Raw genomic sequence first — 288358 nt, 5'->3', positions numbered from 1 at the left:
TTTTAGAATGAGAGAAAGAGCTCGTGTGAGCAGGGGGAAGGGCAGAAGAAAGAGGGAGAGAAGGAATCTCAAGCAAATTCCTCACTGAGCGCAGAACCTGACGTGGGGCTCAATCTCACAACCCTGAGATCATGACCTGAGCTGAAACCAAAAGTGAGACACTTAACCAACTGAGCCACCCAGGTGCCCCATTAATATGTGTTCTTTTAAAGTTTTAAATGCATATAGTATTGCATTGCCCTCTGATCTTTTCTTTAAAGCTTCTCTAAAATATGTCTATGATGTTTTCCTGGGAACAGTGATTCTCAGCTCCAGCTACATGTTAAAATCTTTTTTTTTTTTTTAAGATTTTCTTTATTTATTTGACAGAGAGAGACACAGTGAGAGAGGGAACACAAGCAGGGGGAGTAGGAGAGGGAGAATCAGGCTTCCCTTGGAGCAGGGAACCCGATCAGGGGCTCGATCCCAGGACCCTGGGATTATGACCTGAGCCTAAGGCAGACACTTAATGACTGAGCCACCCAGGCGCCCTACACGTTAAAATCTTTTGAAGGCTGCTGACGTTAAAATCTTTTGAAGACTGTTGATGACCCTACTGGCCTGGATACAGGAGCCCTGGTAGGAGTTGTTTTCCATTGGACTTTGGACTGTGACCCAAGAGACCCTAGATCTCGATGGGTGAGGCCTCCCTGCCCAGCCCGCCTGGCCTCGGGAGCCATGGCTGTAGAAGCTCTCTCTCTGGACTCTGGCTGTGGACTTCTCCGGCCTGTGGGCGCTCCTCAGCGAGGCCTCAGATGAAAAAAAATTGTTGCTTGGGCCCAATTCAATTAGAATCTCTGGGGTGACCCCACATGTGAGTTGATTTTTTGAACGTCAGGATTGAGAATTGCTACTTTAGATCTCACATTGCTTCAAAAATGTCCCTTCTCTTTTCCCTAAAAAACAAAAACAGAAACAAAAATAGTTGCAGGGCATAGGTTTAGCTAAAGGGAGCCCTGGAAGGGCTTGGCGGCCTAGATGCTGGGGGATCCCAAGAGAAAAATGTGAAAGTCACAGAAGTGGAGGACATAATTCAACCAAGGTTATTCACTCAGCTAATAGATACCATATTTATATTCCTCATTTCAGCTAAATCTCATGAGACTGTAGAAAGTACCTTTTGCTCAAAATCAATCTTTTAGTGGATTGACGATCAGTGAGTTGTGTTCCTCTGGTCTGCAAGAAGGCGGTGGGGAGAAGAGCAGAGTCAAGCATGCCTCAATTGTAGCTTCTTCTCATCCTGTCATTCCCATGGCCCCTGAACTTTCTGGGTAAAGATGTTCTTTTCAGATTGATTAATGAAGGGCCCAGAATTTCTAGCTAAACCCCTGCCACAGGGGTCCCTAGCACAGGAGCATCATGGAGTAGCCTGTGGTTCAGAATTTGAGACAAGGCACCATAAAAACTACTCATCATGACATTGCTCTCCATTTTGAGCTTGTCACTAACCAATATGTGCCTCGGTTTCCTCACAGGTCAAAAGGATGTGGGATTGGGCACCTGGGTGGCTCAGTTGGTTAAGGGACTGCCTTCGGCTCAGATCATGATCCTGGAGTCCTGGGATCGAGTCCCACTTTGGGCTTCCTGCTCAGCGGGGAGTCTGCTTCTCCCTCTGACCCTCTTCTCTCTCATGCTGTCTATCTCTCATTCTCTCTCTCTCAAATAAATACATAAAATCTTTAATAAAAAAAAAAGGATGTGGGATCCAGTGCCATACACACCTCAAAGGATTCTGTGAAATGAGACAATCATACAGCTGAGTGTTGGAAAAACTCCCAAGTACAATTCAAATAAAAAATGACTTTTATCACTGTGATTATTTGGGAATGATAAATTTGGCCCACTTTCTTCTATTTATTGCCAACTTTTGAGACAGAATGGAATTTGGAAAGTAAAAATAAGGGGAAAAAAGTCACATTGCAGTATATTTAATGATATGAAGCCAGTGAAAACAATAAAAATAAATTATTTTATAGGAAAGACATCCCGGGTATTTGTGATGACAATGAAAATTTGGGGGGAGGAAAAATAGTTGTTTTTTTTTTTTTTTTGCCTTATTTACAAATGTCTTCTTCCTGCTGAAATGTACTTATATTCCCCTTAGCAACCTAAGCATTGGTTAGGGCAGAAGTGGTTTGACTTTTAATGTAAGTTGAATTCTTAAAACTCCAGAAGGAACTTTTGTCACCTCTTAAGCCAAAATAAAAATTCAGTTTTTTATCCTTATGTTCTCCAGGGAAATTTCAGCTCCTCAGTATAGCCCCTGGGATATGCTGCTGAAAAGCTGTTTGGCTGCTCTGGAGTAAAAGATCTCAAACTTCCCCTGAGATGCCGTTATAACTGCTCATTTCAGATATTTATACACAGAATGACTTTATTCTCAAAATAATTTTTCAGAAATGTGTTTTCCAAGTGATCAACAGTATTAAAATTCCTATCAGAAATTACTTACTGGTAAAGAAGTTAACCTCATAAGACCAGGAAAAATTGTAAAATGTTCTATAAATGTCCAAGGCTTTCATCATTGTTTGTGAAAACAGTACACGAGGGAAAACATGTTCCAAAGCCGTCAGGAAAAATTGTGTTCCATTTAGTTCCTACCATGGTTACTCCTCTATTCTGTTTGCCCTCAGCATTTGTGAAATTAGTCAATGTTATATTACTTTACTTTTATGATCAACTTTGGGTGAGTGTTTATAAAGATCAATGGAAACTTTCCTCCTTAAAGGCAAAATTGCATATTATTCTATATGCACTCAGTAAATACTTATAAATCACCTGCTAATTTGAATCAAATGAAATTGATTTTCATGAGTCAAATGTGATTCAATACCAGCAAATTTATATGCCTAATCTCCTACAGACTAACTCTTGTCAATCACTTTTTCAAATATCAGGTTGTTCGTATTTAATTTTTAAATATCTAAAAAATGTTTTCTCATATATGTCAAAAGTTTAGCTAAGTGTTTTTTCTCTCTGCTTAGGGTAGACATTTGTACTTTATGGCAAATAAGTAATATTTCTTCGTGACTATTTCGATGACTATTTCAAGTATTTTTAAAAAACTTTTCTTTTATAAGTCTTAACATTTTTCTCTATAATTCATGGATTTTAGTTACATTCCTTTGATGTTAAAGAAAAATATCTTTTTTAAAAAAAAGATTTTATTTACTTATTTATTTATTTGACAGAGAGAGACACAGTGAGAGTGGGAACACAAGCAGGGCGAGTGGGAGAGGGGGAAGCAGGCTCTCCGCCAAGCAGGGAGCCCGATGTGGGGCTCGATCCCAGGACCCTGGGATCATGACCGGAGCCGAAGGCGGACGCTTAATGACTGAGCCAGTTTCAGGCGCCCCTAAAGACAAATATCTTGAAGATAGGTAAATTGAACTAGAATGTTTCAGCTTTACTTTCTTCTTGGATTCCATATATTATCTATACACACATAAGTCACAAATTAGCTAACAACATTCTTATTTCTTTAACATCATTTTCCAACTCTACTCATGCAAACTTGAAAAAGCAAATTCTCTAAATTCGTGGTGCAACAGGTGCTGAGGCAAGTATTTTTACCATTCAGTTAGTCTTAGTTTTTTCTTTCCCCTTCCCCTGACAGAAAAAAATGTTGAAAAATGTTTATTTTGCAATACGAAGTATGGATTTCCCTTTCAGTTACGACCAGAAATCACAAATATTTATAATGTCTAACAAAGACTTGCTCACATCTTTCATCACTGATTTAATTCAACTTTCATTTTTCTCCTCACCATCAAACCAACAGAAACTCCACAAAGACTAAAAAACAAAACATTACGAGGACTATACACTCAGATTCTCATTGTTTTCCCTCCCCTGCCTCTTGCATTCTGTTTTCTGTTGTGTAGATCACATTCTAAGATCATTTGTTTATCGAGCTACGCTTTCAAAATGCTGATCTCCCAGAGAACCTGTATTTCCTAGAGGGTAATTCTAGTTCTTTCCCTTTTCGTTTACTAAGATTCTTTATCAATAGAATGAGTGCACTCTTCCCCATCCCAATTTTCTACCCCTTATTTTCAGTTTAAGCATATTTAGAGATTGTTTCACTCATTCTCCATACTCTTCTCCTGGGCAAATGCCTTTCCCTCCCTAGGAGTTTTTTTGTTTTTTTTTTTAATGTTATGTTAATCACCATACATGACATCATTAGTTTTTTATGTAGTGTTCCATGATTCATTGTTTGCGCATAACACCCAGTGCTCCATTCAGTACGTGCCCTCCTTAATACCCACCACCGGGCTAACACATGCCCCCGCCCCCCTCCCCTCTAGAACCCTCAGTCTGTTTCTCAGAGTCCATAGTCTCTCATGGTTCATCTCCCCCTCCGATTTCCCCCCCTTCATTCTTCCCTTCCTATCTTCTTCTTCTTCTTCTTCTTCTTCTTCTTCTTCTTCTTCTTCTTCTTTTTAACATAGAATGTATTATTTGTTTCAGAGGTACAGGTCTGTGATTCAACAGTCTTACACAATTCACAGCACTCACCATAGCACACCTCCCTAGGAGTTTTATGTGAACTTTATCTAACCTCTATGCCCACACTTGAAGCATGCAGTTCTCCATTCGCCGAGTTCTCATTTCAGCAGCTGCCATCAGATGCTTGTCCACTGACTTAAAATCACCCTTGATATTTCTTTGCATGTATTTATTTTCCACTCTTTCCCGTGGGAAGGGGGACAGGGGAGAGTAAGTAGGAAGGCAGCCTGGAGCCGGGAAGAGGGAGGGGTGGAGGGCTGGGAGGGGTAGGCCAGAGTGGAATTGCAGGTTGGGAGAGAGGAAGGCAGGACAAAAATGGAGAATGACTTGCTTCCTCTGGGCCTGTTACTTACTAGGAGTGCCCCGTTTGCAGAGGTCCTTAAGGCTAAGGGAAGGAAAACCAGTAAGAAACATTGTGACAGTGCTGATAGAAAAATCAGTGTTACTCCAACAACAAGCTGTGTGAACGAGATAGTGCAAGAAGGACATGATATTAAGTGCTCAGTTCTTCACCTTTTTGGGGGTTCCTCCCCTCCCAGTCCTACCCATGGCCCAGCTCCCACTCCTGCAAACACTGGCTGTATATTGGATCAACTGTTAGAATTTGCCTCCAATGTTTCATGTTCTCTTTATATTGAAACTCATCTCCTTTATATTGAAAAATCAAATCCAAATCTAAAACATTCTTACACTGAATTTTCTTGTCATTAATCCATGTCTTCATAGCATAATTTTGAATAACAACTGCATAAATTCACACTAGCTTTCTGTTGGATTGTCTAACCGAAGTTGGTTATCAACAGATATAGCTACTTTTAGGAGCTATATAACAAACAGGAGAATTAAATTAGATTGGGTCTGTAGATGTGAAAGAGTAAAATCTGTCTGGAACTGAAAGACTAAAAATCAGCTTGGATTGAAAAATAAAAAAGCACCCTTGCTGTGAATCAGGCTGGGAGGACAGACACAGGTAAAGCCAACAGCAAAGAACAGCAAATGTTTTTCCCAAGGTCATGCAGCCCCTATAAACTGCTATCATGACCTCCTCTTTGCACAACCACTGCTTTGTTACCAATGAGGCCCTCAGCCCTGCTTTGCTGTCCCCACCCATCTATTACTGAGGATACCTCGTTGCTATACCACACTCACCTCATGACAGTACCCAGTCCCTAGTAATCCCTGCTTCTCCTAATCCTGCTTCAGAAACAGCATCCAACCCAGAACTGGTTTCCTTTCCTTTAGAGCTTCCTCAGAATCCTTCAGCAGGAAACCAAGCCTTTCAAAGGACAGTGCCATGCCCATCACCCAACCACCTCGCTCTGAAGACTGCCATCCACAGTTCTTCTGGAAAGTGCTTTCTTGCTTGCAAGTCAATAAACATGATTTTGTGAAAGTACAGGTTTGAGGTTGGTAGACTTCGGCTGGTTGAGCTTTAACAGAAATCAAGTAGAAGTTGAAAAGTTTTAATGATTTTTCTTGGAGACTTGACTTACAGTTTGGAAATAAGATTTCCCAAAAGCTAGGATTTTTTTTTTTTTGGTGGAATGTAATTTGTAAGAAAAAATGTCTTTTAAAAAGATCAAAATCCTTTGAGACATAATTAAATAAATATCTGAGGCTTCATGACTTCATCCCAAACCGACAACTTTCAATAATAAATAATAAAAATTTTCATTAATGGAGACATAACTCAGTCTTGATAGTTTGCCTAAGAAGGAATAAATTTCCATCTAGTGTTTGATTTAATTTTTTAACAAGTTGAATTAACTCTGGGGTTTCTCTTCTCTACAAAGCCTTGGATCTCCTCGGCAAACACCCAATATGAACATTTATTTGCCTTCACTCTTCAAACAGGTCCCATGCTGTATATATTTGATTTAGATGCGTGTTCCAGGTATGGCTTATTTCTGAAATATCTATATTATTCCATAATTTGTTTGTATACACTTATATTTCAGTTTTATGCACTACAAATTCAAAATACATTTTACATCCGGTGGGAAAATCTGTCCCCATGTTCTATTGCTTTTTCAAAACAGTCTAAATTATTCTACCAAGTACATTTTGTTAAAACTTGGTTCAATTCCAAAAGAGAATTGTTAGAAACGTTCCCCATTTTAACTATCAAAAAATGACATTAAACTTCTAAATTAATTCTGAGATCTTTGAATTTGCTTTCTCAAGACTTAGTATGCATCTTCTCTTTTCCAAATATTATGTTGTTTCTCAGCAAAGTTCTTTTTTAAAGATATGTATATAATATTTTTACTATTTTAAATGCAAAATGTATTATTTCTCTTTAATGAAGAAAATACACATGATAGAAAAGTTAGAAAGTACAAAAAATATATTATCATAGTCTTCATGCTCCTATTAGGCCATAATATCAACAATGTTCAGTGTTTTACAATCATATAGTTTTTTGTTTTTTTTTAATTTTATTTATTTATTTGAGATCGAGAGAGAGAGAGAGTAAGAAAGAGTAGGCATGAACAATGGGAGGGGTAGGGGGAGAGGGAAAAGCAAACTGCCTGCTGAGCAGAGAGCCCTACTCAGTGCTGGATCCCAGAGACCCCAGGATCATGACTAGACCCTAGATGAAGGCAGATGCTTAACTGACTGAGCCACCCAGGTGCCCCAAATTCATATATATTTTCACATTTGTATTAAGTTAGTGTTTGAACACATTATTCAACTATTAATTTCATTAGTATTTACAAATGTCCTTAGATTTTCTAGATGATCATATTATTATCTAAAAAGATAATAATTCTATCCCAGTTTCTTAAGAAGTTCTACTTTCTATTCCTATTTCATGTGTGGTGGGCAGAATAATGGCCTCTCAAAGATGTCTATGTCCTAATCACTGGAACCGGGGAATATATTAAGTACATGGCAAAAGGAAATTAAGGTTGCAGATGGAACCAAGGTGCTAATCAGCTGACCTTAAAAGAAGGAAAATATCCTGATGGCCCTGATCTAATCACATGAGTCAGTCCTTAAGGCAAAAAATCTTTCTCAGCTTCAGTCTGAGAAGGAAGTGGTGACAAAAGGTCAGAGAAATGAGCCATTGGAAGGATTCCACCAGCCATCGCGGGCTGTGGAGACTGAGGAAGGGAGCTGTGAGCCCAAGAGCGGGGATGGCCTCTAAAAGCTGGAAACACTTCCTCCCCTGGAGCCTCCAGAAGAGAATGCAGCCTTGACTACACCTTGATCTCACCCAGAGAGATTCCTGTCAGACTTCTGATTTACAGAACTGTAGGATAATGCATCTATGTTTTATGCAACTAAGTTTGTGACACTCTACTGCTGAAGCAATAGATAGCTAATGCATATGTCTTCTAACACTGATCTGAACAATATTAAATAATAATGTCAGATTTGGTGTAGAGAAAGAAATATTAAAGTTGAAAAAAACAAATGAGGCTGTCCTCTCTCAGCAACAAACGATGTAGGAATTCTCTTCTACTTCATTAAATTTAATTAAATTTCTAACCTAGTTTTATTGATCTGGTTTCTAATGATACATTTTAATGCTTCATATTTCATCTCTCTGGTTTACTTCATTTATTTTTATGTGTTAATTTCTTGAAGTACTGTTTTCAAAGGATTATACAAGATTTTTCTTCATTCATTTTTAAAGAAACTTTTTGTCAGCATCTTTTCTAAGTGAGTTCTTATTTGAAATATGTGATCCCTTAAATTATTGGCCCCTTCTGGTACTTCTGCTATCATGTCTCTCTGTATTTACTATGACAAGAGTCAGGTCTTATGTACATATTCTTATTTTCATCTCTTAACTTTTGTTACCCTTAAGTTGTATTTCTAAAGTTAGAATTTAGTCATGGGTAGAGTGAGTAGGCCACTGTCTACTTAGTAGCCCTTCCTCATCCTTTTTGGAATAGCACACTGACCCAAGACTGTAAATCACCATGGCCCACCCCTTCCAAACTAACAGAGAGTAAATACACCCAAGATTCTCTTTCTCCTTGGAATGTGATTCTTGAACAGAATGGCATGGTGTTCTTGAAGTTGAGTTATTGGCACTCAAAAGTCACTGAATTTCTGGCTGAGATGCCAAAAGCTGTTGTAGTTCTATTATTTTCTGAGGCTTGGCTATCCTGTTTTTCCTTCTGTTCTGTGAGCTAAGCAATATCCTTTTAAATACTTTTATTTACTTTTACCAGAGGCATTTTCTAATTTTTTCAACCAAAGGCCTCCAACTGATAACACAGGCGACTTTGGGCAAGATGATATATAACCTTGACACCTATTTCTGGATGTAATGGATTAGTGCAAAAATGTTTCTTTGAATGATATCTTAGTTAAGAATCTTTTGGTTCTAGTGTAAGACTGGAAGCAACAAGAAGAAGGAAAATATGCCAAATTAGTATTAAAAGGTATTAGAGTAAGAACAAATTCTAGTGGGATCTCCCCAGTGATTCTAGTGTTGTCAAATGTGCCTTCCAATTAACTCCTGTATTCTCGCAGAGTAAGACTGCTCAATGGAGGTTGTTTGGAGTGAGATTAATGGAATGGTCTACCTTTTGTTTCCTATTTTACGGTAAGGACGTCAGCAAACCCTTCCCAAGTCAGTCCTATGCGACTCTCAAATTAAATAAGAGGCTCTAGCATCCATGTCTGTGTCAACTCACTCCAGAACCTCGATTGCTGAATGGTGACATATGATTGAGGTTGACTTCCACATAATGTAGTTTAATCGTCCACATGGCAAATAAAGGCAAGACATCCAATGGCAAGGAAATGAGTGACAATGATGGCAGCCCTAGGGGGAAAAGCCAGAATGGCATATTGGCATCAGACATGCTAAGTAATAGACATTAGGAAATAAATGAGATTTATAGTGGGTTTGTTACGTTGAGTCCTTTTAGACAAAAGAACCTCTCTCTCAACCATTAGAACGCCCGCAATCTTGCCCCCTGCCTTGAACACTTATAAACCTGAGTTGTAAATCCCTTTTACTGAGATTAATCTATGGGAGAAAAGTTTCAGAGACAAGAAACCAATGGATATACAACTTCATTTATCATGAAGGGGGAATAAAAGAAATTACTCAGGTATCTCCGCAAATCTAAGGAAAGATCGGAATACCTAGTTGTAAGATTAACATAACATAATAAAATTAAATTAAAAAAAAAAGAACACCTGAAACCAGGATAGCTTAGAGAAAGTGAGCAACAGGAGTTCATGTACCTCTCTTCTGTAGTTCTACCACAAATTCAATTTAATTCACAAAGTCAGAGAGTTAAATATGCGAGAAATGAATGTGAAAGGGCTTTGGAACAACAATCCTACCACAGGACTCTTATGGCTGTAACACTTTCTAGTTTCAATGTTTCCTCTTTCCTTCCTTGTATTTCCTTTTTTCCCATGTAAACTCCATTACTCATTGATTTTCATTCTGTCTTTTGTTTTTCTCTAAGACTTAGGTCATTTAATTGTATTCTTTAATTTTGAAAATTAAATCTTTCACTTAATTTTTTCTCTTAGAATTTTTATATTTTAAATTATTTTATTATTCTCCAAAATTTTTAAAGTTAATAAGTATAGTTTCCTCTCTGGTGTTATCTTTCCTTTCTATACATGATAGATGAAGTATAAAAGTAAGTTACAAAAACTAGGGCAAGGATCTCTTATTTTTATAAAAATAATGTGTATATATAATAAAATTATACACCAAGGTCTACATCTAAGTACCACTTTGCAGAAAATGTAAATGTAAGAGGAACTGAGTAAGTAAAGTGATCCTACAAGGAAGCAGTCAACCAAATTCAGAATGTGGGAAATTGTTCAGAAGAATGGGCTTAATTTCTTCAATAATAAATGCCATAAAACTTGGTGGAGGGAGAGGCAATTGATTATAAAATTAAAAATTTGGTTTGTCACAAAATCCTCATAGGTATCCCCATTTGGAAAAAAACAACTATTAAAACACATTTTCGAGAGAATCAGGGAAATTATATTAAGAAATAAGTATTAACTTTGCTATGTGTGATAACGGCATTGTGGTTGTATTTTTTTATTTTTTGTTTATTTTATTAATTTTTTATTTTAATTCCAGTATAGTTAACATATAGTGTTATATTAGTTTCAGGTGTACAATATAGTGATTCAACACTTCCATACATCACCCGGTGCTCATCACAGCAAGTGCCCTCCTTCATCCCCACCCCTATTTTACCCATCCCCCCACCCACCTCCCCTCTGGTAACCATCAGTTTGTTCTCTTCAATTCGAGTCTGTTTCTTGGTTTGTCTCTCTCTCTCTCTCTCTTTTTTCCCTCAGCTTGTTTGTTTCGTTTCTTAAATTCCACATGAGTGAAATCATGTAGTATTTGTTTTTCTCTGACTTATTTCACTTAGCATTATACTCTCTAGCTCCATCCATGTCATGGCAAATGGCAAGATTTCATTCTTTTATATGGCTGAATAATATTCCATCATATATATATATATATATATATATATATATATATATCACATTTTTTTATCCACTCATCAATCAATGGACACTTGGGCTGCTTCCATAATTTGGCTGTTGTAAATAATGCTGCAATAAACATAAGGGGTGTGTGTATCCCTTTGAAATCATTTTTTTTTATTCCCTGGGTAAATACCCTGTAGTGTGATTGCTGCATCATAGGGTACTTCTTGTTTTAACTTTTTGGGGAACCTCCATACTGTTTTCCAGGGTGGATACACCAGTTTGCATTCCCACCAACAGTGCACGAATGTTCCTTTTCTCTACATCCTTGCCAACACCCGGCATTTCTTGCATTTTGGATTTTAGCCATTCTGACAGGTGTGAGGTGGTATCTTATTGTATTTTTTTAAAGCCTATTTTTAGGGCTGCACACTGAAGTATTTTCTGGTAAAATGTTATGATGGGTTGAATTTGATTTAAAATATTCCAGTACCACTTGTCAAAACTGTGTATTGGGATGGGGAGGGGCCCTAGAAGTCAAGACTGAGAGAATGTTGATGATTGTTGCACATGGATGATGGGGACAAGGAGATACATTAATACTCTCTCTGTACTTTTATAAATGTTGAAAATTTCCATAGTAAGGGTGGTGAGGTTATAGGTAATTTATCTTTCCTTTTCAGTATTTTCTAGGTTTTTTTACTGTAATTTTAAGCGTTAGTTGCACAAGAAAATTTTATATTTTAAAATATGTCATATTTTATATGTATTCCTATTTCTAATGCAATTCGTTCATCCTTTATGTGCTGCTGCCAATTTTTCGAGTTTTGAGAAATGAATTTTTGACATTTTTAGGAAAAGTGTCACCTTCCACTGCAAAGGCAGTTTTGAAGTTCAATTGAGATCACATTTCTGAAAATACAGTATAGCCATCACAGTATTATCCAAATGTACTTTAAGTTGTTATCGACTTGCTTCTTGCTTTCCTTTTTTGTTATTATAATCCAGACCGTTAGCACACATATACAAGCACATGGACTTTCATCTTATATTCCAGCAGATTGTTTACTATTATTTGGCTTCAGTAGTTGCTTTACTTACTTCTGGTTCTATTCTCTTTTCCCAAGATGCAAATTAAATCTTTTTTTTTTTTTTTAGTTTCAAAGGTAAAGTTTAGTGATTCATCAGTTGCATATAACACCCAGTGCTCATTCCATCACGTGCCCTCCTTAATGTCCATCACCCAGTTACCCCATCCCCCCACCCACCTCCCCTCCAGCAACCCTCAGTTTGTTTCCTAAGATTAAGAGTCTCTTATGGTTTGTCTCCCTCTCTGATTTCATCTTATTTTATTTTTTCCTCTTTTCCCCCATGATTCACTGTTTTGTTTCTTAAATTCCACATATGAGTGAAATCATAGGATAATTGTCCTTCTCTGATTGACTTATTTTGCTTAGCATAGTACCCTGTAGTTAAATCTCCTTTGAATAACTGCTATGTGCAGGTAATTATCCTCAGGTAACTTTTCATATTCCTCTTATGAGTATGCCCATTAAAGGGGCGCCTGGGTGGCTCAGTCCGTTGGGCTTCTGACTCTTGGTTTCAGCTCGGGTTGTGATCTCAGGGTGGAGGGAATCGCAAGCCCCGCGTCAGGCTCAACACTCGGTGTGGAGTCTGCTTGGGATTCTCTCTCTCTCTCTCCCTCTGCCCGCCCCCCCACTTCGCTCACCCACAGGTTCTTCTATCTCTAAAGTAAAAAAATGAAATCTTTAAATTAAAAAAAAAGGAGTATGCCCATTAGAAATTCTCATGTTCTCCTCTCAAAATAAACTACCACATTCTCAGGAGGTAAATGTAGAATATCTTGGAGCATGGAAATCCTGAGGTAATGCTAATAATAAAAGCCAGAGTAGTAATTCCCTTTCCCCTCCGCTCTGTTCAATTTCTCTCCTGCTTCTTCCACTTGGGTGGGGCCCTATTGTTATTGCCCTGCTCCCATGCTCCTGGTTCTTCTCAGCCTCATGGTCCATTTCATTGGGGCTGTTCATCTTACTTCTTTGATTCTTTCCTCTATTGATTTATCCCTACACTCTTTTCCTCTCTCTGTCTTTCTATTATTGGTATTAGACAAAACTTCTTTTCTAAAAAAGGACTGTCATTTAGCTGCTCTTTGCTTTACGCACACCCTTTCATAGCAGTCGTGCTATTTTCCTTCAAGCCAGCTCTATCCCCAGAAATCCATTGTCTTTGTTTCCTGGCTCGTTTCTGAGCCTTGGCTCACTCTGCTACACACTCTCCTGTGGCCGTCTTTTTTTTTTTTTTTTTAAACAGTCATTGGAGCAGAAGTAGTCAATTTATTTCTTTAGATTCCCATTTTATTTATCATCTTGAGACTGGCCTGATTGTGTCCCTCTCAATTTTGTTAGGACCAGTTACTTAGAACCCATAGAGCCCACAAGGGGACTCTTCGGGATTGTGAAACCAACTCCTTCATTGTAATGATGAGAAACCAAAAGCCCATGCTTCCTGATTTCTAGTCCAGGACTGGAGCTCTTTTCCTGACACCTCAATTCATTATTCACTTTAATAGTCATATTTTATATTTGCATAATACTATTGTCCTCACAATGGGCTGTCCCATCTATCTTTTCATTGGCTTACAGTTTAAAAGCCATTCTTGACCACTAACTCCTCACTCATCACAGTAGCCACAACCTTGGGGTATTCCTGCCCTGTGTCTCTACTTTCCTGTTCTGGGCTCTTGGATAATCTCACAGAATCCTGCACTGTGAGTTCTCTAATGCTTTCTCACTCTCTGGAGAACAAACTTTGTTAAAAGCTCCATTATCGTGGTAATAATTGCCTTCAGTCCTATCTGAAACCATTAAAAATGTGCATAATATATATCCTTGTAAATATTATCTTAATAAACATCACTTGTGGTGGAGGGGAAGTAAATGAATAAAAGAAGGGTGTACTTCTTCCCAAACAAACTCTCCAAGAACCTCTTGGAAAGAATAAAATGAAGGAGGTTCACTTCAACACCTAAAGCAAAACAGTCAAGGTACTCCTAGTTAGAACCTTTCTGCAGCACTAGCGTTTTCTAAACCTTTTGACAAGTTTTTCTCTTTTGTTTCTTTGTTATCTCTTTTTTCCTTCTCTGGGATGCCCCATTCTAGCCTACACATAATTCTCTTTTTTATTGTTCTGTTAATCACCATACATTACATCATTAGTTTTGGATGTATGTTCCATGATTCATTGTTTGTGCATAACACCCAGTGCTCCATGCAGAATGTGCCCTCTTTAATACCCATCACCAGGCTAACCCATCCCCCCACGCCCCCCTCTAGAACCCTCAGTTTGTTTTTCAGAGTCCATTGTCTCTCATGGTTCATTTCCCCCTACGATTCCCACCCCCTTCATTCTTCCCCTCCTGCTATCTTCTTTTTTTTTTTTTAACATATATTGTATTATTTGTTTCAGAGGTACAGATCTGTGATTCAACAGTCTTGCACAATTCACAGAGCTCACCATAGCACATACCCTCCCCAATGTCTATCACCCAGCCACCCCATCCCTCCCACCCCCCACCACTCCAGTAACACTCAGTTTGTTTCCTGAGATTAAGAATTCCTCATATCAGTGAGGACATATGATACATGTCTTTCTCTGATTGACTTATTTCGCTCAGCATAACACTCTCCAGTTGTATACACGTTGTTGCAAATGGCAAGATCTCATTCCTTTTGATGGCTGCATAATATTCAGTGTGTGTGTGTGTGTGTGTGTGTGTGTGTGTGTGTGTACACCACATCTTCTTTATCCGTTCATCTGTCGATGGACATCTTGACTCTTTCCACAGTTTGGCTATTATGGGCATTGCTGCTATAAACATCGGGGTGCACGTACCCCTTTGGATCCCTACGTTTGTATCTTTGGGATAAATACCCAGTAGTGCAATTTCTGGGTCCTATGGTAGCTCTAGTTTCCACTTTTTTTTTAAGCATATTCTTTTTTTAAAAAAAGATTTTATTTATTTGAGAGAGAGAGAATGAGAGATAGCACAAGACGGAAGAGGGTCAGAGGGAGAAGCAGACTCCCTGCTGAGCAGGGAGCCTGATGTGGGACTTGATCCCTAGACTCGATCCCGGGACTCCAGGATCATGACCTGAGCCAAAGGCAGTCACTTAACCAACTGAGCCACCCAGGCGCCCTATTTTCAACTTTTTGAGGAACCTCCATACTGTTTCCCAGAGTGGCTGCACCAGCTTGCATTCCCACCAACAGTGTAGGAGGGTTCCCCTTTCTCCACATTCCTGCCAACATCTGTCATTTCCTGACTTGTTAATTTTAGCCATTCTGACGGGTGTGAGGTGGTATCTCATTGAGGTTTTGATTTGGATTTCCCTGATGTTGAGGGATGTTGAGCACTTTTTCATGTGTCTGCTGGCCATTTGGATGTCTTCTTTGGAAAAATGTCTGTTCATGTCTTCTGCCCCTTTCTTGATTGGATCATTTGTTCTTTGGGTGTTGAGTTTAAGAAGTTCTTTATAGATTTTGGATACTAGCCCTTTATCTGATATACACATAATTCTTTTTTTTTCCTAGAAACTAGTCATGTCCATTTCTTCCAAACATGCAAGCCTTTTTGTTTTTGTTCTTTGCCTGACAGCCTGTGTCAAAAGGGATGAGAGGAAAATAAACCTCTTCCGTTCTGCTCCCCAGCCTGCAAAGTCAACCCAGGCAGTGTTTTTCACCCAGGCATCCTGAGCACCTCGCACAGGCCCTGCCATGCGTGGGCGCTTAGCGTGTGCAGATCAATGAAGAGATGCAAGATCTTGATGGGATTTCCGTGGCAAACCCACTTCGCACAATTTCTCACGCAGCCCAGCTATCTTGAGAATTTTTTCTACCTGTTTAAGAAATTTACTAGTTGCTGTTAAACACGTTTACCATTTAGATCACAATGCCTTTATCTCGCAGTGCATTGATCCTCAACACAGCCCCTTCAAGAAAGCGGGGAACTTTAACAAAGAGAGTGGTTAAGAAAGAGAGAAATCAAGCCACTTGTTCAAAATCAGCTAGCAAGCTGGTGACAAACCCCGAATGAGCTCGGACTCAAGTTTCTGGCTGAGAGTTCGGTGATCTATCCATTGAAACCGCACGGCTTCTTACAAGTCAATCAACTGGAATAATAAAAATTTGCATAGTGCAGTGTGACCGACCAGAGAGTATGGAGAGGGATATGGGGCATGGGGCGCATGTGGCCGTGGGTCCTCCTGGTTCCCCTCCTCCCTTCTGTTTGCGAACCGACTTGACTTGGCAGCCGGCAGCTGTCAGGATGAATTGAGGCCACCGTTTTATGTTGCTGAATGTGTTGGGTCATTTCCCTTAGTTCACACTTCTGCCTCACTCTGTCTTCTAAGTCATTATCACGACTTTAATCTCTCCTTTATTTTGACAGTTGGGATTCTTTTTGAGACATTATCCAAATGAAATATTGATTCTCACTTATGAGCCCTTAAGCTTCCCCAGTGGAAGTGGCTATTTCTTTGATACAATAGTTAAAGCAGTAGGATTAAAAATGTTTTCAGGAAGACATTAAAAAGTTGTTTACAAAAAGGAGGGTTAATTTAAAGAAAATAGAAATTGGAAACTAGAAATGACTGCCATCAGCTTTCTCTAATCTTTCCCCCTGCAATGTAAATTGAAAACCTTTTTTTAAGAAACCGTTTCATTCAGGTGAGAAAAAACAAACAAACAAACAAACAGCCAAAACACTGAATTAGTTGGTAGACTTACGATTCCTAGTCACTATTTTTATATTCTTTTGTTATATAGTTGGTATTTCTTCAGCCCTCTCTAATACTGTATTTAACTCATCTCCAGGTAGGGAACCTCTCATTTCTCTATCATTTATCATTCCCTGATTTTAATCTTTTATTCAATAAAAACTCAGCTTCTTTCTATATATAAATATTATTAGTAATCTAAAAATGCCATTTCTCAATGAATGGGATGAATCAATGTGGGAAAGAGAGAATTAGCTGGAGGGAAGTCTGCCAGGGCTGTGGCCTGAAAATATTGGAGAGGCTTGTTGGAAGGGCAAGACCTAGAAATACTGGTGAAGCTTGTTGGAAGGGCAAGACCTAAAAATATTGGAGAAGTTTGTTGGAAGGGCAAGACCTAATATAGTTTATCTTTACACTTTTAAAAGATTTTGCTTCTTGCCTCTACTTGAATGCCCTATGTCAGGCAGAATGTGCCCTCTTTAATATATTAATATATAATATATTATATATACAATATATTATATATCATATAATTAATATATATGATTATAATATAATATATTATAACTGGATTTATTGTTTCAATAGTGTTGTACCTAGAGTCTTGACCACAGTCAAAACAAACAAATCGCTGGATCTAGCTGAAGCTACAGATGAATGACATGGTAGGGATTCATGCGCAGATTTGCTCTACTGCCTTCTCACATTCTCTTACCATTAATCCATCTAGCTCGTGCTCTCTGAAAGTCATCAAAGGTCAATATAATTTCAATAAGGGTTTTTTTTTTATATCAATAAGGTTTTAACTGAAGGATGGCCCTAACGTTGAGTGAACATCATGCGTGTTTATCACCAAAACGCCACTCCCCCTGTTGAATGATCATCTTCTCTCCCCCAGCCTGTGTCGCCTTTCCCAACAGTGTTCGTGCTCTGATACATTGGCCGTGGATTCCCCTAAGCTCAGCTGCCCCCAACATTGATGATCCAAATTATCTCAGTTATTTGCTGGGCCTTGTCAAAGCCATCTCATTTGCTGTCTTTATGATTTTGCTCACACTGTTTGCACCTACTTCATTTTCTACTTCATCATTCCATCATCCATATGCTCTAGAGACTATCCATCATCAGAACTGCTCTTAGTTGACTCTTCATCAAAAAGCTTCCCCTGAACGCATCCTGAGATAACATTTTTCTCTGCTAAATTACCATTTGTCATATATTAGTGCATGGCTTTTCTAACTATCATGAAATGAAATAGATAAGAGAAGATGGAACTTGAAAGGAAATCTGCTCTTTGAAGGTAAGCCCTGGGGAAATAAGGCCTGGCTGGAGGTGATGTACAGTCTAACGGACGTTTTCAGGATCTGAAGATGGTAACAAGCCAAAACCAGTGCAAGCCCAGACAAGCTTTCAGTGCTCATCCTAAAACTAGGTATTTGAATGAATGGATGACTCAAGTTGGGGAATTGTGTCAGTAAATGGAGGAAGGACAGGAAAGGGTGCAGTGCAAAACCATTAAGGAAAAATGGCTAAGAGATAGCAAGACTAATACATGGCCTAAATTGTTAAGAACATAAGGCTATTACTAAGTCACTGAATCATTTATAGGGGCATAAGACAACACAAGATCATAGGTTAAATCAAGATTAGCAGTAAGGTGAAATAACATTGAGTTCTGTAACCCCGAGCTAGAAATATTTAAATCCTTCTTGCCAAAGGTAAATATAAAGGACATTTATTGGCTCAAGGTGAATTTCAGGTTTTTTGTAAAGAAGGCTAGAACAAAAATATTCTTCCACTGAAAGGGAACAGTGAAGCATAAAACCCCAAATTTAGCTGCAGGTTCCATCACCTGCTGATTTGTGTGTATGGAGCATGAAAGGAAGCCTCAGAAACAAAAGCATATAGAAAAAAATAGAAGGCAGCATCTACTTGCAAAGAAATGTGAGGAAGTCAGACTTCAGAAGAATGGGCCCAACAAATTAAAAAATAGGACAAATATTTTTAAACAAACAAAAAATATTATGAAGCCTCAAGCTCACACCAGTCCATTCATGGTGGAAAGCAGCAGTTCTATTGTGGTTACCATATTCACAAAGTTCACAACTACTTTCAGACAACAGCATTGCAAAAGTCAAGGATAAAGTCATTTCCATTTAGGAGTTAGCAACTTGCAGGGAATACTCCAGGTTTTTTTTTTTGGAGGACAAAACTAGACAGAGAGATCTTTTTTTTTTTTTTAATTTATATAACGGTGGAATGTGAGGGTTTGTTTCTTTTTTCCCTGGTGAGGTATGATGCACACACTTAAGACAGTGGTGGTGGCAGGTGTCACTTTCTGTTTTTACAGTCCTTGTGGTCATGATTCCCTGCCCTCCATAGGACACATTTGTCCACCTCCATTTGCTTAACAATTTTTTCAGTCAATATTATTGATTTTATATTTTACTTTGACTCATTTTCTAGATCATCTGTATAAGAAATTGCAGCCAAAGACAGAAAAACCCTTTTATCCATAAACTCATTAATATTGAGGCAACTTAGTAGGAAAATTGTAAATATTTGATTGCTCATTTAAACTCATTTTTTGCAATTATTATAAACTACAGTGAATAAAGTTTATTTCCCTCAGATATTCTATGATTATTATACTCCCTCAACTTTGTATTCTAAAGTCTAATTGCATATTCTGGCACAACCATAGCAATTTTGGTTTTAGAAAAAATTACTCCCATTTTGCCCTGATAAACAAAAACACATTAATATCTTGCATGCATTTTTCCCACCATTCACACTGACTTAAATTCTTAAAGAAGTAAAAATGAACATGTGCACTAACCGGTGCTAAACGTGTTTGTACAGATTGTTCATTCTCATATCTGACAGTCATTCTGTAATGTGTAGAAATAAGGGAAATGGTTTTTCTTGAGTAGGCAGAGATTATTTACTAATTATCTCAGTATAATATTAGTCCAAGTTCTCAAAGTCGACTAGTATATTAAAATTCCATTTAAGCTGATACATGACATAGAAACAAAAATTTATATTCAAGTTTTGTCACATATGAAATTTGAAAAGTTCTTCCCAAACAAAGTAAATGTGATTTTACCTAGGCAGTATAATGATTTGTAGTCCTATCTGAAGTTACAGGAACAAAACCTCTCAAAAGACAGTAGTTATTATAATTCAATTTAATTGAACCATAAAGCCTGCATGGGACATTTTGAGCGTTCTGATTAATTAGGGTATTTTATAAATTAGAAAAAAAATATGCTTACATTAATTCCAACATTGTAATGAAGTGAGGAAGAAAACTTATAATTCATTTAAACCAAAATTATCAAACTATATGCATTTATACAAGGATTTCCCATTATTAGAAACATTACTGAACTTTATTTTAATGAAATAGAAAAACCTTTCAACTTTTGTTGTAAAGTAACAAAGTCCTTAGTACTTTTTTTAAAGGTTTTATTTATTTATTTGTGAGAGAGAGAGAGCATAAGCAGGGGGGAGTGGCAGGCAGAGGGAGAAGCAGGCTTCCTGCTGAGCAAGGAGCCCCATGCAGGACTCGATCCCAGGACTCCGGGATCATGACCTGAGCCAAAGACAGATGGTTAACTGATTGAGCCACCCAGGTGCCCCAAAGTCCTTAGTATTTTGTGGCTCTTCTTATGCACCTGCCTTCCTTTGCTTCTTATCCTTTCACAAAGAACCAAGTTCATTACTTCAACTCAGAACTAAACCTTAAAAATTTTTGTTCCTCCCAACTACAGTTCAGCAAATCATGTGTGTTTATGTAAGTAAGCAAATGAAAACAACTCCATTACATTTAAGACTTGTTTAACCTAATTCATTCATTTTCTCCAGGGATAGCAAAATATATAAGAATTTGTTCAGGGCGCCTGAGTGGCTCAGTTGGTTAAGTGACTGCCTTCGGCTCAGGTCATGATCCTGGAGTCCCGGGATCGAGTCCCGCATCGGGCTCCCTGCTCAACGGGGAGTCTCCTTCTCCCTCTGACCCTCCCCCCTCTCATGTGCTCTCTCTCTCTCATTCTCGCTCTCTCAAATAAATAAATAAAATCTTTAAAAGAAAAAGGAATTTGTTCAAAAGATACATACATCATACAACAAGAGGTCATTATTAAATTCTGGGCCAGGCATGATTTCCCCCTATTTTATTATATGCTTATATGTGCTGTTTATTTATAGTCCTCATCCAGCTGGATTGTGGGCCAAGTTAGGGGCATAATTGTTGAGGTTAAGTAATACCTTATAGTGGGTGTACAGAACCTAACATTTCTTGCATCTTCTTGTGACTCATTTTTTATATATCTATGAGATTTTCCTGGTTTTGTTTTTTTGGGGGGGGTTGTTTGTTTTTTGAGAGAAAGGAGAGGGGATTTTATACATCTGAAACTCTTTAGAGTTTCCAGAAGGGCATGCAACCCCAGACAAGTCAAAAGCAACAATTTCCACTACACAACGTATTCAAGCTCACTAATGTTTGGTTTAGGCAAAGCAAGCAAAACCCTCTTAAAAGTTACTCTCACAAGCCGTGTGAAATTGCCTTCCTTAGTTATTGCTACAGCAGTGACTCAACTTGCATGAGCATTAGAATTACCTAGCTTATTAAAATAGACATTCTTGGCCTTCACTGGGCAGTACGTGCTTCAGTGGGTAAGGTCCAAGAATTTGCATTTCTCACGAGTTCCCAAGTAATGCTGGTAACACTGGACTGGGGACCATTTTGAGAACTAGTGTCCTAGAATGTTCTCTAACTGACCAATTTCTGTGTCCGATTAATCTGCCAAAATTTCCTGAGAGACAGAGAAAAAAAAAAAAAAGAAAGAAACAGTAGTAACACTTAACAACAGACCGCTATAAAGGCTAATTAACCTTCTTCATAAGAATGGGGGGGGACTTATTTCATTTCATACCCACAGAAAGCTTTAAAATCTAATTCATATGTCAGAAGGAAGCATAGAATACAAAAATTTACTGACTCAGATCTCAAAGGGAGAGCAGAGTCTCAGGGGCTCTCCATTCCAATGAGCACAAAATTTTTGAGCTCCTATTATTGTTGAAAAATTAAAAACAGAGGGTGTTAGAAGGTATCAAGTTCTTCAGTACAAACAGACCAAAAAAAGGAAAAAAAGGGTATAAAAAATGTAGATTCCCTAGCACTTTTACCAAAGAGAGAATGGCTCTCCAATATTACCCAACAAAATCAAAGAATACATTTATACAGTAAAATTTGTTATTCCTGCTTCCTTGAAATTTTATTAAGAATTCCAGAGTAGAACAAACAGAGGGTTACTGGAGGGGAGGTGGCCGGGGGTGAGGGCGTAGGGAGGGGGGACAAGACCGGTGAAATGGGTGATGGGCATTGAGGGCACTTGTGATGAGCACTGGGTGTTGTATGGAAGTGATGAATCACTAGATTCTACACCTGAAACTAATATTACACTGTATGTTAACTAACTGGTATTTATATAAAAACTTAAAGAAAAAAGAAAAAGAATTCCAGAGTAAAAGAATCCATCACTTTCCAACCTTTTTTTCCTAGTGGTGCAAAAATAAGGATGAATGGTCATGAGTTCTTCAATTGCCTCAACATAGGCTGACCCTTTTAGTGATATAATGGAGGATAAATTGGAACCAATGTCCCCAGGGTGACAAAAATAGGCTGTGCAAAGTGGTTCACCAGGCTTTCTTAACAATTTTCAAGGAATTTATATTTAAATGTTTGCCCTTCATAAAAACTATAATAAATTTTATAAATGTAATTTGACTCTGCCATTTCAACTCATATAAACAAATTGCTTTACTTGCTTATTATACTATGAGAAAGTTCCCCTGGGTCAATAAACAAAAATTAAAATTGTTGCATAACTGTATAATTTTTGCATATAGAAATAAATAATATATATGTGGGTATATGTGTATATATGTATATGTGTGACTGCATATATGTGCATATAACTAAATTTTACAAGTCATTTCATCATTCTCCTACTGATGGAGATTTACCAGGGTCCCATATCTTCTGCTACTATAAACAAAGCAGCAATAAACATTCTTACTTTCTGGAATATGTATTCTTTCACTCTGGTGCTTTAATTTCCATAGGATCAAGTCCCAAAAATGGAACTGTGAAGTCAAAAGGTTTTTTGTCTTTAAAAATAATAACAATAATTACTGCCAGATTACTTTACAAAAAAGTTCCAATTTACATTTCCACCAACAATGTATAATGTCAGTATCCCTGAATCCTCACCAGCACTGATTTTTTAAAATATAATCTAATAGGATAAAAAATATCAGTTTCCTTTTCAACTTAAAATTCCCTGAGACTACTAAAATTAAGTATCAACATTATTCCTTTAAGACACAGATGCTGAAAATATGTCTAACTATAATAAGTGTCAAGAGTCTAATAGCCAAGAGTCCTGGTAAATTAAATATCGGAATTCCCAAGCAAACATAACACTAGCTGTGGAGCTGGAAAATTCCTATGTAAATCCTGGCTCTTCCACCTACTAGTTTGTAAATGTGGGCCAATTGCTTAAATTTTCTAAGTTTTAGTTTCTGGAGTATCTAAATTGGACAAAATCATCATCCCTATTTCTTGAGGCGTTCTGATCATGTTAAGGAATAACACCTGTTAAAGGGCTTAGCACAGTTCCTGGCACACAGGAAGTGACAAGAAACATTGGCTAGGATTACAAGGATGCTTACCATCTTCTGATATGCTTTCACTTCTTTTCTCTGTAGGATCTTGAGTGAAACCTGGTTACAGAACAAAGCAGTTTGATGTCAACTTGATGACCTCAATGTATTCACATTTGAAATATCTTAAAATATTTTGCTGGTGAAACAAAAGTCACCTTCTATATTCAGTAGGCACTGACCCTTTCTTTAAACTCTCTAGGCAAACAATATTATAAAATGAGATCAGCAGCACCAAAAAAAAAAAAAAAACAAAATGAAGCCAAACGCAAGAAAACACATACACATAAACCTTAATAGTGAGTTCATGAAAATCTTAATGGTGAGATGGTAATGTTTCGAGGATTACAATTTCTTCAGAAATGACTAGGTAGCCCCTGTGAAACCACATTATCAGTTCACCCACTCACCTCACTCACTGTTCCTCTTTCCAGTATTTTTATATCTTTGTTCTTTGTAAATTCACTAATTCCTTCCAACATTATATTCTTACACTTTGAGCCATATTTTTCAAATTTTTTTAAGATTTATTAATTTGGGGGGGGCAGAGGGAGGGAGAAACTTAAACAGACTCTGCACTGAGTGTGGACCCAACACGGGGCTCCATCTCACCACCCTGAGATCAGAACCTGAGCTGAAACCGAGAGTCAGAGGCTTAACCCACTGCACCACCCAGGCACCCCTATATTTATCAGTTAACAATAAACTTTATCAAATGGTAGTTTGTATTTGTTTATCCTTGGCTGATTCAAAGCACTTGGTATAATTTCCTTTAAATCGTCTCCTCCCATTTCACAACACTACATTATTTTCAATTAATTCCCAATAAACTCTTAATTGTCCATGCTCTGTTAGAGCTAACAGTTAATCCCTGTTTAAGCTAATGGGTTCAACTTCTTCAACAAACGAATCACTGTTATTTTTATTATAAAAGTACATGTACTTATCATTTTTAAAAAGTACAAAAATGTCTAAAAGGAAAAGGGAAAAAATTACCAGGGGTCCAAATCCCAGAGACAATCACTGTTAACACTTAGACGTAAAATATCCAAACATTTGTATAAAATGGATAAAATTATTTCCCCCCAAAATACTAGACATTTTATTTTGAATAATCTGTGTTTTTCTAATCATATGTAACATGAAATAAATGTCATCTCTTGATAATATAACCAATCCATTCTTTTAAACAGCAAGGTAAATTTCATTGTATAATATATACCATATACCATGAAGTATTTACTGAGGCCTCTGGATGGGAATTTAAGTTGCTCATAATTTTCCTATTATAATTATAAACATTATAAAGTAATCTTTTGCAAAAATATTTTTTCTGCATTATTTGTGTAGGAAAATTACTAGAAAGAGAATTGCTAGATCAAAGATGTATAACAATTTAAATTTCAAGATATTGGGACTAATTGTCCTTCAAAATACTGTGTGAATTGTATTTGAGTCTCTTTTTCTCTATTTTCAATACAGCCAATCATTTTATTTTTTTATTTTTATTTTTTTAGAGACCAAGTTTCATAAGATTTTTACTTGGAAAAAAAAATGTTTTACAAAATACCGTTCTTCTAATCAAAGAAACTTTCCCAGGGGGTACATGTAGCTTTCTGCCTTAGAGATGATAGAATGACCGTCAAAGGGGAGAGTTTTTTTAAATAGCAACCTAGCTGCAAAACCTACAAGAAGTAGATTTTTTTTAAAGTGCCTTTAAAATGTTAAAGCAAGTAATATTGTTGAATCTATTTGAAAAATTTTAAGTTTCCTTAAAATGGTCCATATGGTATGCACAACTTCACAGCTGATACAAAACTGCCTGTATTTAGTTCAAAACACAAAAACAATGCATATGAACAGTATTCTTTGAAAAATAATTCTAAATACTGCCAGTGCATCATAAGAAAACTTAGACAACCGTATTGACAGTATTCAGAGATTTAACAAGCTGAATATTAAAGTATTCAAACATTTACTTTGATTTTTAATACCACTGATAATAGTAAAAGCTCTTGCTGCCAAATGAATTCTGGATGCCTTGTTTCAAACTACACGTAACATATTTTGCGAGATAGATTCTAAAGAAATGCAAAACTAGGTTCCAGGATGTAAACTCCCATTGCCTAGGCAGGCCCTAGTTTTTCTGTGGCAATCTGGCAGCTTTGAAATTTGAAATCCTCTTTGTAGTTTCTTCTGATACTTCTGATAGAACTTCTTTTCGTTCTGGAATGGTGGGTAGCACAGGATGAACCAGGGTTGGGTGTGGTGTTAAGGGGGGCGATAGAAATTCTTTTTCTATTACAGTTCCAGAAAAAGCCTCAGGCGTTCCTGATAAGGACAAAAGTTTCTTGTGATGGTTTCCTTCTTGTTCCTCTTTCAAAATACTCTCATAGTGTCACTGCAAGTGGCCTCTTTGTAGCTGACACTGCTCAGGACTCCCTGTCCATCATCACTGGTATCACTGCAAACACTGTTCTCTCTGCTGCCAGACTTCAGGATTGACTTACGACGGACATACTCTCCGTTCACAACATCAACAAAGAGTCTATAAATGTCAGCAGGAGTTCTGATAGTAGGCAGCTCTTGGGCAGAATGACCACCACCAGAGCTGTTCTTTGGTTTACGTTTGGCTTCTTCTTTCTTTTCACTGAATTTTAAAGTGGTATTTTTTCCAGTATTTATTCGGACCCTCTTAGGTTCGACAGTATGAGAAAAATATATTGTTGGTATAGAATGATCTCCAACCGCTAAAGCATCATGGTCATTTTCATTTTCATTATCACCACCACCACCATCATCATCATCATCTTCTTCATTACTGTGGTAAGAATTTGAACCGTTCATTGAATGACTGCCATTCATTTGACCACCGAACAGTTGTAAATGTGTAACATTCTTGTAACAGCTGCTGGAAGTAACAGAGTCTGTTACTTGATGAAGCACATGCACATTTATATTCTGATCTTCCGTTTCTTCTTCAGAAGCCGTTGTATCCGGGCGCCTGGGTGGCTCAGTTGGTTTGGCAACTGCCTTCGGCTCAGGTCATGATCCTGGAGTCCTGGGATCGAGTCCTGCTCAGCAGGGAGTCTGCTTCTCCCTCTGACCATCCCCCCTCTCATGTGCTCTCTCTCTCTCATTCTCGCTTTCTCAAATAAATAAATAAATAAAATCTTAAAAAAAAAAGAAGCCGTCGTATCCTCTCCATTTGCAATCATAGTATCAGGCTTCCTATCAAGTTCACCCAGCAATTCTTCTTGTTTCTCTAGTTCTTCAAGTCGAGCCCACAGTTCCTTATCAGCAAGCAAATCCTTGGATTTTACATCATTTGCAAAATCTGCTTCAAAAATATCTGAAGTTTTTGGTTTGGAGTGAGGTTTATGAGCAATTAGGTGTTTTGCTTTAAATTCAAAATTTTAATTTCTTCTCATGTCAAGAATATCGCCTGCAGCATCGCTCATTTTCTGCAAATCTTCTGTGAATTCAACTCTGGATTCAAAAATTTTCATCACTTTTTTAAAAATCAACTATTGTTTTTCTTACATGTTCTTTCTGATGCTCAACTAAGCCCACAGCCTGCTTTGCTGAGCACTTTGCAAACCAACTGTCCCCGAGTAAAACAGTGACTTCATTAGTATGGGCAAGCTTTCCTGGCATGAAGGCAAAGAGGCCAAATGGTAGCATGATATTATAAGACAACTTATCGGCAAGGTACTGAGTCTTTCTTGCAGGGCATTATAGTCAATATCTACCTTATTCCAAAGCTGGATTTTCTCTTGGCAGTTAGTGACCACCTTTTCCTGCTCCTCGCGGAGCCGCGCCACCTCCGCGCCGCGGCCGAGGTTGAGGCGGAGGCCGAGGCATGGGGCGCGTGGTCGAGCGGGGCCTCCATGGCGGGGGCGCCGGGACCTCAGCGGGGTGAACGAGTCCTAAACAAATGTTTATGGAGGTGGCAGCCAATCATTTTAATTTTTGCCAATCTCTGAGACAAAAAAGGAAAAAAAATCCAATACAATAATATACAGGGAGATGAATAGGTAGAAAAAGAAACACACAAATGGCCAAGAGAAATAAGATGGTCAGTGTCCGTCCAATCAGATTAGTGAAATTTTTAAAAATGCAATAATATTCAGTGTTAGTAAGTGTGTATTAGACATTTTCACATGATGTTGGTAGGAATATAAACTAGGGCCTTGTTTTGGAAGCTTATTTGGTCACAGCAACAAAAACTGTTATATTCCACAGCAGTTTCACTGAGAAATTTATCACAGAGATAATCTTGAAAAAATATATAAACCAAGATATATTATTAACGTTATCTGTAGCAGATCATTTAAACAAAGTATGACATATCCATACAATGCAGTTGTTAAAGATAGTAATATCTTGGAGATCAATTATTTAAAGCTTTCATGATATGTACACCTGCCAAATTATTATGTATGTAATATTATGTAATGTTATTTGTCAATTATATCTCAATAAAGCTGGGGAAAAATATAAAGCCTAGGTTCTGAACATCCTTTAGTATAATTCTAAAAGATAAAGCCATATTTTCTACAAACTTGTTTAAGATATAGATTCTATATTAGGGATATTTCTTAAAGTCGTTTTTAGAAAGACATTCAAGAAGCCACAACTGTCAATGAGTGAGCCAATGATGTGGTTTCACAGGGGATACCTATTCACCTAGAACCTTCAGGGGATGTTCTGATGGTACAAGACTATAGGAGGAGAATTTTAATTTTATTTTTACCTTCATTTAATTCTTGGATTTTCTTACCAGGTGCATGAATTCTATTTTTATGTCAGCATGAGCTATTAGCTAAATAAAATTATGACCATTTCTGTTATCTCTCATTTATTTCTGTGTCTAAATGAAGAAAACTGAGGCTTGTCTTTTTTAAATTTGATAATTCTAAGGCCATGACTTTTGAGAAGTCCCCTGCTATCTTCATACCTCTTTCCACAAAGACTGTTTATGTCGTACAATAACTCTTTTCTCAAGACAAACCTTATAAGGGAGATACAAAAAGTGGCTTGTATCTTCTGGGTCAAACTACTTTCATGTAACAAACAAAACTGTGTAATACCATTTTTTAAGACCTTTTTGTGATCTATCAATCCACTGAGTAAAATAGCTGAAATCACTCCCAGAACAAATCCTTTTGCAGTCAGCAAAATGAAGCAATTACATGAATAAGTTTTTCCACTTGGCCTATTTTTCTGCCCATGGTTATTAATCAGTCTCACTGACTACATTTTCCATTTTCCATCCACTTTGAGGCACTACTCCAGGTGGCCAAACATTTCACATTACGTAAATAAAATAAAACAAAACCTTTGTCCATTGAGCAAATGGATGTATTTCATATCTACCTCTTTGAGCCTCTCTCAAATCATTCAGAAAACACAATGTGTTTTCTATAAAAGGATACTCAATTATTTTCATTTTATTTGGCTAGCTGGAATTTATTTAAGTGAAATTTTACTTCAGCCAATCTTCCCCAGATAGATGAATTAATTTGAGTTGATGCCCTGTGTTATCTAATGGCTCTGAGAACTTTGGGTTGAGTGTTTGTTGCTTTGCCTTGTCTCTTCCAAATTCAAAGTCTGGAGAACGCCCCTTCTGAAACTGCTGTTTTGCATAATGTGACTTTCAGATGCTACACATCATAACCACTATTTCTTTATACTAATACTCTAGACACAATTGCATAGAGATTCAAATTTAACTGGGACAAAGTGGGGCCAGGGTCATTTTTTTAAAGCTCCAAATGTGATTCTGTTGGGCCCATACATCCTGGCCCTCAAGCAGGGCCAAATATTACCCAATGTTAATGATATTTCTCTTAAATTTAATCCAGGTCCTTACAGCTGATAGATTTCTGTAAGCTGATCTGCTCTGAGTGATGACATGGCTAAAACAAATCTACTCACAACATTTATGTTCTTCATAGGAATTCCAGGAATTATAAAGATTAATGGTTCTTGGGCCTGAGAGCTTTAAATAATAGTAATGCTTATGCCACTCCCAACATCTGACATGTGAACTGGGCATTGAAATACTTTAAATTTTTCCCAAGTGATACTAAAGTGCAGCCAAGGTTGAGAACCACCATATAGGGCCAAAATGCTTAAGAAAATCCAGTTCCTGCCTTGTTAAATGCAGTATCCTCTTTCCCAAAGAGACCCCCAAGGGACACTCAACGAAGGGATAATGACCACAGGAAATAATCCATGACTACTATATGTACACATACTCTTCTATTTGTTGAACTTTGTCTTGAAAATATCTGTTAGAGTTCATTTCTAGAACCCTATGTAGGGGCAGTCCTAGGAAAAATAATGAGGCTACAAAATATTTTCCATGGCCTTCTCTCAGCTTCTTTTATCAATTTTCCTCATTTCTCTACCTGGGAACCTCTCTTATGTCACAATCTCTGAGGGTTTTGCTCTCAGCTAATTAGCTAAGACATTAGCTTTCAAAAGCATGAGATGTTTTCTCACAAAGATGTAGAGTATCTATATTTAATAGGACAAGCTATGGAAAGATTTTAATTCTTTCTAGGAAAACTACATCTTCTCGCCCAATTCATCAGAATAATCGGGTTTCTAGAACAAGACTGAAATTCACAGTTAAAAAGTGAATTCCTGTATGACTTTTCTACAATCCTAGCATGCCCAGGATTGTCTTGATTTTAGCAACAAAAATTCCTGAGTAAATGGGAATATTGATCACCTTTCCTCCTGTGTGTCTCTCCTTTTCATGACTGGCTCATAATCATGGCTGCTATGGTCTGAATGTTTGTATGGCCCCAAATTTATATGTTGAAATACTAACCCCCAGGGTGATGGTATAAGGAGGCGGGGCACTGGGAGGGGATTAGGTCATAAGGACCAAGCCCTGAGGAATGGAATCAATGGCCTAATGAAAGAGACGCCAGAGATTCCTCACCTTTTCCGCCATGTAAGGACACAGGAAAAAGACACAGTCTGTGAACCAGGAAGTAGGCTCTCTCCAGAAACTGCATCTACCAGCACCTTGATCTTGGACTTCCTAGCCTCCAGAACTGTGAGAGATAAATTTCTGTTGTTGATAAACCACACAGTCTGTAGTGATTTGTTATAACAGCCTGAGCAGCCTAAGACAATGGTGAAGGTCACGGTGTTGTTGTTTTTAATATTATTTTAGTGCATTACTCATTGCTGTTTCTGCATTTTAAAAATAATATGCACTTATTAAGAAACACTGGAAGTAGAAAATAGTAAAGAATAAAACAAAAATCCTTGATAGAAATAGTAACTATTAAATTCTTAACACATTCCCTTTCAATTTTTTTCTCTGATGGATATTGGTACCTATTAATGTCAAAAACAAAAATCAGAGATTCACTCCTGTGAACTGGCTGTCACTTGCCTATGGACAGTGTCAGACAAACATGAAGCTCAATTCTAGCCAGACTTCATGCAGATTAACCATCTTCCATTAAGACATCATTTCGTGAGATAGAATAAATATAGTTACTAATATACAAGCTTTCTCAGTTAAACTATAATTCAGTTATGCTTCCCTAACTTCGTAGCAGTTGGATTTCAAATGATCACAGAACATTTCTTGAATAATTTCTAAAGATGGCTGATTATTTCTTTTGCAATTTGCTTCTTTTTTAAATTCAATTCTTGGAACATAACTATAATTTGGGGGTACTTTTTTGCTTCAGATTCATATTTTCTCTCTCCCAAAGTTCATGTGTATTTCCATATTTATGTATTTGAATATTGTATGTAAAAATGTATAGAGCAATAATGAGATAATACAATATATGCAAATTTGTATACTGCTGTTTTGAAAAGCAAATACTGGATATATATATAATATTTATAAACTATGTATACAATATGCACGTTGGTAATAAAACAATAATATATCCACCTTTACATTAAAACTAAGATATTGAAATAACTTTGACATCTGATTTGACTAGCCCCTCTGTTCCTTGCTCTTCTCAGTCATTTATTAGGTCCCAAACTAGTTTGTTCTCAGACTACTTCCAATCTATCTCCTTGTCTATTCTGCATTTCAGGAAAATACATTTGCAGGTATGTTTAACCTCCAATTTTTCTTTAGGTTAGCTGGTGGGAGGCACTGGGGAAAGACAAGTTACCAACTCCCTGTTTCCTAAGGTATCTTCAGCAAAACTTGTCCTTTTTCTGAGGGTCTAATTCCAACAGGGAACCCCTCCTTCCATGAAGCCTGCTCTCCCAGACAATGATGATCTTAGCTCCAGCAGTTGCCGAAGAATCCAGTCTCTTGACTCTGATAACACTTCCTCCCACTATCCTTCTACCCGCTCGGGGCATGACTGGCTTCCTGCTCTCAAGTAGCTGACTCAAAATGCTTGCTTTGGCTTTCATAATCTGAGTAATCAATTACCTGTATTAAATTACCTCTGCTTGAAAGACCAAGAAGTTTCTGATTTATAGGTGGACGGTAAAAGCTCTTCTATTTCTAGTTTGTTAGAAAAAAAATTTATTAAGCTTAATTATTTAATTTTATTGAATTCACTTTCTGCATCTCCTGACATGATAATTTGCTTTTCCTCCTTTAACTTGTTAATATGACAAATTACATTTATAGATTTTTTTCTATTATTAAAAATCCTGCCTAAACCCAGTTTTCATACTTTATTATCTTTTTTATAGATCACTATATAAAAGATAATTTGCTAATTTCTAATTTAGAATTTTTGCCATTAGGTTCATGAAGGAGATTGGTTATAATTTTTCTTTATTGTACATTTCTTATACAATGTTGGTATCAAGATTGTAGTAACCTCATAAAATGAACTAAAAAGTGTTCCTTCTTTTCCTGTTCAAGAATAGTTTTTGTATGACAAAAATAAAACATTCCTTGAAAACATTTGTAGAACTCATTCGTAAAATTGTCTGGGTCTGATGGTTCTTTTTTTGTGAGGAGAATTTTTAACTTCTAATTAAGCATCTTTACTGGTAAGAAAAATTTGCAAGTGCTTTATTTCATCTTGAACATTAATAAATTTGAACTATGAAGAGTCCTCAGATATTATTTCCATGACTACAACCTTTCTTAATTATTTTTTTCTTTTGTGTGTCTTATCAGATAGTGCCTCTATTTCTCAATCCGACTTTATGTATCCACCTTCCTGTCCTCCCTGTGCTGTAGTCAGAATAATTTCTTCATAAAAAAAAAAGAATAATTTCTTCATATCTAACTTCCAATTCCTTATTTTATCTTTGGCTCTATCTAATCTAGTACTTAACTTGTCTATTGAGTTTTTTAGTGTTCATTATATTTTTTATTTCTAAAAGTTCTCTAAAATTCAGTCCCGAATCTGCTGAATACATTATATATAGACTGTTGCTAACTTATGTTATTGGCAGTTTCCTGATTTCTTTAAGCATATTAAACATAGTTTTTATGGTTACATAGTTATTCTAATATCTGAAATCTTCATGAGTAGAGTTCTATTTTTTTAAGATTTTATTTATTTATTTGACAGAAAGGGAGAGAGCACAAGCAGAGGGAGAGGGAGAGACAGACTCCCTGGTGAGCAGGGACCACCCCCCCCAATGCGGGACTCGAACACAGGACCCTGAGATCATGACCTGAGCTGAAGGCAGATGCTTAACCGACTGAACCACCCAGGCGCCCCAGTAGAGTTATATTTTTATGTTTCTACTCATGATGCCTGTCTCCTCATGAGTTTTGTGATAGTTTATGTTTAATTCCACATTTAAAGGAATTTTGTCTGTGGTAATTCTCTGAGACCTGGAATACATAGATGTCTCCAAAGATGCTTTGCTTTTCTTTTGGCCAGGTTCTTAGAGAGAGCACCAAACTGGGACAACTATAAAATAAATTTCAGTTGAGTTTTTTTTTTTTTTTTTTTAGTTATAGAGACCATGAGAAGTTAAACTACAAATTCATGTGAAGATGCACTTATGTTTTTTTTTCCTCCTCAACCTAGTACCAGGTTTGGGGCAGAAAAATTTCCTAATTGCTCCTCTGAGGGGATGTCATTTTTCCTATTTTATCCTTTCACTGAAATTGTAGTCCCTTAGAATCCTGGCTTTAAATGGGTTTCTCTATAAGACTGCTATGCTGAGCAGGCTCTAGGATGTCTCCCACTGTCCCATATCTTGGATAGTCATAAAAATTGCAAGTCAGGGTTTCAGGGACAGCCCTGTGTTATGGAAATCTCTGGTTATAGTGCTTTCATACCACTCCGGATTCATGTATTCTCTTCATGGTCTTCCTATGGGTATGCTTTAATTTCTTTGTGAGTCAGCAATACACTTTAAAAAATGACATGTATATTTTATCTAGGTATTTGTAGATGTTATATAGCATGATGGTGGTCCAGCAAATTAGTCTGCCATATTGCTGGTAGGAAAAGAATCCCCAGCTTTTGGAAAACATTATACCAGATCATTTTTATTGCCATTAATATTTTTTTAGAACTGTGCTTTTAAATATCTGCACTGCATTTTGTTACATCTTTTTGGTATCATATATTTAACTAATCTGCTCCCCTTCCCTTCGTTTTTTGGAAGTGAAGATTGTACTCAACTCTTCATTTTAAGTAACATTGCAATAAATATCACTCTATATATATGCATTTGTGATTATTTCCTAGGGAGTAATTAGTAAATCATGGTACACAAACAGTCTTGATGCTTGAAATACATATTTTCAAATTGCATCCCAGAACTAATGGTACCAGTTTATACTCTGATCAAGCTTCATATGAAAGTGTCCATTTCACTGCACTCCTACCAAGAAAAACTATCACTGTTTTTATACATATAAATCTGACAGACTTCAGAAGGCATCTTATTATTTCAATTTGTATTTATTTGATTATTAAATTACTCAACACTTTATCGTCTATTTTCAGAACAACATAAACATTTTTTCTTCTTGTTTTTTTATTAATGCAAACCCTAAATCACTGTTTTCTTAGTCCAAAATTGTTTCCTAAGCAAAATTATGTATGCCTTATTCGTATGTTTTATACTAGATTATCTTCTTATATTTATATCCTGCAAAATCTGTTAAAATATATATTAACTATGAATGATCGTACATAATCTTTTTTAAGAAATTTTCTCTGTAAATCTAAATTTCATAAATCTTCCTTTAAATAGCTCTATAGAATTTCCCCTAGTTTTAATAATTGCAGATAAACCTTTCTCCCATTTCCTATTGCTTATGGTCTATTGCTCTCTCCTTTTTCTTCTGTAAGATACCAGATTCTATGATTTATTATTTCTTAGTCACAACCTCCCACAACATTTTAAGGATTCAAATTTTCTCCCATTCTTCTTATTTAGAGTTACCAGTATGTCAATACCTTTGAAATCTCATCAAGGGTTTAACAGCCCATACCCTACTGACTCATTCTTTATTTCAGTTTGATCTTTCTTATTCTCATTCAACTCTATTTTTTTCAGTAATATAACTTCTTCAAGCATTTTACCCTCTAATGCATTTCTCCAAATAGCAGCTACAACCCTTACTTGCCCTCATTCAGCAAAAAAATAAATTGCACTAATCATCTTGGAAAAAAATGATTATATCAATTTGAGAACACCAAAATTGATGTCCTATGAGGACCTTACAGTCATGTTCCTTACCAGTGGAGCAAAGTTGGGAATCCCTGGGACTCTCCTGGGCTTTATCCTGAACAAGTTAAACATATTCTTTTTTCTAATATTAAGGAATCCCCCCCTCCACAGTTCTCTACTTTTGGCTTAGATTTGTCTATGTTTATACTTTTCCAATTTTTAGGTCTCTAGACTTTGCTGCTCAAAAAGGGGTGACATCAGCTTCACTTGGAGGCTTGTGGCGAAGGCAGGATTATAGGCTCCCTCCCAGAGTCATTAAATCAGAATCCACCATTTGTCAGGATCCTGGGGGTTTGAGTTTGTGCAATCCAAGCGCTACTCTGAAAAAGAGAAGACTCTTCTATCTCCCTCGTATAAGTTGTATGTGACAAAATTAGTTAATCGGGCAAAAAGATCACATTTCTTAATGAGAAGTAGACACTGGCTATTATTGTCAGTGGCAAAACGGGTTATTCAGTCCCAATTAAATATAGAGATGGCAGAGCCTGAGACCAAGATTTTTAATTTAAGATGTGCCAGTGATGCAATTACATTTGCTGAATGACACTGCTTGAACAATCAGATGTAGGTTTCTTCTTTCTTCTCTTTGAAGAGAAGGGAGGAAACAGTAGGCTTAACAGAACTCAAAAAGGTGCTATCTAACTTCCTTCACCCCACCGTGTTGCTTTCTTGTAAACATTGTACAGAGCCTGGTAGCATTCAAAAGCTCAGGTCTCCCAGTTCTAAACAAATGTAAATGACCCACTGTGATTTTATTCCAGAAGTTTTTATCGAATACTATTTACAAGTCTTTTCTTTTTGTTTCATTAAAATCTGATTAGAAATATGTAAAAACTCCCACGTTATTACCACTTGGTAGACTCTTTTCTTCTGATCAGCATTATTATTACTATTTTTTTCTATTAACTTTAGAACCTGAGATTCTGGAAAGTCTACTTAAACTCTGTGATCCTGAGATCTTATATTTTCAAAGTCAAGTGACTCTCCTCTTGCACCATAAAAAGTGCTTAAGATGGCTTAGATTACATTTAAATGTTCCTGGATGAAATGTGCTTAGTGCCTGAAGCCAATTGTTATACAAACCATGTGTTTTTCCAGACCAAATTAAATGAAATAAAAGAAGATGACAGTTCTAACTAGTATTCCTGCTTCAATATTGCACAAATTAGGAACATCCGTATTCTATTATATTTACAAGTTCCCGGGCTTCTCTTTAATTAGAAATAAAATAATTGATAAGTAAATAAATGGTGTGTGGGTGTATGATAATGAAAGAATGGATAGATCTGGAAACCCAAATTGCGTGATAGCTAACTAAGGACTTTAAGCAATGCACATTTTTATTTTGACAACTTTGTATTCAACTTCAGTGATAAATAAGTAGAGTAAATGGAACATAATGCATACTTGCTGAGTTAGGGTTATCATTACATAATAACAGTATGATAGAGAATTTATAGTTAAAAAGTGACTGCTCCTAAGGCCTATGAGGTAATTGGAGGATGTAAATAACATATAAAGAGAACATACCAGTAGAATTTATTCTGCTACCTACAGGAACAGTATCTGAATTGTTAGGATTCCCTTAGCATTGAACAACTTCGACTTGTGTTTGGATATACCCTATAATCCTGGGGCTCTCCAGGCTCTACCTTTCTGGTTCACATTGCTGAATGAACACCTATACTTGGGTCTGGTTTTTCCTAATCCGACCCATTTTGATTTCTTTAGCCCTGAAGCTTATTTTTATTTTACGATAAACGTACATTAACACATAGGCCAACAAGCAGAGTGGAGAATGCCAAAGAACTGTGTTTCTTTGTTCTTTTCACAAACCAGACACCACAACACAGAAAACAAATTTAAGAATGTGTGTATGTTCAGTGCAATTACACTGATTATTCCAAAGTTTGTAGGAATCAATATTTTTTGAAGATTTACCAGGACTGTGATAGTTAATTTTATGTGTCAACTTGATGGGACTACAGGGTGCCAAATTTGGTTGGACATTGCTCTGGGTGTTTCTATAGGGTGTTTTTAGATGAGATTAAGTTTATTTATTTATTTTATTATTTTTTTTTTAGGTTGAACTGCTAAGTTTGTTTTTATTATGTTATGTTAATCACCATACATCACATCATTAGTTTTTGATGTAGTGTTCCATGATTCATTGTTTGTTTAAATCAGTAGACCAAGTAAAGCAAACTTTTTCCCTAATGTGAGTAAGCCTCATCTAATCAGTTAAAGGCCTGTATGGAACAAAAAAACTGACCCTTCTCCAAGTAAGAGAGGATTAGTTATTTTCTGCCTTCAAACTTGAACTGAAACATCAACTCTTTGTTCTCGAGCCTGCCGGCCTTCTAACTGAAACTACACCATTGAGTCTCCTGGGCTCTGGTTAATGGACTCACCCTGTAGATTTTGGGACTTGCCAGCCTTCACAATCTTGTGAGCCAAGATATATGTGTATCTTTCTTTTTTTAAGATTTTATTTATTTATTTGTCAGAGACAGAGAGAGCACAAGCACGGGGAGCGGCAGGCAGAGGGAGAAGCAGGCTTCCTGCTGAGCAGGGAGCCTGACGCAGGACTAGATCCCGGGACCCTAGGATCATGACCTGAGCCGAAGGCAGATGCTTAACCGACTGAGCCACCCAGGAGTCCTGATATATGTGTATCTTATATATCTGATTGGTTTTATTTCTCTAGAGAACCTTGGCTAATACAAGGTCACTCACATAATTTTAGAATTTTGACTCGGAAATAACAATGAAAATGTATTTCTCACAGTGTTCTATAATCTCCTACTATTTCCTCTTCATGTGGTGTTCTGGTTTGTGTGTGTGGTTATTGTTATAAGATCAGAAGTGAGTAGAGGTATTTGTCATGATCTTTCAGCTTTTTCTTGTGTACTCAATTTCCTGACTGGTTCGTGCTTTCTTCTTGCCCCCATCTCTGCAAGATTTGTGGGCAAGTAATAGACTAGCTCATGGTACTTATATTAAAGATGAATTTATCTTCAATCAGTCCAGTTTTTTAAAAAGACACTAGTGAAATTATTTCATATTGTAACATCAAAATCGTTAAACAGTTTACAGAGCTAGAAGACAGAGTTGACCTTCTCCATTCTCAAATGGTTATAAAGAAAGCTGTATCCACAAAAAAGGGAATTAAGTCAAAATCTCTTGCTGCATATCCAACAGCCATTTCTCTTTTGTCCTTGATAACAGATCCTGGTCTCAAATGATAAATCATGAAGGATTTTGAGTCAGTATGTAATATTTTTTTTCTTTACTTGTGATTGTTTTAGAGGTGGGTCTGTGATCTATTTCTGATCTCTGGTATTTGAGAGGAAATATTTTGAGGATTCTTGGACAGATTTGACCCCTAATGAAAAAAAAAAGAAGGTTTTTTTTTTTTTCCCCTTTCTCTATTTTCCTACTTTGGAAACTTTCAAATAAATATGGGCTATCTCGAGCTGTAGCCACTATTTACAACTATGAGGTAACAAACCTGATGATGAAATTCAATACTCTGAAGAAGGCAGAGTTAAAGGATGGAAAGAAACTAGTTTGTTAAGATCCTATTGAGCCACAAAACCAACCCTGGGGAGCGCTACCTTAAGACTTCTTGTTAAGTCAAAATCAAATGTTGCTATGTTATTAATGTTTTCTACTGGTTTCAACCAGGCACAACCTAACTGGCACAATCTAACAGGTAAGTTATGTGTGATAATGTATGGATTTGTCATTATTTTTCAACAGTTCTTTCTTTTTATGTTAGCTTCATACTGAGTAGCCTATCTTTTTTGCATTATGATTGCATTATGTTAATTTCTATTATGATATTTTTATTGACAATCCCATTGACTTAATATCCCATGGTTGCCTTTGCTTGCATAGTCTAATCTTCTAACATACTTTTTTTAAAGATTTTATTTATTTAAGTTCACAAGAGTTTATAGCAAAATGTTTCTTTTTTTGGCAAAATAACATTTTGTTTTTTTTTTTAAGAGACAGCTCTTGATTTGATCCTGGGCCACTGCAGAGACTGAAGTCCTATCAGTGGAACAAAACATGACAAGATGAACTGTTAATCATGAAATTAGTACTACCCAACTAACTAGTATACCCCATCAGCAGGCGGGAGTAATGTACATGGACTTGAGCCAAAGCGGATCATGAAGGCACAGAAAGCAGCGTGAGGTTCCTCTCTGCGCTGCGGCCCCTCCTTGAGCCTCGTCTGTGTCTTCATGGGAAATTCCCTATGGCCAGCTGATTAATGAGGGAAAAACTGAGCCTGTTTTATAGAAGTCACTGCACAATATATCAGTGCCAGCCAAAAGTAGATTGCTTAGGCATCATAGCCCACTTGAGCATAATCTTAAGAGATACTTCAAGCTATGTATTTGGTTGTCCACTATTCCAGCAAGATGAGGCATTATTGAGTTATGCGTGGTAGCTAATAATTTAGTTAAATGATTAGGGACTTGGAAGGAACAAGAATTGGAGGATTGGTGGGACACCTGGGTGGCTCTGTTGGTTAAGTGTGTGCCTTCGGCGCAGGTCATGATCCCAGAGTCCTGGGTTTGAGTCCTGCATTGGGCTCTTTGCTCAGTGCAGAGCCTGCTTCTCCCTCTGTCTGCCACTCCTTCTCCTTGTGCACACACGCTCTCTGTCTCTGACAAATAAATAAATAAAATCTCAAAAAAAAGATTGGAGGAATGGTAATAATGAGTTTTGGGGAAGAAATATGTGGGTGAACCACTGAGAATGAGCTGGAGTATGAAAAGATTTATGCTTAATATGAATGCTTACCAAACTACTGTCAAGAAGATTATCAATCAGATATGTAGGTATGCAACAACCTCTTTCACCAAGCACTACATTGCTCGTTCAGAAGGCTAATAAACAAAACAACCTTAGTGGTGGCAGGAGAGAACACGCATAGGCTCAACTACATACCTTGTTCCTCACCAAAGCCAATTTATCTGCCAAGACTATTAGCTGTCCAACATGCAAGCAACAGTGACCAAGGCTAAGCACTCAATAATATATTTCAGGTGAACAAACTGCTTACCTTTTGGCAGGCTCGTTGATAATATTTTAATTCCTCTGTCACCAGGGCAACAGGGAGTTTCATAACTGGAATAGATACCTATTCTGAGATTACATTGTCTTTATCTGCACACCATGCTTCTCTGATAACCACTCTCCATGGACATATAGAATGCCTTATATGGTGCCATAGTATCCGATTCTACACTGCTTGTATGCAAGGAGCTCTCTTTATAACAAAATAATATATATGCATTGACCTTGCCTGTCTTACCATCTGCCCTATAACCCAAAAATAACTCTTATCACTGAATGGTGAGAAATAATGGCTTGGGAGGGTGAGCTGATGTTAGAGGATGTGGTGTGTATTCTGAACTAGTAATTGAGTAGGAGCTTGTGTGGGTCTCCCATAGAGCAAATACAAGAATCTTTGATCTGTGTTATAGACGTCAGAGTCACACCTTTCCCCGTTACAATTACTGATCCTCTTCAAATTTTTGTCTCTTATTCCTAAGATTCTAGGCTTTACTGAATTAGTACCCGAGAGAAGATATTCCCACAACAATATTCCTTTGAATTTGAGGATGAAAGACTGCTATGTGGCCTTTTAGGGCTCTTCATGCTTCTGGACAAACAATCGAAAAATTTAAGAGATGGTTACATTGTTGGCTGGGGAATAAAATTTGGCTCTGGAGGGGAATTAAAATTACAGTTTCTCAGAAAAATAAAAAAGAGCCCAGGGGATTCCCTTGGATGGCTCCTAATTCTGCCAAGTCCTGTGGTAAAAATTAATGAAGACTAATGGCCAAAACTTGGAAGCAACCAAGATATCCTTTAACAAGTGACTGGATAAATAAACAGTGGTACATCCACACAGTGGAATATTATTCAGTGATTTTTATAAAAAGATATCAAGCCACAAAAATGTCATGGAGGAAACAAATGCATTTTGCTAAGTGAAAGAAGCCAGGCTGAAAAGCCTATGTACTGTAATATTCCAACTATATGACATTCTGGAGACTATAGAGACGTTAAAAGTATTAGTGGTTGCCAGGAATTGAGGGAAGGGGGATAAGTAAGTGGAATAGAGTAGATTTTAGGGCACTAAAACTATTCTTGAATGATGCTGTAATGGTAGATATGTGACATTATACATTTGGCAAAACTCACAGATCTATACAACACAAAGAGTGAAACTTAATGTAAAGGAGGAACTTTAGCTAATAATAATGTATCAATATTAGTTCACCAATTTTCACAAATGTACCATACCAGGACAAGATACTAAAAATAACAGAAAGTGGGGCTGGGAGGGAGATGAATAGGAACAGCATACATAGAAAATCTATACTTTCTTCTCAACTTTTCTGTAAACCTAAAACTGCTCTAAAGAATAAACGCTATTAATTTTGTTAAAATAAAATAAATGACCACAGTAAGCTCATATAAGTTGATTATGAAGGACATTTCTGTCAAGAATGAAGATTCGGTCACTCTACAATGGAAAGCTCTGACTAGCAGAGATGTTCCAGAAGGTACCAGAGCTGGCAATAATGACCGACTGATCGTTCACAGAAATAAAGTCCTTAACCTCCACCCACATTTTTTTTCTTGCATTGTCTGGTATATTTATACTTTATGTGTATTTTTTGGTATTTTTATATTTTTGTATTATATAGTATTTTTGTATTATATATTTTGTATTTTATATTTTTATGTGTATTATTTTGTATTTTTATATGTCTTAACAAATTTTCCTTCTTCTTTCCTCTGTTTCTCCCTATTTTTTGTATAGGATATATTGGGCGTAGTTAGCTTAATTTTAAAACCATACATGACAAATTATCAAGATAGTACAGTGATGAGCTTAGAAGAGGAATGGACAACACCCAGAATTTTTAGACTTGGCGTAGTTGCTGTGACTGATGAGATTTTGGTTTGTTCCCTTGTGGAAGAGAGTGTAGGTAAGTGTTCAGCCATTGGAAAAATAGCTCCATCTCTTACAGGGAGCATGAGTCTTGTGTTTAAGAAAGAGAGAAGTTTATGCTGATAATGAGCAAATCAAACATGGATTTTATTATTATTATCATTACTGAAGTATAACTGACATACAATGTTATATTAGTTTTAGGTGTAGGACATTTTAATTCAACAATTCTACACATTACTCCATGTTCACCATGTTAGGTATGGTCACCATCTGTCACCATACAATGTTATTAACATATTATTGACTATATTCCCTGTGCTGTACTTCTCATCTCTGTGACTTATTTATTTTATGACAGGAATTTTGTACCTCTTAATCCCCTTCATCTATTTCATCCATCCCCCGACACCCACTTCTCTGGCAACCACCAGTTTGTTCTTTGTATTTAAGAGTCTGGTTTTTTTTTGTTGTTTTTTAGAATCCACATTTTATTGTTGCATTTTTGAATCCACATATAAGTGAAATTATATAGTATTTGTCTTTGTCTCACTTCACTTAGCATAATACCCCATAGGCCCATCAATATTGTCTGTCACAAAGGACAAGATCTCATTTTTTAATGGCTGAGTAATATTCCATTGACTGTACCACATCTTCTTTATCCATTCATCTAGCAATGGACGCTTGGGTTGAAAGCATTGATTATTGGGTTGAAAGATATTGATTATTATTTGAAGTCTGTTGCTGTTGGAGAAACTCCTTAGCCTATCAGCCTTGATGGGAGCAAGAGACCACCTCTTGCCTGAGAAGCTAAAATGCCAAATGCTTGCTTTCTCAGCCTCCTTTGCAGTTAGGGTCCCAGCATATGATTTAAGTTCTGCCAATCTGTTTGCCTGTGCTGAATTTTGACTCAGGAATTCATAAAAAAGAACCAGCTTTTGTTAAGCGCTCTCTGTTTCTAGTGGAGGCCATGCAGCAGCTGCTACAGATCTGTTATATGGCACACAGTGGGAACAGGAAGGGGGGATTAAACAGGTGGCCTGGGATTGAGCAACAGGTACAATTGTGCCATCTGCAAACGGCAACATTAGTTCTTAAAGGCGGTGCCAAAAGAACTGAGAACAAGTTCTATAGAATAGCTTGGGGCATGTTTCGTGGCTGTTTAACTTTAAGTCTGGTTGTCCAGTCTTTCCATTGTACCACAAACTCCCCGATATTTCTGATAAACGTAATTACTGTTGAAGTCAGAAATGTTAGCCTACTGTGGTTTATGTTTTTAAAAGTCCAAGTTATACAAATGTAACAGATGCTCTGCAAACACTTGTCTTTTTAAGTTAAAATACAATCTATGTCACAGAAGGTAAAATGAGCAAAAGTCAACAGGTTGAACTGAGAAAAGACCAAAGCTATCGTAAGCCTGGTTGGTCATAAAAATGTAACTGGGTCGATCTTAAGCTTTTAAGTAAGTAGAAAATACTTTAGGTAAAATACAAATGATGCATTAACATTCTAATCATGGATTTTTATTTTAGAATCTTATTCTAGAATTTTGAGTCTAGACTTTTTTTGCTTGTTAAAATGTTTACTACGTTGCAATCTTTAAAAGTGTGAAATATAATTCTCAGTATTTTCCAAATGTATTTGAACATGGACTATTTTATTTCCTAAGTTAGCAAGCAAGTTCTCTGCTAAATGCTTGCAAAAACTAGCATAGATCGATTATGATCTAACATTTTAGTGCTAATGTATTCTGATAATTTTGGTCGCAAGTAACAAAAGCATAATTCAAACTGGCTCATATAATAAAGAGAATTTGGATAATAAGAAAGACTCAGGGATAGTTTAATGCAGAGTTTTAGTGATGACACAAAATAAATGCTTCCTGTCCTCTCTGTATCTCCACTCTACCTTATTAGGTCTCTGTTTTGTTTTATCGATTGAAATTCCATGTCATCACCAGACAACTACCTCACACTTCATCTGCTATGTTTGAAGAGAAGCTTATTTCCCCCTCAACCACTGAATGAAAAAAACTGTGCTCCTTTCTGATTTGATTAGCTAAAGACACAGGCCCCTTCCTGCCCCAATAGTCATGACCAAGAATTCAACGTGGGTGTCATCCCACTCAAACATTGCCGTGGCTGAGCAATTAATTTTTTGGCAAGGAGTGTGTGTGTCGGGGGGGTTTGGGGGGGATGTTGAATGCACAGGAGGCCACTGCATATATTCCCAACAATGTCCACCACACGTATTTCCATTTCAGTAAACTTTGCCATTAAGACACTGCTTTAACAGAAACCAGAGAAACGGAGCCGAGAGTAGCCCAATTTTTGTTGATCTGACAAAATGAGGTTGCTTCCAACTGGATCATTTTGAATCTCACATGTGCCTTTATGTCTCAGTCCAAATTTACATTAAATAATTTTCAGACCCCTATCTTTAGCATATTCCATTTGTCTATACATGTGTATATTGTATATTATATATAAGATATATATATTTAACATATGCACCCAATGCACACACATACACACACATATACTTTCCTACATATAGTTTAGAGGGCTTCACATTAAACTGTTTTCCCTAAAGAGTGAAGAGAAACAATGGGTACAGGAGTTGAAAAGAAACACTTTTGGGCGCCTGGGTGGCTCAGTTGGTTAAGCGACTGCCTTCAGCTCAGGTCATGATCCTGGAGTCCCGGGATCGAGTCCCGCGTCGGGCTCCCTGCTCAGCAGGGAGTCTGCTTCTCTCTCTGACCCTCCCCCCTCTCATGTGCTCTCTCTCTCTCTCTCTCTCTCATTCTCGCTCTCTCAAATAAATAAATAAAATCTTTAAAAAAAAAGAAAAGAAACACTTTTACTTTATTTACACTTGTAGTATATAGATCTAAATATTTTACATTATGGATGTATTAATATTTTCATAAGTTTATTCATTTTTTCATAATTTTATGTATTTATTTATGTATGGCTTAAAGCAATAGAAATTTATTTTCTCATAGTTCTGGAGGATAGGAGTCTGAAATCAAGGTGTTGGCAGGGCCATGCTCCCTCTGATGCCTGTGGGGAGAATCCTCCTTTCTTCTAGCTTCTGGTGTTTGCTGGCAATTCTTTAAGTTCCTTAACTTAAGGATACACTCGTCTCATCTCTGTTCCCGCATCACATGGCCTCCTTCTCCCTTTGTGCATCTGTGTCTTCACATGGTCATCTTCCATAATTCTAAACACTACTTTAAGACAAGCAGATGATTTCCCTTAAATTTGGTCAACTACAAGATATCAGAGTATATTCTAGATGTAATTTGTTTCTTAGGATCCTGTATAGAAATTTGAAAGACGTGTATATTTCAGAAGGTACCTAACATGGGTAATTCCACACATGCACAATGGTCTCCAATTGTTGACCAAATACTGATAGAAAGAGCAACAAGATGCTTCCGAGAGATGGTAGCACCTATGTTTGCATTCACTTCTACTCCTTTCTTCTGTATCTGACATGTCTCATGTCACTGTTATTTAACCACTGAGCTAATGTGCTTATATCTATAAGGGGTCTCATGTGAACCTGTAAATAATTAAAGACACATTAGCTCCCTGGAGGGCCAACATGACTCCCTGAAGAAGCCAAGATACCTAGGGACCTAATCATGCAATTTTCCTAAACCACCTAGCTTTGAGGAAGAAATCACATCACTCAGCAATGAGTATTATAATTATTCACAGCAGTTTGCTTGGTGCAATATAACATTCAATTTACAGAATTAAAGGTAATGTAATTCAAAAGAAAAAGAGCTGGTTTTAAGAAATGAATGGTCATATTAACTACTAGAAGTGTCTTTGGGTTAGAGCCTCTATATTAAGGTTTCAGGAGGCTTATATTTTTAACTAACATCCTATTCAGCTTGGTAAAACTTCCATTGAGCTTCCCTAAGACAAAACAAATCAGAAATTGATCTTTGATTATGAGCCAAAAAACAAAGAGCCAAAGAATTGAGACAAATTTTGGGTGCCTGGGTGGCTCAGTTGGTTAAGCGACTGCCTTCAGCTCAGGTCATGATCCTGAAGTCCTGGGATCGAGTCCGGCATCGGGCTCCCTGCTCAGCGGGGAGTCTGCTTCTCCTTCTGACCCTCCCCCCTCTCATGTTCTATTTCATTCTCTTTCTCAAATAAACAAATAAAATCTTTAAAAAGAAAAAGACTATCATTTAAAAAAAAAAGAATTGAGACAAATTTTGAAGGAAGAATTCTATCGGGACTAATCATCTCAAAACGATAAAGACTACTCAGACAAAAAAGAACCAAATATAGTACAAAAATCCTATGAAACACACTGAGAAAAAATAATTTAACTTTTTTAAGAAAGAAGGTTTAACCTTCCAGAAAAGAGTTAGTAGTTTTGGCAGTAAAAGAACCAAATAAAATACCAAAGAATTACTGAGGTGAAGCTCTAAATGTTCTCAGAAAGAATTGGGATGCTAACAGATATGGTTTAGTTAATAAGAACAGGCAATAGAGGAATAATATCTTCCAAGTTGTGAGGGAAAATAACTATTAACCTAGAGTTTTACAGCCAAGTAAATCTCGTTGGATGGACGGAGATTAGAGATATTACCAGATGTATATGGAGAGATGTAACTCACAGATTGTTGAGTTTTTGATTGTTGAGATGTGCTAAATGGACACCTGATAAGCTTATTGGGAATTAGTTAAAAGCTCTTCAAAGCTTAGGTCATGTGTCCTCATTGAACACATGGAGCTTTGCATTTGATGTATGAAGAGATTCTGCTTACTCTCCAAGGAAATTTCTGCAACTTCACTCCCCCCAAGAGGAAAAGGAAGAAGTGAAAGGTTCTATTCTTGGTCTCTATTCCCTGCTTATGTCTATGCATGTTTTATTTACTTAATTGCAGAGACCATCTCTTTCAAAAATCATTGTATTCTCACCACCCATGTAGAGTTGTGGTAAGTTAACCTGGTTTAGCTGTATTGACTGTGTGGCAGTTATCTGGTTGGTACATTTCTTTATAAAATATTTTATTCTCAGGTGGAGAGCACTAGATATATTCAAACTAAGAGAATATTTTCTTTGGCAGTTTCTGGACACTTAGACACAATGACCATTAACCCCTCCTTCAGCAAACAAACAAGCCAAAAGAAAAGTATTCATAAATATAACTATTTTGATCATGCTTTCAGGTGGCATATGAGGGAGCCCGTAAAAGACAAATAATATTCAGGGGAAAAAACAATTATTTTTTTAAATATTAGTGCTGAGATAGAGAAGTGTGTCATGTGAGGAACATGAGAAAAGCTTGAGTGCAGATAAATCTTACATTTTTGTTGAAATCTGTCTGCTAAGAATTCCTCATTGTGTAATGAGTAGGACATTATAAGATGCTCTTTTTCCTCGGTGTTTGGCACACTGCAATACCTTCTTACAAAAAGGAAAAGTTACATTATATGAAAAGAGAGAATGAGTCAAAAAAAACTGGATTTTCTAGATAAACGTGGAACATTGTGGATCTGAAAGGGGCAGGGAAGGGAAAAGGATTTGGGCCCGGAATGTGGGGAAATTTGAGGTGCTACACAAGCCTCGTGGTACCTTTCCAGGAAAGCTGGATTTGAGTGAAGACAAGGAAGAAGAAGGGATTTTGAGTGGGCAAACAAAACAGAGCAGGATTTCTTCATCATAGACCGGGAGTAGAGGGTCCGGTGAGAAAACACATCAGAGAAAGGAGAGCTGCTGTGGGAGGAAGGATGTGGGAAGAAAACTGGTGAGTCAGGAAGAAAGAATCGTACACAGGAGGGTGGAGGCTTTGATCCCTAAGGCTGCAGTGAAAGGCAAGGGTGTGAAGCTTGATGGAATTTGTTGGCTACATGTTTTCCAAAATAGTTAATTTGGCAGTTCCTTGGAAAAAAGTGTTTTCCTGGCTTTGGTTTCTAAAGTTAGAAGCTCTTTGTAATAGAGCTTGAAGTCCAGAATTGTGATGCTGCCAGCTTTGCTTTTCTTTTTCAACATTCCTCTGGCTATTTGGGGTCTTTTCTGGTTCCATACAAATTTTAGGATTATTTGTTCCATTTCTTTGAAAAAACTTGATGGTATTTTGATAGGGATTGCATTGAATGTGAAGATTGCTCTAGGTAGCATTGACATCTTCACAATATTTGTTCTTCCAATCCATGAGCATGGAATGTTTTTCCATTTCTTTGTGTCTTCCTCAATTTCTTCATCAAGACAGTATGGTACTGGCAAAAAACAGACACAAAGATCAATGGAACAGAATAGAGAGTCCAGAAATGGACTCTCAAATCTATGGTCAACTAATCGTCAACAAAGCAGGAAAGAATGTCCAATGGAAAAAAGTCTCTTCAACAAATGGTGTTGGGAAAATTGGACAGCCACGTGCAAAAGAATGAAACTGGACCATTTCCTTACACCACACACAAAAATAGACTCAAAATGGTTGAAAGACCTAAATGTGAGACAGGAGTCCATCAAAATCCTTGAAAAGAACACAGGCAGCAACCTCTTTGACCTCAGCCGCAGTAACTTTTTCCTGGAAACATCGCCAAAGGCAAGGGAAGCAAGGGCAAAAATGAACTATTGGGACCTCATCAAGATAAAAAGCTTTTGCACAGCAAAAGAAACAGTCAACAAAATCAAAAGACAACCAACAGAATGGGAGAAGATATTTGCAAATGACATATCAGATAAAGGGCTAGTATCCAAAATCTATAAAGAACTTCTTAAACTCAACACCCAAAGAACAAATGATCCAATCAAGAAATGGGCAGAAGACATGAACAGACATTTTTCCAAAGAAGACATCCAAATGGCCAACAGACACATGAAAAAGTGCTCAACGTCGCTCGGCATCAGGGAAATCCAAATCAAAACCTCAATGAGATATCACCTCACGCCAGTCAGACTGGCTAAAATTAACAAGTCGGGAAATGACAGATGCTGGCGGGGATGCGGAGAAAGGGGAACCCTCCTACACTGTTGGTGGGAATGCAAGCTGGTGCAGCCACTCTGGAAGACAATATGGAGGTTCTTCAAAAAGTTGAAAATAGAGCTACCATACGACCCAGCAATTGCACTACTGGGTATTTACCCCAGAGATACAAATGTAGGGATCTGAAGGGGTACGTGCACCCTGATGTTTATAGCAACAATGTCCACAATAGCCAAACTGTGGAAAGAGCCAAGATGTCCATCGACAGATGAATGGATAAAGAAGAAGTGGCATATATATAAATGGAATATTATGCAGCCATCAAAAGGAATGAGATCTTGCCATTTGCAACGACGTGGATAGAACTGGAAAGTGTTATGCTGAACGAAATAAGTCAATCAGAGAAAGACATGTATCATATGACCTCACTGATATGAGGAATTCTTAATCTCAGGAAACAAACTGAGGGTTGCTGGAGTGGTGGGGGGGTGGGAGGGATGGGGTGGCTGGGTGATAGACATTGGGGAGGGTATGTGCCACGGTGAGCACTGTGAATTGTGCAAGACTATTGAATCACAGATCTGTACCTCTGAAACAAATGATACAATATATGTTAAAAAAAAAAAAAGAAGAAGATAGCAGGAGGGGAAGAAGGAAGGGGGGGAATCAGAGCGAGAGATGAACCATGAGAGATGATGGACTCTGAAAAACAAACTGAGGCTTCTAGAGGGGAGGGGGGTGGGGGGATGGGTTAGCCTGGTGATGGGTATTAAAGAGGGCACGTTCTGCATGGAGCACTGGGTGTTATACGCAAACAATGAATCATGGAACACTACATCAAAAACTAATGATGTAATGTATGGTGATTAACATAACATAACATAACATAATAAATAAATAAATAAAAAGAAGCTCTTGGGATAGCTTCCTAATAGAGCAGGATTCTGGATAGAGAGGATTCTAGACTTAACGAGGTAATTAGAGACAGAGCAGAATTTCCCCCAACTTCTCATTAAAACAAAAACAAAATCCAAAATACTTTGGGTTCATATTGGAAGAAAGAGAAAGGAAGATAATGAAAGTGGGAAGAAGTGTTATGACCTAAAAAGAGGGAGCCACTCCTAAGAAGTCACCTTGATAGGAAAGAGGAATGTTGCAGCAAAGCCCTGCAGCTGGGTGTGGGTGGGGCGGATGGGGGAGAGGGGAAGGAGTGTTGTTGGGGGCCCAGGAAGCTGATGCCCAGTGAGCAGGCTCAGTCTTCACTTGCATAAGCAGACTAGTTGCCTAACCACAGGGGTGATGCTCACTGAACTTACACTTCTGTGACCTGTGGTGCAGATTCCGGCTCCATAGTATTATGCTTGAGATCACAGGTGATCCCTATCAGTACCCATAGGGTGGATACCCTACAATGCCATTGGTTGGAAGGGTGTGGAAAGTTTATGTGGAAAAGAAAGTCCCGTTCCTAAACCCTGATAAGATACACATTTATTACAGAGCCTTCTACTGAAATCAGATAAACAATATCTAAATGCATCCCTAGAAATTGGGTTTTACTGAAGAAGTTTATTTTAAGAAGAAATATTTTCTTTTAGGGGCTTCTGGCTGGCTTAGTCAGTGGAGTATGTGACTTTTGATCTCAGGGTTGTGGGCTCAAGGCCCACATTGGGTGTAGAGGTGGCTTAAAAATAAAATCTTATAAATTTTTTTTTCTTTTATAGTTGAGAAAAGTAGAGTAAAAGTAAAATAAATACCTCACTTAATTGAAGTATAGCAATGATAGCTTTCCATCTTTTTTGTTGTCAGTTCTGAAATTCCCACTGAGAAACAAGTGATTATTTCAAAATCTGTAATTTGAAAACCAGGCTAAATTTGTTCCTTTAAAAATAAAACAAAATGTTTTGAAATTATCCCAATAACCTATGTTATTAAAAATATTTAAATAAGGAAAAAATATTCATAATACCACCATTCAGAAATAATCACTCTTAATATTTTGCTATGATTTCTAGGTACACCACGAAACATAACCACTCAGATTTAAAGAATTTGACTTCTCAAAAGTTTGATTTCAAGCTGTCCCCTCAGCTTATAAAGCATGACCTGAGCATGACAGTATGGGAGCCACCAGGAAGACATCTTTGTAGGTTTAAAATTGGTGATTGTTGTACTAGGTTTTCTTTTCAAGAAACCTGCAATTGTCTAGGTTATCTTAGCAATGGTCTATTAGACTGCTTACCTCATTTTAATTGATTTATTTTGCCTTTACTGTTTGTGTCAGTCAATTATTAACACAATAATGCTGAGGAACAAATGCACTCCAAACTCCGTGGTTTAAAGCAATAATCATTTGTTCTCATTCATGTGTCTGTGCCTGATCTAGGCTGGGGTAGAGTGGGCTTGGCTCCAAATTGTGAGATGAATCCAGGTCTACCCTACATGTCTCTCATCCTTCTGGGAACCAGCAGATCACCTAGGTTTTTATCTTCTCGTGGTGATGGCAGAAATGCAAGAAAGCAAGTCCAAACACACTAGCACATTTCTAGTTTCTGCTGATTTCATACCTGTGAACAACCTATTGACCAAAACATGTCAATGGACAAGCCCAAAGGCAAGGGCAGCCATGTAGACTTTACTTGGCAGGAGGCCAAAGAGAGTCACACAACCAACAGCAAAAAGGAGACTTCTCCCATGTAAGTTGGAGGGGAGGAGGATTTTCGAGTAAGAACGGAATCTAGTCCATTAAACTTCAATACAAACATTGGAAATCATAAGTTTGCTTTGTTAATTCTTGAGGTCATTATATACTGTTAACATGAATGACAAATTTTGGTTTACAAAAATTTGCCCTATGACAACTTTTTCATGGATGATTCACTTTCATAAGATGGGAGAAGAAAAATACATTCTTAGAAATCATCCTCACTAGGTTCTTCTGTAACCACTTTTCCATGACAGTAACTAGTGATAGAGATATTAATTCTAACTCCTAGTTCTATTATAAATTTTCTGTGTAAACTATAAGAAGTTTAAATAGGTAGAACCATAGTTTTCAACACACACCATTTCCTACACAGGGCAGTAGAAAGGCCAAAGCCCTCAAGGGAAGAGAGGATCAGATTCAGGGAGCAAAGACTCTAGGGAGTGATTTCAGGGATCAGAAGCTAGGGGAAAAAGAAGAAGGCATTTTGCTGTGATGTCAGGAAAGAAGTTTATAAGAGTCTGTCCAGTGAGAATGCTTCATGCTTTCATGAAAGCAAATTTTTAAATGGAAAGCTACAAAGTGACTTTGGAAAGAGTGCTCCAATGTTGTTGCTCATTTCATCCCGCTTGGACGCTGTTGCTTTTTTATAAGTGTCCATCTCAGCCACCCCAAAAGAACACTTTTTCCTTCCAATCTCTGTATGTGTGTCTTTCTTAAATAAACTTGTCTCTCTATATATATTCCTAGATTTCAAAGAGCTGTGAAAACCCACTTAGATCATGTCTCTACCATTAGACAGGCCCACACCTAAAATAGCCTAGACAAAAAAGAAATATATGGCTAGAGTTGGCAACATTTTTTGTTGGAAGCTTGCTAATGTCAGCATTTTAGGAGGCTGGTGTACCAGGTGGCTGGAGGAAACAGACTTGTATTCTATGGGACATACCAATAACTGGGATAGATTTGAAGTGGTGCAGCTCCGGGGGGCCACACCTGGTCTGGATGGACTCAAGCTTAGGTTGGGCCTTGCATAGTTCTAGGCTAAGCAGTTGGCTAAGACTGATTTGATAGGACAGTCAGTAACTTCCCTAGAACTGCAGGCATTTAATAAAGGGTGGCTATTTATGTCACCCTCTGCCAAGTTTGCCATGCAAAACCACTGTTGAAGAACTCTAGCCAGCAGATATTGAGCAAGTCATGTCAGGTGCTTTCTCTTTCAAAATCTTTCACTGGGGCACCTGGGTGGCTCAGTTGGTTGGGCGACTGCCTTCAGCTCAGGTCATGATCCCAGAGTCCTGGGATCAAGTCCCGCATCGGGCTCTCTGCTCGGCGGGGAGTCTGCTTCTTCCTCTGACCCTACCCCCTCTTGGGCTCTCTCTCTCACTCTCTCTCAAATAAATAAATAAAATCTTAAACAAAAAATCTTTCACTGTCTGAGATTGTTGATTTCTGTGGTAAATATGCCCACTATAGCTTGTTTCAAGCTACCAATATAAAATCACTGCCTATGGAGTGAGGAAAAGATGTGTACAATTGAGCTTCCAAGCTTATGTGAACCAGCTCAACACATCACAGATTCCAGGGGGGCTTCCCGCTGCCTAGAATGTCCTTTTTCACTTTCTTTACTCCTATTTTTTTCAATATTCAGCATCTACCTACAAACCTTTTCCCCCAGTTCAGTCTGAGTTTTGTGCCCTCTCTTTGTGTTTCCATTTTGCACAATGGAAGGATACTGTTCAGCTTCCTTTTAATGAGTATTTATTGAATATTTTCTGTGTTTCACACATTAGCTTAAATATAAGAGAAGTACTATTGAACAGAGCAAATGACCGAGGTTCTGTGCACATTTGCTTAGCCTCTTAAAAAAGGAAGACAGATAGTAAGTGTGCTAAGTACTATTACTGGGATAAGCACCGAGGAGGGGCACTGATAGCGAGTGTAGCCCCTGACTCCAATGATTGCACTGTGAGAATAAAATGAGAAGAAATCCAAACTGTGAGGAATAAAATAATCCATTTCTTGATATAATTCACCCCAAAAAGATGAATGAACACCACAGATCCAGTCCAGAGAAATGCAGTGAACTGAGGCAGGAAATGATTTTTTTTATGAGACTAGCAAGAGACCTGTAAGAGACACCGCCTTCATTCATCCCTAAGTACTGCCCCTGAACATGGAGTTGGTACTTGACCTGGCCTAACACATCATAGTAGTTCATCCACTTGGCAACATGGTTGTACAAAAGATAGACCCTTGATCCAAGCTGGGAAGATGATTATATTATTTTTACTATGGGGTTGATATACAGGTCCTGGAGGAAGAAGTTATCCTTCTCCCACTGGGTTTACTAAGCTGGCATGTTATAGATTTGGGAATACCACAGGACCATTTTCCTTGTTATTTCAAAGTAAGAAAATACCAAGCAGAAATGAGAATGGAAAGAGAGAGAATTCAGGTTGAGTTGAGTCACCAGTTTGACTCCCTAAGTCCCTAGTTCTTCTAGTTCTTGCTTCGGTTTGGTAAGCCAACCAAGTACCTTTTCCAGTTATTTGAGACAACAAACCAAATCTTGCCTTTGCTAGTGTGAGTTAGAGTTCTGTTTTACCACCAACGATGCCTGACAAATATAGTGACCTTGGATGTGACCTCAAAGAGGCAAGACTGCATTATAGTAATGGAAGTACTGGAAATGTACTTCCACAAAAGTTCAAGCATTTAAAGAGAACTTAAAAGATTGGAGCATAAATACAATGTTTGAGCGGTGCCTGGGTGGCTCAGTCGGTTAAGCGTCTGCCTTCAGCTCAGGTCAGGATCTCAGGGTCCTGGAATCGAGCCCCACATCGGGCTCCCTGCTCAGTGGGGAGTCTGCTTCTCCCTCTGCCTCTGCCCACCCCCCAACTCGTGCTCTCTCTCCCTTGCTCTCTCTCTCAAATAAATAAATAAAATCTTAAAAATAAAAATAAAAAATAAAATGTTTGAGAATAACAAGAAGAGAACGGGGCTTCCCCTATACTGTCCCACCCAATATTAGCGGCATGTTCTTTTCAGTAGAGAGAAGGGCAAAAGAAATGGAGGAAGTCTGCTTGGGACTTAGCTCCAAAGTGGGGCTCAGAAGCAAGAGAGAGCCATGTGGTTCCTAACACAGCAATTAAGCAGTGTTCTCTCGGTTGGGAGAGCCTCAGTGGACGGAGACAAGGGCTTCCAGCAATGACTTGGGTGGTCCCCTGACCAAGGAGCAGATTGGCCTCCCATGAATACCTTCATGCACTATAAGCTCTCTGAAATTTCAGTACAACGCAGGAGAATTGGAGTAGAATTCACAAAAACTGAAGATAAATTTTCTGTCTGCTAGACATGATAGGATTAGAAATAGAAATCTATTCAAGCAATCAGAAGTAAAATATAGGCCCAGGTACCTCCTCCTCCTCCACTTCTTCCTCCCTCTCCTTTCCTCTTTCACTAGAATCTCTGTCTCCGTGGTCACATTGCTTTCTCCTCTTGTGTCTGCGCTTCTCTCTTCTCTCTCCTCTCTCATCTCCTCGGCTTCTTGCTTATAAGGACATTTCTGAAGGCATTTGGAGCCAAATCATCTAGGATAATCTCTTCATCTCAAAATCCTTCCCTTAATCACATATATAAAGAGCCTTTTTCCTTAGAAGCTATTATTTACAGGTTCCAGAGATTGGGACCTGATACCTTGAAGGCCATTTGTTTTTTTTTTTTTTTTTAGTTGAATCATTTCAGTTTATTTCACTAAGTACTTTGTAATTGTTAAAAACTCTGTCTTGTTCTAAGTGGCTTACAAAAATGCATATAATGAAATAAAATTAAAAATGTATCTGTGGAGACAACAAAAGAGAGTATGTTAAAATGTAACTAAAAGTAAATACTGAAAACACATACATCTACGGTGGCTTAAGGACAGAGGCAGACTTAGCGCTTAGGCTCAGCTCTCTTTCCTTAGCACTGCCTTCTAATCCAGAAAGCTCTAATGCTGCTTTTTGTGTGGCAAAGATTAGAGGTCACTAATGTTGTTTTACTTGTAATACAAACTGTAACATCACAAATATGTCATGGCTGCAGTTTTCAAGTACCAAATAATTCAACCTATAGTAGCATTCATGAGTCAGAAACCATCCCAAAAATCATATGGTAGGTAAGAAGTTGATCCACACCTTGACCCTGAGAAAAACTGGGTAAGTCCTCAACTTTCTGTGCACAGAGACATCATACCAAATGATTAACAATTCTGAGTGTTCTTACGGCAGAGTGGCATGAGTTGAAGCAATGTTCTGAGAATGACTCCTTCTGGAAGAATATGCAAAGGGCAAAACTATTACTTCTTCTTCTTGTTTTGGTATTTAATTCTTTCATAGCGGGTCCTTATTTTACCCAGTGGAAGGCAAAACTTAATATTCTTGGAATATAAGTTTTTCTGAAAAAGAGAACAGATAAGATACTTGCCTAACTCCACCTATGAATGTCATTGTCAGTTCTATTACTAGGTTGGTTATGATCCCAAGCAATATATACAAAATACGAAATTTTATATTTATTGAAATCCCAAGCAGTTTGCTGGGAAAAGAGAGGTTCCATAAATAATGATATTAAAGGAAGAATCCACAAAGAATCATTACGAGAAATGGCCAACACTCCTTAGGTACCACAAATACATCAGTCAGGATGTATACTGCTAATGGAGATGAAATAAACTGAACCAATTTAAAATTATTTCTGACCAGGTTAAAATTATACTGATTTAATAAGACTAATTCACCTGGAACACAACATTGACTCTGGATAAAATTAATCTTTTCTCCCGTTTCATTTCCTAAAGAAAGAAAACAGTTCTCTTGCTTCATCCACCTTTAACCCAAACTTTCTAGGAAGTCTTCATTACCTTTTTAAGTCCTTTTTATATAGCTGCATTTAGTTCTTCTGTCACATACTAACATACCTTTGCTCCAAGAATACTCTGGTTTCAACTGTGACTTTTAATGCTAACAAGCAGATTTCTGTATCCCAGTTGAAGGCCATTTGTTGAATTGCCTATCACACTCACTAAAGTATTTGGGGCTAATGGAGCATCAGGTTGGCAAATTTCTCTTAAATATTTCTGATGAAAAAAAGTTATTTGTTCTATACTTCCAACTTTGTTTTATAACTTTGTTTCTTTTTTTAAAAGATTTTATTTATTTATTTGAGAGAGAGAGAATGAGAGATAGAGAGCACGAGAGGGAAGAGGGTCAGAAGGAGAAGCAGACTCCCTGCTGAGCAGGGAGCCCGATGTGAGACTCAATCCCGATGCGGGACTCGATTCCAGGACTCCAGGATCATGACCTGAGCCGAAGGCAGTCGCTTAACCAACTGAGCCACCCAGGCGCCCACTTTGTTTCAAAACAAATAAATGCAGGTATCTTGAACAGCTGGAAAAGAAAGAAAAGAAATGTACCTCCAGGGAAGCACTTGTTCTAGAATTCCATCAGCTCCTTCCACCTCGAATCTGTGTAGGTTGGCACCAAGTGCACAGGACTTACAAATATGAGTAAGAGAAAGGCCCTGCACAGGGACTTATAACTTACTTGTAACAAATGCATCTCAACAATACAATAGAAAATTACCAGATAAATTGGGGAAACAGAGGAGGAATCGGTCAATTATATATAGAAGTGAGGGAGAAAGTTTTTTAAAAAGTGGCTCCTTAAAAATAATGAATTCTTACTAAGCAAATTCTTCATTTTTTTCCTGTGCTTATCTCATTTAATCCTTTTCTTCAACCATTAAGGGACAGGAGCCATTGTTCTCCCCATTTTTCAGATGAGAAAACAGATTTTAGGTAATAACAAATTGTGATTGTGTACCTTGCTCAAATTTACATCGCTGGTAAGTTGTAGTCAGAATCTGATTCTGTTTCACTTCAAAACTCAATCATCACAAGCCTTTCCTGGGATGAGTGTTAAAAATGCGTTAAAAATGCTTCACAACTGATATCACAAAGAAGAAAATGAATATATATTGGAAATGTTTTACCTGAATTAAAACATACATGTTATTAAAATTACATGGAACATAATTCACTGCCAAAAAAACCAACCAACCAACAAAAACCCCACTTGTTTAGTCACCTAAAACTTTTTGGAAATTCCTCATATCCCTCTTAGTTAAGCACATTACAGCCTCAAATTAATTAGAGAGAAACCTATTAAACTTTATTTAATCCACTTTCCTCAAATTTACTTGAATCTGGAACAATTTTGGAGGGAAATATTATATAACATGAAATTAATATCCAATGGAACACTCTTAGGGAAATGCTTCTCTTTTGTGATGACAGCATGAAATGTTGAAGATCATAACAAAATGAAATCAATTAATCAATGTGTATGTACTGAGTCCCACCTGTATACTCAGCACTGTGCCAAAGGATATTTAGGAGCAGTGGAAACAAAGAACAACAGGGGCACTCAAAATTTCAAGGAATTTAAAACAATAGCAATAAAAGAGAGTAATTAAGATTTCTTGTCAAGCCAACAATTATTCACTAAACTACTTACTGGTATCATATTTAAATAGTTTCTATTGTGTTTACTAAGATGAGTAAAACCAGCTCCTGCCCACAAGGAACTTACAGTCTAGGAATGGAGACGTCAGTGAAGAAATATTAGTGAATTGGACAAATCAGAGAAGATTTTTTTGAGGAAGGTAGTATTAGATCTGAAGGAGTTAATTTTAAATTGTTTATTTTTATTTTATTTAATAAATGAAAATTTAAAACTTTTGTCTGACTAAAGAGTATCTATAGCAGAAAAGGCATTCTATCTAGGATATATAAAGGTCTCCTATGAAGCAATAATAAAAAGCCATAAAACCCAATAAGAGCATAGAGAAAGGATAGAACAGGCAATCGTGCTCAATTATACTTGTATACTCAATTGCCAATAAACACTTGAAAAAATGCCCACTTTCACTAATAATCAGGGAAATACAAATAAAAGCAAGATGAATATTTTTCATCCAGACAATTGAAGAAGATTTAAAGATTTATGGTACATATTATTGGGAATGATGCAGAGAATTAGATACTCTCAAAAACAGTTGGTGGAGTATAAGGTAATTTTGAGAGCAATTTGCTTGTTCCTATCAAATTTTTAAATTGTCAGTTCCCTGTGATCCAGTCAGTCCACTTTTACCGATCTATCCAAAGAAACGGCTGAAATTGTGCATAAAGATATGCATGTATTGCAAATTGTTTTAATCACAAAACATTTGGAAAAACCTATCATGACTGCAGAGGCATGGTTAAAATGTATTATGGCATGTCCATTCAATAAAATTCTCTGCAGTAGCTAAAAGGAATGCAGTAGATCTCTTTGTATTGACATAGAAAGTTCTCCAAGACAGTGGCGAAATCGAGTTGCAAAACAACATATATTACGTGGTTCCTTTTAAATTAAGATGTATACGTATAAATCTATGAACATACATATGTGGATATATAAATGCCAGAATGGAAGGATTCTCTTATAACTAACTATTAAGACTAATTATCTTTGGGGTCAGAAGTGGATTTAGGGGTTAAGATGGGTGGGAATTTTCAGATTTTACTCTGTATTAATATACGCTTTAAATAGTTTGCATTGGGAATATATTCGTGCAGTATTTATGCATTTTTATTTTTTTAAATTTTTTTTTAAGATTTTATTTATTTATTTGAGAGAGAGAGAATGAGAGATAGAGAGCATGAGAGGGAAGAGGGTCAGAGGGAGAAGCAGACTCCCCGCTGAGCAGGGAGCCCGATGTGGGACTCGATCCTGGGACTCCAGGATCATGACCTGAGCCGAAGGCAGTCACTTAACCAACTGAGCCACCCAGGCGCCCTGCATTTTTAAAAATAAACAAAAGGAGAGGTATTCCAGACGAAGTAGAATTAATAAGTGAGTACAAGCTGAGGAGTATGAGTTTGTTTGCATGGGATGGTGAGGCATCTAACAAGGGCTCAAGGATGCTTTTTCTTTTTCTTTCTTTCTTTCTTTCTTTCTTTCTTTCTTTCTTTCTTTCTTTCTTTCTTTCTTTTTCTTTTTCTTTCTTTCTTTCTTTCTTCTTTCTTTCTTTCTTTCTTTCTTTCTTTCTTTCTTTCTTTCTTTCTTCTTTCTCTTTTCTTTCTTCTTTCTTTCTTTCTTTCTTTCTTTCTTTCTTTCTTTCTTTCTTTCTTCCTTCCTTCCTTCCTTCCTTCTTCCTTCCTTCCTTCCTTCCTTCCTTCCTTTCTTTCTTTCTCTTTCTTTCTTTCCTCTTTTCTTCCTTTCTTCTTTTTTTTTTTTTAAAGATTTTATTTATTTATTTGACAGAGAGAGACACAGCAAGAGAGGGAACACAAGCAGGGGGAGTGGGAGAGGGAGAAGCAGGCTTCCCGGTGGGCAGGGAGCCCGATGTGGGGCTCGATGCTGGTCTTGATCCCAGGACCCTGGGATCATGACCCAAGGTGAAGGCAGGTGCTTAACGACTGAGCCACTCAGGTGCCTCTTTCTTTCTTTCTTTTTTTCTCTTTCTTTCTTTCTTTCTCTTTCTTTCTTTCTTTCTTTTCTTTCTTTCTTTCTTTCTTTCTTTCTTTCTTTCTTTCTTTCTTTCTTTCTCTTTCTTTCTTTCTTTCTTTCTTTCTTTCTTTCTTTCTTTCTTTCTTTCTCTCTCTCTCTCTCTCTCTCTCTCTCTTTCTTTCTTTCTCTCTTTCTTTCTTTCTTGCGAGAGATTGAGAGAATGAGTGGGAGGAGGGGCAGAGGGAGAAACAGACTCCCCGCTGAGCAGGGAGCCCCATGTGGGGCTGGATCCCAGGACCCTGAGATCATGACCTGAGCCAACAGCAGACGCTTAACCAGCTGAGCCACCCAGGTGCCCCCAAGGATGCTTTTTGGTAGAAATGGGAATTAAAGCTTATTGAGAGACAAATGCAACTAAGTTAAAGAGAAGTTTGGAACTAGAAAGCAGTTCAGGTTTCATGTTATAGCTTTGGTATTTTAAGTGTCTTAAGGTTGCTAGAAAGGGCGTAAAACCTCAGTATGACCGATGTGCTGCTCAATTTGACTTTAGTTAGGGGATATGCTAAGGACAAAATTGGGACGAATTTCACACCAAACCACCTGAAATTGTCTTCCATTTTGTCAAGTTTATTCAAGGGTGACTTTGCTTTGCTCATACTTTGATGGCTAGACCTACCGAATGAAGTCAGGATAACAGGATTAGTTTCTCCCAAAACAATACTACCAGCAGAAAGAATTGTCCAAATCCCACTTTTTTTTAGGAGGGGCCGGTTGGGCCTAGGAAGCATTTTTGAACTTTTTGGATTTCTTTCCATTACAGAGCCACTGCAAGAAGTTCTTATAAATCTAATTGTTGAAAAGAGTTTTGAGATCACCTTCCTTTGAGGGGCTTCCCATTTCTCCCAGATAAAATCCCACATCCTCACCCCAGCTGAAAGTCTTTTGGTGATCTCTTCCCATAGTAATCCCTCAGGCTCACCCTCTCCCTCTTGCACTCTGATTCTACCTCAAGAGCAAATTGTCACAGTGCTGTTTCCACAGCTGACCGAGGCTGCTGGGCATTCCCACGGGGATTTGCTACTGAGGACAGCATCATGCATTTGGGAGAGGGGGGTGTTTTCTTTGCAAATCCTGCCTCCTGTCCTTTTAATTCCTAAGAAATAAGAGAGGTCAGGCTTTTCCCTTTCTTAAGACTTTACCGAGGACTGAGATTGATTCATTTGGGAAAGGAAGTTCAATGCAAGAAAGGGAAAGATCGCTGCCACCAGGAGAGGCTATTTTGAGAGCCCATAGGCTCCAGGCCTGCTTCAGAATCTATTATAGGGCTTCTTGTTGGCTTAACTCCTGGCCTGCTGCCATTGGTGAGGCAGTTTGCTCTGAAGTGAGACTTTTGAACATCTATTTTCCACAAAGTTCAGTTCAACTGCTGAAAATTTTGGAGCCAGGAAAAAGTTCATTGCAGTCTATGTCCCACCTTAGGTAAGTTAATTATTCCCTTTGTGCCTCAGTTTCCTCTTTTATAAAATGTGAAGAATTATAGTAACAGCTACCATAGAGGATTATTATGAATATGAAATGAGTTAATATATGTAAAGCATTTAGAGCAATACCAGGCTGCTCTAATAAGCTCTGGACACGTGTGAGTTATTAATAACTACAGCATACCCATTGAACTTATTGCCACATTTCCATTGCCTTATACTTCTGCAGCTGGGGCTTTCAGCAGGGGTGAAGAATTTACATTTTTCCCCTAATAAATTTTCTTTGTTGGCTCGGGATCATTTTTTCTAAACTGGTGGGACTTTTTTTGACTAGACCCAATCATCCAATGTATCGATTACTTACTATCTTAAATTTCCTATAGCATACTGCCAGAGTTGCACCTCATCGTGAGTGATTTTTGTTTCTTTAACAAACTGATTAGAGGCCTACTATGTGCTGTGGTCCTAAATGCATTTGAGTGTGTGTGCGCACAGGAGTGGTTAAGGCATGGATAAGACTTCTTCATTTTAAACGTGCATATAGTTTTTAACCACCGCAAAATAATCTAAATGTTTAAATAAGAGGTAAGGTAAATGGGATACTGGCTGTGGGCTAAATTTGAAAGCATCATGCCATAAGGATCTAGCATGGAACACTGATGCCTTGGTATAGTTTCTATTAGAGAAACTTATCTTGCAAAAATGCATACTAGAGAGAAAGGTTTTTTTTTTTTTAAATCTTATCCCTTAACATTTAAAAATATTTAAATATATCACACCTTAAGGGCATGAACGGAGTGAGGTCAGTTTTGTTTAACAAAAACAGGGCAGCCTGTGAAGCTTGAAAGAAAAAAATCAAATATAGGACAAATCACAAGAAGGCCTATTTTATGAAGAGAGTAGTAAACCAAGAGGTGTTCCAGACGAAAAACATCAGGTAGGTTTAAAACTATTTGAAATTTATTTGTAGTACGGGTTCTACTTTGAGAATGTGAAGTTCCTGGACAGAGAGACAACCATCAAATAAGTTTGGGGGAGTTGTTAGATTTTAAGCATTTTAGAGAAGTTGGAGCACAGAAGGATGGAGGGAAATACACATGATACTCTGTGCTGCTCTGTGGAACAGAAGTAAGTGCTTTTGGTTGCCAAGGGGGCTGCACACCTTGGCCCTACCCCTAAAAGATGTTTCAGAAGAGGTCTGAGCAGAAAATGTACTGTATTGTAACTTTAACATCAGAGATGGCAGTGGTCTTCTTAAGGCGGAGTGTTTCCTCTTATAATTCACAATGAATGCCCTGTGTTCAAGGCTGTAGGGCAAATCATTTCATGTTTTCTTTCCTGCAAGATAAAGGGGTTGGAACATATGATTTCTCATTGCATTTATCTCTATGGAATCTTACGACTCTGTCAGGGATGACAGTCATTTCTAATTCTCCTACACATCATGTTGCCCATATCAGAATCCAGACTGGACCGATTCAGGGTCTGAGCCAGTTTGACAACTCTTGGGTACTTCTGCTGATAAGGAAGTTGAGACTGTGGTAGGCATACAGAAATTAAGCTGCAAGGCACCACCATTCGTGCATTCAGCCAACATTCAGGCCTGCCTCCTATTTTTCAGGCACTGCACCAGGCACTGGGAATGCAGAACCAGATGAGACATGGTCTGCTCAGGGAAGCCTCCTCAGTGGAGGAAAAAACAACAAGAGAAGTGCCATTGGAGGCCTGTCCTAGGGCATATGGCAATATAGAGGCAGGACGGCTACCTCAGCCCTGAGGTGTCCTTAGGCAGAACAGGAAGTGAGGATCAGAACACTATCTCACTTCTAAACAAGACAGCAGGATCGTCGGAGCTTCCCCTTGACTGACTGGCAAAGGAGCGGCTTTTTAAAACAAGCCAAACAGATATCCATCTTCTAGGGAGACCCTGGCACGTGCTCCTTGATTCTGCCAATTTTTTATGGACGGAAATACCTAGGAGGGAAGAACTGGTGAGTCTTTGTAAGTAAGAGGAAGTCCCTGGAAAGGGGCTACATTTTCCTACCAGGTGTCCCGAAGGGACTGAACTACTTCCACCTGGGAGAAAAAGACTTTGGCAGTTCAGGGCACGGGAGGGTGTCTGTCTGGAGTCATTTCAAGGCTTTTTCCATCTTGCCTGATGTGGCAACAAGGAAAGATTTGTTCGTTTTATTTATTTTCAATTTTTAAAGATTTTTCTTTTCCCTTCCCCCCTCCCAGCCGCTCTGGTTTGGGTTTTCCATATGACTCATAATCCCTTCCGAAAGTGGAGTCGAATTCATAAAAGTGGTGGAAGGGGGGGTGGCAGGCTGGGAGCCCCGGGTAGTCTTCACTACCTACATTCCCACTCAGCCCCCCGCGCGAGCGGCGGACGGGGGCGGGGACACCCAGCTTGCGCCCAGGATGGCGGATACTATTCACACCCCGGCGGCCGGGACCCGGTGACTGGGCGCGGGAGGGTCTGCAGCGGGCGGCGCTGCAGCAGCCTCTGCACGGCCGCCGCCGCCCGCGGGCGCGAGTGTGCGCGGGTGTGGAAGGCCGGCGTGCGGGCCGCGAGGGGTGTGCGCGCGTGAGGCGGAGCGGGGCTCGCCCCTCGCCGGCGCCCGCCGCCCCGCCGGTGATCGCTCTCCGGCAGTCTCCAGCACCCTTGGCCCCCCACGGCCGTTGGTCCGGGCGGGGGAGGGAGAAAGTGAGACTCGGTGTCATCACCATCCATTGTCAGGAGGGGAGGAAACTGGAATCCAGCAGTGGCGAGCAGCAGCTGGGCGGTCACATCTGGGAATGCAAAGCCGACCTCCCCCCGCTCCTCCTCCACCACCTCCTCCTCTTTCACCCAGGATCACTTCCGAAACCACTTCGTCTTCAGCCCCCGCCTCGGCCAGAGGTTTCATTTTTAACTGAATATTTACGAAAGCTGGAAGCGTGCGAGGGGGGTGGGGTGGGGTGGAAATAGCGGCTGCTTCTTTTCCAGGGATTTATTTAATGGGGATGTGTTCAAGGCAAGAGCGAATTCAGAAGGATATCGACGTCGTGATCCAGAAGTCCAGAGCCGAGAAGGACTGCCTGTTTGCAGGTGAGTTCTCGCCTTTCCGGAGCCTCGCACCCAGCGCCAGCTTCCCCTGACCGCCCGCCGCCCCCTTCCCAGGTCTCTGACCGCGACTTGTGTGGCTCGGGCTGGGGGTGGGTTGCACGTCCCCATTCCGGGGTTCATTTGGCAACAGCTGCTGCAGCGGGAGCGGGAGCCAAAAGGGGGAGGGGGCGCCAGCCTCTCCCCTGTTCCCCTCCCCCCACCAGTTTGGGGGGGCCACCAGCTCTGGGGGCTGAACCATGGTGGCCCGAGCAGGGGTCTAGGCGGAGGTGCCGTGCGTGGTCTTTTTAGTCCCCTGTGGATGCCCCGAGCGTCCCTGCCCGCCTCCGGGCTTTCAGCAGCGGCGGCCGAGCCGGGCGGGGAGGACCCGCGGGTTTGCGCAATGGGCTGAGCGGCAGCGGCCGGCAATGGAGCCCGCTGCGCTGCGCTACGCTGCGCCGGCCGGCTGCGCCCGGCGCCGAGGCCCCTGGGGGGCAGCGCTGGCCGGATCTCCGCGTCTTCAGCTCACGTTAGTCCCCTCCGACTGGCAGTACGTTGCCCCGGAAAGACAAGGGATTCCCGGGGTTCCCGAGGCGCCCTGCTCCCCTGCCTGGGGGTCGCCTTTCGTCCATTTTGCTCCCCTGGGAGAAGGATCGGATTTTGCTTTCTCAGCCACTAGCTCGGCTGGGGCCGCTTCCGGCCGCCCCGACCGGGAAATTCCCGCCGTTGCCATGGAACCCGGCACTTGTTGCGGGGGGCGGCCTCCCGCGGCACCCCACCCGGGGTGCGCAGCATCCTCTCCTGCGTGGCGCGGAGAGGGGACCTCGCGGTTCTCCAGCCCGCCAGGCCTTCCCTTGGTTCCACTAAATAGGGGGCCCAAGTCATGACCAAGGTGAAAAACCCACTCGAGGGGTAGCTTTTAACACGACTTTTCCGTTTCAGATTTCAGATACTCAGACTCCACCTTTACTTTCACCTACGTTGGCGGCCCCAAAAGGTATTTGTGTGTATAGAGTTGCTTCATTTCCTGTTCACAGGCTTGTGTTTCCTTTGTTCTTAGCATGTTCCGTGTTTGGGTATTTTTTTTTTTCTCTTGTTGCTGTCCTTTCGCCACATCCCAGGCTCGAGGTCCCCCCGTTTTAAATAAGAGGGGACATAAATATGTTTGCTTCAAGTGTTTCTAAGATCACGCCACGGCAATGAGCAGAACTCTTGCACTGCTCATGTTAAAGCTGTTATACTGTAGTAGCTTGCTCTTGAGACCTTTGGGGATTGATAGATTCAAGCGGGTGCAGAACCGGAATACTGGGTATGAAGTGAAATGCATAAAAGATAGATCTCACAAACTAGTTTGAACACAAGTAATAATTTTCCTGGTGAGTTGGGGCTGCGTGTTTCCATGTTTTCTGAAGGTTGACGTAAATATGCAGTCTGCCAATTCTCCATACTTTTTTTTTTTTAAGGAGCGGTATTTTGGTTTTCGCATTTAGTTTTGGAAAGGATTTGGAAGTTATATGTAGCTGGAGTGTATAACTTCTCTTCTTGAGGGGGAGGTATGACAGATGCATATATTAATACCAAATTGTTAACAGTGTGAAAGAAGTTCAAATCCAATTTTGTATTTAGGAAGTAGAGTGAAAATGAAAGGTAGCTTTTAAAATATGCCTTGCTGTCTTCACTTGTTAAGTTAGGATTTTCTCCCTTTTAGCCCTTTGGGGACACTGGTTTAAAAGAGCAGTGGCCACATACGAGAACTGTCAGATTTATCCTTGCTATTAGGACTTGACATTTAATATCATTTGACCACATTCCAAAATATTGCTTAGCTTAATGGAAACATTTATGAACATATAAATTGCAAAAGAAGCTTTCCTCTGTAAATACATTTTTTTAAGAGATTGGAATTAATGTGAATCTTTAAAATGCTTGGGATCTGTGCTGCAGTCTATATCAAAAAAGCTTTAATTAAAACAGTTATCACATTTCCCATATGTACAGCCTAAGCCACCTCAGGTTTGGTATATTGATTTGATTTACTGGTTGAGAACAGCACATATAACATGTACTTATTGGGAAAGAATAAAATTATAGTACTTTGTAATTTACTGTGGTACTATCATCCTTGTAGTTATGAATAAAAAGAATAACTTAGAGGAGATTCAGCTAAATTAATGCTGCTCCTACACTTACTATCCAAAGGAGGTTGGTGTATGACTAATATCCTTTTGGATTATTTTAACAGTTAAAATATGCCATGCGGCCCATTGAAAACATTCTCCATGCAATCAGGTAGATAGCTGCTTGAGTAGTCGGCTTAACAGTTACTGTGATTCACCCACTGAGAGGTGTGGCCTGGAGAATGCTCTGGGTAGCTTTTTCAACTAACTAGCTTATTTTCAATAAGATACTTGAATTCTTTTGGGCTCAGTTTACTTATCTGTACGATGAAGGAGTGAGCCACACACTTAATCTCTAAGATCTGTTAGATGTGGCAGTAAGATTCTTTATCAGCAAATTATTGAACTGGTGTTAACACAGCAAGAGGTGGAGAAGGTATGAATGCCTCAGGAGCAAGGCCAGGGGGGTTGGGATGAATAATTAACTGATTAAGATAACATCAGTTTTCACTGTAGGAACAAGCACCATGGTTGCTCTTATTAAAGTAAGAGATGTTTCGTTTTCTATGTAATCCTATTAAGGGATAGTATTTTCTTTTGTCTCTGGTTTAAATACCTGGGGCTTGTATATCTACTAAAGAAGACTTTAACTGGACTGTTCTATGATTGCTTTGTCTCCCTAAAAGCTTGTTCTACAAAATGATATATAGGTTGTTTTAGTATAATAATGATAATAATCCCTTTATGCATTTATAGCTGATGGCAGAGAAGACTTTTTTTTTCCCCTGAAGATAAAAATGCATTGTTTTCATTAACTACATTAGAATCAGATATTTATTATGCATTTCTCATTGTGGCATTTAAAACTGAGCATTTAAAATTTTTAAAAATCCTGCTGTTTTGATTGAAAGTGCTTATTAACTTATAATAGTGTATTAATAGTGTCATTTCCGGTAGACTTACTTCACCATTAAAGGAGGTGGGAATCTTAAGGAGAGATAGTACGGGATTATCTTGAATTATATTTAACTATCATTTCATCTAAGCCACTGAGAACATATTTAAGGATAATTTTCAATTCAGGTTGTAGATAAAACTTAATAAACCATTTACTCTTTCTCACACTTTCTAAGAACGAGTTACACTTTGTTCTAAAGGCAAAGGTTGACCTTACGTGTTACTATTCAAAAAAAGAAATAATATGGTGAATTTTTTTTACACTTTTTTTTATGTTTCTGTGCATAAGAGGAAGTGCCACTAGAGGCGACTGTGTCAGGGCTGGCCAGTGCCTGGTAAATTGACCTTTCATTTGGAGGTTGAAGGGCTTGTTAACATTTGCTGTTCTGCTGTCTTGGTGGACCTTAGGTGAGGAATAAGGGGGGAGTGGCTGGTCAGCTGGGAGACTGAGTTCAGTTCGTTTTCCCTAAAGAGAAGGTTCATGTAATCATTATATCCTCACTTTTGGACATACAGACTGAGCTCAGAGAGCTTAAGAAAGATGCTGAAATTTACTCAGTTCATTGAAGAAGCTACCATGTACACCCTGTCCTGTCACCCTCTCGAGACCTGTGCTCATTCCTCTACAGTAGTGTTCTCAGCTTCTTTGAACATGGAGCCATTTGGACATTAAAGGATCATGCAGATACTGATAGGAGAGTGATAGTTCTAGTGTCTTTTGATTGAGAAATAATGAGAAAGAGGTGTTAAATGTTATGAATCTGATTATTTATCCATCTGCAATGCTTAAAAATTTATGGTATATATACAGCTAGATTAATTTATTCTAGCAGTGGTCTTTGTAACACACCTCTGATTCCTGCACTTCTTGGAATAACTTCACAACCATCAGTGGTTCAGGGCCTGCCACGGGCACCTACCCAGTGCTGTTTCCAATTTCAGGGGTGTGCTGATGTCTGGCCCCGAATGTAGACAATTTGGAAGTTTATGCAAAAGTAATTCCTTCCCTGTACTTGTAATGCTTGTGATCTTCTGCCTCCTTTCTCCCTTATTGATTGATAGTAAAATCCCTAAGACCACAAAGGTTTGGGATTCTGGTTCTTCATCTCATTTGCAGTCAGTCTTGCAGTTAGTGGTGGAAGAAACAAGGGAGGAAGTGAGTAGTGACAGTGACTAGGGCTGGGAGAGCAGGCTGAGTCTCTGGTATCAGTGGTCCGCAAAGAAAGGACTGAGCAGGGTGAGCCCATTGGGCCTGGCCATAGACCCCTGTGGGACTCTCTGATTGTGAGCTTCCAGCAAGGAAAGTGTATCGTGAGGATATAATGGAGGTTTTAAAAATACACAAATAAAAAGTGTTTATTGTAAAAAAAACTTTTTTGTTAAAGAGAGAAGCCAAGAAAATAAGAACACATGATTTTTTCATTTCTATTAATGTGTTAGAATTTATTCTTTCAGAATTTTTATGTGTCTATATGCATATAAAATATATGCATCCAGGGATTTTATTATACTCTTTTGAGACCTCAGTGTTTTTTCACCCAAGAATATAACAATGTCTTCCCTTTAGAAAAGATATGAGACTAAAGAAATGTTTATTATTGAGAGTTTTCCAATCAAGGAGTGTGACTGCATGATAAGAACTCTAACTTTTATATTAGAAATTATTAATACATTAGAAACTTAATATCTGGCAGAATGTTCAGAATTGCCTATAGGTGTACACCTTTTATTGTAGGAATAGACACTTTTTCACATGCTCATGGGTAGAGTGACATCTTTTGAAGTATGTGCCCCCCCCCCCCCAAGGATATTCTGTTCACATAACTGTTTTGGAGCATCACATGTAACACTAACAATAGCGTCCACAGTCCCTCAAATCACATGCTACCTCTTTTTCCTGGGCCTTCGCACATGCTGCAGAACACCCATCTACACCCTGTCCTCCCCACCCTGCCCTGTTTCAACCTTGGGAGGCCTTCATTGTTGGATCTTTGCTAAGGCAAATTCCCCTCTGAGGAGCCTTTCTTGGCATCCTCTTCCCTGTATTATCCTTCTAGGTATTTCTAAAACCATGTTGTCACATTGTGTTGTTAGCACCTGTTTACTTGATCATCTGTCTGACCTTGAGCTGCTTGGAGGCAGGGTCTGTACTATTCATTGCAGTTTCCCTAGCCCCTAGCTCCCTGCCTAGTACAACGTGTTTTTTGGATAAGTAGATGTTGATTCAATTATTAAACGAATGCTAAAAGGTCTTCTGGCAGGTGAGAAGCAATTTCCTAACTAAATGGCCAGGTATAGAGATAGTCAAATATTTCAAAAAGCCCCAAATCTGGTAATGTCACTTGCAGTAGAATTTCTTCAGAATCCAGAAGTTGCCCAGCCAAGTGATAAGCCCTGTGGCATGCTCAAATGCTTTTAGAAGACAGAAAGATAATGCAGTTGCTTAACATGATGAGGGAGTTAATGGAGACTGTGACACACTAGAGAGTTTGGACTCTAAAAGTATTTAATTCAGTTTAAAAAATCAGTAGCGCTCTGGTGAACAAATTTTCTGGGGGCCCTAATCCACCTGGGCTCCCAATATTTCATTCCTTGCTCATGGGATGCCATGGAGAAAGGCAATCTACTTGATTACTAAAGTGCATTTGTTTTGACTTTCTTCGAAAAAAGTATATGTGGGTGCAGGAATGGGGGCATTGAGAGAGTGGTGAAGTAGAAAGAGCATCTCAAAAAGATTAGTCAGTTTTCATTGTGAAAGAATTACATACGCATTCGAGAAATCTTGAAATAATGCAATTATTTTGAAACCATCAAGTGCTTCTTAAGATGTCATAATGAAAAGAATGATCATTTTTTAAAACCAGAAATTAGCATGTTCCTCTTGGCCATGGGGACTTGCTTCTCAATTTTATACTGTATCAATTATTATCCAAAAATAATGATTTTTTTTTTAAAAAAGTCTTTTCCTTGGAGCCCTGGAAACCTACGTTGGAAGCTGGGGTGCCTGGTGGAAGGGAGTTTGAAGGAAGCCAAATGAGTGAGTGAGATCTGAGCTTTCATATCCCTTTGTAAATTACAGCTGCTCTGGCTCTTTTCTGTACAGAATTTTTTTGAAGAAGATTTCATTGTTAAATGAATTTAAAAACCACTGACCTAAAACAACCACCAATTTAACATAACTATAACTCTGTTGAAACATATAGTAAAATATTTAAAGCCCACTTATTTCATGGATTAAGATAATACTATTACTTGTATTTATTGGGCATAGTCTCTGCTATGCCTTTTGCCTGCCTTACATCCTATATTTGCAACAAAGACAAGTAGGTATTTTGTTAGCTATTTTACATTTTATAGCTGAAGACACTGAGGCTTGGGTGATTTAAATAGCTTACAGTTACTAAGAAGCAGAGTAGGGGTACGCTGCAGTGTGATCGATGTTTATGTAAGGTTTAAGGGGCTGAACTGGCATGACTAGGATGGCTGGGGAGGGATTGCTTAGTGGGATGCCCTCCAGGGGCTGTCCTGAAAATTCTGCTGGCTGGCAAGGGAAATGCCTGAGCCCAGGGCTGAGCGTTAGTAGCGAGAAAATTATGTACATTGGCTGTGGAATCCTTACACAAATATTGGGCCGACCCATTTAAATTCCCCATCATCTCTTTCAGCAGCAGTTTGAAAAATACATGCAAGAGAGCATTTATCAGTCCTAAAAATATTTTGTAATTCTCTGCACAGATTTGCTTTTGGGTAGATTGTGCTATATAGTAGATAAATCTTGCTTTAAGACAGATGCCCCTGACTCAGTATGGAATGGTTAAGTTACTGGCATGTCATCTTTCTCCTTTTCACTCGCTACATTTTTGAAATTCCATTTTCCAGGTACCCCCAGGGAAGACTAATAAGAAATATGCTTTTATTAATAAGGCTTGTCAGTCCTGTTTCATTGGGACATAATTTAGGTTTTCTGTCCAGTTGCCTAACTTAAATGCTGGACACTTCAACCCATCATATCAGAATAACCCATCACTTCCCCGTTAAACGAGACTTCTCTTCCCAGCCTTTTCCTCGTGTCACATCAGCTGAGCCACTCAGGAGGAATCTGTCTCAGGTTTCGTGTATCCCTCCTTCTTCATTTCTTTTGAGGCTTCAGTGGCTCTTTCTTTGAAATCATTGTGGGCATCTTCATCCCTCACAGTGTCAATATCTGGCCCGGGCCCTGATCACCTTGACTTAGGTCAGTCACTTTAACCCAGTGTTTTAAAATTCTTGCCTAACAGCTCCTCACCCGTCCAGTTCATTGATACCTGAACTCTTTTTTTTTTTTTTTTTTGAAGATTTTATTTATTTGACAGAGAGAGGTACAGCGAGAGAGGGAACACAAGCAGGGGGAGTGGGAGAGGGAGATGAGCAGGGAGCCTGACGCAGGGCTCGATCCCAGGAACTGGAATCACGACCTGAGCTGAACTAAGGCAGATGCTTAACGACTGAGCCACCCAGGCGCCCTGATACCTGAACTCTTTTAATTATGAATTTCACCATAGCATTTTCCTGCTCAGAAGCGTTCAGATGCGACCACGGTTTCCGCCATATCAAATTGAAACCCCCATCCTTGGCTTTCTAGAGCCACCTTGCCCATCCAGTCGTATGTACTTCTCAGGCTTCCACTGTCCGCTTATTGACTCGGGTCTCTCCATTCAACGGCAGTTTGTATTTAGTGCATTAAGCATCCACAGTTGTTCAAGGTTTATTGACTGGTAGTTTCTGTGTCACATAATGACACAGGTTTGGATATTGAGATCATGATTTTTATTATCACACGTGCCAGTTCATTTAATCTTTTTTTTAACCACTAGTGGCATTTCTGTGAACATTTATGACGTATTTATGCTCAAGAAGAGGATAGAGTAAGATCATGAGTAGAACAGACTGAGAATGAGAAGACAGTGAAATCTGAGGAGGATGGGATGAGAATATAAATAGATTGTTCCCAATCCATTACAGAATAATGGCAAGTTTTGGGTGTGGTTAATTTGCATATCAGTGACATCCCAGTTTATGGCTGATACCTTGTTGGTATTAGTGGAGGATGCCAAAGCACAACATTAAATTTAAAAGGGAATACCTTTGTGCAGTCAGATCAATTTTCCCTGTACAGAAATGAGCAGAAAGCTAGCTGCTGACTTTTTCCAAGATGGTTTCTTTTTGAACATTCTGAAATATAGATTGAAAAGATCATACTGACGGCCTGAAAGTGTTCTTAGGATTTCTCAACCAACTCAGAAGTGTTATAGTTATTTGGATTTTTATCATTGTTTTGTCTAAAAAACATGCATAGGTTGTTATCTAAGAATCACTTATAGAATATTTACTCTATGGAATGGAACCAGAGACTAATATAACTATATTTGTTAGGCTTTCACACCTATGAAGAATGAAGTTCAGGCAAAATTGGAAAACAAGCAAAAATGCTATTAAGGACAGATCTGTGTAAAAGAGAAAATGTAAGTCAAATAAAAAGTCACAAAAAATCAGTACTCTGAAGACTAGAATATAGTAAGAATTTCCTACTATTTTTTTTCCTACTATTTCTAAAAAGAGTAATATTTTTCTTACATTGTGGGATACCATTTCCCAAACTGTTTAATTAGGTGTTAGGTATGTGGCCAAATATGTCTGGGAAATGCTTAGTTAAACAATATTAAACATTTCTAATGGTTGGCTTTTTGGAGCTTTTTATGTATTAGTATACATTATGCATATCCAAGAGGTGAATGAAGTATTCAGGGCTTCTCAGACTTACTTGCTTACAGATCTGGAACATCTTGAGAAAGTTGTTTTGTAGAAAATACTTTGGCAAACTCAGTTTTACTCATTAAAAATAGTTTTTGAGTAAACAGCAGTATAGTAGAAATAGAAATTGCCAATTCACAATTGAGCCCTGAAGAATTTACTTTCAGTAATTTTTGTAGAACTTGCTTTATCACCAGGAAAGCTTTGGTTAAAGGCATTTGACATTTCATGCCACTGACTTTTCTACGTGAGGATTTATTTCTCTGGGTCTCTCACTGTCATCAGTTGTGTTGAATCCATTTATGATAAGAGCTTTCAACTATTCTTCATCAAAGCCTTGAAGTTAGCAGGGCCCACTTTGGTACAGGATTAGAAGTCAGCCTCATAAGGAAGTGTTAGAGATAATGATTTTGTGTAGCAGAAGTACTCATTATGTCCTCTTAAATTCTGTCACTTTGGCTGCAGTAGGGCTTCTTAGTGAGCAATCTGGTGTATATACTTTTGGAGAAATTTGTGGTGAGGGAAATATGGAATTTATCTACATGTTTCTTTTTTTTTGATAAATTACATCTAGAAATCAATGAGGGCATTTATTTTATGTATTTTCCTGCTAGTCACCAAATGAGAAATTTACTGAAGGAGTTTTAAAATATTTCTCAGAATTTTTTAAACATGAGTCAGGAAGCAAACTTTTTTTTTTTTTTGGGCAGTTGTCAGTCATTACACTTTAGGAAGCCACATGCTACTTTTGGTAACACATGAATGGAGAATGAAACTGGTGCTTCCAAGCACAGTCCTGTGGACACAGTGTCATGTATATATTGAAAATGATTCACGTTAACAGCAGACCTGTTCCTACCTATGTGAACACTCCGTAGCTTTTGTGATTTAGGGAAACCACTGGAACCCCACACATACTGAAAATCTAGTAAATTCTAGGTTTTTCATTTTGAAATCAGTGTGCAAAATCTTAAGTGAGTGAATTCATGATTGTGAGGATACGTTTGTCAGTCTGTCTGTATCTGTGTCAGTGATCTTAAGAACAAAGTCTTAGATACTGGAATGTGGAAGACCTGAGCAGAATGTAAAGATCTGCTTCATGGGTAAAAGCTGATGCAGTCATCATTTCTTATTAAAATGCACCACAGCTCGATATGCAAAAAAAAAAAAGGCCCTCTAGCTGCAAAGTAGTCATTACTTTATTATCACCACAGAATTTGATATGATTTCTCTAGTGAATGGCCAAATTCATTTTTAGTTAACTAAGAAAAAGTTTGAATAATTCACTGTGAGCCAAATTCTCTCCTGTTTCTTTTTGGAGCAGTCCATCCTTATGGGAAAACCAGCTTAGAATGGTGATTTAAGTGAGTTTCAATTAATATGAGAATTGCATATTCTTGGCTGAATTTGACGCCCAAATGATAAAATTTGGAGCAAGAAAGATTTTAAACTTAGTTTTTTAAAAATCATACTAGTTTAGGGGTTAGTTGGTTAACAGTCTAACTCTTGGTTTTGGCTCAGGTCATGATCTCATGGGTCGATTGATCGAGCCCTGCGTGGGGCTCCGTGCTCAGCAGGGTGTCTGCTTGAAGATTCTCTCCCTCTGGCCCTCCCCACACTTGTACGCGTGCATGCATGTGCTCTCTCTAGCTCTCAAATAAATAAACAAATCTTTAAAAAAATGAAATCATACTAGTTTGATTTTCTTTTTTAAATGAGGTGTAATTGACATATAACATCATATTTGTTTCAGATGTACAATATAATGATTTGATATTTGTATATATCATGAAATGATCAGCACATAAGTCTAATTAAGATCTGTCACCACACATAGTCACAAACATTTTTTTTCTTGTGATGAGGACTTTGAAGATCCACTCTCTTCGCAACTTTCAAATACGCAGTATGGTATTATTAACTATAATCACCATGTTGTACATTATATCCCCATGACTTAATTGTAACTGGAAGTTTGTACCTTTTAATCCCCTTCACTCATTTCTCTTACCCCCACCCTCAGTTTGATTTAATGTGAGCTTTCTGTGTTGACTTCCTATGTCATTAATGTAAAATTTCCAGTGTCCTCAATTCTCGATGTCCAACATACACAAAATCCTTGCCAGCTGTAGGTAATTGGCAGGGAAAAATCCACTTAGGGCAGTAGTTTCACAAAAGGTTTTTTAAAACAGAAATGTGACGTTTCCAGTCTTTGGGGGTACATTCTGTAAAGTGTTACGTTTCAGATGCACTTTTAAATGAAAATACAGGTGCTTACCACTACGTACCTATTAGAGTGGCCAAAATCCAGAACATTGAGGACACCAGATATTGGCGAGGATGTGGAGCAACAGGAGCTCTGGTTCATTGCAGGTGGGAGTGCAAACTGGTACAGCCACTCAGAAGACAAAAGTTTGGCAGTTTCTTACAAAAACTAAACATACTCTTGCCATACTATACAGTAGTCACACTCCTCTGTGTCCATCCAAAGGAGTTGAAAACTTAGGTTTACGCAAGACCTGCACATGGATGTTTATAGCAGCTTTATTCAAAGCTGCCAAAACCTGGAAGCAACGGAAGCAACCAAGATGTCTTTCAGTTGGTGAATGGATAAATCACCTGTGATACATACAGACAGTGGAATATTATTCAAGCACTAAAAGGGAATGAGCTATCAGGCCTTTAAAAGACATGGGGGAAAGAATTCCTATGACTAAGTGAACGAGTCCAGTCTCAAAGGCTACAGACTGAATGATTCCAACTATATGACACTCTGGAAAAGGCACACAAGTATGGAGATAGTGACAAGATCGGTTGTTGCCAGGGGTGACAGGAGAGGAAGGAAAAAAGAGGTGGAACAGGATTTTTAGGGCAGTGAAGCTATTCTGTATTCTATACTATTCTATTCTACATGCTCTATAGTCTGGTACTATAATGTGCATAAGTGTCATACATTTTTACAAATTCATAGAATGTACAACAGCAAGAGTGAACCCTAGGGTAAACTATGGACTCTTGGTGATAATGATGTGTCTCTGTGGGTTCATCATCAGTAACAAAGTACCACTCTGATGGGGGATGTTGATCACGGGGCAGGCTCTGCACATGTGGAATAGAGGGTAGATGGGAAGTCTCTGTATATTCTGCTTGATTTTGCTGTGATCTCCAAACTACTCTAAAAATTAAAGTCTATTAAAAAAATAGACAAGAAAGGCAGGTGCTTGCCAAGACTTTTTCAACTTCTAAATAAGGACTCTGATTAGAAGTTTAAGAATTTCTTTTTTACTTAACACAGGCATATAAATTTGAATTAGGAAAATATAAAACTAGCTATTTATTTTTATTAAATTGCCTTGGCACAAAACTAAAATGAATAGCCTGTATTACAGATTTAGTATGTAGCTAATTCCATAGAGAAAAAAAAATCACCATTTTAAATTAGATTTTCTATCAGTGTTTTTCAAATATAGATTATAAAACTATACTAAACAAGAATATTTCAAGAAATACTAATAATTATTACAGAAATTCCATGCCTGCTAATTTTTTAGTCCCCAAAGAAATACATAATGCCAGTGCACTTCTCAAATAAAATCAAGTAGGAGTTGGTGTTCTAAGATACTTCTGTGGCTGAATGCTGAGCATAAACACAAAACATATTTGAAATGTGTATGCTGTTGTGTGTCTTTCACACATGATACATGCCTGCATACACAGGCATTGATATGCACATACCTGCAAACATTGAAATTGCAATGCATTTTAAGTTTTCCTCCTAAACATGCAAAGATAACCTTCCAAACTACATTTGCAGACATGAAGAAAATAATATACCTATTTCTTTCTCCCTAACCACGCCCCGCCGCCACCAACTCCCAGCATGCACAGACCACGCACAGACACGCAGTGCTCAAAGACAGAAAGTATTGAGAATTGAATTACACTGGAAAATTTTTGTGGGCTGGAGGAATAAGCAGACGAGGGACACCTTATAGGTGAAAAGACATCTGACTATGGCTTTTAGAACCACCCCAGACATCCATAATTCTTATACATAAAATTCTTATGAGTCCAACTTTAAGTTGGATTGTGTTTACTTATTAATTGTAGTCTAAGTATTTTTCAGGGCTTATGAAATTGCATTTTATATTTTCCAAGGGAAGTTTGTCCATTGTTAGTTGAGTGATAAGATTATTTTAAAAATTCTTTGTGACCCATAACGTTACAGTGCGGTATAACAGAATGGACAGATTGATTTGGTTTCTTTTTAAACAACCAAATGGCTTAACCTCTTTGAAAAATCTTGACTTTATCATCTCTGAAATGGTAGTAATTTTGCAAGGTTTTTAGGATTGAACTTGATAATGCGCTTGGAAGGGGGTCCTGAAGACTACTCTCAGGCTCAGTGGTTTGCTAGAAGGAATCACGGGATTTGATTCAGGATTCAGAAAGCTGTTACACTCTGAAGTCCTGTGATAGTTTATAGTTATAGTTTATTATAGCAAAAGGGTGCCGAATAAAATCAGCAGAGGGCACAGGCTCATTGGGCAAAGTCCAGGAGAAACCAGGCACAAGTTTGCAAGTGTCTTATCAGTAGAGTCATGTGGACACACTTAATTTTCCCAGCAACGATGTGTGACAACACAGGGAAAGTGTTGCCAACAAGGGAAGCCCACCTGAGCCTTGGTGTCCTGGGTTTTTATTAGGGACCAATCACAAAGGCATGCTACACTTTTACAGCTGACCTCGGCTGTTCAGACCCCAGCTTCCCAGAGCAAAAACATGTGTTCACCATACATCACACTTGTTAGTATAAACTGTCTGAGCACCACTGGTATTGCATGACCTAAGGCTTAGGGCATACAAAACACTTTTATCAGGCAGAATATTCCAAGGGCTCAGAGCTCATTTCCCTGGAACTGGCCCAGGGCCAGTCTTGAGGACAGGCCTTTCTTGGGAATGTGCAGGGTTTGAGCAACCAAGGCCTGCATTAACCCTTCCCTGCACATATGGTGTCCAGCTCAGGCCTGACAGAGAAGGCAGCATCTGATGTCATTATTTATAGCACTAGCCCAATTCCAATTACTGCAGTCGGGACCTCATAAGCAGGCAGAAAAAGGAAAACAAAAGAATTGTTCCCCCTTTTTTGGTAGGACAACTGCTCTGTCTGGTTTGGAAATAATAAAATTTCCTCCATTTCTCCACTATCATTGAATAATAATTTCTAATAAAAACTACATTAAAAGTACATGAAAGTTAAAAAAAAAATGGCAATAGCATGTGTTTATTCAAGTAATTGCATGCTGTTTTTTTCCCCCCAAAATAGCATAGTGTGTGTTCATTCATGTAACTGCCTGTGGGTTTTTTTTTTTTCCCAGTGTCACAAAGTCCAAGTCTAAACTTTTATCAGTTTTAGAATCTAAAGATTCTCCAGACTCACTTTTGTCTGTCATCAGGTCAGCACAGCATTCAGTAATAATGCTTTTCCTCTCCACAGGTCTGAGTTCCTGATCTTCACCTATAATTTTAGAATAATTAGGATTTTTTATTTAATTTGAAATAGTTTAGGTTTTTGTTTAGATTCCTTATTTGCTTGCCCTTGTATTTTTTCCCCCTTTCTTTAACTGGGTTGTGTAATATTAAATTAAGTGGTTTCTTTGGAAAGGCAGTGTAAGTGTGTTGTGGGGCCCCCACAAGAGCCCTTCTCTTGCAGCTCCTGCCCCTGGCCCCAGTCTCCCTGATCCCAGGGAAGTCCAGCTGGGTATATTCTGACACACGTGGAAGTACCTGCTAACTTTTCTTGCGTGGTCCGACGTGTCAAAACCTACTCTGTAGGGAGAAAACTTTTTCTGTTGTTGTTGTTGCTGTTGTTGTTTTTATAGGGGGAAAAATTTTAACTTCAGGGTTGCATCATAGCTTTACCGGAGAGGTAAATGGTGGCGCCAGGGCAGGTGGCCCAGGGTGACCATGAAATGAAGTGAACTCGTCTTTTGAGGGCCGAGCTCGCACTTTCAAAACTTTCGCTGACACTGGCCAATAAATGTCACAACTTCCTCCTGTCCATCAGTTAGGTAACAAGTTTCTTTTGATATGTCTATATTTGTGTACATAAGGAAAAAAACATGAGGTTTCTAATCATGAAATAAAGGAACAAAGGCTCACTGGATAACTAATATGAGATGGGTAAATCCCAGTTCTTGCTTCTAAATTACCCTCACATTTTTGTCCCAAGCAAATTTCTCATTTACTCCGTGGAAAGGATAGAGGAGAAGCTATTGGAAGGAAAAGGTGGCTGGAACAACTTTATAGACACTGATAGCCTGGATTGCCTCAACATCTCCATTTCTAATTAAAGTATCTGGTTGATAATTTAAATTAATTTTAAGCAGTGTTGTAAAGGGAAAACTCTCCAGATTCTGTGGGAGAAGGTATTTTGGGACTGGGTATTTACATAGGCTTGCCACTTCTGCCTCCTTCCTTGCCCTGGATCCCTGCCCTTTACTCTTACTTTCGAGAGCTGCCTACCCTCCACTTCTCACACCCTACCTGGTCTCTGTAAGCTTCTGGTGTTTTATCCTGTTTCCCAGCAACTCTCAGGGCTTTTGGAGTTGCTACAACAAGCAAGGTGGAAAACAAGGGTGGATGAGCGTAGAGATTTGTAAGCCACCTGTGTTCATATTGTTCCTCCATTCACTCTATATCTGCCTGTCTGTGTGAAAGTCTGTTAATGATTTTTGTGGAGCAACGATTATTACAATTAAAATCTGGGGGAAACATATTATTTTTAAGGAAATACTACCTGGCAGATAAATGAATTGATTTCTCCCATGTCCCACCACCCCCCCCAACCAAATTTGCTTAAGTGCATTGATTCCATACACTCAGTAAAGAAAAACATCACTGTCTCATAAAGTATGCTTCACTTGGGGGCACCTGGGTGGTGCAGTCGGTTAAGCGTCTGACTCTTGGTTTCTGCTCAGGTCGTGATCTCCTGCACAGGCTCATGTGAGTGCACACCCTCTCTCTTAAATAAATAAATCTTGAAAGAAAAAAAAGTATGCTTCACTTTCCTGTGCCTTCCCTATGCCAGAAACTCAGGCTGCCCTGCTTTAAGGGTTAGCCTCTCAGTAATGTTGGAAGCCATGAGGTAAGCCATGAGGACAGAATTATAAAATCAGATTTAAATAAAAAACTAAAACCTTGATATATTGGCACAGGCCCATTGGCTCTGGGCCTGTTGTTACAGCCTAAGGGCAGGCCTGGGTTTTCATAAAAACAGTCTATTGCCATTCAAACAAATAAGCAGAAATTATTTTTTACCCTACTTGAAAATGTCTTTGAATACCTTAAGTGTATTAAAAATCTTGCAGGTGGTTGAAATTTTATAAAATGCTGAATTTTATCTTTTTTCATGAATTCAAAAGATAGACCGTGTTTTCTTAATAATTAATTTTTGTAGATAATTTCCCTAATAATAGGACATAAGTGAGGTTTAGTTCCAACTAAAAAGAGTATGTTACCATAGGTATAATAGAAGAATCATAAATATTTCTGATCCCTTTAGAAAATATTACTTTTTCTTAAGATCTTAGAAGACAAGAATGTCTCTTAACTGTTTCGGTAAAATACAATTGAGCAATTGAAATTTATTTCCCCAGTATCTACAGGCTTTTTTTTTTTTTGGTTTAAAATTAAGTGTGTTTGGCTCTGAATCCAGTTCTTCCATTCTTGAAGGTCTGTTGGGTTACTGATCTATGAGGCAAAAGACATTTAATCATCCTGGATGTGGATAGTGATTCTTAAGCATCTTTTATTTCTTGTCTACTTAAAATGAGAGGGATTAGCTTCAAGAAGCTGGAAAAAAGTGATAGTGAACATTCCTCTTTGATAATCTACAGTAGAAAGTTTACAGATGCATCATTCTTAACAGCTTTACATTGTTGAAGAACTTTGTATAAAATTTAATTCCAGTGTCAAATAGTTGGGAAGCATTTAACCCAAAATAAAAGTCTTGGATTTTAAGTTGTACAGGAGACTCAAGAATGAGAACAACAGTTTCTTTCAACCTGAAGTTCTTTGGCGTCTGTGAGGAGGAGGCCTGAGTGGACAAGCAAACTATTTAGTTTGGTCATTAAAGGGGAACTAATTAACTGATTCAGTGGTTGCTATGAAGGAGCTGGTTAAGGAACCTTCCAATTTTGAATCCCTCATTCTCTGTCCTGTCTCTCCACACCCTGTTCTTCTTTCCACTTTGCTTGTAGTATGATGTGATTGGAAACCAAATAATCAGGTTTGTTAGAATCATGTCTAAAATGGGACAGACTTTGTCCAGGGACTCCAGAGGGAATGTAAGCACATGGCCTTGTGACATATTTTGGTGGTTTAAATTCCTTTTGTATGTTTTGTTTTCTTCTCTGCTTAATTTTATGGTTATTTTTATTTCTCATCCTCTGATTTAGTGCTTTGGCTTACAAAGCAGTATAAATGTTGCTCATAGTACCACTTGTCATAGTGGCAAATGGCAACATATTGACGGTGGGATACTGCTGTATGGTCAAGGCTATGCCATTAGAAAATTGTTTTCCCAAATATCCACTTTGGCTGAGTGGAGAAACCTAGATCTGAGGTGAGCCTAATTGAATACACACTGGGGTGGGGCTCACATTTGATGTCACTTCCTTTGCTTATAAATTGCTCCTTGCTTTTGAATACGAATAAAAAGGGTTACCACCAAGAATATGAAAGTAATATTTGCTAAGCTAAATTTTAATGAAATCATTTTGTCTTATTTATAGTCACTTAACATTTTCAGTTCAGGTGTTAATATTAATTCTACTTACTGGAGAGAGAAAGTACAGAAAATGTTACTCAATGTGATAACCACCTTGTTACTGCAGAAATGTAGAAGTTTGACATTTTAAATATCACGTTTTAAGTTAGAAAAACTTGCCAGTGTCCCATAGCACAGAGAGATAAATCTGTGCTTGCTTGTGTCCCTTTAATCTTCCCCTTATAAAATTAAGCCTAGAGGCCTTATAGTATTTTAAATTTTCAAAATTAGGTCATGTAAATGTTGTGTCAGACTTCCAATTCATGAATAGTATCCTCATGAATAGGAAGATAGGATATATTTATATCCTAATTGCTTAACTGTGGACCAGAGGTGAACATAGAATAATAATGGTGTTTTCAAATGTTAGTAAATGGTTTTTCTGTGATCTCATATACAAGTGTGATGGCTTCCCCACCCCCCCCCCCGCCAGCTCATATTAGAACATATGGTCTGATAAGTGTGAGTACATTTGGGGAGGGCAGAAGAGAAATCAGGATTGACCTGGAAAAGACTTGGTCCCAGTATTTGTGGATTAGGAGGGGGAGGGACTGAAGAGGAACTGGAAAAGCAGTGACCAGTAGGGAGAACGGGTAAGCAGCAGAACTCGGGGGAGGAGGGGGGGTTCCAGGAATTTTTCCTGAAGAGGTTGAGGAGAGTTCTTGTGGTCGCTACAGTGGGGGCTCAGATTGAAAGCCATCCATGTAGGAAATGATTTAAATACCCTGTTCCTAGCTGGAGGGTGAATGCTTTATTTACTTTGAAGAAAGATTTTTGACCCCTCTGTAGATTCCATCAATTTCAGATGTAATGTAAATACATTTTCCCTTTGGCTATTACAAGGACATTAAGGATTAATTGTATTTAAAAGAAAGTAGCTCTTGAACGCTGTATTGAACTCCCAGGAGAGGAGGAGCTGTTTATCATTTTCTCATCATTCATTCTTTTTTAATTCATTTACCAAATATTTGCTGAATACCAATTATACTGAAGGCACTATACCAGGTGCTCTAAATGGGAGCACAAAGATGAATGATTAGGGGTGACTTCTGCCCTCCTTATATTGTGTGTCCATATTTTATTTAAAAAAATTCCCATTATAATATGAGTAACTGTGTAGGGATATAATATTGCCAATCTCAGCATTAGCTGATCTTTGACTAACATCCCTGACACATATTTTTACTTTGTAAATTCATTTTTCCTCTCTAATTTTAGAACTACTCTTAACTTCTACTGTAAAAGATGCACAGCATAACTTCATGTTTTTTCCTAAACTATAATCAATGTTATATGAACTACTTTTTCTTATTAAAAAAATAAACACAATAATAGCAAACCAAAATAAACTCCCTACACATTCCTTCTTCCATTTAAGACACAATGGTCTTATTTTAGATGGCACATCGAGAGTCATTTTAACCCTGTATTATTACTTGTGAAAATATTACTCAGTAGAAGTTTTAAAAAAAGAGAGCTTCTAATATTTATATTCTTTAACTAGCATTAAAGAAGCATATATTAATCCACAGTTTGAATTAAAATATTTTAATTATCAGGGACATGAACTTAAGACCTTTCCAATGACCATTGGTAGGATGTTCTAGTATAAGAATGCATGCTGTTTTCCAAAGGGGCTGGTGAACGTTTCCTAGCTTAGGTGACTTTTTAGCTGGTTGGTTCTTGAAGTTCACTGAATAATGAGTGAACAGTTTTGACTACCAGCCTGAAATGTTCATCTTTAATTTTAATCAGAGCAGGTGAAAGTAGATGAATTAATAATGTGTGCCTGATTCTCTCCTTTGGATTTGAAAAGAAATAAAGACTTTACCTCCTAAATTAGGCTAGAAAGGAGGAATATTTCTCTCTGTGATTATTTCTCAATCTGGGTTTGTGTTTTTGGAAAAGGAAAATAAAAGTGCTGGTATTAGTAGCCTTTGCAACTGCCAAATAACGTAGATATTTTGATGTTTTGGACTGGTTCTATAAAACGATGGCTAGGCACATAGTTTCAGATGACAATCTGTAAAGATGTAAGAATGCTGAGCATGAAAATTATGCATTAAAAATGCTGGATTGAAAATAACAAGTGATAACTAAAGTTATATATAGATTCGTTTATTCAATTTCTCTTCAATTTAGATAATGTCATAAAAATGATAAAGTGCTTAAGTGTAGTCTTGACAGAGAACCAGCATCCAACTTCCACTTAAATCACATGAGCCTGTCAGAAACCTTATGACAATATTTAAAGATGACCTAATGTTATTTGTGAATCGGTGTCAGGAGTGACTTCTAGGAGTCATTTTACTTCATCTTTATAGCATGGACTTTTAAAAATGATAGTATCAGTATGGCTACTTTGAAAGCCAGGAGTTTAGTAAATGTCACAAATGGCAGATAATTCTCTTCCTGCCTCCTGTTCCTTCCTCAGAAGCAGGGTGTGGGATGAGATCTCCCTGTAGGTGGTGTGCTTGCTGGTCAGTCAGGGTACTAGTGGTTCTGTTGTACTTGCATCCAGTGAAGATCAAATCTTAGCATTTCTGTTGCTTCAGCTGTTCCATTTATGGCAGTTGCTCTAGACTAGTCATCTATGTGCTCCTTTTTCAGAAATGCAGATTTTATGATATTCTTAATCATTCTCTTTGCATTTAGTTTAAACATGTTTTTAGTTGATTAGAGAATGGGGATAAGCACGCCAGGGTTTCTGGAATGCACAGCACTCTTTCAGAGCGTGGAGAACTGCAGGAGAGCTCTGTGTCTCGAAATCTGTGTACCTCAGGCTGCCTTTATTTGCTGGTGACAGAATACTCACATTGGCTTAAATAAAAAAAGGATTTTCTTGTTTATCGAGCCCTAGATGGGTTGGTAAATTGGGTTTCTGGATTGATTGGTTTAGGGCTTAACAACGTCTTCAACAGCTTGGTTTCTTTCCAAAGGTCAACTCTTGCCTTCCATGTCGGCAAGTATCCCTTTCTCATGGGATTGCAAGGCAGCTGCAGACAACTCTGGTGCTTTTTCCTCTTCCATATCCAGAGAGGGGAAATGCTTTCAAAAGCTGATTATTTTAGGCCTAAATTCCATTCCCATTGCTAGAGTTAGGGGTAAAATTAGCTGTCCCCAAATTAGCTACCCTGAGGAAGATATGATATAGTGATGAATAATAGGAACATTTCTAAGAAAAGGGAATAGATGTTGATGTGACAAACCCAAAGTCTATGAGAGAGAGAGAGAGAGAGAGAGCGCTTTTCCACTTTCATTTCACAGCTTATTATTCTGTTTGGCCTTGGAAAATCTAGGGAACAGTTGGACTTACCTTAAGCAAGTAAGTGTACTGTGCTATGTGAGAATAGGTTAGTCTGACACACCCAGCATCTGCAACACAGAATACACTCCTGGATTTGACTTCAGTAACCAATATCAGTATTTTTGCCATCAGCTTCAAAAATCTGTGGCGAGCATGCATTATATAAGAAGAGGTTTCACAGGAGATAGAGATTTCCTGGGAAATAGACCAGAATATGTCATAATGAACCACCACATTTCCGTGCAGATGGTAGAGATGATACGTAAATATTTTATTCTTTTGGATAATGTTCTGCAATTCATTTAAACTTACTGATGTGATTTCAAACACACACATGACATAAAGTATGTTTTAATACTTTCAACCAATAATGATAGGAATAAAAATCAGATAATTCTCGCCTCTATATAAAATGTAATTATGAGAGTTCTCACTTATTATTTATATAAAGCCTAGAAGTTATTTCTAGCTTTACTCTTCAAGTTCTTATCAAGTAGCATTTAAAATCTTTACTGAAAGAAAACCACTTATATGATGAGTGACTAAATATGTTTTCTTTCTTTTTTTTTTTTAAAAGATCTTATTTATTTGACAGAGAGAGACACAGTGAGAGAGGGAACACAAGCAGGGGGAGTGGGAGAGGGAGAAGCAGGCTCCCCGCTGAGCAGCGAGCCCGATGTGGGGCTCGATCCCAGGACCCTGGGATCATGACCTGAGCCGAAGGCAGATGCTTAACGCCCCTGTTTTATTCCTTTTTTTTATTTTTATTTTTTTTTAAAGATTTTATTTATTTATTTGAGAGAGAGAGAATGAGAGAGAGAGAGTACGAGAGAGAAGAGGGTCAGAGGGGGAGAAGCAGACTCCCTGCTGAGCAGGGAGCCCGATGTGGGACTCCATGCCGGGACTCCAGGATCATGACCTGAGCCGAAGGCAGTCGCTTAACCAACTGAGCCACCCAGGCACCCATGTTTTATTCCTTTTATTATAGTCTTGTCAGTTAAGAAAATTTAGGACATTATAATACTGTGGTCCAAGGCACTTGAACAAGAAAGTGATTGCTTTGGTGCGCTTGATCTTGGACAAAGACCATCATTCAGAACTGCTTCCTTGTTTGGGCCAAAGAAAAGGTGTAGGGTTTGGGAAGATGTTTAGTTATGAATATGTTTTCTTGATGAGTTCTTCAGGGGATGCTACATTGTTCCTTTGGGCTTAGCTGCTGTTTGACCCTCTGGCCTTCTAGGGAAGAGGTTCTTTAGTCCACTAGTTATTGGAGATAAGATTTTCTAGGAGCCTGAGTTGCTTGAAACTTTAAGCTGGTTACTCTGTCCTTTTTCCTACCCTATCCACTCTTGTCAGCCATCACAACATTGGGTATTCTTGGTCAATATGGAAGTTTTCTCCTTTTGATGAGTATAGCCTTCTTATGTTGCACTAACCAAATAATTATGAAATATGAACCACTTCTAAGGTTTATTTCTCTCTTACTCTCTATATTCATTTTTGGCTGGTGGGGGCTCCATATCATCACTTGTGGAATCAGACTGAAGAGCTTCCATCTTGTATGTGCATTATCTGGAAACACACACTGCTTATTCTCCGTATCAGGTAAAGAAAGAAGCTGGAGAATTCTACATGGGCCTTTCATTACCTCTACCCAGAAGTGATACACATCACTTCCTGTTGCATATCACAGCTCACATTAGTCAAGTAGACCTGCCCAACTATAAGGGTTATAGTGAAGTGGGGGGAGCAAAAGGAATTTTGGTGAGCTTTACTGTATCTGCTGTATTTTTCCGTGACCGGGGAAATGTTATAATTTCTGAATACTTGGTGAGGCTCCTGGGGACTAATTCATCCCTTCACCGCCTACCTCACTTGGTAGAAAGGTCTCTTGGAATCCATAGACTTAGATAAGTCTTAAGTGAGGTCTATGTCCCACCATGTACCTGGATTGCCAGTGTTTTCTCTTGGAAGATTTTTTTGAAACATGATCATTCTAGCCATTGGCTGCTGGTGCAGACACAGTAAGTCTCATCAGTCTCTAACCTTGGGTGGGGATTGATTGGGCCTTCCCTGAGGTCATCTCTTCATAGGCTCACACCCTTTTGCTTTACACTTGGGAGCTGGGACCAGCTAATTTGTATGATGGCAAGAAGATAAAAGGATTCTCCCTTGATGGCTTCCATTCTTTCTTAAAGAAGGTAGAGGAATAGAAATTAAGAAGGTTGGAATAGCCACTGTGAAGAGGTGGGGAGAAGGGAGAAGAGATGCCCAGTGCTTTCTTTTCCATCCTGTGTGAAATCTTTGGCTCTTGTAAAAGCTGACTATTTTGCTGTACCACCTTCTTTTCCCTCTTGCTGGTCTGTACCAAATACTTGGTCATTCGCCCTCCTTTCCTGGGGATTTTGACACATGGTTTGCAGTTTTCCAGTCAGCCCCCAATTCAGCACACGAGTGACTCCCAAGGAGCCACATCTATGACCTACCTGATATCCACAGGCCTCTTGATTCTTTGACTATCTCAACACCAGTATTTTCACATCTTCACTGTGTTAACCTTCATAGTCACACTCTGAATTTGCTGTCTCCTGGAACTGCTTAGACTCTTGGTGTATTTAACACACATACCTCATTCTCTGACAGTGTGGGTGTTCCATCTTTTCTGCTGTCATGTTATTACTACCGCTTAATTGAGACCTCTGATCTCATGGTCCATTTAATTTCTTTCTGTTAACTTCCTCCTACTAATTTTCCCCCTTCCCTTTTAAGCCATGTTTCATTATTTCCAAAGACCCACTTGGCAATATCCTCTCAACTTCCTTTTTATCTTTCTATGAGACCCATCTAGCTAAGCTACATCTAAAGACCCATCTGCCTACTTACTCCACTCCTATGCCTGGGCTGATAAACATTTCTTTAGGTAGAGACTCGGGAGTGATGATCAATGTATGATCTCCAGCCTCACGGAGGCTCTCACATGTCAAGTACTGCATAAATCGTTGAAAGAATGTTGAATAGTGAGAACCAAGTGTGGTCTGTTTCCTTGTTTAGCTTTCTTGTTTTCCATAGTATTTCCTCTTCCTCTTTTCTTCACTCTTCTCAAAGCTCTTATTCCTCCACGTTCTTCCAGAACACAGTCCATCAAACTTCACATGAAAATCAGTAACCAAGAGGTAGCAACTCTTTTTACTTCTTGCCAGGTGTATACAATCTGACTGTGTTCTAGAGCATCCTTTCCTCTATCACTCATTCTCGTGGGAAGAACCCTGTTGCTAATGTGCTAACACCCCCCGTTGGGCTCTGGAACACATATGTTCCCTGATTTATCCCTCTTTCATTCACCTTCTCACTGGCTCATTTCTGTATTTAAAAAAAAAAAAGTTTACAAATAAAAACTCTCTTACTTCTTATTCTCTTTTTGTTCCTGCCCTCCTCCCATCCAAAGGCAAATTTCTGACAAATGTTTGTGTTCTTTTCTTTACACCCTCACTCAGCTTCTCTCCTCAGCCTGACAGCATTCTATATCGATGGCAGGTATTACTTGACTTGTGCAACTGTGGCCACAGTTTCCATTTGGAAATGCTCTCCTGTCCAAGCCTCTGTGATGGACTCTTGGTTTTGCCCCGTATCTCTGACCGCTGCATCCTTCTAGGGATGCTTCTTCCTGTTTCACTTCCTTAAATGTCAGTGTAACTTAATGTTTCCCTCCTGTTCTCCCACCTTTACCCACTGCAGACATCCTGGGAAATCTCTTCAACCCCCTTGTGTTAATATCTATATTTATATGTCCCAGATCTCCCAAATCCTTGACCCTCATTTTTCATGTTCTTACGCTATGATCTCTTTTTCAGCCCAGGTCTATCTTCTGTATATCCCCCTGTCTAAATGACATCACAACTTGGACATTTTAAGAATCTCCAAACTAAGTATGTAAAAAATGAGTCTCATCTCCCACCCCCTGTGCCATTGAACGACTCCTCTACTCACCCATGATCTTCCCAAATGAAACACTTGGGAGATATCCAAGATGCCTTTGTCTTCCATACACCCTACATATATAATTAATCACCATGTTTACATTGATTATTTTTAACTCCTTAATATCTGTCAAATGCTGATATTGAATGGTGGCTACTTTCCATTACAACTTCTTCTTAGTTGTGACCACCACCACCAGTCTTTACTTTCATTATTCCAAAAGCCTTTTCCAAATTAATCTTTCTTCATCCAGTCTTGCTCTATTCCATTCCATTACACCCATAGCAAAATAATCTTTCTTAGGTATAAATAATGATCACATGACTTCCTTCTCTTAAAGCCCTTTCTAGTTTCTCTGCTGACCACAGAGTGAAATCTAAACTCTTCATCATGGTATTTAAAAGCCCCTTTGTGCTTAGGCATCTCTTGACCTTCCTAGCCATAACTCACTAATCCCCACCACTTTACTTTTGATATTTATTTTTATTTTGCATTTTTAAATTTTATTTTTGTTTGCTTTGATTTCAGTTTAGATGTCATTTCCTCTAAGAAGTTTTCCCTGAGACACTCAAAATTAGATTATATGTCTCTTCCTAGATGTTACTGTAGCTTTGGATATTTGGCCACATGGGGATAGTGATCACATAATTAAAATTCTGTTTATGACTCTATCTTTATATTCCTTAAGGGCAGGAACAGTTTCTTTTTCACTTAGCACAGTGCCTGAGTTAAAGTACATAATCAAAGCTTTTCAATGAAGGACTGAATGCTATTGGGACATAATTAGACAGGCCTACTGATGAGAAATGCTCTTTGTCCCCATGATTACTTTCTCTTATTTCCGTAGGACGGTAAAAATTAATACTCTTTACTCTCTAATCATTTGACTAAATCTTGCTGTCTTTCAAGATTTAGCTTACCTAGTCACACCTGGTCAGTCATTACTCTGTCTTAGAGACACTTACTCTGCACTCCCAAGCCACCCTATGCTTGTTTGTTTTAACACTTTAAACAATGATGTATAATTCCTGGTTTTCCCGCCTGTATTCCCTTGTTGACTTTAAATTCTCTGAAACAGTGGTTTATATTGTTCTTATCTGTGTCTCTAAATGACAGGCCCAGGAAAAGAACAGCTCTTAAAATGTTTATTGTAAGGATATTGGAGACTGCTCTTAGGAATTTTGTGTGTAAATTAAACCTAGGAGTTCTCAAATGATTACCAAACTAAAATGCCATTGGTGGATTTTAAACCAAATTATCAGTTGATAATAAATGAAGTATTTAAAATTGTTTTCCCTAGCCTTTAATTATTTATTACAACTGACCATAGATTCCACTACCAATGGCCTATCTCAAATAAAACGTGAATAAGCACAGGAAGTAGCTAGTAGCTCTTATGGCCCCAGTGTTTTCTCATCTTTTATTAATTCAGCGCTACAGTTGAAAGTATCCTCAGGCATAGAATGGATTACATGTAGTCAGCATTTTGAATCTAAGTCTTGTTCTGAAGCCATTAGGAAATTAAGTCTGTCCAGGTGTTCTCATTGTTTTGGCTGTCTTGGGAGGTCGGAACTGATCTCAGGATGGAACATAACTACATTTATAGAAGAACATGTTCAGAGTCTGAGGTAATATAGAATTCTAAGCTTGTTTGGTTTGTTATGTTTACACCTATATTGCCCATGATTTTATTTTATTTTTTTAAAGATTTTTATTTATTTGACAGAGAAAGACACAGCGAGAGAGGGAACATAAGCAGGGGGAGTGGGAGAGGGAGAAGCAGGCTTCTGCCGAGCAGGAAGCCCGATGTGGGGCTCGAACCCAGGACCTGGGATCATGACCTGAGCCGAAGGCAGATGCTTAACGACTGAGCCACCCAGGCGCCCCAATTGCCCATGATTTTAGAGTTATGCATATTTACTCTAAAAACCTTGACAATGCAGAAAGGTGTGAAAAAGAAAGTAAAATTGTTTATAATTGCAGCACTCAAAGATAATGTGTTAACAGTTTGATATACCTTCTTTCGATGCTTTTTTCTATACACACACCATGCACACCGTGTACACACGTATGTTCACACTTGTTCCTCTCATTCTCATTTTTAATTTATTCTGTACAAAGAAGGATTATACTAAATTCCTAAGTGGCATTTTGCAAGTAGCCTTTTTTCCACAGTAACCTAAATCATTGTTTATAACCACTTATGTACCATACTTTATGTTTGAGGAAATATTTTTATTGCTCTCACTGTCCTGCAGTGAACAAAGATGCTTGGACTTATATTTTCTTGCACTTGCCTGTTTATTCCTACAGTGAAAATTCTGAGTCTTTTGATACATGTTGTGAGATTGCCCTCATGAAAGTGACACCAATTTACACATCCAGCAACACTCTCATGACTTAGCTCATGCAAGGATGTTCGAATTCTTTTTTGTTTTTGCCAATTACACACACGCAAAGTTGAATCTCATTATAATTTTAATTTGCATTTATTTAATTGATAGTGAATATGTTTTCATGGTTGGTTGATTCTCCTGGTTTTCATCCAAATCCCCTCAGAGGGTCTTGGAATGACATTTCCTGTGGAGGGGTTTCACCTCTGCTTATCTAAGTTTGGTGTCCTTGAGGCATTTCCTTAGGGCGGCTTTGGGAACCTTGCTTTTAACTATGAGTATGACAGTACAGCTTGAGATCTCCTCCTTCCAGAAATTGGGACCGCGTGTAGAGACTCCTTATGTAAACTCTACAGAGTAATCAGCAACCCAGGATACAAACGTAGTGTCTTGACAATACTGAATAGTCTGTGCTCAGTTAGGCCTGAGCTTTAGGTGTGACCATGCAGCCCCCACAATGCTTAGAAAATGAAAAAAGTAACAACCAGTCCAGGTTCATGCTCAGTCATTCAGACTGGAAAACAGTTATTTCTTTTATGGCTCTTTTAAAAAATAAATGTAGTTACTGTTTTCCTTTGGTTAGGGTTCAGTTTTGTTCTTTTTGATATTTGCATCCTTGCTTCACTGTATAGTTCGGTAATGGAGTATTTCTAAACTCTTTTCCGAATAATAAATTATTTTGATTTAAAAATTACTCAGCAGATATGGGATCATTATTCCCAGAAGCACTGCAAGTTGATTTACTTTTGAATATGCAAAATTCAGGCTTTAGTGTACTTGAGCAATGTTTTTTGTGATTTACAGTTGCTATGAGAAATATAAGTTTCAGGAATTTTCACTTGGGTGAATTCTAAATTATTCCCTACCAGGGCATTATTTTGATATATTTCAGTTGAATATACTGTTTATTTTTGAACAAAGATGTGATTTAGGTGAAAAAAAAATGCATGCTGTTTGTTGTTAGGTATGTAAATCTTATAAATTAAGTTGTGGTGGCAAGCTGGGTGTCAGTATCGTAAGTGAGAATAAGAACACCGAAGGCCAGAGCAGTAAATCCAAGAGCACAGAGATAAGAAGGTTGCATCCTCAGTGGCTGATAGCCAAGCAGAGAAATTCCAACAGCTACAGAGTCAGTTAAGAAAGGGTCAGTACTTCTGTACATCAGTACTCTGGACATAATTTGATGCTTATACAGGGGAGATGAAAGATTTTGTTTTAAATGAGGATAAGAAAAAGAGTTACTTTGAATTAATTTCAAATAGATAATGTAGCAAAGGAATGGGTAGAATCAACCATACCATAGCTCCTTCTGTGGGTTAATTTCATTACTTTATAGTCCACTCTTTGAGCTGCCTTACTGAAATAATAATAGAAAAAATTAGATCAGAATTCTTTTAAATTTTACTGGGGTGAAAGCTTAAAAGTTTTATTTTAAGATTAGCTTAAACTTGTGTAACTGAAAAATTGTCCCGAATTTTAAATTAAATTTGGGTATCCGAGGTACCATATTTTAATGTATATGGAACACATCCATTACATTTCTTGAATGATTAGCCCATAATCTTCAATTTGAAAGGATGAAAACTGGAAGGCAGCCATGATGCTATTATCAGAAAACAAAGTAGCGGTCCTTTCTGCCCATTAGATATTTCCCTTTCTCTTTCCCCTTGAAATAATGTTATATGCTTCTTATTTCCTATTTACCCGTTAACCCATTGTTATTTGCCCTCTGCCCTCACTCATCTGCCTCCTTCTTCTTTGTGTCTTCTTTTTTTTTTTTAAAGATTTATTTATTTGTCAGAGAGAGAGAGCACAAGCAGGAGGAGCAGCAGAGGGAGAGGGAGAAGCAGGGGCCTGACGTGGGACGCAATCCCACAACCCTGAGATCATGACCCGAGCTGAAGGCAGACGCTTAACCAACTGAGCCATCCAGGCGTCCCTGTGTCTTCTTTTTGTAAAGTCTTTTTCATCTTGATTTTACCACATTAGCCTCCTAGTTTTGTTTTGTTTTGTTTTTTTTCTTTAATCACTTCTCTGGCTTCAACATTTCTACATTTATACTTCATCTGCTTGCCCCTTTCTTAATTGACTCTGTAGCTGTTGGAATTTCTTACGCTTTTGTAAACTTAGTTGGCTATCAGCCACTGAGGACGCAACCTTCTTATCTCTGTGCTCTTGGATTTACTGCTCTGGCCTTCGGTGTTCTTATTCTCACTTACGATACTGACACCCAGCTTGCCACCACAACTGTCACTCAGATAGGACATCAGAAAGTCATATCCTTCTGAGTCAAATGCTCAAGGGTTTTTGGAAAGTTATTGAACCAAATGCCAAAATCTTATCTGGAAATCCTATCTCTTTTATTTGAAATCCTGGCTAACAGTATTTGAAAGAAGAAAATCAGGACTTAAATCGAGACATTAGGAAATTAAAAAGGCTTATTCCAGGAAAAAAAAAAAAACACCAAAATTTTCGTATCATTTTCTTGATAAATGTGTTGGTGGTGATCGGTGTTGGTGGTGATCGATGTTGGTGGATACTCAGAGCTATATCTTTGTATCTTTTAAATAAATAATATTCTGGGCGCCTGGGTGGTGCAGTTGGTTAAACGACTGCCCTTGGCTCAGGTCATGATCAAGTCCCACATCGGGCTCCCTGCCTGCTTCTCCTTCTGACCCTCCCCCCTCTCCTGCTCTTTCTCTCTCTCTCATTCTATGTCTCAAATTAAAAATAAATAAATAAATAAATAAATAATATCCTCATTTGTTATCCATAATGTAATTTAGCATATGGCTTATTAACTGTAATTTTACTAAAAATGGTAATAATCACTGTGTTGGATCAGTGGCACTGCCTTTCTTTTTTAATTTCCTTTTTATGCTTCTGATCACTGCTTTAAGGATCATACAGGAAAACCCTTTGTCTCTCTCTCTCTAAGTTAAATTCTACAAGAGATTTCTCATTGCATTGCAATGCAGTTTTACACATTTGTATGTGATTATTTGAGCAAAGTTTAATTTCTTTCTCCCGACCATGAACTCTGCAAGGGCTTATGGTGTCATGTCTGTGGCTCAGCATTCCTCGGGCCCAGTGCAATGCCTGGTACAGGTAGGTGCTCAGCGGTTATTTCTCATTTAAGTGCGTGAATAAATAAATGAAGGAATTAGTGTTTCATGGTTAAATTGGAGATGTAGATAAGAAAACCTCCAAGAACAAAATATATAAAATATTTACTCATTGATTTCCTCATCCACCACTCCAGCAAACATAAGCACCAGAGAGACAAAGATGAATTCAACATGATTCTTGCACTTTAGATGTTTCATACTAATCTAAAGTTTCCCGTATTTTCAGGGCTTTCTGGGAATCTTAGAACATCTGTGAGTATTATAATTGAAATATAATTCAAGTGAATTACCTTCTAGCAGGTTCTTCATATCCCCTTCTTTTTCCTTAGCATCTTTTCAGTACTTATTACTGTGATAAAATGACCCTTTGCCTCAGATAAAGCCAAAAATTATACCGGAGGATATTTTATATGCAGCAGAATCTCAGTAGAAATGGGATTCTTCCCCCTACAGCACAATGGAGAGCAAGAAGGAGGCCAGAGACCATTCCTCAAAAACTAATCAGTCTCTAATCCTGATGAGATTTTCTCTTTACCCCCTCTCTCTGAACATAAGGAAAAGACATTAGATGAGATAAAAAGAAGACAAAAAAATTTGAAAAGAAGCCTGGGTCAGGGGTTCCTTGAAAGGATTGAGGGAAGGAAAAAGAGCAGAAGACTAGGTGTTATTTATGTAAGATGTGCTAGCTCAGATGATCTTTAGCTTCTATCTAGTAAGTCAGAAGCGTATCAAGTAAATCTATTCAAGACGTGTCCTGTTAGGAAGACTTAGAACAGGATTTTACTTAGTTTCACAGGAAAAAAAGAAGTTTCTTTGAAGAAAAATTCTCCCAACTTTGCCTCTTTGGAACTATAGTGGAAAGATTTTTCTACATCCCTGTGTTCAAGAAATGAGGACACCGTGGTGTCATTGGATCTCGTGTGTGTTGCTGGAAGAGGGTGATAACCTGTTTCAGAACCATACAGACAGAGTCATGTCTGTTTTTTTCTCTGCTGCCTATATTATCCATAACATGGCAGGACATGGGTAGTGTTGAATAAGTATGGGTCGCATAGCTGACCAAGTGAATGAAAGATTGAGAAGGGCCTACAATGCTGGGACATGGGAAGGATTGATTGTTGACCCTTTGCATTCCTCCCTTGCCAAGCCCATTACCTAAAGAACATGGATCTTAGCAGAATGGGAATCTTTAGAAGAAATCACCGTACCAATAGTTATTTAAAACTTTACCAATTTCAAAGTGTCTGTATGTATATACATTTTTTTTTAAAGATTTTATTTATTTATTTGACAGAGAGAGCGAGAGAGCGAGAGAGGGAACATAAGCAGGGGGAGTGGGGGAGGGAGAAGCAGGCTTCCTGGGGAGCAGGGAGCCCAATGCGGGGCTCGATCCCAGGACCCTGGGACCACGATCTGAGCCGAAGGCAGACGCTTAATGACTGAGCCACCCAGGTGTCCCTATGTATATACATTTTCCATGGAATCATTTCCATAGCTGCCTCCCAGTTTCCCAGTGGACTTGAGAGCCTAAGTGTAAAGAGGTGTTCAGATGAGAGGAAGCATATGTTTACTTAGCCATCTTCATTAAGACAACATCACCTGCTTAGGATTCCTCCTAACTTTGGTTCTAGAGAGACCTTTGTAGATCAGCCAAATTACTTATAGTTCTATCTTCACTATCAAAATGATGAAAAAACCAAATGTGCTCTGCACTAAATCTTAAACTGGAGTGTCATAGGAACTACATGAGCATCTGTTGAATGTGGATTCAGATTCAGTAGGTCTGAGGCAGGCCAAGATGTGATATTCTTAATAGTCTCCTAGATGAACAGATGCTGCTGGACAGTGTATGGACCAAATTCTGAGTAGTAGCAAGTTGCTAGGGCACTGGAGGTCTTCTGGTGCAGCTGAGGACCCTCATTGTCTTTCTCTGGCCGATACATTCTTGATAGGTTAACATTACCCATTGGATAAGTAAAAGTTCCATAAATCAGCATCAATGGCTTATGGAACCTATCTTCATTGAAAATTAGTGAATTAAACCAGACTAAACACAATACCTATTTCTGAAAGTCCAGCTGTGGACATTCTGGTGAGAAAAATGAGGCTTTCAGATGCGGTTACTGGTTTAAGGTCAAGAGATGGACTAAGTCTTAAATCATCAACATGTGTTCTATCCCAACGGCCAGATGTGCCAGAGTTAGCTTCCAGGAAAAAAGAATTACACTGGTTTAGGAGTGAAAAAAGCTGGTATTTTTTATCTTTTGCCACTATGCTGGAAAAATAACTTATCTTTATATGATTTTTCTCCTTAAAGTTCTCTGAGAAGGGGATAAACCTTCCTTGCAGGGAAAACCAAGTTCCATTTAACTATTGATTATTCTGTAGATTGCTTCATTCATAGTTGGTAGATGAGATAAGTTTACACATAAAAACTTTTTTCCTTGAGAGGCCTGTGGTTTCCAGACATAAATTTTTGTTTTGCTTTTCTGTAATGCAGTGAAATTAGAGACTTAATTTGATCAACTGCAAGGAAATAAAATATAACATGACCTAAATTTACTAAACAATGCTTTAAGGCAAGTATTTAAATTAGTAAGAGCTGGAATATATGTTTGTTTTTCTCTTTAAGAGCGTTTGTAGTTTCTTGACTATTGCTCATACTTAACTGAATATTTGTGTTGGTCATCATTTCTGAAAATTATATTTTCCCTGGATGGATATGATATTAAATTAATGCAGTAATGTTAATTCAGCTACTGTTTCATAAACTTCCATGTCTTTTTTTTAATTTAGCAAAAGCCTTCTCTCGGGATAATCATTACACTTAGCAATCCTCCCTCTCATACTTGAAGTAGTCACTAGACAACACTCCAAGTAGTACTCCAGATCCATCGTAAGTATTCATTAAAACACTTTCTGATGATATTGGAGTTTCTGAATCTTTGTATCTATGAGACAATGGAAATTCCCCAGATGATGCCCTGGAGGATTTTTTTATATTATAATTGATAGCTAAGTCTTACATTGTTTGAATACTCTCATTCTCATTTTAAATGTGATTTATTTTTACTGACTGACATGAATTCAAGTTATAGATTATAACTTTTGGAGTTCAGTTAACTCTAGGTTGTCTGCACCTTTTCTCACCCTTTTTTTTTTCTCAATAGAATGGTAAGATGGAAAGTGTTTTATGTAATTATATTTGATAACGGATGCTGTTAGAGTAGTGGCTCTAAGAATGCGGACAAGTGGATGAACTGAGGAGAAACTCAGTAGCAGCATAGTAGGATTGATGTTGATTGGATTTGTTGGGTGGGATGTGCTGACTAGATGTGACAGTTGTGGATTGAGGGAAGTCATTAAAACAAACTTCTAAGCATAGGGATTTGCTTATTTGGGGATAAAACCTTTAATTTTTCTAACAAAAAGAATATGCTTCTTTATCTCAGTCCTTTTTATAAATATTAATTTGCTTTCCTTGGCATAGTTTCCACAAATGGCAGATAATATGTATGACATTCTGATTATGTAATTACATTTGCAATTTGAATAATCAGATTTGAATGACTTTGGCTAATACGAATGGGTCTTTTGAAGTCTGGAAAATTTATAAGGTTGCTAAAGAGACAGAGTTTGTTTGGAAAGACCATTTAAAGCACGTACTGATTAGTGACTGCAAAATAAACTGTTTACTCTTCTGCGTAGATAGGGGTACATAGTCACATCTGGGAAGATCTTGCTCACTCAAAAGGCTATAGATAGGGTACATATTGAATTTTTGTTTTTGTTTTTGTTCAGTAACACAGTTATACATAGCATTTAGAACTTCTTCCTTTCTTGTTTAGAAACTTGGAACTTTTTTATGTCTTAATTTTATTATTAAAAAAATACATTGACCTTGTTTTTATAGCTCTGACTTATGAAAATAATGGGTGTAATTGTGGAGTTGTGGTTGTTTTAGCTTCGTAAACAGAAACTAATACTTTTTTCTTGTTTTGACAACTGACCTTTGAAATAAAACAGCATTCAGTTTCCCTGAATTTGGGGACTAATTCGCAGAATATATGATTTGAAACCTGATGAAAATATATTCATCTTTAGTTGTACAATTTATGTAGTTGTTCTTAAATTTGTCCAAAAGGGAAGTAAAGGCATCTTCTTTTAATTTTTAATTAAATCCTACTTAATTTCTCTAAGAAAGGACATTAACGTTTTTGAAAAGTACATTATTATACATAATCATACAACTGCCATAATCAGACCGAGTCTTTTGTGACAATAAATAACTTGACCTGTGCTCACTGATAAAATGTGAAAGTAAAATAATCATTTAACTAGATATGTTCCTACCTTATTGGTAGCATCTGGAACAATACTACATCTAAAATTCACACCTGCCTGTTGAAGTGACAATTGTCAAGACTTCTCATTTTGTTATTTCATTCTCTAACACATTTTTATTTTCTAAAAAGTATTTTAAATTCTAAGTCAGAAAACCCTGGTTCATTCCAAACTAAAAATCTAGTAAATGACACCTTTGTTTCTGACTTCTCTTACCTGTGGTTAAAAAAAAAAAAAAAATGTATAAAATCTCAAATATCATTGCTACAGCACTGCTCTACTCCTCCACCCAGTTTCTCTCTCTACTTTGTTTAACAAGAGTTGGTTAGAAATTTTGTTGTTTGTTGTTAGTATAGTATCAGACGGCTTTAAGCCTCCTGTAGAAGTAATTGAAGCATCAAATAATGCATTTTAGCTTCTGTTCCCAGCCGTGGAGAGCAAAACTGTCAAATACCCTGATTGGAGTGAGCTTGCTGTTTGTTCTCCGGTCCTTTGATACGTCCCACCTTGGCGGCACACCTGCCTCTCAGAAGAAAGCCTCAAAGGGGAGATGCCCTCGGGTGTGATGTTAGGGCAACTATGACATTTGTGTACTTGTTAGGATTGGGAAAGTAAAACAAAGACATGGTCAGAGAGTAAGATTTTGGAATTACTCACTCATGCCTGGCTTCCAAATTTCAAAATCTTTCTTCCTCTTTTTCTACCTTTCGGACTTTTGCCTGTTACTAATCTTTCCTTTCCTCAGCCTCATATCTAGACTATGAAATAATCGCAGCAGTGACTTTCTTCACTAGGTTGTGGGAGGAATAAATGATTATATTATAGTGAACTTATCGACATGGCAAATGAGTGCCTACTCAATTATTCATAGAAATTATTGTTCCTCTGTTGATCTTTTTTTTTTAAAGATTTATTTATTTGAGAGAGAGAATGAGATAGAGAGCGTGAGAGGGGGGAGGGTCAGAGGGAGAAGCAGACTCCCTGCTGAGCAGGGAGCCTGATGCGGGACGGGATCCTGGGACTCCAGGATCATGACCTGAGCCGAAGGCAGTCGCTTAACCAACTGAGCCACCCAGGCGCCCGCCTCTGTTGATCTTTATTGGATCGAAGGGAAAGGAGGAGAGGTTGAAAAACTAGGTATCTGTCACACCATTTATCATGGGGTCATAGAGTTTCCCTGTCTTAAGAACAGAACCTGTCTCATCTATTTCATTTTTGTGGTGGTTTGCATAGCACCTCACATGGTGCTCTTCACACGTGAGACGCCGGTGAATCTTCATGAATGACTTACCTGCATGTTCGGCCCATTGCTCTAGCAGTTCTGGTGTTGCAAGCCTTTGAGAGGCTTTGTCTTTGTGCCAGACATTAGTGTTTGAATAATAGGCCCTTCCAAGATTGCAGTACTGTCTCGTTAAAAAGATATTCATCTGGAGACCTTAGGAGATTTTCTTTTGAAGATTTTATGTCAAAAATGGGAGGCCATTAATAAATTTTTGTTTTTACATTTGCCGAGTTTATATTTGCCGTAAGACTTTTTTCTTGGTAAAAATTTATTTTTATTTTTTTGCCTTAGGACTTTGAACTTTCAAAATATTCTTAATGTAGGGATGGAAGTTTGTTTTTAATTTACTTAAGGAAAAATACTGTCATTTGGGGAAGGCTTACTAGAAAAGAAGAATGGACTGCATCTCTAATTTATTGATTCTGGAAGTTTTTATTAGCATCTACAACGTGGCAGGCACTTTGCTGGCTGCTGGGAATGTGACAGCTAGCACAGTGAATGTGCTAGATTTCATTATGCAATCAGGCAAAAGACAGCCAATGAAATATATCTAGTGCTCTTGTGAAAAATATGATATAATAATTGTTAGGGAGATCCCTGTTTTCCAGAAAACTGTATTGGGGCAGAGTTGATAAAACTTAGTTTAATGAAGAAATTTGATGTAAGTAAGGTGAGTGTTGTGTGACACTGACTTACATGTACAGTAGTATTTCAAAGGAAGGAGAAGCTGCATTGCCTTTAGTGATACCTTGGATTTTTAAAGTTGACTATAATTCAGAAAAGTATCAAGAAAGAGAACAGTGACATTAAAAATGGCTAACATTTATTGGGCATTTACATGTTGCAGACAGTTACACACACACACGTCTCACACACTTTGAGTTAACATTTTCAGTTTTTGAGCTTTCATTCTTTTAACAATTCTGTTATTGTTGGGACCCCTGGGTGGCTCAGTTGGTGAAGTGCCAACTCTTGATTTCGGCTCAGGTCATGACCTCAGGGTCCTGGGATCAAGCCCTACGTCGGGCTCCACACTGGGAGTGGAGCGTGCTTGGGATTCTGTCTCTCCCTTTCCCTCTGTCCCACCCCCACTTGCTCACATGCTCTCTCTCTCTCTCTCTCTCTCTAAAAACAAAAAAACAAAAATCCTGTTATTGTTTAACTACTCAAACTTTGTAAGGAATATTTTCCTCCTTTATCTTACACCTCAATTACACCATAAATGTAATGAAAATGAGACTAGGAAACTATATGACATAAACATGACAAAGTGTCGTAGGAACTTTTTGTGTAATTAGTGTGATATAAGGAAATCCTAATTTCATAGCATTTAGTGAAGAGAAAATGAATTTAACAGAATAAACTTTTAAAAAGCTTTGGTATTAAATACAGAAGACAAACAGGTGGTTGCAGAGGGGAGGTATGGAGGGAAGGGTGAAACTGTGAGGGGGACACCTCTGATGATGAGCACTGAACAATGTATTGAACCACTATATGGTACACCTGAAACTAATGTAACACTGAAATATAATACTGGAATTTAAAAAAAAAAAAAAGAGAGAAAGAAAAGAGCTTTTGGTAGATATTTTCATGTTGTTGGCCTAGATAACCCCTAGATCCCTCATTGTTCCAAGTGCTGCTCCAGCTTTTCATTTCTCTCATTTCTCTTTGAAAGTTTGCAGTGCTGGCATGCCTGGGTGACTCAGTGGGTTAAGCCTCCAACTCTTGGTTTTGGCTTGGGTCATGATCGCAGGGTCGTGGGATGGAGCCCCACGTTGCGCTCTGCACTCGGCACAAGCACAGAGTCTGCTTGGGATTTCCTCTCTCCCTGTGTGCCCTGTGGCTCCCCCCCCTGCCCCCCCCCCCCCCGGTGCACCTGCACACACTCTCTCCCTCTCTCTCTCAAGTAAAATAAATAAAATCTTAAAAAAAAGTTTGCAGTGCTCAGGAGGTAAGGTGTTTGTTGCCTTTTCTATTCCAGTTTGTTCTTAGGGAGAAGCCAGAAATGTCCCAGATTCGGTGTCCGAGCTGGAGCAATCTTCTGTGTCACATAGATGGGGAACCTGAGATTGAGAGAAAGAACTGATCCCACCTCACACAGCCTGTGCCCATGCAGGGGCCGCACTTGGTGTGCAAGACACACTTTCTTACTTCAGGACTTTTTCCACAGCACGTGATTTTTCTTGGCGGGGAAAACAAATCTAAAAGACAAGCCCTTTTCTCCCCCCTTTTAATTTTTAGAAACTGGTCTTTTTGCTTATTGTAAAAAACAAGTCTGAATAAATGGACTCAGATTTCTTAATCCTTCATCTTGGAAACCATTAAAGGATGGGAGTAAATTAAAATCATAATCTGCTTGTTTATATTCATTGGCTTGGTGAATATAAAACTATGGCTGTGGCAAGCTATGCAGAGAGCTTAGACTTTATTGCCAGAAGACTAGTGTGAAAAAACTAGTAGAAGAGTAAAATAAGAAAAAGCTTATTTGGTTTTGCATTTCACGCTCAGGAAATTTCTTTCCAGGTAATATTGTACTCATTTTCAGCTTCCCCAGATTTTATTCTGAAGGTCAAAGCCTACTAACTGCCTAAGCCTTATATTTTATAGCACCTCGTCCATGGCCATCCGAGTCAAACACACTGTTACCTTGGACAGCATCTTTAGAATTCTGTCGTTTTCAGCATCACTTGACTATTTAGACAGTATGACCTTGTTGATAGCATTGTCTTCATTCTGCTTGTGTGCATGCTGTCCAGTTTTTTTATTATTATTAATTTGGTTGTTCCATTACAACTCTTTTCTCCACACCTTACTTTGACATGACATGACAACAAATAGAGAAGACTTGCTCCGTTAGTAACTGAAATCTGAGAAAAAAACCTAGATCAAGCCATTTGCATTAGTTTGGTTTTTGAGTAAAGTGGGAGTAATGAAGTAGAGGAAGGAAGGTAGAACATCCACTGGTACTTAGATGAAAAGGGTCAGATTTGAAGGATGTTCTCCAGCAGTGGCTGTGTTAACTTTTAGGTATGGAGCCCATTGGTTATGTGGATGTTGCTAGGTAAAATACAGTGCTTGCTAAGATAGTATATACCAAAAGTCAGTATGGTTAAAATACTTAGGCATTGTATGTTAATTAGTTTAATTTAAATAAAAAATGTTTTACTAAAAAAACAAAAACAAAACGAAAACACTTAGGGTTTTCAACCCTTATCACTGATGTAGCTCAGTGAGAAATAACAATGTAGTCACGGTAAGAGTAAATTTAAATACACTCACAATACGTTTTCAATAACAAATAACAAATTTATAGTAAGCTTGTTGATGTCCATGGATTGATACCTCAGTATCTTGCAACTTCTGCTTTTCTTGTATGAAAGGTTCTGTGTTAGATCCTTGAAGTTCCCCCAGGCCCCTCATTTTATAACAGCTTGAACATTTATTCTTTGCCTTTTTTTTTTTTTAAGTAAACTCTACGCCCAATATGGGGCTCAAACTCAATAACCCCAAGATCAAGAGCTCCCCGCTCTGCCGACTGAGGCAGCCAGGTGCCCCTGAACATTCAGTTTTTGAATGTTAACTTTCCATATCTAGACATGATTTATAGGAGAAAGTACCACTCCAGGGGCGCCTGGGTGGCTCAGTCATTAAGCGTCTGCCTTCGGCTCAGGTCATGATCCCAGGGTCCTGGGATCGAGCCCCGCATCGGGCTCCCTGCTCCGCGGGAAGCCTGCTTCTCCCTCTCCCACTCCCCCTGCTTGTGTTCCCTCTCTCGCTGTGTCTCTCTCTGTCAAATAAATAAATAATCTTTAAAAATAAAAAAAGGAGAAAGTACCACTCCATAAGGCAAAATTTAAGATTTAATTGATTACATATTGAAACGATTGATTTTGTTATTTTGAACTTTATTTAACATTTATTTAACTTGCCCTCTTTACTTGCATTAAATCTTTCCTGTAGCTAGAAGTTGTCTTACAGGTAGGTGCCTTCCATAGACAGGGTGTCAAATCTGCCTTAGGCTGAGGAGGCTGGCTTCCTTCAGCCTTTGAGACTCAAGGTACCTCAAAGTTCTTCTCCTTCTAGATGGGAGAGCTGATATTTATTGACTCCTGTGGCTAGCTCTTATGTCTATATATCCCAGTAATTCTCTTGGCGTATGTAGATTTTGATCGGGAACTGACTATCCAAAAAAGGCCATTTTAACTGTCTTTTTTCAGATCATAATCAGAAAATACTGTTTGTTTTTCTACCATCTTTGAAAAGCTACCCTGACTGAGGTATTAATACCTAAGTGAGCACATGGTCATTTACTTTATTTTAATTGTTACTCCCTAAATGCTCACCTCTAAAGATAGGGTAGCTATGGGGCGCCTGGGTGGCTCAGTTGGTTAAGCGACTGCCTTCGGCTCAGGTCATGATCCTGGGGTCCCGGGATCGAGTCCCGCATCGGGCTCCCTGCTCGGCGGGGAGTCTGCTTCTCCCTCTGACCCCCTTCCCCCTCGTGCTTTCTGTCTCTTATTCTCTCCCTCTTTGAAATAAATAAATAAAATCTTAAAAAAAAAAAAAAAAGATAGGGTAGCTATAAGCCAAAAGTGGCTTTTGAGCACTTGAAATGTAACTGAATTGAGATGTGCTCTAAGTATAAACTATGCACCAGATTTCAAAGATTTAGTATAATAGTCTTAGTATAATTTAGTATAATAGTATAATAGTCTTCATATTGATCACATACTGGAATGATACTATTTTGGATATATGGGGCTAAATAGAATATATTATTAAAATTGATCATTTATTTTTTTATTTTTTAAAGATTTTATTTATTTACTTGAGAGAAAGAGATATAGAGAGTGATTGAGAGAACGAGTGGGGGCAGGGGCAGAGGGAGAAGCGGACTCCCCGCTGAGCAGGGAGCCCAACTCTGGACTGGATCCCAGGACTCTGGGATCATGACCTGAGCCGAAGGTAGACGCTTAACTGAGTCACCCAGGCGCCCAAAAATTGATTTTTATCTTCCTTTTTATCTTTTTAACATGACAATTTAAAATTACATATGTGGCTTGTTATATATTATTTTTGGACAGTGCTGCTTTAAAATAAACATGAAGAATGGTTTTTTTAAAATGCTTTTGGAAGCCTGGATTTGCTGATCTGTGCGTAGAGTTGCAAGATTACTTTTGAGCAGTGTAATTTTTAAATTGAGGATTACTTAATGATTAATAATTTGCTTCCTTAGAAAGCGAGTAGAAGCTTGAATACTGCACAGGGGGTGGTTGGGTATGACATTTACAAATAGACAGACTCCAAACTGCCAGAACCAGTGCCTTTATTGCTATTCTGATTATCTCCTCAATGCGGATTGACACTAATACACACGGTGGAAAATGTTTTGGTGGACATTTTTGTTCTAAACGTTGAAAAATGTATACTTTAAAATTGTAATTATTGTCATGATTGGTACTGTGGAGGAGCTTCGCTTTGGGTTTGTGTTATGCTTTGATGAGTTTCCAGACTCCAGAGTAAATCAAGGGTTTTTCTACATGTGAGTGAGATGTAGTTTTTCTGCATCTTCGTGCCTCACTTGATTATAGGAAAGCAGCCACGGTAGCTAATTAGCTTGCTTCTCTTTTAATTGCCATTTCCTAATGTGTCACACAAGTGAGAAAAGAAAAATACTAATTTGATAAAAGATGACTGACTTATTTTTAGTTAACTGGGCTCATTTTCTTTTTAAAATCGGAGAGCTGCAATAAAGCATATAAAAATTGGAAATGAAATTACATAGAGATAAATTATTGAAAATGAAGTTTTTAAAGCAAGTACTTTTATTACTTTCAGAAATTGTTCACTGATTAAGACAGTTAGTTGCTCTCTGTCAGCATGGCTCAGGAGAATGTGATTTTAGAAGTAAAAGATGAAAAGAACATAGGGTGATACCTTTTGTCCTAACATCTAGGGACTATTTTCTGTAATATCTGGCTCAGCTGTGAAGGGTAGCAGGGAGTCGGATTACTGACAGAAACTGATGGACTAAGGAATGATCTAGGTATATTATTTCAAGGCACCAAGGTGCAAACCAATTGAAAAATAAAAATAAAAGAGTTTCTGTAGATACAGTGTAAACAATGTGTAGGTGATAAAATAAGATCTAAGTGATACGATGAAGGGGGTGAAATCGGAGGGGGAGACGAACCATGAGAGACGACGGACTCTGAAAAACAAACTGAGGGTTCTAGAGGGGAGGGGGTGGGGGGATGGGTTAGCCTGGTGATGGGTATTAAAGAGGGCACATTCCGCATGGAGCACAGGGTGTTATACACAAACAATAAATCATGGAACACTACATCAAAAACTAATGATGTAATGTATGGTGATTAACATAACAATAAAAATTTAAAAAAAAGATCTAAGCGATACGGAGATAACTAGCAGAGGAACTGAAAATGCGTGTGTTTATAAAGAGTCCGCAGGACTGAGCTAGGACTTGAGTGTCATCATAAGGTACCTTGTAATGTGTTGCCAGGTGTCTGATTTCCTTCATATATATTTTAATTTGGTCTCAGGCAGTGGGTCTTAAAATGTGGTCCAGTGTTTGGTTGCATCAGAATTATTGAAGTGCATGCAAAATGTGGATTTCTAAGTCCCACTTCAGAGCAGTTGAATCCCGTTTGCTGGGTGTGATGCCTGGAAACCTGTATTTTAACTTGAATCCTAGGGGAATCCTGAGAGGATTAAAGTGTGAGAACCTCTCTAAAGTGTCAGAGTATATTTGGTCACCATTTTCGTGACATGTTAAGTATTATGGCAATAACTAAAACGAATGTGCACTATACATTTGTTGGGATTGGTGTAATAAACAACTCTAGCCAGCCCTGAGCAGCATAATATTAGGATTTACAAAGTACTTTTTTTGATAGTGGTGGCTGGGGATCGACAGTTTCTCCATCAGTGGTGAGATGTCAGCGAACTATTTCCTAATTCTTGGGGCTAAGAATACTCTGGTTTCTCTTCAGATTGTATACATCTTTCACCTTTTACCAATTCTTGGGGCTAAGCAAGTCTTTGATTGATACAGTATTTTATAATTGCAACACTGTGGGCAGCATATGGGGATTTAACCCTAAACAAAGTATGTTCTTTACTGGAGTGGTAGTCTACTGTGATCATGTCAGGGATGATATCCTTGTCTCAGCCAGGTTACCTTTGTTACAAAGAAGTGCCAGACACACTGCTTTTCTGCTTCATTTATGATATTTTGACAGCAAATAACAAAATGCTGGGACTCAAACTGGCTTAAAAATGAAGGAAATTTATTATGCAAGACGGGAACTGCAGGAAGCCGCCGGCAGGGGCTAAGTGATGTCATCAAGGAACTGGTTATATAGGCTTCATCCTAAGGCAGGTTTTCCTCTGGCTTTCAGGATGGCTGCCATTAACAACTGGTATTTTGCTTGCTTGCTTATTCAGATTCAGTGGAAAGAGTGAGGGGAAGTCCGTCATGTAAGTCAGGAATTCAAATTCTTTCTTTCATTCTTATTAGGCCAATTTGGAGCTAAGGTTGGGGCCATCTTACTCTAAGTCTTGGAAGCAAGAGAAGTGGATACTTGAAAGAAATTAGGACTTTTTTTTTTCAGGAAGGAAGAAAGGACACTATATATAGGCAACTGACATTGCCTCTTATATAGACATTTTAGTATGTTTCATGACAAGTGTTACTGGTAACGTAAAATACATAATTCACACTTTACAGGTAGACAGTATAAATGTGATGATATATAATGGTTGATGAACACCTACTGTATGTTGGGCACCATTCTAAATATTTTTTCTGTATTAATTCATGTAATACTTAATACAGTCTGTTAAATTAGGCATCACTGTTACATCTATTTTATGGATTAGGAAACTGGGACATAGAGAGATCAAGTGACTTGTCCTAGGTAACATAAGTAGGAAGTGGCAGATGGGGATTTGAACTTTCAGACTGGCTGCAGAGCTAATGTTCCTCCCTGCTCTACAATATGATTGTCACAGTAAGAGCTGGATGATATTGGTCAGCTTGAGTTGAATAGGATCTTTGAGAGGTGAAGGGTCATAGTGTTCATGAATCAAGGTTATTGTTATAACTCTTTAGATTGCTGATGGTCAGAACAGCTTGCTCATGTAGGTGTTACAATAATTTCAAATTGAAATAGGGTGATTATTCAAACCAGAGGTAATAATGGTAACAACAGTAATGATAATGATGATGATGATGATAATAATAAATTAACTCACATCCCTATTATAAACCCCTGTGGGTAAACTTATATTTATGATTTCACCATTATCTAGGAAGGTGACTAGTTTAAATTTCCTAAAACCACACATTTATTCCCACCCCTTTGCATTCATTAAGCATGATACTCATTTATTTAGCCAACACGTTATGTATCTGCTAAGTCCAATTCTCTAGGTAATGGTGATTTCAAGGATAAATAGACACAGCGTCTTTGCTTTTGAGTAACGGATGATCCAGTTAAAGAAAACCAACAGGTAAACACATAGCTATAAGATAGGGTAGTAATTACTGAAATAGAAGCATGGAGAAGCTAGCATCCAGACAGGAAGTCTGCAGGTTGTTGGTAAATGTCAGAAGTTTGGGAAAGTTCTTGAAGGAAGAAGATTCTGGAAGAAGAAGTGGGTAGACCCAATCAGGAGGATTAGATAAAAACATTTTAGGAAAAGTGAAGAGCGTTTACAAAGGCACTGGGAACTGAAGAGCTTGTATGTTTGGGAAATATAAGTGATAAGTGAAGTGCTCTGTTAGATTATGAAAAGAGGATTGGGAGGAAGTTGGTGGGAGTTTAGGTTAGATATTTTTGGAATGTTTAAATTTTTAAGATTCACTGAATTTTAAATCTTCAAGATGTACTTATTTGTGGTTTGGGCCCAAAAAGTGTCTTTAACCTTTAACTTCTTGATTTTTAGTTTTGACTTACAATCTTTCTTCTTTCAAGAACCCAGATAGGTTTGGGTTGTTAGTCATATTATGGTGTCTCCACCGCATATATATGTAAAAGAATTCTTTAATATTGGATGTGTTTCAAAGTACTGAAGAAGTGTGTAATTTGAAGAAAATCATAAGTAAATAATTTTATGTTCAAAATGAAGACCCTGAATTATTCACTTTACACACATATATATTTTTAAAGATTTTATTCATTTGAGACAGAGAGATACAGAGAGAGCCTGAGCAGGGGGAGGAGCAGAGGGAGAGGGAGAAGCAGACTCCCCGCTGAGGGGGACCCTGACGTGGGGTTCGATCCTAGCACCTGGAGATCATGACCTGAGCTGAAGGCAGACGCCCAACCATCTGAACCTCCCAGTGCCCCTACACACATATTTTGAATACAGCATGCCAGAAATGTATCTTTTCCATAAAACATGATATATATTCACTTTTAAACCCTTGGATGATCTGATATCAGTTTCATTGTAGTGGAATTATTGTATTCCACTATTATGTGTTTATTTCAAGTTAGTATAGGTATTAATTGTATTGAGCATCTTTTTATGTCTCTTTATATATACTTGAACGAGATTCTCTCTTGGGTATATTTTAAAAGTGGAATTGTTGGATTAAGATACGCTGATATTCAAAATTGCTTTCTAAATTGTATCATTTTATGTTTCAGGGAGAATGAAAGTCACCATTTCCCCGATTCTTGCCAGTAGTTTTTGTTACATTTTAAAGTTCATACCAATATTATAGTGTTAAATCATATCCCATTATTTTAATTTGCATCTACTGATTATTGATGAGTTGGAACATTTTTTAAATGTATTGAAAGTTTAGAACTTTGTTTCTGTGAAGTTTTATATTCTTTTGTGTATCTTTTATTGGTTTTTTAAAAATATTTTCCTTAAATATTTTTAGAAACTGTGTGTTCTGAATAGTTGGTTTATGGGATCCAAAACTTTTCATGTCTGGTATCAATTTTCATTTACCTGAAAAATCATGTAATCGTCTTCCTATTCCATTTGGTTACCCCTGGAGCCTTTTGATTGTAAACTTCTTGTGAGGGTCAATGCCAGAAACAAGCCTGCTTAATAATTTTAGTGGTTAAGACCAGGGTTTTGAGTCTAAAAGTTTTGGGTTGAATCTAGGATCTTCATGATCTTGGGTCTAACCTCTCTAATTTCTACATAGAAATAATAACTTGTTATAATAAACTCACACAAGCACAAATATTTAAATGGAGGCAATAATTATTACTACTAATAAGAAAAAGAACAGCATTAATACTTTTTGTTTTGTCAAACACCTCATGCTTTCAGAGTGCTTTTATTTAAATAAAATTTGGTTAATCTGAACATTTCCTAATTCATTTTTTATAGTCCATTGTGACGCTAGTAGCATGGAGTGATTGATTTCTGCAGTTTCCATATACTGGAATGCATATATCTTGCTTATGAAATCGTTACTCAAGGGTTTCATAATTTACACAAAAATCTATATAGCTACTTTTTTATTGGGTAGTCTTGTCTAAGTGTTAGATTTGCATATATTTATGTAGTTCACTAAATCAGTATGTTCTTTGTGAACTGATATATAAAATCTTTTTATACACATTTATAAGAGCATTTATTGATTTAATAAATCAGACACTTGTCAACCATGCATCAGTGTAAATTGTTTATATATCATGTAAGCATAGTTCTTTAGAGTACATGATTCATCATTCGATTAACATAAATATATGATTAATCAGTATTTACCTCCCATGGTCCAGATCCTGCAGGAAAGGAACTTTCTTTGATACATAGAAGTTATAGTTGTTGCTCATTTGCTAATTTGCTGAGGGTGTTTTTGTATTTTGCAGATGTTTTTAAATTTAGATTTTTTAATACTCATTTCACAGGAACAATTAAAAAGACTTAACAGCTAGTTAGAATGCATAATTTTTTCTCAGAGACAATGCAGCAATTTCTGAAGGTTTGATTAAAATTCCTGATTAAAATTCGTCAAGATCTAACCTCTTAATGTCTGAATATAATATTTGAATGATTTCAAGACTTGATCTTTGGAATGTATTCCGAAGAGATATTCCAGGGAGAAGGAGAGTGACTGATTGATGAGGGGACATGTTCTGCTGCTTTTCAGGGAAAAATAGCCAAGTGTAAAGACCATACTACTTGCCAAGATTTTCTTTTGAAAACTGACTATATTGACTGTTTCTTTTGGATTTGAATGAATGCTGGTCTTATCCTGTTTTTCTTTGTTCATACCTCCTTTTCTTTATCAGTGGGGAGTTTTCTTTTTTTTTTTAATTCTGTATTTGTTGAAGCAAACACATGTATAATTACAAAATCAGTGTGAGTTTATAATCAATGTACTTACCATATTTTAAAATAATACACTTTAACTGCTCTTTATTGACTTAACAATTTTAGACAGTTTCTGTTGAATGCATGTTATATTAGTATTTATCTCTCTTGTATCTTCTTTTCCCATAATCTCTCAATATAGCCATTTCACAATTTTTGGTTGCATCAGTAATTAACATTACATTTATAGTGACTATACCATTATAACTATATGTTTTTCCTTCTACAACTTTTTATTTTCCCTAGAGTTAAAAATTGCCTATGAGTTTTTTTCATTAGCTTTTATTTGACTAGATATCAATTATTTTTTTTAAAAAAATCTTAGAACATTTGTCATGGCTTTCAATAATTTTCCCAAATGGTTAAACTTATCAAATAAATTATCAGAGACTTATCCCTTCCCACTTCCTGACCTATCCTGGAGTCTTTTCTTGAGTCCTTTTTTCTTGACTCTGACCCATATTCTCTGTAGGTTTGATATGTTATCGTCCTTTTTTTTTTTTTTTTTTAAGACATATACTCTTCTGGTTGCCAAAGAAAAGTTGTGTTAAAGGTCATTTTTTGTTTGAGTTTGGGCATGTCTAAAATAACTTGATTTGATCCTCGTTTTAAATGATAGAGAAAGTATGGAATTTTGAGTTAGAACTCGTTGTTCCTCATAATTTTGAAGACATTGCCCCATAGTCTTATATAGTATCCAGTGCTTTTGAGTAATCCAGTATCTTTCTGATTGTAATTCCTTTTTATGTAACCTGTCTTTGTATCTCTCTGGAAGCTTTTCGGAGCTTTCTTTATCCTTCAAGTTCTGAAATTTCACAATGATGTGGTTAGGAATAAACTTTATTAAAAAAAACTCTTAGACTTGGCATTCATAAATCTTTTTAGTGTAGAGGCTCCTGTCCTTCTAGGAAATTTTCTTGTAGTATATCTTTGATAGTGTTTCTTCACCTCCTTCAACTCCTTTTTTGGGGTCTACTCTTCAACTTCCTATAATGATCCTCTATGTTTCTTATCTTTATTTTCATATTTTCCATGTCTTTATCTCTTTATTCTGCTTTTTCAAGGTTTCCTTAATTTTATCTTCCAACTCCTTTGTTGAATTTTTAATTGCCAGTGTATTTTTTATTTCCAGGGTTCTTTCTTAATTTTTAATTTTTTTCCTTTTGAAAACACTTAATGTTTGTTCTTGTTTTATGCACAGATCATACTCAGTTTACAGTGGGATTATGTCCTGGTAAATCCATCACAAATTGAAAATATTGTTAAGTTGAAAATGCATTTAAGGGGTGCCTGGGTGGCTCGGTTAGTTAAGCATCTGCCTTTGGCTCAGGTCATGATCCCAGGGTTCTGGGATTGAGCCCCGCATTGAGCTCCCTGCTCAGTGGGGAGCTTGCTTCTCCCACTCCCTTTCCCTCTGCCACTTATACTCTTTCTCGCTCACTCTTTCTCACTCAATCTCTTTCTCAAATTAATAAATAAAATCTTAAAAAAAAAAAGAAAATGCATTTAATACACGTAACCTGCTGAACATCATTAACTTAGCCTAGGCCACCTTAAATGTGCTCAGAATACTTGCACTAGCCTACAGCTGGGCAGTCAATCTAACACAAAGCTCTATTTTATGGTAAAGTTTTGAATATTTTCTGTAATTTATTGGATCCATGTTCAAAATTCCAAGTATGGTTTCTACTGAATGCTTATCGCTTTTGCACCATTGCAAAGTAAAAATAATTACAAGTAGAACCATTCTAAGTTGGGTACCATCTGTATTCAATATCTGTATTTCTCTATATAAACTTAGTTTCCTTCCTTCATTGTTTGTGTTTTCTCCAGGTTTCTTTTTTTGTTTGTGCTGGAGGCTTCTCTCAAATATCTAGTGATCTTTCCCTGCCTGTTGATGTTTAAGAGTAAGGCAGTGGGTAAAATACACTGATCATATAAGCTGGCATCATAGCGGGGGACAGTAGTAATCCCTGAAACGCCAGAGTGCAGTCCCCACACGGCTGAGAGGACTGTTTCATCTCAGGACTCATCCAGAAGTTTACTCCTCCCAGAAAGAATGCCCAGTGTCATTGTGCCCTACTACTGTGGAAAATATAAAGGAAAGAAAGGGAAAAATGTGAGAGATGGGAAGACCAAGAGACCAAAAGAGAAAAACGTAGACAGACCAAGAGTCAAAGATGAGTGGATGGATTGATAAGGAAGGGTGTGTGTATGAATGTGTATGTGGGAGGAGGGGAAGGAGAGAGAGAGAGAGAGAGAGAGAGAGAGAGAGAGAGAGAGATACACGATAATGATAATATATATTCATGGATGTTGGTGACATGAACTTAATGACCCTTCAACCAGAGACAAGCTGTGTGCAGATTTTGGCTAGAAAAAAGATGGCAATGGGGGAGAAGTCACATTAATAATTTTCTGGGGTTCAGTATTATATTTTCATTCCATTACATCATTACCCCTAAAATACTCCTTTCTGTTATTTAAAGGCGATAAAATGAGCACCTTCCATCACCTCATCACTTATATGCACATTTCTGCTACTGTTTTCAAAGGGAGACCTATTTGCAGGTTTGGTTCAACCTGAAGTATAAATTGAAAAAAAATTTTTTTTGTAATTACATGAATCTTTGCTTAGATTCTCTATTCTACTGATTTTTATCTATTTTGGGATGATTTATGAGGCTGTGGTTGTTGGTGCATTAGAACTTTATCCACAGTAGTGATAGAGAAGTACTCACATGATGCTTATTTATATCTTTTTAAAAAGAAAATCTTTCTATTTAGAAGAATCAGAGATTAGAATGGGTTCAACACCCAATGGTATCCAGTTCTTACTGAGTCCTGCTAATTCTCATTTTTGTAACTGCTCTTTTGTTCTGGTAGGAAACTTTTTAGAGAAAGATAAGGAACAACTTGTGTGTGTGTGTGTGTTCCTTTATGGTGCAAATATTCTTGGATTTCATCTTTTTCAGAGTGTCAGTATTTAAGTGTAATAGATTTAGCAGTGTAACTCTGCCACTGACTTTTTTTTTTTTAAAGAATTTATTTATTTATCAGAGAAAGAGAGACAGAGGCAGGCAGAGGGAGAAGCAGGCTCCTTGCTCAGCAAGGAGCCCGATGTGGGACTCGATCTCAGGACCCTGGGATCATGACCTGAGCCGAAGGCAGACGCTTAACCAACTGAGCCACCCAGGCGTCCCTGCCACTGACTTTTGAAACAACATAGTTTTGTTTCCATGTTTGTAACCTTACCTATTTGATGAAAAATTATTGTACCTGAGAGGTTCTGGTTTGAATGACTACCTAGCTTTGGTGTATCTGTCTCTGTCTCTTATCTCCTTTCTATCTCTATTTTATATATTCATATACACACATTCATATGTGTGTGTTTGTATACACTCAGATATTTGAATGTTTCCTAGCATCAGCGTATGTTAGTATGTTAGCTACTTTTTAGAAAGTGAATGGTTTCTTGTTATTGATCATCTATAAAATGGCACGTTAATTCCTTCTCTTGTGAACAGAGCTGTATTTATGTGTATATGAACATTTGTTCCCTTATCTTACCTCCTCAGAACTTCCTACTTGGACCTGTAATAGCGCTGACTCTTCTTACACCATTTGTTTCTCATGTTTTAAACATTATTGTTTATAAGACATCGATTCCCACTTCTTTCTCCATGCAAAGAGAAAACCAGTTTTGTTTGTGAAATGACCCTTAGTGAAAATGAGTTGACCTCCTTCCCAGGCCAGGGGGGAAAGCAAATTAGTTTAACCCAATCATGTGCCTTGTGCCAGTCGCCCACCTTCCCCTTCCTCCCTGTCCTGATCGATTCAGGGCTGGCTGTGGGACACACATCTGGCCTCTAAAGTACGAGTTTGCTGCTGCGAGACTTCTGGAACCGACTCCCATGCTCTTTTTTTTTTTAATTTTTTTTAAATTTTATTATGTTATGTTAATCACCATACATTACATCATTAGTTTTTGATGTAGTGTTCCATGATTCATTGTGTATAACACCCAGTGCTCCATTCAATATGTGCCTTCTTTATCGCGTGGCATCAGGAAAATCCAAATCAAAACCTCGATGAGATACCACCTCACACCAGTCAGAATGGCTAAAATTAACAAGTCAGGAAATGACAGATGTTGGCGAGGATGCAGAGAAAGGGGAACCCTCCTACACTGTTGGTGGGAATGCAAGCTGGTGCAGCCACTCTGGAAAACAGTATGGAGGTTCCTCAAAAAGTTGAAAACAGAGCTACCCTACGACCCAGCAATTGCACTACTGGGTATTTACCCCAAAGATACAAATGTAGTGATCCGAAGGGGTACGTGCACCCCAGTGTTTATAGCAGCAATGTCCACAATAGCCAAACTATGGAAAGAGCCAAGATGTCCATCACCAGATGAATGGATAAAGAAGATGTGGTACATATATGTACAATGGAATATTATGCAGCCATCAAAAGGAATGAAATCTTGCCATTTGCAACGACATGGATGGAACTGGAGGGTATTATGCTGAGCGAAATAAGTCAATCAGAGAAAGACATGTATCATATGATCTCACTGATTTGAGGAATTCTTCATTCCATGCTCTTAAAGAAAGAAGCACACACAGGAAGCCTCATGTCTGGATGTCATGTTGGGACTGCAGCAGCTACCCTGTGAACCACACAAGAAGTTAACCCAGAGGTGAGACTGGTATATCCTAAGAGAGCAAAGATGGGAAAAATCTGAGTCCTTGATGACATTGTTGACCTGCTGAATTAAACAATTAAACAGTCGTGGAGTACCTCACCCTTATTCCAACAGCTATACTTCAGCATGCGTTTCTGTACTTAAAATCAAGGTCTTATTTTTTAAAGTTCATTCGGTTTGGATTTTTGACACTTGCATCATTGGTGAAACATATTACTGCTTTATCTTTTATTTCCATTTTCCATAGTGATTATTAATACACTTGTTAACCCTCTTTTGGCGTTAAAGCCAGTGGAGTAAATGATAACCAGGTTATTTGTCTAGCATTGTTGCAATAATGATAAACCTTTGGAGAAATAAAAATCTAAAGGGTTTTTTGCAAAATTGATTTATCTACTTCCCGAAGGATCTCATTATTTCTTCCATCTCTGACAAATATTTATGGTACAGTATGATTTTCTTCTTTATCAGTTTAAAGTTGTATTAATCTTCACTTTGTTCAGGATGGTTTGAAGTAGATTACAAAGTGGAATGGCAAAAACTAAATTATGTTATGTCCAAAGCAATAAGAACAAACAATGTATGCTGACCTTTGGCTATTTATTAACATTTTGTAGACTTATCCCTGAGCTGTATTCAGAAATAGATATTTGGCATTTTATTAAAAGAAAAGAACTTTTGGAAAAGGTTTTCTGTTTCTCCACAGTGAATATATACTGACTTGAAAAGCACCTATAAAAAAACAAAATGTTCATGTTTTTCATTCTCTGATTATTGTTGATTGCAGAAACAAAATAAACAGGAACATTTTGGAATCTATTCAGATTCATATTGATTTTATGTTAATATATGGAGATATTTTAAGAAGTGTACAAAATGGGTAGCATTTGTTAAAGATTCTTGGCCAAACAATCTACCAGGTTTTTTAATTACTGCAGTTGATTATTTCTTCACTCACTCACTCAATAAGCCCTGTGGACCAGGCTCTACTGGCCCCCTTGAGTCTGGAGAAGTCCCAGTCCTCAAGACACTCACAGGTCAAGGGCCAGAGAAAGAGGCAGACGTTAAAATATGTAATAATGTTACAAGCGACAGTACAGACAAGTGCGAGGAACCATGGGACCTTGTGGGGTGGGAACCACTTATAGAGCTGGTAGGGAGGAGGAGAAGGGAAGCTTTTATAGTGCTATGAGGAATCTTTAGGGGTGCCTGGGTGGCTCTGACTCTTGATCTCGGCTCAGGTCTTGATCTCAGGGCTGTGAGTTTGAGCCCCTTGTTGGGGCCTACTTAAAAAAAAAAAAAGTTGGTATAAGGAATATTTAAAATGGGAAAGTGAGAGGCACATAAAATGTTTTTAAAGAAGTTTTAATGTTAATATTGGGCTTGATCTTTATTTTGTTTTTATGTTCATGGCATGAGATTTATGTAATAAATTTGGTACAGTGATATAATAGTAATAACAACAACTAAAATTTACTCAGTGTTTACCACCAGAGTGGTTAAGAGGGTGAGGATTGGATTTTGAATCCCCCTTCTGTCAGATACATGGTATGTGACTTCAGGTGTAGTAATTGTGCTGTATTTTTCTCATCACCCCCATAAAATGGGGGTGATGGTAGTTTGTATGTCATAGGGCTGTTGTGAGGTTGCAATGAGTTAAATCTCTAAGGGATTAAGAGAAGTGCTTGGCATATCTTCAATGCTCATTAAACTTCAGCTATTATTGTTATGTGGACAATCTCAATCTTTTCAATAATCTGACAAGGTAATTTGGTAGACAGTGTAACAGCCACCACACGTCCACATCCTCATTGTTGGACCAGTGAATATGTTCCCTTGCATGATACAAAGGCATTTGCCAATATGATTAAACTGAGATTTTGAGATGGGGAGATTATCCTGGATTGCCATGGTGAGCCCAGGGTAATTACAAGGATCCTTATAAGAGGCAGGAGACGAGTCAGAGTAGCAGATGTAATAAAGGCAGCAGATGGGGAGAGTCTGAGATTTGCAGACTCTGTGCTGTTTACCGTGAAGATGGAGGAAAACCATATGAGCCAAGGAATGTAGGCAGCCTCTAGAAGCTGGAAATGCAGAGACCTAGTTTTCCTCTCAAGCCTTTGAGGGGAATGTGGCCCTGCTGACAACCTCATTTTGGCTTGGTCACACCCATGTTGGAATTGTGTCATCCAGGACTACAAGATAATAATAAATTTGTGTAAGTTTAAGCCGTTGAGTTTGTGGTAATTTGTTAGAGCAGCAATAGAAAACAAATAATAGATTTTTTACAAAGGAAGAAATGAGCCCTGGGTAGTGAAGTTCCTGGCAAGGTTTTTAGAGGTTGTGGGATATGAGCAGGGTGTGTAGACTGATAGGAGTCACCAGGGAAGGACCTGGGCCTTCAGTTCTGTGTAGTCTGCAGCCCATTGATTTTAGCCTCCCTCCAGCTTACTGTGGCTCAAGTTCTGAACCTATCCAATGTCTTAAGGTGGCAAACTGCCTCTCTTCTCCTTGAGATACATTCTTACAGGTAGTCCACCACCAGAGTTTCTACTCTCTAAAATTACTTAACACTGTTCTGGCCCCTTTTCTTTTTTTGAAAGTGTTGGAAATTTTCTTTCCACTGATGGCTCCCCTTTTCTTCCTGTCCTCATGAATTTATGTCATTCCCCCCCCACCGTTTGCTCTTCTTTTGGTAAGGGTTTGTCAGGAAACCAAAATCAGTGGTCAGCCAGCCACGTTTAACCCAAGCAGCATATTAATTTTTGACCGATGGCAGTGCCTCCTCTCATTTCAGTACCCTCAAAAGACTGCAAACAGTAGCATAAATTCAGCCAAGACTAGCACGTGGTCTTTATGAAAAGCACCCACAGTTTTTGTTCTCTTTAGTAATCTTTTCATATAATCTTTTTTTTTTTTTTTTAGTTCAAGTAAAATTAACTCTATATTATCTTAATGGTGGAGCAGTAGGAAGGAGACAAAATGCTCCTCCACACCCTGCCAAAATAGTCACAATGGATAAATTTCATAATTTTGGACAAATTTTTATGCATTCTCTTATTTTTTTATGAATTTTCTAAGAATTTACTCATACTTCCATGAACTCCTTCCCCATTTTGGGGGAGGAAAGGAAATTGCAATTCACACCTATTTGGGTGTGTGTACATCAGTGTCCTCATATTCATAAAAACCTTTTCTTAAAACGAAATATTGCAAATAAAGATTACCAAAGTGGTCATTTGTTAGGGAAAAGATAATATGATTATCAAAATTTAAAAATTTTTCTTTTTTAAGGATTTTATTTATTTATTAGAGAGAGAGCCTGAGAGTGAGCACAGGGTGGGGGAGGGGCAGGGGAAGAGGGAGAAAGAGTCTTAAGTGGACTCCGCACTGATTGCAGAGCTGCTGCGGGGCCCCACACCACTCAGCTCTATCTCATGACCCTCGGCTCGAGCTCACAACCCTGAGCTGAAACCAAGAGTCAGACGCTTAACAGAGTGTGCCACCCAGGTGCTCCCCAAATGTTTCTTTTTAAACGATTATTCAGACCACTGCGTTACAGGCAACAGTAACACGGGGAACAAGTAAGTGTTAATTAAGATAATATTTTTAGGGGCGCCTGGGTGGCTCAGTTGGTTAAGCAACTGCCTTCAGCTCAGATCATGATCCTGGAGTCCCGGGATCGAGTCCCGCATCGGGCTCCCTGCTCAGCAGGGAGTCTGCTTCTCCCTCTGACCCTCCCCCCTCTCGTGCTCTCTCTCCCTCTCAAATAAATAAATAAAATCTAAAAAAAAAAAAAAAAGATAATATTTTTAAAAAGCTAGTATTTAAATTAAAATACATAGCATGTTTACCTTTTGACATACCGTAGCAAATTCCTGTGCCTGCATGTAGCTGGAAATTTTAACTATTAGGTTATCACAGCACGGATAGGTACAGAGCTGCTTTCTCATTCTCCTGTAATGTACAAGAAGAATTCAGGCTTTTTCATCTGCTCTTTATAGATGAATACTATATTAGATCTCTATTGTAAGTTTTTGGTTCCCAGCTTTCTACTTGTAATTCTACCATTCCTCTTTTAACTCCCACTTGTGAAAGTACATGAATGAATGAAACTGACATTGTAGCAAGAATCTCAAATTTATTATGCCTTACTAAAATGAGTAATTCTTGCCTCATCTTTGCTGTGCTTCAAAATGGCTATATGAGACTCTTGTGTTTCCACGTGGAGGCTGAGAATTGTCAAGTCGGAGCCTTTTTTGAAGAAAAGAAGAAGCTGTTATTCCTTACATTAGAATTCTGTCAAATTAGAAAGGAAGCTGGCTTGATGATGTTGTACAGAGCTTTCTAAGAGAGATAATAATTACATGATGTAGGATAGTTCTGATTTATTTATTATTTATTTATTTTTATTTATTTTTATTATTTTTTTAAAGATTTTTATTTATTTTTTGACAGAGAGAGAGACAGCGAGAGCAGGAACACAAGCAGAGGGAGTAGGAGAGGGAGAAGCAGGCTTCCTGCTGAGAAAGGAGCCCGATGTGGGGCTCGATCCCAGGACTCTGGGATCATGACCTGAGCCGAAGGCAGAGGCTAAATGGCTGAGCCACCCAGGCGCCCCAGGATAGTTCCAATTTTTTTTTTCTTTCTACTTTGCCTAGTTTTTATTTCTTTTTAAAAAATTTCTTATTGTTATGTTAATCACCATACATTACATCATTAGTTTTTGATGTAGTGTTCCATGATTCATTGTTTGTAGGATAGTTCCAATTTAATAGTTGTGTCAATACAGTGAATATCATGGTTCTTTACTTGCTCATCAAAGAGTTTGATGATTAAGTGAACTGATGCCTCTGCAACACTGAGATTCTCAGATTAAAGGAGTTTGATACAGTGTTTAGTTTCTTACTACTAGTGAATGTAAGGTGTGTTTGAATAAATATATTGTAAGTTTACCATGCGTTTTATATTTATTACATTATAGGTTCATTTGACAAATAGTGATTGCACACCCACTGTGTGTCAGCCACTGTTCTCAGCGCTGTGTTAACAGTAGTGAACAAGGCAAAGTAGGCAGGGTATGATCATGTTGGGCATTTTAAGAAATTTGAATTTTATTCTAACTACACAGGAGGTCATTGGAGGGTTTTAAGCAGGAAAGTTACAAAATTCGTAAATATATAAATAAGTTATATTAATTTATAAATAGATCACTTTGGCCTCTCTGCACACAATGGCTATTTTGGAAGATGGGATCGAGGCATTACTGAGGTTCAGGGGAAAGCTGATGTGGCTTGCCTTGGGGTTAAAGACGAGGAAATGCAGAGCAGTGGATAGTTTCCAAAAGTGGTGTCAGATATGGGGGCGGGTGAGGGAAGGAAAGGAGTAATCCCGATTGCATAGTTTTTGGCCTGAGCAAGTATTTCGATGGTAAAGATAGAGAAGTCTAGGAAGGAGCCGGTTTGGGAGTAGTAGAATAGGGAATGAACAGCTAGCTCAGATAGGAAGTTCGATTTTTACCTGGAGTTCATGTGGGAAGTCAGAGTAAGAAGAAGGGATTTGAGGTTTGTTGAAATAGAGGTGATATCTAAGCCCAGGAACAGATGATGTAACATTTATGCAGATAGAGAAGAGGTTGCAGGAACATTGCATAATTTAGAGGTCAAGCAAGGCGATGGGTTAAGCAACTGAAACTAAAGGCAGGAGCATAGACCTAGAAACTGAAAGAGTATGGTGTCATGGAAGCCAAGAAAGAAAGTGTTGCAAGAAAGAGAACATCATTAACTGTCCAGTGCTAATGAGAGTTCAGCTGTGATAGAAGTGATCGTTGGCCTTGGGGTCATGGAGGTTGTTGATTGTATTAACAGGACAGAACTATGGTAGCTTGGAAGAATTACAAGTAGATTATACCAGAGTGTGTTTGGATGCGGATGGAAACGATTCAAGAGGTGAGGGGAATTTGTTGATGACAAACAGGCTGATTTCCCATGGGAAGTTGTTGAGAAATTGAGGGTATCATCATCGAGGAATCATACAGCTGTGACCAATTAAAATTAATTTTAAAATCTGGGAGCTTGACCATCCGTAAGAACTTTGGTAAAACTCAATGAATTTTTGCACAATTTTACAATTTCACAGTTTCACTGTCAGGGTCTAACTCGGGCAGTGGTTTGCATTCATTCAGTAGGGATCTAGGCCATGTGTCAAGGGAAGTTGTGTGTTTTGGGTCCCTCTTGCTCCCCTGTTTTCAGTTCCTCAAGCTCCAGGGTCTTCACGTAGTAATTTGGCTGCAATTAACAAAAAGCTTATAATACCGTTGGCTTAAGTGGGAAGTTTTTTCCTTGCCATGTAGGTCTTTCGGGGTGGCCTGCTCTGGGACCCAGGCCCTTTCCTCTCATCCCTTCCTTATGGACCAAGGTGTGGTATTCCTGTTCCTGACAAGGAGGAAGAATGGAGAAAGACAGCAGTAAAGGTACAGTTACCAGCTGCCTTTTAGAGGAGGATCCCAGGATCTGCTACAGGATGCTTTCATGTATACCATATTGACCAGAATGTGATCATATCATAATTCCTGGATGCAGGGGAAACTGGAGCAGATAGTCTTGACTTGGGGGAGGCATGTTCCGAGGTAAATATCAGATTTCTATAGAAAAGCGTACGAATAAATATTGGATCAATAACCCCTGACACCACGAAGGTCTGTATTTCCTTGAAACAGACCATGCTTTTGAGATCATCTTTCTTCTTTGCCTCCCCCTCAGCCTGGCTATTTGACATGGATCTTTGATAATGAGAAAACGGGCTCCCTCCATCCTAGCTGAGCAGTGCTGCGGTGCAAGTCTTACTGGGCAGACAGAGTACAGGCTGGATAATGGCTCTCTTGGGAGCCCGTAGCCTGGAGCCCTTTTGCAGCGCACAATTTGCACAGCCAATAATGGCACTCCTTTTTCCTTGCTCTAACACATCTTTTGTGTCCTCCGCTGCTTGTGGGGAGAAGAGCAATCTAGTGATCTAACAAAGTGATTCATAAGAGGTAAAAATAATTGGTTTTTTACCTTCCTCAGGGATTATGTATGAAACATTTTTGAGTTGGAATAAAATCCTTCCAGTCCTTTAATATCTCGCTGTGCAAAACTTTTCAATAGCAGTTGTCGTGCTCTTAAGAGAAGTCTGTCTTTCTTACTGTAGTTTTTGTTAGGAGACTGTAGCAGTGGGTGCCTCCTGGGTTTCAGAAAACATGCCATTTAAACACTAGTGGGTGCAGGAGACTTAACTGTTTAAAATTTTATGTATGTATGTATGTATGTATGTATTTATTTGGCAGAGGTCGTGTTAGCTTTTGTCATGCAGTCCTACCCTGATGGATGACTGACTTATTTTTTTTACGTTTTTTTTTAAAGATTTTATTTATTTATTTGACAGAGAGAGACACAGTGAGAGAGGGAACACAGGCAGGGGGAGTGGGAGAGGGAGAAGCAGGCTTCCCGCCAAGCAGGGAGCCAGATGCAGGGCTCGATCCCAGGACCCCTGAGGTCATGACCTGAGCTGAAGGCAGATGCTGAATGACTGAGCCACCCAGGCGCCCATAGATGACTTATTGAAATATGGAAAATTGGCCAGCAGTTTCAGAAGCATTAAGCTAATTGTGGCTTGTGTTATGTTCCACTCATTCAGTAATTTATCTCAGAGCACAGGACTTTTTTTTTTTTTTAAAGTAAGCTCTATGCCCAACGTGGGGTTTGAACTAAAGACCCCACGATCAAGAGTCACATGTTCTACCCACTGACCCAGCCAGGTGCCCCCCAGAACTGACGTTCTTGAGAGACTGTTCAGTTCACTGAATCTTCCCTTCCGTTTTCTCTGAATTCCTGACGTCAGGTACCTGTGACTTCTTAACCATTGTATTGTTCTCTGCCTTCCTTTGTCTGCAGTTGATTAGTTCAGGTGGATGGGGAATATAGTGGAAATAGCCTATACTAATATGGGAATGAGATTGATAATATTTCCTGGCTGAATCTTTCTCCTTCCTTGGTAACTTTTTAGAATTTTTTTCCCCCACGCAATAGGGTCTTATTTAGCAAGAGTGAGTGAATTACTAGACAATGTTTTCCCTATAGTGAAAAGAAAAGTTCTTACTGGTTGATAAGAAATCATGCCTTTGTATGCAACATGTAATGATTAAATAAAACTGCTAAAGCTGTGTGCTGATTTTTCGGTCTTTTTTTCCCCAAGCAGTTCTTATAATGTACTCTTTCTTTTTTTGACATATTTCTTATTTTCTGTTTATCCGTATCATGCTCTAAAACTTTTGTCGCTTTGGAATAGTATTAAGGAATGTGACTAAGTAGATGAATCGGCTTTTATTTTTCATGTCCAAGCTGTTCCCTTTTTCATTCTGTCCAATTAAAATATGTTAACAGTTTTCATAATGAATGTTTCAGTGTAATATTTGAAGGAGGAAGGACAGCTGGACTGAACAGTTTTTCATGAAAGTTTTGGGATTACTGAAATCTTTAAAATTATAGGCATGCCTCATTTTATTGTGCTTTGCAGGTATTTCATTTTTTACAAATTGAAGGTTTATGGCAACCCTATGTGTTGACTAAGCCCATCGGGATCATTTCCCCAATGTCATTTGCTCACTTTGGGTCTCTCTGTCTCATTTTGGTAATTCTTGCAATGTTTCAAACTTTTTCATTGTTATATTTGTTATGGTGATCTGTGGTCCGTGATCTTTGATGCTACTGTTATAATTATTTTGAGGAGCCATGAACTGTGCCCATTAGATGGGGAACTTTATGGATAAATGTGTGTGTTCTGACTGCTTCACTGACTGTTCCCGGTCTCTCTCCCTCTCCTCCAGCCTCCCTATTCCCTGAGACCCAACAGTATTAAAATTAGACCAGTTAATAACCCTGCAATGGTCTCTAAGTGATTAAATGAATGGAAGAGTCACACGTCTCTCACTTGAAATCAAAAGCTGGAAATCATTAAGCTTAGTGAGAAAGACACGTTGAAAGCCGAGGTAGGTCAAAAACTAGGCTTGCCTTTTGCACCACTAATTAGCCAGGCTGTAAATGGAAAGGAAAAGTTCTTAAAGAAAATTTCGGGTGCTACTCCAGTGAACACACAAATGATAAGAAAGCGAAACAGCTTTATTGCTGATTATAGAGAAAGTTTGAGTGGTCTGGATAGAAGATCAAACCAGCCACAGTATTCCCTTAAGCCAAAGCCTAATCCACAGCAAAGACCTAACTGTTCAATTCCGTGAAGGCTCAGGAAGGTGAGGAAGCTGCAGAAGCAGAGTCTGAAGCTAGCAGAGATTGGGACATGAGGTTTCAGGGAAGAAGCCGTCTTCGTAACGTCAAAGTGCAGGGAGAAAGCAGCAGGTGCCGATGAGGAAGCTGCAGTAGGTTACCCAGGAGATCTAGCCAAGGTCAGAACGTGGCTACACTAAGTGGCCGATTTTCAGTGGGCATGAAACAGCCTTATGTTGGAAGAAGAAGCCATTTAGGACTTTCATAGCTACACAGGAGAAGTCAGTGCCTGGATTCACAGTTTCCAAGGACAAGCTGACCCTCTTGTGAGGGGATTAACGCAGCTTGTGACTTTAAGTTGAAGCCAGTGCTGTTCCACTATTCTGAATATCCTGGGGCCCTTAAGAGTGATGCTAAACTTACTCTGCCTGTGTTCTGCAAATGGAACAATAAAGCCTGGATGACTGCACATCGGTTTACAACATAGTTTACTGAATATTTTAAGCCTACTGTTGAGACCTCAGAGAAAAAAAAAAAACGACTTCTTTCAAAATATTGCTGCTCATTGACAGGGCACCTGGTTGCCAAAGAGCCCCTCTGATGGAGGCACGCAACAAGATGAATGTTGTTTTCATGCCTGCGAACACAGCATCTTTTCTGCTGGAGTCATTTCAACTTTAAGTCTTATTACTTAAGAAATACATTTCGTAAAGCCTTAGCTGCCAGAAACAGTGATTCTGTGATGAAACTGGGCAAAAGAAACTGAAAACCTTCTGGAAAGGATTCAGCATTGTAGCGACCTTTAAAGACATTCCTGATTCCAGGGAAGAAGTCAACATGACAGCATGGCCAGGTGCTTGGAAGCAGGTGATTCCAGCCCTGATGGAGGACGTTGAGGGGTTCCAACTTCCCATGGAGGAAGTCACTGCAGATGTGGTGGAAACAGCAGGAGAACCAGAATTAGAAGCGGAGCCTGCACGTGTGATGGACTTGCTGCCAGTCTTGCCATAGAACTTTCACGATGAGGACTGACTTCTTACGGATGAGCAAAGAAAGTGGTTTCCTGAGATGGAATCCGCTCCTGGTGAAGATGCTGCAAAGATGGTTGGAATGACGGCCAAGGATTTAAAAGATCACATAAACTAAGTTGGTAAATCAGTGGCACGGTTTGAGGGGATTGATTCCAATTTTGAGAGAAGTTCTCCTGCTGACAAAAGACTATCATACAGCATCTCATCTACAGAGAAATCATTCGTGAAAGGAAGAAGCCGCGAATGCGGTGGATCATTGCTGTCTTATTTTAAGAAACTGCCACAGCCACCCCCGCCTTGAGCAGCCACCACCCTGATCAGTGAACAGCCATTAACATCAAGGCAAGACCCTCCATCAGCAGAAAGATTACAGCTCACTGAAAGCTCAAATGTTGGATAGTGTTTTGTAACAACAAAGAATTTTTTTTTATTTTTATTTTTTTAAGATTTTATTTATTTATTTGACAGAGAGAGACACAGTGAGAGAGGGAACACAAGCAGGGGGAGTGGGAGAAGGAGAAGCAGGCTTCCCGCGGAGCAGGTGTCCCGATGTGGGGCCCGATCCCAGGACCCTGGGATCATGACCTGAGCTGAAGGCAGATGCTTAACGACTGAGCCACCCAGGCGCCCTCAACAAAGTATTTTTTAATTAAGGTGTGCACCTTGTTCGTTTAGACATAATGCTGATGCAGACCTAATAGGCTACTGTATAGTGTAAATAAAATTTTATATGCATTGGGAAACAAAAATTTGTTTGGTTCACTTTATTGCATGCTTTATTTGCTTTAATGCAGTAGTCTGGGCCTGAACCTGCAAGATCTCCAAGGCATGCCTGTATGGATATTTGTTTTTCTCTGCCGTTAATTTCTAATGAAAGGCATTGGAAAACTGAAGTTCTATAGTTAATGGAGAGTTTCAAACTAATTAAATTTTACAGTAAGCCAAATGTGTTAATAATGTTAAAAGATGCTGTGGTATAGACTTCTGTAAGTTCACCAAATTCCTTTCCTTCTGGGCACACAGCTAGACCACATTTTCCAGCCTCCCTGGCACTTAGGTATGATCATACACTTGAGTTCCTGAGAATGGGGTGTGGATGGAAGTGATGTATGTCACTTCAAGGCTTTGGCCATGAAACTTTTCTTCTTGACTTTCATGCACGTTTGTTTCTTGCACGTGTGGATTGAGTGTAAGAGGAGGATGAAGCCTTAGCAGATTGTTGGGCACAATAGTTTAACAAGCCTTGGCCCTCACTGACTGGAGCAGGATCTCCTGCTCTTCTCCATATTCTGTGATATGGATGAGAAGTCAGCATCTGTTGTGTTAAACTACTACTGATGAAAGAATTGATACCAAAAGGTATATGCTTCTCCGTTGTCTTGGGACCTTGGAATCCATCTGTGTGTTCGGGAAGACAGGATTTAGTGAACACAGGACATTGCCTCTCCCAGAGATGATTTGCCCAATTTTTCAGGCATGGATGTTTTGTGTACTTAAAGATATTACGCATCTCATGTTACCCCAGACCTTTCCTAACCCTGCAGAATGATGTGAATGGTGTACTCGCTAAGAATGTTTGGGACAGTGCAGCAGCAAGGAGGCATTTCAGTTCACTCTAAATCATGAGTATTTCTGCAGCAGATAATTAACATTGGTAATTGTATTGTTTTATAGCCAGCTTACTGGAATGATCCGTAATGTGGCTTGGCAACAGTCAACAGCTATCAGATGCCATTTGAAATAATTTACTGATTAGAGATAACTTATTATTTCTTGCCCATCCTTTTCACTCTATGAATGTTAAAGTTTATTTTTGCCTCTTAAATATGGTAATAGCTTTTACTTTCCATGCAAATATTGGCAATAAGCTCAAAATTCCTTTCCCTTGTGAGTCAACTTTCAGATTCCTTTAATGGATGATAATTTTTTAAATGTTATCATTTGTTCTCAGATGGTTGTTTTAAAAACTTCCTTCAGAGTCCTGAAGTGACGTCTGGTCTTAGGAAGCGTTGGTTAGCTATTAGATTTCTCCTTCTTGCACTCTTGTCCAAGGGTTTTGAGTTCAGTGTATTCTCTACTAGGAATAGATTGTTCTCTCTCATTTTCTAGATTAAATAGTTGCCTTCTCAAGACTTTGATGATGGTGATATAATCGTGATGACAATGATGATGATGATTTAACATTAATATGGTTAAGTGTTTGGATAGCAAAATGTTTGGCTAGCAGGGGCCTTTCTCTTTGAAAAGAAGTGATGGTTTATTCTTGGCTGATTTACATTTAATTTCATTTAGGTGGTTTGGGTTTGCATGAATACTAGGTTCTTGTGCTGATTTCATCACTTTCTTGCTATATGGTATCAAATAAATCTTTTAACCTCTATTTGCTTTCTTGTTCATTCATACCTATAATGTGAGAAGTTAAGAAGCTCTTTAAAGCTCCATAATGGTGTGATCCATTGAATTTATGATTTACCCATGGCAGGTAGTACCTTTTTGCTTGGTGGTGATAATCCTACAATCAGAGGTAAGAATAAGTTCTTGAGGAAGGAATAGAATAAAAAAGAAAACTGAATGAGAAAAATAAAGGAAACATAAGAAGAAAATATGCATTATTGGGGAATATTTCCAGATTTCCCCAAACAGGTTTATTTCTATTCCTTCTTAGATTTAAAACAAAAACAAAAACAAAAACAAAACCCTCTTTTAGGAAGAAGGAAGGGAAATTTTAAAAATACTTCTTCTCAATCAAAGGTTTAATTCCTAGAGACGTTGAAATATTTTTTAAAATACATTTACAAGGAATTTAGTGTCCTTTTTAAATTTTAAGTAGAGAGTTTCAATTTCTCCAGAAGAAATTATTCTCTTTGGGTCAACCTCCATCTGTGCAATGACATGCCTGTAAACATTCTTCAGGACCAACTGTAAAAATTCTTGGAACTATGATTGTCTCTTCAGATTACATGCCTTTCCTTTTTGCTTTTGGAATGAACAAACAAATATATAGCTTGGTGAAATTGATTGTATGTGTGAAAATGGATTCTTTACTTTTACCTACCTTAATAAGCGTGCAGATTGCTAACTTTTCAGTAGACGCGTTTAAAATACATTATAGCTATTCAAATGTTAAAATAAAATTCCAGCTAATCAAATATATTGTTTTGTTTCCCTTTAAATGATACAGTACATGGGCCAGCACGGCAAAGGAAAAAAATCATTTTAGTTACCCTTTACTGAAGACAGAATTTGATTGATTCAGAAAGGAATTTGTAGCTACATGAAATGATATTGACGATGTAATATGTTAGATGGATAAGAACCACAATTGTGTCCATCGAAGTGACTGTCCATGATATATGGTGAAATGTTAGGTATTCTTCCCTCTTCTACTCATCTGCCTACAATGTAATTTTTCATTAATGGGAAATATTGTAATCATGTTAATTGTTTTTAAAATTTTTTTGGTAAAAGCAATACACATGACAATTTTGGCTGTATATAATACTCTTCTAGTCAGTGTTTTTGTTGTTATCATTGTAGAAGTTTTTTGATTGGACTAGTAGTTTAATACCTAAATGAATACCAGTTTTTCTTTATAAAGCATTTTATATAATGTTTATGTATGTGTCTATTAGCTAGAGGTGAATTTTGGCTGATGTCTAAAGTGAGAAGAACAACCAGTGAATTATTTACCTAGTTATATATATATTTTTTAAAGGTTTTATTTATTTGATAGAATGAGAGCGAGAGTACGAGCAGGGGGAGCAGCAGAGGGAGAGGGAGAAGCAGGCTCCCAGCTGAGCAGGGAGCCTGACATGGGGCTCCATCCCAGGACCCTGGGATCATGACCTGAGCCGAAGGCAGACACTTAACCAGCCAAGCCACCCAGGTGCCCCTACCTAGTTATATTTTTAGCAAGAGACTTCCACATAGGCTCAAATAACAATCTTATCTTCGAGTCATCACTATTAATCTGGGAAATTACTGGCCAACTAGTGCATCCTAACATGAACACATGTTCGGTCAGTTCATGTCTATGAAATTCAAACATAATTTCCTGTGTTTACTGTTAATAATGGCTGTTAATTAAAACAAATTAGTGGTCTGCATAACACAAATTACAGATTAATTTATTAATTTACTAATTGTTTTTTTCCACAGTAGACCTTTTCAGTTGTTTATACAGTTTTTACAACACTGGTACTCAGAAAAGGGTTTATAGCTAAGTTACAACAGCAGTAGAAGATCTGGTAGGTCTTAAGCCAGTCCTTCTGAAATCTCACCAGTATGTTCTATTCTGCGGGTAGTTGTGTTTCGAAATGCAGTGCTGGTGTTGGTTGGCCTTCTCAGTTTGTAAGCAGTCCTGCTTAGATAGCTTTTCCAATTGGGTGTATATCTGCATTCCTTTGAGTTGTGACTGTCCTGTCTTGAAGCCTCCCTTAGAGCCTGATCTTGATCTTGTGTGGCTGTACCGCTGACTCCCACAGGGTTCCTGCCCCTCTGTTTGGGAAGCTGTGGCAGCTTGATTGCTTTCTATGTGGTGATTTTACTGCGATGCCATGTTGCTTCAGGTTGCCCCCCTCCCTACTTTATTTTTCTTTGGAAAAAGTTTCTCTCATGGTGTCAGACAGATCTGGGTTTGAAGCTTCACTTTTTCTCTTAGTAGGGCATGACCCGGGGAGTGTCTCAAAGCTTGGGAGTCCCTGTTTCCTCAACTACATAGTAAGAGTGAATGTATGGCTTCTTAAAAAATGACATAATTAGGTGTGTGTTACATAAAAGGTGTTCAGTAAAAATTTGTTGAAGTCTGTGGAAACGCTCTCATTAGCTATCTTCCAGCTTTATGTCTTTTTCCATTTTATAAATGTGTTTTTACTGGTAGGAGTATCTCACATTTGATTTCAGAATCTGAGAGGGGAGGCTGTTTTCTTCTCCTTTAACCACATTGATTAGCATCACCAACCACTGTAAAGCATGTTGCATATTACCAATGATGTCTCCATTAAAAATTCTGTTGGGAACAAAGCTCCATTTAATAAAGTTGGCTTGGGCACAGAGATGATTCAGAAAGTTCCCTTTCCCCAGTGTGGGAAAACTCACAAGGGAGCTGCTTTTTTGCTGGTCTCATGTAGACTTGCTGGCTTCTGAATATTCTCTCAGAAGGGCGGGACCACCAAGGATTGCTCAGACAAGTCCTATCCAAGTGTAAGAGGCACTGCTCAGGACTTGGCACTGTGGATCATCTTTGTCCCCATGCGGTAGACCTTTCTCAAAGGGCAGAAGCCAGGCACCTCTGTATGCCCAAAAGGAAAAGGGTAGACATGTACTGGGGAGGGAATTCACATCATAGAACAACACATCACTCTGCGTTTTATATTCTTTCTTTTTGTGGACCTAACTGAAAGAATGGTCATTAGAAACTACTCTCCCCTGTAAGGGTAAGGCAATCCTACGCCATGGGGGTAAGGATGACATTTACAGTCGTAAATCAAACTAATCTGAGATTTCTCAGGGCCTTTTAGGTTGGTAAGAAAAGCACAGGCACTTTCTTTGTACTTGTGTTTTGTGAGTGACAGAGGGTTGCCCCGATGCTTGTTTTGGTAATCATTTTATCCTCAGCTCCTCATCAGCAGGGCTGTAGTATTTTTATGACCACCTCCCCTTCTTTTAATGAACATCCGAGCTACTTCCTTGTGCAGAATGCTGTAGGCACATTTGGACACATTGTGAGTCAGCCCTGGCTCTCGAGTGCCAAGTACTCTGTTGGAGTTCACCCAGTGCCTGCACCTATTGCTGCTGCTTCCCATGGGGCTTGGCTTCCTCTGGAAAAGACGGACACTGATCCAGCCAAGCTCTATCCCACTTTCATGGTCATCTTTTGTGTGTAGATACTGTGCTTTGATCAAATTAGTGGCAAGCGTTTCGGTCAAACTTGTGGCAAGGGTAGATGTGGACTATATTTTACAAAACGTAAATACTTCAGGTAGTCTACGTTGCTTGTAGGCTTTCCATTCTTTTCAGCAGAATATGTTAAGGCAGATTATGATTTGCACCTTCCAGTGTGCCATTGGTCACAGATACTGCCAATACCTAGAGGAATAAAATATAATCTGTGCCCTCCACATTTAGTTTGGAAGCTCTAAGCCTAGAAAATGAAAATTTTGAAGAATGCGCGTGGCGTGTTTAAATTCCTCCACTCCTTTTCTTTCACCCCTTTACAGATTTCTGTGGGAAACTTTCGGTCCCTGCACCGATGCTGGCAAGTCATGTGCCCTTGTTTTATGCTTCGGTTTATGGTGTCATCTTCCTAAAGAGCATTTGTCACAGATGTAGTTTTCATTTATTTCGGAGATATTTTTATTGTATTTTCCTTGGCCAGACTTGAAACTTCCTGAGGTTGGGGGCTGCGTCTATTTTAATTCAGCTGTGTTGGCCCAGGGTAGGTCTTCAATAATCATTTACTCTGTGACTGGCTGAATGAACGTATGAGTTCTGACTATTAATGATGGGTGGGAACTATCATTGAATATAGTTCCTTTTGACTTCTTTTCACTCTGAGTATGAATGTCATTTCTCTCAAGGGTTTAATATTTGCTGTAAGGGTTTAATATTTGCTGTATTTATAAAACCTCTCGTGTGCTTTTAAAAGTTCTCTTTTGTTTTGTAGTATTTTTTAGCCATAATAGGATAATGACTTTGAATTGCTTCCTCAGAGGCATGTTTGTAAATGTCAGGGGGGGGTTAAGATGGTGCATGTTTGAGAAGGAAGGTCTCGGGACTAGAGCTGGGCAGACATGACCATTGCTAGCATTAGTTCTGTGTCGCTTTTCTAACGTGGAAATAATTAAGGCTTAAGCATTTTCCTTTCAATTCTAATGAATATTTCTAAGCCATTATCTTGTTTCCTCTGTTAAATGACAGCATCCTGGGAAGAAGCTTTATTGATATTTGCAGTTTTAGATCTCAGACCGCATATAGGTGATGGATTACGTATAGGTGATGAAAGGATGCTATTGCAATTAGACTGACTTCAAAGAATGATTTGAATTTTGAGGGATCTATGAATCAGCTCATTAAAAATGGTAAAAATGATTCTGTTGATCTTAACACTGAGTTCTGAGAAACATTTGTCATTTGATACTTACACATAATCCTTAAATTGACATCATTTTCATATTCTTTTTCTTCTCTAATATCCTGAGTGCAATTTAATTGATGGCTGTCTCAGCTTCACTTTTGCTTTTTTGTCAAAATATCTATTTGTGTGTTAGGTTCTTGTTTTTGTAGGAATCACATTTTCAAAATCAATGGCCTACAGTTTCTTCAGTTCTTAAAACTATAGACTTGTTTTTTTCTTTTTCTGTCTTTCTCTCTTCCTCCCTTCCCCACCACCCTCCCCCTGCCTTCTTTCTTTTTTGGCACCCACATGAGACTTTGGCTACTCCTCTCCCAGAATTAGTTGTCTTTCCTTTCACAAGAATGTCTGATTTAAAAATATTTCTCAAAGATAAAAAGTAAAACTTATGTTTTAATATCAAGGAAGTTAAATATTTTTTAAATGGATAGCTTCCCCAACAGAATTGAAAATTTTGCATAACTTACAAAGTATAATTTTGATATCACTCAAAATGAAATTTTATATGGAGTATTTTAGAGTTTTTCCATATCCTTTCATATGGGAGAAATCTGTATGTTAACTTTGCAGAATATTTAATAATGTGATGACACAAAACAAAGATCTTCACTGAGGTAGATAAAGATAACTAAGAGCTCATTTTTTAAAAAATATTGAATGAAGATTTAAAACATTTTTTTCTCGTAAATGTAGTAATTTTATGGTCCAGTCTTAGGGTACATATGTAAGTGTGTGGTTGTTGAACCTTGCTCCTCTTCTAAAGTGAAAATCTCATTCATTTAAAAAGATCCAAGTTGGACACATTTTGCTTTCATTGCTCTGGCAACTATGTACTAAGTAAAAGTAGTTTAAACAGTCACCTCATCATTAAAAGAACTTTCCTTTGCTAACTAATACTGACTTGCAAAACTGATGCCAAATAGAGTTAGATGGGTTTCCTTTCATAAACAGTGCTTTGCTAAGGAAACAAAATATAGAGGAAAAGTAATTTTTTTTTTTTACATTAGGTTATTAAGTACATTTCATGATTGTTTAAATTGATCATTTCTGACTTGGATCAACAGCTGGTGTTCTGCGTACAGATGTTCATAAATAATGCTGTGTACAAATTCAATTAAATAATCGTGAAAATGGTAAAATTTAATGAAAGGCATCTAGATCAAAGGAAACCTAAGTTTTGGACCAAATGCTTTGTAACCAAAGACAAATTGATAGACCTCTCTACACCTTAATTTCCTTACCTATAAAATAAGAGACCCAGATAGATGGTCCATTTTTATGACTATAATTTTATGAGTGTTATGGGAATAAATTTTATTTCCGTTTGCAGTTCAGAAAGGTAACTCTTTTTGAATTATTTCTTTTCAGTTAGGTATGAATATCTCCTGCAGGCATCTTCCATCCATCTCTTCCAGATTAGCTGTCTTAAATGTTTTTCCTTCCCTTTCTTACCGATAAATTTGGACTCTTTCTTGACACTGATGACAACTTCAGTATCCTTGTCACCTTGCAGACTTTAAACATAAAAATACTCATTGGTTTTAAAAGGAGAAAAAGGTATATATTAGGACTATGAAGCCTGGCCCTGAAACATTTCCTCTCTTTAATTAAATGTCTCTTTTACCTGAACAGAATTTATTTTAGGATGGGAAGTGGGAGAAGAAAGGAGCTAGATGCATTTGAGAATGCAAGTATTGCATTACAAACATTTTAAATGCCTTCTTAAAGGGAACACACATGGGAAGGTAGTAACTAATTTATTAAGAAGTGTTACTGCTTGTCTGATACTAATTAGGGCAAGCATCTGGGTATATTACCTTTTTTGAAATTGAAATATGTTTTTAAAAAACATAAAACTTAGAGTCATCAGTACAGATTGTGTAAGAATTTTAACTGGATTTTGTTTGGTCTTAGATTCATCATTTTTTTCTTCATTAGTCTGTGTAATTGTATAAATGTCAGACCTATTTTTATTTCTTGAAAAGCTGATGGGACAGAACTGAGTGTGTGTGCTGATTATTAACCAGTACTTTTAACTGATGGAATATTCATTGCCAAAAATCATCAAGATATTTTTGTTATAGTTTAAGTGTCTTCCTTTGAAAACAACATTGTACTTTTAGAATGTGAATCATTTCTTTTGTTAATAATGATGAAAGGTGAAATAGAACAGATGAAGAAATACTTGGATAAGCTTAAGCATATTAATTACAAGACAAGGTTGTAACCTGTGGAGGAAGGGATGCCTGGTGGCTTTGGATTACTTTGGGACAGTAACTTTTCTCTGTGCCTTCTATCTTCAGAAATATTTTGAGGAAGAAAGATTAGAATCTTGTTGCAAAATAATCAGAAATTTCTTGCCATAACAAAGCTCAGTTTACAAAATCACAAGAGACCAAAATGACTTAGAGAAAAAAGTAAGAAAACCTGGCTGTGCTTCTGGTTCCGCAGGGAAACGAGGGAATCCATATAAAATTATGTTTCTTCATCTGTACAGTGAGAGTGTGCATTAGATGATTATTGACTTCTGTTTCACTCTACTACTCTGTGAAATTAAGATCATACTATGTACCTCCCCCTGACCCCTATTTCTCAAGCCTTTTATCCTTTGGCCTTCAGAGAGTGAAATCAAAACAAAGTCTCTCCATTTTGAATTTTCTTTTTTCAACTGATTTCTCCTTTGCTCTTCTGTCCAAAAGAATGAACATGTTTGTCTGCTGGACTCGAGTCAAATGAAAATGTAAATTAGGAAAATCATAGCACAGTGCCTTTGCTTGTACAGGTGTGGCTCATGTAAATCCGGGAAGTCCGGTAGAGTTCTTATACTTATTTATATACTGAAGAAGAAGATGTGCTTGTTGAACCTTGAGTAAAGGATCACTAGACATCTTTTTGTTCTTTCCACGGTGAAGATACATTTATCTAATCTTATTGTGATGGGAAATGTTCATCTCCTGCAGTTATTTCTCGTTTTTTTGGGATACGGTCATTAGGAAAGCATAAAGTATACGACTGAATGCTTAGGTATTTATGTATAGATTTCTTATAATCAGTTATGTATTTGCTTAATTACAGAATGTGGCCTCATGAGTTATCCTTTCAGATATTAGAAGTTAAAATACATACAAGTAAGTGTGTGTGTGTGTCTAACATATATATATGCACATGTATGTATACAGTTTATTTCCAGAATTTCTAAATCCAGAAAACTCTGAAACTTGAAACAAAATTGTGAAATTTGGCCCATTAATGGCAAACTGATCTGAACTGACATGAGTTTGTTTATAGTGGGAACGTTCATGCCTCTCTCCAGATATATTTTTATTTTTGATGATAAGGTGTAAAATGTGCACTCTGTTAACTTTCTAAAATATGAAAAACTCGGAATTTCGAAATACACCCGGCCACTGGGGGTTCAGATAAGAAACTGTGATCTTTACCATCTTGATTTTCCCAAGGGGATTATTAGCTTGTGAGCATAAGAATATGGTTTTTTTTATTGTTGCTGGCACTGGAAATAATGTGATAAAGAGACAGTAATTTAGTGCTTGCCCCTAAGAAAGGCTGGAACTAGACTCTGGAAGAATAAACTACATATAATATGGGAGAGAATCTTAACAAACACAAAACATACCATAGGACTTATCCATAAAAATTAGTGCATAGTACTTGTAATTTTTAAAACCAGTTCTGTGCTTGCTATAAATGCAAACAGGGTTTTATACAGATTTGCTAAGGATGGTTAAAAAGAAATTCTGAGTAGAAATAGTTGATATGCAGACTGATTTTGCATAAAAACTAATTAACAGATGCGTTTGAAACGTTCAGTATATTGTTGAGTAATTTGGCTTTGAAAACAAAGGAGTAAAATTGTTTTTTTAATGACAAATGCAAATGACATACAATAGTTTTTATTCAGCAGATAGTATGTTCTTTCTTTTTTTGGTAACTATAGGAATTAAACTGAATAAGTCTCACCTAAAAGTGCTTTTTTATCTGTGACTTATGGTCATAGAAGACTGATTTAAAATGGACGAAAAACTTGCTTCTGACATAACAGATGGTGTCTGTTATACTCTCTGGTGGGCAACTCGACTTTTAAAAAAGAACTGAAGATTCAAATTGCTAATATCAATACTTTATGGAAAACATTTTCTTTTGCTTGAAAAAGTCTTTATATTTAATAATCCTTGAAGTAGTTTTTTAAAAGCTTTTAAATGATTTCCTGATTGACTTTAACTTAAAAACTTTTAAGGGATTCCCTGATTGATTGACTTTAACTTAATATTTTATAATAAGTCAATTTTTAAAAGATTATATTAAGCTTTAATAGTATTTATATTTAAATTTTAATTAAACTGTATTGAGGGATAGAAATAGTGGTGGTTAAATAATTTAGAAAATGACTTATCAGTTATGGACTCATAACCTCACAATTTGTTACACCAAAAAAGGGTATTTTGTCAATATCTATGGTAGAACCTAATGTCTTTACTATCATTTTCCATCTCTTCTTATCATGTAAGTCTTCATTTTAATATTCATCATGGTTACTTGTTTTCCTACCAGGTCAACTTCCCTACAGTTCTCTACAGATCTGGTTCTCACCTTGTTCACCTGTAGTACTCATCAATTTCTAGTGTATTCTCAAGTATTACACTTACCTCCAACAGTCTTCCTTAAGTGACCTTGTCCCATTTGGAACATTTCCTTACTCTCCTCACACTCTGTACATTAACTGTACATTAGAAGAGTTTCTAATGAAGAAAATGAACTTACGTGTACTTTGTTATGAGAAGTAATTTTGGAAAGCATTCAGAAAGTCTTGAGGGAACATATGATGATATTAAATGTAAAAATATGAATAAGAGTGATACAAAGGCTTTTAACATTGAACTTTATCTTCCTCATTTTTAAATGGAGGTTTTATTGAAGATCCCATATAGATATTTATCTTTTTTTTTCAATTGGTATATGTGAAATTCATAATAATTTATGAAGGATTTCTTGAGGGTAGAGAGAGGGGTTGGGAGATCTCATGACAGAAATTTTAACGTTTTCCTTTTTACTTGCCCTCTTAAGAAAAAGAAAGAGGAAAAAGAGAAGAAAGGACTTTATGATGGTGTAGGAGTATCCAGTTCTTCATTTGCTTTGGGCTGTCTCTAGAGGTGAAAGTGATGATTATCCTACATACTTAACCTGTATGTGATAACAGAGGGCAGCATATTAGTGAATTTTTTGCTGAAAATCACGTAATCATTTTAAACAAGTTGCAATTTGTAAGTAATGTATTTACTGTTATATAAAATTGATTGTTTTTCTATTTCATGTCCTTAGAAATGTGTAATTCTCAACCAAATTGCAAAATGTTCCCAGGATGGTTGGTATACATTTTCTTTCTCAGATTGAACAAAAAACGTTAATAATGCGCTCTCTCTCTCTCGTTCTCTCTCTTTGCTTTTCTCTGTAACCAGAGAAATTTCTTCATTGACTTAACTGAAGCTAAGAGGTTTGCCTATTTTTAGAAATTAGAGAAGTGACTTTCCATGGGTGCTGGAGTTTTCCCATTTTCTTCAGTGAAATTCATAGTGCCAAAATCAAAGATGCCAAGGCACAGATTTAACCATGCATTGCCTAAAAAGGGAAGCTGAGACAGTGTGTTATTTATGCCCACCCTAAATCGAGACTATAACAAGATTATATATGCAGAACCAAGTGTTAGACAAACCTATATTCTAGAGCCTCAGTATCATTAGTTATCACTGTAATGTATCACTATAACAGAAATTAATCATGAACAAAAGGGTTTGAAGTGACTGGAAGAACATTTATATAAGCCAGATTGATGGTTGCTTCTCTCATGCGGTAGTGCTGTAATAGGACTCAGTTTACATTTGTTTGGTTCCCCGGGAGCTATCAGAACAGAAAATATTCTGTTTATTTGCATGGCCTGCAAATATTGAAATTTCAAGACCTTCAAGTGCCCTTTACCGTTTGTTCAGATTTTATAATCAGTGTTGCAAGTATCAAATGTAATATTTTCATGATTTTGAGCATGTTGAATTATAGATGAATGTCCTTGAACCCTCTGCATGTAATGTACAAACACAGTGTGACTCCTTTGTTCTCACTTCACGACATTATACAATACAATAAAATTCACAATGATTTGCTTCATAGAGACACATTATAGGCCAAATTATATCCCTTAAAATATTACATATGTAAAAAATCTATTCCATGAGTGAAAGGCGAGTGTTACTCATCTCTCCTAAAATCAGACTTAAAAGACACTTAAGTTAACTGGATTTAGGTTGGCTTATCTTTGATAAGACATAAAGTACTTCTTACTCTACCGTATTTTAAGAGTCATTGTGTACATGGCAAGGAAGCTATATATATATATATTTTGAGCACTTCTTAGGATGCAATATGCATATATATTGAGCATCTGGGAAACAACAGTGAATAAGATACATAGAGAAATTATATATAGTAGGGGAAAGAAGCATTGATTGGATGTTGACCCCAATTATAGCTGTGAAAAGTTTTAAGAGGGGCTCGTAAAGGGCCGTATGGCAGTGTTTAGTAAAGGGTCTTAATCTTGTCTGCATCAGATTGGAAAGAGTAGGGTGAAGCTGAGAGGGAGGGGTCTTGAAAGTAAAAATGTGACTTGATTGCTAAAAGATGTATAGGATCTAGCCAGAGATATAGAGGTGTTTCCCCCATTTTATTAATGAATATACTCTTATTTGGGTTGTGAAATAGTTTTTAAATTAATTCTAGTAGTTTTCCTCTAGAGGTATATTTGATTAATATTAAAACATTTATTCCCAGAAAATTTTGGAAGAAAAGAAAGCAAACATCATCAGCAATAAAAACCATCAGTGATCCAAGAAACCTTCTCTCCAGAAAGTATACCCTTATATCCTCCTTCCCCCACCCCAAAAGCCCTATACAACTATAAATACATTTTAATTAAGATATGTAAATACAAATTTTTAATAAAAATGGGGTTACAGTATTATTACATTACAGTCTACATCCCTTTTAGTGACTGCAGACCTTCATAATAGATACACCATTATTTATTTAACCAATCCCTGCTTGTGAACCTTTTAGTTACCTCTCACTTTTTCACAACCCACAAATATTTTAAGCAAAGTCTACTGTATTTATAAATTTTAATCAGCTTAGCACCTAAATTAATCTGGCATTCATTTGTCAGTTCCAGAGCTTTTCTGCTTATGTTTGCATACTAAAGATGGTTCAGTGAGAATTAGTGGTACAGACATTTAACTTATCAAGATATATATTCTTTACTGAAAAAAAAGTCATTTGTAGCGCCATGAACAGGAATAATTTGCATTATGGTTTTTTTTTTTTTTTTTTTTACAACTTAGCTTTTATCCTTGCAGGATATAAAAATAGCTGAATTAATCAGAAACCCCTTTAGGATCAGAGAATCTCTGCAGGGTCCAGTATCTCAGTGGAAAACATTCAGTATCTGTTTTGCTCATTTTCAAGTTTTTGACAGTTTTTCTTTGTAGCCTTTCTCCTGAAAGCATAAGTAATTTACAAAGGTAATTCTTCATCAAAAATAAATAAATAAATAAAAATGCTGCAGTGAGAATGTTAATTGGCCATAGAGGCCTCCTTGAGTTTGCAAATCTAGAACCATGAGCTGTTGAGGTGATTGAGAAATTTTTATTAAAAACCTTGGACTGGATTCTTAAAAGTCTCTGTTATTTACTTCTCTGAGGTTAGGAAAACAAAACCAAGGAACTCTCCAACACATTTCATCTTTAGTACCTGTGTAATTGGGTGAATTTCTGTCTGGTTGAGGCTCCCAACATTTGCCAAGGTTCCTGTCTTGACTGAAAGTGACCTTTCTCTCCCTCTTGTAACTTTGGGAACCTATCAGCCAGGTGTTAGGCCAGTTTTCTTGGGGGACATTGTTAAGCATTACTTCTATATGTAAAGTCAATCCTTGTCCCTCAGTAGTTGCTTGTCATTCCTGATTAAATGAAAATCATTTTCAAATATATTATAGTGGTAGCTTTGATTACACAATTGATTTGTCCAATAATATTCTGGTAAAAAGAGAGGGAAAGTTCTTATTGAACCTATGAAAATAACTATATGCTCATGGAAAGTAATGACAAATCGTTTCTGAATTCTGGAGAGATGAGGGAGAATTAGATACTCTCTTAAAATGTTTTGTTTGAGTTTGAAAAGCAGTGTCTACCAAATTGAAAGTTAGGTATGGCTTAAAAGGAAAAAAAAAGATGAAAGTCTTCCTCACATATCCATCAGAAAATAGAATATTAAGACAGCATCAGCAATATCTGAACTGAACAAATACCTACAGTTAAATGGTACTCATACATTAATTCAGTCTTCTGTAATTCTTGTTTCACTGGATCTAGGGTCAGCAGAGTCTCCCTTGATGAATCTTCTCCTCCCACAGGAAAAGTCAACATACTAGTTTAGTGTTGAGTTTAGACATATATTCAAAACTGGTATTATACTTGTTAACACCTGCCATCTTTCCTTTGCTAAAACCATTTGCATGCCTCCTTTTGTGTTATATATTTGTTACTTTGAGGCTACCTTTTAGTTACATATTCACTGGCTGAAGAGTGAATTGCATTTGTTAATTGAAACTAGTAATCAATTAACTTTGTGGTAAAAATATGTCAGATTTAAGGTACTGTAGTACCCTTGTTTTCAAATAATTATACTTTCCACATTAATCTTGTGAGAACAAATCATTTTTCAAAAACTTAATGAAGAGTGAAAGGCTTACTGATTGTAGCAAGCACTTAGAAATACTGTTCTGTAGTCTAAAAGTATTCTCACTCTCCTGTCGAGTTGCTGACTTTCCAAAAGTCTGTTGTCCAGAAACAAACAGGAAAAGCAGTGGTTAGGACTACAGCTTGCCAAATCCAACTTTATGTACATATATACATATTGAAACAAAATAACAAACCAAATGCCTATGAAGGACTAAAAAATCATTTAACCATAAGGAAAAAAAAATATTACACCCTAAAGAAAATGACCTTATGTTTGACAAACAAAAATAATAAGACCTATGAACTTACAACTTTTCTTGTGTAGTATCTAATTTATTACCATTGATTTTAGGTCACAAGTTCTATAAAATGTGTGAATATTTCTTAAAATCCTAAGTGAATCACTCAAGTATACCTTTGTAACAAAAATCATAAAATTAAATTAAGGCTATATAAGCCTATGAGTTTTTAGTTCAAATAGCTTGTAGATGTTCACATTAAAACATCTCAAGTGGCTTGATAGCTCCGTGTACAAGTTAGGATGATTTTGGTTGTAAGAAACAAAAAAATATTTTAGGCTGGCTTCAAACAGCAAAAGGGGGGGGCGCCTGGGTGGCTCAGTTGGTTAAGTGTTCGACTCTTGATTTTGGCTCAGGTTGTGATCTCTCTCAGGGTCGTGGGATTGAGCCCCACATGGGTCTTCACGCTGAGCATGAAGTCTGCTTGTCTCTCTCCCTCTGCTCCTCCCCCAACTCAACACACTCCTCTCTAAAATAAATAAATAAATAAATAAATAAATAAATAAACAAATAAACAAACAAATAAATAAAATCAATCTTGAAAAAAAAAGACAGCAAAAAGAAAGTTATTTGTTTCTTGAAAAGTTCATTGATAAAGAGATTTAGTTTGATCAGGCCTCTGCTTCCATGTCTGAAATTTTCTGGGCGACCTTTCTCTGTTTACCACAGGTGTTAGAAGGCTGCCAGCTGAAATTAGGCTTCTCTGATTGGCTTATCCATTTGTTGTTCAGGTCTTTTCTCCCCTGGGAGAAGGAATTCTCCTGAAAACCCAAAGGCTTTCATATCCGGAGGGGAAGGAAAGGAATGGGTAATGAAGAGGTCTGCTACAGAATTACTTTGTATCTTCTCAGGCTGGAGTTTTGGGGAAGGGGAGGGAGTTAAGAAATATGTTCGCTGATTGTCTCCTCCCATTACACAGGCTTCTTTCGTCCACTTATCATCTTCCATGTAATCCACTTGACAATACTAGGAAGTAGATGTTATCTCACTTCACAGATAAGCAGAAGGAGATTAGCAAATTCTTTTTCTCAGGCTCACATGGCTTGTGAAGGCATATTCTGAAGTCTGTGTCTTCTGCGCTCTTCACGCTGTAAACTAAATCATAGTTGCTAAGTGATTTTGTGAGGAAGGCTATTCCGAGTTGGAAGGTCAAAGGATTTATACATTTGTTAATACACATTCATTCCACAATTAATTACAGTGTTCCTACTATATACTAGGTATATGATAGTTGCTGGGAGGTTAAGGTGAAGAAAACAGAAGTGCCTTCCATTCTTACAGAGTTAGTGGGGGAAGCAGATGTTGATGTCATGCAAATGAATGTATAATTACAAAACTGTGTAGCTGCTCTAGAGTAAGATCTAAGTCTGGGAGGGGTGATCACAAAGTTTTTTCCTAGGAGGTGACATTTGAGTTGAGATCTGAAGGATGAGAATGAGTTAACAAGGCAAAGAGGAGGAGAGAGCCTTCTGGGGCGAGGGAGTGTGGCAGGCTTAGGAAGTGAAGGGGGTCCTTTTTGTTGCAGCCCAGAGAGAAGGCAGGACAAGACCAGGATGAGGCAAGTAGGTAGACTCTATCCTGCAGGGTCTTCGGTGGTATTAAGAATTGTGCTTGGTACTCCATAAGAAACTATCTTGGGAAGAGCTGATCTTAGGTACTTCGAGGATTTGAGCACGTTGCCGGGGTCGTATCTTAGTATTTATTGCAGTTATCTCTCTGAATATTTGTAGTGTTTTCTTAAAACACGTTTTCTTGCCTCAACAAAGCCTTACTTCATTTTTAGAATTATTTTATCATATTCAGCTTTCCAGTCCTGGCGTGTTGTGTAAATCATTTGTAGCAGCTTTAAACGTTTTATAGCCATGTGTAACTTGAACCTAGATGTAAAACAGTGATGGGAAAGACATCTATATTTTAGCGAATATTTATCAAAAAGTATGTTGAATTAGTTGCAAACTGTACAGAGAAGAAAAGTCCAGACATTAAACTTCGGGGAGGAAATATGGAAATAATATTTATATATAATAAATTTAATGTTGGTGACTTGGCATGCTGTCTCCACTCTTCAGGTCTTGTTGAAATTGCATTTGTGACCTCCCTTTTATTTTTGGTTATAATCAAAGAATAAGAGAAAAAGTTGGCTCTTTCCTTTCCTAAGGCCGTATAAAAAAAATTTGCTCATACCATATAGTATATTAATATCCTAAATAAGGCATGCATCTGGGTTACTAATTGAAGTTGAACTTAGGTCCTTCAAGTTCATCTCTGTTGAGAAGATGGTTTGCTTAAAATTCTAAGCATTTGACCTATAATATAATATTTAAGCATGAAGTTGCTGACTCAGCCAATTCCCTAAAAGTCACACAAATGAACATCATTACTTTAACCTTGTTACATCACTTACTGGAAGTATAACTTTTAAAAATTATCAAAATAAGCTTCGAAAGTAGGAACATATGTATTATTGAGTAACAGTGTTTATCGGGCCAGCATCTTCACCCTTTTATCTTTGTAAACGGTAATATAAATTGTCCTGCATCAGCAATTTATTTCATTGGCAGGAAAGATGTGTCTTCTCTTCTGGAATGAGAGCTTAGTTCTCTTGTCTTGATGTTGAAAGCTGCATAAGAAGGGCGGGGCAGGTATATATGTGTGGTTGTCATTATAGGCCTGACTAAAGCATGTTTGCTCCTGGCATGGAATATATGATGTCCCAACAAATCCCTTTTCAAACATTTTCTGTACCACTTCCCTCTTCTGCCTAGGAGAACTGACATTTCCTTCTGTACTTTCACGATAGGTTAAATAAGAACTTTCCTGTGTAGTGCTCACCAGACAAGAGAACTAGTGAAGTAATGATCAATTTGAAATGCTAACACTTCTGCTTGTTTGTGTTGAAAGTAACTGTGATGCTTCCATTTTTTGGAGCAAAGATCTTCCCCTACATTTCGGCTCATGCTGTCAAGACTGGTAATAATACAAGTATTACCTTCTGTATGTAGACTTGAAAATGAGAAATACAGAGAATACCTATGATCTTGGCATTCAGAACCCACTCTGTTCTGGATATCACAAAAAGCCTGTGAAGAGAAGGTGACGGAAGAGCTGGATACTCCCATGCAAGATGGTGTGGACCCACAGGGGGAACTGTTGGGTACCAGCATTTGCTGATTTTCATCAAATATTTCAACACTTGCCAAAGCAATACGTATTCTGTCAAGGACTGTCATGGTATATCCTCCAGTAATTTTGGAAAAAGATATGATTTGTTCGTCTGTTCAGAAGCTATTTTTTGAGTGATAAGTTACTGTGTCAAAGCCCTGGGAATTTGAGGATGAAAATGTTTGGTTTGTACTTTCAGTCTAGAGATGAAGTGGGACATAGGGGAAGAAACATCCATCTGCCTGGGTTTTGGGAGAAGTTTCATAGGAAGTTGTCCTTGAGATTGAGTCTTGAGGGGAGAAGGGGAGTGTGTTCCAGAACACTAAGTCTATGTGTAGGAATAATAATAATGATAAGGATATTTACTGATGAAGCAGCTAATGTTTATTGAAAACTTTGGTGTGCTTGGTTTCTTTTTTGTCTTCAAAGTGTTTTACATGTATTAACCTATTTACGCCATATAGCAACCCGAAGAGATAGAAAACTACAGATTGGAAACTGAGTCAAAGAGTGTTAGTTACCTGGCCCTTAGTCATCACACAGTTAATAATGGAGCCAGATTTCAAATCCAGAGTCTGGAGCCACTTTCCTTTGTGTGAATAAAATGACCTGTTTTGGAAATGGTAAAACTTGAAGTGATTAGAAGTTCAGGTCTCTGGGTATTTGGCAGGGTTTTGGCTGGTCAGAGAGTTATGGGTCAGATCATGAAGAGCCTTGGAAGACATGCTGAAGAATTACCATTAATTTTGTAGAATCAGTATCTCTTTTTTTTTTTTTTTTTGGAAACAAGGTCTAGAGCTTACTTTCCTCAGAATCATTTGGGGTGCTTTTTAGAAATGCACACTCCAGATCCCACTTCAAATCGACTAACTCAGACTTTCCCTGCTCCCGAAAGTGGTCGAGTGTCTTGCACCCTGATTATGGTCAAATAGAAAGTAGATCTGTAGTTCCTAACAGCAGGTATTGCTATTATGTGCCCCAAATTTCTTGGTATTTAATTTGTTGAGTTGAAAATTAATGTAAAGAAGGCAGTGAGTTCTGTTTTGTATGAGTTGGGTTTAATTTCCTTGCAGACTATCCTGTTGAAATGTGGGGAGAAATAAAAAAGCTGCCTACCTGATTTGGAGATAGGGCATTTTTGAGCCTTCTGCTCATGGCTGGTAGGAGACTCGTGGATATAGTTGAGATTACTCATGTGAAAAAATAGAGCAGTCAGCATGACTGGAAAGCATTGAAATAGGAAAACAGCATGAAATGTGAAATATCAAAAGTCAAGAGACTTAGAAGACCATCTTCAAAAATAAAAGGGGACCCAGGGAGAGGTTGGATTCAGGAACCAAGAAAAGAGGGTTTCATGATGTCTTTGTTTTTATTAAATGCGTCTTAGAATTTGTGTAAGAAAAGGACTAGGAAAAAAAAAAAAAAGACCAGTGCTATTGTGAAGAAGAATTTCGGTGGGGTCCTAGGAGTGGAGGCCAGGTTGGAATGTGCAGGTGCAAGTGGGCAGGTGGCAAAAATGGCTTAGATGACTCTTGGCAAAAACTTGATTTTAAGAAAGCAGATGGAGTGATAATTAGAAAAGGTTACAGGGTAAAGGGAGAGCTTAAATATTACAAGCTTCCCCGTTTTTATTTCATACTTATTAGAAAGATTAAAAAAATACAGATACAAAAAATAAAGTTTCCTTTCACCCAATAAATAAGAGATAGCAAATGTTGAAATTTGTCGTTATTTTTCTAGCCATGCTTCTATCAATATGTATTTGTAGTAAATAAATATGTATTTACATATTTTTAATGAAAATATGTTGTAGCTGTCTAAATTTTTGTATGTACCTTAATGTACCAGAAACACGTGTCTCTTTCATTGCACCATTACTTTTTCACAGTTGCCTGGTGTTACATTATATGTATATAATAATTTTTTTTAAAGATTTTATTTATTTATTTCACAGAGACAGATAGTGAGAGCAGGAACACAAGCAGGGGGAGTGGGAGAGGGAGAAGCAGGCTTTCCTGCAGAGCAGGGAGCCCAATGCGGGGCTCGATCCCAGGACCCCGGGATCATGACCTGAGCCAAAGGCAGATGCTTAACGACTGAGCCACCCAGGCACCCCAATAGTTTATATAATCCTATTATTGGCATTTTTGCTTTTCTGGGTACTTCTTCGTTTTAATAGCACTACCATTAATATCTTTGTGAGTGAATCTTTTCACACTTCCGTAATTACAAGTTTTTTTATTAATTTCAAATTGTGGAACAAGTTCCCAAATGGAGCCTTCATTTATGGCATCTATAAATCAACTAGATGGATTAGTCTTAGATAAAAGAACAGACATTTCCATCTTCCTGGGTGCAAGGAGAAAAGTATTAGCTTATAGGTGGTTGGTGGGAGAAAGAAATGAGAGAATGCCTAGAGGGAGTAACCATATGATGATCTGTTTTATCTTAATGCGGATGGTTGACAAGGCAGGTTGTTACAGGATGTTGGAAAGTTGTGAAGGTTTGAAAAATCTACCAAGAAGAAGACGCAGAAGTGGGTATGAGGGCTTACTGAGCAAGGTTGTGCAGAGCTGGCATGGGGCACCATATGTCTGCAGAGGGTCTGGATGCTTTGGATCCACTCTCCACTCCAGCAGCATTCAGAGCCCAGGTGTAGGGAGTGGAGACATGACTTATCTATGGTTTGGTGGTTCTGGGTTTGGTAGATAGTCTGCATGGGCAAAATAGGGGTACACAATGAAGGAGTCGAAGATGGTGTGGAGAGAGCAGTTAGGGCTCTACAGTCTACACATAAAGAAGGAAATGAAGCTGGAAGGGACTATAAAGAGCACAAAGAGTGAAAGAAAGCACAGGGATTGGTGGGTGTCAGTGAGTAGGAATAAAGGAGTGAGGGTTGAAGAGTTACAAAATTGTGGCTGAAAAGTGGGACACTGGGTTGAGATTATAGAAGGAGAGCAATTATGCTTCAAGCCAAGGTCCAAGGTGTAGCCATGGATTTGGTGAGCTAAAATAAGGGAAGATGAGGTCATGGAACCATATGCAGCTTAACGTTGTCCATATGGATGTGGGTGATGTGAGGATTTTTAAGTAAAGAGACAGAGTGCCCTAGAAATTCCTAATCCTGGATAAATGACGAAACAATTGGTAGCTAATAATGGTAAATGATGGTGCTATAGCTCATTGACCTGGGTATTTAGAAAATGTTTATGGAAGATAAAAATGATAATGAGTGTGATAGTGAATATTTTGGGAAGTAAATGGCATCAAAATAGCCAATGTAGGCTTCTAGCATGCCAAGTCACCTTCTAGCTTGAGATGCAAGAGTTGGTTGTGGAGATGAATAGCCAAACAGTGTCTTTTTCACCCTGTAACACTGAACATTGGGGAAGAGGTGTCAGAGTGAATTTTCTTCTGATACGTTCCCAGGGTGACTGGGAATGGGGTAGGGACCATACATCCTCAGGTCTAAACTGTTGTCTTGCGAGTGAATGCAAACGTACAGAGTTGAGGCGTCTAGTCATAAACATCGTAGTGGGGTGGAGGACTGCCATGCTTTGTTAGTTTCTGCATTTTGCTTTTTCTCATGTAAATTTTGAAAGTGATCTAACTGGGAAAGAAATTCTCCGTAAGGATTGGTTTATCAGAGAGATTGTTTTAGAGAATAAAGGAAAAGACACATAAAATACTGGGTTTTGCTTGATCTGTCAACCCCCCCCCCTCCCCCCGGATGTAGATGAAAAAGTATGAGCTCAGAATCCAGGACCCTTGAGTTTGAGGTGGCAGGGACATTTTGGGGCCCACTTGTAAGATACAGCTACTGAATCCGGTACCTCTGAGAGGTTTAAATCTAAAACAATTTCGTCTTCAGATCCGAGTTCCCTTCCCTATTATGTTAAAACTGCCATTTTCCTCAGCTCCCTACTATTCTTCAAGAATTTTCTTTGATTTGTGAACTCGGGAACTGGATCTAAACTCCATCTATCCATAGTTATTTGCAGGAATTTCAGAAGAAATAGGATGGTAATGGAGTGAGTGGTGAGGTTAGGTATAAGAATGACCTTATGAATGCTTTTAATTATAGAAGTATACAAATTTAGACAAAATACAGGATTAGGTGGCTAGTGAACATCTGAGTGCCCCCCCAGGAACTCCTTCAGAGGCTCTTGGCAGTAGGGAGAGATCTTTGGTAGGGACAGTTGCTTTCAGAAGAATAAGAGGTGGAAGCAGCCACTTTATTTAAGAAATGATTGAGGTTATAGAAATAATTTATAGATTCTAATCCTAACTGTGATATTAAGAACCCGGGGTTGGGGGGAGGGACTCCTGGGTGGCTCAGTCGGTTAGGTGTCTGCCTTTGGCTCAGGTCATGATCCCAGGGTCCTAGGATGGAGTCCTGCATCAGGCTCCTTGCTCCGCGGGGAGCCTGCTTCTCCCTCTGCCTGCTGCTTCCCCTGCCTGTGCTCTCTCTCTCTGACAAATAAATAAATAAAAATCTTAAAAAAAACAAAAACCCAGTATCATGTAGTACATGCAGTATATAGCAAACACAGAGTGACCGACTAAATTCCTCTGATGAAGCACCTCAGTATAATTGTTGTTTAGCATCGTAGTCAAAAATTTTGAAGGCATTTTTTTTTCCTGAATCAGAATTCAGAGCTTGCTCCAGCTTTCTCTTCCTTCTCTTGTTCACTTTCTTTCCCATTCACTTCCTCATGATAGTTTTACCTGCTTTGGTATTTAGTGTGTGCAGTACAGGCTTCCCTTACTCCTGTATCTATTTAAGCTTGGTTCTTTGCCTTTTTTTCCCCCCCCAGCTCTGCCTGTTAGGTCCTTTAGCTTAATCATCCATGTCTGCTTGTACTAGATTGTTTCCCTAAGAACTCTGTAAGCCACGGAGTGAAACTGATTTGGATTTTACAGCCCTGGTGATTTTCCTTCTGGTGTACTCCCCAGAAAATGCTACATAGCACAGGAGCTGATGAATCATTTTGTAGGGCCTTTGCTTTCTATTTTGTATTTGAAAAATTAGGTATGATCGTGAACCTGGAAATGTCTCTTAAAATCATGAGGATAATACAACCGTAAGATAAAATCATCAGTGTTAGTTTTCGTCTCTGATTAACGTAATATATTGTGGTTTTTGAGTAACTTGAGTTCCCCAATAAACATTTCATTCATGTGAAATTTCATTTTTCTACATTTTCATTGCTGGTACTGGAAACTCACTTGAATTACTTGGCACCCACTGCTCTGTGTCTGGCGTTGTTCTGGGGACCTTACACCTGTTAGACCATTAAATCATCACAGCAGGCTTGTACTGTAGGTCTGGATTCTCCCATTTTACTGAAAAGAGATCGAAGCCGAGCGTGTTGAAGTTAACTTTTCATATGCCACTCAACTAGTAAGGCTCAAAGCTGGAATTTGATCTCTGCGTGTGTGGCCCTGATTACAACAGTCTCCTCAATTGGAACTAGACATGGGAACATTTTAAGGCTTCCTTTTGGATTTGGACATTCATATGGATAAGAAATGAAGCTAACTCTTATTGGTTGAGATGGTAGGCTGTTGGGAATTAATTCAGCTTGGTATTGAGTGTAATCTCTGGCAAGATCCCAGGCTTCTGTCACATAGTTCTGCCAGATGAAGGGTTGCCTTGATCATCAATAATTCCATTTCTACATAGTATAATTCCATTGTCTAAGGGGATGACTTGTGGGAAAATAAATTCATTGAGGTCATAGTGTGTATTTCCCCCAGCTTATTTGAAGCATCACTGGCATGGTTATTTTATCTTCTAATTTTTGGCATTTGATTCAGGGCCATGATTTCCAAAGCTGGTCTCTTGGCTGGGTTCCAACATCTGCCATTTGTTCCCACCTTCTCCTCCCCGTTACATACCTCCCCACTGATAGTAGCTTCTGAATCCAATCTCCCTCTTCTTCAGTCTGTCCTAAATATTGCCAATCATAGTAATTTTTTCACAATACTAACTTTGCCTCAGAATGCTATTGTGCTACGTGTCATACTCTATGATTCCACTTATATAATGTTCTTGAAATGACAAAATTATAGAGATGGAGAATTGACTAGTGTCTGCCTGGGGTTAAGGGTGTTGGGATGAAGGGAGACAGGTTTGACTCTAATGAGGGTAGAATGAAGGAAATCCTTGAAGGATCAAATAGTTTCGTATCTTGATGTACGATAGTGAGTACATGATGCAAATGTGATAAAATAACCTAAAACTATATGCACACTTTATCTAATGTCGATTTCCTGCTTTTGATATTATACTATCGGTATATAACATGTAATTATTGGGGGAATCTGGATAAAGGCTACATGAGACCTCTCTGCTATTGGTAAAACTTCATGTGAGCCTGTAATTCTATAAAAATAAAAAGTAAAAAAAATACTATTGTGCTTTAAAATGTTTAAGTTCCTCTGTCATATTTACAAACATTAACACAATGTTTGTCTTTTATCAGATTACCAAGAAATGCTTTTTGAATTAATTAAACTATTAAATATACTTTATGAAAAACAGTATATCAGTACTTGGTCTCATTACTAACCGTCTTGTTTTCCTACTCACTTCCTTATTCATTCTTGTCTTTGTGTAATCTCTTTCCATGGACTAAGCAGCATGCCAGGGGTTTGATTGGTAGAGTCTGGAAGACTTGGGCTTGCTTGAAGGGGTTGCATTGCCTGTGGCCACGGTCACATAGCCCAAAGTCCACTCACAAATTCTAAAAGGCAGTGGCTCTTTGAGGACTTAAGACTTAGTGTTTATAAGAGCCAGATGAGCCAGGAAACCAGGATATGAGCTACAGTGAACCACAACCATCCAAGCATTCACATTTACTAAGACTAGTTTTATAGTGCAGTATATGATCATTCTTGGTGATCATTCCATTTATGTGTACCTGAAAAGAAAAAAGATAACTCCACAGTTACAGTTTTTTATGAAAATCTGTTTTAGATCTTCTATGTCTTTAATGATTTGGTGGGGGGGGGTCTAGTTCTATTAATTACTCAAACTATGATTGTGGCATTGTCCATTTCTCCCTTTATCTGTCAGGTTTTGCCTCATGTATTTTGAAGCTCTGGTATCAGGTGCATACACATTTATGATTGTTGTGCCTTCATCCTGATAAATTCACCCTTTTATCCTTATGAATGATCTCTTTCTGTCTTTGTCTTTAAGTCTTTGTTATTAATTTAAACACTTGAGTCTTATGCTCACCATTTGCATGGTTTAACTTTTCCTTCCTTTACTTTCAGTTATATTTAATGTGAATCTCTTAAAGACAGTATAGAATTGGATCTTGCCTTTTTTTTTTTTAATCCATTCTAGCCATCTTTTCCTTTAATTCAGTGTAATTCAGCCATTAGCATTAAATGCAATCCTTGCTACAATTAGATTCTGGCACCATTTACTGTTTGTTTTTTATTTGTCCCTTCTGTGTTTTGTTCCTCTGTTCTTGCCTTCTTTTGGATTAAATGTTCCAAAATGATTTTAGAATTCCACTTTCATCTATCTGTTGTTTTTTAATGTTTTTTTTTTTTTGTGCTTGTCCTAAGGATTACAGTATATCCTTAGTTTTTCTTAGGGTTACTGTTTAGGGTTAGTATTACAACATTTTATATAAGATGTAAGAACCTTGAAACTGTATATGACAGTTTAACCCCTCCCTGACATTATGCTGTAATTGTCATGTGTCTTACATTTACATATTTTATAAATCCCACAGTGAAGTGTTAGAACTTTTACTTTAAACAGTCATGTATTTTTAAAACATTAAGAGAAAAATAGTCTTTTATATTTACAATTTCTGGTGCTCTTCATTGCTTCTGGATATTTGATTTTCTGATGTCATTCATCTGGAGAACTTTGGGATTTTTTTTCTACTTTGGGTTTGCTGGGACAAATACCCCAGTTTTCTTTAATGTGTAAGTTTTTTTATTTATCTTCATTTTTAAAGGTCTATGGCCTGGATATAGAATTCTGGGTTCATAGTTGTCAGCTCTACCTTCCTTCCCCTAGATCTTCATCATTGTACTGTCCTCTCTCCTCCATGGTTTCTTATGAAAACATTGATTTTTACTGTTTTTCCTGTATTTAATGTGTCAAGTTTTTCTCTTCTTTTTAAAAATGTTTCTTTATATTTGGTTTTCAGCAGTTTGACTCTGTGTACCTGGATGGAGCTGTCTTTGCGCTTACCCTCTCAGGGGTTTCTGGGCTTCTTTAGTCTGTACATTGGTTTTTCACCCAAACTGGGAAATTTTCAGCCCTTTTTTTTTTCCCTTTGCATTTTTCTCTCTCTCTTCACCTCCTGAAACTTGAGTAATACAAAATGTTTGCTCTTTTGCTCGTGTCCCGCAAGACCCTGATCATCTGTTTCTTCTTCTTTTGATTGGATTTTCCTTTTTTGCTTCCTTAAGCATATTTATATTACCTGTTTTAACATCATTGTGGGCTAATTCCAGCACTTGGGTCAAATTTCCACTTGAATATAGGTTAGATTTTCCTGCTTGTTCATATGTCAAGTAATTTGGGTTGTATTGAATTTACTTTGTGAATGATACTTTGCATCAACTCTATTCTGTATGTTCCTTCAAAGAGAATTGATTTTGGGGGGGGGGCATCTTAACAGGCAGTTAATTTGGCTGAACTTAAACTAAATTTTGACTTTTCTCTGGCAGGCGGCAGTTCCCCTGATCTGTTCAGAAAGCTAATATTGAACAAGTGCTGAGTGTCATACACCATAATAGGTGACTGTGTTAAAAATAAAAATAGACATGGACCCTTACCTCAAGACACTTACAGTCTAGCTGATAGAGATAGGAAAGTGAACAAATAAGCATGATAACGTTCCATACGTCACTGAGATAATACCTGGAGGCAGTAGGGTTACTGAGAAAGGAGCTGTGAAATTGTTAAAATGCAATTTAAAAATTATTTTTAAAGCACCCCAATCCTTTTGAGAACAGGAGATAATTTGTTATATATCATGATGATGAGAGAGCGGCTGTTGAATAACTGTTAGTTTCACTGTCTTCCTGTTCTTAATTTTTTGAAGAAAAAGACATGTTTCAAAAGCACAGCATATTGTGGGGAAGCAGTATTAAAAATAAGTGTTTAAATTCTGAACTGCTGTACCAAATAGGAGGAATATTTTATGTTTGGTTAGAAAAAAAAAAAATTTGATAAAATCTGAGCAAACGACACAAATGATCATAGATTAGGGAATATTAGATATTGCTGAGAATAAAAAGACCTATCTATACTAAAGGTACCACTGTTGGGAGAAAGGTATTTCAAAAACCATTTATACTCATTGAAAATATATCTTAAAAACCTGTTAAGTTTCCTATGTCAAATACCAAGGTTTTTTTGTTTATACTTATATCTGTAAAAATTAATGGGTAATGTGAGGTTGGTTTTTATTTTGTAAAAACATTTACTTTAGCAGTAATTTGAGCCTTTCTTTTCTCTTTTTTCCATTTTAACAGTGTATCCTATTCAGTACATGTATCTGAAGATTACCCAGGTATGCTTTTCTTCTTTCTATTTTTTATTACAAATAGTCATGTCATGATTTCTTTGAATATTTTTTCCTTCTGGAGATGGAAAATGTATATAAATATATCTAGGAGTGAAATGTTGGCAGGAAAAGACTTGTAGATCTAGAAGAATTCTGCTGGTTGCCTGTGAGATTCATGTCTTACCCTGAGATGCAGTCCAGAAGCAAAATAGTTTCTTGATGAAAAGTCATTTACTTGAGCCCATGTGATAGCTTCAGCCTGTATATATTTATCTCATTGCAAGTAAAACAAAGATTCTCTGAGCTGGTTTAGTTGTTGGATTTGGAACATCATTTGGCTTTTCATAACGTAAATATAATAGGTAAGAATAACAGCTAAACTAATAGCTAAAAATAGTAATAGCAAAGTGTAGGCCTGTCTTGGGCAACTGGGTGGCTCAGTCGTTAAGCGTCTGCCTTCGGCTCAGGTCATGATCCCAGCGTCCTGGGATCGAGCCCCGCATCGGGCTCCCTGCTCTGCAGGAGGCCTGCTTCTCCCTCTCCCACTCCCCCTGCTTGTGTTCCCTCTTTCACTGTGTCTCTGTCAAATGAATAAATACAATCTTTAAAAAAAAAAAAATACGCCTGTCTTCACTTTTCTAAGCATATGAATGATTAAACAATTCTCACAATAATCCTGTGATATTGTTACCATAACATCACCATTTTCCTCCTGAATGACGACACACCTAGTAAAAGGAAGAGTTGGGATTTTAACCCAGTAGTCCAGAGCCTGTGGACTGTACCACTGGACCAGACTAGGTATCTTGTATATGCACGGCTCTTCTCACTGTGTGTCTGTCTCCTGAACTAGATTAGTAGGCCCACAAACACTTGTCCCTAGAAGACAGAATGTAAGAACACTGCAGATCCATTTTTCTGTAAATCAAACAAGTGTTTTTCTTCTAGGCTATGGTCGGTCCTATTTTCTAGACGCATGCCATCTCATAGAGCCCAGGCTGCGGATGCCAACATTTCAGTCACGGCAATTTGAAGATACAAACAATATATTTCTCTTTAGTGTTTTCTGCACAAGGGATATCTGTAATTTTATCTTGAATAAAAGAGCATAAGGATTGCAGACTTAGTGCAGAATAAATACACCTTGGTTAATTTACCTCAGAGAAAAGAGTATAATGCAGGAATCTAGTGTTTATCATATTTTGTGACAAAGAACAGCAAATTTTAACTGCCTATATTTTATATATATATATATATATTCCAACATTCCGACTTAATAAAATCAGATGGTCACCAAATTATACTCTTGTGATCTGCCAGTGTCATAAATTGGAATCAATTCTTATTTAAATCTAGCCATTTTATTCACATACTGTGCATGATTTGGATCATATTTTTCTATGTAAAATTACTAGATTGTTATAAGTAACTTTGATTATATGTACTTTGAGTATTATTAAAAAATAATTAGTTCATAAGGTAGTATGAAGATGTAAAACTTACTTCTTTAGCATTTAGCCTAGTATTTTTTGTGGCAGTTTGCACCATGCATTTAATCTTTTTTTTTTTTTTAATAATATCAAATGTTACATTTAAAAATAACTTTGTAGGGGTGCCTGGGTCGCTCAGTTGGTTAAGTGTCTGCCTGTGGCTCAGGTCATGATCCTGGGGCCCCATGTGGGGCTCCCTGCTCAGGGGGAAGTCTGCTTCTCCTCCCTCTGCCCCTCCTCCTGCTCATGCTCGCTCGCTCGCTCGCTCTCTCTCTCTCTCTCTCTCTCTCTCTCAAATAAATAAATAAATCTTAAAAAAAGTACCATGGTTAACATTAAAAACAAATAAAAATAAAAATAATTTTGTAAATCATAAACTACCTTACAGTTATTTTGCTGTGATCGCCACATGTGTTAAGCATTAGTATTCTTTAAGACTATTGTATAGTTTTATATGGGGAGTTATTCATTATTAAAAAGATGCTTATTTTTATATAAAAAGTATATGAAGTGTTCTAGGCAGATTTCATTGGAAATAGCAAGACAAAATATTTATGAAGAAAAATTTTTTGTAGATGATTTTGCAATCAACTTTCTCCCTTATGATGTTTTTGATGCTGAATGTTTGCTAAGTTAAGTATGTTAGGAAAATTAAAGTTACCTCACTGTTGTAAATATTATAATTATTGTGCTTCTCATCTGAGGCAGCTTCTGGAAGTGTCAATCATGAGAGGACTTTAAGTTAGGGTGATAGAAATAATGCCACAAATCAAAACCCACCTTGAAGACAGTTAAGTGAATAATTCTGTAGCACAGGAAATAGGGCAGAAGATGCCTTTGGTAAACCAAGCGAACCAAATGTTTATCTCCCTCTTGTGGCCAAGATGCATCACTGACTTTTTCTCACCTTGCGGGAGGGAGCCCCTATTGGAAACGCAATATACAAAAATTGAAACTTAAAACTAAAACACTGGTTATCATTTGTGCTTTTTAAAAACAAATTCCCATCCTGGAGAGAGTCTGTAGTGAATTTACAATATAATTTCCTTTCTAAAAATAAAAGGAGTGTAAATAAAACACCAAGTATGGGTGAGAGAAATTAGTGCATTTGGAGGTCGGATTTTGAGTTGGTTGATTTAACCAGTACACTGTGTACCGAGTATTTTTCATATACATGATTGAATTGACTCTAAATGCCAGTTTGTGTATAGGCAGAACAAAGGCTATTGTGACATTTTATACTTGAAATGCCAAGAGAGGTTAAGTAGTATTTCCCAAGGACATGTAGTTTGGTGGTAAAATCAAGCCTATAATTCAGTTCTGATTCCTAACTATCACTTATTGGGGAGAAGTAGTGGTAGTATTTTTTATGGAGCTTTCTTCAAAGTGAATATTACCATGATAATATTTCCCCATTATTAAATTTTAATCTACATTTATTTGCACTAACAGTTCAGTTAATACACTTGATTTCTCATGTAGATAATATTGTATAAAAATTATATGTTTGCTTTCCCTTTCCAATATTCATCCTTGTGTTTTTTCTCTCATAACGCTGCTAGAACTTCCAGATTAATTTTTAATAATCTATATGAAAGTTGGCAACTTTGTCCTTTTTTTCCCAAATTAGTGACCCATACTTCCATCTGCTTTCAGAAAACTACTTTTCTCATTTACCAAGCTTTTTTTTTCTTAAAGAATGAGTATTAAGTCTTTATGAAATTCTTGTTTAACTTCTGTTGAGGTATCACATATGCTTTCTCCTTTGAACAACAAGGTGACAAGTTATATTAGTAGATATCTTAATGTTGATCTTTAAGAATTAGATGCATTTTGTCATATACTTTACCACTAAAGGCTTGACATTGTACCTATTCTTTGGCATTCAGCAGAGCATGCAAGCAAATCTCTCTGAGCCTGGTATCTTTTTAGGGATGGTTCTGGGATTAATAATCGTTATTTTTCTGCCATGATTATTATCTGTTCTGATTTTCTGTTTCTTAGTCATTTTTAAACATGTGCTCTTCTTGAAAGCTCACTATGTTGGTGAAATGTGCAACCTTTTCAACAAAAAGTTGTTTATAGTATTCAGTATATACATCTGAAAATCTTCTGCATCTCTGTGGCTGTTTCTCATTTCTGTTGTTTTACATTTGTTCTTGCCTTTTTCTCCCTTTGATTTTTCTTCCCCAGAGTTTTACCTACTGTAAAAATCCTTTCAAACAAATAGCTTTTTACTTCATTTTTAATTTCTAAATGCAGTAATCTTGAGAGTACTTTTGTTAATTCCTTCTGCTAATGTTCCTCAGTCTTCCCCCCCAATCCTACTTTTCCTGGATTATACGGTTGAGTGATTATTTCATCATCCAAGTTTGCAAATTTGGAACTTTCTTTGTCCTGCGGAAATGTATGAGCATAATCCTTCAAATTCAGGATTATGTCACCCTGTTTATCTCCTTAGGAACGAATTTATCATTTTATAATTCCATATTAAGTAACCCGTGTCATCTATTGAAATTAGTCACAGTTTTGCTTTTGTGAACAAAGATGGTCTTTAATGAGCATTAGTTATATCTTAAATAACATGTATATAAAATGCAATGCTAAACGATAGGTTGGTTCTTTAAAATAAAGTGAAGAAATAGAGCAACCTTCTGGTTTACTTGTACTTCCTTATGTCATATATACTGTACAGATTTTTGCTTTTTGAAGGTAAGCATATTACAAGTCACAGATAATTGGCTCTGCTGTAATAGAACAGCAGAGTTTTTTCTCATCAATTCCCACCTTTAATTAGGAGGCTTACCTATTGGTGGGTGTAAATTCTCTCATCCCTTTTATATGCTTTACAACATACTGCAATTGTTGAGTGACAATTTTTTGATACTAAAAAAGCATAACAAAGCATTGATGTTTGGATTCAGACAGTTTCACAACTTACTAGTCATGTGTAATTTTAATTACTTAAATAAGTTGGGCAAATTGCTTAATTTCTCTGAGCCGTGGTTTCCTCATCTTTAAAATAGGGATAATAAATGATTGGCTTGAAAGTTGACATGAAGTACATGAATATTACATATAACATTCAGGGGAGACATCCAGATTATATTATAAAACCAATAAAATATAATTACTTTAGTTACATAGTAATGAATATTGGAATGACTTGGCTTAAATCATGTTGCGTCTGAAATGGAATGAAAACAATAGTTTAGGAGATGCTTTTTCATGGCTTCCTACCCATCTCTCCCCAATTGTCCACGAGAGTTCCAGTAATGCTTGCATAGTCTGGTAGGGCAGGGAAGAGAAAATATTCATACTGTTAACAGCCTTTAATAAAGATCTTGAGGTCCTCTACAAAACTTACACATTAAAGAACCTAACTGTCTCCAGAAGTTTCAAAAAAAAAAAAAAAAAAAAATTGGCAGCTCTGGAGTCAAGTGGGAGAATTCCAGAGAAGGAATTTGAGTTTGAAAACATTTTATTCTGTCACTGACTCATTCTGTTACCTTAAATGCATTCCTTATTCTTTTTATGTCCTACTTTCTCATGTCTAAACAAAGATGATGTTATTATTACAGATGTCAAAATAGTTTGAGGAAGGTTTAGAAATGATTATTTAAACAACAACAACAAAAAGAAAACAGAATTCATTCATACAGCTGGGACGATCCTCAAAGTGCATCTATAAACCTTCATTTTTAGAACTAAGCCGACTGTAGCTTAGTTAAAAGGGATCAATAGCTAGTTGGTAGCTGGGTCTAGATTTTATGTGCTTTGTCTACTTTCCTATATTTCTGTTCTTCACTTGGGTGTATACCCCTTTGACCTGGCCTATTAATGTTGTAATGATGATTTAATAAATATTGTCTTGAAACCTGAAAACATTTTGGCTTGGATAAATTAAGCCAGAAACAGAAATTGAAAGTGTTCTAATGCCTAAATACTGATCAAAATACAAACTGGTAGAAAATCTCTTAGAAAACAATATGTTTGACTGTATAATCCTGTCTTTCAGCATTATGCAACATGTATTCACCAAATTATATTCTCTTGAATCAAAGTTGACTGCCTTCCAGTATCAACACTACACAAACCATTTGATCCTTTAAATTGAGTTATTCACCTCCCCATTTTCATAAACAGAAAATCCTAACTTACTTGCCTCTTGAAGCTGTAGTAAAATCTTCCTTATTCCATGACACTGAGATACTGCTGATACTGTGTCCATTTTACGGATTTTTCTGGATCTCCCCTTCTAGTTGGTGGTCAGCTATTACTTCTGTTACTTTAAGCCACACTTTTTTTTTTTTTTAAAGATTTTATTTATTTATTTGACCGAGAGAGAGACAGAGAGGGAACATAAGCAGAAAAAGTGGGGGAGGGAGAAGCAGGCTTCCCGCCGAGCAGAGAGCCTGATGCGGGGCTTGATCCCAGGACCCTGAGATCATGACCTGAGCCGAAGGCAGACCCCTAATGACTGAGCCACCCAGGCGCCCCTAATCCACACTTCTAATACTCCTTTTCTCCATAAGTTTGCTTCAAGGAATCCACTGTGCACAGGAAAAATCTAATTCAGTTGATTCCATAGCAAATAACTTGGATCAGTAAGACTCTGAATGAGGGTTTAAGAAATTTAAATAATGGCTTTGATAGAGGGGTTTTGAGTCCTACCTCAGCGTATGAGGTTACTGACAGAAGAGACTCCAGATGGAACGTCAAAGTCTCAGTCAATATGAGGAGACAGTAATTAAAGTAAGCTTATATTAAATCCATTTCTTAATCTGTGGTCCCACTTGATAAACACAAAAATCTCACACCTTCCTTGATGCTATTTGAAAACAAAACAAGGCAAAATTTGCAATGAAAATAAAGTAATGGGGCACACCTGTTTGGTTTCAAATCTAATCTACATTCCTGTCCTCTTAGCTTCCAGAATGACTATGAAAGCCGTGTGTCTCTGTTGAGCATCTTTTGTGGCTACACTGTGACTACATATCTGTCTCACTGACTCACTACTCTAGGTCTAAAAACAGTGCAGATGTTTCTTTGGAAATAAAGTAATGACTTTGATATCTATCAATTAAAGATCATGTTCTCACTGTACTGAAACAATATTATGAAAACTTGGCTCAAGATCTTTTATCTTGTACTCAGACAGTTGTCAGAATACTCATTTCCTTTTGCAGAAACTGATACAGGTTTCTGTTATTTGTTGGGAATATTTTACACTTTTTATTTTTATAGTTTATACAACACTGAGAGTATTATAGGACCACTGTTAATGAACTGATGAAGTGTTAAACAGCTCTCACAGATGCTGTACTCCTCAATGAACCAACTAGGATAAATGGCTGTGTGTTATATTATATTACCATAGAGGCGAAGGTCTGTATTTATCTAGGGAAAAATCCTAGATTTATGAAATACATTTTCCAGAGAAAATAAATAATGAGTAAAATAATTAAGCTGTGGAATAATTTAATGTTCTATGAATTCAACTTGTATAGTATTATTTAATGAAAATTCATGGAGGAAGAGTTGTGAGACTTCATATCAATTTAAAAATGTGTATTAGAGTAATATGGAGGTATGATTTTCAATGAAAGCTTTAGTTCAAATTTTTTAGTGACTTGATATTGAATTTGTTGCCCCAAATGTTCTTGTTTAGCTTTCTCCTTCCAACCACTAACCTGCTTAGGAAGGTTAGCAGGTACTGATACTGGGAAGGACCCTGTTCAGTGAGTTAGGGCAAGCAGTTGCATCCAAATGATCTGTTGCCCCACAGAATATGAGAGATATATTTGGGTTATAATCTCTATAATCTCTACCCAAAGTCTCTATTCCTCTAGGAGATGCAAACATCTTTAAAGAGGCCATTTAAAATTAAATCACACGTAAATCTGAAATACACTTAATTTTTTCTGAGATTAACCAGAGCAGTAGTATGTGCTTCATGAGCGATAGAAGTGATGTGGATATAACCTCATTTTTTTAAATAAAGGGTGTCTTTTTTTCAAATTACTATGCCTTTAATTGTCCATATTTCTTTGCAGATAATACATACGTGTCAAGTTCAGAAAATGATGAAGATGTATTAGTTACTACAGAACCAATTCCAATAATTTTTCATCAAATAGCAACAGGTAATAGGAATACACTATTTTTTAAAATTCTAGGTTAATATTTTCTTGCCTGTAGGTAGCTTTATTTTTTTGTTTCTTTTAGCCCATGTAACAGATATTTGTCTTTAGGATCTATAAATCCCCATTAAAAATTTTCTATTTAACTTGTGTTTGTTTTTTAACAGCTTTTTAAACACAGACATTTACAGTATTTTGAAAAAGTCCTGTTTAAATGCATTATGTTGATATTTGCTCTAAAATATCCCATGCATAATGATACTGCTAGGCAAACTGAATATTTAAAAAGCTGACTCAGGGCAATGTAGATCCCATGAAATACATAATGAGAGCTGAAGGAGTCTGTATAGTGGCACTTTGGTTTGACCATTTTTTTATGGGCAATGAAAAATCAGAAGAGCTTATATATCATGTAACTTCCCAACATAATATAATTTCAAAATATTCCTTAATTTTCTTGCAAAGAGAGAATACCTGAGGGGTGTTTTTATACTGAAGCTTATAAATGTTTGGTGAATAGTATACTAAAAACTGAAATGATGTTTTATAACTTTCAGAATTAAGGAAGACAAATGATACTAACTGTTGCTTATCCATAAAATCCAAATTACAGAAGGAAAATGGAGAGGTATGGAAATTGCATTTCATGTTTTATATTTATTGAAAACATATAGGCGTATTTTAAATTTACCTTGTATTTCTAGGTAATATCATCACTGTCATTGGTGTTAAGATTGCATCTAGTGTATGGAACACAAGCTTGTGGCTGAGAGACTTAATGTGTCGGGAGGGTAGTGACCTAGAATTAACCCTGAGAAGGAAGTTCCCTTTAAAATAATAGAAAGAATGTCGGTTTAAATCTAAATCAAATACATACGAAGCTTTCTTTGCTTATTCTCCGTGCGTTCGTCAAATAACGTAGTTGACTAAGGAGCACTTATATAACTTACAGTTCTAACAACTATATGTGGCTATCCATTGTTTCAAAGGGACCCTCACAGGTTCATTTGTAAAAAGTTGTCTCTTTAGCTAAGGTAGCAAAGAATATGGGTATATAGAGTCATTATTATTGAGCAATGTTAAAACAACAACAAACTCATACGCCTTTCCTCACCTTTAAAAAGTTTGCTTGAATCAGTCAATAAATACTGGACATTAAACAAACAAAATGAGTGCAACAGGACCAATAATTGTTTGCTCTTAACACTATGTACCAATACGACCTTCCCTTTCTCTTAGTGTTTTACCGTTCCCTCTACTCTTCTTTTTCCACAACGAGAACCACAAATTTAGCAGTACTGCCGCTAAAACCAAAAACCCAAATTCCCTTTTGTAGGTTTTTCTTTTTCCTTAAGAATTTGAAATTTGTTCTGGAAATTTTAGGGATGATTCCAAAACATTGGATTAATAGATTCCTGTGTCTAATGGAATTTGCCTTTCTTCTAATTATTTTAACAGGGCCAGGGATAGGAATATCATCATTAGTTATTTTAGATGAGTTTTCATTGTTTGCACTTTAGACACATAACAGATGTGGTTCAGTTAATTAGAAACTCAAACTTCAAGTTCAGGCATATTTAATTAAATATCCTTTTGAAATCTGAAATCTAAAGCAAATAACTTCTATATGCAGAACGCTCTCTTCATAATGTAGTTCATATTTATTTTCATAATTGTTATTGGAGTTAGAGTGCCTTTTGTTTCATACCATTGTGTAGAGTTGGCAGTGGAAGTGAGGACAGTCAGGGATAAATAATGCTGAGGAACTTTTTAATAAAAAATTGAATCAGTATGAACTTCTCAGAAGTTCTATCTGAACAAAGCCAAAGTTGTAGATGATTATACATAGTTTTATATATATATATATATATATATATATATATATATATAATGGTAAATTGTACAACACAAAATCAATGAAATAGAACTTCTAAAAAAGATATACATAGAGCTTAATAAAGACAGAATTGTCTCTTACTACCTTTTGTTTTTGGTTTGTACTGCACCAACAATGTCTTTTATATAAAATCCAGGTGATAAGCACAAGACTTAATCCATTATGGCCATTATCTGCTTTCTTTTCGAAAGAAGGCAAGCTAGTTTTACCATTAAAACTTTCTTCTGATTCTATTATTTTAAGGAGTCAAGACAAAATAGTACAGTGGAAGAAGATTCTGAAGGTGATAATGATTCTGAAGAATTTTATTATGGAGGACAGGTGAGTGCATCAGACCTTCCAACTATCCACTCTCAGAGTCCGCGGTAGGCATCCATGTCCTAGTGGATTCCTGTGCTTGTGGTCCGAGAGCCCTGCGTGTTAGTTCTGTAACTGGCTTGCAAATCTGTATAATTTCTCTGTTTCTCATTTGTACATATATTCAGAAATTAAGGTTACTTTGGCAATTCTTTGACTGTAATCACTCACTTGCATTGAACTTGTCTTAATTCATTACAGAGATTTTGCAGACGGCATTTTATTCTATTTCCAACTTTTACATTTCTTAAGCACATTGGGCTCAGTCAGTGTTTTGAAATGATGCCACTTCTAACAAAAGCATGGATGGTTAGTTTTAAATAGAACGTGATTAACCTTTATAAAAATTGATGGTCCCAAGTTACTGAGCGTCCTCAATATTTGTATTCATTGTCTTTTCCTCTTACACTGATGTTAAGTGTTTGTTGGAAAATTGTGATGAAGAAATATCATAATTTATACATATGAAAATGGTGTAGCCACATATGCATATATATAAAAGAATTCACTGTTTTTCCAGGGTAGTGTTAAAGTTTTAACCTGTGCAATTGATTTTAGGATATGGCTGTATATGGCATCTTGTTCGGGTTCTGTAAACTTCTTGATCAAATATGTTTTGTAACTTGTGTAACGTAATGGGAAGGTAGTAGATTAAAGTGGTGCTTTTTTTGGTTGCTGTTGTTAGAGAGAGAACGTGCGTGCAAGCAGTGGCGGGGTGGGGGTGAGAGAGAGAGAGAGAGAGAATCTTAAGCAGGCTCCACGCCCAGCACAGAACCCAAGGTAGAGCTCAATCTCACGACCCTGAGATCATGACCTGAGCCGAAATCAACAGTCGGGTGCTTAACCAGCTGAGCCACCCAGGCACCCCTCTAATTATACTTTTTGAGCATAATACGTTATACGAGACATATGACACAAGCGAACCTATGAACTTTAGTGAATATACTGCTGTATTCTATTTTTCAATGAAGATGACAGAGAAAATATCCCTGGCAGAACTTACAGGGGGACCTGCTCAAGAGATGGTTTGTATTTGATTCTTTTGATTCTCTTCACCCCTAAGTCATTCCTGAACCATCCCTTTTTGTCAGGTGAACTATGACGGGGAACTGCACAAGCACCCCCAGCTTGAGGCTGATTTGTCGGCAGTGAGAGAGATATATGGGCCGCATGCAGTTTCTCTCAGGTAAATAAATACCTCTCGTGAATAAAAATTAAAATGATTTGGTAAGTCATTGGGATTTTTCTGTTGAGTTATTTAGGTGGAAATATTCTTGGGCTTAGTTATATTTGAAATTTCTTAAGACATTCTGCTGTGTTTCTACTTATACAAAATGGACTATCTGTGGCTGTATGGATTTTTTTTGGTTTTGTTTTTGGTACATGTGGTTTAAGAGTACATTGGTGCATTAAAGAAATTAGTTATTTTGGAGAGTTAGTTTGATAAAATGTCAGTCTTAAATAGCGTCCTAATCAGTTCCTTTCATAGACTTGGCCAGCTGGCCCCATGCAGTCAGTCATAAATCAAGGACACATCGTGTGAACAATAGAAGTAAATAATGCATAACCACTGGTATCCAGATCACACTGTGATGTGGTCTGACCCCAAAAAAAGAAAGGGGGGGAAAAAGGACATAAATTTGCAGTGTTTGTTTGAATGATAATGTATTTTATCTTACAGTTACTTCATATATAATTTGGTGATAATTTAAAGATCATTATTTATCCCTTTTAATTATTCAGAAGACCTCAGTATCCTTACCTACCAGCTTCTCTCCTTAATTTAAAAAAGAAACTCTTTCCTGTCACTATCCTAGTTTCCCTCCATGAGTCAGATCTGATTATTTCAGATTCTTCTTCTTTGCCTGATGGGCAGCCTCCAAGTTGCCATGGAATTCCAGACCCCGATCCCAGCCTGTTCTTGGTTCCCGCTTTATCCACCCAAACCACAACTGTCCCCGTTCTCCAGACGCGCTCTGTTCCCTCTTGACTTTGGGCGTTTGCACGAGCTGTTTTCTCACCAGTGAGTGCTTCATTCTTATTCAAGCCACAATCCAAAGGCCAGCTTCTCTGGAGCCTCCTTTGAGTTTCCAATGCTGATTTAGTCGTTCTGCCCTTCGGATTTCTACCACATTTGGCTTTCACCTCATTTATTATGCTTCTCAACTTCTTGTGTCTTGTCATTATTGGTTTACTTCTCCCCCTCTAGACCCTAAATTCTGTGCATGCAGGGACAGTGCGCTTTTTTGTTGGTTTGTTTTATTTTGTTTTGTTTTTGTTTTTTTAATCATGCTTGTATTTTGGTACTTAATAGAGCACAGGGAATATATGAAATATGGGCTGATGGATTCTTGATTGTTTGTATGGCATCCATGAAAGATGTTTACATTATCGGTTACTTTCTCTTCCATGGACATATCTAGATTTGGAGAGAGCCAGCAAATACTTTAAGCTGGGAAGTACAACAGAGCTACAATTGATAATTGTCAAGTGTTTCGTTTTTTTTTTTTTTTTTTTAAAGATTTTATTTATTTATTTGACAGAGAGATAGAGTACAGGTAGGCAGAGAGGCAGGCAGAGGGAGAGGGAGAAGCAGGCTCTCCGCTGAGCAGGGAGCCCGATGTGGGGCTCGATCCCAGGACCCTGGGATCATGACCTGAGCCGAAGGCAGACGCTTAACCGACTGAGCCACCCAGGCGCCCCAAGTGTTTCGTTTTAACTTCAGAAACAAACTCACCACCACCTGCAGCCTCAGTAAGCTGGGGTTGTATACATCCATCCTGTCTCTCCCACTCATGGAGGTCTGGTCAGCTGCAGTGGACTGAGAGTGATTGGGATTATGCTTGGAAAAGCAAATATTTGCAAATTTCAAGGTTTTAGCAAATTAGCTGCAATTATTTCTCAGTTAATCTCTACTGTGGCTCCAGGGTAGGGAATATGCATAGTCAGTAAGGGTGTTAGAATGAATAAATGAAGAAGGCAGTAGGGATTTATCCATAAATGGTTCAAAACAAGGATTAATTTTTTAACTTGAGTCGAAATTTGCTTGACCGCTTAAAACTTTGATTGCAGTAATTTAATCCCCTCCCCCACTAAAAAAAAATAAGTCTGGGATAGAGTTAATCATACAATACAACATATAGTTCAGCTTCTTTTCACTTGAGGTACCTATCGTTTTAGGGTATTGCCTTAGTGCATGTTGATTACCTTTATATAAAGTTAAGGAATTATCTTAAACACACATTTCCATGCTAAGCTCTAATTACACTGTCATATATATATATATATATATATGTGGGATATTTTTTGTTTCTCCAGCAAGAATTTAAGTACCAGTGATCATCTCTAAGTATTTTCCATTATTAATAAAATTATTGATAACTTATCAACTCTTGAAATTAGATAAATATTTGGAATTTCATATTGAAAGTCATAAATGGCTTTGATTTTTTTTTCTCCTTCCCTATTTCACTTATAAGTTTGATTCAATTTAAATCTCTATTAACATAAGCCATGGTCTTGCCTGCTGTAGATTTTCTATAGCTATCGAGAATGTTTCCAGAACAAATAACCTCCCAGAGGCCTCATGATATAAAGTATGAATCCCAGCAGGACTAGTCTGATTTACTTGTAATGAATACGAATGAATTTACTGTCTAGTATCGACTACTGAGGCTTGGGGACATGGCAAGAGTAGTAGTTAGGCATGAGGTCTTGGAATCTTCTTCCTTGCAAAGTTCTAAGCCTGTTGAAAACAGACTGTTCTAATTAGCTGTTCTTTTACTTAATTGAGGTTTATAAGAACTTAATGGAGTTTGAAGAACAAAAGTACCTCAATATGCATAATAGGCTATTTGGTGTCATTTTCTTTTAATGTGACGTCTAATGAGAAAGGCAGCTAACCACATCTAAGTTCTCTGTAAGAGATGAAAAGAACTGGCGTTGCCTCACTTGAGACAAAAACCTCTTGAAGTAGGTTGAAAGAGGAGATAGAAACAGGGACTAATGACCAGTTCATTACTGAAGTAGGTAATTTCAGCTCTCTGTGGCCATATCATTCAAAAGCAGAATCCTGGCTGTGTTGAACCATACTTATACACACTGATGACAATTCCAGTTCATAGGCTCTTGTATTGGAAGTGAGTTAGATTTCTGGAGAAACAGGGTAAACCATCAGTTTATCAGACTGAATGAACATGTCTCATCTTGAATCATGCAGCAAAATGAGGATGTTTTGTGTTTTTCATTATACATTTTCTCCTCCAGTCATGTATTTAAAAAAATTTGATCAGTGCCATCCCGAAAACAATTTGAGGTTAATATTTTTAGAAAGGTGTGGGGAATTACAAGTCACAGAATTCTCACGTGGTCAGGAATGAAATGATTCTGACAATTTGCTTCTGGTGTTTCACACGTCTAACCCATATGAAATAACCTTTGCTTTATGATCATACCATCTTCTGTTTTAAAAGTCGAAGCCATATGAGTAATATTCTAGCCTTTTTATCATGACAAATGCTTAATGAAGGTTGGAAGATTACAAGATTGTGACTCTTCTGCATTTTTAAAAAAGATTTTATTTATTTGAGAGAGAGAGGGAGCAAGAGAGAGAGCACAAATGGGGGGAGGGACAGAGGGCGAGGGAGAAGCCGACTCCCTGCTCATCATGGGGCTTGATTCTCAGACTCTGGGATCATGACCTGAGTTGAAGGCAGGCGCTTAACCGCTTAACCGACTGAGCCACACGGGCGCCCCATCTTCTGCATTTGATCACCTTTTGTGGATGGACAATTGTAATAGGGCCTTTTGGAGTTGATGTTCTGGAGGACAGGGCATACTGAGGAGTTTTCAAGGTTGAGGAGGTTATGCTACTATATTCAGGCCCACATACTTCCTTCAGGGAGGGAGGGAGAGAAAGCAAGAAAGAGAAAGGAGAGGGGAGGGGAGGGGAAGGAGAGAAAAGCCACAAAAATCAGTATGAACCACTTTTTCTGGATTTCTGCATTTCCATTGGTAGTGACCGGTAGGATTACTTACAGATCTTCTGGTTCCTGTCCTCTGGTATTTGGCAGCATTTTATTTCTCTGCCCCTTTTAATGTGATGAGTGGACACAGCTAATTTTGGCCAGTGAAATGTGAGCATGGGTACTAGTTCAGGAGTTCCCTTTTCCCCCAGACTCCATCACTATGGCCTCCTGAGTGACCCCAGTGAGGAGCAACTCCCCTCCGGCCCTCCGAACCCATAGGGAACATGTAGTGTTCATGACATATAAATCCTTTTTTTGTGTGTTAAACCATTGAGAGCTGAAGAAGTCTGTTACTGAAGCATAACTTAACCTATGTTGAAGACGTCATTCCTCAAAAGATTTGCCATTGGATATTTGTAGTGTCCTTTCCAGCTATTGGTACTCCCACTCCTGCTTCTGGAGCCTCCAGAAAAATGGTCTGACTGAAAACCAGGGGAAAGTGATGACAGGAAGCACCTAGAAGAAACAAAGGGGGGAGTATTTTCTGAAAACACTGGCCCATAATCTAGGTGAAAGCTTCAGAATGTTAGATCCCAGACAGTCACCCCTATTCCCAGCGCCTGTACTTTCTTCAAGTAAAACCAAGGATTTTTCAGCGGGGGAGGAGGGGTTGTAGAAACTGTATCTCTTATACACTGTCATTTTGTATTGCCTTCCTTTTTAATCTGGACCTAGTTTTTACATTCTTCTCAGTCTTGCTGCCTTTTAGAGAAACTTCAGAGCACTTTGGATACAGTCTTGCAAATGCTTTAATCTTCCAAGATTTCTTTCTGACTACTGAATTTAATATTTCTTGGCCCATTCACAAACATCTCTCCCACACTGAGCAAAAAACACCCATTGAGTAGGCATGCAGAGAGAATGCTTGTTGAGTTTCAGATGTCATAGAAGGTGTTATGTTTCCTCACAGAATCTATTTCTTCTCAAAATGTAACTGACCAGTCACTGAATGCAAGAAATAACTGAATAGTAATGATTTTATTTCCCAAGAATCTGTGATAGAATTTCATGTATGTGTGTGTATGTATAATTTCCTTGACAGCTAATAAGGGAAGGCTAGATACCGAATAATATTTTTATAACCAGTGCAGTCACTGCTAATTCTGATCAGGTAGTGTTATAAAACATCACAACAGTATAATGAATAAGCTGTAGTTTTATAGAGAAAGGAGGACCAGGAGAGATGGTCTAACATTTACTATATTGTGAGTATGGATGTTGTGTGTCATTAATGATGATGTTATCTTGATTAGTTCCATTAAAAATTAGGAGAAAAAATTGCCAAGAATTCTAACACATAGTGCCCTCAAAAATACATGTTCATAGAAAAATACATTTCATACATACGTTCTTAAATGAACTAGGTCACGTGTACATATCCAAAACCAAATGACCATATTTCAAGATATGTTGATTCAAAGAGTAGCTCAGATGTCTGGAAAAAAAAAAATTTGTGAAGCAGTCCTTTCTCAGTTCCAGGGTGTAACAACTGCATCAGATCATTTCTATGTTGTTCTCCTTATCTTGAAAAAGTGTTCACATTCAATTTGATGCGATCTTTTCACAGTGAATAAATATAGGCAGTGCATGAAATTATTTTGAGTTATTATAAACCCAGTACAGCATTCAGGACACAATCAGATATCTGGCTTCACAATTCAAGTTGCATTCATATTTTAGGCTTTTAACTTGATTCTGCATTTGCTATTCATGAGATCCGGGGCAACTGAAAGTTATTCAGATATAGAAGCAATCCTGATGACTGGGTCGCTGCATCTGGACAAACTGTAATCACGCTTTGTAATCTCGCAGTGGGAAATGTGAAATTACTGGCATTATATAAAAAGGGCATCACAACGGAAATTGGTTTGCATATACGCAGCGCTGTTGTGAATTCTTTGAAGTGTGGCATAAAAACAAAAAGTGTAACTATTTACAGATCTACACCTGCAGAATCCAGTTAATTGCAAATCTTTAATGCCTCTGCCTCTTCAAAATTCTGTATTTGTGTTCTTTGTGCTCTGCTGTGGCAGGGAAGAGCACTTACAATTTTGTTGTTGTTGAAATAAATTGATAGTGTTAGAAATTGGGAAGATACTAACCACAAGAATGTTGAAGAAATCATATAAAGAATACTTGAAAGATTCACATATTAAACGTTTTAAAAGAACACGTGTCACTTTCTGATCATAACTTTATGATAAATTCTGTTGAAGTGGTCTGGAAAACTCTGAAGAAAACAGCTGTGGGTAAGGTTCTTACTGATTTTTCTTGTCTCTTATTCCCTTCTCTCAGCCTCTAATTGCACCAGTCTTGCCATTGTAACTAAATCCAAACAAAAGTTATTCTCCCTTGGGAAACTGGCAGTGACCCGAGCAAATGAATGCGTGGTGATGGTGGGGATGTGGAAAGTGGTCACCGTGATAAGCTGGCTGGTGCAGTTAGAAATGGTCATAACCTTTTAAAATAGTAATTAAATGACATATATCAAGACTCCCAAATATAGTTATATTATTTATTTCATGCAATAATTCTAGAAATGATTCTGTGAGAAGACAGATGCACATAGATTTTTATCCAGAGGTCTTTTTATCAATATTTACAGTGTAAAAAAAAAATATAGCAGCCTCATAGTTTTATCATTATCTTATTATAGAATTGTATTTATACAAATACAACCATTTAATTCTATGATTTTGAAGAATATTTCATAATATAGAAAAAGACTTATTTTAGAAGAAGTGAAAGAAAGAGCAGGACAAATTTTTATATACCATATAAAAATATGGAATGAGATACAAGCGAAGATAATTATCTGAGTGGTAGTATTATAAGTTGCTTTTGTGTGTTTTTCTGACATTTTATAAAATGAGCTTTTATTACCATAGTAATCAGAAAAAGTAGGTACGTTTTTTAAAAAATTTTTAAATTTTATTTATTTATGCGACAGAGAGAGAGAGACAGTGAGAGAAGGAACACAAGCAGGGGGAGTGGGAGAGGGAGAAGCAGGCTTCCTGCGGAGCAGGGAACCCAACATGGGGCTCGATCCCAGGACCCTGGGATCATGACCTGAGCCGAAGGCAGACACTTAACCAACTGAGCCACCCCGGTGCCCCAGAAAACACATAAATTTTTTATAAAATAAACTTTACCCACAATCTACAGTTAATAAATAAGTATTTTTTTAAAAAATGTTTTTGGTTTTTCTATTTCTATTTTATTTAAAAAGGGCATTTCAGTTTCCATGCATTTTTGGTAATCTACTTGCTCCAAATAGTATATTTTGGAACATATCCCTCTGGGTAGTAATTATTTTTATATCAACTTCTTTAGTAATGGGTAAAAAATTTTTCTATTGTACCAGTGTGCTATAGTTTAAGTATTTCCTTATTATTTAATATTTGTTTCTGTCCCCAGTTTCTACACTCACAAACATCCTTCTAGGCAGAAGTTTACACATACTTGTTATAGTTTTCACCCCACTTAAATGTCTGTTGAACATCATTAGTAATTGATCCTCATCATTACATTTAGTGGTTCTTTCTTTTAATTTGCCAACACAAAAGATGTTTGAGTTTTATATTTATGAGTAAATTGCTGGTGTTCAAGATTGGCAAATTATGACCACTGGGTCGTGGGGCCCATTTTTGAACAGCCTGAGAGATACAGATAGTGTTTGCTTTTTTAAAAGGGTTTAAAGAAAAACAAAAACCAAGAGGAATATGTGACAGAGACCAGAAAAGGCCTGAAAAGGCTAAAATACTATCTTGACCTTTACAGGAAAAGCTTGCTGACCCCTGAACCAGAGGCATAGAAGAGATGGTTTATTTGCTTGGTCCTTATTCTTGGCATGGTGTCTGTATAATTTCATAAATAAATTGGCATATTTTTGTATCTAAATTTGCATATCATGTCTAAACTTGCATAAGGTTACAAGTGTTCTTATCCTTTATGAATAATACAGATTTTTTTTATTATGTTATGTTAATCACCATACATTACATCATTAGTTTTTGATGTAGTGATCCATGATTCATTGTTTGCGTATAACACCCAGTCCTCCATTCAGTACGTGCCCTTCTTAATACCCGTCACCAGGCTAGCCCATCCCCCCACCACCCTCCCCTCTAGAACCCTCAGTTTTTTTCTCAGAGTCCACAGTCTCTCATGGTTCGTCTCCCCCTCCGGTTCCCACCCCCATGCAGTGTTTTTAAAAAATCAATTACTATGTGAATAATTTTTATCCCTTTTCTTTTTTATGTAATCTAAAAATATTATCATCAAAGAATGAAAAATACAATTTCATAAATAGTGAAAATGTGGTCAGGGTTTTGATATATATATTTTTTAATTTTTTAATTTTTTTGAAGATTTTTATTCATTTGAGAGAGAGAGGGAGAGTGCACAAGTGGAGGGGTGGGGCAGAGGAGAGGGACAAGCTGAGCAGGGAGCCCTGTTTTGATATATTTTTAAGGGGATGATGGAGAAAGCACAGAGGCTGAATTCTTATATTCTTTTTTTTTTTTTAAGATTTTATTTATTTGAGAGAGAGGGAGAGTGAGAGGGAGAAGCAGACTCCCTGCCGAGCAGGGAGCCCGATGCGGGGCTTAATCCCAGGACCCTGGGATCATGACCCGAGCTGAAGGCAGACGCTTAACCGACTGAGCCACCCAGGTGCCCTGAGTTCTTATATTCTAATATGCTGCTTGTTGTGTGTCAGACATTAAAAATCAAAAAAACCCTTCAATTCCTTCATTCATCAAATTACATAAAACTGTTTGATCATTAAAGGTGTCTTCTCTGAACCCTAGACAAGTGCCACAGTTTTGTATTATATTAGCCTTACCTGAATACGTAATACACAGAAATTATCATTGAGTACTAGGTGCCAGATACTATCCTACACACAGTTTTGAAATTGAACATGAATTCAATGCCTGACTTCCCCACTGATTTATCGACTCTTTGGCGTCTGATTTCAATTCTCTAAAGCTCATTTTCATCATTTGCAAACGAGGATAGTAATGGTATCCTCGTCAGAAGGCTACGGTGAGGACCCTGCAAAGTGATAGTTTATTGAATAGTGAACTGATTAATCACCTGCGTAAATAAATAGGATGTGTGTGTTTAAATCTTGGCTCTGCTGCAGAGTGATGATGGATAAGTTACTTTATTACTCTCAGCCTCAGTTCATGTGTGTATAATAAATTAAAGGTGGTGGTGATACCTATCGTGAACCATGGTCACGTGTATGTAAAATTCTTAGAATAAGTTCTGGCACATGAGCGCTTAATAAATATTGGCAGCTAACTTTTATCATTTCAGTTATCTGTATAATTTTATTTCTCACCGTATATAGCATTTGTAACTTCATACTTTTATAAAAATATAAAAAATACAGATATGTGTATATAGAGAATCTGGGGAAACTATTGTTTTTTTGTTCTTTCATGTATGTATGCTGGTTTACGGCTCCACATGGGCTGGAGAAAAGTTGGTGTTTAGAACGTCTTCATGTGGCACATGGTATTGTTACTTGTTTTAATTTGGATATGTCAGACTTTCGGAGCTGCCTATCAAAACACGATGACATGTAAGCGGCAGAGCCCGTGGATCCGGTCAGAACCAGTGATGTTTAGCATGGAAGGGAAAGTCACGGGCACATCCTTGTGGCAGTGAATTATTTTCCCACCCCTTCTTCCTGTCAGAAACTCCTTCCTTTGCCCTTTGAGGCAACTCTTCCTCTTCAGAGAGCACAACGAAAACCAAGTGGTTGAATTTGCCACAGAGAACTGGAGATATTTGAAACTATGAAGCAAACAATTCTTGAATTTGTGTATGCAAATGCATGTACGTAAAAATAGAAAGATGTCTAGATGGTATAAATGGTCACAGGAGATGACAATCCAACTACATGGAGTCCGTTAATTCATGTCCCCAGTCACTTCTGAGCTCTCTGTGGAGATCAGCGAGAAGAGTTAGGGATTGAATCTTTGACTTAAACAAGCACACATTATCTTTTAAGGAAAATGGAAAAATAAGTGTTAATCTTTGCTTTCAGGGAATACGGAGCCATTGATGATGTAGATATTGATCTGCATATTGATGTTAGCTTTCTGGATGTAAGTATCAATTTATACAATATGATTGGTACATTCAGAAGCGTTTATTTGTACTGTTGGAAAAAAATAAATATTTGTTTCTCATATTATTAGTAACAAGCTGATTTTGTTAAAGTGATTATAAAGAAATACAATGACTGGCTGAAGAAACACATTTTATATATGTATATTTTTACATTGGTTCTTTTAATATATTCTGAAATTTATGGGCTCTTATAGTACTTCATTATTTCTTAAATTTTTACTTTAATTTTCTCTGTAGAAGGTAAAAATTAGGAATACTTTGACATTCTTTTCCAAACCTTAGGTCTTGTGAGTCTTATTGATTTATGTATTTCTTCAAAATAAATTTAAAAAAAGTTTCATTTTGGAAAAAAAAAATCAAGAACTCTCTAAAAGATGACTAATTCATCTTTTAATATATTTGCACAGGAGGAGATTGCTGTGGCTTGGGAAGTGATTCGAACAGAACCTATAATTGTCCGACTGCACTGTTCACTTACACAGTATTTAAATGGCCCAGGTTAGTTTTATTTCTCTGTTTACTATTTTGAATTAATTAGTTGTGCTCTGTGCATGAAACAGAATGTTCATTTGGTGATTCTGAGCATAATTGCAGCTATCTTGGTAATGGTACTTAAATATACTTGCATCATAACAAAGATGGTTTATTGCCAGTCTAACTTAGGGAAACAGAGACATACATTTAGTTGTATAGATTTCAGGAGTTGACAAGTTGCTGTGAAACAAACAAATAAAACCTAAAAGAGAACTTTGCATATAGTAGAGGCTCAGTAAGTATATTTTGGGTTGCCCTTAGATTTAATTATTTGTGTCTCTGATTCTGGGATTCGATTTTAGTGTTCACTTATCCCACCTTTGATTACTGATGAATTTAGCCTAACTATAAATATAACATACTTCTTTTTTTAAAAATGGAGATCTTAGTAATGTTTTTTGTTTTCCACTATCTTAAAGGATGATTTTGCTATATCTCAAGGGATAGCTATTTACAGCAAAGGACATGATTATTAAATCTTGCCAATACTTACTGGATTAAGATATCTTCCCCTACCAGATACACATGCACATGCGTGCATCTGCACATGCGTGCGGGCGTGCACACACACACACAGACACACACACTGTATCTACTCATGTTGCTCCAATTATATACTGCTGAATAACAAACCACCCCAAACTTAGTGGCTTAAAACAGCTTACCATCTCTCACTGTTCTTTGAGTTCAACTGAGCAGTTTTTGCTTGGAGTCTCCCATGCCTTTGGAAGTCAGGGGGTAGGTGGAGCTTATGTCAACTAAAGGCTCTGCTAGGTTGGATGCTCAAGATGCTGGACTTTGAGATATCTTGCAGTTGATAGTGTGTCATCTTGAAGCTCAGCTGCGGCCCCTTGACTTGACTGTTGACCTTACACATGGCTTCTTCATGTGGTTCCAGTTTCTTGTAGCATGGTGACTGGGGTCCAAAAGCAAGTGTTACAAGAGACAGGCTGTGGATGCCACCTGGAAAAAGGCACAGTGAATCTTCCGCTGTATTGTATTGTTCAAAGCAGTTGAAAAACTCACCCAGAATCAAGGGATATGGACATAGACAGCACCTCTTGAAGTCAAGGCCATCTTCACACATCCTTTACTGTGATGTTGGCATGTTTTTCTTTAGGCATATTAAGGAACTTAACATCTACTATTAGCTTTTACACAAGAAAGATCCCTGACCTTCCAAGTTTATGAAATACATAGGGAAATCTCTCATTTTGAAAAAGTTTCTGTTGAGTCACCTCTTTTCTGTTTTTATATAATGATTTCTACTTAATCAGCTCTTAATATAAACAACATATGATTTAATGCCAGGCAAAAACAACTAGATGTTACATATTTTTATTGTGATTATTTCAAATGTGTAGAAATGTAAGAAAGAAGAAAAAGAATTACTCATATCTATAGTGAGAAACCTGTGAATAGTTTGGTGTTTCTCTTTTCTCTGCACACGTGGCTCATTTTCATAAAGTTGACATTGAACTGTATAGTTAAACACCTTAATGTTATGTCACGAGACTGTCCTCAAGTCATTAAATATTCTAAAATGGAATAATTTGTAATATCTGCACAATATTCCAGGTATAGGTGTATGTGTTTTTGCTGTTTCCCCAGATACTTTGTTGTATGGTTTTTTTCTTTATTTAGGGATTTGATATGTGACCATTCGATTTTATTCTGTTGGTGGTTAAAAGAAAAAGCAGCTCTTATGTCTGAACTTTTTTTTTTTTTTTAATTATCAGGGTTAGGAACAAAATTGGGTCAGTTCATCTCTACTCACACTACTCCATCTGTGTGAGATGAGAATGTGGCATGCTTTTATGTAATCCTACCAGTGTTACTCACTTTTTAAATATAATCTTGAATTTTAGGCAGAGATTTTTCTTTTCAACATCTCTTTAAAGATTTATTATATTTGTATGGTTTTGTAAATGTTCTAACAATTGTATTCTAATTCACGTTTAGATGATTGTATTGTTCAGTACCCCTTCTTCGGTATTACAGCTCATCCATAATTTAGTCCTTCTGTTTTCATTTCTGTTAGTTAATTGCTACCTAATAGTTCGTAAACCAAAGAAACATGAGGATTATGCTTGTTTTTTTTCATACTGGAGAATGACTCTCATTTTGTGCATGAGACACACTTGACCAACTATAAGTTTATGGGGTCATAATAGTCCCCCCCCAAAAAAAAGGTAAAAATACTTTAGAAACTTCTGCTAGTTTGTGTCTGAAGTGTTTTAATTTTGTTCATTTGCAAGACATCTATTTTGGTGTTGCTTATGTTTTGTTATGTGTACTTATTGGGCTATTTTTCCCCTCTTTTTCCTTAATATTATCTTTTACGTATTGATTTTCAATTGGTACCCTTTGGTCTTAATTTACCTCAGACAAGTTTCGTGACTAATCCAAGGTTTAGACTGACCTAGTTAGCAGTTCTTTTTGAAAGAATTCATTGCTAGGTTTTGGAAATGTATGAGTAATACTTATTTGAGCTGTAATACTTGATCAGGGCTAATCTGACAAAATATCTGTAAGTGAACAAGAATGATAAGAATTAAAGAAATACACCTCCTTATCCACTTTAATATTAAAGATAAAGATTATTTTCATTGTATATGAGGAAATATATTTTAAGTAAAAAGACATGATTATTCTTATTATGTATTTTTTCCAGTATTGCTGGTATATAAGTCTAGTTTCTGATCTGAAAGGCAAGGCTGCTTTTAGTTTAATGTGATAAACAACCAACATTATTAAAAATTTTTTTCTGTGCAAATCATCTCATCATTGGTACCTGCACATGTACATGATCAGTGTTAGAATCATTTCCATGTATCTTAAGCAGCCCTCACTTACTGCCTTCCCAACCTACGTTACAAGAAAGACAAGGAAAAATTGAATAACTTTCATCTTTTTTAAAACATGAAAATATTTCTCTAGTGCATTCTGTCAAGTTCTTCCTCAGTCTTTTGTCCCTAAAAATGAACCCTCGTGGGGAATTATTTGGTTATTTTAAGGTAACTTTTAAATAAATTTAGGAAGAATAGACATTTTTATATTCACTTTTCCTTTATTCCTTTAAAGGAAGATTTGTTCGTTGTTTTTAATTTTATGTATCAGTACCATTCTGTGTTTGTTTTTTTTTCTGCCTGAGGTCAGTAATTTTAGCTAAATTTATTCATGAGTACTTGTTTGCTTAATGGGAATTTTATATTCCAGTTTATTTTCTAACTGATTATTAGTTATCAGAAAACTATTATTTTAAAAATTTTTATAAAAATTGAGGTGCCTGGTTTCTTCGTTGGTTAAATGTCCAACTCTTGATTTTGAGTCAGGTCATGATCTCAGGGTTGTGAGATTGAGCCGTGCATCGAGCTCTGCGCTGAGTGTAAAGTCTGTTTAAGATTCTCTCTCTCCCGCTGCCCCTCCTTCCTGCTGTCTCTCTCTCTTTCTCTCAAAAAAAATTATAAAAATTAATATAAAACATTTTTAGATTTATGGAAAAATTATAAAGGTAGTACAGTGTCCCCATATACTCTGCATCTCGTTTCACTGATTATTAACATCTGAATACACTCAAGGCAACTAATAGTAATAATTAATTTCATTAATTTAATAGTAGTATAAGTTTTATCACTTGAATCTTGAAACATTTTTGAAAGTAACATCTTGTTAGCTCTTTCAGTATATTCTAAAATTTGGGTCATCCAGATTTTATCCTACTAGTTGAGTCAATGTTTGTAACTTACATTTCCCTAGAAGATTTATCATTTTGATAAAATATTGATGTTTATTTTCTAGTCATTCATAGTATGAATAAGTTTTGGTCTTTGTATCATTAATTTGTAGGAATAATTTATATATTCTGGGTAAACATTTATGTCTCCTATCTCTCTTTTCTCTCTTTCTCTCTGTGTATCTTATATAATTTCTTCTGGTGACAATTTCAGTTCTTCTAGTGCATTTTGGATTTTTCTGCATTTTTTAAAAACCAGGTCCCTTTTGTTTCTCTGCCTCCATCTCCCTAGTCACTTTTCCCACCTACCTGGGAATAGATTGTGTCTTCTTAAATCTTTCAAGAGAGAGCACAGCATGTTCCAATTTTGTCATCTTTTTCTTAAAAAAAAAAATAATTCTGCTGAGTTTTCAAGATGTTAGGATTTTTCTTATTCATTTTTGAATTTCTGTAGCCCTGGGTTTGGGATAGGAGGGATTCGAGTGATGTCCACTCTGTTCCTCAGTCTATCTAAGGATTAGCATGCTTTTGGAAAAGGAACTGATTAATGATACTAACAACAGTTTTCTTTGATCAGTGGAGTGTTTGTGTCCCAGAGTAACGGCTAACACGGGGGGTGAGGAAATTGGGGATACCAGTTTGGTTCCAATGTGGAGCACGTGTGATCTGAGAATGTCCTGTTAACAAAGACAGTTCACCACCTCCACTGACCCAGACCACAGTATCTCTTGCCAATTACTTTAATAAGTTCCTGAGTGATTTTTCTTACTTCTACCCTTGTTTTCTAATGACCAAGAATGATCTCCAAAATCTATATATATAAAGCATAAATAGCAATGTATAAAACTGTGTATATGCTATTTTTAAATATGTATGTGTATATAAATATGTCTTATATACTATATAGTATGTAAATGTATAATATATTTATGTATGTGTACATATTAGAGTGTATCATATATATTACTTTTCAGTCTTTTTCCTGGCTGTTGGTTAAGTTTCAGCTCAACATATTGACTGATTATTTTTTCCTTTGCAGTGCCCACTGTTGATGTCTTTCAGATTTCTACAAAAGAGCGATTTGGATTGGGACATCAGCTGAAAAAGTAAGTTTCCCAAGAATAAAAAAATAAATTTCTTTGAAAGAGAGCTGAGTTCTCATTTTGCTCACTGCCCTCCCCACCTTCTTATTAAATAAGAGCTCTTTGAAGTGAGCGCCTCAGGAGAGGAACTCTTCCGATGCCAAGAGCTGCATCAGTAATTTAGCTGGCAGAGCTCACCTCTCGAAGCAGCCGCAGTCCTTCTGTTTGCCGACGTGGGTTCACTCTCCTCCCTGCAACACCTGCCCTCACCTGTGGAGGCTGATCTGTGTGGGTGCAGGTTCTAATGTGTTGCTGTGTCTCGAATGCGACCAACAGAGGAGGAAGCAGTATAAAAAAGGAGTATTTATTGCCTTTCATTTCCACTCTTAAGAGGTTACCTTGAGTTGACTAGCCCTTCAAGGGAAGCTTTCTTCTCTGCTCTAGGCCACAGCCTATGCATGACTCTCTCTCTTACTGAGTTCCATTACAGTTTCCCTCTGCCTGTTCCTTGGGGCCTAGAGGTGGTAACAGTTGGCAGCCACTGCCCTGTGCTACTGCACTGTGCTTGGCTACTGTACTTACACTCTTGAAATGATCTTTCCTTTTTTAAATAAACCCTTTATTTCCTCTTCGGACCTTGACTAATGCAATGAATGAATTTATATTTTATGAACATAAAATTATCCCAGTCAAAATGACTTTTAAAACATGGTAGCATATAGTCAAAATATAAATTTAATAAATCCTGTGCTATATATCAGCTATAAGAATTTGTATTACTGGGACGCCTGGGTGGCTCAGTCGGTTAAGCATCTGCCTTCGGCTCAGGTCATGATCCCAGGGTCCTGGGATCGAGTTCTGCATCAGGCTCCCTGCTCAATGGGGAGCCTGCTTCTCCCTCTGCCTCTGCCCCTCCCCCGGCTTGTGCTCGCTGTCTCTGTCTCACAAATAAATAAATAAAATCTTAAAAAAAAAAGAATTTGTATTACTGGAGAATTCCCAAAGGATTATTTATTCTTCTGAATATGCAAATTTTACTTCAACTTAAATTTACCATTAGATTATTATCTATTTAAACACATGGTTTGCATCCTCAACGATGATTCAGTTCATGTGTTCACCTGTATTTTAATGAATTTTAATTGGGCATCAGACATTATTAGCCTTTATTGAGCAATTTTCTAAGAGAAAGTACTTTGAAACTTTTATTTCATTTACTAAATGGGGATTTACTGTGGTCATTTTACTTGAGATTATGGTTGTAAGAGGAAGCTTGTGTGTGTTATCAAGAGTTTTACATATTATGGAGCTCTAGAATTGTCTTAAGTTTTTATGACTTGACATTCCTCAGATGTGAGTTATGTGTGGATCACATTTGAAAGGAAATTAAGGTAAAGGGAGTATTCTTGCATATTCCCAATGTTGGGTTTAAATATGAACATATAAAAATTAGATAATAAACCCTTAATGTTTAAAATTGCACATCTCTAAAACTAAATTCAATTTACAACATATGTTTAGCACATTATAGAATGCAGAGTGGTTTCCTTATAAGCACTTAAAAGAGCAATTTTCTCATTTTTCTGTACTAGGATCAGGTGTACTTTTCCATTGGAATTGTTTTTGTGTGTGTGTGTGTTGTTTTTTAAAGATTTTATTTATTTATTTGAGAGAGGGAGCAAGCGAGAGAGAGGGAGAGAGAGAGAGCCTGAGCAGAGTGAGGGGCAGAGGGAGAAGCAGACTCCCTGCTGAGGCGGGAGCCCAACCTGGGGCTTAATCTTGGGACCCAGGGATCATGACCTGAGCCAAAGGCAGATGCTTAAATGACTGAGCCACCCAGGTGCTGATGTTTTTTTTTTTTTTAATTTATTTTATTATGTCATGTTAATCACCATACATTACATCATTAGTTTTTGATGTAGTGTTCATGATTCATTGTTTGCATATAACACCCAGTGCTCCATGCAGTACGTGCCCTCTTTAATACCCATCACCAGGCTAACCCATCCCCCCACCCCCTCCCCTCTAGAACCCTTAGTTTGTTTCTCAGAGTCCATAGTCTCTCATGGTTCGTCTCCCCCTCCGATTCCCCCCCTTCATTTTTCCCTTCCTACTATCTTCTTTTTTTTTTTTTTTAAAACATATAATGTATTATTTGTCTCAGAGGTACAAGTCTGTGATTCAGCAGTCTTACACAATTCACAGTGCTCACCATAGCACATACCCTCCCCAATGTCTATCACCCAGCCACCCCTTCCCTCCCACCCCCCACCACTCCAGCAACCCTCAGTTTGTTTCCTGAGATTAAGAATTCCTCATATCAGTGAGATCATATGATACTTGTCTTTCTCTGATTGACTTATTTCGCTTAGCATAATACCCTCTAGTTTAATTGGATTTTGTTTTCTTTGTTGAGCTATGTCTTATAGGTCTTGGAGCTAAGCATGGAGCCTGCCTCTATGTTATGCCATCCAAGTTGATTATCACCATACCTTGGCACATCTTTTCTTTTTTACCCCCTCCTGTGATGTTTTCTCCCATCACGCAATTTTCCTTGTTTTTAAATTTTTTTTCTAATTTAATAACTTTATTTTTTTAAGAGCAGTTTTAGGTTCACAGCAAAACAGAACAAGATACAGAGATTTTCCATATACTTCCTGTCCCCACATATGCATAGGCTTCCTGTTATCAACATCTCCTACTGGAATGGTACATTTGTTAGAATTGATGAATGTACATTGATGCCTGACTATCATCCAAAGCCCATAGTTTTTACTTTATGTACTTTTGTTAGCCACTTAACCCGTTTTTAAAAAAGTGAAGTGAAGTTGATCCAAAGGAGAGAAGAATTATAAAAACAGAGAAATCTTGGAATATATGACTTTCTGCCTTTTAATGATGTCTGAGTTATATTGTTTGGGCTCAGAAAAAGAAATGATGTGTATTAATTCCAACTCTGAGAAATTAAGGAAAGCTGTGTTCTGTAGTCATTGTTTAATCACTTTGTAGAATATGTAACATTTTATTAATATTTCCATCTAAATGTTTAACATTTTAAAAAGGTTAATTACTTATATGGATAAATTTTAGTTCTATGAACAGTTTAGTATATGGGCTAGAACTTTTTCATAATGATTCCTGTTAATTTTTAATCTAATTTGCTTTTCCTTAATTATAAGTGACTGGGTTTGCATGTGATCCTTTCTAGTCTGAAATCACATGATTTCCAAAAATCTGATCTCATCCTCACAATAAGTCGTAAGAGGAAATTGAAATATAAAGAGGTTATTTTCCAGAAACATATAGCAAGTTAGGAAGGCAGACTCAAAATCTAGGCCCTTTGTTATTATTGCTCTGGTTTGTTTTCAGCAAATAAGAAACACTCATTAAACTTTGTCTTTGATTCTTTATTTGGTGTGTTTCTGGCAACTAGACAGGCTTAACAATTGCAGGCACAAATGCATACGCAGAGCTTATTGTATGTGAAGCACTATTGTAAGCGCTTTACCTACATTAACTTGCTTGATCTTGACCACAATGCTATCCAGCAGGTACAGTTACTATCCACATTTCCTGGATGATGAAACCGAGACCCAGAGAGATTAGGCAAGGTGCTAAGGTCATAGTGAGAAAGTGATAGAGCCAGAATCTGACCCCAGATCAATACTTTTGATCCATCCACCAATCTGCTTCTCATACAATCGTAGGTATCCTTTTGTTTTATGTAAGACTTGGGATATGTTTTTGGCACTGAATGAATATTGGGAAAACATGAAGGCATTAAAAGAGGCTGAAAGAAAAAATAAGTACTGACCCAAAACAGTAGTGGGTCAACAGTGTAATGATCAGCCTCATATAGAGTATCTGTCATTCCAAAGCTAAACATGGCACAGGCCATGGAAATACTCTTAAACTATGTATGACTTGATGCTGAATTTGCATTGATCAAATTTAAGTTGTTTTTAAAAGGAAAAAAAGCCTTGCAAATCTCCACTATTGCCTTAAATATATCCAAACATAAAATTAGATGTAAATTCTTCATCTGTTGAGTTTGCATTTATAAAACAAAATTCAATTTATAACTGAGGTGTAAATCAAAGTAAAACACTCAAATTTTATTTGTAAAATTAGTACATTATTTTGATTTGATGCATGATGCTATTTTGCTGGAGCTGTTAGACCACCACAGGTTAAATATAGTACTGGCTCCTTGAGTGCTTATTCCTTTTGAAATCAGCATAAAGAAAATCATAGCGTTGCCCACATAATACTCCCTTTTCTCTGCTTGAACTACCTTGGGACCTTTGTTGATGCAACTGACTAAGACATTGTCTGGTGTAATTGACCTTTGAGGTCTTTTTTCAACCAATGGCAATTGTACCAGCATAATAGTAAACAAACACCGGTGTGAGTACTAAAATCTCTTGGTGGCTCTCCATTATCAAGAGGTGTTCATTACACCGCATGTGCTCATATGTATATTTCACATTACGGTGGACATTAAATATGACTTTCTTACAGGACAGTTAACTCCCAACTTTTGAATCCAAGAACATCTCGAGATGTGGGTGCCCAAGTTGAAGAATTACTGGTTTCAGATGCTGAGGTCACACTTTGGAATGCTAATGTAGTATGAAAGTTGGAACAACTTTAGCTATTGACTTGTGATTTTTTTGTTTTTTTGTTTTTTCCAATTAGTCTATCAAGAATTAGAAAAGCACTTGTTAGGTTTCTTAGGGAATGGTGCATAGGAATGGCAACTTTTTTATAGGAGGAAAAGAATCTGAATCTGCTTGGTGCAAAGGGTGATGTCACTGGAGATTGCAGGTTAGATATAGGGACAAATGAAAATCCTAATATTACTGTTACATTTAAATCATGCTGAAATCTTGGGTGAAAAAAATCTTCAAAAATAAAATGTTAAATAAAAAAAAATTTCCATTGGCCTGAGCTTGAAGGTGAATTTACTGCAAATTTGGAATCCTGCATCATAGACTGCAGTTTTATCCCCTTCTTCCTCACTACCTCTGTAGCTAAAAAGGCCCCCAAATATTCCATAAATGACTATTTCTTCTGAACTCATCTAAGCTCGCTGACTAAAGGCCAGGGGTAGTAAGTCTGAGGTTGTACTTTGTGGTGATCGATGTTAATTTGATAGAAACTGAGGATCTTGAGAAATTAATAATGGTCTTAGTGCTAAGAGTCACACCTGTTTGAGTAGCATATGTTAACATAGGTCATTCCATATTGGATAGCATAATGCATGTTGCAGTTTTGCCATTTATCACCAGGCTAAATTGGGACAATTTCAGTCTTTAACCTTACTTAACCTTATTTGTGAAATGTGTAGAATAATAGTTACTATTCTCTGGGGTGTTGAGAGTTAAAAGAAAAAAAAGTCTGTTATATAAATTACTCCTTGGTATATTATAAATGGTAAATATTGGTACCAATGTTTTGTGTTTTGTGGGTTTTTTTTTTTTTTTTTTTGCTCCAAAAGCAATCTGTGTTAGAAATAACTGAGAAGAACATGAAAAGCAGGCAATGCTGAACTGACTTTTGAAAGAAAATCAGAATGTTTTAATTTATTGTATACATAAAGTTTAATCGTAAAGTTTCGCATCTACTTGAGTCTCAGTCTTAACAGACCCTCTGCCACTGCCACTTGAAAGGTGGAATCCGAGAAGCTGTCACAGTCAGGGACCCTTCTCAGAAAACAATACTGTGTCCAAGTCCTCAGCTGATGTTCCAGGATTCTTTGCCACGAAGCAGTTGTGGGCAGTCGTCTTGACTTAGAAAATACTGAGATCAGGAGTTGCCAAATTCCTGTTTTATGATAGTAACTAAAAGCTTTTAGAGACACACAATTTTTTTTAATTTTTAATTTTATATATTTTTTTAAGATTTATTTATTATTTTAGAGAGAGTTTGCACATGCACATTTGGGCAGGGGAGAGACAGAGGGAGAAGGAGAGGGAGAACCTCAAGCCGACTCTGTGCTCCCAGACCAGACCCGATCTCACGACCCTGAATTCATGACCTGAAGTGAAACTACGAGTTGGTCACTTAACTGACTGAGCCACCCAGGCACCCCAAGATACATAGTTTTGTTTAAAAAAACAGTGTATTTAAAAGTGAATGGGCTGTGCAGAGAGAGAAAATTTGCTCATTTCATATTTCTCCATAGAGTCAGTTTTACATGGTTCCTTTTTACTTAACGATTTCACAGTTTCATTTTATTTTTCCTTTTCATGAAGAAAACTGCATAAGCAAATCACGTAAAAAGAAATTGACTTTACTTGTATCTTAAGTGATAAAATCATAGTTAATATCAAACATTATTTCCAAAATGTGTTTCTGTCACCAGCAAAATAATTCAGAACTTCCTTTTGACTAAAGAACTTCGGCTAATGTTGTTTAAAGGCTGCCCTTCTAAATCTCTTTATAGCCTATTATTTATCAATTCTTTTTTCTTAAGGTATTTATTTATTTATTTGAGAGAGAGAGAGAGAGCAAGAGAGCACGAGCACAAGCGGTGGGGGGAAGGGGAGGACAGAGAGAGGGAGAAGCAGACTCCCCACTGAGCTGGAAGCCCAACGTGGGGCTTGATCCCAGGACCCTGAGATCATGACCTGAGCTGAAGGCAGACGCTTAACCAACTGAGCTATCCAAGTGCCCCTATTTTATCCACTTCTTTAATCATTTATGTTATTAATCATATAACAGTAATTAATGAGTTATTAACCAAAATGCAATAAAGTCATAGAAATTTTCTGCATGGTGCTTTCCTACACATGGAAACATCTTGTATGATTTTAAATTATAATCTCACCAATTACTATGCATTTATTTTCCTTTGATAAATACATTCTCTACATAATACGGAAATCTCATATCATCTTGGAACTGTGATGACAGAGTTACTTTGGATTGACAGGATCATGCAGACATTTGTTACACAGCAGTGGAAACAGAGCAAAGAAAAATCCAATTGCCTGCACAATAAGAAGCTATCAGAGAAGAAGGTGAAATCTCCCCTGCATTTATTTTCTACCTTGCGCAGGTGGGTAGCAGATGACTTCTCTGTTGTCTTCCTCACTTCTGAGCATGTGCTGCTCCATGGTTAGGTACTTCAGAGCATTCTTTCTATAGTCTTGGCATTCATTTATTTTCCGTGTGACTTCAAAGAACGGACCAAGTTCTGTCGATTCCATCAAAAGCATAGATACCCATTTCTACATTCAGAGTGTTCGTTTTCTTAACATGGTTAAATGTGTTAAAATGACATTCTTTGTTTTCTCATCACATAGAGTTTTCTGTACCAAAATTAGTTCTGCAAAGAGTTCTGGGACAGGAGGGGCCCAAAACCTGATAATCTGTTTTTGTTTTGCAGGAAAAACATAATTCAGTTCAGTCCATATGATTACTGTGCCCATACTTGCGGTTGCTATTTGAGCTGGATGGGCTGTATTAAAACGAGGTGGTATTTGTGGTCGAGTTGAGTTGATTGCGCCTACCAGGTGTTCTCCGCAGTGTGTCATACTCACGATTTCCCCTGTATTAATTGTTGTTCCATTTTCAAGGTCGCCAAGTTATCCTCCCCCTGGTTGTGGTAAAAGCAAGTCCAAACTGAAATCTGAGCAAGATGGAATTTCCAAAACACATAAGCTGCTGCGGAGGACTTGTTCCAGTACCGTCAAGACCGACGATGTGTGTGCCGCCAAGTCGCACAGGACCTTTGGTCGCTCCCTGTCCAGCGACCCCAGGGCTGAGCAGGCCGTGGCGGCCATTAAGTCACACAAACTCTTGAACCGGCCCTGCCCAGCAGCTGTCAAGCAAGAGGACTGCCTCACTCTGAAGTCGCACAAACTGTTGACTCGGTCCTGTTCTGGAGACCCGCGATGCGAGCACAATACCAACTTGAAGCCCCACAAACTGTTAAGCAGATCTTACTCCAGTAATCTCAGAATGGAAGAGCTGTATGGACTGAAAAACCACAAGTTGCTCAGCAAGTCTTACTCCAGTGCTCCCAAGTCATCCAAGACGGAGCTTTTCAAGGAACCTAACGCAGAGGGCAGGAGGCTCTCTCTTACCTCAGGGCTTATCGGTATCTTAACACCATCTTCATCGTCATCTTCCCAGCCTGCTGTGCGTAAATACTTTCATCCTGAGTTCCTAAATGTTAGCTAAGGTGCAGGAGAGGTTTTTGTTGGTTTGTTTTGTAAGACCTGGAAGAGGAAAGAAGCAAGATTTTCGTTTTCGTTTTTGTTTTTTAGATATTTAGATATTTATTTCTTTTTAGATATTATTTTAGCATGCCAGACACTGGCAACCAGTACTGGAATGTTCATTTTGATTCTGAAAAAATAAATATAGCTATTGATTGAAGGTCTAAGTCCAAATTCCTGTCATGGTCATGAATGCTGCTAAAAATGGAAGGAAGTCAGTTGGATCCACAAAGCCGATCCTTTTAAGCAAGCAGGACATTTTAATGTTTTATCAAGTAGGTTTATCTGTTCTCTAGTTTTCATACATAAGTAGTGGAGGACAAAGTTTGTCTAATAATTAAATTCAGAGTAATGTCCTTCCTTTTATATATACATATAAGAACATTTGCCTATGAACATCGTAACTTGTAGAGCAAAGTAACATCTACTTCTACTTTAAGCTTCACTTAAAGCTGCTTTCAGTGTCTACTTTCTAAAACTGAAATCACTTTATCCTGAAGTTTTTTGATGGAGATGGGGCCAGAAGGTAACTATATTCAAACTTAAGTCCTCTGCATGGTACTTATTGGGAGTCAGTCTTACACAGAATTTACCTTTGGAGTGATCAGCATTATAGCTGATTTCAGATAAAGAAACAGACCTATCTTATGTATATTAAATATGTAAAATAGTTGATAAAAATGTTGTTTTCTTTTAGTAAATGCATGTGTTCGCTGGGGTAAGGGTATACTTAACTCTTAACCATATATATGGATATACCTAGTAATAGATGAAATTGAAAAAAAAATAAGATACATTATCAGAAAGTTGTGCTGCTCTTATATAGCTTTATTTCTAAAATTATATTGTAAATGATACCATAAAATTATATTTTGTGTTAAGAAAGTGTATTTAAGTATGTTGATAATTTTAGTCCCTAAAAGCCCATTTCTTATCAAAAGTAAGCAGTAAGGACACACAGAAAATAATGTCAAAATATTAACATAGAAAGTTTCCCATGACAGTTTCACCTAAGAAAGATAATTTCACATATTCTGTAAAAGAAAATGTCTTACAATCTTCCTGTATGGTTAAGCCTAATACAGTACAATAGTTTAGTGTTGTACCCCCTCAGTAGCTGTCTCATATATCTTTGGAGGAATAATTCTCATTGTGAAATAAGATGGAAATAGTCTAAATGAGGAGGTAGGAGCATTTGACAAAAAGTAGTAGAGAAAATGAGCTTTTGTGATCATTTAAAAATGCCAATCATTTTTACTAGAAGGTCAGAAATTAAGAATACTATTGGTTTAGCTTAGACAAGGCTTATGGTAGTAATGGCAGAAAGTATATTATAAAGAAATTCTAAAATCTTGATGTCATAATCAGTGATTTAATTCATAATTACAGTTGACCTTAGATCACACTTGTATTCACTGTTGCAAAAACTCAAAGGCTGTAATTCATATATTCTCTGAGCTAAAAAATTGTTTTTTTCTTTTACTTTGCTTTTTATAGCCAAATGGTGCCAAATGCATTCCAATACGAGACCGTGGCTTCCTAGTGCAGGTATGAGCCAAGTCATCCATTGCGGAAATATTTTAGCTTTTAATAGGTTTTCAAATTATTTATGAACTTGACTTAATTATTTCTCTTTATTGTTTTATTCAGACAATTGAGTTTGCTGAACAGCGGATCCCTGTATTGAATGAATACTGTGTGGTTTGTGATGAGCCACATGTCTTTCAAAATGGCCCCATGCTTAGGGTAAGTTCTCACTGGTAGAATATCAGCATTGATATAGAATATAAAAGGGTTAAGATATAAAAATAAGTAAATAACTTGATTTACAGTAAATGCTCTCTACTGAGCAAATTATTTAATACACATGGTGGTGTAATTTTGACAAATAAATGAATCACTATTTCTAAAGAAGTCTGTGAAAGAGCAGGTCATTTCATACTAGGAAAATATTTCTTAGTGTATTTCCGATATGTGCCTATCTGTCATCTCTCTTTCCTTCCCTCTGTTTATATCTGTCTATCCATCTACATCTATATCAATATAAATAGATGTAGATGTAGATGAATATAGAGATTCATATAGCTACAGATGTATATATATATATGTAGGCTTGTGAGCAGTGTTTCTTCAAAACCACACACTTTAAGATGCTTATTCTAGAGAGGAAATGGTAGAAGTTAGAAGAGATATACAGAGAATCAGAATTTTAAAGATTTCAAAAAAGTGTTAGCTCACTGAAACATTTGGGGCATTATTGAGGGAGTATAGAAGTAAGAATCAATGTGTATATGTTCCCACAAAGAATAAATTTTTCCATTTATTTAGATGTGGAGTTTGGGAGGAATGATCCAGTTTCAAGTTTTTCTGCAATTTTTAAATTGAGATAAAGTTCATATAATGTGCAATTCACTATTTTAATGGATACAATTCAGTAGTTTTTAGTGTGTTCACAATGTTGTGCAACCATTACCACTATTTCCAGAACATTTCCATTATCCAAAAAAGAAATCCATAACTGTTAGCAGTCATTCCAGTCTTCTCCTCTCATCCCCTGGCAACCATTAATCTATTTTTTGTTTCTATGAATTTGCCTATTCTGGACATTTCATATAAATGAAATCATACATTATATGGCCTTTTGTTTTTGGCTTCTCACTTAATACAGTGTTTTCAAGGTTCATCCAATAGCATGTATCAATAGTGTATTCCCTTTTTTGGTGTAATAATATTACATTACATGGATATACAACATGTGTTCATCCATTCATCATTTAATGGAATTGCTGGGACATATGTTAACTCTAAGTGTTTGAGAAACTACCAAACTATTTTTGACAGTGGCTGTACCATTTTATATTCCCACCAGCTGTGTATGATGGTTCCAGTTCCATCTTCTCCAAAACTTGTGATTCTCCTTTTTTTCCACCCCAGTTATAGCCATCTGAGTGTGTGTGAAGTGGTATTTCATGGTGGCTCAGATTTGCACTTCCCTAATGATTAGTGATTTTGAGCATTTTTTTCGTGTGCTTATTGGCCACTTGTGCATCTTCTTTGGAGAAACATCTCTTTATATTCATTCGTTGCCCATTTTAATTTGGATTATTTCTTTTTTGTTGTTGAGTTATTAAAGTTCTTTATATATATCCTGGATACTGTATTTTTATTAGATTGGTGATTTGCAGATATTCTCTCCTATTTTGTGGGTTTTCTTTTCACATTCTTGATAGCGTCCTGTGACAAAAGTTTTTAATTTTAATGGAGTCCATATTTATCAATTGAACTGTTGCCTAATCCAAGGTCACAAAGATTTACACCTATATTTCCTTTTATGTGTTTTGTAGTTTCTGTCTTAGAATTAAGTCATTGATCCTTTTTGAGTTAATTTTTGCGTATGGTGTGAGGTTGGGTTCTAAATTAATTCTTTTGTTATGTAGCTATCCAATTGCCTCAGCACTGTTTGTTGAAAAAACCTTTTTTCTCCATTGAATGATTGTGGCACCCTTGTTGAAAATCATTTGACTATAGATATATCAGTTTATTTGGACTCTTAATTTTATTCCACTGACCTGTATGTGTATCCTTACATCTGTGCTACACTGTCTTTATTACTGTAGCTCTGCATTAAGTTTGTAAGCAAGAAGTGTGAGTCCTCCAACTTAATTTTCCTATTTTAAGATTGTTTTCACTATTTGGGGTTCCTTGCATTTCTATAGGAATTCTAAAGTCAGCTTGTTCATTTCTGCAGGAAAAGGCAGCTGGAATTTTACAGGTTTGCATTGGATATATAGGCCAGTTTGGGAAGTATTGCTGTCTTAATGATTTTAACCCCTCCAATCCAGGAACACAGGAAATTTTTCCATTTATTTAGATCTTTATAAAAATTTCTTTCTACACTATGTTGTAGTTTTCGTTGTTCAGGTCTTGTACATCCTTGGATAAATTTATTTTTGAGTTAGTTTATTCTTGTTACTCTTACCAACATTGCACTGGAGGTTACAACCAGGGCAATTAGGGAAGAAAAAATATTAGAAGGTATCCAGATTGGAAAGGAAAAACTAGAATGCTCCCCATTTGCAGATGACATGAGTGCTGTGTCTAGACACTGTACAGATAGATATTTTGCATATTGCTTCCTTATTTGATTTTCACAAAACTCTGTGGTTTATGTATTTTCGGGCTCATGGTGCAAATAAGAGGATTAAGATCGAAAAGAGGGTAAGCAATTTGTTCAGCATCACTCAGCTAGTATGGGTAGAAGCTGTACTTTGAGCTTATTTCTACCTGATTTCAAAACTGCATCATAAATGCTTATTGAAGGCTTCCTAAGTATAAGGCACCATGCTAGGTTCTGTTGTACTTTTTAAGAGAAATTTGTCCTGTTCTTGGGAATATATGTTTGAAAAGACAAATTATAAAGCCTAGACAGAGACAATTTTGTCAGAACTTGTTTGCATTTCAGGATTTATACTTTAAGAAACATGTAATAACCATTTATGATCATGGTCTTTTGTCAAGGTATATGATATATTTGTTTTATTTTACTTGTTTATGGGAAACATATACAAAAAGTTTATCTTGCCACCAATACACTATTCTCTATCAGTCAGCTTTTTTCTCAAAGAGATACAACGTTACTCTGAAACCCAAATTAACTAAATCAGCCTTTATTTATTAAAAATTTGTGCAAGTTTGTTATTTTTATGTGATACATGGAAATGTGTAGTTATGAGGAGAATAAGGAGAATCCTTTGGTCATCTCAGTTTATCCCACCAGGAGGTCCATCTTTATTTTGTTAGTGTTCGTCTGTGGATCTTGATCTATTGCTTGATCCTTGGCAATGCAATCTTCACTCCAGAAAATAATAGTAAAGTTATTAATGGCACTTGCTTTTTGAGTGCCTTTTATGTGATCATGTGTTTCAAATCGTTTTACATGGATTATGTGATTTAATCCTCTCATGATAACCCTGTGAGGTGGGTATTATTATTATTAGCCCTGCTTTACAGATGAGGAGAACACTAATTTATTTACTATCAACATTGCTAGTAAGTGATAGAGACAAGATTCGAACCCTGGTAGAATGACACCAAGGCCACAGTTCTTAATCATGATGCTACTCTTGACTCATGTACTTGAACTGACTACTTTTACATCCTGGAAATTTACTGCATTGTGGTCCTTGTGGTTCAGTTACTGGCAGTTCATTCCCATAGTAAGTGCTAGAAATATCCCGATTGCTATCAATATTCTCTGTGCCTTGCTTCAATTTTTGTTTTAAATATCTGTTTTATTCTGCACCAGTAAAGCTGGTGGTCTCTTTCTAGAAGTGGAAGCGCTTGTATAAATAACGATGTTTTCTAAATAAGTATATAGCTGGTTATCCTCTGGTTTTATGTTGCTGGGATTCAGACTGATATCTAAGGAAATCAGAAAACCTACTTTGGTTTCTTAAATAGTAAGATAAATGACAGCTGAATTCAAATCAGGAAATGGAAGTCAAAGGAAGAGAAGTAAACAAAAAACTGCCTTTTGATTGTCTTAAACAGATATTTAACCTAAATCCGGCATACTCATTTTTTTCTGTATCTCTCTTAACATTTATATTGCAAAAAGTTTTACTGTAATTTTAATAGAAATGTATAAAATTATTACACATAAAATTTCTTATGGAGTATTAATCACTATACTGACTCATTGACCATTTATTCAGCTCAGATGACACATTACAAATTGTAATAACTCCTAGAGATGTGAAGTGGAGAAGTTATATCCCAGTGGGTGATTAAATAGGTCAGATAAAACTCGGGGTTCCATAGAACTCTATGCCTAATGTTCATTACATTTGTTAGGTCTCTCTCTTTCAAAATTCAAACTGTATCTTATTTTTTTCTCTTTTCTCTAAGCATGATTATTTACTGAATGACTTAAGTTGCCCTTTACTACCATTTCCCAGAAGTCCTAACATTTTGGTCACTACTTGTACTGTTCTGTCACTTAGAGGTCAGGGTAAGCATGTCATACTTTCTGCACCACCAGTAACTACCCTGCTTCCTGATTTAGAAATACCACAATGACCAACTTATCTCTTTGTTCACAAAGGTTATAAATGTCACTCCCAGGCATGAGGCCTGACAGGTAATACTTTGAAGATGCACAAAACTCACATTAACATCACAAGGATTGTTAATAGAGTCCTGGATTTCCCGTGTGGCAGTGCAGTTTGGATCATGATCAGAGAACCAAACCCAAACCCAATCATTTTGCAGTCGACTAGAGTATTCTACATTTTGCAGTCGACTAGAGTATTAATGCAGCAAACTGTTGATGCTTTAAAGTGTTGATTTTGTCTTCATCCAGTGTTTTTGGAAAACACAAAAATAAGGATTTATTGCCAGACTCACCACTGTTTTCTCAGCCTCTCCCTTCCCAGTGCCCTTGTCTCTTTGTTATACTCACACCAACCGCCGTGATCAATGCAACTGTTTGTCTTCTTCTTTGAACCTGCACAAGGGCTGCTGAATTGGGTTGGAGAAAACCACGCACATGGTTGTAGGGATCTGGGGTCTCTCTATTTAGAAGTTTATCATTGGTACTTGGCAATCATTCTGTATGTCCCTGGTTAGTAGAATTTCCCATTTCCCAGGTCAACATATGATACGAAAATTATGATCTCATTTTCTTCTCCTGTCATGTGAAAATATTCCAGATTGCTTGCTATGAATGGATAGATGAGACTTGAGATTTTTGTATCATTGTTCGAGAATAATGCCCAGTTCTACTGAAGCAAAATCAGCTGAGAAACCTGAGCTGTGGACCTTAGATAAATGTTTGTAACTAAGTTCTTATTTTCGGAGTGAAATTAACGACACCCATCATAATTTGGTCATAAGTTTAAGGCATTCCCATGAAAATTATTGAGAAACTGAGCATGTAGGTAAACCTTGATGTCCCATTTTACTTCCTAAGAGTAAAACAGGTAGGTCTTCTTATATTTAGGTCTGACTTTAATATTTGAAGAATGGATGGAAAAGCACATCCTGTTCCCTCCTCACCTCCTCCTCACATCCCCCACCTCATGCCACAGAAATAAGATTGCAATTTTTGAAATACAGGCTAAATAATAACTATACCAAACACCTTAGTTCAGAAATATGATTTTTTTCACATCCAAAATGAGTAGAAAGAAATTGGTTTTAAGGCTCAAACAACAACTTTAGTTGTATGAGATAATAGGGAACACTTTGTTGAAGCTTAAACAGGCATGAGCATATCTTTACTATAAATCTGTCTTGATCTCCATGGGATTCCTGTCTGTCTTGATGGACAGTGAACTCCACCCCCGTCCCTGCCCTGAATGTATCTCTCTTCCAAACCATGAAAAGAACAGGAAGCATTGACTATAAAATCAGAAATACAAAGAGCTAAAGGCTTGTAGGTTTTGAATTTCTGGTAGCTATTCTTAATTATTCTCATATATTTTCAACCCTAGTTTTTTAATTATGAATTTTATTTACATTGCTCATTTCTTTTTTAGCAAGAACAATTTTAACAATAAATTAAGGGTTTCAATAATTATGGATATGAAAATAAAACTATTTCATGATAAGCTTTAATGAAAATTTTTATTAAACACTTATTTTGTATACACATTGGGTTAAAACAAGTAGAAGGTATAGCTTATCCAAGTTACCTGATATTGTTAATATTTAAACAGCTCTGTATACCTCAGGGAGATTTTCTAAACCTTATCTTACTTGGTTCTCTTTCTTGGTCTTCTTATCAACCTGGTTCGCTAGATGTGATTTTTTTTTTTATCCCTGTTTTACAGACAGGAAAACTGAACTGTGCGCATCTGCCCCCATTGGAACAATCACCACTTTTTATCTGTTCTATATATTGGGCTTACATGAAAAATTTTGTTTGAACGGAAAGAGCATGGCAGAAAAGGTTTGAAAACCTCTCACCTACACCATGCTATATATAAGTACATAGCTAGATTCTCTTGAGTTTTATCATTTCTATTTTTAGTAGGAAGTAATTTAAATTCATTGAAGACACAAAGTTTCTAAAATGCAGTTAGTTTCTAAAATATTCTTTAGGACTTCACCATTTTTGAAATACGTTTTCATTGCACACATTTAAATTGTTTTGATTCAACTAAAATTTAAAATGTATTTGTCTTAGCTTTAAAACTTCTAAAACAAATCTTAGGGACATATAAAGTTATCCATGTGTTTAAATGGTGCATAATGAATATTATATCGTGAAAAAATTATGTATGTAGAATAGCAAGAGGGACTGTCATGGTTTTACAGTTCAAATTATAGGAACTAATTGCTTGAGGACAATACAATAACATTAAGAATTGGTAATATTTTACAAATTGAGACTTATTGATTGTAAATTAAAAAATGAATTCATAAATGATGTACAAATTTGGTTATATTCAGGCATATATGCTTTGTATTAAATTATGTGTAGTAAGACACATCATTACATTTATCCAGTAATAGCTATTAAATGACTATGTTCTCTTTTTTTAATACTTAAAAAAATTGGGGGTATATGTTATTCATTCATTCATTCATTCATTCATTTACTTAAATAATCTCCATACTCAATGTAGGGCTTGAACTCACAACCTCAAGATCAAGAGTTGCATGCTCTACCAACTGAGCCAGCCAGGTGACCCACCTACGTTCCATTTTTAATTGATGCTAGAGCTTTCTGTATAAATAGTATAGTAATAGCAGAATATGTTGGGGGTGGGGGATTAGCTGAGAGTCAGCTAACATGGGAGAACGCTAACCCACAATATAATTACTTATGTTTCATTAGGGAAGAATGATTAGGTTTCTCTTTTTTGAATAAGATATCCTTTCTGTAAGCAATGAGACATCTAATCTTGATTGCTTAATATGATTTGAGAATTTTGTTTTAGTGTGCTATCTTGTGTTGACATTTTGAACTTCTCAAATAAAATGTGGGTAAACATGGGAGAAGGGAGGGTCAAAAGTTTACAAAATCTAGTTTGTAAATGTTTATCTCAAAATTAAGTTGATTTACATCTCAAATACTGTCTTGAACTTTCTAGTAAAAATGAGCAATAGACATAGAATTGTTATTTTAAAGATTCACTAGTATTTACTTAGTTTGGTGTTAATGTAGCATATAAATTAATCATCATATTACTACCTCTATATTTGCTGTCTAAAAAAAGGGAAGATAAAAATTATAAGAATGTAATGTGTATTTCTCATTTTTTAGTGTGGTAGTGAAATTGCCCTTTTCCCCCCAAAGTTTTCTAGGGTATCTGATTTCCTTTTTCAAATAATTGCAACCATATATTCCTATAAATCAGCCTTATACATTTCAACAAAAAAGATGAAGAAAAGAAACATCCATAAAGTAATCAAGCCATAGCTTTATCTTTAGGAATGTATGTTTACTATTTAAAGTAATGGGTCAGGGGCACCTGGGTGGCTCAGATGGTTACGTGTCTGCCTTCGGCTCAGGTCATGGTCTCCGGGTCCTGGGACCCACGTTGGGCTTCTGGCTCAGCAGGAAGTCTGCTTCCCCCCTCCATCTCCCCCTGCTCATGCTCTCTCTCTCTTTGTATCTCTCTGTCTCAAATGAATAAATAAAATCCTTAAAAAAAAAAAAAAGTAATGGGTCACTTGGCAAGTCCATGTGATTTGGAGATTTGAATACAATCAGGTCTGGGAAGGGGATGAAATGGAAATACAGAAGAAAGCATTGAAATGTTGCCCATTTGTTACCCAAGATAAAAAAAAAAAAAGGAGATCAGGGTGAAATTGGTAAAAATTATTTGAGACAAAATCAGGGTGGCACATGAATACTTAAGATTGGGGACAAAGTGTGTGATAGAGATATGTAAGAATATTCTATTTTTTTTTTCAATCTTAGACATTTTTCCTGTATTAAAATCTTAAAAATTTATCCATCCAGTCTAGTGGAGTGTGAGATATTTTATTTCATTTTAATTGCCGTCGTTTAAAGCAACAACTTGGTATTGTAAAAGATAGTTTCTATTGTTTTAAAACATTTCCTGGAATCTGTTTGTGAATACACATGTACATATGTGTACATACATACATATATACTTGGATGATCACAAAATACGTGTAATTGATTGCCGAAGTTCAAATGAAAAAATAAAATCAGTTGTTACGTGTATACACTAAATAAGCTTTATCCTATTATTCCTTTGGGAATGATGGATTTTATTCACACAAAATGTATGGTTATTTGACAAGAGTAGTATTAAAAATAAAATACCTTCTGTGTCCCTGTTTACTTCCTCAGTGAACATTGTTGGGTAGCTGGTACATGAATAAATTCTTAGGGCCCTTTGTGATTTCCATGGCTTATCTTCTCCGTGGATTCCTTTTGTATACAGGTCCACTAGACATCAACATAGTGTCTGTCACTGTGGTAAACGTACAATAAATGATTGCTATTATTATTTCAAACCGTATCATGCTCCCAGAAATTGAACAAAAGAAACAGCCAATGTCCCTGGGGAAAATTGAGGTTGAGACATACATGCACATAGACAAACACAAAAAAATAGAAGATTAAAAATAGGTTAAACACTTAAGAATAAGTAGCAGAAATTGAACAGTCTGCTCTAAGTACAGCTGTCTATATGTAGCAGTGTGTATATAGCTTGAGTCTGGATGAAGGGCTTTCTCCAATTAATTTCCTCTCGTAGGTAATTTTTCCTGATGTTTCTGAAATGTAATCAAACTGCCCTTCTAAGGTGGACAAAGGGAATGTATCAGTTGATTTTTTTCCTAAAATTCTCTTTGGGAAACATCAACCAGAAATGTTTGTGATCGGTCATGCTTATGTCCACAAAGCCACCATATGGACCCATTCTGAACATAAATGATGGACCATAACGGACCATACTTCCCACTGGTTAAGCGCTAGACCAAGTCCTCGGAAATGAGTGAGCATAGGAGCAGTGGCACTAACAAATGCCTTTTGTCTGCTAGGCAGTGGCATCATGGATTGTATTGTGTCAGGCTTCATCAGCTACCTAATGCAATGTAACTCAGGAGATAAGATAAATCAAACAGATGACACTATTATTAGATTTGAAAGATGAGAAGTCTTCCAAAGCAATTGCAGAGTGTATATTTCAGCGCTGTTGACTTCAGGAGGTTATTGAAGTCAAAAGTCTTTGCAACAAAACCAATCTTTCAAGAGCTGGGTAGCAAGTAAGCAGAGACATGCTTATTCCTTCCAAAGAAAATTACCTAGGAAAAAGTGGAATTCTTCTTTGTATATTTGTTTTACACAGCTGTTGGGTTTAACCTCATTTTTTAGTATATCACCAGCTTAGGTGTCTGCTTTTTTTTTTTTTTATATACATCTCAGGTACAAATGTGTATTACGTAGGAGAGATGGATTTTCCATCTATTGCTAAAAATTCTAAGTGCAAGTGCCTACAACTATTTGAAATGAATTTCTTTTATTTGTGACTCCATATCACTAGATGATTATTTACCAATTGTTACCCAAATTTAGAAATTTAACTTTTGTTAAATAGGGTCCTATGATTCCTTTCTTTTTAACATTCTGAAACTTCGCCATTTTTTTTTTAGATATTTAATGGAATGTCATAAAATTAATTTAGGAATTGGGAAATGGAAAAAAACTGTTGTAACTGATTGCCCTTTCTTTTGCAGCCCACTGTGTGTGAGCGAGAGCTGTGTGTGTTTGCTTTTCAAACCCTGGGAGTAATGAATGAAGCTGCTGATGAGATAGCAACCGGAGCTCAGGTAGGAGCACACAGTGCTAATTAGTCCTGATTTTGATTTGAAAAATTTATTGTGATCCACTAGTTACCTTCAGTCTGCTCTTCTTTTGGACACATTTTTGATGGTTTGACGTTAGATTAAAAAGCAAGCTGGCATTTGATTTTTTTTTTTTTAAGCTGGAAACTGAATTTTGCTATCTGTATCTAGTGAGTGTTTTGTCATTTGGCAGTTGCCGAGGGAAGAAATTAAGCCAACTTTCTTGTGTTTGAAAAATAACTGTGATTCTGTCATGGTGAAGTTGAAATATTGAAACCCTTGCCATATGCATTATGTAAAATTTATTTGTAAAGTTATAGTGCGATAAAATGGAAGCCAATTTATTTTTAAAACTTAGGTGAAAAGATAAAGGGCAGAACATATAAGGAAAAGCATCCAAATTTGCAAGAGCAGTGTTTATGACATAGGAAGAAAAATATAAAAACAAATGAAACAGCTTGGAAGTAGAGAAGCATTCCATGTTTCTGGAAGGAAAAAAATAAATTTTAAAGATGCCAGAATTTACTTCATGAATTCCATCAAAATTTCAATTGATTTTTTTACATTTATTTATGGAACCTAACTTCCTAATAAATTTATAAGAAAAAAATCAGAGAAAACATAAAAAAAAAGAATGTCAGTTAAGGGAGGCTAGACCAACCATATACAAAAACATATTATGCAATCCTATATTTTTTAAAAAAATGCAGTCCTGGCAAAGAATAGAATGGCAGATAATCCCCCAAAGAGATCTAATTATAAATATATTTAATAGACTTTAAAGGAAGTATCATGTCACATTGTAAAATTAAAATGATTTTTATTAAGTGAGGTGGGAAGAAATGACCTGCAACATGGCTGAGAAAATCAGCTTAGCCCTTTACACTGTGTGTAAAACAAATTCTTAATGGCTTAAAGAAGAGTTTCGCCGTACATACTGTATGTTTTTTATTTGAAAGAATGGTGAATGTTAAGAGCTAAGTATGAGAAAATTTGTTTTGCCTCAAACATAATTGTATAAAAGCACATAAAACTTGAAAAGAAAAACATGAGGACTATAACAGATTGATAGAGGAAATGAACACACAATTCATAAATATAGTTAGTAAAGAAACATAAGAAAATATTCAGCTTTACTAAAATCAACAGGAAGCTAAATGTAAAGAGAATTACCAATCTGTCACTTACAAAATTTGCAAAGATGGGTGGGGGAAAATGACTATATGACAGACATTCGTTCAACAAGTATCAAATGTCTACAATTAACAGGCATTACTCGAGATGAAAGTATAACAGTTAATATAGAATAGCACAGGCCTCGTGGATTTACATACATCCTGTTAACCTAATCATCTCACTGATTACCTAAATGGAGGTACATCCACTTGAAGAAATATTAAGGAAAACAGTTATGATATAATGAATTATAAATGAACAATAATACAAACAGTATAGCATTGATCATATATAATGTGGAAAAAAAGATTCCATGGTTAAATTTCAGAAATATGGCTTGATATTGCCCCTACAGCCAACATGCACATATTTGCATATTAAAGGCTCTCCGAATCCCTGAAACTAAGAAAATAAGTAGCCAGTACTTGGAGGGTTTCTCAAATGTATCTGACCATGATGGATCTTTTTCCTTTCTTTCCCTTTTTTTTTTTTTTTTGAAATGTGAAAGTTTTTCTCATCAATTGGAACTAATACTGCTCAAAAAAAAAAAGATACTTAAATATATGCTGTTTATAGCTATTTGAAGTGCTCGATTCGGCAGCACATATACTAAAATATAGCTATGTAAAAATGATTAAGCTTTACACAGCTGTGTGTATGTTTGTAAATATACATACATGTATACATACATGAATAGGTATGTGGGTATATATGTATTATGTATATTTTATATATTATATATAAAATATGTATTTTATATACATTATATTTATATATTATATATTCTGTATATCTTATATCATATATATATATAAAATTCTTTAAGTGGTAAAGTTAACATTTGTGCATTTTAGTGGATGTAAATTGTCCCTCAGATGATGTGAAAAGGGAAGGAGTTAGAGCCTGGAACTAAGAAATAATTAGAAGGAAAATGAACATCATGCTAACAGTAGGCTAGATTGACAGAATATTAAGTGCTTTTCCCCCCCTCTTATTATAGATACCTCTCGAAAACTAATGGTTGTTAAAGAGAAGTTAATTTTGGATTTTATAATGATAGTTACAAAACACAATTACTCGATCATATCTATTTAGTGATTCTACTCTGAAGCAGAATATTCTTTTCACTACTTTAAAGCAAGTACACAATATTCTGGTTATAACTCTAAAGATTATGTGGAAACTGATTCTCGTTCTAGACATAAAGAAACTATATCTCAGTAGTCTTGGTGCACCTGTTGACTCCTGCATTTTAAGTGGTTCTCTGAGGTTGCAAGAACTTTCCTTAGAGGGACACTGCAGGAGGCTGGACTGGGATGAGAGTGTCTCAGCAGCTAGGATTCCAAGCCCCCATATACTGTTTCAACCAAAACAGCTCCGTTTTATTTCTTTGTGTTGAGCTTTCATATAAGATTTTATTTATTTATTTTATTTTTATTTTTATTTTTTTATTATTGTGTTATGTTAATCACCATACATTACATCATTAGTTTTTGATGTAGTGTTCCATGATTCATGGTTTGCGTATAACACCCAGTGCTCCACGCAGAACGTGCCCTCTTTCATACCCATCACCAGGCTAACCCATTCCCCCACCCCCTCCCCTCTAGAACCCTCAGTTTGTTTGTTTCTCAGAGTCCAGTCTCTCATCGTTTGTCTCCCCCTCCGATGATTTCTCCCCCTTTGTTCTTCCCTTCCTGCTATCTTCTTCTTCTTTTTTTTTTTTTTTTAACATATAATGTATTATTTGTTTCAGAGGTACAGGGCTGTGATTCAACAGTCTTACACAATTCACAGCACTCATAAGATTTTATTTAGGAAAAAAAAGAATCAATATTGAAATGTTTGAAAGCCATTGATCTTCAATTTTAAATTCACCTATTTTCCAGAATACATTATATATCTGTGGGCCACTCCTGCACTTGCCCCTCTTACTCACCTGGACTTGAATTTTCTCATTTGCAAGTGCTCCAAGGTCTTCCTTACCTGCAGGGGAGGGTTGAGAGTCTTGCTCTAGCAGATGGGTTGTATAGAATGACCTTTGGAAGCATGTGATTCTATAAACCCACTGACCTTTCTTCACTCATCAGATGGCCTAATTCCCATTGTTTGAATGCTGTATTTCTCTATCCTAAGTATCTTAACCTTCAGATTGCCTCTTCAATTATGTTTTTCAGTGTAAGAAGAAAGATGTCTGGAACTTGCTGACTATAGCACTCACCATTATGTGCTAAGATCCCATTAAGAATCTTTCATTTTGGGGCACCTGGGTGACTCAGTCAGTTAAGCATCAGACTCTTGATCTCAGCTTAGGTCTTGATCTCAGGGTCGAGAGTTCAAGCCCCATGTTGGGCTCTGTTCTGGGCATGGGGCCTACTTAAAAAAAATAAAGGGGGGGGGCGCCTGGGTGGCTCAGTCGTTAAGCGTCTGCCTTCGGCTCAGGTCATGATCCCAGAGTCCTGGGATCGAGCCCCACTTCGGTCCCCCTGCTCAGAGGGAAGACTGCTTCTCCCTCTCACACTCCCCCTGCTTGTGTTCCCACTCTCGCTGTCTCTCTCTCAGTCAAATAAATAAATAAAATCTTTTTTTTTTTTTTAAGAAAAAGAATCATTTAAAATGCTCGGAGTGGGGAAATACATGATTTGGGGTAAAAAAAAAAGCATAGTCATTCGTTACGTTTTATTTTTTTTAAAGTAGACATTTTACTCCATGGAAAAATTAACGTGCAAATGAATACAAATCCAAACAGTGTTATACAGACCTTTTCTTGTTCAAAAATTCTACCTGCTAACTTCTGTAACAGATAAATCATAAAATTACAGTGGCATAAGATGATACACATTTTTACTTCTTGCTCCCACAACTGTCCAGTTAGAATGTTTGTTGGGCGGCTTTCTGTGTGATGATTGAGTTAACTGGACCCTTTCCATTGTGTGGCTCTGCTGTCTTAGGTACATGGCATACAGCAGAGGCAGAGATAAAAGCGAAGAAGGTGCACCTGTTTCTTCATCAGCTCCATCAGCTCCACCCTTTTCCACTGCTGATCCAATTCCATTGGTTAAAACTAATCACGCAGCCTTACGTAGGCAAAAGGGGTGGAAATGTCGCACGCAGAGCAGCTGCCTCCCGTCGAGCAGCTGCCTCCCGTCGAGCAGCTGCCTCCCGTCAATAGCTCTCTTCTTGGGAAGGAAGGAGTAGGAGGCTTTGGTGGACAGCATGAGATTTTGCTATGGTAGTTACGCTATTTCTTTTAAGTTGGCTCAGAACATCTACGTAGCAGAAATATTCTAATTGAATTCTCTACCCCCTATGTCTGTTATTTCATTATAGTTTACTTGACTCCAATGATGAAATTATTGGCAGAAGAATGCATATAATTTTTGGTAGTTTTGATGCTTCTGGCACAAGGTGTTTATTTATAAATATTTGATTGAAAGGGATACATTGTTCAGATTATTACTATTGTATCTATTTGTATCTTTATCTTGTGATAAAAAACATATAACATAAAATTTACTATCTTAACCATTTTTTAAGCATACAGTTCAGTAGTGTTTAGTATATTCAACTTGTCATGAAACGGATTTCCATAACTTTTTCATTTTGCAGAACTGAAACTCTGTACCCATTAAACAACTCCCCTTATGTAGCCCCCTTCCTCCAGCCCCAGTAATCACCATTCTACTTTCTGTTTCTATGAATTTGACTACTTTAAATACCCCATAGGGGGAATCTTAAAGTATTTGTCTTTTTGTGGTTTATTTTATACCGGTTTATTTCAGTTAGCATAATGTCCTCAAGGTTCATCGATGTTGTAGCATGTGACAGAATTTTCCTTTTTTAGGCTGAATAATTTTTCAGAATTTTCAAAATGTAAAAATACCACACATTTTGTTTATCCATTCAACTGTCAATGGACATTTTGGTTGCCTCCATCTCTTGGCTCTTGTGAATAATGCTGCTGTGAACATGGGTTGCAGATGGGTCTTTAAGACCCTTCTTTGAGTTATTTTGTATATATATCCAGAAGTGGGATTGTCACTTCCAGCAGGATCATATGGAAGTTCTATTATTAACTTCTTGAGGGGCTTCCATAGTGTTTTCTGTAGCAGATGCACCAATTTATAATCCCATCAGCAGTGCACAAAGTCTCCAATTTCTTCACGCGCTCAACACTTGTTAATTTCTGGTTTTGGTTTTGGTTTTTTGATAGTAGGCATCCTAATGGTTGTGAGGTGATATCTCATTATGGTTTTGATTTGCATTTCTCTGATGATTAATAATGTTGAGCATCTTTTCATGGGCTGTTTGCCATCTGTATGTCTTCTTTAATGAACTGTTTATCTGGGGTTTTTGCCCATTTTTAAATCAAATTATTTGATTTCTTGTTGAGTTGTAGGAACTCTTTATATATTCTGGATATTAACCTGCTTTCAGATATCTGATTCGCAAATATTTTCTCCCATCCCGTGCCATTTCACTTTATTGATTGTGTCCTTTGATGCACCAAAGTTTTTAAGTTTGATGTAGTCCCATTTGTCTATTTTTGCTTTTATTGTTTGTGCTTTGTTGTCAAGCCAAGAAATCATTGCCAGGTCCAATGTCATGAAGCTTTTCCCTCATGTTTTCTTGTAGAAATTTTGTAGTTTAAGGTCTATGTTTAGGTCTTTATTCCATTTTGAGTTAATTTTTGTGTATGGTATAAGATAAAGGCTCAACTTCATTTTTTTTTCATATGGTTAGCCAGTTTTCCCACTATCATTCATAGAAAAAACTATTATTTTCCACTGAGTGGTTTTAGTACCCTTATCAAAGATCATTTGACCCTTTATTAAAGGAAAGGGCATGTACTTTTCTAACACTTCAGTTGCATACTGTGACTTGTAATTCTTAAAAATCTTTATAAGATAGTACCAATTCCCTCCCCACCACCAGAGTTCCAGAAAAGACTGTTTTATTTTGCTGATTATTCTTTTTCAGGAGTTTTTATTTGGATTTTTCTTTTATTGAGAGACCAGAAAATGCCAAAAACAATTTGTGTCTAGGTTAAAGTGCATCTGTCTGAGGTAGAAGGAGTGTAAGTGTGGGTGCAGAAGACAAAAAGGATTTTATTATGTCTTTATTATATCTATTGCTTGGAAACCACACACACACACACACACACACACACACACACACACACACAAGGGTGTAGTGTGTTGGAAACATATTAGCTCTTTCAGTTCTACTGTTTTCTGAGTCTTGTGGGGTATATGTCTGTGTACTTTGGGAAGGGTTACTTATCATATACCCAATGGCTTGAGTGTTGCTGATTATTTTAGGTCACTGGAAATTCTGGATGCTGTGATTGGGTGGATATGTTTTGTGAGTATACACACAACATAGTGAGTGCATGGTCATTAGGTCACAGTACCCGAACCACAAGAATCAAAAATTGTTTTACTCTTACTCTACATTTTTTAAATGCCTGTCTAAAAGCTTTCTAGAAATATTTTTCTCTATAAAGATTAAGTCCACTGCTTTCCTTATGATGTCCCCTGTCTTCACACTGTTGATGTGTCTGTTCGGGCGCCCTCTCTCCATTTAGACAGTGTCCGTTTTCTCGATTGACTTGCCAGAAGCATATTGTTTTGGGAACTGGAGAAGGGGGGCTTTGCTCCTAACTGTTAAATGGCACTGCCTCTTAGTAAATTGTGTTAAGAGGTCACAGAAGAACATAGGAATAAAGCCATTATATTTAGCATACCAAAGGTCATGAATGGCCTGAGGCAGAGAGTAGGAAGAAGTAAGATGATGTCAGGAGCTTTACGGTTCTTGGAACGCATCACTCATCCCCTGAATTTGCAGTTTCCGTCACCTGGAGTAGTTTCTCCCAGAGCTCTGTCTCACTGTCTGTCTTCACTCTGGTCTCTGTTGAAATATCACCACCTTCCTAGCCGCTCTGAAACAGCACTCCCTATTGCCTTAGTCTCTAACACCTGCTTAATCTTTACAGCATTCAACACTACCAGAAATGTATCTGAGCATATATTTAACTGATTATTTTGTTATGCATCTTCTCCATTAGAATGTAAATTCCATGAAAGAGAGGACCTGTCTTTCTTGTGCATATCTGCCACAGAACCTAGAGCAATGTGAGGGCATAGAGAGTTCATGACAAAGAGATACTAGGACGTTACTGGAAGCAACACATGTCAGTTATTTCAAGTTAATGGTCAAGTTTGGTCAGCTGTGGTCTGAAGCCATAAAGTTGATAGCAGTTTTGAGATTTTCCTACTTAACTTCCGCAACCACGAGCGGGAGGAGCAATGCCAAAGCACGCGCTGAATCGCAAAGGATGCTAACTGTCTTATGTATGTGTTTCAAGGTGGTAGATCTACTAGTATCCATGTGTAGGTCTGCACTGGAATCTCCTAGAAAAGTTGTCATTTTCGAGCCATATCCTTCTGTGGTGGATCCTAACGATCCTCAGATGCTGGCCTTCAACCCCAGGGTGAGTACTTCTCATACACCCCTCCCGCCCCCTGTAACAGCCGCTGAGATTTTAGAGCTGCCAGCTTCCCTCTTTCCGTCTAACTCACTCCCTCATCAGGCCCATCCCTGACCCGTTGTGGACTCTATCCATTTAGTAAATACCGTTCTTTTCCCACAAACTCTATTACTGCCTCCTTCAGTCTTTCCCATATCCTATTATTTCCCCTGTCCTTTCATCTTTTAAAATCACTTTCAGAACTTCATCTTTATGAAACTAGATCCATTTCATCCTCTCAAATTGCGATCTTTACACATCCCATTTGCATGAAAGGCAGGTAAATAGCAGTAACAAACTGGGTGGTAATGGTTGATATGATTAATTTCATTATATAGTTTTGAGAGTCTAGCTTAATGTAACCTCATGGTAATTTTAAGGGTTGTGGGTAAAAGGACTGATTTTTGCTTTCTTTTGTATTTTTACCTAATCATCCCTTGCCTTTTCCCCAGTTATCTGAAGATTAGTGAAAGTTTAGTCCATATTGTCGATCAACTGGCATTTTTTGAGAAAACAATTTTATGAATATTTGTGGAGATGAGGCAGAATCCTTCTGAAATAGCAAAATTTTCAAATTGCATGAGAGCTAAAATTGCCTTAGTTTCTCTTACTATCCATCTTGAAATCATTTTGCAGTAACAATGGCTATATAAAATGTCCTTGGAAAAGCTTTCCTTCCTTCATAAGTGGCAAGAGTACACATAGTTAGAGTATACTTAAAGATGAATTATCAGGGGCGCCTGGGTGGCTCAATCGTTAAGCGTCTGCCTTCGGCTCAGGTCATGATCCCAGTGTCCTGGGATCAAGCCCCGCATCGGGCTCCCTGCTCCGCCGGAAGCCTGCCTCTCTCTCTCCCACTACCCCCTGCTTGTGTTCCCTCTCTCTCTGTGTCTCTGTCAAATAAGTAAGTCAAATCTTAAAAAAAAAAAAAAAAAAAGATGAATTATCAGTTAAATGTATGGTGTCATTGATACACTCACTAGTCATACTCTTTTGGTAACAATCTTTCAATCAAAAGAAAATAAAAGCAAAATGATATTGTAAGACTTAAAGTGGATTTTTGTATTTTAGAAGGATTCTGTTCTTACTTTATTCATCATGGCTTAATTTTTTTGGTGACACAAAGAATCAAGAGCCCAATATCTTTTTTATATTTATAGTTTTCCCCCTATGGACTAAACATGATTTTATGTACTTATATTAGGATTGGCATTGTTTTCTATTTTCTTCCCTCTAACTCAGTTATATATCCTACATCCTAGAATCATCTTATTAAGGCCTTCCCTTTTATGGACACAACCCAGTCACTGCTTTCAAATCGACTCTGATGGGAAATTCACATACAGGGAAAATATGTTTTTCCAGTAACACGTAGGCTTGCAAAGGCTTATAGTGAATACTATTTTTTTTTCCATTCAAACAGAAGAAGAACTATGATCGAGTAATGAAAGCACTGGATAGCATAACTTCTATTAGAGAAATGACACAAGTAAGTGTATCATCTTGTGGTCTTGTACAGTTCAGTTTTGCTTGAGTGAAATCATATTTTAAAAATGTCTGAGTACTGGCTATGTAGTGAACTGTAGATTTTTCTATTAGACGGGAGTATAATTAAAATATGTTAAAAATTAAAATTGTGTTGTACTAGGATGTTTTAATTAAATTACATCAGTGTATTGGTGGGCTACCACTTTGACTTTTGGAGGGTAATTGAATGATTATAATCCTAATGATTTCTGCAACAATTGGAGTGTGTGGTGGTGTGTCAGAATACCTTAAAGCAAAGGTTAAATCTGGTACCATTTGTCTGCCTAGACTGTCCATTTTAATTAATGGTAGTAATTTTAACACACTGTTTTAATGTCAAAATAAAAACAAATATTCTATCAAATAGAATCTCAAAACAACTTTGGAGGACACAAGCCTCCCCGAGAGTATGAGTTTATATTTTTAGCCATTTAGAGAGGCTTGGTGAGGTGTTTGGTGAGCAAAGATTGTGGCTTATTATGAAAGTCTAACGTATCACTGGGCTGTAGTCCGGCTCTTAGAAAAGCACATGCTATTGGATTTTTGAGGCCTTTCCACTGCCAAAGATTTGGAGAGAGGCTTAAAACTCATCATGATAAGTAGAAATTAATAATCCATAATTGACAACAATACACATTATGGGTTTGGTTTACATATGTATGGCCGTTTCGAGGCTTGCACTGCCATAGACACCCTGGAGGCTTATACCGAGTATTACCCTGGGTCATTTCTGTCTTTGGGGAGAGTATTGGATTCCTTCAGTCTTAAGGCCCACAAAGCTTCTCTGTCACTCCTCCCTTCACCCCTGCCATCACCCCTACTGTATTTGAAAATGTGCTCCCAGAGTACATTTTTACATTTCCAAATTTGAGTTTTGAGTCTTTTGACAGTTATTTATTCCATGTAGTCAAATATTCATCCACTTGTTCAACAAATAATGTGTCAGACAATGTTAAACGAAGAGATCCTTAATTCACAAGTTATATCATTTGCTTAAAAACCATCATCCTTGCTCGTTGTTTTTCTATGCCCATACTCTTCTCTATTACCTGAATTCCTCTGCAAACCAATATTATTATTTATATAAGGAAAAGAAAACAATGAAATACATTTCCACTTAGGGGGAAAAATGAACCTATTCCAATGGCTTACACAAAGTTAAGTAAATATTTTTTAGTTACCAAAGACTTTGGTGATAATAGGGTATTTATCGTACTATATACCCTAGACCCAGATCATTCTTGGATAAAAATAGCTACAAAATTCTGACTCTGGTATCAGCCCTCTGCCAAAATTTTCTCCCGTTATTCTGAGTCATGTGTAAGCTATTTTAATAGAAGGCAGTGGAGACGATTGAGTGTCAGCCTAGGAACTCAAGAGGCGTGTGTTGTATAATTTGCTCATCAATGATGTGGCCTGTGACCTTGGGCAAGTTGCTTAATTGCTTGACGCTTAGCTTCTTCACTGTCAAGATGGTAAATGGTGACACTGCACCCCCTTCCAGTCTGCACTCCACAGGGATGCTGCCAGGTTTTACTGCGTCAAATCCTTTACACCTCTCCAAATAAATATAACATTATACTGTCCTATTTTCTAGAAGGTACTGCTCTGTAGATAGACACAAATTATCACAGACAGATTTCCATTTGTTCTATGAAAAGGTTAATTGGGTAAATTCCACTAAATACTTTGAAAAGAAGGGCTCTTCTTATTTTGTCCAGTTTTCTCTGCACCTAAGTCAGTACCTTCAGATACGAGCGTGAGTAGTAGCTCTTACAAGTTTTGCTTTAATGTTAAAAGTTAAAAAGAGTCATCATCAAAAAGAGACAGCCCCTGACACTTGTTAAAGGTAGCGAGAGATTTAATTCGAGGACTGCAGCGGGGGAGAGAGACTTGCAGTGTGAGCGAGGTCACCTCCAAGGAAGATAGAAGTGACTGAGGTTTTTAAAGGGAGAGCAGAGAGGGAACAAAAGGGGGCTATGGAGAAGTAGAAATAGGGGGCTGTGGGGAAGCAGGAAATTACAGCAGGGGGATGAGTAGAGAATTACTGGAAGGCTAGCAGTGTGGGTGGGTACAAGGTAGGTACCTTTGTGGTTGGGCAGCATCACGTTTTCTTGAGCAGAGACTCAGCCAGGGGCCTGGGATCACCTTTAGACATGGCCTAGTGTGTGGGAGCCAGGCTAAAACTTGATGAAGCCTCTGGAGCAAAATGTTTGGGCAAGCCCATTGGGCCACATGGAAGTTCAGAGTTCATAGCACCTTGTGTGTTGGGGGGGAAATGAGGGTAATTGTTGCTGGGACCATGTCACGGCCACAGAGCTTCGGGTTTAACTAGATTAGACATACCTGTTCAACCTGATTTTCCATTTGCATGAGGGAAAAAGGAATTTTTAAGAAAAATCAAGAAGTATAATGACTTTTTTTTTCAGGCACCATATCTGGAAATCAAGAAGCAGATGGATAAACAAGACCCCCTTGCTCATCCCCTACTGCAATGGTACAAAATTTTAGTTTTCCTCTTCATGAAAACAGCATCATTTCCTGCTGCCTGCTTTAAGAGGGGGGTGGGAAATGCCTATTTTACAAGACCTGCATTGCTACAGTTCCGCAAGCCTATGAGGCCCGGTGATTTTACAGAGTCCTTAATGACTCTCACTTTAATTGAAACTTGTATATCACAAGGGGAAGAAAATGCTATCCTATGCACTACACAGATAGATGATGTATTTCACAGCAGTTTGTCTATAGTTTAAAAAAAAAAAATGTGAGGGCGCCTGGGTGGCTCAGTTGGTTAAGCGACTGCCTTCGGCTCAGGTCATGATCCTGGAGTCCCGGGATCGAGTCCCGCATCGGGCTCCCTGCTCAGCGAGGAGCCTGCTTCTCCCTCTAACCCTCCCCCCTCTCATGTACTCTCTCTCTCTCATTCTCACTCTCTCAAAATAAATAAATAAATCTTAAAAAAATAAAAAAATAAATTAAAAAAATGTGATTAGCTGGATAATATGGTGAAGCCGTTTGGGTTCATTTAATTTTCTAGTTAACTGAGGACTCAGTGACGAAACTCAGTTTCAAACATTTATTGAAAATCTTTCCAAAATGTCATGTATGGTTCACTTCCTTAACAAGAACAGTATAAATTTGATGAACTCTTTGTTTGATGGCTGCAGATGATGCTCTGTTCAGAGTGAGCCTGGTGAGGGGTATAGCTTGAGTCCGGCATAATCCTAGGAAGGCTGCCTGAGAATAGAAGAGCAGGTTGAGAACCCCACTCCTACCACACCTGCTTCAAAGCCTTTGCCTTCTGGTTTCTAACTTGCAAAATGAAAGCAATAGTATCCCTACTCCGCATACCGCTAAGGGTTTTATGCACATGTCTCTTTGAAATCACTGAAAACTTAAAAGACTATGGAATTCACCAAGATTATAAATGCAGTAATACAAATGTAAAGGTGATAAGAGATTGGTCTGAATGAGATTTAATCTAGCTACAACCAGGAAGTTTTTAAAAAATTATGGAAAGATGGGCGAAGGAGAAAGAATGATTCTGGTTACTTAACTCTCACTTAGGATTTTACAGTAAACGTTCAGTCTAATAAAACCTTAAAAATTAGATTTGGAAGTCTTCCTTCTTTGTATCTGTAATGCTCTATTATTAAAATTCTGTTTGAGTAGAATAACACAAGGTTTTCATTGTAATTTTTTACATTCTCACATGAAATCATATTCAAAATGAAGGTAAAAATCTCAAATATCTAATCCCCCCCCCACCGGTAGTCAACCTGATTGTTAACTTTTAATTATTTGTGATCATTTCCTTTAGCTTGTTAGTCACTCTTCTTTCAAGGAGAAGAAAATTTCCCAAAATGTTTCTTTAGAGTTTTCCCTAGTTATTATTTTCTGTTCTGAAAAACATAAAAATAGTTCTTTCAGATACCTGAATGTAATTTTTTTCAACCTCAGTGTCTAAATATGGTTAATAACAGTTTGTGTATATACCACTGTATATATATCAGCACAAGTGTCCTCAATATTTAAAAAAAAAAAAAAAAAGATCTTCACAGAAACTCATTCTTAATTAGACAATGTAGGGAAGAACCAAGGAAGCAGATGTATGAATCAGCTTTGCATCTAGGGGATCATCCTTTGAAAGTATGCTTGGAAATGTTCATTTTGCCGGTATCTGAGGTTGTAATTATTAAAAATCATTATCTCTTAGGTTTTAAGGAACTACTTCTTCGTTCTCAGATTAAAATATTATCTTTTTCATTCCATAAGCTCTTTAAATTGTTTCAGGAACCAAAGCAAAGTGATGTAATTAAGTAAAATGCTTACTCAATTTAGTTAATGTTACAACAAACATAAGTTCCGATCATTTACCAACTAAGGGGAAAAAAAAAAACGTCAAATATATTTGGCATATATTTGTGACTGATGGACTATTTTAATTAATTTCAGGGTTATTTCAAGTAATAGGTCACATATTGTGAAACTGCCAGTTAACAGGGTAAGTTGTTTTTTCACATATACATACAGAAATGGGAAGAGTCCTGACTGGTTGGGAGAAGTGACCCCTGTGATTTTTAGGCATCCTCTCCAGGAAATTGAAGTAATCTCAGGTTAGGCCGAACTCTTCAGTTTGAAATTACCGTATGTACACCAGCTCCGAGTTTTCTTCCCAAGAAAGCAAATTCAAATTCAGGCTGCTGCCCTGACCCTTTTAAGTACGTAGAAGGGTCAGTATGAAATATTTAGTCATTCCACAAGTGATAGGACGAATCTGGATATTGACCAGAAAAAGGTAATGTGCTTTTTAGCATTGTCAGTTTCTTGTCGGCACAGCCCTACTTTCCCATAGCGGAGAAGATATTGCCTTATCGGCTTAATACACTTACAAAATAAAGGAAGAAGCTAATGGACTCTGATTTCAGTTCTGATCGAAAACAAAGAAGAGCAGTATCCAAAATCTTAGCTCTCCTGTCTGTGAATCTCTAAACTGCGAGATTTCCTTTATTTTGTACTCCTATATAAGTATATTCCTAAGTGAAAGGGCAGCAATTAGAAAATTTTGTCAAGCAACTAATTCAAAAGATTGTTTTAATTTCTTTCCAAGAACAAAGGGGGAACTGTATTTGAATGTAGGCAATTTACAGTTTTATAAATGTATGCAAATAAAGCGTGATGATGATAATTTTTGCAATTTTAAAATCTTGAACTAACTTTTCTTTTCTCCTTAGCCAACTCAGATATTTCCCCAGTTGAATAACGAGTGTATACTTAGGGAATTCAATAATAAAAGCCTTAAAAAGAAACATAATTAAGAAGGCAGATCTGCTTGGACATGATTACAGAATGTATTCCAAAGCTAAATATAAATGACTTTGGATTGTCTGTCTCCTGTTCCTTTTCCATTAGCCTAAAGAATTACCCATCATATCAGCAACTCCATATGATTTATCATTTATGCAGGGTTTTTTTTTAATGTCCTGTTAATGTAAGTTAGTATGGCTTGAATCTCGATTAATTCTTAAACAAGTAAAATTTGCAATTGTCATCAGTCTGATTATATGTTAATTTTGACGTTTTCATTTGTCATTATTTTAAATGGCAGCAACTGAAGTTTATGCATACTCCACATCAATTCCTTCTTCTCAGCAGTCCACCAGCCAAAGAATCTAATTTTAGAGCTGCTAAAAAACTCTTCGGAAGCACCTTTGCATTTCAGTGAGTATGGCTTCATGTTGATGGGGGTATGTCTTCACCTCGATCTTCCAGAAATGTGTGGGGGAGGAAAACATTCTTTTAGTTGTTGGCTATTAGTCCTGAACAGTCCACTGCCTGATACTTGATTTGGAAATTCAAGACTTTCAGAAGGTACATGACTGATTATATTGTGGCCACTTTAGAATCTAGATTATTAATGTTTGGTTTTACTTTGTCCTTCCCCTCCTCTGTGCTTTAGTGGCTCACACATTGAAAACTGGCACTCTATCCTGAGGAATGGTCTGGTTGTTGCTTCTAATACTAGACTGCAGGTAAAATTTCTGAATGCTTTAACAAGACCATATATTCTTTAGTGTTAGAGTTCAGTAAGCAATCCTGGTGCTTTTTTATTACGTGAAAAAGGGGAAGCAAGTGGGCTTTAAAAATTACATAGAATTTCTAAAAGGTGTAAGTAATGTTCATAAAATAACTGAAGCAGAATTGACCAGTACACCATATAGGGATGAAAAGAAAAAGAAATTGAATTCCCTATGAGAAAACAGTAAAATCACTTTGAACTTCAGTAGAAGAAAATTAATCATGCAGAAAGTAAAACCATACAAGCATTCTGTCTGCTAATTCAACACAAGATTTCTTGAGCACTGCCCCAATGTGGATACTTTAGGATAAGGAAAGGTAAAGCTAAGAATCAGCAAGAGGGAGATTGGACACCAAAGAGCCATCTGCTACCTGTTTCACGGTCTCCGTGGCAACACTGTAAGTTAGCAGGGTATCATGGATATAGGGCTCATCTTTATTTATGCCTGTCACCTCCAACACCCCACTTCACTCTCATTCAGCTAATTTTCACCTGACAATGGAAAGAGGTCAGAAAATGAGATGCTCAATCCCGTCACGTGTGCTGGATCTCACACTCCCGATGACAGTTGAGATGATACAGTTAAATGTAAATGTCCATAAACACACACTTACTGAATTAGTATTCAGTTCATACTAAATAGGGTACAGGGGCCTAGAACGTGGAAATAATGAGAGAGAATTTTAATTGTTCTGAGTAGTTTCTTAGACCAGTTGAAGAGTTTCTGCTAATGAAACTTAACCTAAAAGTTTGGAGAAGATAGGAATGGGATGACAGTGTTGCATAATGAAAATCTAAATAGGCTACTTTGTTGATACACTAGCATGTGCGTCCTCATCAAAACTTGTCGTGTATAATTCAGCCTGTTCTATTTTCAATATTTTGGAGTCATTAACATAAAAACCTATTATAGTACTTGATAATAAGTGACTGTCTTTGTCATAGGTCGGGTGGAAAACCTTTATCAAGGATTTTTTCTCTGACTATCACTTTTCATGTATCAACTCACTGAATGTTAAAGACAAGGATGATAATAGTACTATTTTCACATTAGACTTTAGGAAAGACCTTATCGTTTTCTAAGAGTTAATCCTCCCAATATGAGACTGATTCCTTTCTTTTGTAAAATATTAACCTTTGAAACCATTGACTATCTACTTTCTCTCCCACCTGTTCCCCTTTTAGCTCCACGGTGCAATGTATGGGAGTGGAATCTATCTTAGTCCAATGTCAAGCATATCTTTTGGTTACTCAGGTAAGCTTGTGTTTCATTTCTAACCTCAAGTGTGTGAGGTTTTGATTTTTTTATTGTATATCAGGTGACTGAAGCTTATTTGATATATTTGCATTTAATTCATTTGATTCATGTCAGAAGTGAAAACAAAGCTCACATGTCAGGATGAATTTGTAATACTTACTGTAGTATATAAAGTGGAATATGTGGTTTTTTTCAATTCCAAAACTAATTTACACTTTTTTCAGTAGTTTCTACATTTATTCCCTCCACAAGTAACTATTGCGAATGTAGTATTTGCAAAGCATTCTGTAGAACACTGACTATTCATCTGTAGCAATTCACTATCCTGGGATGTAACTCTGTATCATGCCAACTTCTTATCTTTGGATTATTATATATCATATAAAGACATTTTGAACAGTATGGAGAATTTAGGATTAGAAAAACACCCTCAAAATCAACCTACTTATTGACATCTTCTTGTTTGGTGAAATTGTATGAAAAAATTATTTTGGAAAAAATTGAAAGCATGTGCTGGAGAGGTAAATTCAAAATATGGAAAGAAAGATCACGAAATTATTAGCATTCCTTATCCTCAGGTGGTGGAATATGGGGTGATTTCTTTGCACTTTTAAATTTGGGGGAATATGTTACAATGATTGGTGTGCTTTTTTTTTTCTTAGAGCAATAATGTATTTAAACATAAAGTAATTATGTTCACTTTTATAAAGAAATTGAAAAAAAAAAAAAGGAAATTGAAACTACATAGAACTGTGTAAAGTAACAAGTGAAATTTTTTCTCCTTTCCCCCAACCTCGGTGTTCTCTGTATTTCCGTTCAGACTTGTAAAGTTTTTATATTCATATACCTGCATATATAGTTGGTTTTGCTTGTGTGCTCATGTTATGGGCAATTATATAACTATATTACACAGCTTCAGGAGATGTCTTTCAGGTGGTACCTGGTTAGTAAGTCTTAAGATGCTCTATTATAGAAAAGGATATCTTGAGAGGTCTAATCACCAGGTAAATGTTAACCAGGCCCATCTAATTGCTTTGCTCTTTCAACCACAGCAAGTTGTTTCTCAGGGTTCCACCCCAACCTTTTCCAGGACACATGCCCTAAGAGCACCAGGTGGAATTTGTAGGCCTTTTTTGACCCAGCCTCAGAAGTCACATGGTGGCACTTCCCACATATGCTTTGGGTCAGAGCAGTCACAAAGCCCCTGCATTTTTCAGGGGTGGGTAATTAGACTCAGTCCCCAAAGGAAAGAGTGGCAAAGTCACATTGTAGAAAAGCCTATGGCTTGAGAAATATTGTTGCAACGATCTTTGAAATACAATATGCCAAAATAACACTAAGAAAATAAACACCAGGGATGCCTGGGTGGCTGAGTTGGTTAAGCATCTGCCTTCGGCTTGAGTCATGATCCCAGGGTCCTGGGATCGAGCCCTGCATTGGGCTCCCTACTCAGTGGGGGGAGCTTGCTTCTCCCTCTGCCTCTTCCCCCTGCTTGTGCTCTCTCTCTCTCTCTCTGACAAATAAATATATAAAATCTTAAAAAAAAGGAAAAGAAACTCCAGGAAGAATAAGATAATATAGGAAATAGAATAATATAATTCAAAGGAGAAAACAAATTAAAACCAGCATAAATCAGATTCTAAATCTCATTAAAACGTAACGCAATAAAAAACTAAAATAAAACCAGTTTAAGAAAATACATCCTCAGCACCAATAAGGAAAAACATACCAAGTCATCAAGTACTGTGAAGTAGCTTCGTAGTTGGCTTTCAGGCTGCAAGGGTACAGGGTGGAGAGCAGCACAGCCTCTCTGAGGATAACAGCCTTTGCCTTCTCCCAGAGGCGCACGTCTGAAACCCTTGGCTTTGTACCTCAGCCTGACCTTCTCCACCTCTGCCCCTTTGGGGGATATGTTTCTGACTTGGAAAGAGTTACATCCACACCATTTGCAATTCATTCATTCTCACCAAGCCTTTATTGAAACAGCAACCACAACAAAAAATCAACATACTTCTCCATTTCTGGACAGTAGATGGGCATTTCCAAATAAAGTATAGAAAAATTATCTATTCTAAAACAGACATGAATCTTAGTTCTGTTTTGTCTAAAATCTGTCACAGTAAAAAGTCATGGCATTAACAGAGTAAGCTCAAACTTGTGAGTATCACAGACAAAAGAACTTGCATAAATGTTCTTTATTAGACGATATAGTAAATTCTACACAGAATTAAATACAGATCAACAACTCATGAATTTAAATTTCAGTATAAATGTATTTTTCTGACCTTGTTCATGTTTCCCGCTCCTTACCTTCTGCTTCTGCTAACCGGATGGTAAGGATGAAAGTTTAAGCTCTACCAGCCTTTTAAAACCAAGTTTTAAGAATTTTCTGAATCTATCAGTTTTATGCAAGAGAATTTCCTTTTTTTTTTTAAAGATTCTATTTATTTATTTATTTGTCAGGGAGAGACAGAGAGAGAGATTGAAAGAGAGCACAAGCAGGGGGAGTGGCAGAGGGAGAAGCAGGCCCCCTGCGGGGCAGGGAGCCCAATGCGGGACTCGATCCCAGGATTCTGGGATCATGACCCGAGCCGAAGGCAAACGCTTAACTGACTGAGCCACCCAGGTGTCCCGCAAGAGAATTTCTTATCCTGTCTTCAGTACGGAGAAAACCAAACTGGCTTGTGTATACTCTGACACCCTCGGGACTTCCCCAAACCCACTGACTTCCCAGGGCACAGCAGCTGCTCCTTCCAGAGCCCACTGTGGCCGTCCGTGGCCCGAGGCAGTGAGGTCTTCGCCTCCGGTGGAACTTTGCAGTGCCCATGGATCGTATTTGAGGGGTGCCACCCAGTTTTGTCCCTCAATTATGATTTTGCTGGTGTTTTTCAGGGATGAACAAGAAGCAGAAGGTGACAGCCAAAGATGAGCCGGCGTCCAGCAGTAAAAGCAACAGTGCATCACAGGTGTTGTAGTGACTCGAGTGGCTAATGGGATGAGTGGGCTCGGGCTTCCTTAGCCAGCAGGGCTTCAATAAGCACTCAGGCGTTTTAAGTCTGCAGAATTATTTTAAGTGGCCATTACTCACAAAGGTGTAAAACTGACCCTAAAATGCAATAATCGAAACGCCTTTATTCAGTCAATATTCAGCAAGTCTTTATTAAGCTCCTACTGTAATGTTAGAGATTCCTGGGCAGTGGGTTCTAGTGACAAATCAAAAACAGAACCAAACACAATAGAGAATTCCTTGGGGAGGCTCCATTCTATTGAGTGGCTATGGATAAATGAAATGTATATTTAGAGGGAAAGGATGCCAGATGGTAGAGAAAAATGGAGAAAAGTCAGGGGAAAGGGCTGTTGAGTACTGTGGGCTGGAAGGTGGGACCAGAATGAGCCTAGCCTGGGGTGGCCGGGAAAGGATACTCCATCTGAGGTTATTTTGCAGAGACCTATAGGCAGTGAACGCATGAGCCATATGGGAGAAAGAACATTCCAGGCAGAGAAAAGACCAAGCACAGATCCCTTGTTGTTTCAGTGGAAACAACCATTCTGGACAAATGAGAAATCTACTTAATGAGTAATGTGATTTTTAAACAACAGGGGGGAAAAAGTATAGCTGACCTAATATCTAAAAACAAAAACAAAACTACAGATTTTCTCCATGAGATTTTCTTGTAACCTCTGTAGCTTAGTTAATGGTGCTGTAAAAGTGAGTTGGTTTTGGGTAAGTTAGATGATCTGGAATAACTGATTGTAATGTTTGAAAAGATCATGCAATTTTAATTTTGTTTCCCTTGAAATGAGGATGCCAGCCTTCCAGTAAAAATAAATTTGAGTTCTAATTCTATGATGTGAGGCTGTTAAACTTTAATTGAGCGTTTTTAGTTCACTTATCTTGAGAGTGATTTAATAATGGTTATGTACAGAAATTAAATGAGACAACAAGTATAGCTTGACATTAAAGAATTCAAGAATATTACTGCTAGTCTAGATAGGCTTTTTTTTTTTTTAATCTGGAGCTATCTTAGTGGTTATTATTTTTTAATGATGATGAATTCTCACTTGAGCAACTGCCCTATTTTCAACTCTGATTTTTAAATTCTTTTGGAATTTAGTCACAGAAAAAAGGACAGCAGTCCCAATTCCTGCAAAGCCGTAACTTAAAATGCATAGCCTTATGTGAAGGTAAGTTGAAAATTTTACAAACCTCATAGCGTTAATTCTCTATGTTATCTGTGTTTAAGAATTTTACTACAATTCCAGAATGCTCAACATGGGTTAGTGAAAGCATTATTCCTTGTGACCTTCTCTAAGGGCACAGATGGAAAATAGGTAAAATAGAGATCGTAAAGGTGAAAAACAAAGAACTGGCAAGAATTCAGACAGTGCTGTATTTTATCCTTGGCAGATACCTCAGAATGGTAATTATATTTTTCTGATCAAGTATTGCAAATCTCTTGTGAATATGCCGCCTTCCTCTTTAAGTTGGTTTTTGAATGTATAATACCATGAAAAATGTGAAAGGTGAACCAAGCACTAAGGAGAGAACCCAACAGGTCTTTCTGCTTCTACACCGAAATTATTCCTTTATTCTGAACTTGAAGTAGACAGACTGATAGGTGATTTGCAAGATCATATGCTTTTCTTTGTTCTTTCTATATAAAATCTGACCTTGACTAAAAAAGCTGGTGCTAGGAGTTTCAGTAGCCACCGTTAACTGCCTTTTAAGTCTTCACCCCTTAATATTTAATATAGGACACGAAGTTGCTTTTTATCTACATAGTCTCCAAGTCAGGACTATTTGTTTTTGATAATATACAAGTGATTCCCTTCCTGTTGTTACACTGATGGTGTTTAAAACATAAAATTGTCACATGACATTTTATTGTTTTTACTTACACTTTTGATAGCTTATAAGGTTAAACATTTTTCATGTGTTAGTTTGTGCATCTTCTTTTTGCTTTTAGATTTCTAAGAGGAGGGATATAATAACTTAGAATAAAGTTGTTCTTTAATTTTATCTTCCACTTACAGTGATCACCTCACCTGACCTGCACAAACATGGAGAGATATGGGTCGTCCCAAATACTGATCATGTCTGCACACGATTTTTTTTTGTGTAAGTGTGAAGGTTCAAATTTGCATGTTACTGTCTTCTCCATGAATGAAATAGTAGTGACTACATTATTATTTGGTCACTTTAGCTGCCAATAGGTAACAGACAGGTGGTTTCTCATGTGAATGTTTCTGTTTTATTTTAATGAGCTGTAAAAAACAGAATGATATTTAAATGCTGTTAACTTAGAAGAAATGAAGAAAAACATCTGTCTCTTTAACGATTTGTGTGTGCATATATATATGCATGTGTATATATGTGTAGATAGACATACACATGCAGATAGATGTAACATATATATACACACATGTACACATACACATATATCTTTAGTTATTTATTTAAGGATTTAAAAAATATTATAACTAGGAATGAAGAAGACAATGAGAATGTCCTGTCCCTATAAGAGTTTGATGATCTGGGGCGCCTGGGTGGCTCAGTCATTAAGCGTCTGCCTTTGGCTTAGGTCATGTTCCCAGGGTCCTGGGATCGAGCCCTGCATCGGGCTCCCTGCTCAGTGGGGAGTCTGCTTCTCCCTCTCCCTCTGCCCTCCACGACCTCCCCCTCCCCCCCCGCCAAGTGCACTCTCTCTCCCTCTCAAATAAAATAAAATATTAGAAAAAAAGTTGATGATCTGCATTTCATATAACATAGGCTGGCAGTGCAGGACATATTGTTGTGGATTTTTTGACACAGCTGTATCATAAGAGCTGCATGAAAATATAATTGCATTATTTTTCATATCTAAGTAAATAATGTGTGCAGTAGACCTGTCTGATTTTCACCCACCCTTGCTTGACTCCCAACCCTTTCCCTGCCTATTTCTTCCTCATCCATGGTCCTACCCCAGGAAGGACCTCAGGGAAGAATGGAGTATGGTTGTTTTGTACTTTTACGTTGTCTTCTAAAGAGAAGATGGAAAAAAAGCACTGGCTTGTTTTATAAGCCATGTCAAAATGACTGCGTCAAGACTGCTTCAACATACAGTGTTTTCTACAGTGTGCTGTGCCTGCAGCATTTGATCCGTTAGCTTATTGGCAAACTGTTCACAATGTAAATTTTTACTGTCTGGTTTTCTTTGGGAGAGTATGAAAACTGTGACTTTCTTAGGATACTGATTTATGTATTATGCATTTATGTATCTTCTGTATTTTTGATACATATTAATACATACATTACATATTGTGACACATACACGTATCTGTAGATTTCTTTCTTCATGGCCAGGCAGCCATGAGTATGGTAGACAGAGCCTGCTTTGCTTAAGACAGTTTGTGTCCAGGCTCACCAGTTAGGTGACCCTAGCCACGTTGCATGACCTCTCTGAGCTTCATCAGTAGATACAATAAAGCATCATCAGTAGATACAGTAGCACGCTGTGTCTGCCTTACCAGGCAGAATCCCAACAGGAAACCTGTGGTCCATGAGAAATATCATAATTTCTATCACCCACAAGTAGATTGCTTAAAAAGGTGTGGTTCATAGGGGCACCATGGTCTACCGTAGTAACCCGGACCTAGCAGCACCAGTGGTGTTCTGCATCCTCAGGGCCAAGAGGACAAGAAACAGTTCCCAGAACCCAGTAGGAGAACCCTTACTATTTCAGCAGCTTTGAAAGGAGCTCGAGCCTTCAGTAGCTCGCCCGACGTGACCTTAATGGGCCTGGACCCAGGGGAAACCTGGACTTTACCCCCCTGCCGTTGGTCCTGCTGGGACTCGCCATTGGTCCTGCTGGGACTCGCCATTGGTCAAGCCCTGCCAGAAAGTAGAGGGCAAGTGAGCTTATTGATAGAGTCCGTACAGGTCAACCTCCTGGGTCAGAATGCAAGGTAGAGAAGGATGCCACATGGACCTGAAGGTTCCTAGGGAGGCTGTCTGCATGCGATTTTAAGATTCTTATGAGGACAAAGTTAGCACAGTGCAGGGTCTTCATTGAAAGGCACTCACTAGGAATGCCTGGGTGGCTCAGCTGATTGGATGTCTGCCTTCAGCTCAGGTCATGATCCCAGGGTCCTGGGATCGAGCCCCGCATTGGGCTCCCTGCTCCGTGGGAAGTCTGCTTCTCCCTCTCCCTCCATGCGCTCATGCTCTCTCTCAAATAAAGAAATAAAAGCCTTTAAAAAAGGGAGGGGCACTCATTAAAATTTCCCCCTCTTCTTTCTTGACCATCATGACTCTTATCCATTGTTAGAAGATTGGCCTTCCAAAAGACACATCTAATCGCAAAGTTATCTGATTGAGTGACCTTACGATTTAGGTGGAAATTAACTCCAAAATCCTTTCCTTAGCCTGATGTTAATGTTAATTTACTTCTCTTATTATCTTGCTAAAGTTCAAATTTATTAAGCTAAATAAACAACTTTAGGCAGTAGGCATTCTAATCTTATTTCTTTGAAATTTTACATAAAGTATATGTCAAATAAATCTGTAGGGATGTATGTGTTGTGTGTGTGTGTCTGGAGAGAGAGATTTCTGTATTTATTAGAAGAAAAAAAATGAGGAAAGACCATCTGAAGAAAAGAGAATAAGATTCTTCCAGTATACTTAGATACTTTCCAAATAGTGTAAAGAAAAAAAAAACTATTAAGATAATGATTTTCATTTCTTTATAAATACAGATGAGATTTCATCCTTTTTCTCTGCACCCTCAGGAGAGAAGAGACTAATTAAGGAAAATTGATAAGATTCAAACACATCAGAAGGAGAGTCCATTCACTAATTAATGTACATTCTAATTACAACCATCAGCTTCTTTATAAAAGATATAATCACAGAGTTCTATGAGTGATGTGCCTCCCCAGTAAGTGGTAACATCTAGGAAAAGATAAATTGGTGAGAAAGAAGTGAGTTATCACAAATAGACTGTTATCAGACAGAAAATCGTATTTTCTTGTTCTCATTTTGTTCCAATTTTTTTAAATTAACATTACCTAATTGCTTCTGTTAGAAGTTTGGCCTGATGACTAGGATATAAATTACTGTGGCTTCCTTTTTAAATCTATTATTAAGTGAAACTATGAAAAATCAAAATAATTTCCGTGCTAATCTGATTTCTAGAATGGTGATAATAAAACAGGTGTTTAATTATCCTAACCATACTCTTTCCAGCAAGTAAACAACAACACAGAATGAGAAAAGAACTGGGGGGATATTTTAGGGAACAGTACTGTATCAAAAAAAAATTTGAAAGTAAAATTTAAAGGAAGATATCACTTAGAAAAAAAAGAATAAATTTGAAAACTTTTATTGGATAATTTCGAAATGAATAAACTTAAATTCTGATGCTTCTGGCAAAACATAACAATTCAGATGTTATAAACAGATTCTAGCCAATTTTAGGGATTGTTGAGAAAATTTGATTTCATTAGTGGCCTTGAGACACATGTAGAAATAAGGCAACAGGTTTTAAAAAGGGCAAGAAGCTGGGCTTAAGCAGGAGGTGCAAAAAGCAAATGGACATATTGTGCTCTAGTCACAGTCAACAAAAATGTTTATTTCACAGCGAATGGGGAGTTTTAGAGCAAGAGAGGAGACTTACTATTGGCTGTTTTCCATGAATAGGATTAAAGAATAAAATCAAAGAGAAGGTAGTTGATAATTTGGCAAGTTAACAGAGTAGGTGTGTCTTGTGTCATGAGCTACCCCCAGGCTACCCACCCTCCCCACCTTCCCCACCCCCCCAGCCCCCAACCCCGGCACCCCCGCCATAGTGAAAACTGTTAGAGCTAAGAGTATATGCCTTCCCCTTCAACTCTCTGGGACCAAGGGAAGGCTAAGAACTGCTAGGTTTGCGTATCTTGCTTATTTGATGTTACAACCTACCTGTTTAATCTTCAGTGTTTCATTGATTTAGAGCAGGCAGGTCTGCAAAATCAGTTTCCATATTTTGTCTATTAGATAAATTTAAGGTATACAGCCCCTCCTATTTTTCAAGACCTACCAATAAGATCAGAAACTTAAAAACAGGAAGGACCAAATCAGACAAATCAGCAGAAAAGAGATGGGATATTTTCAGGTTCTTGAGTCCGGCAGATCTCAGTGCTAAATAAGTTTCAGGAATTCTTATCCAAAATCTATTTTTTAAGGTTCAGCTCAAACACCACTTCTTTCAGGAAGCTCCTAATCAAAAATAATCTCTCTTCCTGGTGTTCTGCAGCTCACACTGCAGAACTTCGATTTAAAATTTAGTTTTTTCTTGTATCGGACTTTTCCATGAGGCTGTCAAGTCCGAAAGGGCTGACTCCTACTTTTGCTTTTCATTTACTATCCTGATGCCCTTCAGCGCCTCCCCTGGTACCGGATGCATGGCTGCTTATCGGTACATTTTTAATGAATGAACAAAGACAAAGCTAACTGGATAATATTTTGGATTATGTATGGTTTTTATTTTTGGTAAAAGTTTGAAATCTAAAGAGACGGATACAAGAAAAACGTGTAAAATAAGAACTGTATAATGGCCATTCAGTGAAAAGAAAGGTAACTTTCATCATGATTTTGCAAAAACAAACAAACAAAAAACAAACCAGTGTTTGAATGGGAACATAGTGAGGAGACAGACAAGTTATTTATGAAGTTGGAAGACAAGCCATTCAGTCATGGCTCAATGAAGCTGTGTGACATCAAGCTGATACGATCGGAAACTTTGCTTTTTCACCAGCCTATAATAAATCCAGTTTCTCTGTCTGCAACCCAGATCCATTTCCAGGATTTAAACTGCTACATCACTCTCCTGTTTAAAACTCTTTAGGAGCTGCTTGCTTCTTATAAGATAAAGTCCAATCTCCTTTACAAAGGGAGCCAACTCACTCCCCAGCCTTTTGTTCTTCCTTCAGCACCACTGCATTGGAAGGTCAAGGAGATCTAGCCCCCAGCCTCACGACCCCCAGTTTTCATTGCCCACAATTTCTCACCCCCAGATACTACGCTTCATGACCTCAGCTATAGGCTATGAGCCCCACACTTCCATGCTTTTCCTCTTTCCTTTCTCCAGTAAATCTAGACTCTCTCTTCCTCTCTCCCCTCACACTAATTTATCTGATTCCTACTCCTCTTTTAAATTTTAGCTATGCCTTCCCTCCTCCCAGAAACTTTCCTTGACTCCGTTGTGCTACTCCTTGGTGTTATTGTGTGATGCCATGGGCTTGTTTTTATCATTGGGTTGTTCTTTCTTATTTAGGGTCTTCTCCATTATTCTGCATACATTCTTGAGGTCAGGGACTGTATGGCTCATTTGTCTTTGTGTGCCTAGCACAGTGCTTGGCAGAGAAGTAAGAATGAATGAAATGCCCACACTTAACTGCTTGCTAGGTATTTTCTCCCAGAATGTCTGCTCCTACCTTGAAATCAGTATGTACAAAGTGAAACCCATTATTGCTAAATTCCCGAGTCAAGTTCTTGGCTTCCCCAATCTACGCAGTAATTTTACTCAAAGACACTTGCAACCCTGAGCTATAGTTTTTAATGTCTTTTTCCTTGTACACTATAGTCATCAGCCCCCTTGTGTATCTTCACACAGTTTTCTCCTTTTGATACCATTGTTTCCATGGATATATCATTTTCTGCCCCAGAGTCCATCAAAAGATCACTAGGTTTTCTCTAGGCTTCTAATTTCATCATTGCTCCTAATCTATCTTGTACAATGCCAGATTTATTAAACATTAACATTATTACACTAGTGATAACTGTTCCTTGCATAGAAACTGAAATCAAAGGTAAACAAAAAAGAAGAACGTCACCCATAATATCCCCACTTGGAATTAACGACAGTTAATCTTTGATGTATAGCCTACATTTCTATGCATATAAATTTTTTAAGGTCATACTACTTATATCACACTAATATTCCTAAAGCAGAGTCTTGATTATATCTTGTTCATACTCTCTGGTAGTTTTTAACAAATAAACACATGACATTCCACAACATAGAGCCCATTTTATCTTCCTTCAATGACCCATACAGACCATTGATTGAATAAAATTATTATGCTAGGTGTTTCTTGAACACAACTTGGAATTATTTTTCCCACTACTGTGCCTTTGCTCAGTCATTCCAAATGATGGGCCTTCCTGCCCGCTCAGCCTTAGCTGATCTCCCAAGGCTCAACTACATAGTCTTTTCTGTGGGGTCTTTCCTGACATCCCAGTCAGACATGATGTCTGTCTTTACTGTAAATTTTACTCGTCCTTGCTCGTCCTAAAATTGCTTTTCCTTGCTGCCCGTCTTACAGTTATTTGCATAACTCTATTATCTTCCCTAGTAAAATGCAAATTCTGTTCGCAGAAACGCTTAACACATAGTGCGTGAGAACAGTGACAAAGGCCGAACGTTCCAACGTGATGAAGAAATTGTACATGGGCGATGATGTAGACAATGCTCTTACAGTATCAGATACCTTAAGGAACTTTGGAGAAGTGCTGGGTATCATTCAGTTCACAGTGAATTTCTCCTCTCTATTGCAAATGAAAACCAATGCTATCATTTCTGGGTTCCAGATTCAGAGAGTCCAAAAACAAATTGACGTGTGCCATTCTTTAAGCTGCTACATCAATTTGGAAATAGAACTTGTCAATACATTCAAAAGTTTTTATCCAGGAAATTTCCTAACGTATCCAGAGAGTTCGAGACAGCTAAATTCCCTCTGTTGTTTTCTTTCCTTCTCATAGCTTTTTAAGCAAATTGGCTTATTTTTTAATTAAAATTTTAGTAATTTTTTAATGCTCCTGGGAACTTAAGTAATTTTTGTCTCCTTTTAGATGGTTTCATTTTTCCTTCTTCAGAAAACCCCAGTCAAGTGTATCATTTTCCCTAGTGATAACCATTCTTGCTCCATTTCTTTTTTTTTTAATTTTTAAAAGATTTTATTTATTTATTTGCCAGAGAGAGAGAGAGAGAGAGTACAAGCGGGGGGAGTGGCAGGCAGAGGGAGAAGCGGGCTCCTTGGGGGCTCGATCCCAGGACCCTGAGATCATGACCTGAGCCGAAGGCAGACGCCTGACCATCCGAGCCACCCAGGCGCCCCACTCCATTTCTTTTTATTAATCTTGTTGCTTTCTGGACATAAATGAACTTCACTGTTAAATTAGCAATTGAGTGTTTGTCTGTAATACTAATAAATAGCTGCAAAGTATTCTGTATGCCATATTGTAGTAAATGCCCTGTGTCACTAGTAATGCATATATCTAAACGCTGCCAGTTGACCCAGGCAAATGGTAGCTTGTCTTTCCTTTATTATTATATATGCTTCATAGTTTAAGACATCTGAATGCCTGTGGCCAGTTTTATCCTTCCAACGCACAACTGTTATGCTTCCTTGTGGGCTTCATAGACAATGGAAGAATATGCATTTTTCTTAATACATATTCTTTAAATAAAATCTTTAAAGATTTTATTTATTTATTTATTTATTTACTTATTTGACTGAGAGAGAGAGAGAGAGAGCACAAGTAGGCAGAGCAGCAGGCAGAGGGAGAGGGAGAAACAGACTCCCTGCCAAGCAGGGAGCCCGACATGGGGCTCGATCCCAGGACCCTGGGATCATGACCTGAGTGGAAGGCAGCCGAATAACCGACTGAGCCACCCAGGTGCCCCAATACTTTGAATCTCCATCTCAATCTCTCGCTCCTGCTCTCTACTCTCTGTTTGCTTTTGCCCTGGGCTCTTTCTGTCCTAAATTATTATTGTTTGTTTAAAGAATGTGAGTCTCATCTTCTCTCCATTAATTACTAATGCTTTTCAGGTGTCAATGAGCACGTAGTATTTGGGGATAGCAAACCCTTCCATTTGATGGAAATAGAGTGTTGGGGTAGTGGGACATGACTGGAGGGGAAGTTTAGGTTTGGGTTATGAAGAACCCTGGTGCGCTATGCCAGTGCCATTGGATTTTTGTCCTGCAAGTGAAGTGCAGACCATTTGTATCACTCTAGCGAGAGCAGAAAATACCCTTCTAGGAGGGTCGGTGGGGCTAAGTAGCGAGACTGAGAGATCAGTTACAATGTTCTTACAATCGTCTAGGTCAGTGTTTCTCACTCCAAAAGAAAATGTGTTTGATATTGTGACTTGGGAAAAAACAGTGCTTACTTTGTGTGGTGCATTCAGTATTCTGTGTCCTATTCTATTCTAATTTCACTGAAAAACGCTAGCCCAGACAATCTAAGTTAATTTCAAAACCCGCTAATTGTACGTAACCTGCAACTTGAAAATCACTTATTTAGACGAATGATAATGGAACCATAAACGGAGGTAATGGCATCAAATGGAGAGAAGATGCGCCTGGCAATAATTAGGAAAAGAGAAGCAAGATAACTTGGTGATTTATTGGATTTAGGCACATGGAAGAGCCAAGAATGACTGAAGTTCTCTTGTTGAGAGACTGGGTAGATGATGGTACTCCAAACTGAGATTGTGATAGAGTTAAAAAGGCAGACTTGGGGTTAAAAAATTAAGCAATTTTGAATACACTAGATTTGTGATTTCTGTGGGGAAATTATAGTTAGGGAAAGATGTAAGGATTAGAGATATAGTTTAGGAATCAGCATGTGGGTGATAATTAAAGCAGCGGGAGAGACTGAAATAATTGAGAGTTTGCATAGTATGAAAAGAGAAAACGCTGAGAGTGAATTGTGGATAAAGCCAGCATTGAAATGGGAGGCCAGGAAAGAGGACTCAGTGAAGGAAGCAGAATTAATAATCAAAGGGCCAACCGGGGAGTGAAGAGGTAATGCAGCTTCAGGGAAAAGAGCAGTCAGCTGTATCACATACTGCAGCCGTAGCAGGTAGAATCTGAATTCCTCATGTAAGAGGCCATGGGTAACCACTGTCCAGACTTTCGGTAGAGTGGTAGGGTCAGAAGAATGACTGCAGTGGGTTCAGGACAACACGAGCAGTTAGAATGTATTGTAGACAAATCTCAAAGGGCAGCTTTAAATTGAAAGGAATAGAGCTGGTAGTATGTAGGCTGGGTATCAGTGAAGCCGAGAATATCTTACTCAGCTTCGTGTCCAGTGTGCAGAGGACACAGATGCCGTAGAGATAGAGCAAACATAAATGCTTATTAGGAGAATGCCGAGAGATCCGTGTGGACTGGTATGCATAACTGGCACTCTGGTTTTCTTTGTCTCTCCATCCTCTTTTTTGGCAGTGTCTTTTTGCTTTCCGAAATCCAGATCCTTGAGGAACTAGCTGGATTGGCTTGGTAAATACCATTATCTCCCTCGGGATGAGCCTGCAAGCCAGGTTGCCTCCCCAGCCTTGGCTCAGCGTTATGGATTCCTTAGTTTACCCTTTGGCCCCAGGGGTAGCCAGGATGTACACAAAAACCATATAACATATTTTACTTGCCCCATAAAATGTATCTTTTATACAGTTTGCCACAAAGCTCCAAACTAGCTTTGGACATTGCTTAAAGCATTTCACTTTAACTTTCTCCATTTAATTAACAGGGCACTTACAGTTTGGTCTCCTGGGAAAATCATTATAAGTAGGCTGTGTATCACATATCCGTTTCTTTTCTTCGCAGTAATGCTTCACCATTGAGTGTCATATATAAACATGCGCATGTGTGCGTGTGTATGTACTTACATGGATAGAATTAACCAAGTTGATTGGCAACCGTGGGTCAGTTCCTAAAGAGTTTAAACTTGATACAAATGGAGTTATCACTAGGTGTTTGAGCACTGGATTATGTAAGGACCTGAGTTCTTATTGCTGTATGTCATCTATTCCATTTTCCTGTATTGTGCTATTTCAGGAGAATTTTAATGTGGTGAGGAAAAGGCAGTGGTGCTCATAAATCTTTGAGACTGCTTACACCCATGGTTATCTATTTTGAAGTAATTACCACTTCTCGAAAGCTTCTGTCTTGAAGTCATTTTTACGAAGTCAAATTAATTCATCACCTATTCTACTTCTGAATCTTATCACGGAAGTTTAAAAATTCATTCTTGGAAAATTATTTTTGCCCAAGTAAGTTTATTTGAGGAAATGAATAATCATCTAAAACGCAATTCTTTCTTTCTAAAGGACTTAGTAATCGCTGTCCTTTAATGTTATATTTCCACTTCTGGAGCTTAGTGAAACTTAGCACACTTGCATTCTTGTGTGAGGTACCAGCACAAATAAGAATATCTTCTAGAGTCAGACTACACAGAGCCACCAGTGATGAGGAAAAAAAGGCAGCACTGATCACAATGGAATAATAATGAGAAGGCAGGCGCGGTGAAGGAGCAATGGCAGAAAGTGAAGTCATTTCTCAGGGTGTCACAGATCAGAAAATAAACAAATGAGTGAAGTGGGAGTGGGGCTCACAAAATTCGAACCTAAGGAACCGAAAGCTGAAGCTGGTATGTTCTTTCATGGTGGGCTTCATAGAACAGCTGCTGTGGGAAATGCCCGCCAGGCAAAGACACGGACAATGCTTTATGTGGGGATGAAAAAGTTAAGATTAAAAGGGAAGGAAGGAGGGAAGAAAGGAAAGAGGGAGGGAGGGAGGGGAGGAAGGAAGGGAGGAAGGGGCAAATCAGGGCATGATGTAGGATAATCAATGTGTTTAGTCATGCAGTCTTTTCTGCATTTGCGAACACATTATTAAATACAATTGAGAAATAACGTCTTCACTACTGAATCCCTTTGGCTATATTTTAGGTATCAAATGGCGTTTCTGAGGGGGTTTAAGTGCTTTTTTTTTTGAGTGTTTCGTCTTTTTAAAAATGTCTTAACGTTTCTTTTTTGTGTTTTAGCTATGAAGATGGTCAGGTTGGAGATGCGAATATTAACACACAAGAAGGAGGCATTCACAAAGAGATCCTTCGAGTAATTGGTAATCAAACTGCTACTGGTTAAAGGACCATCATTTAATTAACATGATTTGAAAGCCTTCCTCGGGTTCAAAGCTGGATTTTGAACTGAAGAAGATGATAAAATAATTTATTGTTATTATAAACAAAAGTAACCCTTTGAATACTGATTTTTTTCTTAGTATTTCTAAGTATCTTATTAAATACCTAAAATGGTATAAAATTTATCAATTGTAGGGTTATGGAATCTAGTAATAAAATTACAACAGCACTTAAACTGAAGTTTGGGTTGCTCACACAATAAACAGATTGAAAAAACAGTTTTGTGCTGATATTTTTATATTAAACTCTTTAATTGGAAATTTGGTATTATATACTGACATTTTAGGTTACCAGAATAGAAGTGAGAACATTTTATAATGATGTCTAAATCTATACAGTACTTTGCAATAAGTATGTTTGCACATTCTGATGTGCTACTTAATTAGTGGTATGAACATTCAAATGTTTTGGGGAGGGATATTTCCTATTCTCCTGTTATTTTTTTCTTATACAAAAACAATTAGGTCTTAGATGCAGTGCTTTGCCCAAGAGTATGTAATGTATATATCTGCAGATTGATGCATCAAAATGTGTGGTCGTGCATGTATGTGTGTGTATATGCACATATATGTGCTTTGACAACAGAGATGGCACGGCTCCACGATTCTATGCTCATTTAATGAAAAGAAAATAATATTCAGTAAGCAGTAAATCTGGACATAAACCAAGATATGAGTCAAATTTACCACCATTCATTCACTAAAGATATTTAGAAACAGTTTTTCTATTTGTTTAATTTCCCCTTCAGTTAAAATTCAACTCTTTTATAATGTTATCTAACAGTTATAATTTGGGGAACACAGATGCCCCAGGTGGACTAATTCTATATTCAAATGATTATATGTTTAAAAGAAGGGCCTCAGAATTTAAACAAACGGTATATATTTTTTATTTCCTACAATGGAACATTTTTAAAATTTATTTATACCACACCAGCATTTTTTATATTTTTTCATCTAATAACCTCTGCTTATTTTTTTTCGTATTGAGAAAGAAGACAAATGTTGAAGTTTCTTTTATATTAAAAGAACACAAATAAGTTTATAGAGAATAATAACACCAGCTCTTAGCATTTTCCTTTCAAGAGTCATGTGCTCATCAAAATCATTTCTGTTTCTTTGGGTCCTAAAGTTATTCTTATTCATTGTATGTTTTAGACTGTTTATTTTCCTACACGATGTCTTTGGAATAAGGCCATTCATGAGAGCAGTTTAATTAGCAAGTCTACCACTCTATTCAAACCCTGAATCAAGGCTCTTATCTGATTCTAATTTATTTAGAAAGAAAAAATAATAAAAATGTTCAGTCATTTGCAAATATAATGTTATAACTTCTGTGTTTATTTCCTTTGGCATAAAAGGGGAGCACAAAGGTCATATTCATTGTTAAGGGTTGCTATCTAAGAAGTATTTGCTAATTGTTTGTTTTCTTGTATTGTAAATAATTGATATGCCACTTATGTCTGCAAAAATAGTCTTGAAGTGGATGGGGTATTAATCATTGTGATAGAATCCACTTAAAACATTGATCTGTTCTGATTTGTGCCTCTGAACTCAAAAGCCAGACTGAGGGATCCTATTGCATGGTAGGGCCGAGCTATAGTATCTTACTTAGGGTTCTGTGACCAGATACTTGAAGACTTTACATGGTACAAGAGGACGACTTGCTTTTTTTCTGTCAAGATTCCCCAAGTCTTCCAAAAAACCTTTGACTGGGTTTTTTTTTTTTAAAAACAGTTTTAAGCAACAAAACTATATTTCAAATTAATTTTGTGGCTCGTTCGATATATAGCATCATTGTGAAGATGTACTAGCAGGATTTAGAAATTGAGGTCTTGGAGCCCAACCTGTGTAGCATCTAGTGCCTCCAAGCATAGTTTTACAACCATGGACCTAATCCATTAAGGTTTGACTTCACAGTTGAGTGATCTGTAAGGAGTGAAGTATGAGAATCTGAACTGGAAGGGTAACTTGGAGGACTCAGGGGAGAGTATTTCAGGGAGGAAAAACTGGCATAATGCAAACTTCTACTGCCAGTTCAAGATTAAAAGTAGATGAACCTCTTAGAGCAAGGGAAGTGGTTGATAGTTTTAATGCCTACTAAATGTTACAGACAATAGACATCTTTTATGATAATAAAATCACATGTCTCCTAATGGTAATTCATTGAATGTTATTGCAATGTAGAATGACAGATTGTAAATTTGTTTTGAAGAATTAAGTTCAGAACCTTTGTAAGCAAATATTCTAAGTATTAGAGCCAGTCCTTTAATTGGACTTTTGATATTGTGATAACTATAGCATACTGATACTTATCTTTATTTTTAAAGAATCTAATTTCAGTATCTATCATTAGTAAATGAACATCATGCTTCCGAGATCCAAGTAGGTCTTTAAAATGTAGAAGTTTGAACATTATCATGCCTTGATTCAGTCACTCCATTAAGATTACCTATTGACATATTTGATGATTCCAAACATGGATATTGTATTGTATTTATATAATATTTGAAGTCTGTTTACTGATGCTTTGTTATAGTTATATTAATTATGTAGCCATTACTACATAGTTAACCCGCTGAGGAAAGGTAATCAGTTATTTTCATTCTTGAAGTAGGGGAAGAAGAACCTTAACTTATTTCTACTTTTTCCTGCATTACTGATTTTGTAAACATTTCACAATGAGTAATTTGTCCTCTTTCACTGTCCACTGGATTAAAAAATAGAAGAAAATGATTGAACATTCAAGAAGAGAAAGGAGTAACAATATACTTATAACCTAGTGCTATAGAATACATTATGGGAAGGCACTTTTGGTGCCTTACATTGCATTATGTTGAAATGATTTTTATTTTTTTTGCTCAACAAATCTCAGTCAAATGTTGGGTGTGAAGGTGGTTTTCAATTTAAAATTTAAACGAGTGCCACATCCTTAAACATAGTACCAAATATGTGATGTGAGAAACCAACCCCAAAACTGTTGTTAATGTTCTGAATATCTCATTGAAAAATTTAAGAGTTTAGAAAAGACATCTCTCAGTTATTCTCCGCTTTGATAAAAGAAAGGAAACTTTTGATATGCAAGTCTATGAATTTTTAATGTCATTGAAAGAATTTTAGCAGTACTTCATACCATCATAATACCATAACTTGCCAGAGGCCATGGTGTTTGAGAAAATTTTAAGGAAAAACTCATCCTCCTTGTTAATGTCTGGATGCCTTCATGAGATAGTAATTTAATATGTCACAAAGGGCCACTCAACCTTGGACTGTCTACCACTGAAGTATGTGGATTTCATAGTAGCACTTGAAGCACATTGTAAAAATATTAGGATGTTATTCGATTGTTCTGCTGAATTCTTCATTATAACGCTACCTCAAGACAAATGATACACTGTTTGTTAAGGTAACTTGGTTTCCAGTCGAAAGAACAATAAAATTTTGCAAATGGAAATTATCAGATAATTCAGTCAAGACCATGTTGCTGGACATAGATATTGTCAGTTACCTCCTGACATGCAGAAATATGGATATTTCAGTCACTGGTGCTGAGTGACATAGCTAAGACCCAGTGAGTGAGGTGAAGGGGTTTCAAGGCAAAGTTTGAATATAGTTAGTTCCCTTTAAGATTGGTTTTCTCCATGGGCCAGTTTTACATCCATTCACCTAAGCCACAAACAATCGCCCACTTACAGTTAAAGGGTTAAAATACTCAACTGCTTTGCCAGAATGGCAGACTGAATATTCAATTCTTTTGGCATTGAATGCCTGCTAAATTTTTGTCAGATTATATATAAATTTGATGTATATTATTGTCCAGTCAGTTTTTCCTGGAGATTTTGTATACACTATGATATATTAGGATAAGTTTTTATAGGTTAAAAGAATTTCAAGTAGTTTTTAGACAAAACATATCCATGAGTGTGAAAAAGCTGTGTTGAAGAATAGATTACATTACACATTTACCAGCAAGTCAGTAAAAAAAAATAGTGCTTATTTACATAGTCAACATAATTTAATGTCCTAAAAATATTTTCTTCAATCTGCCCAATATTTAATGTATCATTTGAGATTTAAAAAAATGCAGCCACTCCTTTATGTAAACATTAAAAGATGCCTATGTTTCTTTAATTATCCAGCCTTCTTTACAATAAATTTCTTGACTTTTGTGCACGAAATAGTATTGCAACCTGCTATCTAGCCTTTGGTGCCTTAGAGTTATTATAAATATTTAACAATATGTACATAATGTAAATACTGCCAAGAGATCACTAAGGCCAAATATTTTCTCTATTCACTTTTTATTGCACTTGCTTTCTATTGCTACTTAAGCCTCTTTTACCCAGCTTTGTAATAGTTCTAACATTGTAGCCAATGTAAATGTTTACTTTCAATAAATCTGAATTTGTTCAACAAGTACGGTATATGTGGGCACTATTTTGAAAACCGGTTAGGCCTTAGATATTCCTGATGGATGAATCTTACTTCTGGGGACTAGATATTTGAAATTCTCAACAAACTCTAAAAACGATGTTGCCCTTTTCACTTATAAAATACTTTTAAAATAAGAGGGAATAAGAGGGAAAAAAAAAACCTTTCTTGCTAGTATTCCCCTCAAATACTTGTGATAGATTTAACTGGCCATGTTGAGTACCATTTTTATCTCAAATTCTGTCAAGAAATACAGGACTGAAACAAAAGATTTATACATTTTGTAGGTATTCTCTATAAACACTTAGGAATATCAAAAGGAGCATTCCAGAGGAACCATCTTAAATTTTCTAAGCATTTCTGACTTGATTAGTAATTGGAAAATGATTTTTAAACCATTACTTTTTATAACAGACATCTCATTAACTGAGTAAGACATTAGTCCTTAAACAAATTTGGTTTAATAAGCACATTAATAGTAAATATGAGGAACTCAGTTTATATTTCCACAAGAAATAGCATTTTTTACTCATGTTACTTTTAGAGCTGAGAAATCATAGATAGCAAACTTCTGTTTATTACACTTGATTTCAGTTACTCTAGAAATACTTGTTCAGCGTCTAGTGTGCTTATTTACAGTCACAATATTCTTATAAGGAATAGAGAGTATTAGATTTTGTGTTGGCCTTAAGGAACCTTCAGTCTGTTTGGGAAAAGCAAACCCGTGTTTGGAAATAATTCATGAATCGCACAAAAACAACAGTGTTGAATGGAAAAGACCAAAAATGCAAGCGATGCTTAGGAAAAGAACGGATGATCTGCATTATAGCTATGGGGGAAATACCATGGAAGATCCATGGTTATTAGCCAGACCCTCAATATCCCATAGACTTTCCCCAACCTGAGGACAAGGCCTTTAAAATAAAAAGGAAAGGAAAATTGGCAAATGAAGGAAAGTAGGCTTACAGATACAAGGGTCTTGAGTGAGCCTACACAAACTCATAAATACTTTTGAATTCATTGAACTAAAAACTGCAATCCAGATGACATTTTGAATCCTTATATTAGTGTTAATGAGTAGTGTATTACTAATTTCCACTTATTCACCAGATACTTTTTGTAATCTTTTTGCAACAGGTTATGATGATTTATTCATATATCTGTTTCTGCTTTATTGTAGGTAATACAAATATTAGAAAGCACTTAATTTTTTAAATTTTTAGCTTTTGATTCCTCAACCAAATTTTTGATAATCTTTGTGACTTCTTGGCTCAATCTTATTCACTCCTGGAACTACCATTCCCTTTATACTTAATCTGCATTCCTCATCATAGGCATATAGTTGGCAAGAGTGTAGTCCTACATCCTAGGCTAACTTAAAACCCTTTTAAACCTGCCTTTTTGGGAAACCAATGTTGAGAAACCCCAAGAATTTGTTGAGTATTTATTTGGCCTCTATTTCTGTTCCCTACCTCCAGGTCCCTCTTTTTAATTATTTCAAATAGTAGTGACTTCTAACTTGTATCTAGGAACACTGAAAATTTCAAAGCTATCAAACATATACATTGTTTAAAAATCATGTATTCTTGAATTTCAGATAAGAGAAATTTTGATTACATAGGATTTGCTTTATCTAGCACTTTATGATTTAGAAAGCACATTCACATAGATGGTCTCATTTACCCTTCAGAATAACTCTCTGTAAGGTGCTAGCAGATTTCTTTATCTTATAGATAAGAAATTAAATAGCTTGTCAAAAGAGTCACTAGGCTCTAAACCTAGGGCCAGAGTTTCTTCTGAGTCTCATCTCCGTGGTCTTTCTGATAAACCATGTTTATTATTGCTGAGATCCCAGCTCTGCAAAACAGAAAATGAATGTAAGAATTACAGCAGACTCGGGGGTGAGTCAATGAAGATTTAGGTCTGATTGCCTTGAAGAGCTCTATCAGGGAATCATTAAAACCATTCATAGGCTAGGTATGATTTTATTCTAGAGAGCCTGGAGGGAAAGAAGTCTGCGCTTGATATAATTGGCAATGGAAAAGTCATTGCCAGCTCTTGGTGAGAGATGTCATGGAAGCGGAGTTTTGGAAGTATGTTGGCAGCCGTATTCAGAAGGATTTCTGAGAGAGGCAGAAAGCAATGAGCTATGAATCAGTTTTAATAATTCTCAAGGGTACGGAGGCCTGGAGAAGAACAGAAAAAGAATAGGTAGACAAGACATAGAATTTAGGAAAAGGCAGAAAATTAGTAAACAAGAGACCCAATTTATATGTTAGGATGACAATATAAATTAATAATTTTCCTCTGAATTTTTTATTGGAGATCAATTAAGATTCTCGTATTCCTCTTCGTATTCAGGAAAGAGAGAAGAACAAACTAAAAACAATGTCTCTGCACCAAGTCTATAAAAGCACGCATTCTTCCGTGTGAATAAGAGTAGAGGAGGGATATCCTGATCCACAAAGGGACATGTTTGTGAATGCACTTCACCCCCCCACCTATGAAACTTGTAAATACTGAGATGTGTAAGAGAGTGGTTGCAGTAGGTTAGTAAATCTCATATCTGTTTTGATATGATGTACCATTTCCTAAATTCACTAAACTGTGTGCGTGTGTGCGTGTGTGTGTGTGTGTGTGTACAAAGCACTATCACCTAGGGAATACTTAAGACTCAATGCCCAAGATGGTGGCACCTCACTCTATATGCTCTGCTTGGAAGATATCATCCACCGTGAATGGCTCCAACTCCCACCCGTAATAATGATTCCTAAACCTGCAGCTCTTGTTCCTCTCTCTCCTGAGCTTCCAATTTAAAGGATCAAAAATGCCAAGCAAACATCTCTTCCTCAGTGTTCCAGAGATACCTCAAATAAACTCACTGGTGTTCTCACCTCAGGCTCTTCTACTCTCCTTTCACACTTCTCTCAGTGAACTAATGAATGGCCACCCCATCCACCTGTTGACTCAAGCCAGGAGACAAGACATCCCCTATTACCCTCCCTTTCGCTCAATCCCACCACTTAATAGCCAAGCCATTTAATTTCTCTTTGTGGGTGTCTTGAATGCATTCAAGTGTCTTGATCTCTCCTGTGACTTCTTTTGTTAACGTCTATGTGGGTTATATCAGTAACCTCCTATAGCTCTCCTTGACTGAATCTGGTGCCTTCTACCCAGAACAGATATTCAGCTAGCGTGTATGATGAGTACAGCCTTATGATGGCTAAGATACTGAATACCTCTGTATATTAGTAAATAGACACATGCCTGGAGGCAGCAACTAAAGAGTTAACTCAGCACACGGAAGACCCTCCTGCCCTTTGGTCCCAGCTAAATGGGCTACTGGATATTTATAGTATCACAAGTGTCTTTGACCCCCTTTCATAATGCTGATCTTTCTGAAATGCAAACCTGATTTTATAAGCCCCTTACTTAAAATCTTTCGATGCCTCCTAACATATCCCTCAAAATAAAACTTCTGGCCCCTTCTTCACCACTGTGATCCTGATACTCAGCACTGGAGAAATATTGAGTTTATCCGCAGTCCAGAGAACAGCCCATTGCTACTCACTTCTCCCAGGCTTTTTCTCTCTGCCTAAGACAGCCCCACTTCCCAGCTCCAAGTTTTACTCCCCTTAGCCTTCAATCTGTTTTCACTTCTACCACCTTCCCTCTTCCTCCCAGACTGGACCAGGTGAGTCTTCTAATTCTCTGTGTATCTGACCAGAGCTCATCTATCTCACTTAGCACACAATGAAAAGGTTTATTGATTGCTTCTTTCCCCCAGTCACCCCTCTTCCTTGCTACCAGGCACAGATTACTTTCAGTCCCTAGTAAATGTTTTGGCACTTAGTACATACATAAAAAGTAACATAAATGTCTGTCTGATGAAGACTGTCTTCAAATAAAGAAACAGTAAAGCCCAAAATCTTTAGAATATGTTTCTGATTGACACATAATATATTCACAAACCTAAATAACAACTCAGCAGGAGGAATATAGCAAGCCACAGTTTCATCATCATCATCATCATCACCATCATCATCATCATCACCATCAGCATCATCATCACCATTATCACCATCATCATCATCATCATCATCATCATCATTACCATCATCAGCATCAGCATCATCATCACCATCATCATCGGCTCCAGCTCCAACTCCATCAGCTGAAGGAAATATAGAAATCCCTGGATGTTGCTCTCCCTGGATGCTGCACTCTCTCTTGTCACCCTTAAAGTATATATTTTCATCGTCCTCTTAGTCATGTTTACTTTGGATCAAGCAATAAATACCTGGTTTGGAAGGTCATTTTGAGGGCCTGGAATGAAACATGAAACTGGATACTCACAGATTTATAATTTAATGTCAGTAATTTGCATAATCAAAGGATCATTGCTTTGCTAAATAATTACCTTAAATAATGAGCTTCTTTAGCATATTTAAGAGTTCATTTACAGGTCATTAACTACTTGACATACATGGAAGAGATACTTGAAGCTAAAGTACTAATCCTCAGTACCAATAAAAATAAATCAGTGATGGAATTAAGTACATCTATAATTATACGTCAATGGTGAAATAAGGTTCCTTCCAAAGGAATTGCTTTCTTCTAACATGGGATAAATTGTAACGAAACTGAATTTTATTATACATACTTACTACTCTGTGACATCTAACTAAATTTTTGCAGCTGTGTAATTGGGAGCTTTTCTATTCTTTGTTTCTGGGTTAACTTCTGGGATGCGTATTTCTTAATAGTTGTAGGCTTACAGCATAATCAATATTCTAGTGCTGAGATGCGGGAGCCGTGGAGCAGTGTAGCTTTCTGCAATTTATTATTTGGAATCTTTTTCCTTGAGTTTCTGCCTATTGCAAATCTATCCATAATTCAAGGCCAAACTCATGTACTCTCAAGTACATGAGTACTTTCTGGATCACCCAGCCATAAATGATGACTCCCTGCCTCAAATTCCTGCAATACTTTGTAGTTCTCCTGGAGCACTGACATAGTTAACACAATTTTTGGGGCTCTTTGGGTAAAAAATTGCATTCCGGAACATTATACTCTACCTACTACCACCAGTAGTCTCTCTGCTAATGTTATGCTTAATTTCATAACTTTAATCTGTTAAATATTTAGTGTTTCATTTTTTAAAACCTTTTAATTAAATAGAATGTTAAATTTCTTTTTTTTTAAAGATTTATTTATTTATTTATTTGACAGAGAGAGACAGGCAGAGCAGGAACACAAGCAGGGGGAGTGGGAGAGAGAGAAGCAGACTTCCCGCTGAGCAGGGAGCCTGATGTGGGACTCGATTCCAGGAGCCTGGGATCATGACCTGAGCCGAAGGCAGACGCTTAACGACTGAGCCACCCAGGCACCCGAGAATGTTAAATTTCTATTAGCATTACCAAAGAAAGTGACAAAGAATGAGTCCCCCCCCCCCATTTTGGACTGAAGGGGACCACAGTCTCTCTCCATCACTTTCATACCTTGTCCACTTCTGCTACTCAACCAGGATGATTTGGGAGAAGTAACAGGGCAGTGTTACCAGTTAGCTACATCATATAACAAAGAATAATAGATCCGCACTTTCTTTTCATCCTCCTTATGGGAGTTTCCTTAACTCGTAGAGGGTAAAAGGGACTGGTCATACATTGGACACGAGGCAAGATATTCAGCTACACAGACATTCAAAAGGCATCCGACAAACACATCGATTTGCTTTTTAATGTACAGAAGTTTTTTAAAAACGTAAGCAAATAGTAAATTTCACAAACATTGATTTTGTTTTATAATATTGTCTAAATGACATCGGTTTTCAGGGATCAGGAATGCTATTTCAGCTTGCATAATGCTAAGGATGAGGGTTTAGAAGAGTGCTCTAGCCACAAATATCAGTGCTGATGGCATACTGACTACCTTATTTCTGTTCAAGGCACCTCCATTCGTTGAGTCACCACATTGAAAATCATTTCTCTTGCCCACTAAATCCGCTCAGTCTCAAGAGCTGTCAAGTCTCCATCCAAAATATCTCAGCTCCCCTGGAATGCTGCAATATTTGTCAGCTTTAATATTTTCATTTATCTATTTAAATCATTTAAATTTTTAGCCCATTGTATGTACCAGTTTCTCTCATACATGTTCTCTAGATGCTCATTTTCGCCATCCAGGAAGTGGTTCCTGCCTTACAAGAGTCCACAATCACTCAGTGAGGACAGATCGAGGCAGTTGCAATCCGGGATGCTGCAGGACCTGATGGAGGGGTGGGGGGGCATGGGAGGAAACCTCTCACCCAGCCTTGAAGATCTCCTCATCAGGGTCATGTCCTGCTCAGAAGATTTTGTGGTTTCTCATTACTTCATGGACCACAGATTCTAACAGAGCATTGAAGCCCTATATGAAGAAACAAAACAGTTTTCTATCTTCATATATATATATATATATTTATCACTTCCCATGGCTGTTATTTCCAGTCAAGCCAGGATCCCCATTAATCCCTGAATCCCCCAAACCTTGGACTTTGTTAATTCTCTGTCTTTCCTCACCCCATTTCCCTACGAGTCAAATCATTCTACCCATTATCACTGTCAGATCGGTCAGCTTTCATTTTTCTTTAAAAATCTCAAAGGGAATCCTAGCTCCTCTCTGAAGCCTGTCACCAGGTGCAGTCTTACAGCCATTAATGTGAACATTTCTTCCACTAGACTGGAAGATCCTCCAGATTAAAAAAAAAAACAAAAAACAAACAGCTTTCCTTTTTGGTGTCCGTCCAAGACCCGAATAAATGAGCAGCAAATATTTTTAAATGAAGGAAGACATACTTTGAAAAATCTGTGGGCAAGAGCAGTATTATTGTATGCTACGGGCACTTCCTTAAGTGGTTTCTGCCCTTTCACCCCAATGGTCCCAAACTATAAGCTGAGGGTAAGTTAATATGTCTAAGTCTTGTTTTGCAAATTCACTACAACAAAACGCTACTTGTGCCAATAGCAACTGGAAATCCCCTCTGGGAAAAAAGAAAATAGTTGAACCTCAACTTGGGATCCTGGTTCTCTTCTGTTTCTTATTCTGTCTTGAAAATACTGTTTTGATAGCTTCCTCACAGCCTGTTTGTCACATCAAAGCCTGGCCAGGCCTGGTCAGGATTCGTGGGGTTGTTGGCTAGAGAAATGAAACAAAAGAAGGTAAATCTGTAAGACTCTCCTTCCCCTCAAAACTGTAGCCTCCAGTTGCCACTGGTCCCGCCCCTCAGCCGCAGAAGGGATAAACTTCCTGTTTCAGCTTCATTTATGAAACTCCCAGGAGACGCACAAAGAGAGAAAATTTCCTTCACCATTTTAGATGGAGCTACTTTATTCCTTTGAGTATCCTTGTGACTACTTTTGGCCTGTGGGCCAAAAAGAAAGAGGGTTGGGAAGGGATCCCCAATAAGCTCGGGTCCTCTTTCCCGATCAGAAAAGCCCTCAGAAAACCTGGAAAGATTAGCCATGCATGTTTTCCTTCATTGATGTGGGCTGAGGAGGTGGGCCGTAGGAGAGAAGTTAGGAAGGAAGCTGCCTTTCCTCCCTTCCACAGCCAACAGAGCAAAGGACCCAGGTCAGAAGCAACAGGGAAAGTGGGACAATAATCTTGGAGCCCTCTGACACCAAGAAGAGTATGAAGAGAAATTTATTTCTCAGCCCCCTAGCTAGAGGCCTCATGTTAACCCTGGCTCTGTCCCACACGATTTCTCATGCTACTTTTTATAAACCATATTCAACTTGTTGTTTAAATGTTTAGTAGCCTGATTTTTCTTTATAGGATGGCCACCATTATTTCTTTCAAGTCGTCTAGCTCTTCAGGTCTCTCTCTCTCTCTCTCTCTCTGTATATATATGTTTACTTGTCCGCTGTTTTCCATTTTATTCATTTCTGTGAGTGCTTTCCTCAGCATCACAGTAACCACTCTTCTACCCACACCTCCACAACCGCACTCCAAGCCATGTGTGTTGACATGATTTCAGAAACATCAGTCTGGAAGGGGAGAAGGGGAAAGGTCGGCCCATACTGGGTTGTGACATTGCTGACAAGCTGTCATCATCTTAGCACATGCAGACAAAAGGTGAGCCACATGAGCAGAACTTAGGAATCTAGGTAACCACGATTTTCCACGTAACCACCAACAGACCTCACAACAGGGGAGAGATCAAAGTGAAAAGGTGTAAAAGCAGCGACAGGGACTGACATTTAATAAAGATGGCAAAGGCGAGAAGTTAAGTATTAAGTCCAGGCTAGAGGATACCAACGTCTCTTCACAACAGAACTATCTAGTGTGTTCAATTGGCCAAAGAAAGCCTGTAATTCATTCATTCACCCTTTGTTTTCCCAGAAAGGGCAGAATGGACTCCTGAGTACTCTGGATACTCTAATTAATTAGACTTTTTTTTTTTTTTCTGGGATTTCTAGGCTCTGCATAATTTGACTCTTCCCATCAACCCAACCTTTTCTCCCACCATCTCCTATCGCAACACTCTGAATTCAGCCATTCTTTTTCTTATGTCCTTTGAACCCACCATGAGTCTGTCTGCTCCAGACCCCAAGTTTCTCCCTTTGCCTAGAAAGTCTTTTCTTCTGTCTTCCAGGTACCAATCCCCAATTTATATCTGCAAACTCAAGCTAAGCTCTGTCTCCTTCATGACCTTCTTCCACACTGTAATCTGTATTGTTTAGAGGAAAGCCATGAAGTTTGTTTTTTTGTTGTTTGTTTCTGTCTCCCTAATACTTAGTGAAGACCCAAGAGGAAAAAAATGTCATTTTTTAAAAGATTTATTTATTTATTTATTTTAGAGCAAGGGAAAGAGAACGAGCATGAGCAGGGGGAGGGTCAGAGGGAGAGAATCTCAAGCAGACGCCCCGCCAAAAGCTGAGCCTCACTCGGGGGTCTATCCCACGACCCTGAGATCATGACCTGAGCCAAAATCGAGAGTTGGACACTCAACTGACTGAACCACTCAGGTGCCCCAAGAAAATATCACTTACACTTTAGATTTCTGCAAAGTTCAGCATATAGCAAGTACTCAGTAAACAATTATTGAATAGACCAATTGAACTGACCAAGATAATTGAGTGTTGAGAGCAGAGAATGAGAAGGTTGAGAAAGACTGTATATGTAGCCAAGAAAAATCCTATATAATATTAGTCATTCCTACTTCTTTGTCCACACAGCACCCATAGGTACTTTTGTCTAAATTTATCTCACTAATATAACTATTCATTCACACTGATATCTCTTTATGTCTTCTGAGGCTGAGGCCCAGGACTCATTCATCTGTCCCATTCACCTTAGCCCAGTAACTGCTAAGGAGTAGAAACTCAGGATACTTTAAATGAGCCAGTTGCCCAGTGCAGACATGAATTAATGAGTGAAAGCAGCAAGATCACCTTTGGGCGATAATGATGATGATTATTAACACTATGTATAATGCATTGTTCTCACTTAATTCTTAACAATAATCTTTGAGGTTGATGCCATTATTATCCCCATTTTACATATTATAACACTGAGGCAGAAGGGCATAGGGATTCAGCCAGGTTCCCCTATTCACTGAATGGTGGAACCGAGGCCATCCAACCTGACTTCACACTCTCAACTGCTCTGTGGTTTTGGTTCCCTCCCTCTGATCAGCACAATGCCCAGCACAGAATCAACATGCCAAAATGTTTGTTGAACTGAATCACTTTTATGCAGTGTTTATGAAAAGTTTTTATCCATGCCTTTTGAGCTAATTTTGGCATTTATAATGGCCCAGGAAAAGACCTTGGCCAGTGAGAGGACCTTATAGGAATGAGAAGAACAGCTGCTCATATAAATGCTACTCACGACACTGAGAGAGTTTTGCCAACAAGTTCAGCGGAATCCTGGAAATGTCTGCTCCAGAAGGGCTTGAGATCAATCCCAGTGCCCTCTTGTCTGCCCAGGCTGCAGAAGGCAAGTCTAAGGCTCCGCTCACAGAATGTTGAATACAGCATCTGCAAAAGGGGCTGTAGGGACAGGCTCTTTTCTGCAAAATACAGCAGAATGAAACCCAGAAATGGTCACACCAACTCCCATTGCCTGGAGTGCTGTGACCTTGATAAACTTCTGGACTATGAAACCTTGGAATAGTATCAGATTTATGAGGTCCAAATAAAACACCACAGAAAGCACAACACATATATAGGACTCATAAGCTACCCATGTGGAAGTGGAAGCTAGGCTCTTTATTTGCTATCAAGAGATAAAGCTGTCATCCAAAGTATTTCCTCATGGAGCAGTCAGAGATGTGGAGGGAACCATGAGATCATAAAGATTATTTATCTCTATGAATTTTTTATTCTTCAATTAAGGCATCCAATCTGGATATTGGCCACGTACTATGTGCAATCCCTAAGCCAGGAGTTACAGATACAGAGGTGAGATAGGAAGTGAAGGAACACACGTCTGACATCACAAATGTCATAATGCTCATATACTCATGAGGGCAGGAAGACATTTAAAAAAAAATTGTTCACTGCTGTGCCGATCCTGGGCATTTTTGCCTTCAGATTCATTGTGCGCTCTTCCACTGCTCTGCTCTGCATCACAGTGGGAGCCAAACCTACTATATTTCTCCTGCTCCTGCTTTAGCTGGCTTCCAGATGGACTTGACAATGGGGAGCACTAGCAGGAAACTGGAGAACAGAAAAGAGAAGAGGGCAGTTTCTCCCTCCATTTGCTCCACGCTGGCCTCTAGCAGAAACTGTTTTCCACCCCCCAACCTCCAGCTAACTCCTGCAGGGCAGGCTTGTGTGGTGCCAGTTTCCAAAAGGCGATCTCCACCCCTGGGCTCTTGTAGGTCTCTTCCTCTTTTAGCCTCTCCAGTCCCATGATTGTGCCTCCCTGGTATTGTTAACTTGCAGACTGCCTCCCCTTGCCCTGTTTGGTTCTTATCTTCTCTAACCAATACCCTGAATTGAATCTCCTCTGTCATAAACACTCCAAAGTGCTTTCTATTTTAGACCCTGACTTCTACAACTGCTGTATTCCTTGTGCTCAGAACAGAGACTCACACATATTTATTGCTCGGTATCTATTAAATGAACAAGCAAGTTTGTGGGGGGAGACTAAGGAGTACCATGATTACAATATATACCTTAGGCACTATAAAACGGACATGCACAGGAACACAAAGAGACGTGCTTGGTGTGTTTGGAGAGTTTAGGGAAATTGAGTTTTGAAGGAGGGATTTTCAGGTGAGCAGTAGGTAATACGGTTTCCGAGAGTCAGAAGCCACGTGAATAGAGATAAAGACACCGGAAGGAGAAAGGGTCTGAGGGCTCAGGGACCTACTAAGTATTTCTTCACGGGTGAGAAATAAGATTTCGATTTGCGAATTATGGAAGTCAAATTAAAAGATGACCGGATCTAGACTACAAAAGGCCTCATGTCCAAACTGAAGAGTTTGGATTTATCCTGCAAGATCATCGAGTAATTGCGAGTCAGGAAACTATAAGATCGCCCCCCAAATTTTGCTATCGCAAAACAAATTTTTCAAAATTTGTTTCAAATTTCAAAAACAAAGCAAGCATGTAAAATTACTTAATTTTTACCCTTTTTGTTTGTCTGTTGTTTGTTTTTGCCACATAAAGCAACAGTTTGCTGAAATATTTTGTCTAGTTAAAAATAATTTTCAGCAGCAGTGGATGCTTCCGTGTGAAGGTGCCTGTGTGAATGCTGATGAGTTAAGAACCTCAGGGTCTGTGCTGCTCCCTTATTATAAACAGCAACCACCTTTTGTTTTGTTTTTAACCACTGATGCATCGCCTTCGATGTCAGACGTGTGTTCCTTCACTGCCTGCCAGATGGCCACCATGTGTCAGTGGCCTAAAACTCCACAAAAAATGTCATATACATCTAGTATTATACTATAATGAGAAAAGAAGACTGCCAGGGGCCAATCATGACAACTTGGATCCCGGAAGCACATAGATTCCGTGTGCCACCTGCTTGGAAAGGATTTTTACAATTATTTGGTTGCCTCCTGCCTCCTCGAAGTTTAGATATAATTGGTTTAACTGCCCAGGTCGATACTTTATGGAAATCCAAAACCTGACTCAAGATCTGTGTAGCTTGCTCGTGTGAACAGGTCAGCCTCACCTCCTGGGTGCTGATGTGTGCTGCTTCTGTGTCGTACATGATGATGGGCAGAGTTGGAGCTCGGCGGCTCCCCCCCCCGCCTTTGCACACGCACGACGGGCCAGGACAGCATCATGTCACGGATGCTTTCTCGCTGAGCATTGACAAGTTCAGTTCTCTCAGCGCTCTGCCCCCGGGGTTTCTCACCGGCCCTTCCCCAGCCACCTGTGTCTCTACACTTCAGCTTTCCTCCCAGGATGCTAACCAAGGAATTCACATGATAAACGGTCCAACTTCATAAGGGATTACCCCTTTATTCCAGCTTATCCACCAACTCTCATCTTAACACTAATGAGGAAGAACCATCTTGAAGAAGTTAAGCCAGCATAAGATTCAGTATAAGTGATCTTGTCATTGACGCCACTTCTGTGCTTTAAACATCATGAGGTCCTGCTCCCTTGAGATTCTGACAAAAATGTTGGACCGCCATCTCACTATTGCCAGATGGGGTGGAAGTCTAGGTTCACCACTCAGCCTCTGTAGGCACCTGAGCCAGTGGACCCTTTTTAGTGTTGGGTGCCAGTGGGAGTTGACTCCCCACTACGCCCCCACTGATGTGTCCCTGGTCAGCAGTAGGAGTGCTCCCTCATGACCTCCACTAAAACCACAGAAGGAGGTCGTCCTCACTACCACTGGACAATGACGAAACCACTCGGCCTTTAGGGGTGTGGGCTGGGGTGGACCCAGTTGTGTTTTTTGCTTGTTGGTTGGTTTATTTTGTGTGTGTGTTTCGTTTTCTGTGATGCTTGGATATAATACAGTGATTATTGTCTAAAACTTCTCTTTGCTAGGCTGTGCCTTTCCTGGTCCTTTGGTTAGAGAGAGCAGACTTTTGTGGGGGCTTTGTTTGTTTGTGTCTTTTGATATACCTCCGTTGCTGGCTTCTTCAGATCTAAGTCTAAAATACACGAGGAAAACCCCCCAGAGAACTCACTGCTATTTTGTCTCTTGAATCCCCAGGTTTTAGCCCGTCTTGGCGCCTTCTCTCCATGCTCCGTAGACTTCCTATGTTTGTTTTACAATGAATGCCAATGGTTGTTATTGTACTTAGTGGAGGAGTAGGGAAAATATGTCGACTCCATCTCTGGGAAGTAGACCACTTCCCCAGTTTTTGTGAAATTTTTGTTTTTATTCTTTCGTGAATTTTCTGTTCATGATTTTTTACATACTCCACTATGGAATTATCATTGCTATTTTTATTTCATTATCTATTTTCAGTTTAAAATTAACAATGTCAGGGGTGCCTGGGTGGCTCAGTTGGTTAAGTGTGTGTCTTTGGCTCAGGTCAGAATCTCAGAGTCCTGGGATGGAGCCCGGCATGGTATCGGGCTCTCTGCTCAATGGGGAGTCTTCTTGTCCCTCTCCCTCTACCCCTCCCCTCCCCCCACCGCTCATGTTCTCTCTCAAATAAATAAATAAAACCTTTAAAAATAAATAAATACAATGAACAATGCCATATGGTAATTTTCCATATGAAGTTTTCCTTACATAAAGCTTACGAAGTCTTTCTCTATTCAACATATCATAAACCTTTGTAGATATTTGTAGATAAATATTTATTCATATTTTCTTTTAAATTTTTAAAACTTTATCATTTTCTTTTATTTTTCACTCTTTCATCCACCTAAAATTAATACTGTTCTATAGTGTGAGCAGAGAAATTCTTTCAACTATGGTTTTAGGGGAGGAATTCTTGACTGTTTTGGAGACTTGAAAATGCTCCCAAATATCCTCAATTCTAGCACAAAATTTTGCTGCAGTAACTACAAATGGCATCACTCATTTACTACATCAACTAGCAGCACTGGTCCTTCTTGACAATGTGTTTGCCTTCACCTCAGTTCACTGTCTTTGTCTTTGTCTTTTTTTTTTTTTTTTTTGCCTATGCTTCTAAGGCTTCACCAGAACCATGGACTGAATAAAACAATAATTTTTCTCTGCTTAATGCATCAAATTAAGGAGAAAGAACTCACAATTCTATATTAACAAGGGTAACTAAGAAAGAGAGTCAAAAAAAGGAATCTCATTTCTGAAGTGAGAAAAAAATCAGTGCTACTATTAAATAGAATTATAAAGGCTTCATAGAAGCATGGAAGATATTTCTGGGTTACATTAAGAGAAAAAAAGCAAGATGAGGAATATATAGTGTGCTTGCCGTATTAGGGAATAAATACAAATTACAGTGGTAGTAGCTTTCAGGTGGTTTTTCTCTTTTTTCTTCACCACTTATAATGTTGCATATTTATGATATAGCTTTAATTATATCATACTTTTTATTAATGAAAGAAAGAAAATTATATATAGAATATATAAAAGCAGGAGTTACTTTGGCGTACTTTGTTGTTGCTTCCCCGGAGTTACGGACAGAGTGACTTTGGATGAAGGTTTACATAGGCTCCTTCTACAGCAATAAAATGTTGGTTTATTGAACATTGCCTCATCACCGTCTGTATTTTTATTGCTACACAACCCAACGGTGAATTAAAAATGACTCAAATGTTATAGCACTTTATAAATTTCTGTATCTTATAAACAATGCCCAGATAGAAGAGAGTGCAAAATAAAGAATGTCTGCTACTTCCCAAAGTAGCCCCTTTGCTGTTCTCTCTGAGCTGAGAGGGATGTTTAAAACCAGCGAAACCAGAAAGTAGCAGCAGAACAGGTTTGTTTCCTTGGGGTGTGCTTTTCAAAGAGGCCCTCTGCCAGGAAGCCTAGGCCACAGTATTTCTTTTAGAGCCAACGAGAGCCTTCAGCCATGCCAAGAATTACTTGGAAAAAAAACCCACCAGCAGCATTCCATTCTCCAGAGGGGCAGAGTTTGGTGCAGACTTGAGGCAAGGTGTATATGTGTGTGTGTGTGTGTGTGTGTGTGTGTGTGTGACTCAAGGGCAAGTGGGTTTCATGCTTCACAATAGAAACAGCAAAGTCCAAGAATTATTGCAAGCTGGGAACAGAAACATATCAATAGTTACAAGACAAAAAATCGATACTTTGTAAGTAATACATGAAAAATAGAGAACACACACAACTCAAGGGAGGGGTGCTGTTAAACATATTTGGTAAAAAGAAGAGAAAAGCTCTCTGGAGCCAGAAGAGGGACAAATAATGTATAAAAAGAAAACAGAGGGGAAGAGAGGAAAAAATGAAACAAGATGAAACCAGAGAGGGAGACAAACCTTAAGAGACTCAATCTCAGGAAACAAACTGAGGGTTGCTGGAAGGGAGGGGGTGAGGGGATGGGGTGGCTGGGTGATGGACATTGGAGAGGGTATGTGTTGTGGAAAAAAAATAAAATTACACATTAGTTTAAAAAAAAGAAAACAGAATGAGAAGGAGAGAGAAATTAGGTCCAAAGTAGGTCCTCGTCATGACCCATTGTTTTTGGATAGAGAACATTAATCAATTCTCTCTGACAAACAACTAACATTCTCAAACTAGGAGCCCCATGGAAAATATGTGGTGGAGAGAATCTCAGATAAGAGAGCTATATATTTGGGGGCGCCTGGGTGGCTCAGACCATTGAGTGTCTGACTTCAGCTCAAGTCATGATCCTGGGGTCTTGGGATCGAACCCCCATCGGGCTCCCAGCTCAGTGAGGAACCTGCTTCTCCCTCTGCCTCTGCTGCTTTCTCTCTCTGTCAAGTAAATAAATAAAATCTTAAAAAAAAAAAGAGAAAGAGAGAGAGCTCTATGTTTGTTTTATATTTATCAAGCAAATGTCTTTATTTGTTCTATGTCTTGGTTAAGGATTTAAATAAAGTTCTATAAGAACTTGTGAACATTAGTGTGCAAACAAACCTGTCACTAAACTGACACCCGGAGAATACCAGATGGCTCATAGAGAAGAAAGGGAAGTCAGATCTCAGAAAGAAAGTCTTCACATCCTGTGCGTTATGTCAATGCTTCCGGGTGATTATCATCACAGGTCACAGCTGACATATGGAAGCTCCTAGACTTGCCCAGTCCGCATAGTTAGAACAGCTCAGCTCAGAATTAGAGTACAAGTTCTCTGCTCGCTGCCCTCCAGGTTTAATGTCTTTATACTCACATTTTCTCAGTTGCCTAAATACCTCCCAGAAAGACCACTCAGGTGCCATTGCTCCAGGCACTACCCGGGAGGGGGACAGTCCTCTGATGGTGATCAGTGGGCACCATTGACAGAACACAGCAAATTCTCACCTCTGTGTTGTGTCAGCTTCCACTGAGGTCATTTTAACTCTGGAGCTGGTCCTTTCATCTATGTTCCCTGATGGGTCATTTACATGGCAAGCCAGTGCCTCCTGTTAAAAATACGCACCCCAATTTTTCCAGTAAAACTACGCTATGTATTTTTAGTTTAGAAAAATGAAAAGGGTAATATAAATTTTCCAGACTAGTATTTCTCTAGGACACATTTACCTAACCTATTTTTTTTTCCTGCTTGCCTCACTGTTTTTCCATTTACACTAATCCCTAAATGCCAACAGTATTCTGGTGTATGTCACTGTTCTCCTGACAAGTTTCTCTGGTGGGGACATTGGGTTTGCATGCACTTGCATGATTCCACTGTTGGTGTCGCCATCAGATTCTGCAGATGTGAATGTCCTATCTGTTACAATAACAGTCAAATTATAAAAATAAATATTGGAGGTTTGAAGCTTCGAAAGTAATCATGGAGATACTTCTCTTACAACCTTTCAACTTTAAAAGCATTCACATTTTTGTTGGCTGAAGTTGGGTTTTACAAGAGAGAAGGTAGAAGCAAGAGAAACAATTGTATTTAAAAGTATTATTTATATGCATTTTCTCCCACTCCTTTCCTTTCTTTCTTCCTTTCTTTTTATTTCCCTCAAGATATTATTTGTAGTATATTGAAAATGTATTATTTGCAGTGCATTGAAAAGGAAAAGTTGAAAAGTATGTATGCTTTTATAAAATTGATTTTTTTCTTACCTAGGGTTGCATGAGTTGAATGTCTAATACAGTGTCTTTCTTTATATTTGTCATTTCTAGCCATTAGCTCAGAAAAAATATGCTAATTTCTGATTTAAAAATGCATTATGGGGGCGCCTGGATGGCTCAGTCAGTTGAGCATCCGACTCTTGGTTTCGCCTCAAGTCAGGATCTCAGGGTCGTGAGATCGAGCCCCGTGTCAGGCTCTGTGCCCTGTGTGGAGTCTGCATGTCTCTCTCCCTCTGCTCCTCTCCTGCTTGTGCTCTCTCTCTCAAATAAATAAAATAAAATAAATAAATACAATCTTTAAAAAAATGCATTATGGTTGTTCTCTTGAGCTGAGTGGGACTTTGGAAAGCACTCTTTCCACAAAACAAAAAAACATCCTGAGGCTAAACCCACCCTGTGTGTGTGTGGGGGGGTAGGGATGGGTTCAGTATTCCTGGGCTGAGTTGTTCACAATCTGTGCCCCTGCACAGACCTCTCTAGATTATTTTACGGGCACATGTCTTTACATAGCTTTGAGAGTCTGGATATGGGGAGCACACAAAGGGAACATTAAGAGAATGGTGACAAGTGGATCGGCTCAGCATGCACCCCATTTTTGAAAGGAAAGAGAATGGCAGAATGTATAGCGTTCCATCTATAATGTCCTCATGGACAGACTCCTAGGTCACTTTAAATTGAATTTGAATTTTATTGAATTTTTGAATTTAAATTTTATTGAATTTTATGTGCCTGGCATAGAGCACATGAAAATGATTACACGTTATAACAAATTACAAAAACCTTTAAAAAGTTTATTTTCTCCCTGTGTAAAATAGATTTCTTATAATACTGTATCTGCTCACAGCAATTCCATGCTGGAATTATAGAAACTTAGCCTATTCTAGTGAGTAAAGGGGCAGGTGAGGCTAGGAAGAGAGAGAGATAGGTAGGGGGCTCATGACTGGGCTCACACAGGGGTCTACCTAACTAGGATCCCAGAAATCCCAGATGTAAAGAAATGTTATAGATGAGATATTAACCAGGGAGAAGGGAGCATAACAAATCCACCATGTTTGTTACAAATATAGACAGGATAGTCAGATGATATTTACAGACCCACCATGTTTATCTTACATGTTGTTGACAAGATATTTACCAACTTCCCTGGTCAGTTTTCTATAAAAGAGTGGCCATAAAAGCCTTCAGTGGCAACCCATTTGGGACCTCTCTCACTTTAGAGAGCTTCTTTTCTTTCCTTTCTGTTCTTATCTTCACTGCATAAACTTTCACTTCACCCTTTTGTCCTTGAGATTTATTCTTTGACTCCATGAGACAAGAACCCTGCAGCCCTGTAACACTAGGAAACCAAGAAGTTCAAAGAATACGAAGTATTTCAGTAAGATCTACTGCTAGTTTTACTTTCTTGTGATAACAACCTTCTCTTGTACTTTGCAAGTAGGGTGGTGATGGTAAACTCTATCTCTTTGTCCTAGTTTGCATTTATTTAATTGAAATCACATTTATCTGCTATATCTACTCACACTCTTTACACAGTCTGAATAAATGGACAAAACATATCCTCCCCGGCTACCTCCACCTTCTCAGTACAGATCAATTGAGCCACCTGCAGTTTCAAACATCATTTCAGTTTGATTCATGCTTCACGTCAGTTTCCAGGTAGAGATCTCACTGTGTGAAAGATCAACAGAGAAGACCCCTAAGGTCCCAGAGATCATTTTGTGGGCTCTGTTAGGTCAAAACTATTCTCATAATATTAAGATATCATTTCTCTTTAGGACTCTCGTACCCTTATAAGCCTACTTTGGCATTACTCAGTGACTGTGCCATGTGTGATGTCATCACAGCTAGAAGGGAGGAGCAGGTACAGCAATCCAACTATCTTCTGTATAGCCAAACATAAAAGAGATTTGAAAATATATAAAGCGATGCCATTCTATTTTTTACTTGGAAAACATATTTTTCTTAAAAATATGTTATTTTTCTTTTTTTAATTTTTTTAAATTTTATTTTATTATGTTAATCACCACACATTACATCATTAGTTTTTGATGTAGTAAAAACATAAAAAAAATAACACAAGCAAAAAAAATGTTAGTTATGTTTTATGTAATAGTTAACATGATTTTAAATAAATGACTGAATTAATATTTTAAAATTTCTCAGTTCTATTCGTTATTACGAGACATAAAGCCCACATGAAAATTAAAGGCTTTTGGAGTCCTCAGTAACTTCGAATGTGTTGAAATGAAACCAAGAGTTTGAGAACTGCTGCTCTGAGTTTCTTCTACACCCCTTTAACCCTCCCTGTAAATAAACTTTGGTTATAAGGGAATCTTATTTACGAGGTACACATCACATTTTTCATTCCTATTTCATCCACAAACCCTGTCTCTCTCCCTGTACCCAGCCCAGGCTCCCCAGGTGTGTGGAACATACCCACAGAAGTAACCAACTCAATTGTGCCCTGAGGAAATAAGAAATAAAGAAAAGGGGGTAGTTTAATAAAAAGAGCACAGGATGTAGTCAATGGGTGTGGACTCTCGTCCTCCTACCAGGAGAGCCTGTTAAGGTTCTTTGTCTGTAAAATGAAAGAAATTCATTATTTTCAAAATGCATTCCATAGACCTTCTGGTTCTGAAGATGTGATGTTGTTTCCAAGTGGGGAGACTGGGTGGGGAGACTTCTTCCTCCACTGTTTCTTCCAAGACAGAGCCATTTCCAGACTGTCTTCCATAGCAGGATTTGGGATAAGTCTGAAAAATCTGTTGCACTAAAAATGTTTGGAAACCACTGGTTTTGATGATTTCTGTGAGCCCTTTCAGCCCTAACTTGACCGAAGAGCAGTGGCTTCCCATTAGAAAATGTCTACCTTGACCAAGACAATGCAATTTTGTTATTGGTTCTAAACTTTATGAGTTGAGATCAGAGTGAATTTGAGATGGCAGCTGTGCACAGGTCCTAAGTGAAGAGGTTGTGGAGAGAATTTTCCTGTGCTTTACTGGTGATCTGTGTTGCTTTGACATATGAACACAACCCTCCAACTGGAATCTCACTCCAACACTTGACTACACCCTCCTTAATGGTGCCACTAACTTCACAAAAGCAATTTTACTTTGATTTGATAGAACATGATTTGAGTAGAAAATCCAGGAATGTGTCAGAGAAGTTTCTTTACTTCATTGGAGTTAATGGAACATTTGCTTTGCTATTGCGGTGAGAAAAAAAAGAACTGTAGGATCTAAATGACTGTTGAAATGAAGGAAATTTTTAGAGCAATAAAAAATTAGAGCAATAAAATATTGTAATGGAATAGCTTTTTTCTTTTAATTTTAGGAAGGCTTTCTTATATGTTATTTCAGTTTTATTTTTCTCAATCAAATATTTAGACAAGATACTATCTGCATTGTCAATGTAAATATCAAGGTGTAGAGATGTGGGACAACTTGTGTGGGTTCACTAGCAAGAGGTAACGATGTAAGGATTTTGACATATCTCCTGACTTCTTTATGTTATGTTCAGGAGAATGGGTTTCTTCTGTATTACTAACCCTACCAAAGCTAGGAAGTGGTTTAAGAATATGTTTTTACAACATGAAGTATTTCCTGAAGGAGCCATTCTCTTGGGCAGAGAGAGCACTTGTTTTCACCTCTGCCCCACCTCCACCCCCAAAATCCAGCTCCCTCTTTTCTTGTCAATAAGCATCTTATACATTCTAGATGACATAGTTTAAATAAGCTATCATTGCCATTTTCACAAGACAAAGGTTGTGCCTTTTCACTTCCATTTTATAATTTTAAATGTACTTTGAAAAGCTCTAGGCCTTGCAAATGCTTATAGTTGAAAAAGTAAAGAAATGCATGAGTCTACTGTCTTAGGTTCCATTTCATTGTCCAGGAGACATTCCATGCTGATTTCAAGTCCAGATAAAATAGTGTTTGAATTCAGTTTCTCTGGAATTTGAAAAGTTGCTGTTTAAACTCCTATTCTCTGAGATCTTTTAAAAAACAGTAGCACTTTTGTTAAAAACAAAATCACAAGATTTAAAAATCTTTAATGGCAAACAGTTTGCAAGTGAATTCTAGATTTTTCTCATCAATCACCGCTGTGTCACTTTCAAGATGTGTTTTTCAATATAGCTCTCCATAAATTTATGACATTCTCTGGTTTGATTTTCCTCTCACGTAATGAGGGCTCAGTTTTTCACTTGGATAATGAAAAAAAACTTGAAAGATAAATGATGTTATAAAATTCTGATTCTACACCATTTGCTGTGTTCCACAGAAACTGAATGGGTTAGTCATTTTCTGCAATTATTAATGACCTTAATGTGACCACTTGATGAACGTCATGCTATCCCAGTCAGTGAGTTTTTGTGCTTCTTCTGGGAGTTTTTGTTGTTGTTGTTTCTTTGGACCAGTTCTATGGTGAACTAAATTAGTAAATTTATGTCTGCTATTTCAGCTCTAAGTTACATATAATTCATTTTTGTGTGCTTATCTGGGAACAATCCATTATTGACTTAGTTTGGAGTAGACATAATTTACCAATCTTAGTCATCAGAAATATGTCCACTCACTCTATTTCTCAAATGCACAGACCACTTTTAAAAGTTCTTATCTACAAACAACAGAGAGGAGTGGTTTCACACTCTAAGAATTCATCATAAGTCACTGGAGAATTTGACATATCCTTATACTTCTAACTTATCTGCCTGAAGTAAATTTTAGCATAAACCCTTAAATGATTAAATGCAATTCATCCAACCATTTACTTGCATAGTTTGAAGAGTTGTAACACAACGGATGGTTATATTTTGGGAAGAAGAAATATGGCTTCAACGGCTGATCTAACACAAAACAACCAACTTTAAGTTTCTCAAATGCTTACAAGTGTTTGGATTTAGAATGGATATAAGTTACTGCTCTCCTGCTCCAGCTTTATCTGAATTTCTTACTTTTACTTTCTCTTTTCATCCCTCCTCCCCTACCACGTAATCTCTACCTTCCTTTGGTCAATTCGCCTCTGTGTGTCATGTACATCATTTCTGTCAGAGACCTCAGACTTTCTGGAACAGGGCATTATGCCTTCTTTCCACATTGCTCTTCTTCCTCCTTATTCTAAGAAAATAGAATCTAAGAACGAAAAGTTGAAGTTTATCTAACGAAATATTCCATCATTTGAAAAGCTTGTCAGTACTCTAGCAGAGGGACATTGTCACTCTTTGTGGAAAAAAAAAAAGGCAGGAGAAGTATTTCTTGCTCTATAGAAGTAGAGTTTTAAATAAGATTTTTGATTTCCTGTTGCTTTAGTTTGCTAGGGCTACCATAACAAAATACCACAGACTGGCTTAAACAACAGAAATTTATTTTCTTACTGTTCTAGAGACTAGAAGTCTGCGATTGAGATGTCGGGAGGTTTGGTTTCTTTGGAGGATTTATTTTTACCTTGGCTTGAAGATGGTCTTCTCGCCATGTTCTTACACGATCTTTCCTCTGGGTGTGTGCACCCCTAATGTTTCTCTGTGTGTCCAAATTTCATCTTCTTATAAGTCGTATTGGATTAAGGCCTACATTAACAGCCTCATTTTAACTTAATCACTTCTTTAAAGGCCCCATCTCTAAATAAATTCAGGTACTAGGGGTAAGGTTCCAACATATAAATTTGGGGGTAACACAATTCAGCCCCTAATACCTGTTTTTTGGTAGAACCTTCTTCAGGTAGCCATGGTAGATCTGTTGCTGCAGGATCTGGTTTTCTCTTTGTATAAACATTAAAATGCCCATTAGCCTTTTTATTATATCTGTGATAAGAGTGGCACTATCATCGGAAATTAGATGAGCTTTTCTCTTTGTCCTAGGATGGGTTAATACCCTTAAGTATTCTAGAGGGCCCTGCAGGTGTAGTGTTACTGTTCTGATTTATTTTTATTTACTTTAAGTATACACTATATTTTTGGAAAGAACTGTACCCCGCAGGGAGGACTGCTAAAAGTCAGATATTGAAGACTTGTTGGTCTTCTAGCTATTGGCAACATACCAGTTTATAGCCTTCTGTATTTGTAAAGGCAGATGTACACTTAACCAGAGGGAAAAGCCAGATTAGAAGCAACTATCAGCTAGGTTTGGTTGTGTATTAGTCTGTATTAGGGCCTTCGAGAGAAATAGAACCAATAGAGAATCTAGGTATCCATGGATTTATGTATCATCTATCTTTATTTATTTAAAGGAATTGACTCATGATCATCAGGCTGGTCAGTCTAAAATCTGCAGGGCATGATAGTAGGCTGGAGATCCAGAGAAAATTTGACATTGCAGTCTTGAATCCAAAGGCAGTCTAAGAATTCCTTGCTTTTCTGGGGACCTCAGTCTTTTCTCCTAAAACCTTCAACTTTGGAATAGGCCCACGCACATGATGGAGGATAATCTGCCTTATTCAAATTCTGTTGAATTAAATGTTAATTGCATCTAAAAAAAATTCCTTCACAGCGACACCTTGACTGGTGTTTAAACAAACAGCTGTGTACCATAGCCTCGCCAAGTCAACACATAAAATTAACCATCACAGGTGGTTTTTAAAAAACAGTGATGACAACTTACTGTGGACACTATGTCCAAGAACATGGCTTATGTTATTGCTATAAGTCAACTGCATTTAGGCATCTAATGAAGGTAGTGATGTCAACTGATGTGTGATACAGCCATCCTAACGGGGAAATGATCAATGCTATTTATCATCTCTTCCCATGCACAGCTACAAAAGGCATGCAAGAGGGCCACCCAAAGAATGAGTATGTATTGTGAACTTTCAACTTCCTGATGCAAAGAACCATACTACAGGGCTCTTACTATAGTTTGGCTTTTTGAATCCCCTGTACATCACCCAAGACATGATTTCCACCCCATAACTTTAAGCAGTGCTTCATATTTTGGAGGTAAAGGGCTTCTGAACCCTTTCTTCAAATGAAATTTGGAAACATAAACAAACAAACAATGAAATGGAACAATGACAGTGCTCAGGTGCAAGTGGTTTTCTTCACCACTGGCCCCAACCTCACCGTTTTAACACCACACTCTGAGTGTAAGAAATTACATTGTTCACATCCTGGCAATATCAAATCCTCAGAATACAGTTCCAAACCAGGAAAAAAAAAAAAAAGCTAAAATTTTCTGTGATAACTTGAAAGAGCTATTGCAAATCCCTTGCTCTCTAATTAGCCCTTTATTATTTCAACCATCATGTGTGACCTCGTTGGTCTGAACTTGGGTTTCCATTCTTCACTAAGCCCAAGTATGAGCTTTCTCAGGCCCTTGCATACAGTATTGTGTTGGTGAACAAGAGTCTTACTCGGAAGATGAGTCTATCCAATGGATAGCCTCTATCTAGATCTTCTCCCTCTGACTTAAGGGGAGAAGTAGTTCCAGGAAGATGCGATGAGAAGAAAAATAACAGACAAGACAGAGGTGCGGGAGGTCACAAAACAAAATTACTGCATGGTGAGGGATGTCCGTATTAGTAACAATGAGTCAAACGAGTTTAATTTATATTTGGTAGCCTCTCTTTAAGAGAGCGGAGGAGTATTTTAGTGACTATTTTAGAGAAGTATTTGGAAAGTATTTCAGAAATACTTTAGAGAACTATTTTAGAAAGCTTCCAAATAGATTATCATTGTTTTGTAAAAGTTTTGGCACACATATGGGAGAAGTCAGTTTAGAGAACTTCTTTTACATAAAAATCTAAGAATCCTAATTCTATAATCATGTGTTTGCATTATCTTACAATAATCCATGAAAGTGTGTTGTATTTTCAGTTCAGCTCAACTTCAGAATTTGAAACACTGTGTATGGCACTTGCCTTTGAGGAGGATCTTTCACCGCAGACACAGAAAAACAAACATAGTTAAATGGGATAACCTGTCATTAAAATAACAAAAATACCAACAACGATAACCAGAGCTACAGTCACTAATGTCTCCGTATCAGACGCTGATCTAAGCAGTTTCCAGTAAGAAATTGTTTACCCTCCCCTCAGGCAGGGAACATTCTGCCTATTTGCAGCTAAGGAAGCTATGACCTAGGAAGTTCAGGAATTCAAGATGGCGCTGCTAATACCTGGAGAGACAACATTAACACACAGGCAGTCTGGCAACAAACTCCACACTCCGGGGCTCCGAGGTTTGGAGTGAGCGGCATCCAGAGTTTACTCAGAAAAGCCTTGTGGACACAGTGGGGGTCTTCATCACTGAGGGAGCGAGGGTGGATGGGTAGTAGGATGACAGGAAGAATCACAATCAAAAGGAGCCAAAACCCCAGAAGAGAAGGTGGAATGAAGGGCTGACAAGGACTCCCAGGGCCGGGGTGACGATGTCTCAGGGGGAGTTACAGCAACAAGAGCGAGAAACATGGAAGCCACGGTCAGTTAATGGAGAATCTCAAGTTGAGGCCAAGTTTGGCTCCTGATGCAATAGGACTAACTGAAACCCACCGGAGGCTCATGAGTGTGTGAAGTGTATACAGGTATACTCTGAAGACATTGCGGGCTTGGTTCCAGACCCCTGCAATAAAGCAAATACTGCAATAAAGTGAGTTGAATGAAGTTTTTGGTTTCCCAGTGCATATAAAAGCTGCATTTACACTCTACAGTCGTCTATTAAGTGTACAACAGTATTATGTCTAAAAAAATGTGTATGCATTAATTGAAAATTCCTTTATTGAGAAAAAATGCTAGCCATCATCTGAGTTTTCAGTGAGCTGTAATCACTGATCACAGGTCACTATAAGAAATATAGTAATAATAATGAAAACAATTGTATTTGAGAATTGCCATAATGTGACCCAGAAACATGATGGGAGCAAACCCTTTTAGAAAAATGGAGCTGATAGACTTGCTTGATGTGGGCTTGCCTTCAGGTTGTCAAAAATGCAGTGTCTGGGAAGCACCATAAGATGGGCACAACTGAACAAGGTATGCCTATAATGGGAATGACTTTGGTAGCCTGGTGCCATAGAGTCGGGGAGAAGTGGATTCTAGGAAAGATCTGGACTGCCCCAGTGCCTGCCCTGAATGCTGTTTGCTCTGAGAACACAGGTTAAGGTTTACATAAAATTTCTCATAGCCTGTGAAGGTCACATTTCCTACACCATATGCCAACTCCCCGCCCCCCCCACCACCACCCCGCGAGGACCTCAGGGAACTCACAGGGGCACAGCAAGATATTTTAAATCTTTGAGGGAAACCGCAATAAATAATGTCTTTCAGACACAGGCAAATTATTAGCTGAGGGACATTCACAGTTTCAACATTAAATTGTGCTACATTCCTTTTAATGATGCTATATTTTTGAGAAGCTGAATTTTTCAAAGTTGCTGTGATAAAAAGCAAGTAGCAGTGCAGAAATCAATATGAAAGGAAATAAAAGGTGGTCGTGTGTAATTTGATGGCAGGGTCTCCAAAGCTATGCAATGCCCCAGAGGCACATACATCCAACCCGTTAGTATATATAGTAGTGGTTATTTAAACATGAAATAAAATACAATTTTTTTTCCAGTTTGTTTGGATTAAACTAGTTAAAAAAAATTAGGTAATTCATTTGCTCTTGCTGATGCCATGAAAAAATTATACCAAAGGCATCATGAACTGAGAAATTTGCAAACCTCTATGCTAGGGATTATGCCTGCGTTGTGTACCCTACCAGTTAAAGAATGGCCTTCAGACTGTTCTAAATCTGTCATTTTTCACAGGTAATTGCATACAAAGGAAAGTTGGGGGGGGAGAGAGAGTTTTACATTTATTTTGGCTGCATTATACTTATTTTGTTTTTGTTTTTTTAAAGGACTGCTTATTTTAAAAGGCATAATGATGTTTCATCTCACCACAAAATCTCCTGCCTCTTCCTTCCTGGTTTGCCCCACCTTGGTGAAAGGGGATTGCTATCCAATCCGCAAACTAAGCATCATCTTGTCTTCTTTCCTCTCTACACCCCTCCACAGTGAAGCTCTCACTGGGTCTTGTTGCTTCTGCCTTCAACACAGAGCTCCTGGCCATCCATCTCTCTCTGGTCTCACTGCCACCCCCTTCCCCAAACCACCATCTTTCCTCCCCTGGCCCCGGACGTCCGTAGCAGCCTCCTGCAGGTCCTTCTGCACCCATCCTTCCTCTTTTTCTGTTCTCAGCCAAACAGCCTCAATAATTTTTTGAAAATATAAAGGGTATCAGCTTATCCCCTTACTTAAAACCTTCAGTAACTTTTCATTTCACTGTATTAAAAAAAAATCAAAGCTACTTACCATGACTTAAGCCAATCCCACAACATTTGTCTGTCCTCTGCGTCCCTGACCTCATCCCCACATCGTGCCCTCTGACTCCACACACCAGCGAACCGGCTTCTTTCAGTTTTGCTGAGCCTCTGAGCTCTTCTCCCACTCGAGGCTTTTATGCCTCTGTCTGGAACTCTCCCAGCCATTGCCGCCGCTATGACCAACTCCCTTCATCCTTTGGGTAACAACTTAACTGTGACTTCTTCAGTGAAACCTTTTCTGACCACAATGCCTTCAGCAAAATCCCTCCACACAATCGAAAGTAGAATCTTTTTCATGGCCTGAACTGATCACAGTTTTTATTTATGGCTGCCCGTTTACTTCTTTATTGCCTGACTGGCCCCACTGAGCTAACTGTAGGTCGTAGAGTAGGCTACGGGTCTTTGTACTTACCAGCGTACGCCTAACACCTAGCTGTGTCTCTGGTATTCAGTAGGCATTCCATAATAATTGTGAAATAAATGAATGATAAATGAACGTGTGAATGGGAAGATGCACTCCACTCCACCAAACGTGTGGGTTGGAATGTGGGAGTGGTCTGTTTGATCTGTCCCACTCTGCTGGCCATTACATCCAGCCCGGTCTCTTTACCCTCGGCCCCACCATCATCTACAGAACGGGAAGTGACTCCATAGGGTACAAACCTGAAGGCAAGTTTAGGGACACAAACAAGGTAGCAGTGTCCTCTTTCCCCTGAATAACTCTTCAAATTCCTAACTTAGTGAGTACAAATAAAAATTTCAGATTGTTTTCTTTGGAACACTTTTTCCTGCCCTAAGAACTTGGCTATTTTAATATTTCTTTTTTTTTAAGATTTTATTTATTTATTTGACAGAAAGAGAGAGAGAGCACAAGCAGGGGGAGCGGCAGGCAGAGGGAGAGGAAGAAGCAGGCTCCTGGCGGAGCAGGAAGCCCGAGGCGGGGCTCGATCCCAAGACCTGGGATCATGACCTGAGTGGAAGGCAGATGCTTAACTGACTAAGCCACCCAGGCACCCCTATTTTAATATTTCTTAAATGGTTTGAATATATACCATATCTAAGGGCTTTCTTGAGCAACTATTTCTTTTGTGCTAAAATTCTATCTTGATTTTTTTTATTTATAGAAGCCCTAGAAATGATGTTCATAGGAAAAATGTAGGAACAAGATTTCTTATGATGTTTGCAATATACAGCCTTGAGAATGTTGCAAAACAATTATTTTGGTTTTCTGAAAATGAATCTTATCTCCAATTTTTTACGCAATTAAAAATGTCATTATGGTTCTGGAAAAAAAACTTTATTTGGTGCCTGAAAATGATGGGAAATTTGGGCAAAGTTACACAAGAACTGGCAGAAAGAGATTTAGAAAGTATATGCATTTGCATTATGTATATTCAAGATGTTTTATTAGTTTTAATATTTTAGTCTTAGTAAAGCATGTGAGTATATCATCATTAATTTAGCATTTTATAAATATATAAACATTTGTTTCCTAAATACTAGGGGTAAGGGTCTAGAGTAAACACTAAGGAGAAAAAAAACACCTCTAATATCTGGTTTCACCCACTGGGAGTTTACATTCCAACTGAGAAGTGTAGACATGCATATGTACAACTGTACTCTGATGTCATTTGTAATAAAATTTATATTTACAGAACTGATCATAAGTACTACAGAAATGTGGGGAAAGAAGGGATTTCTTTGAATTCTTTCTCCTTTCCCCCACCGCCGTTTTACTGAGGTATAATTAACAAATAAAAATTGTGCGTATTTAAGGTTCACAACATGGTGTTTCCATATAAATATACATTGTGAAATGGCCACAATCGAGTTAATTAACACACCCATCCCCTCACATAATTACCTTTTTTTTATGAGAACACTTAGGATCTACCCTCTTAGCAAATTTCAAGTGTATAATACAGTGTTATTAGCAGTCACCATGATGTACATTAGATCTCTAGAACTTACTCATCTTATAACTGAAAGTTTGTATCCTTCAACCAACACCTTCCCATTTCCCTACCTCCCAGGCTCTGGCAACTACCATTCCACTCTCTGCTTCTATATTTGTCATTTTTAGAGTCCATATATAAGTGAGATCATGCAGAATTTATCTTTCTGTGACTGGCTTATTTCCCTCAGCATGATGCATTCCAGGTTCATCCATGTTGTCACAAATGGAGAATTTTTTTCTTTTTTAGGGCTGAATTATATTCTATTGTATGTAACTACCACATTTTCTTTATGCATTCATCCATCAATGGACATAAATTGTTTCCATATTTTTTGAATTCTAAATTACTGAGAATGCTATGGAAAAGTGGGGTGTTTGCTGGTGTTGAAAGGAGAGATTTCTTTATAAGAATTTTTACGAGTGTCCTATAAAGAAGAAATGGACAAGGAAATAGCTATCTTGGGAAAGTATGAACAATGGATGAAGAGAGACAGCAAATGTCAGAGGTCTCTGTTTGTGACCTAAGCTGAAGGATGGTCCAAAGAATGAGCAATGATCTGCAACGGATATCCACCTCAAATATTGGAGTCCGTCCTTTTAGTACAAAATATATCCTGGTAGCCAAGGTCCTCTCATCTTTCCTACCACTTCTTAGCAAAAGAACACTGGGCCCTTCCCTAGCACTCTTTTTCCTGCATAGACAAAAAAAAAAAAAAAAAAAAAAGGAAGAAGTGGGGTAGATAGATGCATCATTAATACCTGCCTAGAATGTAAACGATGTTGTTGGGAAGACACTGGTGTTCTTCCTTCTGACTCTTGCCTTAAACTGTGGCCTGGTCCGGGTTGCTCTGTGATGATTAAAGGTCTGAGAAAAGAATGTCCCTGAGCAGATAACAAGAGTTTCAGTGACAGAGTATCTACCAAGTGTTTACCTTAACAGCATTTACCCGAAGAATCCTGGATCAATATCTCTCTGTGGGAGCTTCCACTTATCCTCTTAGAAGATTGTTCCGGTTAGGGAAAATTGTTTCAGAGGAAGGGATAAATTCAGGTGAAGCTGGTGATAGAACTTAAGACTGCTGACTGCAACTTTTACTTTAGACGGGTAATTTTTTCTTCTATTTTACCTAAAATATTTTAGATTTAATAGAAAGCTGGGGGTTTAGCATTTTATAAAGATCACTCAAAATTCAAAATAGACCCCACAAAATAAAGAATGGTAAATAGCATTGTGTTTGTGCCTTCAGTGTTCAGTTGGAGGATTCGATTTAATCTAAAAAATGCAATTAAAACGTAAGTGTTTGCACCCAGTTAGTCAATAGACAATAGATGTTACCATGTATAAGGTACCATAAAAATAGCCATGGAAGATTTGAAAAGTTTAGTGCCTGCTCTCTGCCCTCACTGGGAGGAGGAGACATAATTACAGGAAATACAAAATATGTAAGGCAGTATGTAAGCACCGAGTTAAGTGATTCAGCAATTTAAATTTAAAGACTGAAAGCCTCATTTTAATCGCAAATTACATAATTGCATTTTCATGTTTTACAATAAATGAGATGAATTTCTCTCCAAATTGTTCTTTTCTTGGAGAGGCGACTTGGCCCGCAGAGTCCACGCTGAAAGCTGAGCCCAGCACCCCTGGAAAAAGCACTGGTGCTCTGAGGCCATGCAGCCCCATTTGCACCCTCCGGGTTGGGTAGAGGTTTGCCTCAAAGAAAAAGTGGAATATGCTGTTCTTACGGATGTCCGAATTCTGAGCTGAAGAAAAAATTTCCTTTTCTCTGGCTCTACGAAAACAAGTTATCATGTTTCCCCAGTAAACAAACGAGAATTAACTTGGAAGCAATTCCATGCTGGTGTTTAAAGTCACACTTGGATTTTTAAAGCATTTGGATACGAGGAGGAGGTATGGCTCAAATGTAGCTTCAAAGACTCAGAATCTCAGGGTAGATTTTGTAGAGTGGAGAAGATATGGCTAATTTTCATTACCTAACATACAATCAGTATTGGCTGTGGGGATTTTCTCTGATAAGCAAGAAAGCGAAATGGAGCAAAGTTAGTCCTATGCTCAAGTGATTATACTAGATAAAATTTTCTGGGTGAACTATATAGCTATTGTTTTAAATATTGGGAGGCTAATTTATGTCAGCTTGAGCCCAAGTTCGGCTCACTGCTGGGGTTCAGAAATGTTCAGGGATGTCTGATAAGTTGATCAAATGAGCAGCACACATATACACATTCACATTCTTTGATTCACACAGAGAAAGAATTTGCCTCAAAATATAGGAAAAGAAGAAATGGGATGGGCACCATGGTGTCTGACTAGGGGCCCCATAGTGGACCTATTGGGTATCTGCTCAGTCCATGGTCACTTCCCATTTTTTTGAGATTTACTCCCATGTCTTAGAGGCTGATGCATTGCAGACATATTAATAGTATATAATCCTAGCCATGGTTGATTGGACCGGATGTAGACGTTCTACTCAAGATTGGTCATTCTGATTTTCTTTCCCAAGATCCTGGAATTGAAATTCCAAGATGTCCAAGAACTGTTTCCATAGGACTGAATCATATAAACCATTGAATTGTAGTCACAGCAATATAGTCGGCCACGTGAAGGAAAAGTTGGTTGGCAGAGGGAGAAAGAGTGAAATAAATACACCAGGAACTCAATGTTACAAGTTGTGCGCCTATGGCTCTTAGGGACAAAGGGTGACCCAGGGGGAAGAAAGGCATTCTCGCACTTAACGCAGAACTAGCCCTGGCAGAGACAGAACTAGCCCTCCGGAGGGCGCAGGGAGCTGGGGCAACATAAGGACACCTGGAATTTACTTGGAGGATCAGGTCAGTAGTTGTGGAGAGGAAAATAGTGTTGATAGATTGACTTATGAATAACACCCAGAGACCGCAAGATGTAAGAGTGTAAAACATGCATCCATGAGATGAGGAGAGCAGTGAGCCATTGAACACTGGGTAAACAGAATTAAAGTACCCACGACTGGTTAGGTCTAAGGAAACTTGCAACCATGTAAGAGCAAGGGCTATATTTCCAGAACAGTTGCCTTGCAAATAGGAAGCAAAGGATAAAGCACAATGGTTGTTTGTTTTTTGTTTTGTTTTGTTTTCTGTTTTTGTTCTGTTTTAATCCCATGTGGACTTGAATCCTTGAATAAGAAGTGTCCCTCAGTGACTAGGTAGCTTTGGCCAAATGAATTACCTTCTCAGGATTTCATTTGCTCATTTGTAAAAGAAGCACTTGGACACGATGATGCATGTGGTGTTTTGGGGTCTGAAACTTGTACTTATGTGAAACTATGAGTATCTTATGGTGGTTCTCCTCCTTCTTCAAAAGCATCCACAAAAAAATATTTTGTGGTAGCTAGTTCATTTATTTTGGTTTTTCCGTATGCTTAAAATTTATTATCTGTATGTGTTTTATTATAAATCAGCATTTGTCACAGTCTTTCTTATATGCTGAAGGGCAAGAGGCAATTTTCCTAAGACAGGATTTCAAAACAGTATGTTTTTTACTATAGATTTTAAAAAAGAAACAGTGTGCCGAAATGAATCTTTCCTCTATGAGGTATGGGACCCAAAAGCTATTATAAACTTGCCTCTGGTACATGTCAGTGACTGAACATTGAAAAGACTAGTGTAGCTGTTGTTAAAAATCTGATTTGTGTTTGCTGAAGAATTCCAGGGCCCCTTGAGAGGAGACCTTCTGGAAGCTCTTACCAGTGGTGGAAATGTTCCCACAGAGGCCTGGGAAATGAAAGGCTGCTGAAGTAGTAGAAGAGAGACGATGATCAATAAGCCTAAATCTTTGATAGGCTATGCAAGGCTATACCTATCATAAATCCTAGCTTGGCAGAAGAGTCAAAGAAAAAAAAAAAGGTAGAGATCTAAGGATGCAGAACAAGATTTCTACTGGAGACACAAAGTGAATCAGAAATGTGTAAAGACTATCCTACACAGAATTCGTAGGATAGTTTAAGACTAGCCTTAGCAAAACCTGGAAGGAGACAAAGTATATTTGGAAATAGATCCATTGGGCTCTAAAAACTGCAGAACTTCTTTTCCAAGATACATTTTTTTTTTATGTGTTAAAGCACCATCCTGGATGCTTGGATGTGGCATGAAAATGAATTGCAAAATCAGAATCCCTACTGTAGGATGAAAATTCTTCAATATCTCTGGATTACTCTCTTTGCTGGAGCCATGATGCCCATGTATTCTAGAAATACATAGCTGTGATGGCATGTTAAGAACTAGGTGCATTAAAGTAGCAAAGAAAGAAGGCAGAGAGACAGAGAAGGGAAAGAGAAGAGGAAGGAAGGAAAATTTTGAATGCCAAAGAGGTGTCAGACACTGCTGGAATATTCATGTATGTGATTTAATTTTCACCATGAAAGAGACTGAATATCATGTGGAATAAACCTGGGAGAAGAATGGAGGTTTTTAAAGAATGTGTTGAGTGTTGAGGAGACAATGTTACTCTACTCTAAACATTCTCTCCAACCTAAGACCTGAATTCCCTAGACCCCATTTCTAATGGCTTACTGTGTTTCCTGCCTCATTATGGCAGGAAAGGCGAAATCTAGACCAGACATCATTTAATGGCATTTATGCTCTCCTTCCAACTTGTAGAATATACATAAGGAATTAAAGCAGTGTTTAGATATTAACAATATTTCTACCCTTCCAGGACCTGGTGGAGAATATAAAGCAGTGTCATTTTGGAATCATTTCACTAAAAAAGTTGAGCTGGTGCTTTTAGCGTTGTTTAATTTTTTTTTTTTTTTGGCAAAAATTCTGGACCCACACTGCATACTGCCATACCTTGATGCCAGTTGGGTAAACCTGAAAGCTGGGAATTTGAAACCCACCCAGGATACTGGTTTCTTCCTTTGGTTGGTTCTATTTTGTATCCTATTGCTATAGTAAGACTGTAATCTTAAGTATAGTGCTTTCCTGAGTTCTGTGAATGTTCTAGTGAATTATCAAACCTGAGGGTAGTTTCAGGAAACCCTTAAACTGGCAACTGACCTCAGCAGTCTTGGGTCAATTTAGCGGTGGGCAGGACTGTGCCTCTAACATGGAGTTTGGCTAACTCCACGTAGCGTATTGTAACTGCAGAGGGCAACTGTGGGCTTTGCAACACAGAGGGACTGGAAGGAAGGTCCCTCTGGCCCCTCCAGTGGCCCATGAGACAGTCTTTAAACTTATGCGCCCCAGCCTACACCTAACAGTGATCACAGCTTAATGCAAATAGATTGAGAGCCACAGAGAGTTTCACTCCCAGCTCTGATGCTAATTTGAACTGTTACTTAAGATAAGTTATTTACACTGTCAATTTCACATTTTCCCCCTTGACCAAAAGGGAACAATAATATTGGTTCTAATCATTTCACTGGATTATGTGTGGGTCACCCCACACCCCCCGCACAGTACCCCGATATAAAATGACTTAAACATCGTTGGTGGGTGGTGGTGGTGGTGTGGTTTGTGGTGACAGATCTTTGTTTAGAATATATATGTCACTCACAGGCCTCTCCGCCTGATTAATCTTAAAGGACCACTCTTGGTCTGCTGCTTTTCTGCACAAAAACCTTCTGTAGCTGCCAGTGCTTGACAAAGGCCATCTCAAAGACCTGGGGCCTCAGCCTGGTTCCTGGGAAGGTCCGAGAGACCGGTTAGACTCAGCAGCTCAGCAGTTTGCCGCTGCCTACATCAAGGCCTCTGCACTTCCTTTTCTCCGCTCTGTTTCTTTAGAGACTTCCCTGAGGCTGTCTGAGGACCGAGCACATTAGCCTGGGGTTCTGGTCCCTTCCTATTGCAATTCTGCCTCTGTCCTCCACTGAAGAGCTGCCCGCCTGACGCTGGTTCCCCCTCTGTCATTAGGTTTCCTCTCCGGCTTCTGTTCCCGTTGCTTCTGCCCCTGCAGTTCAGGCCCATGTGACCGACGATCGGGCTCCTGCTGCCCATCAGTGCTGCAGTCTCAGCACTGAAGCCCCCGGCTGCTGTCCCCCAACTTCGGCAGGCTGACCCCCATCTCCTCCAGTCTTGTCGCCTGCCTCTCCCCATGCTAGCTTACTGCTCACGGTGAAATGTAGAAAACCTGCTTAGAATAATCTCTGCCTTCCCTCCCCTTTTGCACTGCTCTACATCTTTGCCGTCTTGCAAGGTGTCACCAAAACTCCACCTGCTCTGGAAAGCCTTCCCTTGTTACCCTGCTCAGACATGGCAGCCTGGTGTTCTCCTGCCAGCAATAATTTTTATCCTTTGCACTCCACTTCTGACACTGAATTGCTGTCACAGCTGACGTTCAAAGGCAATACCTGAGTCTGGCTACAGACTTTGTAAATCCTCACATTGACACCTTTCCCTAAAGCCCGACTAAAAAAACATATTGCTTGCAACAAACGTTTGTACAGAGTAAAAATACCAAATAGTTTTGTTTTAGTTGATATATTTTTTTTAACAGACCCAGAATTGATGAAGTGATGGACTAAACACAGTCACGATCTCTTTCCAAACTGTTGACAATAGTCTTTACCCAACTACCTGAAAGGATTCTTCCAAACCCAAGCAAAGAGAGAGGGAAAGAAGGCAAAAACAATGCCCGTGGTAAGTGGCGGCTGTGCTTTCGCTTCCTGCTTAAATGCCTTGAGACCGGCTCAGGTGTGGATTACTCAATTGCTTCTTTCCAGGGACAAGGACAGGTTGTATAAAATAATTCGATATACCCTTCCCTTTGAATGTAGGGGATGCTGTGACTGCCTTGCTGTCTTCATTCATTCCGGCTGCTATAGTGCAAGATACCGTAGGCAGGGAGCCTTGAACAATGGAAATTTATTTCTCACAGTTCTGGAGGCTGGGAAGTCCGAGAGCAAGGCACCGGCGGATTAGGTGTCTGGGGGAGTTCATAGACTGCCATCTTTTTGCTGTGTGCTTGCGCTCATGGCAGAGGGAGTGAGGGAGCTCTCTGGAGCCTCTTTTAAAAGGGCACAAATCCCCTTCAGGAGGGATCCACCCTTATTAACCCACCTCCAAACATCATCACACCGGGGATTAGGTTTCAACATATGAATTTTGAGAGACACAAACATTCAGTCTATAGCGCTTGACCAAATGAATACAGCAGAAGTAACCCTGGGCCACTGTGTGAGCTAACGCTTTCAGAGACTGGCAGCCTCTACTATCTCTTACACTCACGTCTGAGATTGAGCTACCTTATGAGAGGAAGCCCAAGCAGTCCATGGAGAAGCCAAAGGGAAAGAAAGTGGCCCTCAAGGGAGTTTCCCGCTGACAACCAGTGCAGACTCCATGCAGATGAGCCATTATGGAAATGAACCCTCCAACCCTGGTCAAGCCACTCCAGCAGATGCTTCAAGGAACAGAAATGAGCAGTCCACAGAGAGCCCTGTCCAAATTACATATATATATATATATTTATTATTATTATTTTTAATGAGTAATTGTTGTTTTAAACCACTAAACTTTGGGTTGTTTGGTAGGTAGTTATAGCCAAACAGAATATAGTTAGAATGAGTTCCTGTCTTTCTGATTGAAATCAGAGTTGGTTGAACTGACCTGATAAACTTCATGATTACACATGGTACAGAAAGTTCTACCAAAAATGTGGGTCCAGAATTTTTGCCAAAAAAAAAGAAAAAATTAAACAACACTAAAAGCACCAGCTCAACATTTTTAGTGAAATGATTCCAAAATGACACTGCTTTAATTCCTCACGTATATTCTACAAGTTGGAAGGAGAGCATAAATGCCATTAAATGATGTCTGGTCTAGATTTCGCCTTTCCTGCCATAATGAGGCAGGAAACACAGTGAGCCATTAGAAATGGGGTCTAGGGAATTCGGGTCTTAGGTTGGAGAGAATGTTTAGATATTAACAATATTTCTACCCTTCCAGGACCTGGTGGAGAATATAAGGATTCGGTGGCAACCTATATTCATCAAATACTTAGTGAGCTTTGATTACACGATTATGGGTGAGGCACCATGCTGAACTTTGAAGGTACAGTGGTGACAAAGAAGATACTGTCCCTGTTCTCATGGAGCTCACGTTAGGTGGGAGATATGAACAATCAATCAATAACCACATACCAAATAATTATACCACAACAATTTTGCTAAGTGCCGTGGAGGAAAAATACAGAGAGTATCAGAGGGCACGTTGGCAGAATCTAACTGAACTTGGCGGTAAAATATATCCTTCCTGGGAAGTGGCACAGACTGAGATCTTAGGAGTGGATAAACATTTGCCAGGTGGAAACTGGAATTTGCCAGTGAGAGAGGCACCCCTGTGAAGTGGGAAGGAGCCCAGGGATTGGAGTAACAGAGAGAAGCTGTCTTCCCAGAGCACACTGAGCAAAGTGGGGAGTGACGGGGATGAGGCTGCCTAAGGGGTTAGCGGCTGGACCGTGCAGCACTTTTAGGCCATGATAATAATTTTTAATTTTAATCTGAAAAGTGAGGTGACATCCATGAAAAACTTTAAGATATGAAATGATTATAGTGATTTTTTAAAAAGATAAATCCCAGAAGGAATATTTTGGGGGTGACATAAGAAGTGAACTAGATATTTCCTTTAACAAAGGAGGGTCCAGGGCGCCTGGGTGGCTCAGTGGGTTAAGGATCTGCCTTCGGCTCAGGTCATGATCCCAGGGTCCTGGGATGGAGCCCCAGGTCAGGCTCTTGGCTCATCGAGGAGCCTGCTTCCTCCTTTCCCCAACCCCACCCGTGCTCTCTTTCCTCCTCTCCTCCCCCGGTATCTCTCTCTCAAAAAAATAAATAAAATCTAAAAAAAAAAAAAAAAAAAAGCCAAAACAAAACAAAGAAGGGTTTGATAGGAGAGAAAGTTGGGACACTGTTGATACCTGACTTCATCTACCTCATACCTCTTCCTCAGAACCAGCCTTCACCGGAGCTGACCCCAGGTCCTTCCCATCTACAAAATACCACCTGACTCTGCATCTGAGGTAAGTAAAGACTTCCCTGGGGGCCACAGACTGCTGCAGCTGACCTAGAATTCTCTCTCGCTCTCTCGGGGTGGGGAGGATAGTGTGGCATCCGGCAAGGAGGAAGAGCAGATCGTAGGGTGGCTCTCTTCACACAAAGCTGGACTAGGAGCAGATACCCTTTCGCCCACCACTGAAAAAATAGGACTGATTATTCTGTGGGTGGCATTTTCTTTCCCACAATCAAACTAATCAATGTCCTGCTGTGGTGGCAAGAGACACTAAATTGCTGTGACAGCCGCGCTCTCTCAGAGGAGAGGAAACGGAGCACCTCCCAGTTGGGTCCAGAAATAACTGGCGGCTATGTGCCCCTGGGAGGGCGTAGTTGGTCCCTGTGCTCCCACCAAATGCTAACTTAGCGACCACACCATGGCTGCCTGCATTACCGGCATAATTTCAGGGAAAAAGCAGCACTTTGGCCTGAGCAAAAAATGTATTTTAAGAAGCACCGGTTTATACCTGAACTAGGACTTTTGGTTGAACATCTCCAAATGCACAAAACCCAGGAGAAAATATCTTCGTTTAGTTGTTCATCTTTTTATGTACTTGAATATGCCTAACCTCAAATCTGTTTTGTTGTTGTAAAACCAGTATGAGTCTATAATTATTTTTATATTTATATGTTATATTTCCATCATAATTTTATCAATTCAGTTTTAGTCATAATCAAATAAGCATTATTGAATAATAACCATATGTCTCAAACTTTACTAGCGATCAATCCTCTTATGCCTGATGGCATTTTAAGAATTAACTTTGTCTATCCAAAACCTCCTTTTCTAATGAAATTATTCCAGCATCGCTTCTGTGTGCCAGGTACAAGGAATATATTTGGGAGCTCTTTCTGCGTGTGGAAGGATGACCTTTAGGTCATACAAGTTTTTTCTTCTGAAGCCTTGAGGTATTTTCTTTTCTGGTGGCATTTATAGATCTGCTGTTATTGTAAGTGTGCGATTTTGTGGCCATCCATCCACAGAAATATTTCGACAATCAAATAACAGTCTACTTTCCATGCAGACATTCCAGAATCAAAGACCACAGCTTAGATGCTTTAATATTACTCTTCATTTTCAAGGGACCTTATGATAATAGTGTGATGCCTAGCACATAGCCCTTAGAATCTGAGATTTCTGAGAACTTCTCCCAATAACATTCTTTCACCTTTCATATCTAGTTCACTGGGGATTTTCCAGTCCTGCCGTCGCTCTCACCACCCCTCATCTACCTGGCTTATGGAAAAGGCACTGCAGGATGCCCCTGACTCCTTATTCAATCTTATGGAAACTTCACCACAAATCTGTTGTTAATGGCTCCCCCCACTGCCTTTTGTAACTATTTCTAATTCTGTAGCTCAGCCTTCCAGTCCCTGTTAACTGACTCCACAGAACCATCGTCTGCTGTTCCTCAAAGGGACTCTTCTCTTTTTTCCCCCCTAATTGTGGTTTTCCCATTGCCTCTGCCCCCCACATTCCCCGTACAAACATGGAATCCTTATTCATGTCAGCTGGATGACTCTTTTCGTGATACTTCTCTCCATGCACAGCTTTCTTTCCTTTATTCCATTATTTTAAATTTTCAACTTTGGTTTCTCTCTTGCTAAAGGCCCACATCGTATATGAAGCCTTATGAGATGTGTTAAAGCCACATAAGCAGTGAAGGAAAATATAAGGAGATCACAAACGAGAAGCCAGCCGTTTGGATCACAGACTCAGGAGAAGGCTCAGCCACGTATCGCTGCACTTACTGTTCAAGTCGGGGTGAGGTATGAGGCAGAACACGGAGACATTGTTTGGACCTTTGCCCGGAGCTCAGTGCAGGTCCCATGCTGTGTAGCCAGGTGATTCTTCCCCGTGCCAGCAGGATCCTGGGGATTCTGCAGAAAAACTGAACGAGAGGGGCTCAGGACCAGGGGCCACCTGGCACACTGAAGGGAAGAAAGGGGCACCACACTGAGAAGAGGAGAATGAATTGAAATTCTACAAACTGAAATGAAGCTTCAGCAACGTTGTATTCCTCAATTTCAAGAATACTGTGACCCAGGCACATATCCCAGCCAGAGGATTGCAAGTTTCTTCTTTGGCGAAGCCAGATAACCTCAAAGGAAAAAAAAAGAAAAAATCTATTGCTACTAGTAGTTGGAAAAATCCCCTGAGGAAATGGTCAGATCTCTACCATTTCCTCTGTGGTGAAGCTCACCAGTTGCAAAGCCCTGCCCAAGCACAAAGGGTTTTGAATTCACGTTTTATTAATTTTAAGAAAGTCTCTTCTTGAAAGGCAGAGATGAAAGCAACTATAGACAGGAAAAGGAATTTGAAGGAAACAGAGATAATGCTGGGAATATAAGGGTATATCAGAACTATGGTCAGTTTCCTAGGAGACAAAAGAAGGTATTTTATTTGTTGAATAATAGAAGGCTATTAAGGGCGCCTGGGTGGCTCAGTTGGTTAAGCGACTGCCTTCGGCTCAGGTCATGATCCTGGAGTCCCGGGATTGAGTCCCACATCGGGCTCCCTGCTCGGCAGGGAGTCTGCCTCTCCCTCTGACCCTCTTCCCTCTCGTGCTCTCTGTCGCTCTCATTCTCTCTCTCTCAAATAAATAAATAAATCTTAAAAAAAAAAAAAGAAGGCTATTAAAACAAACAAGCAAACAACAATAAAAAAACTTTTGAAAGATAAAAATATGATACCTGTTATAAACAAATTGAATAAAATTTTGGAATATAATGTTGAAGATATTTTTCAAAAAGTGAAACCAAAAGCAGAGATCAAAAGTAGAAGAATCCAAATAAATGAAAACTTGATCACTCCATGATGGATCAATGTGAAATATCTAACAACCACATTATGGGAGTTCCAGAAAAAAAGAGGATAAAGGAAATTTAATAATGATAATAATTAAAATAATAATAAATACTTCTTATTTGGAAGGCATGAGTTTCCAGCACAAATGAATGCTCTGACAGCCCAATATCGTAAGTGAGAAAGGCCCACACCAACTCACCAACTGAAATGTGATTGTGATGACATTTCAGATAATGAGAATAAAAAAAAAAATCTAAAAAGCTTCCAAAGAGAACAAAAATATGTCCCATAGAAAAGATAAAGAATCGAAATGCAGTAGACTTTGCAGCAGCTACGCTGGAAGCTAGAATATAATGGGGCACAAGATACAAAAGTTTGAAAGGAAATGAATTCCAACCTAAAATTCTATAATAAGCCAAGTTGGCAGGCAAGTAGAAAGTTAAAGAAATAAATTTTAAGACATAAATGACCTGAAAAAATTACATCCATGTATATTTTCTCATGGGCAGCTATTAGGAGGTTTTCTTTAATAAAATAAGAAAATAAACCAAAATGAAAGAAAAACAGATCTAAGAAACATGGAGTAATGTCTCAACATGACAGCTCCAGTCCAGCAGGGCTTCAGGACAACCAGACCAAATTAATAAGGAAGTTATATAGGAAGATCTTAAATTGAGAGACCAATATGTGTCTGGTTATATATTTTCAAGGGTAAAATGCATACAGCTAGACTCAGTTTCTATTTCTATTGCTTGGTAAACTAAGATAAGTCTATGCATTGACTATGAACACATCTATGGATGAAATGTGACAAATGACAAATTCTAAACACACACACACACACACACACAAACAAACAAATAAAATGTTTGTTTGGTGATGCTGTACCCCAATTCAAGCTCCAGTTTCACAAAGGCAGGTTGTTTTCCTCAATTCAGCATGGAGTTTTAGTTTGTTTCCACTAACAGGTTCGCCTATGTATCCATTCCACCGTAGTAAGCCCATAGTTGATGCCGTGACATGATCCCAGTAAGCCTTGGGCACCTACCTACACTATCCCTCGACTGAGGTCCTTTCTCTGATTCTCCCCTGGTCCTCTTAGCAGTGTCCACTGACTTCTCCCTCTGTTAATATCTGCCCTCTGTAATTCCTCTAACACTGGGAAAGGTTCTGGAATGCCAACGATTTATCCATCCTATCCATGTCTTTGACGAGAACCAGGCTAGTCTTTCCTAACCCCCCCTCTCCCCAAAGCAGACAGAGCCTTCACAACATTGGCATCGCTACTTAATTTTTCATCATTTCAGGAGTTTTTCTAGCAATTATCCTCAAAACCCTTGGGAAAACAGAGATGTAAGAGTGATTAGAAATCTTGTCAATAGAAATTACATCAGTTTCTTTTTAATCTCTTGATCAGTGAAAGAAAAACAACAAATAATGCAAGGCATTGTGGGTTTGGCTGTCTCCAAGACGAGTTAATGTAGACAGATCTGATTATCTTAAAAACCATCCTTTTTTCTTACCTTATCTTTTAGTGAGTTTGTCATGTTGATCAATCAGATGAATTTAGCCAAGGGCTGCAGCATCAACTTAATTTCATTTTGTTATCCCCATCAGTTTAGGCGTGTCTTTACTTTTTAAATAAATTAACGTTAGTATAGTTTAATTTTAAATTTCAATTGGATAAGATAATTTATACCTGCTTATGTGCTCTAAAGGTAGGTGTTTATAAGCTTTTGCTGTATGGGGCTTCTTTAAATAATATCAGGTGTTAGTGCTGTAATTAATTTTTTTCAGTTGGCAAGTTTAATGAAATCTTCTTCCTTGGTAGAAAATTAAGTAAGAAGGGTTTGGAAGTTTAACACTGTATGGCTCAATACAGTATGTATTAGTATTATTTTGAAGAGTTATGCCCTTTAGTGACTGTTGGCCTGGGATTTAAAAAGCCTAGGTTGGTTATGACCTAAATATGTAACATGAAGAAAACCATTTATGCTTTCTGGATATCAATTTTCTTGTCAAGTAAAATGAAAAAATTGGACAAAATTATCTCTAAGACCAATTTCTAACAATATATAATTTTATAATTACTACTTTGTGTTGGAAAATTACCAATAAAAATGAGGGGAATATAAGTTAATAATTTTTACTTGAAAAGTAGTGCAAATGATTGGCTTGAAATTGATAATCTAGGTAAAAGTGATTTATGTATTGCTTGAACAAATTATTGTAATTAAGAATGAAATGTGAAATTGTTGTTTTCATCTCTGTTGTTTTCATTTTGAGTATCATCACAGGTTTTGAATCTTATTGTTCTTTATTAATATCATAATATCAGGTTCATGCTTACATAGTGATTTCATTTTCCAATTCTCATTCTTTATTTAATAACAAGAGATAACACAGAGAGGGTTATTATGAGCCAGGTGTTTCTTATGAGCATTTTATGAACATTTTTAAATTTAATTCTCACAAAATGCATATGAGGTTAGTTATTACTATCACAAGTGATTTTGAATCACAAACTGAGGCATAGTGAGGTTGGCTAATTGTTCAAGGTCATACAATTAGCAAATGACAGATTTTTAACTTGGATCCATCAGACTCCAAAGCCATGCTTTTAACCACTGTGCTACCCTGTTTATAATTCTTCATAAATATTTTAGCAAATAAATGTGCTACCACTTTCTCCAATTTGTAGTCACTCTGTAAAATGCTGGAAAACACTTTTTTTTTTTTTTTGCTCAGTAGGATTCTGACCATTACAAAAAAAAGTGCTCCACCATTGATACATAAATAAAAATGTTAACAATAGAAGAAAGATGTTTCCTAACCATAAATCCAAGATCTTGTGAAACAAGCAGGAAACTAAAAACAAGACCCTCTCAAATTGTCTTTTTGAAGATTGATTTTTCATGGACCACGTATAGCTACTTCCTTGTGTACTGACAAAAAGTCAATGGCAAGTTAGAGATGAGAAAGTTTTCGAGAGGTGCAAACTTCCTCCTCAAACCATTAATACAATGTAATAGCTAGTTCCAAAAGTAAAGATGTTATCTTATAGCCACTTGACAACTTCATTTGTACCTTTCACGTGAAAAAGAGTTAAAAATGAAATCTTACTTTTTATGTAGTCCATGTGTTTGTTACAGGTTGAATCCTGTCTCCCACCACCGCCGCCAGTCACGTGTTCTAGTCTAAACCCTAACCCTCAGAATGTGGCCTTTGCAGATCTACTAGTGTCTTTGCAGATGTAACCAAGCTAAAATGAATTATTAGTGTGGGCCCTAATGCAATATGACCGGTGTCTTTATGAATAGGGCAGATTTGGTCACAGAGACAAACACCTGTAGAGAGATGACAATGTGTAGAGACTCGGGGAGAGGATGATCATCTAGAAGCCGCAGAGAGAGGCCTGGAACAGAAGGAACAAGCATTTTGAGTTCCAATTTCCAGCCTCCAAATTGTGAGATGATAAATTTCTGTCGTGTGAGTCGCCTAACTTACAGTACTTTGCTACAGCAGTCCTAGCAAACTAACACACTGTGTTTTCCAGCCCATATCAACAACATCTTAAGAACTTTAATATACAATAGCAATGCTTTTCTGGCTCCTCCCCCTTCGAAAGAAAGCAGATTTGTGAATTTACCAGTAGGTGGCTATCAATCCTACGTCCTCCAAAGCCTTTCCGCTTTTTCCTCCTTATATTTTCCTTGCCCATCTAACACGCTGTCCCTGATGTCCCTGTTGTGTGAATCCTGCTCTTGGCTGCTCTCATTTCACTGGTAGAGACCAGACAAGGACAGGGAATAGAGAGCAAGGACATGGTCCAGCGCACTTCGCCAGGAGCCTGCACTGACAGACCCACACCTCATCCTCAGGGCATATTTCCCTTGGTGATCATAGAGGTAGGAGGTGGCTGCTCGCAGACTAAACTCCTAATCTTGGCCACACTGGTTACAAAATTGTGTTATGAAATTAATAATTAAATGGTATTATGTATTTAAAAAATTTTAATTAATATTCAGACTGCCCTTAATCACCTACTATATAGCTATGCATAACTAAATGTCTAATAAATAGGTTTTGAAAAGGCTAAAGTACTTATTTATATATTCATTCAGCAAATATTTATTGAGGGTCTCCTGTGTTTCAGGCATTTAGATCATTTGTAGAAAGTCATGACTATAAAGGTTTTCTGATATGTGCTTTTGAGCCAGGCAAATAATCTCCCGAGGCTCATTTTTTCTATTTGTACGAAAAGGGAGCTGTACTCTGTCACATGTAAAGGTCTTCACTGCTCTCAACTTCTATGACTTACGATTCCATTCATTTAATATTTTAATAATCCTTTACTTCTACTGTTTGATATCCTTGACTTGGTCAGAATCCATTATCCTCATTAAAAAAAAAGTCCAAAATGTGGGACTGATTCTTCGATCTGCCTAAGGCTTTGAGCTGTTAAAATTTTCTAGGTCATAGACTAAATTTGAAAAATGGCAAGATTTTAAGCAGCTACTACTTTAAGATTTAGTACCATGCTTTCGATTATCCCAAAAGAGCCCTTCTTAACATTTACCTTCTACTTCTCTATATGCTATAAACAGTCCACTTACCTTTTCAAAATTAACAGCTATCGTGAGCACATTAAAAGGGCACTGTTGTGAAGTTTGTTTTATGTTTCTTTCCATTAAAATGTATTATTTTCAGCATCTCGCTGTTTTACTTCTTTTCCCTGGTGTTGAGTACAATTACCACAATATTCTTATGACTCTGCTTTAAAGCTCTCCTCCTAGCTGAAAGCCACACTATGTCGTTAACTCCACAAGGTCCAATAACATTTTCCCAAACATGTTGTGACTGTCACCACTGGAGAGCAATGCTTTTAGGGGAAAATGTGGAGTTGGTATGTGGCACATTCCTTTCTTTCTTTTCTGCTTTCCTAATTTCAGGTAATTATTGAGTGGAAATTTATTAGCTAATTGTATACATGCTGTGGTATATAAGTACTTTCATTTACATAGTTGACAGTAACTAGACTTTTCTGCGATCTAGGTATTTTTCTTCAAATTTAGGAGGTGAAAATGCACTCTACTAATTGTGGTGCTTGGAAGCCTAGAATGGCTCTAACTAGAATTTAATCAGTTGTAGTTATTAGGGAATTACTCCATGCACCTTAGGACATTATATTAATTTTTCTCTACCAAGATATCATCCAACGAGAGCTCCACTGAGATGTCCACAAACTGTGGGCATCGTTTTACCTGCAATACAGTCAGGGAATTGAATCATTTGACCAAGTAAACTCAGGTTCAAGTTCAGTACTATGTCTAGCTCTGCTCTTCTCAGTGGTCTCAAAAAATGTATAACTTTGATTTCAATTACAATTAATTTATTTGGTATATTCTTGGAAAACCCTTAGCTTAGTTTGAATTGATTTATTGGTCACTGTGAAATAAATTTTTAAAAATTGAATTTAATTTAGTAGCTACCTTTAGCAAAGCTTTGTAACTTTATTTTTGGCTCAGGGCACGATTTGATTTACAGGCCTATAACAAAAAGGTCTCTTTGGCAGAGATGAAAGTTTGTCTGCCATATTTAAAACATGTTCATCAATTCTCCAAATTGTCCTCAGGCGCCATACTTGCCAGTGCTCCAATTGGGATTTCATATGAATATTGGTCATCTGGCAGCCTTGGATAACCCAAACCAGGTCTCTGTAGCTGAGAAACATCAGACACTCAAAAGAAGTCCTGGGATCCTGACCAAGGTTAGGTGAGAGCAAGCAAACTGATTTAAAGCATAAAAGATATCAGAAAATGGTGGTGATGATGATTCTTCTTTTTTCATAACTTTACTGAGGAAAACTGACATATAATAAACTGTCCTTATTTAAAGCTTACAGTTGATCATGAACTCATCTATTACTCTTCCAAAAGTTTTCTCATGCCTGTCTGTAACTCTCCTTCCCACTTCCATCTGCTCTATTCCTAGGCAACCACCAATCTGCTTTCTGCCATGATAGACTGCATTTTTTAGATGTTTATATAAATAGAATCATACAGTATGTATTTCTTTTTGTCTGGCTCTTTTCATTCAGAATAGTTAATTTGTGTGTACTAATCAGTCATTGCTTTTATTGCTGATTGTATTCAACAGTATGAATATACCATGATTTGTGTATCCATTCACTTACTGATGATAGCCAGCAAGAAAATGAGCACCTCAGCCTTACAGCCACAAGGAAATTAATTCTGCCAACAGTGTGATTGAGCTTAGAATAGGATCTTGAGCCTTTTTTGAGGCTGAACATATCAACACTTTGATTTCAGTCTGGGTGAAACCCTAAGCCGAGGACTCTGCTAACTTGTCCCCATACTCTTGACCCATGGGATCTGTGAGATAATAAATTTGAGTTGTGAGTCTCTGTACTTATGGTTGTCTGTTACCCAGCAGCGGTCAAGAAATGCTCCCGTGAGGAAGTGGTACCCCAAAGAGTCAGAGTCTACCAAGGAGATAATAGGAAAGGAGAAGATTGCTGATAAAGTAAAGCCTGCTCAAATGCCTGGTGGTGGAAGGGAATGTGGAACATTCAAGAACTGAAAGAATGCCATTGTTTAGGGTGTAGCTATTCAGACAGAAAATGAATTGAGATAAGCCTGGAGAGATAACCAGGCCCCATAAGAGTTTGGTTTTTTTGTTAAGAGCATTGAGACCTCAGGAAGAGTTTTTTAATGTGTGTTGTAGGGTGGAGAAGAAAGAAGGATGACTACATGATCAGATTTGCTTTTTTGGAAGGATGATTCAGTCTTCAATTTGGAGGCTGGGTTTAGAGAGGGCAATGGTGAATGTGGAAACCAGTTAAGAATGCAATGTTGTAGTCCTGAGAAAGAAGTGAGCGGTACATAGTTGAGTATGAGTAGTGGAGGCCGGAAGTGAAGAAATATTTAGGAAAAGCCTTGGAGACGACCACATGGAGATATCAGGTGGAGTGTTTCGTGTACTGATATGAAACTAAAAAGGGAGGTCTACACGTAGCAAGACTCATTAATCCATAGAAGGCAATTGAAGCCATGGGCATGTGTGAAACCAGCAAAGCATCAGAGTTTTCAAAAGTTTGTTCCTGCCAGATAATATTGCAAAGAAGACTTTTAGTAGCCGAAGATATAGGAAGTAAGAAAGGGTGTCAAGGAACCCAAGAAAAGAATATTTTGAAGAAAGAATTTTGTAAAGGAGGGAATAGTCTACAGTATCAATAAATACAGTATCAATA

At 37.7% G+C, this 288358-nt stretch overlaps 1 protein-coding gene and 1 pseudogene across 3 annotated transcripts; one reads left to right on the top strand and one right to left on the bottom strand.

The window, feature by feature from the left end:
- Positions 1-25659: 25659 nt before the first annotated feature.
- Positions 25660-27414, bottom strand: LOC114204867 (unconventional prefoldin RPB5 interactor-like; annotated as a pseudogene).
- Positions 27415-63661: 36247 nt separating this feature from the next.
- PARP8 (poly(ADP-ribose) polymerase family member 8) lies at positions 63662-236737 on the top strand. 3 transcript variants are annotated; one of them, XM_028098057.2, is made up of 27 exons: positions 63662-63842; positions 64841-64942; positions 65879-65933; positions 156336-156373; positions 163914-164003; positions 164558-164628; positions 166141-166218; positions 167346-167440; positions 177343-177403; positions 177836-177926; positions 182738-182804; positions 189718-189843; positions 190364-190928; positions 192506-192556; positions 192659-192754; positions 202730-202822; positions 210381-210506; positions 211966-212031; positions 214499-214566; positions 216525-216573; positions 217678-217790; positions 218029-218101; positions 219334-219403; positions 222299-222372; positions 223522-223591; positions 224441-224525; positions 235257-236737. In XM_028098057.2, exons 2-27 carry the CDS (start codon positions 64852-64854, stop codon positions 235357-235359), a joined length of 2565 nt encoding a protein of 854 aa, XP_027953858.1. In that variant the 5' UTR covers positions 63662-63842; positions 64841-64851; the 3' UTR covers positions 235360-236737. The 3 variants fall into 3 exon arrangements, with proteins under 3 accessions (XP_027953858.1, XP_027953859.2, XP_087879639.1); XM_028098058.2 differs by lacking the exon at positions 63662-63842 and adding an exon at positions 64429-64753; XM_088023513.1 differs by lacking the exons at positions 63662-63842; positions 64841-64942; positions 65879-65933 and adding an exon at positions 117067-117134.
- Positions 236738-288358: the final 51621 nt, after the last annotated feature.

This window comes from Eumetopias jubatus, unplaced genomic scaffold, assembly GCF_037043125.1.
Source record: "Eumetopias jubatus isolate StellerSeaLion01/CBP00866 unplaced genomic scaffold, mEumJub1_p1.0 scaffold_5, whole genome shotgun sequence".
Taxonomy (NCBI): Eukaryota; Metazoa; Chordata; class Mammalia; order Carnivora; family Otariidae; genus Eumetopias; species Eumetopias jubatus.
Note: the sequence above shows the minus strand (reverse complement) of the source record. Positions and strands in the feature narration are given on the sequence as shown.

Bases quoted from the DNA above. Each gene is read 5' to 3' on its own strand.
- PARP8 (XM_028098058.2), top strand. From the start codon at position 64,651: ATGCAAAGCCGACCTCCCCCCGCTCCTCCTCCACCACCTCCTCCTCTT. The intron at 65,934-156,335 runs GTATTTGTGTGT...CCATTTTAACAG, and splicing joins TACGTTGGCGGCCCCAAAAG to TGTATCCTATTCAGTACATG. The intron at 167,441-177,342 runs GTAAATAAATAC...CTTTGCTTTCAG, and splicing joins CCGCATGCAGTTTCTCTCAG to GGAATACGGAGCCATTGATG.